At 44.8% G+C, this 288,358-nt stretch overlaps 5 protein-coding genes, 1 long non-coding RNA gene, 1 other non-coding gene and 2 pseudogenes across 11 annotated transcripts; 7 read left to right on the forward strand and 2 right to left on the reverse strand.

Moving 5' to 3' along the window:
• The first annotated feature begins 1,593 nt into the window (after nt 1-1,593).
• LOC143923638 (sulfotransferase 1C1-like) lies at nt 1,594-72,392 on the forward strand. 3 transcript variants are annotated; one of them, XM_077447444.1, is made up of 10 exons: nt 1,594-1,729; nt 13,161-13,252; nt 22,163-22,335; nt 25,123-25,236; nt 25,474-25,571; nt 29,332-29,458; nt 40,098-40,192; nt 40,275-40,455; nt 71,721-71,815; nt 71,903-72,390. In XM_077447444.1, exons 3-10 carry the CDS (start codon nt 22,164-22,166, stop codon nt 72,044-72,046), a joined length of 1,026 nt encoding a protein of 341 aa, XP_077303570.1. In that variant the 5' UTR covers nt 1,594-1,729; nt 13,161-13,252; nt 22,163; the 3' UTR covers nt 72,047-72,390. The 3 variants fall into 3 exon arrangements, with proteins under 3 accessions (XP_077303570.1, XP_077303569.1, XP_077303571.1); XM_077447443.1 differs by having other exon boundaries at nt 71,721-72,392; XM_077447445.1 differs by lacking the exons at nt 71,721-71,815; nt 71,903-72,390 and adding an exon at nt 41,520-41,656 and having other exon boundaries at nt 1,598-1,729.
• Nucleotides 44,299-44,907, reverse strand: LOC143925173 (ubiquitin carboxyl-terminal hydrolase isozyme L1 pseudogene; annotated as a pseudogene).
• A 3,283-nt stretch (nt 72,393-75,675) lies between the features above and the next one.
• Nucleotides 75,676-84,107, forward strand: LOC143923642 (uncharacterized). The gene is made up of 2 exons (XR_013261740.1): nt 75,676-75,769; nt 83,407-84,107. It is a non-coding gene; the product is annotated as an uncharacterized LOC143923642 (long non-coding RNA).
• Nucleotides 84,108-86,928: 2,821 nt separating this feature from the next.
• LOC143923640 (sulfotransferase 1C1-like) lies at nt 86,929-148,032 on the forward strand. Of its 2 annotated transcripts, XM_077447448.1 has the most exons (9): nt 86,929-87,054; nt 98,125-98,210; nt 111,694-111,866; nt 119,033-119,146; nt 119,379-119,476; nt 122,657-122,783; nt 142,362-142,456; nt 142,535-142,715; nt 144,887-148,032. In XM_077447448.1, the coding sequence occupies exons 3-9, from the start codon at nt 111,695-111,697 to the stop codon at nt 144,997-144,999; spliced, it is 900 nt and encodes a 299-aa protein (XP_077303574.1). In that variant the 5' UTR covers nt 86,929-87,054; nt 98,125-98,210; nt 111,694; the 3' UTR covers nt 145,000-148,032. The 2 variants fall into 2 exon arrangements, with proteins under 2 accessions (XP_077303574.1, XP_077303575.1); XM_077447449.1 differs by lacking the exon at nt 98,125-98,210 and having other exon boundaries at nt 86,989-87,054.
• An 18,549-nt stretch (nt 148,033-166,581) lies between these two features.
• On the forward strand, nt 166,582-190,493 carry LOC143923643 (sulfotransferase 1C1-like). 2 transcript variants are annotated; one of them, XR_013261741.1, is made up of 7 exons: nt 166,582-168,405; nt 171,871-171,999; nt 172,082-172,179; nt 181,193-181,319; nt 186,375-186,469; nt 186,551-186,815; nt 190,243-190,354. XR_013261741.1 is itself a non-coding variant. In XM_077447450.1 (7 exons), the coding sequence occupies exons 1-7, from the start codon at nt 168,234-168,236 to the stop codon at nt 190,353-190,355; spliced, it is 915 nt and encodes a 304-aa protein (XP_077303576.1). In that variant the 5' UTR covers nt 166,582-168,233; the 3' UTR covers nt 190,356-190,493. The 2 variants fall into 2 exon arrangements, 1 of the variants encoding a protein (XP_077303576.1); XM_077447450.1 differs by having other exon boundaries at nt 186,551-186,731; nt 190,243-190,493.
• Nucleotides 190,494-192,594: 2,101 nt separating this feature from the next.
• On the forward strand, nt 192,595-225,164 carry LOC143923644 (uncharacterized). Its single transcript, XM_077447451.1, has 12 exons — nt 192,595-192,974; nt 194,779-194,890; nt 195,231-195,324; nt 197,829-197,883; nt 198,023-198,163; nt 205,181-205,341; nt 207,313-207,411; nt 214,452-214,597; nt 214,773-214,944; nt 217,089-217,201; nt 220,323-220,407; nt 222,132-225,164. The coding sequence occupies exons 1-12, from the start codon at nt 192,857-192,859 to the stop codon at nt 222,186-222,188; spliced, it is 1,353 nt and encodes a 450-aa protein (XP_077303577.1). The 5' UTR covers nt 192,595-192,856; the 3' UTR covers nt 222,189-225,164.
• On the forward strand, nt 199,873-199,991 carry LOC143925766 (5S ribosomal RNA). Its single transcript, XR_013262044.1, has one exon. It is a non-coding gene; the product is annotated as a 5S ribosomal RNA (ribosomal RNA).
• A 4,842-nt stretch (nt 225,165-230,006) lies between the features above and the next one.
• LOC143923645 (guanine nucleotide-binding protein subunit beta-5b-like) lies at nt 230,007-256,992 on the reverse strand. Its single transcript, XM_077447452.1, has 11 exons — nt 256,843-256,992; nt 247,528-247,693; nt 247,349-247,433; nt 245,563-245,698; nt 241,914-242,103; nt 240,312-240,420; nt 238,683-238,714; nt 237,687-237,786; nt 236,831-236,896; nt 233,069-233,161; nt 230,007-231,146 (listed from the first exon to the last, which is right to left on the reverse strand). The coding sequence occupies exons 2-11, from the start codon at nt 247,671-247,673 to the stop codon at nt 231,003-231,005; spliced, it is 1,101 nt and encodes a 366-aa protein (XP_077303578.1). The 5' UTR covers nt 247,674-247,693; nt 256,843-256,992; the 3' UTR covers nt 230,007-231,002.
• Nucleotides 256,993-262,799: 5,807 nt separating this feature from the next.
• Nucleotides 262,800-272,518, forward strand: LOC143925657 (interferon-induced very large GTPase 1-like; annotated as a pseudogene).
• The last annotated feature ends 15,840 nt before the right edge of the window (nt 272,519-288,358 follow it).

The following is a 288,358-nucleotide window of genomic DNA, read 5'->3' on the forward strand; positions in this document are numbered from 1 at the left end:
ATGCAGGGGAGGGACAGAGACTGATGTGTTCTGTCAACTATCATATTACTTCTCCACATCATCAGTGCTGTGTCCTCCTTCTGTGCCCCTTTCACCTCTCCACAGGTCAGGGAAGCACTGTGCTGCCCTGACCTGTGGAGAGGAGAAAGAGGCACAAGAGGAGGACACAGCACACTGATCATGTGGAGAAGTAATATGATGGTGGACAGAGGAGGAGGCTAAGGTGAGGAGGACACTATCATGTCCACAACCTCTGTCCCCCTCCTGTATATCCGCAACCTCTGTCCCCCTCCTGTAGTATATCCGCAACCTCTGTCCCCCTCCTGTAATATGTCCGCAACCTCTGTCCCCCTCCTGTAGTATGTCCGCAACCTCTGTCCCCCTCCTGTAGTATGTCCGCAACCTCTGCCCCCCTCTTGTAGTATGCCCGCAACCTCTGCCCCCCTCCTCTAGTATATCCGCAACCTCTGCCCCCCTCCTGTAGTATGTCAGCAACCTCTGCCCCCCTCCTGTAGTATGCCCACAACCTCTGCCCCCTCCTCTAGTATATCCGCAACCTCTGCCCCCTCCTGTAATATGTCCGCAACCTCTGTCCACCTCCTGTTATATGCCTGCAACCTCTGTCCACCTCCTGCGGTATGTCCGCATCCTCTATCCACCTCCTGCAGTATGTCCACAGCCTCTGTCCACATCCTGTATCATGTCCGCAGCCTCTGTCCACCTCCTGTATCATGTCCGCAGCCTCTGTCCACCTCCTGTATCATTTCCGTAGCCTCTGTCCATCTCCTGTATCATGTCCGCAGCCTTTGTCCACCTCCTGTATCATGTCCGCAGCATCTGACCATCTCTTGTCTTTTATCATGTCTGCAGTTCTTTTCCCCCATCCCAGGTATTCCCCTCTGCCCCCATCCCAGGGGCCCCTTTCTGCCCCCATCCCAGGAATCCCTCTCTGCTTCCATCCTAGGGGTCCAGGAGTGTACACATGTTGCAGCCTCAGCAGAAATTATACACCCTGTCACGCTTGTCATGGGGCTTGCTCTGCAAAGGTTGTGCAACCTTATCCAGTACAGTGACTAAGTGACTAAAGCAGGCGATAAGGAGGCGTTGTATTGCCTCATCACATAACTTTCTTTATCCCCTTGGATCCCACACTAGCATGATGCTACTGCATGCATTACACATTGTTGCAGGGTGTTTGCAGAGTGGCCCTATTCACTTGATTGGGTCATGATCATCCACCAAAAGCAAAAGGGGGTATAATTCCTGCTGCAGCATGTGTACATCCTCAGCTACTGCCTCTGCAGCTAAAGGGGGTAGAGACCAATGTATGTAATGTGGGCAGTGTGGCTGGGACACAGGGGGGGCCCATGATCTCCTATTGGCCATGGGCCCCATGAGTTGTCAGTCTGCCCCTGGTAGTTCCTGTGCTACTCTAACTTTTGTGAATATATCTACTTTTAATAAATCATGTGGTTTTAGCATACTACTCTATGGTCTTTTGTTCTTTCTCCTACACATTATTACTTTCTCTCCCTCTCTCTGTCTCCCTCTCCCCTTCTCACTTCCTTGCTCTCTCTCCCTTGTTCTTGCTTGCTCTTCCCCCGCCCTCCTCCCACGTCCGGACTGCTGCTTACTTCTGACCCTTGCACTTTATACTCAATTTTATACAGTACAACACCAGAGGATTCACCGTTTCAACAGCTACTGGTTTATGAGGTTCTGCGTTGAGGTAGGCTCAAAGTGTGCAGAAAAGTATATATAATGTTATCATTTAAAATAAAGTGGAACTTCCTCTTTAAACACTTCTCGCCCCCCCTTACATGCCACATTTGACATGTAATTTTATTTTTTTTGGGAGGGGGGAGTGGGTCCCTTTTATTTAGTGGGACTTCCTGTCCCACTTCCTCATTCCCCTTCTCGGCCACCTAGGCGACTCCTCCTTTTGCTCTAGGCGGCCCCATCTGCCAGAAATCTTCTGGGACACTTCACAGGTCCCAGAAGATTGCCTGGCCAATAGCAGAGCGCAGTGGGACTCACGCATGCGCAGAACAAAAATATTACAGCGCACACATGCAAAACTGACATTTATCTCCAGCAAGGCTTTTTTTAAAACACCTAGACATTTTCAAAAAACATTATCAAAAAATATGGGGATCTGGTCACACCATATTGCTATATGGTGCTTAAGCCCACTTACTGCGACAAAGTACCCCATGATTAGTGGGTCCTACACTATCCATAGATCGGGAGATTCTGCTTCTCTGAACCATGGGAGCTATACTCCTCTATATGGGAGAACATGAGGTCTCCACCCATGACACAGGTGGTCACTAATGAGAGGTACTTACTGAGGGAGTGGTGTGCGCACCGCAATATGGTGTGACCAAATCCCCATATTTTTAGATAATGTTTTTTGAAAATGTCTAGGTGTTTTTAAAGCGGGTGTCATGAACCAGATGTGACCAGAACTGTGTGACTGCGACAAGTGAACCAGACACAAATAAGTGAAGATAAATTTACTAAGCAAACGCATATAAATGTGAACAACCCACCAATACAAACTAAGTGAACAAACTAACAACCAAACAGTGCAGATAAGCAAGTAAACCAGTATAATGTAACAAAAGGGAGAACCAGAATCGTAGTCAAGCCAGGCCGGGGTCATAAATAGGAGGTAAGCAGAATAGGGGGACAAGGAGAGAGGGAACAGGTACAAGAGGCAGGATACAGGAAACAGGGATCGGGGATCAGGTAACAGGTAACAGGTAACAGGTATCAAACAGGCTGCAGGTCAGGGCTCAAGGACAATACCAAGGCGAAGTGTATATGAACTTGCCGGGTATTTATAATGGCTGCTGTCAGTCATGTGACGCCTGACTGCAGAGGGCAATACCTGCTCCATACTGCCAGGATCCCTCCGCTGGTGGACACCAGTACTGCGGACCAAAGATGACATAATTCCAGCAGGAGACACCTGCTGGTGGATCGCAGTACTGCCAAATCCAGTACAGCATGCCAAATGATTGATATTACCAGCGGAGGGAACCTTTCCTGACAGTACCCCCCCTCAAAGGAGCGACCTCCGGACGCTCCAACTAGCAGTTGCTGGGGAAAGTCCACTGCGTCAAGCTGGGCTATGGGCAAAGTCGCATTAGGTTGGGTAATGGACACTTCAAGCAGGGCAGCAGACAGAACCACATCGGACCGGGAAGCTGGCACATCGGGCTGGAAGGCGGGCAGCGGCACGTCAGGCTGGAAGGCGGGCAGCGGCACGTCAGGCTGGAAGGCGGGCACATCAGGCTGGACAGCAGGCACATCAGACTGGAAGGCATCGGACTGCAAGGCCGGGACATCAGACTGGAAGGCGTCGGACCGCGAGGCCGGGACATCAGACTGGAAGGAATCAGACTGCGAGGCCGGGACATCAGACTGGAAGGAATCAGACTGCGAGGCCGGGACATCAGACTGGAAGGAATCGGACTGCGAGGCCGGGACATCAGACTGGAAGGAATCGGACTGCGAGGCCGGGACATCAGACTGGAAGGAATCGGACTGCGAGGCCGGGACATCAGACTGCGAGGCCGGGACATCAGACTGCAAGGCCGGGACATCAGACTGCGAGGCCGGGACATCAGACTGCGAGGCCGGGACATCAGACTGGAAGGCATCAGACTGGAAGGCCGGGACATCAGACTGGAAGGCATCAGACTGGAAGGCCGGGACATCAGACTGGAAGGCCGGGGCATGGGACTGGAAGGCATCAGACTGGAAGGCCGGGGCGTCGGACTGGAAGGCATCAGACTGGAAGGCTGGGGCATCGGACTGGAAGGCATCAGACTGGAAGGCCGGGGCATCGGACTGGAAGGCATCAGACTGGAAGGCCGGGGCATCGGACTGGAAGGCATCAGACTGGAAGGCCGGGGCATCAGACTGGAAGGCATCAGACTGGGAGGCCGGGGCATCAGACTGGAAGGCATCAGACTGGGAGGCCGGGGCATCAGACTGGAAGGCCGGGGCATCAGACTGGAAGGCATCAGACTGGAAGGCCGGGGCATCAGACTGGAAGGCGTCAGACTGGAAGGCCGGGGCATCAGACTGGAAGGCGTCTGGCTGGAAGGCCGGGACATCAGGCTGGAAGGCCAGGGCATCAGACTGGAAGGCATCAGACTGGAAGGCCGGGGCATCAGACTGGAAGGCCGGGGCATCAGACTGGAAGGCATCAGACTGGAAGGCATCAGACTGGAAGGCCGGGGCATCAGACTGGAAGGCATCAGACTGGAAGGCCGGGGCATCAGACTGGAAGGCGTCTGGCTGGAAGGCCGGGACATCAGGCTGGAAGGCGTCTGGCTGGAAGGCCGGGACATCAGGCTGGAAGGCGTCTGGCTGGAAGGCCGGGACATCAGGCTGGAAGGCGTCTGGCTGGAAGGCCGGGACATCAGGCTGGAAGGCGTCTGGCTGGAAGGCCGGGACATCAGGCTGGAAGGCGTCTGGCTGGAAGGCCGGGACATCAAGCTGGAAGGCGTCTGGCTGGAAGGCCGGGACATCAGGCTGGAAGGCGTCTGGCTGGAAGGCCGGGACATCAGGCTGGAAGGCGTCTGGCTGGAAGGCCGGGACATCAGGCTGGAAGGCGTCTGGCTGGAAGGCCGGGACATCAGGCTGGAACTCCGGCTCTGGCACTCCGGGCTGGGACAGATTGGTAGGTGTGGAGGCAGGTTGGGTTAATGGTAAGATCATTTTGGTTGGGAAAAACTTTCGCTTTTTCTTTGGCTTAGCTACTGAAGCTCTGTAGGTGACTGCAGGACTGTAAATAAGGGGTGCAGCAGACTGGAAAGGAGGATTGTGATATGGCAGAGAAGAGGTACCAGTAGCTGGGGAAAGAACTTGTGGGTTAGTAGACAGCGGAGAGGAGGCAGGTGAGTTGAATGCAGGATAAGTACAGGGAGCAGAGACTGGATATGAGTATTTGGTTGGGAGCAGCGTGTACTGGGCTGCAACTGAGGTTGACATGGCTGATGGGGAAACATACTTTTTGGGTAGGCTCATACCTGATGGCAGAGGTGGATTGTTTGTCTGGGGCTGATTGCACCATGTCAGACCATGCTGAAAGTATGGGTTGTACAAACTTAAGTTTTAAGCCTCCCTGTCTAACAAAAGACTGAGCAGATACAATGCACTCAGCAATCACCTGTGGGGAACAGGCTGAGTAGTGTTCACAAAAATCAGAAGGATCATCTTCAAAAAGCCATACTAAAGATACAACCTGATTCATATCAAAAGGAGGAGTGAAATCATCACGGCCATCTGGGATACAGGGCAGGGCTAGCTCAGTACAGATCTTTATCAAAGGCTGCACCTCCTCAAACAATATATAACCCTGATCAACCAGGGAGTGAGCCAAACGCATAGCTGCAAACAACTGGTCACTAGACCATCCTTTCAAAGCCTGGCGGCAATAATCACCACTCTCAGATGCCAGCAGAGAAAGATAAATGATCTCATCAGCATTCATGTTTGCAACCAAACTGACGCAAATGGTTCCCCTGTGCAGCCACTTCTGGTCAGGAATGGCCTTGGTATTCTGTCATGAACCAGATGTGACCAGAACTGTGTGACTGCGACAAGTGAACGAGACACAAATAAGTGAAGGTAAATTTATTAAGCAAACGCATATAAATGTGAACAACCCACCAATACAAACTAAGTGAACAAACTAACAACCAAACAGTGCAGATAAGCAAGTAAACCAGTATAATGTAACAAAAGGGAGAACCAGAATCGTAGTCAAGCCAGGCCGGGGTCATAAATAGGAGGTAAGCAGAATAGAGGGACAAGGAGAGAGGGAATAGGTACAAGAGGCAGGATACAGGAAACAGGTATCAGGTAACAGGTATCAGGTAACAGGTATCAGGTAACAGGTATCAGGTAACAGGTATCAGGTAACAGGTATCAGGTAACAGGTATCAGGTATCAGGTATCAGGTAACAGGTAACAGGTATCAGGTAACAGGTATCAGGTAACAGGTATCAGGTAACAGGTATCAGGTAACAGGTATCAGGTAACAGGTATCAGGTAACAGGTAACAGGTAACAGGTATCAGGTAACAGGTAACAGGTATCAGGTAACAGGTAACAGGTATCAGGTAACAGGTAACAGGTAACAGGTAACAGGTATCAGGTATCAGGTAACAGGTAACAGGTATCAAACAGGCTGCAGGTCAGGGCTCAAGGACAATACCAAGGCGAAGTGTATATGAACTTGCCGGGTATTTATAATGGCTGCTGTCAGTCATGTGACGCCTGACTGCAGAGGGCAATACCTGCTCCATACTGCCAGGATCCCTCCGCTGGTGGACACCAGTACTGCGGACCAAAAATGACATAATTCCAGCAGGAGACACCTGCTGGTGGATCGCAGTACTGCATGCCAAATGATTGATATTACCAGCGGAGAGAACCTTTCCTGACAGCGGGAGTCCACCGGGACTCCGCATTTTTTTTTTTTTTTTTTTAAAAGCCAGCAGCTACAAATACTGCAGCTGCTGACTTTTAAAATAGTGACACTTACCTGTCCAGCGCGCCCGAGATGTCGGCACCCGAAGCCGATCGCTGGGTCGTCTGTCGGGTCCTGCCGCCGCCATCTTGGGTATGGGAATCAGGAAATGGAGCCTTTCGGCTTCATTTCCCGGTTCCCTACTGCGTATGCGCGAATTGCGCTGCACAATAAGGACGCTCCCCGCTGCCTCTGGGAGCTGTGTGTTTCCCAGCAGGCAGCGGGGCACTTGCGGGAAGGGGCGGGCACTTGCGGAAAGGGGCGTAAGTTACGCCCCTTTCCGCAGAGAGCTGTCCCGGAAGTGGGTGCAGTTACCCGGATTATCCAGGTAACTGCACCCCCCTCCCCCCTGAAAGGTGCCGATTGTGGCACCGGAGAGGGGGAGGGTTCCGATGAGCGGAAGGTCCACTTTAGGGTGGACCTCCGCTTTAAAAAAGCCTTGCTGGAGGTAAATATCAGTTTTGCAGATGTGCACTGTAATATTTTTGTTCTGTTGTATGGTCTTATGGCAGCACCATCTTTATGCATTTTTTAGGGTGTGCCCCCCCAAATATCTTGTTTGCGCATGCGCAGTGTGTGCAAGGGCTGTACAGCCGTAAAGCTGTCACAGCCGGGAGCCCACAGTTGTTATAAAGGCAGCGCAGAGAGGAGGGGGAGAGGAGCGAGGCTCCTGACGCCCACATTGCTGGACTGCGGGACAGGTGAGTGTCTGTTTATTAAAAGTCCACGGCTACACTTTTTGTAGCTGCTGACTGTTAATAAATTAAAAAGATGGGTGGAATTCCGCTTTAACCACTTCAGCTCTGCAAGGTTTACATATAAGAATACGCGGTTTGCCGGAAGCAACCCAACAGATTGACCTCAAGGCGACTTTAACAGCCCTATTTAACAACTGCTTGGAGCACCCACCAGAGACACCTGTGGCAATTGACAAGGTCCATAGAACGCTGGGTCCCAGAGGTCCCACTGAAGACAGACAAAGGGACGCCCTTTGCTGCTTGCATAATTATACAGTCAAAGAGGACATTCTCCAAAAGGCGAAGAACAGAGGGAACATTAATGGTGCCCAAGTTAACCTCCTGCCAGACGTGTCCTGGAGGACCCTCCAGATGCGCCGCTGAATGAAACCCCTACTTGGGAGATTCAACGAACAGGGGATCACCTACAAGTGGGGGAACCCTCTCTACCTGATTGCACGTAAAGAAGGCCGCTCATACACCCCGCAGATGTCCCTGATTTCCTCAGGTCTCTTGGATTGCCCCCCTTACAGTTACCCAACTGGCTGGCGTTTGTCCTACCTATTAGCAACGATAACCCACCAGAAAACCCTTCGGCTAGACCCCAGAGGTCTTCATGCAACTGTCAAACGCAGAAAACCACAAGCTCCCCAGGTCAATGAGCCATGAGCTTTTTTGAATAGTTCTGTTTTCAGGTGAGAGACTACCCGAGACCTGGGAGGCTTCCCTTACACGTAAGTGTTGCTTGTTACTGACCTTCTTGTTTGCCCCATTTATTGTTGGCTTAAGGGCACAGTGACTCTTGTTGGAGGTGGCCCCGGATTTTCTCGACCAGAAAGCCAAAGCTTCTGAGATCACGGGCCCAGGGAATTACCCCTTGATATCTCCTGTTTGGACTTAAGGTACCCAGCTATTGGCTGGCCTAGTAGAGAGGCCCACACGGAAAATGGCCAGACCCGGATGAGCCCGTCACTATGGACTGGAGATGGACACTACTTGGGAGTTCAATTGAGGGCTCTCGAGTTACAGGGTCCATGACTGAGAGGGGGGGGGGGTGGCTCATACGGGCTGTTACACCTGTCGTCTTTGCCACGGGACGACAACCGGGGGGCGGATGGAGCTTATGCCTATTAGCGGGCTTAAATTAGTTCAAACAATCCCCTCCTGATTGACGTGGCTCTGACTCCCCGTTCGGCCGGGGAATCTGGTATGTCATCTTTCACCTATTTTTCAATTTAGGTTATTGCTTGTTTGAAATGACAGTATGTCCTATAGTGTTTTTTTTACCGCACTTGGTCCCCTTTCCACTTCCCCCCCAATCCCCCCTTTTTTATATTTAATTTATTATTTTTTTGTCTCTCCTTCTTTCCCTTTCCTTCCCTCCAGGGGTCAAGTCCTGGGGAAAAAAGTGTGGGAACTCCCACCCAAGATCCACTCGCCCACCAAAAAAATAAATAAATGATACGCTCATATGCACGCTTCAAAAGTGGTATTTTTCATCCAATTTTCGTATTGTGTGTATGAAGCTTAACTCTTTTTCCTTAAAAAAAAAAAACAATCCTCAAACATAAATATGTTAATTCTCTGAATAATCAGCATTCATTCCATTGTGCTTCCATGCAAATGTGAACATCATGTTCTGATCTTTATTGGGGAATGTTATTTTGTATATAGAGTGTTTATGTGGTGCGTTTACACTTTTCATTGAAAAGAGTTTGGATAACACAGGGTTAAATGGAAAGGTCATAAATGAACTGCACATTATCTGGACAGAATGATTGGGGAGATAGTGATGTGTTCCTGCTTAGGAGATGTATGTTAGCTTGGGGGGGCTGCAAATTCTGCAGGGGCTCCAACACACACTCGCTGCTGTTCCAACCCTTCACATATTTCCACATAAACTTCCCTCCTGGCATTAAACTTTGCCAGGTATTGTGCTCAGCTTACCACCCCAAACTGATGTTCCTCCCTCAGCTCACCTCTCTCCCTGCATGTCCTGTGAGCAGAATAGCTGTGCTCCTCCTCTTGGTTCTCTCATCATATGGCACTGAAGATAGAGGAGGGGGGGATTCAGCGGGACACACAGAGCAAGTATGCAGGAGACTGGGGGGGGGGGTGGGGGGGCTTATGAGGAGACAGAAAATTTAGGAGGGGCCGGCGGGGAGGAGGGCATTACGAGAGGTCTGACTAAATACAATCTCTTAGCAACAGGGACCTGATCTACCCGTCAGCTAGCTGTGATTGACAGGTAGATCAAAGAGGAAGCTGCCATGGGGCCCCCTACTGGCAATCCATGAATGGTCAGGTGTGCGGCACTTACTATTGGGAGATGTGTTGGCAGCTGCTGGTGTAGCACCTGCCACACACCTCACATACTTCAAAGTCTTGCAGGACACGGCTGCTAACGGGAGTTCCTGTTGTGGAAAAAGTACAGGAACTCCGTTACCATGCGTTCCATGCGTTTCACCCCCCCCACCCTTTTTTTTTTTCCTCAAGGTTTTTTTCCAAGACGGGACCGGAATCTTTGGCAGCTTTGTCACACTTACTTTGGGCTCTGGCCCTCTGGGAGTGATTGGCCCTGCTAGGCAACACATTGAAGGTTGTGTTAAATAGGTGTTGCTAAATGTTACATCTTAATAATTATACAGGATATTCTGGAAAGCTAATGTTTATTCTATAAGCTTGTCCTCTTGATCTACTTCCCTACTGAGAAGCTTTACATGGTAATGCGGTGCCCATAGGGTCCGCCTTCGGCGAGGAGTTGTTGGGGAGGTATGGCGTTCTGGGGGCCCTACCTCCGAAGTGCCTTACCTCCTCCTCCACTAGGCCATAACTGCTCAAATAGGAAGTAGCTCTCCGTTTGGAGATATAGTTTTTTTTGTTCACTCTTTTTTCTCTCTCTCTATCCTCTATTTCCTACCTTTTCCTGGTCCCCCTATTGTGACCTTTCTTCCCTCCTTTCCCCACGCTACCCACCCTATGGATTCTGGTGAGGACTGGCAGCCCATTGCTACTCCACTACAAATGTTAAAACTGGTGTCCTGGAACGTAAAGGGCTTAAATATCCCAGAAAAACGGTTCAGTTGTCTCGCTGAACTTTGGAGGCAAAGACCTCAGGTGGTATTTCTACAAGAGACTCACTTCAGAGCAGATAAGATCCCAAAACTCCACACTAAACATTTCCCAATAGCATATCATAGTGTGCTGCCTGACACAAAATCAAAGGGCAGGTGCAGGGGCGGACTGACAACTCATGGGGCCCCTGGGCAATAGTAGATTATGGGGCCCCCAGGCAATCTGAGTTTATTGGGCCACACAGTATATACACACACACACACACACACACAGTATACAATCACACAATATACACATACAGTGGTGTGAAAAAGTGTTTCCCCCTTCCTCATTTCCTGTTCCTTTGCATGTTTGTCACACTTAAGTGTTTCGGAACATCAAACCAATTTAAACAATAGTCAAGGACAACACAAGTAAACACAAAATGCAATTTGTAAATGAAGGTGTTTATTATTAAAGGTGAAAAAAAATCCAAACCATCATGGCCCTGTGTGAAAAAGTGATTGCCCCCTAAACCTAATAACTGGTTGGGCCACCCTTAGCAGCAACAACTGCAACCAAGCATTTGCGATAACGTGCAATGAGGCTTTTACAGCGTCCTGGAGGAATTTTGGCCCACTCATCTTTGCAGAATTGTCCTAATTCAGTTACATTAGAGGGTTTTCGAGCATGAACGGCCTTTCTAAGGTCATACCACAAAATCTCAATAGGATTCAGGTCAGGACTTTGGCTAGGCCACTCCAAAGTCTTCATTTTGTTTTTCTTCAGCCATTCGGTGGTGGACTTGCTGGTGTGTTTAGGATCATTGTCCTGCTGCAGAACCCAAGTTCGTTTCAGCTTGAGTACACGAACAGATGGTCAGACATTCTCCTTCAGGATCTCTTGGTAGACAGCAGAATTCATAGTTCCTTTTATCACGGCAAGTCTTCCAGGTCCTGAAGCAGCAAAACAGCCCCAGACCATCACACTACCACCACCATATTTTACTGTTGGTATAATGTTCTTTTTATGAAATGCAGTGTTCCTTCTACGCCAGATATACTTGGACACACACCTTCCAAAGAGTTCCACTTTTGTCTCATCGGTCCACAGAATGTTGTCCCAAAAGTCTTGGGGATCATCAAGATGTGTTGTGGAGAAATTGAGACGAGCTTTGATGTTCTTTTTGCTCAGCAGTGGTTTTCTCCTTGGAACTCTGCCATGCAGGCCATTTTTGCCCAGTCTTTTCCTGATGGTGGAGGCATGAACGCTGACCTTAACTGAGGCAAGTGAGGCCTGCAGTTCCTTGGACGTTGTTGTGGGGTCTTTTGTGACCTCTTGGATGAGTCGTCGCTGAGCTCTTGGGGTAATTTTGGGCGGCCGGCCACTCCTGGGAAGGTTCACCACTGTTCCATGTCTTCGCCATTTGTGGATAATGGCTCTCACTGTGGTTCGCTGGATTCCCAAAGCTTTGGAAATGGCTTTATAACCCTTTCCAGACTGATAGATCTCAATTACTTTCTTTCTCAATTGTTCCTGAATTTCTTTGGGTCTCGGCATGATGTGTAGCTTTTAAGGATCTTCTGGTGGACCTTACTGTGTCAAGCAGCTCCTATTTAAGTGATGCCTTGATTGTGAACAGGTGTGGCAATAATCAGGCCTGAGTGTGGCTAGAGAAATTGAACTCAGGTGTGGACAACCACAGTTATAGTATGTTTTAACAAGGGGGGCAATCACTTTTTCACACAGGGCCATGATGGTTTGGATTTTTTTTCACCTTTAATAATAAACACATTCATTTACAAATTGCATTTTGTGTTTACTTGTGTTGTCCTTGACTATTGTTTAAATTGGTTTGATGTTCCGAAACACTTAAGTGTGACAAACATGCAAAGGAACAGGAAATGAGGAAGGGGGCAAACACTTTTTCACACCACTGTACATGTACACACAGTATACACAGACATGTTTCTATTGGCTGAGAAGGTACTGGAGAGGTGGGGCAGCTATAATCTCGGGATTTTTAGACCAAAAGGATGTCAGTAAGGCACATTTCAGAGACAGATGTACAAAAAACACAGATTTTTACATACTGTCCCTGGTTTTACTGAAGCTGGCAACCCTGATGGGGCCCCCTAGTGGCTCAGGGCCCTCAGGCAGTGCCCAAGTGGCCCAATAGTCAGTCCGCCCTGGGGCACATGTATCCTCGTTGCCAAAACTGTACCCTGGTAGCTGTCGGATGTAATCACTGACTGATTACACTAAGCCAATTATGTTACTGTATGTGGTTTCTGCTTTATTTGACAGGATTGTGGTTTAGTGACCCCCATGGACTTTATTTGAGATGTTGCATTCATTTATAGCAGTATGTTTGGTTCCTATATTTTTTCTTTTACAATTGTGGAAAGATTTCTATAGTTAAGTGCTGTCTTTGTCTTTGACTCAGTAGCGGCTGGTGGTATATTTTTGTTTGAGGGGGGGGGGGTGATCTCAGCTGCAAAGGGTGGGTCAACTCCATATTGAAGTCTACAGACTAAGACTGTGGTGCCATTAAAGTTCATGTGCAGGCGTCCCTATACTTTTGGTAATATAGTGTATATATACTTTAAAAGTAATTTTCTAGGGAAAAATAAAAAATGCAGATATTGAAGCGTATGAGAGAATTGTCAGAACTGGCCTGGTATTGAAGTGGTTAAAGAACGTTTCTCAATGGAAGTGAAGGGGGAAGGTCCTCAGCAAGGAGCTTCTTTTTGTTTTACAGCCACTCAGCCAGTATCAGGAAGCCATTAACCCCTTGTATTCTGAACTTTCTAATTCCAGCTCTGAGACTAGAAGAGAACAGCGTAGCCCTGCAGTGAAGATTTCTACAGGATCCAGTTGCCTGCATAGTGTAGGACATCCTTACATTACACGTAAGTGGGCACTATAGGATAATAGTTAAGCTTCAGATTTTAAAAAGGGGTTACAATCTGTGTAATTGTTACATTGTAAATGGTGTCTATATAACATTGCTGGACTAAGCATTACTCGTTATGTTGTTTGATTAGTACAGGGGTCTTTAAACTTTGTAAACAAAGGGCCAGTTTACTGTCCTTCAAGCTTTAGTGGAAGTTGGACGGTGGCAAGTGGAAGTACAAAATGCCCCAGCATCAGTAGGAGTAAGCAATGCCCTCGTCGCTGGTTTTAGTGGGAGGAATAGTGCCCCATCACTGGTTTTAGTGGGAGGAATAGTGCCCCATCACTGGTTTTAGTGGGAGGAATAGTGCCCCATAACTAGTTTTAGGGGGAATAACAAATAGTGCCCCATCACTGGTTTTAGTGGGAGGAATAGTGCCCCATAACTAGTTTTAGGGGGAATAACAAATAGTGCCCCATCACTGGTTTTAGTGGGAGGAATAGTGCCTCATTACTGGTTTTAGAAGGAGGAATAGTGCCCCATCACTGGTTTTAGTGGGAGGAATAGCGCCTTTATGCTTGTATGAGTTGGAGGAATAATGCCCCAATGGTGATGTTAGTGGGAGGAATGGTGCCCACCATTGGTGCCAGTTGGAGGAAAGGTGTCACAAGGGCCTGTTAAAGGCAAGCAAAGGGCCGGTTTACTGTCCTTCAGGCTTTAGTGGAAGTTGGACGGTAGCCAGTGGAAGTACAAAATGCCCCAGCATCAGTGGGAGTAATCAATGCCCTCATCACTGGTTTTAGTGGGAGGAATAGTGCCCCATCACTGATTTTAGTGGGAGGAATAGTGCCCCATAACTAGTTTTAGGGGGAATAACAAATAGTGCCCCATCACTGGTTTTAGTGGGAGGAATAGTGCCTCATTACTGGTTTTAGAAGGAGGAATAGTGCCCCATCACTGGTTTTAGTGGGAGGAATAGTGCCCCATCACTGGTTTTACTGGGAGGAATAATGCCCCATCACTGGTTTTAGTGAGAGGAATAGTGCCTCATCACTAGTTTTAGTGGGAGGAATAGTGCCCCATCACTGGTTTTAGTGAGAAGAATAGTGCCACATCACTAGTTTTAGTGGGAGGAATAGTGCCCCATCACTGGTTTTAGTGGAAGGAATAGCGCCTTTATGCTTTTATGAGTTGGAGGAATAATGCCCCAATGGTGGTGTTAGTGGGAGGAATGGTGCCCACCATTGGTGCCAGTTGGAGGAAAGGTGTCACAATGGCCTGTTAAAGGCAAGCAAAGGGCTAGTTTACTGTCCTTCAGGCTTTAGTGGAAGTTGGACGGTAGCCAGTGGAAGTACAAAATGCCCCAGCATCAGTGGAAGTAAGCAATGCCCCCATCACTGGTTTTAGTGGGAGGAATAGTGCCCCATCATTGGTTTCAGTGGGAGGAATAGTGCCCCATCACTGGTTTTAGTGGGAGGAATAGTGCCCCATCACTGATTTTAGTGGGGGGAATAGTGCCCCATCACTGGTTTTAGTGGGAGGAATAGTGCCCCATCACTGGTTTTAGTGGGAGGAATAGCGCCTCTATACTTGTATGAGTTTGAGGAATACTGCCCCAATGAGGGTGTTGTTAGTGGGAGGAATGGTGCCCACCATTGGTGCCAGTTGGAGAAAAAGTGTCCCAAGGGCCTGTTGAAGGCAAGCAAAGGGCTGAATCTGGCCTCAGGGCCACAGTTTAGGGATCACTGGTTTAGTACATCGGATTCAGGATTGAGGACTTACAGCTTCCACTTAAATTCCCAACACCAAGCACAGCAACCCCTAAAAAAATGTCTAGAGCCAGCCACCCCTGTTTTTACAACTAAAGTCAACTATAAGCAGTTCAAAACTCGGCTGGTTCAGCAGGCCAAGATTCAAACCATGTGTGGCAGGCTGATTGTACCCAAGTTGGTTGATCGATCAACCAGTTTTTCAGGTGATTATTGCCAGTGGCTATAGACCTGCTAGAAATAAGCACTGTGTGTTCTCTCGGCAGGGACGGCTTCCCTCCCCTCCCTGTGCCCCAACCCACCACAATAGCTCGGCATGGGGTAATCAAGTGATTTTCTTTCCTGTAACCTGTGGGTTGCTGGAAAGAAAATCACACCATCTATGGCCAGCTGTAGTCTGCATTCACACCTAAGTATTTTGTGCAAAACGCGCTTGTGGTGCCATTTATTGTTAATGGCATCAAAATGTACAACACGCTAAAATGTGTGGTTAAAAATCATGCAAAGCTCAATGCCTCCCCTCAAAAAAAGGTAGATGAGCTACCTTCGTCTGTTTGTCACATGTAGGACAGTCCTTTGAAATAAACAGGATGCCCTGTGTATGTAGTGCAAAATTGCGCATAAAAAAAAAAAAACACAAGCAAAAAACGAGCATTCAGAAAACACTCGGCTCACTCCTAGAGTTTCGTAAACAAGAGGTTTTTTTTTGGTTATAAGCATTTTCACACATTTTGGCTCTACACGTGTCGGACAGCCCATTCATTTCCATAGGCCAGGTTCACACCTAGTGTTTCATGAACATGCTTTTTTTGCGCACGTTCTTTTCACGCAGTTTTGCACTACATACATACGGCAGCCCATTTATTTTAATGGGGTGCCCTAATGCAATGTGTGGACCTAGCCTTGGGCTACATTAACATTTTGGGGGTTGATTTACTAAAACTAGAGAGTGAAAAATCTGGTGCAACTGTGCATGGAAGCCAATCAGCTTCCGGGGTTTTTTTTGTCAAAGCTTAATTGAACAAACTGAAGTTAGAAGCTGACTGGCTACCATGCACAGCTGCATCAGATTATGCGCACTTCAGTTATTGTAAATCAAGCCCTATTGTTTTTTTGTGAATGCACATTTTGTGCACGTTTTTTGCACTACATGCATAGGGCAGCCCATTCATTTCAATGGTCTGCCCTACGAGTGACAAACGCTCATGTACCTTTGTGGCACTGAGCTTCATGTGTTTTTTTTTTAATCGCAGGTTTGGCCACATTTGTTGTATGGTTTGACAAGGTCCGAAGGGATTAGTCCATCAGGCAATGCGATCGTGTGTGGGCTAGTCCGATCGTTTTTCGAAAAATAAATATGACGGACCTAGAAATAGAACATGTTTCAAATCTATCTGACAGGCTCAATTCCGACAGACTAAAATCGGGAAAACCGTTCGTCTGTGTGCTGGTCCGACGGACCAAATACGACACAAGGCAAGTTATTGGCTACTGGCTATTGAACTTCCTTGTTTAGTCACGTGTACATCATCACATTCAAAACTAGTGGACTTACGAACAGACTTAGTCCGTTCGTGCATGGCCAAGTCCTTCAGAACTCCACCGAAAGTCCGTCGGGAAGACCGTTGGACCTAGTCTACCGGAAAGTCCAAAAAATGTATGTCTTGTTTTTCACACAAGTAAAGCTTTCTTTTGTGCTATAAACAAAAAAAGAGCTATATATATATATATATATATATATATATATATATATATATATATATATATATATATATATATATATATATATATATATATATATATATATATATATATATATATATATGCGTATAACACGCACCTTCTCCTTCATTTTAAGAAGGAAGTTGCAGGAGAAAACCGTAAATTTTAAATAAAGAACTTTAAAGCAAAATAGGGGTCACAGTCCGTTAATGCAGCCTGATCAGTGCCTATCTGCAGCCTCACCAGTGCCCATCAATGCAGCCTGCACAGTGCCCATCAGAAGCCTCTCCATTGTCCATTAATGTAGCCTGCACAGTGCCCATCAGCAGCCTCTCCCTTGCCAATGAATGCAGCCTGCATAGTACCCATCAGCAGCCTTTCCATTGCCCCTTAATGCCATCCACTAATGCAGCCTCCCATTGAAAATCAAGGCAGCCTACAGAGTCCTGCTCTTCTGCAGCCTCGTCAGTGCTGGATTACACAGAGCGGCAATCTCCTGTGTACCCGGCGATCAGTCACACACAGCTCAGCTCATGTGATAGACAGAACAGTGGTCCAATCCCTTCCCCCCCATCAAAACGAAGAACTCTGCCTTGTTTTTATAGGCAGAGCTCCGTACTGTGTGTTTTTTTTTCCGAGGATCGGCGGGCACCGGTGTACATTTATTTGCCCCCCAAAAATGGAGCAACAGCCGCCACTGATACACACTGTAAACCTTAAAGTAGTAGAGATAAAGCATGCTATATTGTCATGAATGAGTTACTCATATCGTAACCGTCCAGACCAGGCCAACGTCTGCTAGCCAGATAATGTTATTCATACTGTTTTTGACAGCTTCGAAGCTAAGAGTTGGGGTTTTCCAGGCTCTTGCAATAGTCAGTTTAGTTGCAGTAAAAAGGTGCAAGGCTAGTTGTTATTTAGGGCAAAGTTTTAATCGATCGGTTTACAAAGAAGGGCTTTGTATGGATTTCTCTTGAGATCGGTGTGAATCAAAGTGTGAAGAAGCGCATACAGCCTGACTCAAAGTCTTCACACCCTCGGGCAAGACCACCAAATGGGTGTTATTGTTCCCACTTGTGAACATCCTCTGAAACAAAGCAGGGGGGGGGGGGGGGCTGGGGGTTGAGCCAGCCTAGCTGGTGTATAGTACATTCTGTGTAGGATTTTGTAGGCATTTTCCAATATAAATACATTCTTAGATCCCTGAGATAGCGCCGAGGTCATGATCTGCTAGTCTTCCAGATCCAGCTGAACCCCTATTTCATTTTCCAAGATTTCAAGATTGTAAGGATGCTGCCCCAAAGCACCACATTTCCTTGTTGATGGGGACTAGGGCCTCTTACCCACAACCCTTATCAGGCAGGGGCTTATCAGAATCCGGAAGCCCCACTTTAACCTCCCTGGCGGTATTCCTGAGTGTGGCTAGGTGAAATTCCAATACCATTACCAGTAACCCTGAGCCACACTTGGGATTGCATCTCAGGATCCTGGAAGAGGTTACTTACCTTGTCCCCACGATCTCGCGATGTATTCCCGCTGTGTCTGTCGGCTGGATCTTCCACCCGATGCTCTGTGTGTTCCGGCTCCGTTCCCTGCGAGCGTCATGACGCAGGAGGGTGGAACCGGCGGCAAATTAAAAAAATATAAAACACAACACACACAATAAATTGTAATCTTATTGGATTACATTGTGGTATCAAATCATTTGACCTCAGTTTGTCCCAATGCTTTGTCCTGTGCCCTACTTGCAGTTTTATTGTTCTTTCTGACATTCTTTCTGCCTGGAAACTAGAGAACATGCATGGCATCCAAAAAGCGTTCCTCTACATCAAAAGCGATTTATGACATGCTTGAAAACAGCTATAACGATTCAGAATCACTTGCAGAATTGAGTGATTGTGATTAAATGGCAAATGCGTCATCATTCACAGAAAGTGATTTCAGCGACGACTCTGTGACTGAGCTCAGTGATGTGCGGACTTGGCGCTCTACTGACTGTGGTACGAATCACGCAGCTCCCCCAAGATTCCCATTTACTGGAGCACCTGGTATGAAAGTGGACATTGAATATGACAACCCCTTGGTATACCTACAACTATTTCTGACCGATGAGGTTATTGAAAATATAGGTACGGAGACAAACCGGTACCAAGAGCAACAAGCTACTATGCATTGGAAGTTTTGGCACGACATGCCGCCAATGTTTCGCAGTAAGAAGCTGAAGACTGGAGAAATGGTTGCCTGGCAGAAAGGCAAAATGATAGCACTGCAATGGCGTTACAAGAAAGATGTTTTTCCCTAATGAGTACAGTCCATAATACCTCCACTGTTATGGTACGCACAATAGGTGAGAAAGAAATCATGAAGCCACAAGTAGTGATAGACTACAATATGGGAGGTGTTGAAAGAGCCAACCAAGCAATGAAGATCGAGTAATGAGCAAACAGCAAAAAAAAGTACTACAAGAAGATCTACGGGCATCTTCTTGAGCAATGCTTGTGGAATGCCTACATTCTGCTCATAAAAAAAAAAGAGTGATAAGCCTGTGATTCATTCTGACTTTTATTTGGAAAGTTGCCGAACTGATCTTCATGAACCACCAAAACACCAACAGCTATGAAAAGAGCTTGACGTCATGCTGCTGCTAGGGTTGTCAACCCAGAACGCCTGACTGGTCATCACTTCATGGACCACATCCCACCAACTGAGAAAAAGTCAACACCTACAAGGATGTGGATGGTTTGTTGCTCGAAGCTTTGTGAAGTCCCATGTTTCAAAATTGACCATACCCGGGATGTTTACTGAACCAATATACAGTCTAGTAATACTGCACCCTTGTTTGGACAAATTTCAGTGTTTTTGATTTGATTATATTATTGAATAAAATGTATTATTATATTATTATTTGTTATTATTTATAGTTATATGATATCATTTGTGATTTTGTGTTTCAAACTTTTCATACCTGGGATGTCTACTAGACTCTTGTTTGGACAGATTTAGGTGAGTTATTCCTAGAAATTACAGGGCTACAATATACAGTAAAAGGCCAAATTTCCATGCAAAACAATGTCAAAATCAGACATGTCTGGGATTAGCTGAACATATGCTTGGATCTGGCTCCCCCATCATCTCCTCTGGCTCCAGTTGGGGGTTCCCCTGGTTCACCCCTGTGGAGCAGCTGTCTTCCCTGGGCAAGAGATGGAATAGTAAGTTTGGCACATTTTATGGAAGGCTATACCCTGATCCCACTAAGCACCCTCAGGGAAAGGTATGGGAGTTTGCCCTTTGACTTCTGGAGGTACCGCCAGTTGGCAGATTTTGTTGCCTCAACACATTGTTTGACACAGATTAGATCCACGCTTATGGAGTTTGAACATTTATGGGCAGCTCAGGACCCTCTGCCTCACATGCTCTCCGCTCTATATAATCTATTAGATGCAGCCACGTCAATGCCTGTACCGTATTTTGAGAATGGGAGCGTGATCTCCAATGTGAGTTTTCTAAAGAACAATTGGAGTCCAAGTCTCAAGAGAATAACTACAAGTTGTTGACCAGGGCGTATTGTGTCCCCACGAATTTAGCAAAAATATACCCATCAAACCCTGATGTGTGCTGAAGGGACTGTGGACAGAGAGGCACTTTCCTCCACATATGGTGGGAGTGCCCTCTAGTTCAGCCTTTTTGGGTAATAGTGCGTAAACATGTTTTGGATGGCCTTGGGATAGACCTTCCCAACTCCCCGAAGTGCTCTATCCTCCCAGTTCCCCATATGCCTCTCTCTCTATAAACGCAGTGCTCTCCCTTACCTTCTCAGTACTGCTAAGTGCCTCATACCAGTTCATTGGAAAAGCTCTCGGCTCCCGAGTGAAGCGGAGTGGATGGGGAAGGTGAAGGAGATTATGGAAGCAAGGGAGTGGCTTGCCACCTGTAAAGACAAGCGAGAGAGGTTTGATTCCATATGGGCGGGTTGGAGGGAGCATACATGTGGATCAGCCTCAATTTCTTTCAGCTTAGACATAGGTTTGTTGGCACTGGCAGACTTCTCATTTAAACCACTGGCCTTGGCAGACCGTAGCCCGTCCAATGTTGGCTAATCAGATACCACATCTAAGTAGCTGTGAACCAAGTGTTGGCACTAAGATTATAGTCACATGATAGCTCAAGTTAATAGAGAAAAATGTTCTGTGAGCTTTATGTACATTTTGGCCGGCACAGTGGTGTAGTGGGTAGCACTCTCGCCTAGCAGTAAAAACTGTCACTGGTTCGAATCTCAACCACGACACTACCTGTCTGGAGTTTGCATGCTCTCCCTTTGCCTGCATGGGCTTCCTCCGGGTACTCCGGGTTCCTGCCACACCCCAAAGACATGGTGGTAGGTTAATTGGCTTCTGTCTAAATTGGCCCTAGTATATGAATATGAGTTAGGGACCTTAGATTGTGAGCTCCTTGAGGGTATGGGGACCGATGTGAATGTACAATGTATATGTAAAGCACTGCGTAAATTGACGGTCCTATATATGTATTTTAAATAATAATAATTTTAGTTTACTTCCCAGAGAATGGGACTCTCCACCCTTCAGTCAGTCCAGAGAAGGGACATGTCCACTGGGACCGAAAGTCCGGAACACAGGAGAGTTCCCTTGTGTTTAATACCGCCCAGGTAGCCCTCGGCTTCTCTATAATAACTGTTACCTATATTATGCGAGACGACTCCTGGAATTATTATACTCTGTATACCTATATTGTTTTTGTTTTCTTTTTATTTTATCTTATTTCTTTTTTGTTGCTTTACCCTTTACCCTTGATCTGTTCTTTTACAATGCTAAAATAAAATAAAGATTATTAAAAAAAAAAAAAAATCAGACATAATCAAGAGGTTAACAAGGGGGTGAATAAGTATGGGGTACATTGTACTCCTACTCATTCACCTAAAAAGTGTCAGAAAGAAATAAAAAACACAGTTTTCCATAATTACTTTATTAAAAATTAAAAAACAATGTCCCGCGATGTCCATCCATCGCCAATCACGATGCTTGCTGCACTGCCGGACCTAGGAAAAAAAAGCTTTGCCCGGGGCAAAGGCTCCACAACGATTGTCTGTTCCGCCCTATGACAGTTCCTAAATAGGTAAGGGGCGGAGCCACCTGGCGATGTCACCTGATGGCACGTCCCCTTGTGACATCAACCAACCGGCGCTTTGGTCTTTTTCATGCGTTCACAGATTAGGTGTGAATGCAGGTCAGGTCATTAGTCACTGATCATGCTATCATACTGTAAGCTGTAAATCATTTTTGGGGGTGTTTCTGAGACTCGAAAATGATTTCTGCTTTAAGAAGGTTGAGAAAGGCTGCTATAGAGACTCATTTATAAAGAGAGCTGAAAGGGCACCTTTAACTCTTTACAAATATGGTGATTTATTATTTTTTTCTTAGGATGGATCCAGAAATCATAGAGAAAATTGTCCAAGAAATGGCCGCCTTCACACCAGATATGGGCAACATCGAAGGTGTGCCAATGCTCCAGAACATTTGCAATGAATGGGACACGATACACAGTTTTCAGGCTCGTGATGGTGACGTGGTGGTGGCCTCTTACCCCAAATCAGGTGAGAGAATATCTAATTTCAGCAAAATAAAGGATTCAGAGGTACGGAAGCAACCAGTGATGTCACGTGACCTGAGTGACACAGCGTGAGCCAGAGGAAGTGACGTCACTGGGGGGGTGTGGGGTGCGTGCCGCACTCAGGTGACACCTGCCAGGCTGTCTCCCTCAGCAGAGCTGACTGTAGCTGCCTCCTCCTCCTCTCTGTTTACATCCACACAGGAGGAGGAGGAGCCCGAGGGACACACCACTGTGTACAGTATATCCATCAGCGCTGTTCTGAGGTCTGTACATTTTACTATACAGTATGTAGGTGGACATGTGTGGGGGGGGCTATGGGAGGGGAGAGGGGTGCCTATACTGATGGGGGGCCTGCACTGAAGGGGGTGTCTATACAAATGGGGGGGTCTGCACTGAAGGGGGTGTGTCTATACTGATGGTGGGGTCTGCACTGAGGGGGTTGTCTATACTGATGGGGGGTCTACACTGAGGGGGGTGTCTATACTGATGGGGGTGGCTGCACTGAGGGGGGTGTGTCTATACTGAGGGGGGGTCTGCACTGATTGGGGGTGGCTGCACTGAGGGGGTGTCTATACTGATGGGGGGAGGTCTATACTGAGGGAGGGGGGTGGTCTGTACTGAGGGGTTCTGTACTGAGGGGGGTCTGTACTGATGGAGGGAGGTGGTCTGTACCATGTCCGCAGCCTCTGTCATCTCCTGTACCATGTCCGCAGCCTCTGCATCACCTCCTGTAATATACATATATATATATATATATATATAATATATATATATATATATATATATATATATATATATATATATATATATATATATATATATATATATATATATATACACACACACACTTGTATTCACACACACACACACACACTTGTATTATATACATCGCTGCTATGGGCTCTAGCCTCAGATCTTTAGTAGACCTAGAAACGCCCCTGACAAGTGCTTGACATGCCTAAACGCAGTTAAGCACATTATGCACGTTTACAAATGCCATTTGGTTCAAGTGGTTTTGCTGCCAAAACGCCACAGCCAGGAGGAAAGGCGTCTAGGACAGATGGGCAAAACATTCAGTGTGCATGAAGCCTATTACATTATTATGTATTCTGTCTTTTCTTTCTTTTTTTCTCTGTTTCTTTTATTTTTTTCTTCCAGTGAAAAATAAATAAATACACCAGAAAGTGTCATTTTAAATGTTTTTGCCCTTTTTTTGTGTGGGAAAAAAATATGGTGAAATGAGAGGATAATTCCTTGCAACCTATTCTCTTTCCCCCAAATAGAATAGCTTACCATGCTTTAGAATCATTCCCAGGGATGTTTTCTTCTAGGGGAGAAACCCATAAAAATAAAAAAAAATGGGGACACCCCAACTAAATAATATTGTTTTATTCTGAAGAGCTTCAGTGGTCAAAATCAGTGACAACCATTTCTAGAGGTGGATGGCTTTAATTGGCCAATGTTCCTGGCATAGCTGGCGTGTGCGTGTGCGTGTGCGTGTGCGTGTGCGTGTGCGTGTGCGTGTGTGTGTGGTAGCACTGGACTGATAGAAGTGTGATTTTTGTACTTTTAAATTAAACTCAGAATGAGTCTTCCTTCAAATGGGTGGATGAACAGTGAATGAGCAGTGTAGGCAAAACCTTGTTGTGGTCTTTGGATGCTGCCTCTAAAAAAAGTAGGTTTAAAGCTTGGGGTGAGTGTTGAGGAGGACCAATAAGTGGAAAAGTTCATGACACTTTCAGAATTTTTGTCCAAACCTTTACTGACATAGAGCAGCCATTCTCAACCAGGGTTCTTCAAGGGGTTGTGAGGGGTGCCTTGAGCTTTAACTAACTGACCCCCCCCCCTCATTTGATGGTGCCTGGCTGCATAGTTACAGGGCCAATGCAACTTGTCAGAACCAGCTGCATGAAATATATATAAATATAGTCTTCTTTCAACTGGCCACAAATGAAAAGGGGCATTTTTCCCCTCTGACCTCCAATTTATTTAAGCAGGGGTTCTTTAAGACCTGAAAAATTACTTCAAGGGTAAAAAAGGTTGAGAGACTGATGAAGAGTACGACGATAAGCCAAAGCATTTCCTATCTTGGTCCAGTACAGTGGTCTCCAAACTGTGGCTCTTGAGCTTATTGCGGCCCTTGCGGCACTGTTCCTCAGAGTGAGATGAGGCACTATTTCTCCCAGACACCAATGATGGGGCCCATTCCTTCCACTAGCACCAATGATGGAGCACTATTCCTCCCACTGGCACAGATGGGGCACTATTCCTTCCACTGACACCAATGATGAGGCATTATTTTTACTACTGACACATCAATGGGACACTAGCCCCTCCACCGACACCAAGGATGGGGCACTGATCCTCCCTCTAACACCACTGATAGGGCACTATTCCTCCCACTGACACCAGTGATGGGGCACTATTCCTCCTCCTACTGACCACAGGCGCCATATCATTTTTTTTACTCCCTCTGCCCACAGAACCTGAGACATTGTCTACTCCAAGTGACACTGGGGCATTTTCTACTCAAATGGCCACAATACAGCCTTCCTAAAATCTATGCAGGCCCTTTGTTTACTAAGTTTTGAGACTCCTAGTCTAGTATCAAGATAAGAAATGCATTGGCATATCCTGATACTCCCCTCAACGCTCACACCAAAGCGTTCTACCTATGGTGTTCCTACATGATTGTCAGCTATGGAAACAACTGACAGCACTCATGATAAAATTCAGGTTTTATAATGGTGTTTTGGTGCCTACTTGGCAGGTACGACCTGGATGCAGGAGATCATGGACTTCATTCTTCAGGAAGGAGATGTGGAGAAGAGCCTGAGAGCGCCATGTTTTATCAAAGTGCCATTTCTAGAGATGGCGAAAACATGTAAGTAATATTAAAAGTGTTGAAACAGTCAAGTTTTTTTCTTATAATTAAATTTTCTAGATTTTTTTTTAAGATTACTTATCTTCTGAGTGGCTATTTATTCCAATGTAAAGTAGGATGGGCCATTGATACAATGTGAAGTATGATGGATCTCGATGATTGATATGTTGGCTGTGCTTTCTGTAATTATCCTAGTATACAGATATTGTCCATCCCTGCATTTTCCTTCTTTTTCAGCTTTAGAGCTTGCTAATACAATGCCATCTCCTCGTCTGCTTAAAATACATTTGCCAGTACACCTCGTGCCACCATCTTTTTGGGAGAAGAATACAAAGGTGAGAGTGCCAATAAACTGCAGTACAAGTCAGGCATTTATTTTTCTAAAGGGGCCCTATCCACAAATCCATATTTATTAAAATCTCAGTCCCGTACCCCAGGGCACATTTCACCCCACCACAGTCCACCACAGGTCAGCCCAGTAACTGGATAGTCCCATCCACTTAGTGGAGTGGCCTAAAAAAACCCCACCTCAAATTATAAGGGGGTTGCCCACTTGCTGCTCCCGATCACCTTAGTGAACATGTAGGCAGGCAGAGGTGGCAGTACATGCTTTAACCTGAAGGTGGCACTGTGCAGTCTTTTTAGGCTGGCAGGAGCCCATTGATATGGGATACTATAGGCTATTGGATACTGAAATGCTGCAAGATTTAGGCAGCCACTTTGACTGAGGATTCCATAAATAGTGGGATTTGGTGTGTCTGCAGTGTGGGAATTAGACAGGGACAGAGCGCCTGCTGGTTAGAGAGAGAATAGGGATAGCATTAGGGAGCAGTACCTGCTGAGGAGCTCTTACAGCACATATTTCAAACACAAGGCACACAGGCCAAATCTAGGCCAACAGACCTTGTCATGTGGCCCTCCCACCCAGTTTTACAAGCAGAACCTGGTGGATCTCCATGCAGCCACCTCCGTCTCTCACCCTCTGCTCCCACTTCCCACTGTCACTTGTAAACACACAAGCCTTCTGTGTTTTCAAGGGACAGCTTTGCTTTCAGTGGCTTCCAGGTGTAACAGATCCCTCATGGCAGGGCATGGCTGGAATAGCACTCCAGAATGTGAGAGGAAGAACGATCTCCCTGCAAGGCAGCACCACCTTCACAGGGAGGTATAACAGAGCCAAACACACAAGTAGTAGATAGAGCCCCTACACAGAGTAGTATTAGAGCTGCCTACATAGGGAGTTACTAGAGCAGGGCAAGGAGGGGGAGGTTGGTGTTGCACACTGTGCAAAGCACACCTGTAAACCCTGCACTCTGTACATAATACACACCTGAACTATGCTCTGTATACTTAAAGCACCAATAAACCCTGCACTCTGTACGTAGCGCACCCTTAAACCCTACACTCTGTATGTAACGCATTCCTGAACTCTGCACTCTGTACATAGCACACTTCTGAACTCTGCACTCTGTATGTAATGCACTCATGAGCTCTGTGTTCTCTCTGTAGTGCTGTCCTGAACTCTGTATGTAGCATAATCCTGAACACTGCACTCTGTACGTAATGGACTCCTGAAATCTGTGCTCTGTACATAGCGCACTCCTGAACTCTGCACTCTATACATAATGCACTTATGAACTCTGCACTCTGTACGTAGCGTAATCCTGAACACTACACTCTGTACATAATGCACTCCCGAACCCTACACTCTTTATGTAGCGCACCCCAGATACAGTCAGCCCTATGAGGGCCACCATACTGCTGATGCGTCCCGTGATGAAATTGAGTTTGATACCACTGCCTTATAGGGTGTCTCCTCACTCAGCTTCATGGAGCAGTCTCCCAATGGCAGCCAGATAGCTATAGGGACACTTTGGGATCACAGTGTGAACAAGCTATAGCCTCCTTCCAGGGAAGTGCTCCTCTAGCATTCTGTGGTATGTAGTGCTATTGCTGTAAAATTACTATTGGAAAGTGCCTAATGGATAAACAGTGCCCTGTTCTGCCTGAGGAAATGTATGACCTGTAATATACAGTACGTGGTGCCATTTCTGTAAATTACCTTAATCCTGTGAACCAATTTCTTCAATATAGACAAAAATGAGGTTTCCACATGTGTTTACTCAATTCTCTACGCTGGGTAGGCCCCGCTTACAAATGCCTTAGTGAGTTACTGTGCACTTGCAGTAACTCAAATTTAAGAGTGACACTGTGGGGTTGATTTACTAAAGGCAAATAGACTGTGCACTTTACAAAGTGAATTTGCCCTCTGCAAGTGCAGTTGTTCCAGAGGTTAGTAAAATAGCAGAAGCTCTGCTGACTTCCATCATCCAATCATGTGCAAGCAAAAATGCTGTTTTTTTTTTTTTTTCCCCTTGCACGTAATTGGGTGTTTTTGCAAATTGAAGGTTTACCTCATTTACTAAGCTCTGGAGAAACTGCACTTTACAAAGTGCACAGTCTACCTTTAGTAAATCAACCCCTATGCATCCTTGCACATGCATTTAAAGCAGGGGTCTCAAACTTGCGGACCTCCAGCTGTTGCAAAACTACAAGTCCCATCATGCTTTTGCCTGTGGGAGTCATGCTTGTAACTGTCAGCCTTGCAATGCCTCATGGGACTTGTAGTTTTGCAACAGCTGGAGGTCCGCCAGTTTGAGATCCCTGATTTAAAGGCACTAGGCAGACATAAAACCCCATCACTTACACATTGAGGAGCGTTTAGGCAGAAAAAAACACCTATGTGACTAAATGTGTCTAAATATGCCTAAACACTAAGGGGGATTTAGCACTTTCAATTCAATTCATTCATTTCAATGGCCAGAATAAATATTCTAACCAAAGGAGGGATCGAAATCCCAAACGCTTGACGCGCTTAAACGTGCATAAATGCGCTTAAACGTGTTTGCAAAACGTGGCTTTTAGTGCGTTTTTTTTTATGCTGCTTTTCTACTGTCAGGAGAAAAGGCGTTCGGAAGAGCTGGGAAAATGCTGAATGTGCATGAGGCCTACAAATTAAATCATTATAGTTTCTCTAATTTGGTGTGTATTTCATGTCTTTGTTCTATATAGGATTTGAATATTAGTGTACCAAAATTTCTGATCAAGGGTTGCAGAGCCTGCAAACTTCTAGGCTACAGAGGACAGAGTTGGTTCTCTTTAATGCAAACCATTTAGTGAAGAAGTCCAGAAGGGCCCGGGAATGAGACAGAGAGGAGCAAAGGGTAATGGAGGGCCAGCATGACAGTGGTAGAAGGGCACAGGAGAGGGTTAAATATTTGGAACAAGTAGTGAGTGAAAGGGGGGTGGCTAGGAAAGAAAGGGGATGGGAGGTTTTAAAATGAGCCAGGCAGGAAGAGGAGGAGCAGTTGAGGAGTGCACGAGGAAGAGGTAGGAAGTTTCCCGCCCACCCTCCCTATGTTTGGGTCGAGCGACGGGGCCTAATGTTTTGTTTTTTGCAGGTGCTGGAGTGGTCGTCATGGCAGCTGTCAGGTGGCGGTGGTGGTGGCTTGTCTGGTGGTAACTGACCCAGGAGATGGATATGTGGGAGACCCATTAGGGAAATGGGCTCCTTTGGTGGACAGCTAACGCGGGTTAGCTGAGGATGGGATGGTGGACACTGCGGGTAGGGAGTTGTCTGAAGTATTCACGGCCGGAGGCCTAGGACGGTAGCCTGCCCGCAGTGTAAAAAAGGTGTGACATTATATGGGAAAGTGCCAGACAAGCCATCGGGTGGAAAACTGACGTTCCGGAGTTGGGGGGTTGTTGTTAGAGAAAAGAAATGGAGATTTTGGTTATTATGGTTCATATGTTTATATGTTATATATGTTATATATTTTATATATTTATAAATAAAAGGCTGCTGTGGCCGGTTATACCCCATAAAGAAGGTGTGGTCTCATTATAGGTTAAGAGAATGGGTATATATGAAGGGGTGTAACGCTGGGGCCGCAGTATGAGAGGGGGGAGACACGAAGGTGCCTCTTAGGTCCACTAGTCATGAAAGGAACAAAATAAAAGAATGAAACACTTTAAAGAAAACCAAAAATTTTCGTTATGTAGCATGAATAACCATGATGCATTCTGCTCCTTCAGATTGTCTACGTGGCCAGGAATCCCAAAGACTGCATGGTCTCCTATTATTACTTCCAGAAGTCGGACCAAACATTACCAGACCCCGGGCCCTTTGAGAATTACTTTAATGTATTCCTTTCTGGAAATGGTAAGAGTGCTTACCTGTTCTAATGGGACTATGGCTCAGTGGGTAGCATCTTGGTCTTGGAGTGATAGGGGCCAACTTTTGATTCTCACCAAGTCCCGATCTGTGTATTTTCCTCCCGATACATACTGATAGATTTATCTCTGATGGAATAAATTATGCTGTAAACTCTTTCTGTGAAGGGGCATGGCTTGATTTAAATAGTTCTGCTGTGTGAAATAATATAAATGATTCAAATAAATGTTCCCTGTATAAATGAAAAGCCATATGCCCTGTAGACACGATAGCATTTTCCGACAACAAATGTTGGATGTGAGCTTGTTGTCGGAAAGTCCGACCATGTGTACGCTCCATAGAACATTTGTTGTCGGAATTTCCACCAGCAAATGTTTGAGAGCAGGTTCTCAAATTTTCCGACAACAAAACTTTTTTTGTTGTCGAAAATAAGTCAGACGCACAACAGTCCACGTATGCTCGGAATCAAGCAGAAGAGCCGCACTGGCTATTAAACATTTTTCTCGGCTCGTCATACGTGTTGTACGCCACCGCGTTCTTGACGTTCGGAATTTCCGACAACATTTGTGTGACCATGTGTATGCAAGACAATTTTGAGCCAACATCCGTCGGAAATAAATCAACGTTTTTGTTTTTGGAAAATCCTATTTTTATTGGAAAGCAATGGTTAAACACTTAAGCCCCATACACACTATCAGTTTTTCCTTCAGGTTTACCAAAACCATGTAGTGTAAGGGCCTGCCTGATTGAATACAAATTGAAACTCCTAAGGTTTGACCTCATATTATATGGTTTTGGTAAATCTGAAGGAAAAACTCAGCAGAAAAACTGATAGTGTGTATGGGGCTTTATAGGTTATCAAAGTAAGCAGGCTCATCGATCTATAGGGTGCTCTTGGGATGGTATTCCCTGTCACTGTGCTCACCACCAGTTGCAGAATTGAAGGGTCATGGAGGAACAAAACCACCGCACTTCCTTCGAACACAAGCGGCGGAAGTGACTTCAGCAAGGGGGCGGTGATGTGTTTCGGAGCATGCTCAGAAGCTTCTTTTTCAAACCTAAGCCCCAGAGTAATGAGCCGGATTTTAAAGGGAAAGGGGGCTAGGAAGAGGTCACGGGACCGACCAATAAGCATATGATTGGAGGGAACAATGTAAAGTGCCGCTCAAGCTGTGGGAAAGGAACAAGTTGACGGCATGGAACATGAGATACCCTCGCGTTCCACGGTGGTTACGGAAGTGCAGCGGCCATCTTGATTCCCCAGGACCCTTTGTTTCTGCCGCTGCTGGTTGGCACAGTGACAGGGTATACCATTCCAGGAGCACCCTATAGATCGATAAGCCTGTGTTCTTTGAAAACATGTGTTTTTAACCATTGCTTTCCAATAAAATTGCTGACTTTCTGCACTTAGAAGTGCCTTTCTCTGCATATGTTTTGTTTATCCAGAGCCTGCTTCTCTCCTGTAAGTGCCACTCGTGTGCCTGTTCAGCTTTTATCCTGGATGATCTTGAATGTACAGTATCTCACAAAAGTGAGTACACCCCTCACATTTATATAAAACACACAGACATTAATGTCTAAACCGCCGACAGCAAAAGTGAGTACACCCCTAAGTGAAAATGTCCAAATTGGGCCCAATTAGCCATATTCCCTCCCCGGTGACATGTGACTCGTTAGTGTTACAAGGTCTCAGGTGTGAATGGGAAGCAGGTGTGTTAAATTTGGTGTTATCCCTCTCACTCACCTATGCTGGTCACTGGAAGTTCAACATGGCACCTCATTGCAAAGAACTCTCTGAGGATCTGAAAAAAAAGAATTGCTGCTTTACATAAAGATGGCCTAGGCTATTAGAAGATTGCCAAGACCCTGAAACTGAGCTGCAGCACGGTGACCAAGACCATACAGCAGTTTTTCAGGACAGGTTCCACTCAGAACAGGCCTCGCCATGGTCGACCAAAAAAGTTGAGTGCATGTGCTCAGCATCATACTCCCTTTTGTGAGATACTGTGTATAAGAATCCGGAGGGCCTTTCTAGCTGAAACTCTCCTACTTACCACTCTTCATTATTGGAGAATCCCTAGAACACCCATTCTAAACTGTGGAATCCTATGGTTTCTTTCAAAGATTGCTAGGGTTTCCTTGAGTTGTGGTTAATTGACTGATCTGCTGGTGCCTGGATAGTTACAGGTCTAGAGCCACTTGCCAGCCCCAGGACAACAATGATCTTTTTATCTTTTAGAAATAGTGGCATTCTGACCCCCAATGTAAGGGCAGCATTTTTCCCACTGGTTGCCAATGTACGGGGTATTTTTCTCACTGACCCCAATAACTTAACAATAAGTAGGGGTTCTCTGAGACCTGAAAATTATTTCAAGGGTTCCTCCTGGGTAAAAGGTAGAGAAAGTCTGCCATAGAATTTCAATCACAATCAATGAAGAAAGTAGACATACCCCCAGAGTAAAAAAAAAAAAACACACAATCTTTGTTTATTGATGGTTCCAATGCACAGTAGACCACCTGAATTCTTCCAACGTTGCAATCGTAATAAGCTTATTTGTAGTGTTGAAGCTCAAGTGAGAGGAGTCCTTTATACTTGCATCAACAGAGACATTGAACCATTGACTCTGGAGTGGGCTACTTTCTCCTTTGACTGTGATTGATTGGGGAATTTAGAAGAACCACATGGGATCTGGAACCTGAGGACTAGGTCTATGGGTAGATGTTTGTATCTACAGGAGAGCACTGGAATTCTTGTGATGTTTGACATGAATCCCTAGAACAGGTAGAACAGGGATATGCAATTAGCAGACCTCCACCTGTTGCAGAACTACAGGTCCCATGAGGCATAGCAAGACTCTGACAGCCACAAGCATGACACCCAGAGGCAAAGGCATGATGGGACTTGTAGTTTTGCAACAGGTGGAGGTCCGCCAATTGCATATCCCTGTCCTAGAACTGTGATGGCGTACCTTGGCACCCCAGATGTTTTGGAACTACATTTCCCATGATGCTCAATTGCACTGCAGAGTGCATGAGCATCATGGGAAATGTAGTTCCAAAACATCTGGCGTGCCAAGGTTCACCATCACTGTCCTAAAAGATGCATGGTGTATGTGATGTCCTGGGATACATAATTAGAACCTGAACCAATGCTCTCCTAAGCATGCTACAACTTATTACACCATGGCCTGTAAATGATTTGGATTTGTTTAAATATAACTAAAAGGTAAAAAAAAAATCTTAGTTTTGGATAGAGTGCAGATGGATTAGAATGTTTGAGTTTTTATTGCTATCTGTGCCCCCGTTAAGAAGATTCACCCTCACTATTTGGCTTATTTAAAATTATCTTTGAAAGTGAAAGTAAAAGAAAACCCCATATTTTGGGTTGTCCCCAGAAAAGTAATAGAGGGGAAATCTTCCAATGGGGACACTAGTTCTGGTAACCCGGGGATCCCTAAGGGATTCCCTTATTATGAAAGGGTTTGCTCTCACTTCCTATTTGGCTATGGGACAGGAAGTGAAGGGAAATCTCTGCAACGGGACACAGATATTGACATGGGTTGTAACTAGTGATGGACGAACTTCCGACGGGACGTTTCGCGAACGCGGACCGATAGTTTGCGAAACGAAAGTTCGCGGCGTGCCCCATTGACTTCAATGGGAGGCGAACTTCGCAAACCTTTAGGTCAAATTTGCAGCCACAAAATAATTATTAGCTGGGCAAACATAGTCCCACCACATGGCCAATGACATAATACATGTATGAGGTGAATTTGGGATCGATAACTACAAGCATTCTTTTTTTATATGGGAAATTGTTCTGACAATTCAGGACTGTGGAGCGCATGAAGGCAATGGAGGAGACGGAAGGTCAGGGACCAGAGTAGGCAAAGAAGAGGGTGCAGGAGATGATCACCAGCAGCGTGACATACAGCAATGACACCTGCACCATGATAGAGTCATCTGACAGCAGCACCGTGATACAGAGCACTGACATCAGCAGCGTGACATACAGCAATGACACCTGCACCGTGATAGAGTCATCTGACAACAGCACCGTGATAGAGAGCACTGACATCAGCAGCGTGACATAAAGCACTGACATCAGCACCGTGATATACAGCACTGACAGCAGCACCGTGATAGAGAGCTCTGACATCAGAAGCGTGACATTAAGCACTGACATCAGCACCGTGATATACAGCACTGACAGCAGCACCGTGATAGAGAGCACTGACATCAGAAGCTTGACATTAAGCACTGACATCAGCACCGTGATATACAGCACTGACAGCAGCATCGTGGTAGAGAGCACTGACATCAGAAGCGTGACATTAAACACTGACATCAGCACCGTGATATACAGCACTGACAGCAGCACCGTGATAGAGAGCACTGACATCAGAAGCGTGACATTAAGCACTGACATCAGCACCGTGATATACAGCACTGACAGCAGCAGCGTGATAGAGAGCACTGACATCAGAAGCGTGACATTAAGCACTGACATCAGCACCGTGATATACAGCACTGACAGCAGCACCGTAAGCAGCCCCAGGAGTAAGTCAGCACAGCAAAGGGATGGTGTGATCCCCTCATAATAAGCAGGCCCAGGAGAAACTCAGCACAGCACAGGGATGGTGTGATCCCCTCATAATAAGCAGGCCCAGGAGAAACTCAGCACAGCACAGGGATGGTGTGATCCCCTCATAATAAGAACCCCCAGGAGTAAGTCAGCACAGCACAGGGATGGTGTGATCCCCTCATAATAAGCAGGCCCAGGAGAAACTCGGCACAGCACAGGGATGGTGTGATCCCCTCATAATAAGAACCCCCAGGAGTAAGTCAGCACAGCACAGGGATGGTGTGATCCCCTCATAATAAGAACCCCCAGGAGGAAGTCAGCACAGCACAGGGATGGTGTGATCCCCTCATAAGCATCCCCAGTAGAAATATGACACCGCTCAACCTCTTCAAAGAGGAGGGTAGGGGCATATAGTACGGTGTGCTTTTTTGGGACAAGGAAGTGAGCCAAATGAAGAAAGAAGGTCTGTGTGCTTGATTAAAAAAATAGTTTATAGACATATACATGGTCTACTGGTCACATGTGTTGAATTCCTCCGAGATCCATGCCTCATTAATTTTTAGAAATGTGAGGTAGTTAACACTGTCGTGAGCTAGGCGAGTACGCTTATCGGTCACGATCCCCCGTGCTGCGCTGAACGTCCTTTCGGACAGGACACTGGATGAGGGGCAAGCCAACAGTTCGATTGCAAATTGGGCAAGCTCTGGCCAGAGGTCAAGCCTGCCCACCCAGTAGTCCAGGGGTTCATCACTCCTCAGAGCATCCACATCGGCCGTTAACCCAATGTAGTCGGACACCTGATGGTCTAGGCGTTCCCTGATGCTGGATCCGGATGACACCTGTCGATGGGTCAGCTGAAAGAATGACCTCATATCCGAAGTCACCAACACATCTTCAAACCGGCCTCTTCTTGCAGGCGCTGTTGGATTGGTACCCGCAAATCCTTCTCTGGGAGTGGGAATTGCTCCTCTGCCAGCGCACGCAAAAGCAGAATACAGCATTTCTCGAAGCAAGGCCTGGAAGTGCTGCATTCTGACAGCCCTCTGCGATGGCGGTAACATTTCCGCCATTTTGTGTTTGTACCGGGGGTCTAAGTACGTTGCCAGCCTGTACTGGTCCTTGACCCTTATGCTTTTTATACGGGGGTCCCTATTAAAACACTGGAGCATGAAGGCCCCCATTTGCACTAAAGTGGAAGCGGTGTGGTGGCCTGGCTCCTGCTCATCATCCAGGATAATTTCGTCCTCCTTATTCTCCTCTCCCCATCCACGCACAACAGGGATCCCAGAAAGGTTTAAAGCATGCTCTTCTTGCTCCTCCTCATCCGCCCCGGCACCATCCTCCTCTGACTCCTCTTCAGACTCCTGTTGTTGACTTGTCTCAGATAGAGTAGCCTCCCCTGGGAATTCATCCAGCATTGCGACTTCCTCATCTTCCCGCTCCTGCTCCTCCACAGCCTGATCAATGACACGACGCAATGCACGCTCCATAAAGAAGGCATAAGGTACCATGTCACTGATGGCGCCATGGCTGCGACTGACCAGTTTGGTGATCTCCTCAAATGGCTGCAGAAGTCTTCATGCGTCGCGCATAAGCAGCCACTGGCGCGGTGAAAAAAACCCCAGCTCCCCAGAACCGTTTCTGCCACAGAGTTCATACAGGTAGACGTTAACTGCACGTTTCTGCTGGAGCAGCCTATCAAGCATATAGCAGGTTGAGTTCCATCGTGTCGGGCAATCGCAAATAAGACGTCTGACCGGCAGATTGTGTCGCCGCTGAATGTCAGCAAGGCGAGCCATGGCCGTGTAAGATCTTCTGAAATGGGCCGAGATTTTCCTTGCCTGCCGCAAGATGTCCTGGACCCCAGGGTATTTGACAAGGAATCGCTACACAACCAAGTTTAAGACGTGTGCCATGCATGGCACGGGCGTGATTTTGCCCTGTTTCAATGCGCTAAGCAGATTGGCACCGTTGTCACACACCACTTTACCAACTGTCAAATTGAGCGGTGTTAGCCACTGATCTGCCTGTGAACGCAAAGCTGAAAGGAATGCCGGGCCAGTGTGGCTCTTGGCTTCCAGGCACAACAGACGCAGCACGGCATGGCAACGTCTCACCTGGCATGTGGAATAGGTTCTGGGGAGCTTGGGCGGTGCAGCGGAAGAGACGCTAGCAGCAGAAAAGGAGGAGGCAGCTGAGGAGGAGAGGGAGGAGGATGGAGTAGGAGGAGGAGGAGAAGAAGAAGAGTCAGGCCTGCATGCAATCCGTGGCGGTAAAACCAAATCTACACGGGTGCCATGGGTTACATGCTTGACGGCCGTCAGAAGGTTCACCCAGTGGGCAGTAAAAGTGATATACCTTCCCTGCCCGTGTTTGCTAGACCACGTGTCTGTGGTCAGATGTATCTTGGCACCGACACTGTGTGCCAGAGATGCATTCACTTGCCGCTGAACATGGCCATATAGCTCTGGGATGCCCTTCTCAGAGAAATACTTCCTTCCTGGGACCTTCCATTGTGGTGTTCCAATGGCCACAAATTTGCGAAAGGCCTCCGAGTCCACCAGTTTATATGGCAGTAGTTGGCGGGCTATCAGTTCTGACAAGCCAGCCATCAACCGTTGGGCAAGAGGGTTATCCGGCGTCATCCTTTTTTTACGCTCTAACATTAGGCCCACGGAAGCCTGCCTTTTTGCAGAAAAACGTGAGCTTGGCGTGATGGAAGGTGGAGTGGAGGACAATTGTGAGGAGAGAGGAGAAGGAGAAGTAGAAGACGAAGCTGGACGGTGAGAGCCTGCAGTGTGGCTTTGTGTGTTTCGTTGCTCCCACTGGGCTCGGTGATGGCTGCTCATGTACCTTCTTAAGGCGGTCGTCCCTAGGTGAGTGTTGGGCTTACCGCGACTAATGCGTTGACTGCAAAGATTGCAGATGGCAACGCTATTGTCAGCAGCGGACACATTAAAAAAAGCCCACACTGCGGAGCCATGTGCCGGTGTCCTGGGAGCGCCAGATGTGACCGTACATGGTCGATGACTCGCTCCTGATACATTTGCAGTCTGCTTTGTCCCTCCTGTGCAATGTAAGTTATTCCTGCTTCTCCTCCCTATCTGCTGGTCCATATCTCCCTCTGAACTCCCCTCCTCGTCCTCTCTTGTGGGCACCCACGTGACATCACTAGACACATCATCAACGTCACCTTCCCCACCGCTATAAGTAGAGATCTCAGAGTAGGCAGCAACACCGGGGACCAACCTCCTCCTTGGGCTGATCTGGGTACTGTCGTTAGACTGCTGAGTAGCGGTTGTTGCTACCTCCTCTTCCTGATCCAATACCAAGAGTGGCTGCGCATCAGAAATGTCCTCTTGATATGGATCGGAAAATAATTCCTGTGACTCAAGCGGAAGGTATGTGGTGGTGGTGGTGTTGTTGGTGGTAGTGTCTTTGGGGGTGCACATAGCAGAGAGTGAAGAAGAGGGTGCAGATCGAGAGGATGAGGAGGGTGCAGAAGAGTAAGGCTGAGTGAGCCACTCAACCAAGTCTGGTGCGTCCTTTAAAGTAATTGAACGCACCTTCTGCAACTTCCCACTTTGGCTCAAGGCTGTTGCTCCTGCCCTACCCCTACCACCCCTGCGAAAGGGCCTGCCTCTTCCTCTGCCTGTCATTTTTTAAATCACCCTGTGACAAAACTCTTAGTCCCTATACCGCTGAAGGACTGCTGCAGTATAGGGCAGCGGTCAGCAGTGGTGCACCTCAACCCTATCTATTGTGGACCGATACCGGTCCTTACAGAACAGCAGACTGTACCTCACTCAACCCTATGTACTGTAGCACCCTTGACCAAGTTACCAGTCCTTATAAGGACATTTGTGGACCAAGTAGGTTGTGTGTGACTGATTAGCAGACTGTACGTCAGTCCCTATACTGCTGAAGGACTGCTGCAGTATAGGGCAGCGGTCAGCAGTAGTGCACCTCAACCCTATGTATTGTGGACCGATAACAGTCCTTATAGAATAGCAGACTGTACCTCACTCAACCCTATGTACTGTAGCACCCTAGACCAAGTTACCAGTCCTTATAAGAACTTTTGTGGACCAAGCAGGTTGTGTGTTAGTGATTAGCAGACTGTACGTCAGTCCCTATACCAATGAAGGACTGCTGCAGTATAGGGCAGCAGTCAGCAGTAGTGCACCTCAACCCTATGTATTGTGGACCGATAACAGTCCTTATAGAATAGCAGACTGTACCTCACTCAACCCTATGTACTGTAGCACCCTAGACCAAGTTACCAGTCCTTATAAGAACTTTTGTGGACCAAGCAGGTTGTGTGTTAGTGATTAGCAGACTGTACGTCAGTCCCTATACCAATGAAGGACTGCTGCAGTATAGGGCAGCAGTCAGCAGTAGTGCACCTCAACCCTATGTATTGTGGACCGATAACAGTCCTTATAGAATAGCAGACTGTACCTCACTCAACCCTATGTACTGTAGCACCCTAGACCAAGTTACCAGTCCTTATAAGAACTTTTGTGGACCAAGCAGGTTGTGTGTTAGTGATTAGCAGACTGTACGTCAGTCCCTATACCAATGAAGGACTGCTGCAGTATAGTGCAGTGGTGCATCTCAACCCTATCTATTGTGGACCGATAGCGGTCCTTACAGAACAGCAGACTGTACCGCACTCAACCCTATGTACTGTAGCACCCTTCACCAAGTTACCAGTCCTTATAAGGACCTTTGTGGACCAAGTAGGTTGTGTGTGACTGATTAGCAGACTGTACGTCAGTCCCTATACTGCTGAAGGACTGCTGCAGTATAGGGCAGCGGTCAGCAGTGGTGCACCTCAACCCTATCTATTGTGGACCGATAGCGGTCCTTACAGAACAGCAGACTGTACCTCACTCAACCCTATGTACTGTAGCACCCTACACAGACCAAGTTACCAGTCCTGATAAAGAGCTTTGTGGAACAAGTGAGTTGTGAATGATTAGCAGACTGCAGCAGAAGGGCAGCAGTCAAGTATAATATTCTTTCTATATTTGGAAGAAAGAATATTATACGTGTACAAGCCTATTACCATACCACTGATACCAGTCCTGAAAAGAACCTTTGTGGAACTAATAGTAACAGCAACTCTTTAAACTGACCCTCACTGCCTGACACACTGCTTCCTTCCTGTCCCTATACAAACTGGCAAAAAAGAGGAGACTGGAACAATAACTGGTTACTGGAATAGCTCTTTTGTGGACCTGATAGTAACAGCTAATGATGATGATGATGATGATGACTAATCTGGCTGTCCCTAAAATAGCAGCACACAGCGCTCTGTCCCTTTCTCTAAACTGACAAAAGACACTCAGGCTGCTGCAACAATCAGTAGCACAGCAAACCTATATACACCTAACACCTATACCAGTCCTGAAAAGAACTTTTGTGTACCAAATAGCTAGCGATTTATCTCTCCCTACTCCACACAGCAACTTTTCCCTATAGTGACAGAAGAAAGAATGTAAAATGGCGCCGGATCGGGTGTATTTATAGGTTAGGGGGAATGTCCAAGTGACCTTGTGCTGTAATGTCTCAATTGGCTGTCCTGTACCCCATGATGGATGTGTCATCAGGTCAAAGTTCCTTTACACAGTAAAAACACGGAAGTGTCCGCCGGGCGAACGACGCCAATAGTCCGCCGAAGTGGCGGACCGCGAACAGCCGAAATTCGCCGCGAAACGACCGCTGGGCGAACTGTTCGGCCATCACTACTAGTCAGTACCAGTGTACAAAGGTGCATTCGCTCTGGAAGTATAAATCACCGCTAACGTTAGGTTTCCTACATGTATGGATGTTGCTGTAGTTTGACTGAAAAAAGTTTGAAAAACACTCCTAACCCATATGATAAAATAATATGGCTGTATTTGAGCTAAGCTTGTCACAACGACTTGCTACAACTTTATACACCATGTTATTTATTATACAGGACACTACAGGTCCAAAATCTGGTGGAAAGGAATGTATTTCATAGTGTTGTGACCATGTTCTCTCTGCTCTTAGTGTCCTGGGGAAGTTGGTTTGACCACGTCATCGGATGGTGGAAAGCCAAAGACAGACATCAGATCCTCTACATCTTCTATGAAGACATGATAGAGGTGAGTCAGATATATCCAAGTGGGATTTCCATATCCAGTTCTAGTCGTTTCAGACTTTTTTAACATGTTATTTTTGGGGCAGGATCCACAAAGGGAGATCCGTAAGGTCATGACCTTCTTGGAGAAGGATCTTTCTGAAGATGTTCTACAGAAGATTCTGCAACACACTTCATTTGAGTCAATGAAGAAGAACCCTATGGTGAATTTCAGTGTCCTCCCTAATTCAGTGATTGACCAGTCCATTTCACCCTTCATGAGGAAAGGTAGGTGACTTCTTTCCTGAGGGTCTGTTTAATGCAAGGACACTTGGGTGTTGCTCTTTTTGCGACGAGAATTCTGATCGTGTGTACGGACTGTAAGAGAGGATTTCCCCTCACTTTTGGAAAGAGGTCTCCTCTTATAGACAGCATAAAATAAAAATGTCATTAAAAGAGGGACTTCTGCCTCTCCCAATTATTTTTTCCCCTGCTTACCTGATACTGGGTTATTCTCAATTCAGATACTCGCCCACCCAGCAGATCCAGTATCATCTTGCCAAGATCCTCTTCTCAGCAGCTTCTGCTTGTGTTCCATGCCACCATCTTTGCCGGAGGCTGCAGGCTCTTCCAGGTTCAGGTGGCAATTCCCGATTACATGCCACCAGGTCTGCCCCCTCTCTTAGGCCTGATTCACACCTATGGCATTTTTAGTGCTTTCTGCATTTTGCAGATTTGCACTACAGAACGTGTTCCATAGGAAACCATGTTAAATGGACTGTAGTGCAAATCTGCAAAATGCAAAAAGCACTAAAAATGCCATAGGTGTGAATCCAGCCTTACTTTACTGACTGGAACGACATGCAGTGATCCCGATGCCTTGTGGGATATGCATGCACTGGCTGGGGGTTTTGATGTGGGATCGAGAGTATGTTTACAAGAGTGAAAAAACGCTTCAACTAATAAAACAATGATAAATGATATCAAACATACCTGCTGCTTAAAAGGTATATAGAAGCATGTGATACGTTGCTCTTCCTCTCACGTGACAGGTGATTGGCCCAGCCCTGTCACATGAAGATGGGGACAGAACTCAGCCCTGTGTAAGCTCTGACTTGAGCAACTCTGAGCTTGTACAAGACTATCTTTCTTTGCTAGTAGGGTGTTGAGAATTCTTCACTGCACCGTGAAGGGAAGCAATCCTAACCTCTGACCAGGAGCAACCACTCAACAAGCATCAATATTTGTTTGAACTTCATATAAGCTAAATGAAGATGCTCCCCATGGCTTATGGCCCATCATTGCTGCTCACACCATTTTATTATATAAGCCCTCTTTTGTTCTTCTCACAGGTAAGGTTGGAAACTGGAAAAACCATTTCCTGGTGTCACAGAACATCTTATTCGATGAAGTATATGAAGAAAGGATGGCATGCAGTGGACTGAGACTCCGTATGGAACTGTGAAATAAACGTATTAAAATCAAACAACAGATATTTTTATACTCATAGACACACACCTACACCAGAGTTTCTCAACCAGAGTTCCATGGAATCGGAGAGTTCCTCCAGGAGGTTGCTCTGGGTTCCTTGAACAATTTGCAATTTATGCCTCTCAGATAAGGTCCCATTGACACCATGGGGGTTATTTATGAAAGGCAAATCCACTTTGCATTACAAGTGCACTTGGAAGTGCAGTCGCTATAAATTTAAGCGGTAGGCCTGAAATGAGGGGAAGCTCTGCTGATTTTATTATCCAATCATGTGCAAGCTAAAATACTATTTTTTATTTTCCTTGCATGTCCCCATCGGATCTACAATGACTGTACTTCCAAGTGCACTTTCAGTGTAATTTCAAGTGCACTTGTAGTGCAAAGTGGATTTGCCTTTCGTAAATAACCCCCAATTCGTTTTTTAGCTGTCTGTAAGGGAGAAATTCTTCCCAATGGCCACAAGTGTAATGTCGCTTACACACAATCAGAATTTTCGGCCAGCAAAAGACCGATGAGAGCTTTTCAACAGAAAATGCTACCGTGTGTATGCTCCATCGGAATTTAGCTGGCCAGCAAAAATTTGAGACCATTTTCTCAATTTTTCCGACGGAAAAACTTTCTATCGGAAATTCCGATCGTGTGTATGCAATTCCGACGCGCAAAAAGTAACGCATGCTCAGATTCAACTAGGAGATGGAAGCTATTGGCTACTGGTACTGAACTTCCTTTTTCTAGTCCAGTCGTACGCGTTCTACGTCACCGCGTTCTTGGTGTGACCGTGTGTACGCAAGACAGCTTGAGTGGAATCCCGTCGGTATTCCGTTGGGAAAACCATCAGAGCTTTTTCTGACCGAAATTCCAATTGTGTGTACGCAGCATAAGGAGCATTCTTCCCACTGACCATAACATGAATGTAACATGAGTTATCGATATAGTAATTTTTAGCACATGCTCCCTGAGAAAAGTTATTTCAAGGGATTCACTGTGTTGAAAAGGTTGAGAAAGGCAGACCTCCACTATGCTATCACATATGGGAGCTCGTACGCCCCCTTATGATAGCAATACATTTACATAAAAAAAAATATATATATATATATATATATATTTATATATTATTTATTTTTTTATTTAAAATAATAAAGTTTAAAAAGTAACACCTCCAAAAATGTTTAAAGCCCCCACGTATGTGCACATACAAACACAAATGCGCAATGGGTGCACATACCCCTAAAAACTAAGATTGGGCCACTCATATTACTTATTACTGTGTACAGTAGAGTGAGATCAATAATTCCATCATTCGCAGTTGATTTTCAAACTTCAAAATATTTTATTCAGAACTACTGAACAGAAGTGCAGATCAAGTAATCAAGACAGGCACATTTTTTATAGGTAGGTGAACAGTTGAAAAAGCACTTAAAGTGGTTGTAAACCCTTACAAACCACTTTGACCTACAGGTAAGCCTAGATTAAGGCTTACCTGTAGGTCCAAGAAATATCTCCTAAACCTATACGGTTTAGGAGATATTTACCTGAAGACAGCCACCACTGTCTACGGCGATATGCCGCGAGTGGCAGCTCCCGTGCGCATGCGCGGGAGTGGCATCATCGCTGCTCCGGCGAATCACAGCGCCGGAGCAGCGAGACCCACCAAGAGGATGGACGTTCGGAACTACAGGGGACAGCGGTGACATCGCTGGCTCCTGTGTCAGGTAAGTGACACATAATGGACTACTATGCGACGTATAGTAGTCCATTATGCTTTACCTTTGCAGGGAATCAAAGAGGAAGTAAACCCATCAGGGTTTACTTCCTCTTTAAGATTTGTTGGAATGGCAAGCAGGTAAAACATTAGCTGAAAAGTTAAGTGTCTAACTGTTAAGTGCCTTTGTAAACAAAGGTGCATTATTAACAGAACCGTGAGAAGCCTTCCATTGAAAATATTATGCATCCTTGACAAGAGCCACAGCTGAAAAGCGCACCCTTCATCTTTTGCCTGCTCAGTGTACTGCTTGCAAACTTTATATCAGACTGCTACGTACCTGACCTGTGAGTCTGCTTGGGCAGAGGGTGGTCTCCCTTACGTATCCGACTCGTGGCCCCTGGTAGAGAGGACAGGTAGCACGGGAGTACGGAATGAATGAGAGCCTGGTGATGAGGGTCCTGATGCTGGAAGTAGGGGATCTTCAGACAGCAAGATGGTAGACAGAAACACAGGCAACAGGTGCTGAGCAGGAGCGGAGCAGGCAAATCCGGGTTCAGGCCGGGTTCAGCAACAGGCGGGTAGCGAGGTACAGAGGAGTAGGCAAAAGCGGAGTCAATCAGGCCGAGGTCAGGTACAGGCAGAAATCCAGGAAGTCTGAGGGGCAAGTCGTTAGGAGATCAGAATACAGATACGGGTACAGGAGTAAGGTCACGGGAAGCTGATGATCAGGCTGCACCGAGCAAGGGGTGCTGCAGAACTAAATAGCCAAACAGTGCGCACGTGTGTGCGCCAACGCACACAGGCACACATGCACCAGCGTGCACACCAGGGTCAGCAAGCACATGCACACCAGTGCCCACAGGAGCGTGCGCGGGAACGTGCGCGCTAATGCGCTTTGGCGCGCTAACGTGCATCGGCGCGCGCCAGAACGGTCATCAAGTCCTCCAGCCAGGTAACCTCTCTAACACTTTAACTGCATTCTCCATGAAGGATTCAGATAGTGGTCAATAGGCCTTTCAAGGTGCCCATCAATCTTCTTTAGTGTTTATTTGCAGGAACAGGCACTAACACATTGCATTGGTCACCGCCATCTGGCCTTACAAAGCCCTCAGCCTCAACAGACTTGTAATCTGACAACAAGGCCCCATTTTTCTCCAACAGCTTTCCCATTTCCTCGGATGAGGCAGCAGCAGACTTATCAATATAGCTCTTCAGTGAAGAATCGTCAGCAGAACTCACAAAATCCTTGTTGTTATCTACAGTGTGAATCAAATCAACAAGTCCACTAGAGTGTCCAAGTGTCTACACTTCAGAGTTCAGCTTTTTGCCCTTCTGTTTCTCTACTTTTTTGTTTTCGGAACTCTTCAAGCTTTGTTGTTAGTGTGAAGGTGAGCACTAGAACACGAACAGGTTTGGAAAATGGTTTTAGGTAATCCGGTTCAAAACCCAATATGTCCACATATTTACAGCTGGAAACACCAAACTTCTCCAGGAGTTTGTTCAGCATCTCCGGGTTGATCTCGGTAGGTGGTAGTGCCATGCCTTCTCACCAGGGCTTTTTTTTCTCAGAGAATAGGTGCAGGAACTCTCCCCTTCTGAGTTTCCCCATGTCTACACACCCTATGCTCCCCTGAGCACCGTCCCTTGGTCCCACCCCCTACCCACCTCCCAGTACTGCCCCCAGTATCATTTTGTGGGGCTAAATAATTTGTATGAAAAATTTGCTCTTATCATCTAATAACAAGAAAAGCAGTAAAATAGATCCCCTGGAGCCAGCAACAATAGATCTCCAGTAACAGTAGAATCCAAACCCGCAACAATAGATCCTTCACACAATAGACTCCCCCCAACAACAATGGACCCCATCCCAGCAACAATAGGTCCTTCAAACAACAATAGACTCCCCCCAACAACAATGGACCCCATCCCAGCAGCAATAGACTCCCCCCCAACAACAACGGACCCCATCCCAGCAACAATAGGTCCTTCACACAACAATAGACTCCTCCCAACAACAATGGACCCCATCCCAGCAACAATAGGTCCTTCAAACAACAATAGACTCCCCCCAACAACAATAGGTCCTTCACACAAAAATAGACACCCCCAACAAAAATGGACCCCCACCCAAGCAACAATAGGTTCTTCACACAACAATAGACTCTCCCCAACAACAATGGCCCCATCCCAGCAAACAATCAGTCCTTCACACAACAATAGACTCCCCCCAACAACAATGGACCCCATCCCAGCAACAATAGGTCCTTCACACAACAATAGACTCCCCGCAACAACAATGGATCCCATCCCAGCAACAATAGGTCCTTCACACAACAATAGACTCCCCCCAACAACAATGGATCCCATCCCAGCAACAATAGGTCCTTCACACAACAATAGACTCCCCCCCAACAACAATGGGACATTGGTGTGATCGTGTGCATGCACGACAGTTTCAGCGGAACTCTGTCGGAACTCCGTCGGAAAAACCTTTGGAGTTCATTCCGATGGGAAAACCGGTCGTGTGTACGCGGCATTAGTTACATGCAACTTCATCTTTTAGATTTTACAAAAAAAAAAAAACGTGGGAATCATATTGTGTAAAATTATTTTCAGTGTATTTTTTTTCTACTGAAAATATAGATTTGGATAAACAGTACAGCAAATATCACACAACATGAAAAATTGCAACCCCTATAATTTTATTCTCCAGGGTCTCTACTTTCAGAATATCTATATATTTGGTATTTTTATATACTGCATTTTAACATGTGTGCAAAAAATTAAAGAAAAAAAAAAAAAGACTCCAGCCAATTGTCAAAGAGTCCTAGAAGGTCTGTGAACCCTGTTAAATTGTAACTAAAACCAAAACATGTCTTCTAGTTTTGGATAGAATGGGAAGGGTTTGGAGTTCCTGACAGGTTTTTATTGCTGAGGCCCCTAGAATTTTTACTTTATGCTTGTTGTCCTAGAGAGAACATTATCACCTGGACAGATAGAGAGGGAGAATCTTAGATACTTAGATAAATAATAATAATAATTATAATTTATATATATATATATATATATATATATATATATATATATATATATATATATATATATATATATATATATATATATATATATCATTTTTTTTATTTATTTTTTAGAGAAATGTCAAAATCCCACAGGGGTTCTAACCCTTTTTTACTCTATCCAAAACTAAAAAAAAAAAAAATTGACTGGAGATACACTTAGGAACATTCACATAGGAAATCAACTGTTCATGACCATCATTCACTTTTTTCGTGACCAATGTCCAAAGGTCATTGAAGCTAAAGCCGGCCATACACTAGTACAATATACATATATATTTTTTTACTTTGAGAATGTTATACTGTATTCAGGGGTATAACTGTGTATATATATATATATATATATATGTATGTATGTATGTATGTATGTATGTATGTATGTATGTATGTATGTATGTATGTATGTATGTATGTGTGTGTGTGTGTGTGTGTAGAAATAATTAGATGGAATATTCAGATCAGTTTTATAATGCTGTTAATTTTACTTAGGAGAAGGGTGGTTAATGGGTCGGATATGATGGAGGGTTCTGAGCAATGGTTGAAGTATAGTCTGGTGAGGTTATTTGTGGGGTTATTTGATTGAAATGTTTTGTGTGTTTTTGAGTTTCTGATGTATAATGTAAAAAAATCATTATAAAAATTATTTGATTGAAAAAAAAAAAAGAATGTTTGATTTTCAATTTGTTAGCAGAATCAAGACTTTCAATTTCCACTGCAGTGAAAGAGGGAGCCAGATGGAAATAGTTTTTTGAACAAAACCATTTTTAGCAATTAATGTGAGTTTAACTGGGTAAAGTCCATTTGTTCCAAAATTGAATGTCAAAAGAAAAGTATGGGCTTTTTGTTTTGTTTTTTGCTTTTTTTTGTCATACATACCTAGGTGGATGTAGCAGTGGTCCAATTCTGCATCTGTGCCATGAGGGCTCTAACACTGACACTGTAAACCGAGCGATCTAACATGGCCATTCGCTTGGTTCTCACAGCTCCCTGAGCAGAGAGCTGGTGACTCTCAGTCATCGGCTCTCTGCTCTGCCCCCCCCCCCCCCTGCACTGACTGGAGTGCTGGCCTGTGGAGGGGAAGGGAGGCTGAGCTGGGTGCCGGTCCAGGCATGTGGGCGGATCCCGACTTCATTGTTGCAATTTTTCCCGAGCTTCTGCCCGCTGTCAGCTGAAAACGGGGTCACGGGGGTGTAGAACGAACTGCCCTCCTGTGATCCACAGGAGAAGTACAGCCAAACCAGCTTTGGCTGTACTTCTCCTTTAAAAGCAAAAAGTACCTTTGAATGGCATTCGTCAAGTCATTGGACGTACTGAGAATTTTCTTTTTTCTTTTTTATTGTTAGTATGTTCAATATGAAAATCTACAAGCGTATGGCCAGCTTTAAATGTCCAGACCAAATTTAGTCTGCCCAGCAGAACACAATGAAGGTTGCAGTGGGGCGCAGTGCACCTTTTAAACCCTTTAATTTTTTTTTTTTTTTAGTTTTAAAATAAAGAGTATTTTAAGCCAATTTTTTTTTTTTTTTTTTACTTTTGGGTGTTTATTGCTATCCAGGTCTCTCTCTGAGAGAGAGTTACATTGGCCTTACACCTCCCAGAAATCTGCACCAACATACAAGTCAGATTTTTGGCATCCACTGCAACAAAAATGTCATTTTTGGTAAGATACCCCCAATAGGAAATCACATCTAAAGGGATGCAGACCCTGCCACTTTCCTCAGAGTCCTGCAGGTGCAGCAGCTGGTTGATAATTATGAAATCACTCCCATTAGACTCACTCAGCACATGGGCTGGTTATTGCTGGTCTGCCGGCACCTGCAGATGCTACAGTATGTAGAAGCACTTCAGATCTAGATCTAATTTTCGGACTAGAGCCCCCTTTATGTGACAGCAAGGTGACATGTCTTGCCAGCTACATGAATGATGTATCCACCATCAGAGAAGACTGCAGCAGGTTGACCTTTTGGCACATGTTCTCAATTTGGTGGCACAGTGTTTCTTAAACAGGTACCCAGGGTTGGAAGATCTGCTAAAGTAGGCCAGAAAAGTCTTTAGATATTTCAGGTGATCATACACAGCCAGTGCTCGGTTGGCTGAAATTCAGCGGGAATTCCACCTACACATAAACCGCCTGATTTGTGACATGTCTACCAAGGGGAACTCAACTTTGGCAATGCTGCAGTGGCTGCACATGCAGCAGAGGGCCATCAACGAGTATCTGTGTGAGTATGGCAGAACAACAGGCCACTGCCTGCTGATAAAGGATGCATATCCTGTACTGTCACCATTTGAAGAGGCGACAAGGATGGTGAGCTGTGACAATGCATTCATCGGTGACACGATGCCTGTTTTTGTTCCTGCTTGAGCAGACTGTGCATGGCATTATGGACAGGGCACTCGCCGCAGAGAAGCAGGAGGAAGAAAAGGACTTCCTTTCACCTCAAGGCCTGCTTTATGCAGACATCATTCTTGCGACGCCACAGAACACCAAGAGGAGGAGGAGGAGGATTCTAGCAGTTTTGGGGGCACTGAAGCAGAGGAAGACATACGTCAAACCTTAACAGTCTTCTATCCCCAGAAGCCTTGGGAGTAGTATGTGGCTGGGAGGATGCAGTTCCAGATACTGTTATCCTCAGTGACCCTGAAGACTCTTGCTTCTCATGCCTCCGCAAACTTGCGGTGCATGGGCTCCCTCATTCTTTAAAGCCTGCAAAGAATCATTATTGGTTGGCAACCCTTCTTGACCACTGTTACAAGGGGAAAGTCTCAGAACTTATCCGTCCTCACAGAGGGAGCATAGGATGAAATATCTTGAGGACACCTTAAAGAGGAGTTTATGTAATGCCTTTCCAGACTCTGCTAGGTTACAGTCTCATGGAAAGGCTAGTTTTGAGGATTCTGTTGATCAAGAAAGAAGTGGTGGAGAAGGGGGCTGCCTCAGTGATGCATTTCAAAATGTTTTTAGTTCTCGGCGCCCTGGGCTTTCAGCTTCCACAGTTTATTGGCAGTGTCTGCATCATATGGTGGGAGATTATCTAGAGGCGAAACAAGACACGAAGAGCTTTCCAGTTGACGATCCCCTGGGTTACTGGGTCATGAGAAACAGATCACTGGCCAGAACTTGACCAGTATGCAATTGAGCTGCTGGGTTGCCCTGCATCCAGCGTGCTTTCCGAATGGGAATTCAGTGCTACCGGAGGTTTTATGACAGATTAAAGAGCACGGCTGTCCACAGACTCAGTTGACTGGCTGACATTTATTCAAAATGAATAATTCCTGGATTAGCAGTAGCTATCAAGCCAATGTCGCAGACTGATAGAAAATATATATACTTTGCGCCAAACTGAATTTGTGTGATAAATGTGAACTACTAAAAATAAATAATAAAAAAAGCTGCTCCTCTGACTAAGGTAGGTGTGCTACTTTAGGTGCTAGTGAAATTGGGTGTAGGGGGCGCTCAATTTTATCAAAATACAATTCCAAGCCCAAACATTCACTCCTTTTGGAATGAATGTTGAATTATGGGACATAAACTCTTTTATTAATAATAGTTGAGTTTTTTATTTATTTTTAAGATGTCACCGTCTCTTGGGTCTGTTCCGTGTCCCCCTTTTTTCAGTTTAAACACTGATATAGTCCTTCTTAAAAACTGATTTTTAGCGATACGTTTTATTTTTCTATTTTTTTTTTTGTTTTAACAGTAGTAATTCATCTTTGAAGACCGTTGTATTGCTGTGTCCCTTGTTTCCGGAATGTGATCAATTTCCGGCATCCTTGCCTGGGTCCGTCCCCTATAAATAACACTCCCACACGTTCTAAACCACACCCCTGTTGATACATCCTTATGTCGAAACATCCGGTGAAGCTAAAGGATGTGTGTGACGTGGGATGCTGACTGGAGACACGACGGCCATATTTTTGGTTTGAAACGATGATGTTTCCATATGCTTGGCAGTTCATTCATCAGTGAATCAGCTTTTTTAATTAATAAAACATCTTATTCATTTGGACGTATGCCCAATGAGCTCTGTTTTCTCTTGTACCTTCATGTGGATGCTGGAGTGATCCAGTGAAGTTTATAATTAGAAGCAGGCTTTGGAGTCATTTTATCAGTGTGGAGAGGAATAGGCTAGACTATCAGTGGAGTGGATCGATCGATCGATCGATGCAGAAGAACTGCTGGGGCCATTAATCCAATTTATATTGTGTGTACCCTACACAACGACGGTAAGGGTCAGTTGGTTTAGGTGCTGGTGGTGGCTTTCTTGTCTGCTCCCTCTGGTTCTGGATGAAGATCTTCAGTTTGAAAATATATATACTTCGCGCTAAACTAAATCTGTGTGATAAATGTTAACTACTAAAAATAAATAATAAAAAAGCTGTTCCCCTGACTAAGGCAGGTGTGCTACTTTAGGTGCTAGTGAAATTGGGTGTAGGGGGCGCTCAATTTATCAAAATACAATTCAACTGTGCAAAATTGAGTGGTCAAATGCCTAAGAAGCCACACTTAGGGTGGCACAGTGGTGAGCACTTTCACCTAGCAGCAATAGGGTTGCTGGTTCAAATCCCGACCTACAACACTATCTGCCTGGAGTTTGCATGTTCTCCCAGTGCCTGCGTGGGCTTCCTCCCACACTCCAAAGACATGCTGGTAGGTTAATTAGACCCTGTACAAAAATTGGCCATAATATGTGTATGTCAATGTTGTATGTGTTGTAAGTGTGTTGGGACCCTACAGGTTAAAGGACCACATAAAAGCTGCAGATGGACACCAGTGGCAAGAAAGTGCCCTGAGGCGATTCAGTTTGCATAGGTAGCGCTATACAAGTCATTCATTCATACTTAGATAATTGTTATAAAGTGCAAAGTGCCACACATAAATTACATATAGAGTGATTTGAGTCAAACATAAGATAGAACAATGTAAAAATTACAAAGATTTGATGATCAATCAAAGGGGGTTATTTACAAAAGGTAACTCCACTTTGCACTGAAAGTGCACTTGGAAGTGCAGTCACTCTAAATCTAAGGCCGCGTACACACGGGCGGACTGTCTGTCCAACTTAGTCCGCTGAAACGTGTTTCAGCGGACAGTCCGCTCGTGTGTGGGCTTCAGCTGACTTTTTCAGCGGACAGTCTGGCGGACTAAGTATTTCGGAATTTCCGTAATATTGTCCGTCCAACTTTGGTTTCAGCGGACAGTCCGCTCGTGAGTAGGCTAGTTGGACGGACTAAGTATGGCGCATGCTCAGAAAGGATTTACACGGCGGAAGGTTGCATTGCAGTGTATTGGACGTCGTATTTCTAGTCCCGTCGTACGTGCTGTACACGTCATCGCGCAAGCTTTCAGCGGACTGTCTGTTCATCGTGTGTGATCAAGTCCGTTCATTCAAAAGTAGGACGGACTGTCTGTCGGATTGTCTGACGGACTTAGTTGGACGGACAATCCTCTCGTGTGTACGCGGCCTTAGGGGTAGATTTGAAATGAGGGGAAGCTCTGCTGATTTTATCATCCAATCATGTGCAAGCTAAAATGCTGTTTTTTATTGTCCTTGCATGTCCCCCTCGGATCTACAGAAACTTTACTTTCAAGTGCACTTGCAGTGCAAAGTGGATTTTCCTTTAGTAAATAACCCCCAAAGTCCCAACAATTATATCTCTTCTGTGTTGAAAATTCTTCTAAACAATGACAATAGTAGATAATCCTTCACCAGCTGAGAGAAATACACCCGAAGTGCTCCATAGTGGGTTCTGCTTACCAGATGGTGGTGACCCCTTTAGTTAAAAAAGCAGGTCAAAATCGCTGTAGCAAGATAATGCTTGCTGCAATGGTGGAGACTGTAGATGCAAATAATCCCTCCTCCGCAAAGATCATAGATGGGATATGCGAAAAAATGTGTAAAGGAACCAATAGTGTAATCCTGCTTTTTTTTTAAAAAGCTGATAAAATGCAATGCCAAATGGCTGCTTACATTGGTGGTGCCTCAGCCCGGCCCTGGGGCTGTTAGCGTGTCGAGTAATCGAATGGTGGCTCACGGCTTACCGTCGTAGCTGACGTGCGTTCCACCGTCCAGCACGGAACAACCAAAGGGACCGGAAGTAACGTGACCAAGACTCACCTCGACGTACCTTTCGTAGTATTTACGTCATCGGGAAGTGTTATTGGTCATTAAAGAGCATGTGTTTATATAATGTGAAACCGTACCAGACTTGGGAGAGGAAAATTAAAAAGTTAACAGCCACAGTGCCGGTTTACATAGGTCACTAAAGAACAAGCTCGCGCAGAGCTAGGCAACTAAATCTAGTACCATATAAAAACGATAATTACCGTATATACTCGAGAATAAACCAAGTTTTTTCAGCACATTTTTTAAAACGCCCCCCTCGGCTTATACTGGAATCTCCCTGCCTCACTGTGCCCATCTACAGCCTGATGCACCTGATCTCCCGGCGCTGCCACATGCAATCTAGTCGGCGGATGTCCAGTGAAACCAACCCCCGCCTTCTCCTCATCCTCGTTCATGATAGACGGGAACACAGACTCACTGCTGGGAAATGGAATCAGTGTTCCATCACGGACGAGGAGGAGGAGGAGGCGGGGTTTTGTTACACTGGACGGCCTCCGACTAGACTGCATGTCAAAGCGCCGGTGTTCTGGAGATCAGGTACATGAGGCTGCAGATGGACACAGTGAGGCAGGGAGATGGCATATTGAGGCATGCAAATGGGCACAGTGAGGCTGCAAATGGGCACAGTGAGGCTGCAGATGGGCATTGTTGACCCTCTTTTCCACTTACAGTAGCTGCTGCATTTCTCACCCTAGGCTTCTACTCGAGTCAATACGTTTTCCCAGTTTTTTGTGGTAAAATTAGGTACCTCGGCTTATATTCAGGTCGGCTTACACTCGAGTATATACAGTAATATAATAAAAATAACAATTAAAATGTGGGCAGCATTGGGGTGAAACAATTCCCATTCCAACACTATGGGGGTTATTTACGAAAGGCAAATCCACTTTTCACTACAAGTGCACTTGAAATTGCACTAAAAGTGCACTTGGAAGTGCAGTCGCTGTAAATCTAAGCCCTTGTACACACGGTCGGAGATTCCGACGGAATGTTTCCGATCGGACCGTTTTGTCGGATATTCCGACTGTGTGTGGTCTGCATTGGACTGTTTCCGTCGGAGTATCCGACAGACCAACTTTTCCAACTTGCCGGTAAAATTTTCTGACAAAATGCTCCGATCAGACATACTCCGATCATGTGTAGCCTACTCCGACGGACAAGGTGCCACGCATGCTCACAATCAAATTCAGACACGGAAGCGCTCGCTCAGGTAAAACTACTGCTCGTAATCGATATAGAACATTCGTCACGCTGCAATGTTGAAAAATTCTTTCATGAAGCGCATTCTCTTGGTCTTTACAATGCTGCAAGAATGAACTTCTTTTGATGCTCATAGTCACACACACTTCTCCCGAATGTATTTCTTGAGTCTTTTTTAATCATTTCAGCAATACGATGTTTTAAATCGTCACATCTACACATTTTTTTTTTTTTTTTGTTTTTTTTGGGGAATTTTGTCAACATCTCCTTTTTTGTCTGATTGCTCATCTTTGCATTTTTTGGGGTGTGTTTTGGGTTTCAACTTACCACAACACCATTATTATCTTTTTTGTATTTTCTTTTTCTTTTTTAATCTACAGGAGGTTGTTTAGTGTTGGTGCCCCTTGTTATTCATTTCACTTTTTTGAAATGTACCTGCCTGCTCACAAATAAACTGTCCTTTTTGAAGTAAAACACATATGCAAGTATTTCTTCAAACAAAAAAAACCTTTATTTAGGTCTCAAACAACTAAAAAGAGGAAGGCAGCGTTGGAGAAACTTGTCAATTTGGCGAAGCCTTTGGCCCCCAGGGCAGACATGAACTAATTAGAAAAAGAAAAATTGGTGGCCTGAGGAGTACATATCTCAGGGAGAGAAGTCTGGTCCAGAAGTCCTAGAGATCAGGAAAATCAGATGCCATCTATGTCCCCAGGATGTGGTTCTTCAAGAGGCTGCATATTCTGTCAGACCAGACTGAACCCAGGCCATCACTCTCTCGTTTTCCTTAGGCACTTCCCGCCAGGCATCCTTCCAGGCTGTGGCTGGGCTCCTGTAGTTGTGGCAGGAGGAGGAGAAGGAGGACGTTGGTCGACATCCTGGCTGCCACTTGCCACAGCCTCCCCCCGGCTGAGGTCTTCCTGTGTATGAAAATGGGACATAGTTTTAGTTTTTTGCTCATCACTGTTGCAAATGGAATGTTACCAAATAGAACAGACTATCATTCTGAGCCCAGCAATTTTCATTCTTGTCCCAATCATTTTTGGTCACTACTGTCTATTGATATGTAAACCACTTTGTTAAATTACAACTTTCTGATCAATAAGAACATCTAGTTAACATCATTAAATGTATGACAAGAAATATGTTCAACAATGCAATACCTGTCTCAAGCTGGGCCCCACCACATGTTGTTGCCTGGAAGGCCCAGGTTGGACGTTGGAAGCCTCAGCTGGGGGTGAAGGAAGCCTTGAAGAAAGACGGTCGAGTGGTGGCGTGGGTTCCCCCTGGTTTACCAGAAAATGCAGCCTCTCGAAGTAAACCATCCTAGGGTAATAAATGGCATCTGGATCTCCTGATCTCAAGGACTCCAGGTGCTTCTTTCTCTCCCTGAGATATGTAATCTTCATGGCACCAATTTTCATCTTCACATATGCCATGTCTGCCGTGGGGACCATGATCCGCACCAAAGAAAGAAGTTTCTCCAGCGCTGCCTTCCTCTTTCTTCGGTCATGATAAAAGGGGTTGTTGATCTGCCACAGGCAGGGCAGCTCCCTGAACACTTCAAGGAATAGCCCCATAAAATTGGCGTTTTTGAAGGGATCCATCTTGTCTGCAAGACACAAAACAAGACAAACCCTAAAATACTAATAATGCCATGATAAACCCTCCTAATCTTGTCCCAACATAGGCCTAGATAGAAGCAGTCTAGTCTAGTGGTGTACCAAGTTCAAAATTTTACCTTCATTTGCACGATTGTCGCGTCAGCTCCTCGCTCTGTTCACAGATCGTATGGACAACACACGCATGTTGCGTTTTATATACAGTGCACATGCGTGAAACTCCACCCGCCCCTGATGTTCTTTCTAGACTATTCCCCGCCCCTTCGCTTTCGGCGCAGTGGGGAGAGCACATGGCAGAGAGAACGCAGGTGCTCAATCAGAGTTCCACTAACGAGGAGGAGGGTGAGGAAAGCCTGAAGCCTGAAACGTCCCGATCCAGGAAGAGAAGATTTAATCCTCAAATATGTCTTTTGTAGAGATGTTGGAGATGGTGGACATATTGAACAGGCCGACTATGATGGGAAGTATGGACCTTACCCAAACCCAAATATCAGAAAGGCCAAGATCATGACTAAAGTTGTGAAGAGTCTTCGGAAGAATTTTGGGGAACGCCGATCCAAGGATCAACTGCAAAAACGCTGGTCAGACCTGAAACTGAGGGAGCACAATCAGTACAGAAGGATCAAGCGTGTTCTTCAAAAAAGTACGTAGTTGTCGTGTGTTCATATGATTATTCTTGCTTGCATACATGCTCCATGTGCTTTGATTTCACGTTGTGCAGTTTAAAATGCCCACTTTCAAGTTCATGGTTTCATTCGTTCGTAAGAAACATCGTTCTGCAGGTAAGTATTCCAGCTTAACAAAGTGTCCACAATAATGTTCTCACCTTTGAACTCGGCCAAAAAACACAATTGTACCACACTTCCAAGCAATGTTTCATATTCCTATTTCTGCCCTCTGTGTGCTAATTATTCCTTTTTTACATTCTCATAGGGGAGAGAAGACTCGGCAAGTATGAGGACACCAGGGACCCCACCCCTCCCAAAGAAGGCAAAATTCCAAAACCAGAAGCAGAGGAGCAGGAGGAGGAGGAGGAAGGAGTGATCGTTGAAGTTGGACAAATTGTCACCACAACAGGTGAGTGTCGGAGAACACAGCTTCCGGTAAGCTCATCAATGTATGTCATCATATTTATAATACATGGTGTGTTTTTTTGCTTTGTTTTGTAGGTGATGTGGAAGAAAAATCAAATTTTACCAGTGAAAGCGCCCAGATCCTGATTGGGGAGATAATGGGGTGCAATCGGGATTTAGAAAATATACAGCAAAACATCAATGATGTTAAAAATAAAATGAAGAACATCATTGATGTTTTGGGGAGAGTGTGAAACACCCCAAACTAGCTAGTGTTTTATTTTTTGGCTTTTAAACAACAACTTTTGTCTTTTATAAAAATCTAAATTTGGAAGATTCACAGAGTTTGTCAACATGCGCTATCTCCCATCATGGGGGATCAATGTACTTGTTTTGTGGAAAGTGGCTAAGATGAAGGGGTTTCAGCCCCAAAACATGTACGTTGATCCCCCATGATGGGAGATAGCATATGTTGACACAATGTGTGCATCTTCCAAATTTGGCTTTTCCAGGGGTGATACCCCATGTGATAAAGGCAATATCAGCCCAGTTTGTACATACTCATGTCTGATATTGTCTTCACTTTTCAAAGTTGAACTTTGTAAGTTCCTGTGTTCTGTATGTTACGCTTTGATACATGCCTGTTTACACAAAAACACCAAGTTACAAAAAAATTACCTGAAATAATGTTTTTGATACACCCAATATGTTGGTTTGTTGTAAAACCCTTTTCTAAACGCACATGTGAATGTGCTTGGATTAAAAAGTTAAATTATCAACAATGTGTGGCTTCCTTTTTCAATGCGCAAAAGCAGTATTTGTAGTAAAATTGTTGTTTTCAGTGACAATGGGTGTTATTTACTAAAGGCAACTCCACTTTGCACTCCAAGTGCAGTTTCAGGTGTACTTTTGCAGTGCACTTGTAGTGCATAGTGGGTGTGCCTTTAGTAAATAACACCCACAGTGATGTGTAAATTTTCACAATCATGCCATTTTCCTGAGCCCACATATTTCTGTCATGGTGCTGAAAATGAGCAAGATTTTGGTCAGTTATGCACTACATACATTAGTTAACAAAAACAAGGGGTGTGTGTAGCAGACCCACAACATAATAAGCTTATCTGAAGAAGAGACTGTCCCCTCATCTCGCTCAGAAATTGGGTTTGCACTGTTGTAGAAAAAGGCACAACAAGAAAAAACATAAATTTACCTAGGAGACACCTAAAACCAAGCCAAGCAGTAAATGAAAACAAATATTGGAGTTTCAAAGAAAAATGTATTGCAAAAATGCCGCTCAGACATTGTCTGGCATATCAATGGCCCCCCTACCCACAAAGTACTCCATGTATTGGTTTCTAACCTCACGGGCGCTTTGGGGGGGCAAGCCAGGACGAGCAGCTTTAAGGCCCCTGAGGTTCTCATTTTCAAGCAAGTCTGCTTCTTGGACAACTGAGACCGCATAGTTTGCTGAATGTCTTTTTAGGAAATTGTGAAGAACACAGCAGGCAAGCACAATGTGATTTATTTTATATTCCGCCATGTGGATAGGCGTTAAAAAAAGGCGGAACGGGCTGGCCAGTATTTCAAAAGTGTTCTCCACCACTCTTCTGGCTCTGGACAGCTGGAAATTAAAAATCCTCTGGTCCGGGGTGAGGGTCCTCATCGGGAAGGGCCGCATCAGATGGTTTGCCAGGGCAAACGCCTCATCCGCAACGAAGACAAACCGGAGTCCTTCCTGATTCTCCTCTGGGGGTGGCAAGCCCAGACTGCCACTCTGGAGACGCCAGTAGAACACTCCATGAGAACACTCCACCATCCGACATCCATCCATTTTGCCCCACGTCCACATACAAGAAGTCATAGGTTGCAGACACCACCGCCACCGCCACAATACTATTAAACCCCTTGTAGTTAAAATAGTACGACCCCGAGTTGGGGGGTGGGACGATGCGGACGTGTTTCCCATCAATTGCACCTCCACAATTGGGAAAGTCCCAACGACTGGCAAAGTGGGAGGCCACAGTCTGCCATTCCTGTGGCGTTGAAGGCCACTGTGGAGTGAAACAAGACCAAAAATTTGTAATTTAGCAAATCAACATTGCAAGCAGATTAGACACCAACATTTTTGGACAAGATCAGTATAACATTTTAGGAACTGAGTATTTAAAGCCTAAAGTATAAGGTCCCCTTATCAGAGTCATCACCCCCAGTTTTGGACAGGTAACCCTCTCCACTTGATTGAGAGCTGAATGCCTAAATAATGTGTGATACTTTGGGAAGGCCCTCCTTACTTACACTATCGGCAGCCCACCGGACAGGTAAGAAGTGTCATAATACCAAAAATTAAAAAAAATGGAAGCACATTTTCCCATTCTGCTATTACATATCAAAATAATAATAGGGGAAAACCCCAAAAAAATGATAGCATTTGAAAGTATTGAGGCAGGCCCTTGCACTACATGCTTTGGTGAATTTGTCCATAAATGTGACCATAAAAAAGGTAGGTAGAGTGTGTATTGGGTTTGGTAAAGTCAGCAGATAGAGGATTGCTATCATCTAAACTAGCAGTTGGGGGGAGGGGGGTTCCTAATGAGTTTGGCACAACCAAAAAAAAAATAATCACTCTGCATGAATTGAAGCACACACATCACATTTGTAGACATTTTAGGGGGTGTTTAGGGGAAAACAATACTATGGAGCTGACAAAAGACATTGGTAAGTGACTAGACTATAGTTTTATGGGCCAAGAAGAGCATGGTGGGGAAGTTAGTGAGGCAAATATGCCTGAGGACAAATGGGCAGAGTATATGAATTAGAGCATATTGCAATCATGGTAATTAGGGAGGGAGGAAAGAAATGCAAAACTTTAGCAATCATGAAATACATAGAATGTGATGTTAAAGGATACAACTTACCTTCATATAGTCCTTCTGCAGGACCTGAATGATGGCAGAACAGGTCTCTGGAATAATGATCCCCAGAGCCTGGGGGAGATGCCTGTAGAGAACTTCAGGTCCTGAAGGCTTCTCCCTGTCGCCAAGTAGCGCAACGTGGCGATGAGCCTCTGCTCCGGAGTGATGGCTTGCCGCATGCAGGTATCCTGCCTGCTGATATAAGGGGTCAGCAAAGCCAGCAGATGGTGAAAAACGGGGTCCGTCATCCGGAGATAATTCCTGAAATCATCAGGATTATTCTCGCGGATCTCACGGAGCAAAGGCATGTGCGAGAATTGGTCACGCTGGCGCAACCAATTCTTGGTCCACAAACGCCTCCCCTCCCTGTTCATGGACCGGGCTTGTGTCAAAGTAACAACCCCAACATGAAGCCCCTGCACAGCACAAACTCTACGATGAGTACGTAGACGAAACATGTTTGAAAACGGTCGGTTGGTCAGAACGGACACCAGAAAGCACCGATAAACAGCAATGCCTGAACGAATGACCTGAATAGCAAAAGCAAGCAGACAATAAGCAATGCAAATCAAAGCGTACTATACCAAGATATAGTCCACAATGAGAAACAAATGCTTACTGACTGCACGCACTGATTATCAGATACGCAAAGACAAGCAGAAACTGAAGAGCAGTACCGAACTGAATCACAAATCTGAAAAGCGCGAATCGTCTCTCACCAAACTTCTACTAACACGCGATAGACACGAGATCAGCAGAAGGAGCCCAAAGGGTGCCGGACGTGGTGCTGAACTTCCCTTTTCTAGGCCCGTCGTACGCGGCTTACGTCATCACGTTCTTGGCAACCGGAAATTCCGACAACTTAGTCCGACCGTGTGTATGCAACATTACTTCCGGACCTCGTCCGGAATTAATCCGTCGGAATAACTCCGACGGATTTGGTTGTCGGAATCTCCGACCGTGTGTACAAGGGCTAAGAGTGGTAAGGATGTGGAATTCTCTTCCACCGGCAGTAGTTACAACAGGGAGCAACAATAATTTAAAAAACTATTAGCTATGCACCTGAATGACCGCAACATACAGGGATATTGCATGTAATTACTGACATAAAAGTAACACACAGGTTGGACTTGGTGGACTTTTTTCAACCTCACAAACTATGTAACTATATGTAACTATGTAACTCCAATCACCCTACTGAACACCAATGTCCACTTTCACCCTACTGAACACCAATGTCCCCCTTCACCCTACTGAACACCAATGTCCCCCTTCACCCTACTGAACATCAATGTCCCCCTTCACCCTACTGATCATCAATGTCCCCCTTCACCCTACTGAACACCAATGCCCCCCTTCACCCTACTGATCACCAATGTCCCCCTTCACCCTACTGAACATCAATGTCCCCCTTCACCCTACTGATCATCAATGTCCCCCTTCACCCTACTGAACACCAATGTCCCCCTTCACCCTACTGATAACCAATGTCCACTTTCACCCTACTGAACACTAATCCCCCCCCCCCTTTTCCATACTGAACACCAATGCCCTGCTGTACCCTACTGAACACCAATGTCCCTTTAACCCTACTGAACACCAATGTCTTTCATCACTCCATTTGTTTACTACTATGATTTTTATGATTGGTCACATCGATCACATGGAACGGGATCCAATTTCATTGGCCCTGTACCATGTGATTGATATGATCTATGAGATTTGTCCGCCGCAATGTCGCAGTCCTGCTAAAAATTGCAGATCGCCGCCATTACCAGTAAAAACAATAATAATAAAAAAAAATCCATAAATCTATCTCATAGTTTGTAGACACTATAACTTTTGAGAAAACCATATATACATGTATTGCGATTTTTTTTATTTTGACCAAAAATATGTAGAAGAATACATATTGGCCTAAACTGATGAATAAATTCGTTTTTTTTATATACTTATATTGAATATGTATTAAGTAAAAAATGTTTTTTTTTAATTTTTTGTTAAATTGTCAGTCTTTTTTTATTTATAGCGCAAAAAAAAAAACTGCAGGGGTGGTAAAATACCACCAGAAGAAAGTTCTATTTGTTTGAAAATGCATATCAGTTTTGTTTGGGTACAACGTAACACGACTATGCAATTGTCAGTTAAAGTGACGCAATGGCGTTTTTTTAATCTGCCACAAAACAATTTGGCCAAAAAAAGCATAAAAACGACAAAACGTATAAAAAACGCGAGTGCAAAAACGTCTATGGATCTAAAAGCAAGCTGCATAGGTGTGAACCAGCCTTGCTGGGAGGATGTACAGGTACATCCTCAGGGATCAGTGTTTGCTCAGCCCCCGGCTGTATATATACAGTGGCTGGGCAGTAAACGGTTAAAGTGGGCCTTCACTTTTGTTTTTGGTTTGGGTAACAAATTCCCTTTTATGCAGATATTTGCCTCCACTTCCTCATTCTTTGCCTAGGTAAAGTGGAGGTGGTGCTGGGTCCACCATTTGCTGTATATTCTCAGTTAGGATCAGACTGTATTTATTTGCTCCTTTAGGCCGCACCCAATATTATCTGCTTTACCACTGCCCTATAGGAGATTTATTGCTACAGGGTGGCCACTTCATGCAGAATTGTGTATATATATATATATATATATATATATATATATATATATATATATATACACACACACACACACTATTCTGAACTTCCAGGTTTTGGGCACGCGCCGATGCCGGCACACTCCCGCTGTGATTTTACAATGCGGGAGCTGATCAGCGGGTCCCGCAGGCCCGATGTCCGCCAGGACCTGCCAATCATTCGGTACTCTTGACAGAATGACAGTTCTGTAAACAAGGCAGACTGTCATTCCGTGAGTACAGAAGACCTGAATCCTGTGTTAATGTAAGGCAGAAACATCGATCTATGTCTTCACGTAGTATAACCACCTCCCCCACAGTTAGTAATCACTTCCTAGGCACACATTTAACCCCCTTGATTGCCCCTTTATTTACCCCCTTCCGTGCCAGTGTCATTAGTACAGTGACAGTGCATATTCTTAGCACTGATCACTGTATTATTGTCACTGGCCCCGAAAAAGTGTCAAAGGTGTCAGTTAGTGTCCGATTTGTCCACCGCAATATCGCAGTCCCGCTATAAGTCGCTGACCATTACTGAAAAAAAATAGTTTATAGGTGCTATAACATTTGCACAAACCAATCAATATGCGCTTATTGGGATTTTTTTTTTTTTTACAAAAAATATGCAGCAGAATACATATTGGCCAAGATTTTCACATTATTGCAGTTGTGGGGACTTGGGATACCCTCCTTGTCTGTGGTTACTTATATAAACTTGATACATTTCTGATTGCTTAAGGAACCCCTAGGAATGTCTGGAGGAACCCTTGGGATCCTAGGCACCCTGGTTGAGGAAGGCTACTCCATACTGCCCAACATTTTGAGATGGGAATGAGGGACACCTACCAACAAATGTATGTAGGTGTAGGACACGCCCCCTGCCACACCCCCTTAAAGGAGAATTAACCCAAAAAAAGGTTAATTAAATCCAGAAGGGCTTCTTTTTACCCACTACTATTCCTTTATATTGGCTTTTAAAGAGGAAGTAAACCCTGATGAGTTTGCTTCCCTTTTCATTCCCTGCAAAGATAAAGCATAATGGACTACAGTGCATCGCATAGTAGTCCATTATGTGTCACTTACCTGACACAGGAGCCAGCGATGTCACCGCTGTCCCCTGTAGTCCGGAGCCTCCATGTTGTCGGTGGGGTCTCGCAGCTCTGCAGCTGTCATTCGGCGAAGCCGCAATGACGTCACTCCCGCGCATGCGCACGGGAGCCAACACGCGTGGCAGCTCCGTTCTTGGAAATGTCGTGCTCAGTGCGCCTGCGCGCCGCTGTCTACGGCGCATTCGCCGTAGACAGCGGTGCCTGTCTTCGGGCAAATATCTCCTAAACTGTATAGGTTTAGGAGATATTTCTTGGACCTACAGGTAAGCCTTAATCTAGGCTTACCTGTAGGTCAAAGTGTGTTGTAAGGGTTTACAACCAATTTAAAATGTACAAATAAAGCGATTTAGAATTTAGAGGAAAGGTTTAGCGCTGGGAAACACTTTTTGAAAGATAAAAAGTGCATTTTATATACAACTATATAGATCAGACCTAAATGAGGGACAAATGAGGGGGAAAGAGGGACAGAGGGACATTGCTCCAAATCAGGGACAGTCCCTGGAAATCCGGGACAGTTGGGAGCTATGCTACTCTATACTATGCTGTTTTTGGACAGGTTATTTTTTAAAATGCCTCTTGAAAATATTAGAAATATGCAGTTACTTTAGTTGACACAAGATGGCAGTGCAGCTTCTAGTTACTATGCGATCTATAAAGACTGTTGTATATGGACTTCTTCAAACATTTAGTATGGTGATTGTTTCTTTTATCTTGAGGATGGATCCAAAAATAGTTGAGAAAATTGTCCAGGAAATGGCTGCCTTCTCGCCCAATATGGGTGAAATCAAAGGCGTCCCCATGCTACAAGACATACAGTGGTGTGAAAAAGTGTTTGCCCCCTTCCTCATTTCCTGTTCCTTTGCATGTTTGTCACACTTAAGTGTTTCGTAACATCAAACCAATTTAAACAATAGTCAAGGACAACACAAGTAAACACAAAATGCAATTTGTAAATGAAGGTGTTTATTATTAAAGGTGAAAAAAAATCCAAACCATCATGGCCCTGTGTGAAAAAGTGTTTGCCCCCCTTGTTAAAACATACTATAACTGTGGTTGTCCACACCTGAGTTCAATTTCTCTAGCCACACCCAGGCCTGATTATTGCCACACCTGTTCACAATCAAGGCATCACTTAAATAGGAGCGGCTTGACACAGTAAGGTCCACCAGAAGATCCTTAAAAGCTACACATCATGCCGAGACCCAAAGAAATTCAGGAACAATTGAGAAAGAAAGTAATTGAGATCTATCAGTCTGGAAAGGGTTATAAAGCCATTTCCAAAGCTTTGGGAATCCAGCGAACCACAGTGAGAGCCATTATCCACAAATGGCGAAGACATGGAACAGTGGTGAACCTTCCCAGGAGTGGCCGGCCGCCCAAAATTACCCCAAGAGCGCAGCGACGACTCATCCAAGAGGTCACAAAAGACCCCACAACAACGTCCAAGGAACTGCAGGCCTCACTTGCCTCAGTTAAGGTCAGCGTTCATGCCTCCACCATCAGGAAAAGACTGGGCAAAAATGGCCTGCATGGCAGAGTTCCAAGGAGAAAACCACTGCTGAGCAAAAAGAACATCAAAGCTCGTCTCAATTTCTCCACAACACATCTTGATGATCCCCAAGACTTTTGGGACAACATTCTGTGGACCGATGAGACAAAAGTGGAACTCTTTGGAAGGTGTGTGTCCAAGTATATCTGGCGTAGAAGGAACACTGCATTTCATAAAAAGAACATTATACCAACAGTAAAATATGGTGGTGGTAGTGTGATGGTCTGGGGCTGTTTTGCTGCTTCAGGACCTGGAAGACTTGCCGTGATAAAAGGAACTATGAATTCTGCTGTCTACCAAGAGATCCTGAAGGAGAATGTCCGACCATCTGTTCGTGTACTCAAGCTGAAACCAACTTGGGTTCTGCAGCAGGACAATGATCCTAAACACACCAGCAAGTCCACCACCGAATGGCTGAAGAAAAACAAAATGAAGACTTTGGAGTGGCCTAGCCAAAGTCCTGACCTGAATCCTATTGAGATGTTGTGGTATGACCTTAAAAAGGCCATTCATGCTCGAAAACCCTCTAATGTAACTGAATTAGGACAATTCTGCAAAGATGAGTGGGCCAGGACGCTGTAAAAGCCTCATTGCACGTTATCGCAAACGCTTGGTTGCAGTTGTTGCTGCTAAGGGTGGCCCAACCAGTTATTAGGTTTAGGGGGCAATCACTTTTTCACACAGGGCCATGATGGTTTGGATTTTTTTTCACCTTTAATAATAAACACCTTCATTTACAAATTGCATTTTGTGTTTACTTGTGTTGTCCTTGACTATTGTTTAAATTGGTTTGATGTTCCGAAACACTTAAGTGTGACAAACATGCAAAGGAACAGGAAATGAGGAAGGGGGCAAACACTTTTTCACACCACTGTATGCAAAGAGTGGGAAGCAATGCACAGTTTCCAGGCTCATGATGGTGACATTGTGGTGGCATTGTACCCCAAATCAGGGGAGAAATGGCTTTTTAGCAGAATAAATAATCCAGGGGTATGATTATGAACCACGTGGTCCTGAGGTAACACCTTAAAACTTAAAGGATAATCAACTACCCTGTTTCCCCGAAAATAAGACCTAGCGCGATTGTCGGTGATGGATGCAATATAAACCCTACCCCCCAAATAAGCCCTACCTTGTTTCCCTGAAAATAAAATCTAACTAGGGCTTATTTTGGGGGTAGGGCTTATATTCCAGCCATCACCGACAATCACGCTAGGTCTTATTTTTGGGGAAACAGGGTAAGTTTCATTTTTAAAGCATATCTCCACTTTTGTTGAGAAAACAACAGACTCCTTTGGGTGATCAATGTACATTGCAGGGACTTTAACAAACTTTCCTACCTTTTTCTGCTCTGAAGAAATAGCAGTTTGTTTCATAATGTCCTTTGCAGACGGATCCTGAATCGGAGCGTTGGTTCATTACAATCACCTGGTGCACTATCAGTGTTCTGATGAGAAAAGCTGCAATGTCCCTTTAGAAGTATTTCACCCTTGCAGAGTATCTCACCATAATTTAAATTTATATTGAGGGGGGGGGGGGGGGGTGTCTAAAATTTGCCATATCTTATTGCAGACATCTGGGAAAATCAGTGAGCCAATCACGCAAGCAGGAAATTAAATTTCTGGGGGTGTTCTGTACAGAAAATTACAGCAGCTGTAGATTGAAAAGAAAAAATAAATTTTAATAACATTAAATTACTATGTGGGCTGTATAGCAATTGTACAGTGCCTTGCGAAAGTATTCGGCCCCCTTGAACTTTTCAACCTTTTGCCACATTTCAGGCTTCAAAACATAAAGATATAAAATTTTTATTTTTTGTGAAGAATCACCAAGTGGGACACAATTGTGAAGTGGAACGAAATCTATTGGATTTTTGAAACTTTTTTAACTAATAAAAAAATGAAAAGTGGGGCGTGCAAAATTACCGTATATACTCGAGTATAAGCCGAGATTTTCAGCCTCTTTTTTGAGGCTGAAAGTGCCCCCCTCGGCTTATACTCGAGTCACCGCTGTCTGACTGCCCGAACAGCGTGTCGAGCAGACAGACAGCGGCCATTCTACCTTTCAAAAGCCGCGCCTCCGCCTCCGCCTCCGCCTGTGATAGGCGGAACACTCAATTTCCCAGCAGTCAGTGTTCCGCCTATCACGGACATCGGCTCATCCTCGGATGAGCCGATGTCCGTGATAGGCGGAACACTGACTGCTGGGAAATTGAGTGTTCCGCCTATCACAGGCGGAGGCGCGGCTTTTGAACAGGGGAATGGCCGCCAGGGCGCCGACGAAGAGCGGCGATCCTGGCATGGGACGACACGGAGGCTCGGGACGGGACGACACGGAGGCTCGGGACGGGACGACACGGAGGCTCGGGACGGGACGACACGGAGGCTTGGGACGGGACGACACGGAGGCTCGGGACGGGACCGGACGGAGGCTCGGGACACAGGTAGGCTGGACACACAAGGCTGCACGGACACACACACACACACACACACACACACACACACACACACACACACACAGGGATGGATGGATGGACACACACACACACACAGGGATGGATGGATGGATGGACACACACACACACACAGGGATGGATGGATGGACACACACACACACACACACACACACACACACAGGGATGGATGGATGGATGGACGCACACACACACAGGGATGGATGGATGGACACACACACAGGGATGGATGGATGGACACACACACAGGGATGGATGGATGGACACACACACAGGGATGGACGGACACACAGGGATGGACGGACACAGAGGGATGGACGGACACACACAGGGATGGACAGGCATATCTCACCCTCGGCTTATACACGAGTCAATAGGTTTCCCAGTTTTTTGGGGGTAAATTGGGGGCCTCGGCTTATACTCGGGTCGGCCTATACTCGAGTATATACGGTATTCGGCCCCCTTGTGTTAATACTTTGTAGAGCCACCTTTTGCTGCGATTACAGCTGCAAGTCCCTTGGGGTATGTCTCTATCAGTTTTGCACATCGAGAGACTGAAATTCTTGCCCATTCTTCCTTGCAAAACAGCTCGAGCTCAGTGAGGTTGGATGGAGAGCGTTTGTGAACAGCAGTTTTCAGCTCTTTCCACAGATTCTCGATTGGATTCAGGTCGGGACTTTGACTTGGCCATTCCAACACCTGGATACGTTTATTTGTGAACCATTCCTTTGTAGATTTTGCTGTATGTTTGGGATAATTGTCTTGTTGGAAGATAAATCTCCGTCCCAGTTTCAGGTCTTTTGCAGACTCCAACAGGTTTTCATCCAGAATGGTCCTGTATTTGGCTGCATCCATCTTCCCCTCAATTTTAACCATCTTCCCTGTCCCTGCTGAAGAAAAGCAGGCCCAAACCATGATGCTGCCACCACCATGTGTGACAGTGGGGATGGTGTGGTGAGGGTGATGAGCTGTGTTGCTTTTACGCCAAACATATCGTTTTGCATTGTGGGCAAAAAGTTGGATTTTGGTTTCATCTGACCAGAGCGCCTTCTTCCACATGTTTGGTGTGTCTCCCAGGTGGCTTGTGGCAAACTTTAGACAAGACTTTTTATGGATATCTTTGAGAAATGGCTTTCTTCTTGCCACTCTTCCATAAAGGCCAGATTAGTGCAGTGTACGACTGATTGTTGTCCTATGGACAGACTCTCCCACCTCAGCTGTAGTTCTCTGCAGTTCATCCAGAGTGATCATGGGCCTCTTGGCTGCATCTCTGATCAGTCTTCTCCTTGTCTGAGCTGAAAGTTTAGAGGGACGGCCAGGTCTTGGTAGATTTGCAGTGGTCTGATACTCCTTCCATTTCAAAATGATCGCTTGCACAGTGCTCCTTGGGATGTTTAAAGTTTGGGAAATCTTTTTGTATCCAAATCCGGCTTTAAACTTCTCCACAACAGTATTACGGACCTGCCTGGTGTGTTCCTTGGTCTTCATGATGCTCTCTGCGCTTTCAACAGAACCCTGAGACTATCACAGAGCAGGTGCATTTATACAGAGACTTGATTACACACAGGTGGATTCTATTTATCACCATCAGTCATTTAGGACAACATTGGATCATTCAGAGATCCTCGCTGAACTTCTGGAGTGAGTTTGCTGCACTGAAAGTAAAGGGGCCGAATAATTTTGCACGCACCACTTTTCATTTTTTTATTTGCTAAAAAAGTTTAAAATATCCAATAGATTTCGTTCCACTTCACAATTGTGTCCCACTTGTTGGTGATTCTTTACAAAAAATTAAAATTTTATATCTTTATGTTTGAAGCCTGAAATGTGGCAAAAGGTTGAAAAGTTCAAGGGGGCCAAATACTTTCGCAAGGCACTGTATATGCTATTTTTTTTATTTGCTATTTTGTTATGCAAAAGTGGAGCTACCCTTAAAGTTTTTTATTAAATTTAGTATTAGTATTTTTTAAACTGGTGTTTTACATTTTTTTTTTTTTTGCTTTGTTGAGTTTCTAAATAAAGACAGCAGAAGTTGGCTCCTTTCAGGCACTCTGTCTCCCACTAAAACAATGGAGGGAGCCATATGGAAGGAGAGGGGAAGAGTCAATGCTCATTTTTGTGTACTGTCACTTTAAATTTCTGTGAAAGAACATCAAATTACAATAACATACAACAACAAAAAAAGTTACGCTGAATCTGAAACAGCATGGCAGGATATTTTATATATATGGGAATATTTTTTTCCGAGGCAAATTTTCCCAAAAAAATTCATAAAGGCAAAATCGGATATTTTGCAGCTAGCGCAGTTTCCCCCCAAATCACTCCAATTACTCCTAAAAAGTCTAACTTCCTATGATTTAGAATCATTTTAGAGACAATTGCTGCAAAGGCAGCATCCTTCAGATTTATTATCTTAGATGTCCATAAATTAGGAACTGCAAGTAAAAAAATTATAAACCAAATTAAGTAAAAATGACTTAATTCAAATTTGCCAGTAAAAAACCTGAATTTGATGGTCCAAAGAAAAAAATATGTTTATTTTTATTTATGTTTTTATTCTGAAGAGGTTCTGTGTGTAAAATCAATGATACACATTTCCAGAGGGGAATCTCTCTCCCCCCAGTCATGTCCCTGGAAATCCATTGCGACTAAAGCAAAAGTCTGATGTGAGCTTTTGTTTGGAAAATGCGACCGTGTGTACGCTCCATCGGACTTTTGCTGGCGGAATTCCAACCGGCAAAAGATTGAGAGCAGGTTCTCTATTTTTCGGTCGGAAAAAAAAATTCTGATCATCTGTAGCAATTCCGACATGCAAAATTCCTACGCATGCTCGGAAACAATTCGACGCATGCTCGGAAGCTCTGAACTTCACTTTCTCGGCTTCTCGTAGTGTTGTACTTTGTTCTTGAAGGTCAATAACAATGATGCATTCTGCTCCGTCAGATTGTCTGCATGGTCTCTTATTATTACTTCCACAAGATGGACCAAACAATGTCAGACCCCGGGCCCTGGGAACATTTCTTCAGTTTGTTTCTGTATGGAAAAGGTGAGCACGCCAAAGAATCTGAACAGAACTATTGCTCCACAGTTAATCTTTGGGTCTTGAAACGTTAAGATCCTCGTTTCTGTTCACACCAGGTCTTTAGCTGTGTGTTTCCCTCCCAATACATACTAAATAGTAAGGTATATGCAAACCACAACAATGACCGTCTCCTATTTTCTCCCTTTTGATCTCTTAAATATACCATTGAAAACATTTTGTTATAAAGGTTCAATAAGTGCAAAAAAGAAAAGCAAATGTTGATCCTACCAGAAACCTAGATGACCATGTATTGCTTAGAACAAGGGTCTCCAAACTATATAAACAAAGAGTCAGTTTACTCTCCTTCAGTCTTTAGGGGGGGCTGGACAATGGCCAGTGTGATTATAAAATGTCCCGGCATCAGTGAGAGTAAACACTGCCCATCGTTGGTTTAGCAGGAGGAATAAAGCCCCATGGTTGATATCAATGGGAGGAATAGTGCCCCATCAACTGTGTCAGTGGCAGGAAAAGTGTCCCATCATTTCTCTTAGAAGGAGGAATTGTACCACATCGATGATGTCAGTGGGAGGAATAATGCCCCATTGATGGTGTAATTGGGATTGGTGTCAGTTGGAGGAATACTGTCGCAGGGCCAGGTGGAGGCACGCAAAGGGCCATGTCTGGCCCCCAGGCCACAGTTTGCAGAACACAGGTTTTGAAAGCCAAGATTCCCCTATTGATATGCTAACAAACCTGTTGGAATAATTAATTAATTAATGAGGCTCAGGACGGGAGATGATCCTACAAGAAGTGGGGGGAGCGGGTACAGAGGACTGGAAAAATCCATGTGCTGAGGACAAAGAACTGGTGGAAGCTTGGCAGGACCCTGAGAAGCTGTGAGGGACTCCAAGAAGTAATCAGCAGTCTGGAAGATCCTGGATCTTGGAAAATTACTCAATCACAAAGAAACTGAAAATAGGAACTTTACCTGGGGGTGACACAAAATTTACAACCCAAATTTTTAGTGTATCCCTCTTGCAAACAAACTTGCTAATTTGCTGGGAGCGGTAGATGGCTTGTGAATATTATATGCATAATTTGTAATACTTTGTATGTCTTCTAAAATTTTAAGTAGTTTGTATGAATAGAATTTTTGTGCAGTAAAGCAAATGAATATATACGACAGGTTTTTGCTTCCTTGCTTCCTACACAAAGAACCCCTAAAAGACGTAAAGCAAAACAGGTTTAGATACACTTTTTATCTGTGATGAAAACAATAGCATGGATTTGTATGAATATTTCTGATGAATTTTTGAATAAAACAAATAAAACATTAAATAGGCACACTCAAACCTTGGTCTCATGGCAAGCGGTCCTGAGAAATCCCTAGAACATGGTCTATGTGAAGTGATTTTGGATCACTAAGCAGAACCCGAGTCTATCTTCTGCTAAGTTTGCCACAACTTCTCACACTTTGTTCTGTTATTATACAGAACCTTACTGGTCAAAACTCAAGTGGATGGAATGTATTTCCTAATGTTGTGACCATGTTCTCTCTGCTCTTAGTGTCTTGGGGAAGCTGGTTTGACCACGTCATCGGATGGTGGAAAGCCAAAGATAGACATCAGATCCTGTATATCTTCGATGAAGACATGATAGAGGTGAGCTACGGATGTCCAAATGGAGTGTTCATGTCTAGTGTGTTTTTGATCTTTTTTTTTAAACCCAGTATTGTTCATTTTGGGCAGGACCCACAAAGGGAGATTCAAAAGGTCATGACCTTCTTGGAGAAGGATCTTCCTGATGAGGTTCTGCAGAAAATCGTACAACACACCTCATTCAAAATGATTAAGAATATGCAAACCAAAGGAAGCTGCCGAGTATCTTTGTGAATACATATGCAGAAAAGGCCTTTGATAGGGTCAATTGGCCCTTTATGTTAGGAGTTTTAAAACAAATGGCCCTTGGGGACCGAATGTTGGATGGGATAGCAGGGATATATTCAAAGCCACAAGCTTTGGTGAAGGTTAATGGGATAAATTCTGAAAATTTCCCAATATCTAATGGGACGCGTCAGGGATGTCCCTTGTCGCCTCTTTTATTTGCGCTGTCACTGGAACCTTTGTTAAATAGAATTAGACAAAACCCCGATATTAAAGGTATCCCCTTAGCGGATCAGGAATATAAACTTTCAGCATACGCAGACGATTTATTATTTTCACTTTCTAGTCCACAAATATCACTACCCAATTTATTGGGGGAAATAGAGCATTATGGAGCTCTGTCTAATTTTAAAATAAACTATAGTGAGGCCGCGTACACACGCGGGGACTGTTCGCCCAACTTTGTCCGTCAAACAGTTTCGGCAAACAGTCCGCTCAAAATTAGCATGGACGGACATGGCCACACACGACGGACGAACAGTTTGCTGAAACCGTGCGCGATGACGTGAACGGCACGTTCGACGGGACGAAAAATACGACGTCCTATACACTGCATTATAACTTTCGGCGTGTAAATCCTTTCTGAGCATGCGCGGAACTTAGTTTGACGAACAAGCCTACACACGAGCGGACTGTTCGCTGAAACAAGGTTTCAGCGGACAGTTTTTCGGAAATTCCGAAAAACCTTGTTCGTTAAACTGTCCGCTGAAACTGTCCGCTGAAAGCCCACACACGAGCGGACTGTCCGCCCAAACACTGTTCAGCGGACAAAGTTGGGCGAACAGTCCGCCCGTGTGTACGCGGCCTGAGTCAGAGGCGTTGGGGATATCACTGGAGTGTTCCACCCAAAAAAATCTGGAGAATAATTTTAAGTTTAAATGGACAGCTACGGCGCTGAATTACCTAGGGATACAGATCCCACCTAACTTAACAGATGCATATGAATTACATTTTCCACCCTTATTAAGGGAAATTAGTATAATGTTGAATGAATGGAGTAAATCCTCACACTCCTGGTTTGGGAGAAGCAATATTTTGAAAATGAACATAGTCCCTAAGTTTCTCTATCTGTTCAAGGCGTTACCGATCCGGATTCCGCTGGCCTTTTTTAGTAAATTTCGAACAATTTTCATAAAGTTTATATGGGCAAATAAGTGTCCTAGGATTAATAGGAAGCTGTTAATACTGCCTAAAGAGGTGGGTGGAATTGCGGCACCGGATTTATACAAATATTACCAAGCTACTCAGCTTGGTAGAATTGTTGATTGGTGCCGTCATAGAGACAGTAAAAGGTGGGTCGCTTTGGAACAACAAGTAAGCTCCATCCCTTTAGATAGAGCCATGTGGTGCTGCGCGGCTGTACCTCCTATATTAACCCCCCTGACGGTATTCCCGAGTCTGGCTCGGGGTGGAATTTTCATACCAAAAGCGGTATCCCCGAGCCAGACTCGGGACTGCATCGCTGGATCCAGGAGGAGGATTACTTACCTTCTCCTTCGGATCCAGCGTTGTCTCCCCGCTGTACGAGCGAGCCGTGTCTCGCTCGATGCATTACATCGCCGATCTCCGTGCCCTGCGAGCATTGCGACGCACGGGCACGGAGATCGGCGCCAAATTCAAAAAGTGAAACAAACAGTAAACATACAGTATAATGTAATCTTACAGATTACATTGCTGTATGTAAATATTTCACATCCCCGTTGTCCCTAGTGGTCTGCCCAGTGTCCTGCATGCAGTTTTATATAATAAAAACAGTTCTTTATGCCTGGAAACTGGAGATTGTCCATAGCAACCAAAACTGTCACTGTACATCAAAAATTATTTTAGACCAGCTAGAAAACAGCGATAATAAATTAGAATCACTCGCAGAATTGAGCGATAGCGATTTGTGGGGAGATCCGTCATCAAATACTGAAAAGTTATGACAGTGACAATTCTGCAACTGAGCAAATTTCAGTGTTTTTGATTTGATTACATTATTGAATAATTTTTATTATTGTTATATTATTATTTGGTACAATTATTTATAATTATTTATTATATTATAATTTATGATTTAATTTTTCAAACTTTATCATACCCGGGATGTCTGCTAGACTCTGGTTTGGACAGATTTAAGAGAGTTATTCCTAAGAATTGCAGGACTACAATATAAAACGCCAAATTTTCATGCAAAATAATGGTACCGCTTTTAGCACCTAAAATCCAAAATAATCGTACCGCCAGGGAGGTTAAGAGCCCATCCTTTAATAGGACCTACGCTCCATATAGGAGCTAAAGCCATGCGGATCCCCAGAATCTCAACAGCAAAGTCTCCCTTATTTCCTATCCTTGAGAATCCACACTTCCCGCCTGGCCTGGAGCCAGGAGTATTTAGGAATTTAAGAGAGAAGGGATGTTTTCAGGCATCACATTACTTGAGGTCTAAAAAATGGCCATCAATAGAAATGTTAATGCAATCAGGAGGACAATATGAACTACCCCTTTGGCAGGCGTTACAGGTTAAACATTTCTTGGATACTTTGGGACCGACTGAGGATTTTGATCGGCCACTTACTAAGTTTGAAGCATATTGTGAGGAGAAGGAGTCTCTTACCCATATTATTTCTAAGATATATGCCTTATTAATTTCACCTTCGGAGGATATTAATATAATGAGTTTAGATAAGTGGGAAAGGGATCTTGAACAAACCTTCACTTCGGCCCAACGGCAGAAAATAATACATTTAACTTTTAAATCATCTAGATGTGTCAAGATACAGGAATTAAATTATAAAGTATTAATGCGTTGGTATTATACTCCATCACGAATGCATACTTTTTTTTCAGAGTCATCGGACAGGTGTTGGAGGTGCGGTAAAGAGAGAGGCACTATTGCCCATATTTTTTGGTATTGCCTAGTAATTAGACAGTTTTGGGAAGAAGTTCGGAAAATCTCTCAACTATTTACTTAATATTATGTTATGGAAGATCCGGCCTTTTTTCTATTACAATGTACACATATCCCACTAGAGAGATACAAGAATTCAATGCTATGTCATCTGGTGAATGCAGCTAAAGGCTGCATCACCACTTGCTGGAAGGAAACAGGGGCACCCCGAATTTTGCAATGGTTAAACAAAGTAAGGAAAATTGGGATCATGGAGAAATTGATCCCTATGCCTTCAGAGGAAAGGGAATCTATAGTGCAAGTTTGGGCTTCTTGGGAAATATTCTTACAGTCAGAGGAGGGGAAGAGGTTGATTGGAGAGGAACCTGAGGATTAGACTAATTGGTCGAGTGATTCAAACCTTACCCTTTGGTGGGTAGGGTCGATTCACCTCTCTTCTCTCCCTCTTCCCTGTCCTCTTTCTGTTCTCCCCCCCCCCCTTTTTTTTTTCTTCTTCTTCTCCCTCTTTAAGGGAGAAGGGGAGGGAAGAGGATCGCTACGGGGAAATGAATTGATATTGTCTATAAAATTGGCAGGAATACATTATGTTGTTTCCTTTTTGATGTTGTTTAATAGAACATGTGGTGGTTAGAAAGTGTTCCGTATATGTAATTATTACTAATAACCTATGCTTTGTATCGCTGCAAAGAAATTATAAATGATGAAGAAGAACCTTATGGCGAATTTCACTGTCCTCCCAACTTCAATATTTGACCAGACTGTTTCATCCTTCATGAGGAAAGGTACCTTACTACTCCCTTGGAGGTTTATTTGATACAGAAACACAAGACATTTGTCCCAGATCTTCATAAAAGGGGGTCACCAACCAACTTTTTGTATGCTGTGCACTTTCTCAACCTTTTTTAACATGGAGGAACCCTTGAAACTATGTGGGAAGAATGTCCCTTACATTTGTGGTCAGTGGGAAGAATGCTCCTTACATTGGTGATCAGTGGGAAGAATGTTCCTTACATCCGTGATTAGTGATGGCCGAACGGTTCGCCCGGCGGTCGTTTCGCGGCGAATTTCCGACTTTCGCCGTCCGCGGGTTCGAACGCCTTTTTCCGTCGTTCGCCCCGGCGGACTTACGTGTTTAATGTATACAAGAACTTTAACCTTTCGTGACACGTTTATCATGTGTTACAGGACAACCAATTGAGACATGACAGCTCATGGACACTTGGACATTCCCCCTAACCTATAAATACACCCGATCCGGTGGCCATTTTACATTCTTTCTTCTGTCACTGTAGGGAAAGGATCCTGTGTGGAGTAGGGACAGAGAAAACGCTAGCTATTTGGTACACAAAAGTTCTTTTCAGGACTGGTATAGGTGTTAGGTCAGCAGCCTGAGTTTCTTTTGTCAGTTTAGATAAAGGGACAGAGCGCTGTATGCTGCTATTTTAGGGACAGCTCAGCCAGATTAGTCTTTCTTCATCATCATCATCATCATCATCATTAGCTGTTACTATCAGGTCCACAAAAGAGCTGTTCCAGCTAATCGTTCCAGCCTACTCTTTTTTGCCAATTTGTATAGGGACAGGCAGGAAGCAGTGTGTCAGGCAGTGAGGATAATTTTAAAGACTTGCTGTTACTATTAGTTCCACAAAGGTTCTTTTCAGGACTGGTATCAGTGGTACGGTAATAGGCTTGTACACGTATAATATTCTTTCTTCCAAATATAGAAAGAATATTATACTTGACTGCTGCCCTTCTGCTGCAGTCTGCTAATCATTCACAACTCACTTGTTCCACAAAAGTTCTTATAAGGACTGGTAACTTGGTCTGTCTAGGGTGCTACGGTACATAGGCTTGGGTGCGGTACAGTCTGCTGTTCTGTAAGGACCGCTATCGGTCCACAATAGATAGGGTTGCCGTGCACTACTGCTGACCGCTGCCCTATACTGCAGCAGTCCTTCAGCGGTATAGGGACTGACGCACAGTCTGCTAAACACTAATACACAACCTGCTTGGTCCACAAAAGTTCTTATAAGGACTGGTAACTTGGTATAGGGTGCTACGGTACATAGGCCTGAGTGCGTTACAGTCTGCTGTTCTGTAAGGACCGCTATCGGTCCACAATACATAGGGTTGACGTGCACTACTGCTGACCGCTGCCCTATACTGCAGCAGTCCTTCAGCGGTATAGGGACTGACGCACAGTCTGCTAAACACTAACACACAACCTGCTTGGTCCACAAAAGTTCTTATAAGGACTGGTAACTTGGTATAGGGTGCTACGGTACATAGGCCTGAGTGCGTTACAGTCTGCTGTTCTGTAAGGACCGCTATCGGTCCACAATACATAGGGTTGCCGTGCACTACTGCTGACCGCTGCCCTATACTGCAGCAGTCCTTCATTGGTATAGGGACTGACGTACAGTCTGCTAATCACTAACACACAACCTGCTTGGTCCACAAAAGTTCTTATAAGGACTGGTAACTTGGTATAGGGTGCTACGGTACATAGGCCTGAGTGCGTTACAGTCTGCTGTTCTGTAAGGACCGCTATCGGTCCACAATACATAGGGTTGCCGTGCACTACTGCTGACCGCTGCCCTATACTGCAGCAGTCCTTCAGCGGTATAGGGACTGACGCACAGTCTGCTAAACACTAACACACAACCTGCTTGGTCCACAAAAGTTCTTATAAGGACTGGTAACTTGGTATAGGGTGCTACGGTACATAGGCCTGAGTGCAGTACAGTCTGCTGTTCTGTAAGGACCGCTATCGGTCCACAATACATAGGGTTGCCGTGCACTACTGCTGACCGCTGCCCTATACTGCAGCAGTCCTTCATTGGTATAGGGACTGACGTACAGTCTGCTAATCACTAACACACAACCTGCTTGGTCCACAAAAGTTCTTATAAGGACTGGTAACTTGGTATAGGGTGCTACGGTACATAGGCCTGAGTGCGTTACAGTCTGCTGTTCTGTAAGGACCGCTATCGGTCCACAATACATAGGGTTGCCGTGCACTACTGCTGACCGCTGCCCTATACTGCAGCAGTCCTTCATTGGTATAGGGACTGACGTACAGTCTGCTAATCACTAACACACAACCTGCTTGGTCCACAAAAGTTCTTATAAGGACTGGTAACTTGGTATAGGGTGCTACGGTACATAGGCCTGAGTGCGTTACAGTCTGCTGTTCTGTAAGGACCGCTATCGGTCCACAATACATAGGGTTGCCGTGCACTACTGCTGACCGCTGCCCTATACTGCAGCAGTCCTTCAGCGGTATAGGGACTGACGCACAGTCTGCTAAACACTAACACACAACCTGCTTGGTCCACAAAAGTTCTTATAAGGACTGGTAACTTGGTATAGGGTGCTACGGTACATAGGCCTGAGTGCAGTACAGTCTGCTGTTCTGTAAGGACCGCTATCGGTCCACAATACATAGGGTTGCCGTGCACTACTGCTGACCGCTGCCCTATACTGCAGCAGTCCTTCAGCGGTATAGGGACTGACACACAGTCTGCTAAACACTAACACACAACCTGCTTGGTCCACAAAAGTTCTTATAAGGACTGGTAACTTGGTATAGGGTGCTACGGTACATAGGCCTGAGTGCAGTACAGTCTGCTGTTCTGTAAGGACCGCTATCGGTCCACAATACATAGGGTTGCCGTGCACTACTGCTGACCGCTGCCCTATACTGCAGCAGTCCTTCAGCGGTATAGGGACTGACGCACAGTCTGCTAAACACTAACACACAACCTGCTTGGTCCACAAAAGTTCTTATAAGGACTGGTAACTTGGTATAGGGTGCTACGGTACATAGGCCTGAGTGCGTTACAGTCTGCTGTTCTGTAAGGACCGCTATCGGTCCACAATACATAGGGTTGCCGTGCACTACTGCTGACCGCTGCCCTATACTGCAGCAGTCCTTCATTGGTATAGGGACTGACGTACAGTCTGCTAATCACTAACACACAACCTGCTTGGTCCACAAAAGTTCTTATAAGGACTGGTAACTTGGTATAGGGTGCTACGGTACATAGGCCTGAGTGCGTTACAGTCTGCTGTTCTGTAAGGACCGCTATCGGTCCACAATACATAGGGTTGCCGTGCACTACTGCTGACCGCTGCCCTATACTGCAGCAGTCCTTCATTGGTATAGGGACTGACGTACAGTCTGCTAATCACTAACACACAACCTGCTTGGTCCACAAAAGTTCTTATAAGGACTGGTAACTTGGTATAGGGTGCTACGGTACATAGGCCTGAGTGCGTTACAGTCTGCTGTTCTGTAAGGACCGCTATCGGTCCACAATACATAGGGTTGCCGTGCACTACTGCTGACCGCTGCCCTATACTGCAGCAGTCCTTCAGCGGTATAGGGACTGACGCACAGTCTGCTAAACACTAACACACAACCTGCTTGGTCCACAAAAGTTCTTATAAGGACTGGTAACTTGGTATAGGGTGCTACGGTACATAGGCCTGAGTGCAGTACAGTCTGCTGTTCTGTAAGGACCGCTATCGGTCCACAATACATAGGGTTGCCGTGCACTACTGCTGACCGCTGCCCTATACTGCAGCAGTCCTTCATTGGTATAGGGACTGACGTACAGTCTGCTAATCACTAACACACAACCTGCTTGGTCCACAAAAGTTTTTATAAGGACTGGTAACTTGGTATAGGGTGCTACGGTACATAGGCCTGAGTGCAGTACAGTCTGCTGTTCTGTAAGGACCGCTATCGGTCCACAATACATAGGGTTGACGTGCACTACTGCTGACCGCTGCCCTATACTGCAGCAGTCCTTCAGCGGTATAGGGACTAAGAGTTTTGTCACAGGGTGATTTAAAAAATGACAGGCAGAGGAAGAGGCAGGCCCTTCCGCAGGGGTGGTAGGGGTAGGGCAGGAGCAACAGCCTTGAGCCAAAGTGGGAAGTTGCAGAAGGTGCGTTCAATTACTTTAAAGGACGCACCAGACTTGGTTGAGTGGCTCACTCAGCCTTATTCTTCTGCACCCTCCTCATCCTCTCGATCTGCACCCTCTTCTTCACTCTCTGCTATGTGCACCCCCAAAGACACTACCACCAACAACACCACCACCACCACATACCTTCCGCTTGAGTGCAAATGGGGGCCTTCATGCTCCAGTGTTTTAATAGGGACCCCCGTATAAAAAGCATGAGGGTCAAGGACCAGTACTGGGTGGCAACGTACTTAGATCCCCGGTACAAACACAAAATGGCGGAAATGTTACCGCCGTCGCAGAGGGCTGTCAGAATGCAGCACTTCCAGGCCTTGCTTCGAGAAATGCTGCATTCTGCTTTTGCGTGCGCTGGCAGAGGAGCAATTCCCACTCCCAGAGAAGGATTTGCGGGTACCAATCCAACAGCGCCTGCAAGAAGAGGCCGGTTTGAAGATGTGTTGGTGACTTCGGATATGAGGTCATTCTTTCAGCCGACCCATCGACAGGTGTCATCCGGATCCAGCATCAGGGAACGCCTAGACCGTCAGGTGTCCGACTACATTGGGTTAACGGCCGATGTGGACGCTCTGAGGAGTGATGAACCCCTAGACTACTGGGTGGGCAGGCTTGACCTCTGGCCAGAGCTTGCCCAATTTGCAATCGAACTGTTGGCTTGCCCCTCATCCAGTGTCCTGTCCGAAAGGACGTTCAGCGCAGCAGGGGGGATTGTGACCGATAAGCGTACTCGCCTAGCTCACGACAGTGTTAACTACCTCACATTTCTAAAAATGAATGAGGCATGGATCTCGGAGGAATTCAACACATGTGATCAGTAGACCATGTATATGTCTATAAACAATTTTTGGAATCAAGCACACAGACCTTCTTAATTCATTTGGCTCACTTCCCTGACCCAAAAAAGCACACCGTACTATATGCCCCTACCCTCCTCTTTGAAGAGGTTGAGCGGTGTCATATTTCTACTGGGGCTGCTTATTATGAGGGGTTCCCACCATCCCTGTGCTGTGCTGACTTCCTCCTGGGTGTTCTTATTATGAGGGGCTCCCACCATCCCTGTGCTGTGCTGACTTCCTCCTGGGGGTTCTTATTATGAGGGGCTCCCACCATCCCTGTGCTGTGCTGACTTCCTCCTGGGGGTTCTTATTATGAGGGGATCACACCATCCCTGTGCTGTGCTGACTTCCTCCTGGGGCTGCTTACGGTGCTGCTGTCAGCGCTGTATGTCACGGAGCTGCTGTCAGCGCTGTATGTCACGGAGCTGCTGTCAGCGCTGTATGTCACGGAGCTGCTGTCAGCGCTGTATGTCACGGAGCTGCTGTCAGCGCTGTATGTCACGGAGCTGCTGTCAGCGCTGTATGTCACGGAGCTGCTGTCAGCGCTGTATGTCACGGAGCTGCTGTCAGCGCTGTATGTCACGGAGCTGCTGTCAGCGCTGTATGTCACGGTGCTGCTGTCAGCGCTGTATGTCACGGAGCTGCTGTCAGCGCTGTATGTCACGGAGCTGCTGTCAGTGCTGTATGTCACGGAGCTGCTGTCAGCGCTGTATGTCACGGAGCTGCTGTCAGCGCTGTATGTCACGGAGCTGCTGTCAGCGCTGTATGTCACGGTGCTGCTGTCAGCGCTGTATGTCACGGAGCTGCTGTCAGCGCTGTATGTCACGGAGCTGCTGTCAGTGCTGTATGTCACGGAGCTGCTGTCAGCGCTGTATGTCACGGAGCTGCTGTCAGCGCTGTATGTCACGGAGCTGCTGTCAGCGCTGTATGTCACGGTGCTGCTGTCAGCGCTGTATGTCACGGAGCTGCTGTCAGCGCTGTATGTCACGGAGCTGCTGTCAGCGCTGTATGTCACGGAGCTGCTGTCAGCGCTGTATGTCACGGAGCTGCTGTCAGCGCTGTATGTCACGGAGCTGCTGTCAGCGCTGTATGTCACGGAGCTGCTGTCAGCGCTGTATGTCACGGTGCTGATGTCAGTGCTCTGTATTACGGTGCTGCTGTCAGTGCTCTGTATCTCCTGCACCCTCTTGTTTGCCTACCCTGGTCCCTGACCTTCCCTCTCCTCCATTGCCTTCATTAGCTCCATAGTCCTGAATTGTCAGAACAATTTCCCAAATAAAAAAAAAATGCTTGTAGTTATCGATCCCAAATTCACCTCATACATGTATTATGCTATTGTCCAGGTGGTGGGACTACGTGCTACCCCCTAATAATTACCCCGTGGCCGCAAATTCGACCTAAAGGTTTGCGAAATTCGCCTCCCATTGAAGTCAATGGAGCCCGCGGCGAACGGTCGTTTTCGCGAACGTTTGTGCCCGTTCGCGTTTCGCGTTCGCGAAACGTCCCGTCGGAAGTTCGTCCATCACTATCCGTGATCAATGGGAAGAATGTTCCTTACATTGGTGATCAGTGGGAAGAATGCCCCTTACATTGGTGATCAGTGGGAAGAATGCTCCCTACATTGGTGATCAATGGGAAGAATGCTCCCTACATTGGTGATCAGTGGGAAGAATGCTCCTTACATTGGTGGTCAGTGGGAAGAATGGTCCTTACATTGGTGATCAGTGGGAAGAATGCTCCTTACATTGGTGGTCAGTGGGAAGAATGGTCCTTACATTGGTGATCAGTGGGAAGAATGTCCCTTATATTGGTGGTCAGTGGGAAGAATGACCCTTACATTGGTGATCAGTGGGAAGAATGGCCCTTATATTGGTGGTCAGTGGGAAGAATGGCCCTTATATTGGTGGTCAGTGGGAAGAATGCCCCTTACATTGGTGATCAGTGGGAAGAACACTCCTTACATTGGTGGTCAGTGGGAAGAATGCTCCTTACATTTGTGATCAGTGGGAAGAACCCCCCTCTTACAGATAGATTAAAAAAAAACAGTGGTGCCAGTAGAAACTTATCTGAGATGCAGAAATTGTCCCATGCTCAAGGAACCCCTAGGAACCTCTGGAAGAATGGTGCTTGAGAAAAAGCTGGTAAAGAGGCTTGGATAGACAGTATTATATATTGGTACCATATCTTATGTTGGCCTGTGGTGCCAAGAGACCCCCAGAGTTTTTATCTCTATCTGTATCACCGCCTGGGGAGATTCACCCTCTCGATTTGTCTTGGTGACCATTGTCACTGCTATGAATTGTGGACATCAATCATTTTATGGTTGTCACCAGTACACGAGGTCGGGGGATAGTAGGGCCTTCAATTCTATTTCAGTGACAGTCACTCACTTCCTTTTATGGCTCTGGTACAGGAAGTCAAGGGAAGTCTTCCTAATAGGACACAGACAGCAGACAAAAAAAACTTCATAGGAACTTTCAATTATCCTTACTCTATAAAAAAAACGATCAAAAGAAAATGTTTTTTGTCTTAGTGCATACCTTTTGCCATTTGCACCATTTCACTAAATAAGCCTTTTTGCCCTTCATGTAGGTCAGGTCAGCGACTGGAAGAATCATTTTTTGGTGTCCCAAAACATCCTATTCGATGAGGAATATAAAAAAAGGATGGCGGGCAGTAGGCTGCGATTCTGCATGGAACTGTGAATTTAAAGGACCATCTATCACATATTATTGCATCCATATACTATATAGTGATGACAGGGGAAGGAACCATCCACCATTTCTTACTATTTTATATCTTTAAAGCAGAACTCCAGGCAGATCTAAAAGCCATAAATCAACACAATATTACAAATAAAATTGCAGCACTGAATCATATAAAGTGCATACATAACAAAAATAAATAAAGTGAAAAAATTCCCACTTCAAGAAATATGTTCATCCAAAGATCTCAAAAGAAAATAGAAAATCCACCAGCACAATGAGATATTATCACCAAAGAAACTGTATCTCCTCTCACCAAATGGATAAACACTGCAACTCATCACAAATGTATGCTGCCAGATGATAAGCACCAAACAGGCAGAGAAAATTGTGCTTAGTGCAAAAAGAGATAATGCACCAACCTATATTCCGGACACAAAGCAATTACACAAATAACTACTCTAAAAGGTGTGCAAAACCAATATCTCTGTCGTGATCAATACAAAAATATGTGCATAAAATAAATAACAGGTTAACTCATATTAAACCATAATAAACAATGTGCATCAAATAAATGGTAAAATAGCAGTCCCGTAACATATAATTCACTTGTGCATAACAAAGAAGTAAACTTCAAAGAAAAATATATATAGAGCCTTGAAAAAGTATTCATACCCTTTGAAATTTTCCACATTTTGTCATGTTACAACCAAAAACGTGAATGTATTTTATTGGGATTTTATGTGATAGACCAACACAAAGTGGCACATAATTGTAAAGTGGAAGGAAAATGAGAAATGGTTTTCAACATTTTTTTTACAAATAAATATGTGAAAAGTGTGGCGTGCATTTGTATTCAGCCCCCTTTACTCTGACCCCCTTAACTAAAATCTAGTGGAACCCATTGCCTTCAGAAGTCACCTAATTAGTAAATAGAGTCCACCTGTGTGGAATTTAATCTCAGTATAAATAAAGAAAAACGCTATGTGTGGCAGAAGACTAACACTGCACATCACCCTGAACACACCACCCCCACTGTGAAACATGGTGATGGCAGCATCGTGTTGTGGGTATGCTTTTTTTTCAACGGGGACAGGGAAGCTGGTCAGAGTTGATGGGAAGATGGATGGAGACAAATACAGGGAAATCTTAGAAGAAAACCTGTTATGCCATGTACCCACGATCGGACTTTCCGGCAGACTTGGTCTGGCGGACCGGAATCCATCGGACAATTTGATCGTGTGTGGGTTCCAGCAGACTTTTTTTCCCCAAAAGTCCGATGGACCTAGAAATAAAACATATTTCAAATCTATCCGATGGACTCAAGTCCGACGGACTAAAAATCAGGAAAACCGTTCCTCTGTATGCTGGTCCAACGGACCAAATACGACGCAAGGGCAGCTATTGGCTACTGGCTATTGAACTTTCTTGTTTAGTCCCGTTTACGTCATCACGTTCAAAATGAACAGACTTTTGAAAGGACTAAGCCCCCATACACACGGTTGGACATTCTGCCAACCAAATCCGTCGGATTTTGTCCGTCGGATTGTGTCTGAAACTGTTGCATACACACGGTCGGACAAAGTTGTCGAAAAATCTGATCTTTCAGAACGTGATGATGTAATTTCGTTACGATGGGACTACGTTCAGGCTAGTAGCCAATAGTTTTGATGTAGGAATTTGATCTGAGCATGCGTGGCACTTTGTCCGATCGGAATTGTCTACACATGATCGAAGTATGTCTTATCGGACCAGTTTGTCAGAAAATATTTCCAACAAGTTGGAAAATTTGGTCCGACGGATATTCTGACGGAATCAGTCCGATGCATACCACACACAGTCGGATTATCCGACAAACCGGTCCGATAGGACACATTCCGACGGATTCTCCGACTGTGTGTACAGGGGCTTAGTCCAGTCGTGTGTGGCCAAGTCCGTTTCGTTCAGAAAGTCCATCAGATCCCTGCCAAAAGTCCATCAGGAAGACCGTCGGACCTAGAAAACCTCAAAAAGTCCGGTCATGTGTACGTGGCATTAGAGTCTGCGAAAGGCTTGAGACTGGGGAGAAGGTTCACCTTCCAGCAGGACAATGACTCTAAACATACAGCCAGAGCTACAATGATGTCAGAAACCATGAATCAGACTGAGACAGAAGTACAGTTAAATCACACTTGTTTAATAATAATAAAAAAAGGTAAACAGAGTAAACATAGTCAAAACATAGCCAGAGTTCAGGAATTGGAACTTATAGTCAGACAAGCCAAAACGTCAGGGAGCCGGAGATGAGTGTAGTAGAACACCAAGCAGGATCTGGAGAAGGAATGTCAGCCAAGCAAGTCTTTAACAGGAACACAGGAGAGCATCTCTAGAGATGTGACCAAGGTGAAGGCAGAGATCATCTGGGCTGGACGGCTTAAGTAGGCAGGACTGACAAGCAGGATATCATCAACAGGTAAATCACTGTGGAGAGATAGGAGCTGGCAATTAGCTGACAGCTGAGCAGCCAACTTTGAGAAGGAAGGGCTGAGCCCAGCCCTGACAAATGGAATGGTTTAGATCAAAGCATATTCATGTGTTAGAATGGCCCAGTCAAAGTCTAGACCTAAATCCAATTAAGAATCTGTGGCAAGACTTGAAAATTGCTGTTCACAGAAGCTCTCCATCCAATCTGACAGAGCTTGAGCTATTTTGCAAAGAAGAATGGGCAAAAATGTCCCTCTCTAGATGTACAAAGCTGGTAGAGACATCCCAAAAAAGACTTGCAGCTGTAATTGCAGTGAAAGGCGGTTCTACAAAGTATTGACTCAGGGGGGCGCCATACAAATGCTCCCCACACTTTTCACATATTTATTTGTAGAACATTTGGAAAACCATTTATCATTTTCCCACTTCACAATTATGTGCCATTTTTTATTGGGATTTTATGTGATACACCAACACAGTACATTTACGTTTTTGGTTGTAACATGACAAAATGTGGAAAATTTCAAGGAGTGTGAATACTTTTTCAAGGCACCGTAAAAGCCCAAATGTGAAAGTCCACGTGTACAAAATCCCAAACCATCTCATAGACAAATGTGCCGGCTTCCTTACCAAACAGTGATGATTGCCAAATAATAAGAGATGAGCAGCACAGAAATCATCTAGTTGGGGGCCACCACTCCGGGTGAGGCCAGGTGTATATGGTGTTGTACACCGGCTGTTGATCTCTGGCGCGGTGTGTAGTTCCTGTGTTACTCTAACTTTTGTGAATATATCTACTTTTAATAAATCACGTGGTTTTAGCATACTACTCTATGGTCTTTTGTTCTTTCTCCTACACATTATTACTTTCTCTCCCTCTCTCTGTCTCCCTCTCCCCTTCTCACTTCCTTGCTCTCTCTCCCTTGTTCTTGCTTGCTGTTCCCCCGCCCTCCTCCCACGTCCGGACTGCTGCTTACTTCTGACCCTTGCACTTTATACTCAATGTTATACTGTACAACACCAAAGGATTCACCGTTTCAACAGCTACTGGTTTATGAAGTTCTGCGTTGAGGTAGGCTCAAAGTGTGCAGAAAACTATATATAATAGTTATCATTTAAAAAAAAAGATATTCATTGGTCCTGAGGTTTATGTGTGTCTGATAGGCTGGCACTGATGATTATAGGAATAATTAGGAATATTGTGTGGGTAATAACATTTTGGCATATGTGTATGCATTGAACAAGTTCTGTTTAATCAGCCTCCTTTAAAGTGGAGTTCCACCCAAAAGTGGAACTTCCGCTTTAAACACTCCTCGCCCCCCTTACATGCCACATTTGGCATGTAATTATTTTTTTTTGGGGGGGGGGGGGGTACCTTTTATTTAGTGGGACTTCCTGTCCCACTTCCTCCTTCCCCTTCTCGGCCACCTAGGTGACTCCTCCTCTTGCCCTAGGCAGCCCCTCCCTGCCAGAAATCTTCTAGGACACTTCACAGGTCCCAGAAGATTCCCTGGCCAATAGCAGAGCGCAGTGGGACTCGCGCATGCGCAGAACAAAAATATTACAGCGCACACATGCAAAACTGACATTTACCTCCAGCAAGGCTTTTTTTAAAACACTTAGACATTTTCAAAAAACATTATCAAAAAATATGGGGATTTGGTCACACCATATTGCTATATGGTGCTTAAGCCCACTTACTGTGACAAAGTACCCCATGATTAGTGGGTCCTACACCATCCATAGACTGGGAGATGCTTCTCTGAACCATGGGAGCCATACACTCCTCTATATGGGAGAACATGAGGTCTCCACCCATGACACAGGTGGTCACTAATGAGAGGTACTTACTGAGGGAGTGGGGTGCGCACCGCAATATGGTGTGACCAAATCCCCATATTTTTTGATAATGTTTTTTGAAAATGTCTAGGTGCTTTTAAAAAAGCCTTGCTGGAGGTAAATGTCAGTTTTGCAGATGTGTGCTGTAAATTTTTTTTTCTGTTGTATGGTCTTATGGCAGCACCATCTTTATGCATTTTTTAGGGTGTGCCCCCCCCCCAAATATCTTGTTCGCGCATGCGCAGTGTGCGCAAGGGCCATGCAGCGGTAAAGCTGTCAGAGCCGGGTGCCCACAGTTGCTATAAAGCAGGGATATGCAATTAGCGGACCTCCAGCTGTTGCAGAACTACAAGTCCCATGACACATAGCAAGACTCTGACAGCCACAAGCATGACACCCAGAGGCAGAGGCATGATGGGACCTGTAGTTTTACAACAGCTGGAGGTCCGCTAATTGCATATCCCTGCTATAAAGGCAGCGCAGAGAGGAGCGAGGCTTCGGGGGGCCGCATCACTGGACCACGGGACAGGTGAGTGTCTGTTTATTAAAAGTCCACAGCTACACTTTTTGTAGCTGCTGACTTCTAATAAATGAAAAAAATGGGCGGAACTCCGCTTTAACCACTTCAGCTCTGCAAGGTTTACCCCCCCCCCCCCATGACCAGGCCATTTTTTTTGTGATACGGGACTGCGTTATTTTAACTGTCAATTGTACGGTCGTCTGATGTCCTTTTTTTCCCACAAATAGAGCTTTCTTTTGGTGGTATTTGATCACATCTGTGGTTTTTATTTTTTGCGCTATAAACCAACAATGAAAAAAAAGCATTTTTTTACCTTCTGCTATAAAACATACTCAATAAATAAATGTAAAAAAAAATGTAGGGGGGTGTGGTCTCGGCATGGAAGAGTAAAGTCACACCTTCCTGGGGCACCCTAGCGACTCCCTAGCACAGAATTACCCCATATTACAGCTTCTCAGCATTACACCTACAACCGGAGAGGTGGTTCCACTGTTTCAGGATCTCCATGGCCCGACTGGAGAGGTTCCTGGTGCCGATCCAGCCGCCGGCTTTAACTCCAGACCCAGCCAAGATGGCACCGGCGTCAGAAACGAGAACGGAGCCCAGATTGCTGGCGGGAAGAGGTGAGAGATCCGATCACTGCAATGACATGCCTCTGTTCTTCCCACCTAGCGATCTCTCCCCCTGCTTCCCCAGCTCTCTATCCCTAACACCGATCGGCAGTCCAGAAGGAGAGCACAGCAGATACATGCAGTAGGGCCCACGAGGCACCCAGGCCTCCCAGAGTTCCCTACCAGGCACACCGCTGCCCCCTGTGTAGCAGAAGCAGGCCACAATGGGTGTCGTTTCTCAGACATTGCCCTCACAGGAGCCCTCTCAATTGCGCTGTAATGATCAGGCAATCTGGGCACTCCTGCAAAAGTTACCCACCAGAGATGATTTGGACTCGGTGGCATCCAGAATTGAGGGGGCACTGCGTGGAGAGATTGCGGGGATCAGGCAGGAGGTAACGGAAGTGACCACCCGAGTCTCCTCACTTGAAACTGACACTTCAGCCCTCCAAAAAGAGGTCTCCGACCTACAAATCACCAAGGAAGAAGTATCAGATCAGATCACACAATTATATCTCACAATAGACAAACTGGAAAATGGCAACCGCAGGCGCAATATAAGAATACGCGGTTTACCGGAAGCAACCCAACAGATTGACCTCAAGGCGACTTTAACAGCCATATTTAACAACTGCCTGGAGCACCCACCAGAGACACCTGTGGCAATTGACAGGGTCCATAGAACGCTGGGTCCCAGGGGTCCCACTGAAGACAGACCCAGGGACGTCCTTTGCTGCTTGAAACCCCTACTTGAGAGATTCAACGAACAGGGGATCACCTACAAGTGGGGGGGCCATCTCCACCTGATTGCACGTAAAGAAGGCCGCTCATATACCCTTCGGCACCCCGCAGACATCCCTGATTTCCTCAGGTTTCTTGGATTGCCCTCCCTACAGTTACCCAACTGGCTGGCGTTTGTCCTACCTATTAGCAACGATAACCCAGCAGAAAACCTTTCAGCTAGACCCCAGAGGTCTTGATGCAACCGTCAAAACTCAACGCAGAAGACCACAAGCTCCCCAGGACAACGAACCATGAGCTTTTTTTGAATAGTTCTGTTTTCAGGTGAGAGACTACCCGAGACCTGGGAGGCTTCCCTTACACGTAAGTGTTGCTTGTTACCGACCTTCTTGTTTTCCCCATTTATTGTTGGCTTAAGGGCACAGTGACTCTTGTTGGAGGTGACCCTGGATTTTCTCGACCAGAAAGCCACAGCCTCTGAGATCACAGGCCCAGAGAATTACCCCTTGATATCTTCTGTTTGGACTTAAGGTACCCAGCTATTGGCTGGCCTGGTAGAGAGGCCCACACGGAAAATAGACGGGCCCGTCACTATGGACTGGGGATGGACACTACTACTTTTTCTCAAGGGTTTTTTCAAGACGGGACTGGAATCTTCGGCAGCTTTGTCACACTCACATTGGGCTCTGGCTCTAGGAGTGATTGGCCCTGCTAGGCAACACATTGAAGGTTGTGTTAACTAGTTGTTGCTAAATGTTACATCTTAATAATTATACATGATATTCTGGAAAGTTAATGTTTATTCTATAAGTTTGTCCTCTTGATCTACTTCCCTACTGAAAAGCTTTACATGGTAATGCGGTGCCCATAGGGTCTGCCTTTGGTGAGGAGTTGTTGGGGAGGTACGGCGTTCTGGGGGCCCTACCTCCGAAGTGCTCAAATAGGAAGTAGCTCTCTGTTTGGAGATATCGTTTTTTTTTGTTCACTCTTTTTTTTTTCTCTCTCTCTCTATTCTATCCTCTATTTCCTACCTTTTCCTGGTTCCCCTATTGTGACCTTTCTTCCCTCCTTTTCCCACACTACCCACCCTATGGATTCTGGTGAGGACTGGCAGCCCATTGCTACTCCACTACAAATGTTAAAACTGGTGTCCTGGAACGTAAAGGGCTTAAATATCCCAGAAAAACAGTTCAGTTGTCTAGCTGAACTTTGGAGGCAAAGACCTCAGGTGGTATTTCTACAAGAGACTCACTTCAGAGCAGATAAGATCCCAAAACTCCACACTAAACATTTCCCAATAGCATATCATAGTGTGCTGCCTGACACAAAATCAAAGGGCGCGTGCAGGGGTGGACTGACAACTCATAGGGTCCCTGGGCAATAGGAGATTATGGGGCCCCTAGGCAATCCGAGTTTATGGGGCCACACAGTATACACACACACAGTATACACATACATGTACACACAGTATACACAGACATGTTTCTATTGGCTGAGAAGGTACTGGAGAGGTGGGGCAGCTATAATCTTGGGATTTTTAGACCAAAAGGATGTCGGTAAGGGACATTTCAGAGACCGATGTAAAAAAAACACAGATTTTTACATACTGTCCCTGGTTTTACTGAGGCTGGCAACCCTGATGGAGCCCCCTAGTGGCTCAGGGCTAGGGATGAGCCGAACACCCCCCGGTTCGGTTCGCACCAGAACTTTCGAACGGACCCCACGTTCGTTACAAACGTTAGAACCCCATTGAAGTCTATGGGACTCGAACGTTCGAAATGGAAAGTGATAATTTTAACGGCTAATATGCAAGATATTGTCCTAAAAAGGGTTTGGGGACCTGACTCCTGCCTCAGGGGACATGGGTCAATGCAAAAAAAAGTTTTAAAAACGGCCGTTTTGGCGGGAGCACTGATTTTAATGACAATTAAAGAGAAAAAAAAAAGTGAAATATTCCTTTAAATATGGTGCCTGGGGGGTGTCTGTAGTATGCCTGTGAAGTGCCACGTGTTTCCCGTGTTTAGAACAGTCCCTGCACAAAATGACATTAAACGGAAATAACACCATTTAAAACTGCTTGCGGTTTTAATGTTATATCTGGTTCCTGCAATATGGTTGAAAATCATTCAGAAAAATGGCATGGGTAGCCCTCCCTGCCCATTACCAGCCTATTTGGGTCTTGTACGCATATTAAGGGGAACCCTGTACCCATATTAAAAAAAGGAAATGCGTGTGGCCCCCAGGCCCTATATACTCAGAACAGCAGTATACAGGCGGTGCAAACAAGACAGGGACTGTGTAGGTTTGTTGTGTTAAGTTGAATCTGTTTGTAATTTTCAACTGGTACATTTTTAAAGTGTAGCTCCAGTCAAAAAAACTATTTTTAAGCTTTTTGGAAAACATAGGGAAGGGTTATCACCCCTGTATAATTTGTTTTGTCGTCCATCTTTTTTCATCTCACTTGCTGCTGTCTGATGTTTGTAAGTTGGATGTTTGAAAGTAGGGGCCTGCCCTATATGCTCTGCAGAAATGGCGGAACAAGGTGTTGGTTTTGCCACAACATTGTAAGCCCTCAAAGTGACTCTTGGTGGGCGCTGGAGCGCCCTGCTGTGAACGATTATATCAAGAATTGTAATTAAATGCCATTGTTGAACAGTGGTAGAAAAATTGACCTTTGGTGGTTGTGGTGCTGGTGCCACAACACTATATAAGTCCTCACCGTTACTCTGGGTGGGCACAGGAAGGGGCCCTCCTGTGAAATATTATATCAAGAATTGTAATTACATGTCCCTGTTAAACAGGGGCAGAAAAATTGGGCCTTAGGCACTGGTGCTGGTGCCATCACACTGCAACCTCTGCCATATACTCTAGTTTTATTGCAGGAATTAGCCCTGCTGCAAAGCATTGCATCAAAAATTGTACTTAAACGCCCCTGTTAAACAGGGGCAGAAAAATTGGGCCTTAGGCACTGGTGCTGGTGCCATCACACTGCAACCTCTGCCATATACTCTAGGTTTATTGCAGGAATTAGCCCTGCTGCAAAGCATTGCATCAAAAATTGTACTTAAACGCCCCTGTTAAACAGGGGCAGAAAAATTGGGCCTTAGGCACTGGTGCTGGTGCCATCACACTGCAACCTCTGCCATATACTCTAGGTTTATTGCAGGAATTAGCCCTGCTGCAAAGCATTGCATCAAAAATTGTAATTAAACGCCCCTGTTAAACAGGGGCAGAAAAATTGGGCTGCTGGCATCACCCAGAACCAAAAATGTTCTTCCAACATATCAGCGGAGGAGGAAGAGGATAGACAATCAACATAACAGGACAGTCACTCAGCATCAGCATAGGCAGTCTTGAAGGGATGTGGTATTTCAAAAAAAATTATTCGGTTACATCAGCTTCAGGTGCTTGGTAGCTGTGGGTGATCCAAGACTGATTCATCTTGATGAAGGTCAGTCGATCAACTGATTCGGTGGACAGGCGCACCCTGTGATCGGTAACAAAGCCACCAGCAGCACTGAAGGTGCGTTCCGAAAGAACACTGGATGCAGGACAGGCCAGTAGCTCAATTGCATACTGTGCAAGCTCTGGCCAGTGATCCATCCTCAAGACCCAGTAAGCCAGAGGATTTTCGGTGGGAAAGGTGTCCAAGTCTGACCTTGCCCCTAGGTATTCCTGCACCATGTAAATTAGACGCTGGCGATGGGTGCTGGAACCATTCATACCTTGGGGCTGCGGACTAAAAAATTGTCTGAAAGCATCAGTCAGACGGCCACCTTCTCCACCGCTGCTTCTGACCGATGCCTCAGCAACACGTTGTCCAGGACCAGGAGTTTGTAACCTCCCAGTCTCTGGGAACGCGTTGCACAGAGCTTTCTGCAAGGCCTCCCGGAGATGTCTCATCCTCTGCTCCCTCTGCGATGGCAAGATAAGGTCGGCAACCTTACCCTTGTACCGTGGATCAAGGAGAGTGGCCAGCCAGTAATGGTCCCTCTCCTTGATCCGAAGAATACGAGGATCCTTCCGCAGGCTTTGCAGGATCAGGGAGGCCATGCAGCGTAGGTTAGCTGAGGCATTCGGTCCGGAGTCCTCTGGGTCACTAAGGACAACATGATCCGCAGCTACCTCCTCCCAGCCACATACAAGTCCACGTGTTTCTTGGGACTGTAAATCATCCCTATAAGACTGCTGCTGCTGATGCTGATGCTGAGTGCCAGCCTCCACCTCCATGCTGACACAATCATCCTCCTCCTCCTCTTCCTCCTCCTCATCCTCTTCCTGTGTGATGGGTGGCACAGCAGGAACACTGTCTGGATAAAGGGGGCCTTGAGAGGCAAGGAAGTCCTCCTCTTCCTGCCTCTGTTCTGCCTCAAGTGCCCTGTCCATTATTCCACGCAGCGTATGCTCCAAGAGGTGGACAAGAGGTACAGTGTCACTGATGCATGCACTGTCACTGCTCACCATCCTTGTGGCCTCCTCAAACGGTGACAGGACAGTGCATGCATCCCTGATCATGCCCCACTGGCGTGGTGAGAAAAAACCAAGCTCCCCTGACCCTGTCCTGGTGCCGTAGTCGCACAGGTACTCATTGATGGCCCTCTGCTGCGTGTGCAGCCGCTGCAGCATGGCCAATGTTGAGTTCCATCTGGTGGGCATGTCACATATAAGGCGGTTCTTGGGCAGGTTCAACTCCTTTTGGAGCTCAGCCAGCCGAGCACAGGCATTAAATGATCGGCGGAAATGCACACAGACTTTCCTGGCCTGCTTCAGGACATCATGTAAGCCAGGGTACCTGCCCAAGAACCGCTGCACCACCAGGTTAAGGACGTGAGCTACACAGGGCACATGGGTCAGTTGTCCCTGTCGGAGGGCGGAGAGGAGGTTGGTGCCATTTCGCAAAAACCACCATTCCTGGATTAAGCTGGCGTGGCGTCAACCACCTCTCGGCCTGCCCCTGCAGAGCTGACAAAACATCCGCCCCAGTGTGGCTCCTGTCCCCCAAACAAACCAGCGCAAGCACGGCATGGCATAGTTTTGCCTGCGTACTTGCGTAGCCCCTGCAACGCCTACAGAGCACCGCTGGTTCTGAGGACAGAGCACTGGAAGAGGCCATGGAGGAAGAAGAAGAGGAGGGGGGTGGAGGAGAGAGGTGTGTCACAACCAATAGTAGCATTTTGGAGGCGTGGTGGCGGAACAACCTCCAACACTACTGCACCTTGTCCTGCATCCTTCCCAGCAGCCAGAAGAGTGACCCAATGGGCCGTGAAAGACAGGTAACGTCCCTGTCCATGCCTGCTGGACCATGAGTCAGCGGTAATATGCACCTTACCGCTGACCGCCCTGTCCAGCGAGGCAAGGACATTGCCTTCCACATGCCGGTAGAGAGCCGGAATCGCCTTCCATGAGAAAAAGTGGCGTTTGGGGACCTGCCACTGAGGAACCACACATTGTACAAACTCACGGAAGGGGGCCGAGTCTACCAACTGAAAAGGCAGCAGTTGAAGTGCTAGCAATTTAGCCAAGCTAGCATTCAATCGCTGGGCATGTGGATGGCTGGGAGTAAACTTCTTCCGCCGGTCCAGCAGCTGGGGCAGGGACATTTGCCTGCTATAATCGGACGTGGATGTACCACTAGCAGAGTTCCCGGAAGCACTTGGCTGTGACACACCTAATTCTACACCTTCATTCCTCTCAGAGCAGGTTTCAGAGAGGACTGAAGGTCTAGTGGGGTTGGAGATGCCAGCTGATGAGGAGCAAGGAGAGGTCCGCTTTGTTCTTTGGTGTGGGTCTTTGAGGTACGCTTGCCAACGAGCTGCATGGCAGGTCAACATATGTCTGGTCAAGCATGTGGTGCCCAAGCGGCTGATGTTTTGGCCACGTGAGATACGCTTGAGACATATGTTGCAAATAGCAGCGGTGCGATCTGATGCACTCGTCTCAAAAAAGGCCCACACCAAAGAACTTTTAGAATAACGCGCAGAGGAAGCGCTCTGCGCAGGCGGAGCTCTCCGGTGTGATTCAGTCGGTGTGCTGCCCCTAAGCTGGCCCCCGGAGGGCATCCTGACTCATTGGACATGTGCCTCCTCCCTCTTTCCAGGCACCCACGTGGAGTCAGTGCCCTCATCATCCCCTCCCTCTTCATCGCTGTAGCAAACCTGGCAGTATGCTGCAGCTTGTGGAACATGACTGCCAGATTGCTGTCCTTCTTGAGCATCCCCTCTCTCTGCGCTTACGCTACTGCCTTCCTCTAGCTGAGTGTCATCATCAGAGCCCACCAAACACTGGGCATCCTCCTGGAGCATGTACCCAACACTGTGCTCAAAGAGTTCAGGAGACTCCTTAGGAGGACGTGGTGGGTCTAGGGAAGGAGTCACTGATGATGACATTGAGAGGAGGGAAGACGATGCGTTGGCAGCTGCTTTGCTACTACCCTGAGACTGGGTGAGAGAGGATGAGGAGGATGAAGAGGGCTTGGTCATCCACTCTACCAAGTCGTTGGCATGTTGCGGCTCAACATGTCCAGCTGCAGAAAAGAAGGACAAGCATGTCCCATGGCCACGTGCTGATGACAATGCACCGCGTCCACGACCAGCACTGTTGTCTCTAGACACAGAGCCTGCTTGCCCTCTTTTATCGGCTCACGCCTGTCTGCCTCTCCTTGCTGGCCTTCCAGACATGGTAATGGCCTGAAGGGAGTTGGGTAAAACAGTAGTTGGGTAGTTTATATTGTGCTGGAGGCACACAACACCCACTAACTCCTGCAGATGCCTTTTTTATAGAACAGCAGAGATAAAGGGGTATATACAGATGTATACTGTGCTGTGCTGGAGGCACACACAACTTCCAATAACTCCTGCAGATGGCAATTGGGCTCAAATAGAGAACAGCTATGTAGGTGGATTATAGCGGTATGTACTGGGTACAGAGCACGCAGACAGCACGCACTATCTCCTGACACTACTGACTGCAAGCTCTATTATTAAAGATGGACCACTAGCTATATAGGTGAGGTGAATATCACGGTGTATACTGCGGTCAGGGCACGCAGACAATAACCAGAAAACAGCAGAGATAAAGGGGTATATACAGATGTATACTGTGCTGTGCTGGAAGCACACACAACTTCCAATAACTCCTGCAGATGGCAATTGGGCTCAAATAGAGAACAGCTATGTAGGTGGATTATAGCGGTATGTACTGGGTACAGAGCACGCAGACAGCACGCACTATCTCCTAACACTACTGACTGCAAGCTCTATTATTAAAGCTAGATCACTAGCTATATAGGTGAGGTGAATATAGTGGTGTATACTGTGGTCAGGGCACGCAGACAATAACCACTACACAAGAGCAAGATAGGAAATCAGCCAAAAACGATTGGTGTGTAACTGTGTTGAAGGTACACAGAACACCCACTGCTTCAGATGCCAACACACTACACGAGGCCGCCTCAATGGCGGCCTTATATAGTGTGGGGCGTGCACTACACAGCCTGAGCTATGATTGGCCACAGGCATCCTGCCTGTGGCCAATCATGGCTCTCCTCGCTGCTGGCGCTGCGATTGGCCAAGCATGCGGGGTCACAGTGCATGCTTGGCCAATCACGAGCCAGCAATGCACTGCGCCATCGCAGTGCATTGTGGGGCGTGCGCGCGCGCCACACGAATTTTGACGCGAACGGACCAAGAGTTCGGATTTCGCCGAACGGACGAACAGCCAATGTTCGAGTCGAACGTACGTTCGACTCGAACACGAAGCTCATCCCTACTCAGGGCCCTCAGGCAGTGCCCGAGTGGCCGAATGGTCAGTCTGCCCCTGGGCACTTGTATCCTCCTTGCCAAAACTGTACCCTGGTAGCTGTCGGATGTAATCACTGACTGATTACATGAAGCCAATTATGTTACTGTATGTGGTTTCTGCTTTATTTGACAGGATTGTGGTTTAGTGACCCCCATGGACTTTATTTGAGATGTTGCATTCATTTATAGCAGTATGTTTGGTTCCTATATTTTTTCTTTTACAAATATTGCTATAGTTACGTGCTGCCTTTGTCTTTGAATCAGTGGCGGCTGGTGGTATATTTTTGTTTGGGGAGGGCGATCTCAGCTGCAAAGGGTGGGCCAACTCCATATTGAAGTCTACATACTAAGACTGTGGTGCCGTTAAAGTTCATGTGCAGGCGTCCCTATACTTTGGGTAATATAGTGTATATATATTTTAAAAGTAATTTTCTAGAAAAAAAAAATGCAGATAATGCAGAAGCGTATGAGAGAATTGTCAGAACTGGCCCGGTATTGAGGTGGTTAAAGAACGTTTCCCAATGGAAGTGAAGGGGGAAGGTCCTCAGCAAGGAGCTTCTTTTTGTTTTACAGCCGCCCAGCCAGTATCAGGAAGTCATTAACCCCTTGTATGCTGAACTTTCTAATTCCAGCTCTAGAAGAGAACAGCGTAGCCCTGCAGTGAAGATTTCTACAGGATCCAGTTGCCTGCATAGTGTGGGACATCCTTACATTACACGTAAGTGGGCACTATAGGATAATAGTTAAGCTTCAGATTTTAAAAAGGGGTTACAATCTGTGTAATTGTTACATTGTAAATGGTGTCTATATAACATTGCTGGACTAAGCATTACTCGTTATGTTGTTTGATTAGTACAGGGGTCTCTAAACTTTGTAAACAAAGGGCCAGTTTACTGTCCTTTAGGCTTTAGTGGAAGTTGGACGGTGGCCAGTGGAAGTACAAAATGACCCAGCATCAGTGGGAGTAAGCAATGCCCTCGTCACTGGTTTTAGTGGGAGGAATAGTGCCCCATCACTGGTTTTAGTGGGAGGAATAGTGCCCCATCGCTAGTTTTAGTGGAAGAATAGTGCCCCATCACTAGTTTTAGTGGGAGGAATAGTGCCCCATCACTGATTTTAGTGGGAGGAATAGTGCCCCATCACTAGTTTTAGTGAGAGGAATAGTGCCCCATCACTGATTTTAGTGGGACAAATGGTGCCTCTATGCTTGTATGAGTGGGAGGAATAAGGCCCCAATGGTGGTGTTAGTGGGAAGAATGGTGCCCATCATTGGTGCCAGTTGGAGGAAAAGCGTCCCAAGGGCCTGTTAAAGGCAAGCAAAGGGCCAAATCTGGCCTCAGGGCCACAGTTTGGGGATCACTGGATTAGTTCATCGGATTCAGGATTGAGGACTTATGCTGCGTACACATGACTGGACTTTTTGAGGGACTTGGTCCGACGGTCTTTCTGACGGACTTTCGACTGACTTTCTGAATGAACAGACTTGGCCACACACAATCACACCAAAGTCCGACGGATTCGAACGTGATGACGTATGACCGGACTAGAATAAGGAAGTTCATAGCAAGTAGCCAATAGCTGTCCTAGCGTCGGTTTTTGTCCGTTGGACCAGTATACAGACGAGCGGATTTCTCGGTCCGGCGGAGTTCTGGTGGGAAAATTTAAAACATGTTCCATTTCTATAGTCCGCCGGATTTTTGGCAAGCAAAGGTCCAATGGAACCCACACACGATCTAATTGTCGGACGGACTCATTCCGTCGGACCTTTGCTGTCAAAAAGTCTGGTCGTGTGTACACGCCATTAGAGACTCCACTTAAATTTCCAACACCAAGCACAGCACCCCCTAAAAAAATGTCTAGAGCCAGCCACCCCTGTTTTTACAACTAAAGTCAACTATAGGCTGTCAGAACATTTGGGGTTAAAAGAATTTATATTCATATATATATATATATATATATATATATATATATATATTTATGGTTCAGAGCCCTATGTCCGATACGTATAACGATGACAAACAGGGTTAACATAACTCACCACTTGACATAGACCTGAAGGTGTGCCCTGGTCTAACGTACGGTATACCAAAATAAGGGGGCATACCCTAGATAAGAAATGAGGATTAAATGAAATGAACATGAAATGAAGTGAAATGAGTACTCTGTGAGGAATATGATGCCTTGAGAAATGCCCTAAAAAGGGGATGGGAGGGTGGGTATTGCACACAGGAACCGACAAGGAACACAGCAGAATGAGCTGATTAAATACCCCTCCGGGCTCCTCCCAAATTCCGGCCACCGTGCTGGCTGATAAGGAACACAGCTGAACGGGCTGATCAATTACTCCTCCGGGCTCCTCCCATAAATACAGGCCACCATACTGGCCTTTCAACTTATGGTTCAGAGCCCTATGTCCGATACGTATAACGATGACAAACAGGGTTAACATAACTCACCACTTGACATAGACCTGAAGGTGTGCCCTGGTCTAACGTACGGTATACCAAAATAAGGGGGCAAAAACATACTGGTAGGGAATTGTTCTTTATCGATTGAGTTAGATCACTGAGTGAGTTAACAGATGCCTGAGCTATTACCACCTGAGGATTGTGGCTGTACTGGGTGAAGCAGGCAGACTCCTACCTGCCTAGCTATTCAATGACATGTCTGGGGACCCGCTGTTACCGATTATGTAAAAGTGGATGTCTACGTTGGAGCTTACTTGCTGCTCTTTGAAACCGCTAGGGGAAGTACGAAGTGATCTTTGTATCAGGCTAAGTAGCATCTACATAGCTCTCGGCCTGCTGGATTACCGCAGGTGAACTTTCCAGATCACAGGTATCTGTAGTAGGCCAACACCTGGCTGCTTGTAGGACCATGCTAGGGGAGAGAACAAACGAGGGGATAGTCAGGATGGTCGGAATACCCTGTTTCGGGTAAGCATTTGTCACCGACCATCGGTTGGATTTCCTGGACTTCACGAAGCATGGTTCCACCAGCGTGGGACATGAATAAAGAGGGTTTGCGGGGTCCGGCAAAGACAAGAAATGTTGCCTGCCGGCTAGGTATCGCCGAACAGTGTTATGGGATAGGCAGCTAGGTATGACAATATGACGAAAGGCCAGTAACCGCCTGATGTTGGAGGTTTCATAGGAGTGGTGTGTCCGGAATTTCTGAAGGCCCTCCAGGCTGTCTGGTAGTTTGAGCATGTTGCGAGAAAGTGAGACGTTTACGAGTCTGGTCGCTGTTTGTAGATATTGTACTAAACCGGGGTTTAGGTGAGACCGACCAAGGACAATGGCTGACACTGGATTGGCTCCAGTCAAATACGACAGCGCATCTGCTACGAGATTGCTCTAGGCCAGGAACAACGTATAGTCAACTTTAAACTGAATTATAATGACAGCTGTACCAGCCTGCCCAGGCAGGACATGACTGCTAGGGATTTAGACCTATCTTACAATAATCACTGCTGGTTGCCTGATGGTGGCCAAAAATTGCAGCGAAGCCTGTGATGGTCGCTACATCTGTCACTAGCTGGGGTGATAGGGGCGAGATAGACGGTATAGACATGATATACCGATCTACGTAGTACGGAACCTCTGATATTGAAAGATCCGTGGCATCCAGATTAAGGGTCTGACAGGGGCCCTGAATCTGGGAGGGGAGGACGAGGATGCATGACATAAAGACCAACCCTGGGGAATGACCATATTACAGAACTGAGCATACCCGAAACAGACTGAAGCTGCTTCTAGGTATACCCCTGTGTGTGGGTGAAGTGTTTGAAAAACTGACCTGATAGGGACAGCTTGTCAAGGGGGAAACTGGCGTGCGAGGATGTTCTACATGTCCCTAAAGATGGCAGTTGTGATGAGCAAGCGTCTAGCGTTGGCTACGGGCAGATGTTTCTGGATACCCGTTAGAGGGGATCTTACTGTATGGGCCATCACAGACGGCTCACCGGGGTCCTGTAAGGATAGAAATGTCGGGTGCTGGCTAGATACAGCCTGACCGTGTTACGAGAAGAAGCCAGCTGCGTGTGGCAACTCGACCTCTGGTGTAGGACGGAAGCTGAACTCAACTGCCCAACGGGAGAAATGAGCGTCAGGGATGGCGAGTGGCGTAGTCATCGGGGCTAAGTGGCCAAATGAGTACCGCTGAAAATGATGTGTGGCTGAGTGCCAACAAAATGCTTGCAACGATCACAAGTTACGCTAAGTTGCACGCCTAGCCGTGATAGCAAGTGTTGCGCTTAAATGTGTGCTCACAATGATAGCAAGGGAGTTTACGTCACTGGAGATGTGTTTGTGGTGGCTGGACTCGGTGGTGTCGCAGACATCCGGACACAGGGCTATGAGCAGTATGACCTGAAAAGGCTGAATAAGTTATGCCAAGATGCGTGCTTGCTACGAATGCAAGAAGTTATGCTAGGATGCGTAGTTAGCTAGGTTGAAAAGACAAAGTCCACCCAGCCCACGACAAAATCAACAATTTAGACGAACAACATTGCACAACCCGACACACCCAATGCTATCCCCACAGCTGATCCAGAGGAAGGCAAAAAACCCCCGCAGAGCATGCTCTAATTAGCTACAGTAGGGGAAAAAATTCCTTCCTGACCCCTCGAGCGGCGATCAGATTTCTCCCTGGATCAACCTACCTACAATATAGCACCCCGTTATACTACGTACGTTAGGAAGATATCCAGGCCTTACCCAGCAACGCACTGAGCCAGCCAGAACTGCCTGCCAGCAAGGATAGTACTAGGTTCGTGCCTGGGGCTTGCTAGCGACAACTGCAAAGTTCATGCTAGGATGTGTGCTAGCAACTATTGCAAGAAGTCTATGCTTGGATGCGTGTTTGCAACGATTGCAAGAAGTTTATGCTTGGATGTGAGTCTGCCATGATTGCAGGGAGTTATGCCTGGGTGTGCTTGTGGTGACTGCAGGATGTTTGTGATTGGATGCGTGCTAGCAACAAGCTTGTACAGAGTAGTACTTGGATGCGTGCGAAATGAATCCGATATGAACCGGATGTAGGTGTGAAATTAATCCTATGAATTTGGTTATGTGATAAATCCGACCCAAACGATCGTGGAGTAGATGACAATGAATCCGATATGAATTGTTGAGTTATACCCATAAGGCTGAAAAGACGGGTGCGGATTAATGCGTTGCTGGTTTGAGTGATTTGAGTTGGTAAGCGATGAATATGTGGAATGAAATAAATGAAATGTTTGCCATGATATAGACAAGAATTAGTATGTTCCAACTTGATGAGTTGGAACTGCGGAGCACAGAACGAAATGAGGTCAAGACACCTGGGGTATGCCTAGATGAATCAGTGCATGGAGGGTGCTGCTGGACTTGACTGACCTGTAAACACAAAGGCAAAAACCAGTTGAGGATTCCATACCTGTCGTAGACAACTGGCCAAATGGTGACTCCTAATGGGAGTGGTGAGCTTTGAAATGAAATGAAATGACATAAAAATGAAATGAGACAAACAAACACAATGAAATGTTTTTTTTTTTTTTTAAGATATATATATATTTTTTATTTTTTTCCCTTTTTTTTCCCATTATTATTATTTCTTCCCTTTTCCCCCCCTTTTTTTTTTCCTTTTTTGAAATGAAATGAAATGAAATGAGATGAACAAACATCAATGAAATGTTGCCTTTGATGAGAACCTGCCATGGCAGAAGCGCAGCTCGGTCGTGTCACAGGCGCCACTGACAGCGAGCCGGACTCTGGAGCATGTACTGAAATGAGGCAATTAGTGAAATGAGGCCAAATGAGCATGGCCCCCCGTCCAGAACCCGAATTTGTAAAACAACTGGGTTTGAACCGAGGTGCAGGAGGTGACAGTGAAATGAGTGAAATGAGTGAATCCGCCATGACAGAGGCCCGAATCGCCATGCCGTAACTTTGCGACTGAGCACGAAACGGACTATGGAGCATGTACTGAAATGAGGCCAGTCCTGGGGCACGCCGAGACGAATTAGAACATAGGTGTGACTATTCGTGTCGGAGCGTGATAGGTGAAACGAAATGATACCCATGACAAAGACAGGGATCAACGACTGCGCTCAAGAATCAACGGTGAACCCTGTCTCTGGAGCATGTACTGAAATGAGGCCAGTCCTGGGGCACGCCGAGACGAATTAGTGCACAGGTGTGACTACTCGTGTCGGAGCGTGATAGGTGAAACGAAATGATACCCATGACAAAGACAGGGATCAACGACTGCGCTCAAGAATCAACGGTGAACCCTGTCTCTGGAGCATGTACTGAAATGAGGCCAGTCCTGGGGCACGCCGAGACGAATTAGTGCACAGGTGTGACTATTCGTGTCGGAGCGTGATAGGTGAAACGAAATGATACCCATGACAAAGACAGGGATCAACGACTGCGCTCAAGAATCAACGGTGAACCCTGTCTCTGGAGCATGTACTGAAATGAGGCCAGTCCTGGGGCACGCCGAGACGAATTAGTGCACAGGTGTGACTATTCGTGTCGGAGCGTGATAGGTGAAACAAAATGATATGCCATGACAAAGACAAGAATCGAAAACCGTGGCTGAACCTGCGAATGATTCTGTCCCTGGAGCATGTATTGAAATGAGGCCGACAACTGGGGCACACCGGAGCGAATCGGTGCATCGGAGATGCGACTAGATTCGAATCGGAGCGCGACTCGTGACTGAAATGAAATGAAATGATTGAAATGATCGAAAATGATTGAAATGATAGAAATGATCGAAATGATTGAAATGATTGAAACTCTCCGGTTAGTTTAGAATTTAGGACGTCTGTATGGGAATTTTCGAAATGATCCGAACGATTCGGACGTAGGGACCCGTGATTTGGTCGGTATGCGGAAGGTTTGAAAAATGAAACGCTTGATGTGGTGTCATGAATGAGTGACCACGACTTCTTTCGAGAAGAATGAAATGAAATGCAATGATTAAAATGAGCCGGTTAATTAAAATTTAGAACCTCTGATTGGGAATTTCGAAATGAACCGAACGATTCGGACGTTTCAGTAGAGACCAGTGATTTGGTCGGTATATCGGGTTTGTGAAATGAAATGCTCGATATGGTGTCACGAACGGATGACCACGACTTCTTTCGAGAAGCGAGGAGCACAAATGTTTAGAGGTAACGAACGCGTGAACGATATCGGAAAAATACGAAGGTGATATTTCAGTGAGTGGTTCGTGAGAACAACAGATCACAGTTTAGTGACATGAATAACATGAAATGAGAAATGGGAGCCGAAGCCCTACCCGTGACCGCCGAACCAGATGCGTTGCACGATACCGACAAGTTTTCGAGTGTCACGCCTCAGACAATACACGAACGCTCACGACGGCAAAACCGACTGTAACACGAGGATGAAGACAGGACTTCAATGAAGACGGAACTCACGAACACTGCACTCATTCTATCGAACGGTCTCGAATAGTCGGCCCTAGATCTGTGGCGTAGCTAGTATTGCACACAGGAACCGACAAGGAACACAGCAGAAGGAGCTGATTAAATACCCCTCCGGGCTCCTCCCAAATTCCGGCCACCGTGCTGGCTGATAAGGAACACAGCTGAACGGGCTGATCAATTACTCCTCCGGGCTCCTCCCATAAATACAGGCCACCATACTGGCCTTTCAACATATATATATATATATATAAAGTCACATATTGTATAATTTTTCATATGTTTCTATTATGTATATTTTCATGGATGCTTTGAGCAGAACCAAAGCCATCTTGTTAAGGAGTTGTTCTTTTTAGAGGTTAATTTTAGTTCATTGTCTTTAAAGTGGTTGTAAACCCTTACAACACACTTTGACCTACAGGTAAGCCTAGATTAAGGCTTACCTGTAGGTCCAAGAAATATCTCCTAAACCTATACGGTTTAGGAGATATTTGCCCCGAAGACAGGCACCGCTGTCTATGGCGCATGCGCCGCAGACAGCGGCGCGCAGGCGCACTGAGCGGCTCCCGTGCGCATGCGCGGAAGAGACGTCATCGCGGCTTCGCTGAATGACAGCGGCGGAGCTGCGAGACCCACCGAGAAGATGGATGCGCCGGACTACAGGGGACAGCGGTGACCTAGCTGGCTCCTGTGTCAGGTAAGTGACATATAATGGACTACTATACGATGCATAGTAGTCCATTATGTTTTACCTTTGCAGGGAATGAAAGAGGAAGTAAACCCATTTAAGGTGATTTCTGATACAAAACTGCCCCCTAGAGGGGAAAATAGAATCCAAGATGGCACACATTGTGCCATGCATGTTGTCATGGTGATGTGGAAACATTATGGTCATATGACATCATGAAATTATAATAAATGAAATACACACCCACTTTTAGGGTGGGATAAAAGTAGCTACAGACCACAGATCTGGAGGCTGATGGGAGAGAGAGGTCTGATGGGAAGAAAGAGAGGCTGATGGGAGAGAGATCGGGAGATGGCTGGACGGTTCCATCTCTATAGAGCCTGAAGGAAAGTTCTCCAGGGAGCTTGCTGTAGCTCCCTGAAAGACCGAGAGATGTGGGGAGATAATGCTTCTGATGCTTCTCAAAATGACAGACTTCTTGTACACACGGTCGGACATTCCGACAACAAAATCCATCGTATTTTGTCCGACGTATTTTGTCCGAAGCTTGTGTTGCATACACACGGTCGGACAAAGTTGTCGGAAAATCTGATCGCACGTAACGTGATGACGTTTTTTAGTTATGACAGGACTACGTTCAGGCTAGTAGCCAATAGCTTTGGTCTAGGAATTTGATCTGAGCATGCGTGGCACTTTAACCGATCGGAAATTCTCTACACACAATCTGACAAAGTCCGATTGGATCATGTTGTCGGAAAGTTTTATAGCCCAGCTCTAAAACTTTGTCCGACGGATATTCCGACGGAAAAAGTCAGATGGAGCCCACACACTGTTGGATTATCCGATAACACGGTCCGATTGGACATTGTCCGTCGGAATGTCCGACCATGTGTACAAGGGCTTCGAATTTTGGTAAAGTATTGGTCTTTCCATATTATACCTTTTTTAGGTAATTGAGTTGTTTTGACATATACAAAACAGAACCATTTAATATTGTGGCCTAGCATTTGGAGTTGTGTTAAGTCTACCTGCAACATGATATAATTATACTCCAATTAATAGACATGCACATTTGTTGTCTGTCTCTACAACGCTAAGACCAAAGTCTGCATAATGGTTTTGTCACGATATGTGTTTAAAAATAGATTCATTCTAAATTTAACAGAAGCCTTGATCAAATTATCAAGCGGTGCACAATATAAGGCTCCGTTCACACAGGGGCGACTTGTCCAGGTGACTTAGCCGCCTGACAAGTCGCGCTTCGTTCTGTACTATGGAACCGTTCTAATAGGAGCGACTCAAGTCGCTCCGACTTAGAAAAAAGGTTCCTGTACTACTTTTGGGCGGACTTCAGGCGACTTGCATTGACTTCTATACAGAAGTCGTTTTGCAAGTCGCCGCTGAAGTCGTTTGCAGGTCGCGTCTGTGAGTCGCGCTGCAAGTCGTGCCGCCCCTGTGTGAACCGAGCCTAACAATTTTGTTTGTGCATTTAAGAGCATAAGAAAGTTTGTTTGAGAGAGATCACATCACATGGTTTAAGATAACAGACTGTTTACATAGGCCCGTGCAGTCACGGAAGTTATTCACAAGAAGTTCCAAGTCTCAAAATGTACAAGTATTATCTGTTTCATCATTTATCTGATATGTAGAAGTATACATTGGTATATCCATTTATTTGTTTTAATCACAAAATATACCTGATATTATTTTGCACTGTATTTTAGAAATATATATTTTTAAGCAACATCATTTGTATCACTCGTCTTCAAAATAGCACGGATAAACAAACTTGAATTTCTTGTTGGTATTGTTAGAAAATTGTAAATCTCCCAAATCAAAGATTTGCATATTTTCATAATTACAATACTATTTGAATATTTCAGTATAAACATTCTGACAAGGCAGTTCGGAACTCGGCTGGTTCTGCAGGGACCGGCCGAGATTCGAAACCATGTGTGGGCAGGCTGATTGTACCCAAGTTGTTTGATCGATCAACCAGTATGTCAAAATTTTCAGGTGATTATTGCCAGTGGCTATAGACCTGCTAGAAATAAGCACTGTGTGTTCTCTTGGCAGGGACGGCTTCCCTCCCCTCCCTGTGCCCCAACCCACCACAATAGCTCTGCGGGTGGTAATCAAGTGATTTTCTTTCCTGTAACCTGTGGGCTGCCGGAAAGAAAATCACACCATCTATGGCCAGCTTTAGTCTGCATTCACACCTAATGCCGCGTACACACAATCGGAATTCTCGTCGGAAAAAGCTCTGACGGTTTTCCCAATGGAATTCGACTCAAGCTGTCTTGCCTACACACGGTCACATCAAATTCCGATCATTTATAACGCGGTGACGTACAACACGTACGACGTGACTAGAAAAAGGAAGTTCAATAGCCAGTAGCCAATAGCTTCTGTCTCGTAGTTGAATCTGAGGATGCGTGATTTTTGGCGTGTTGGAACTGCATACACATGATCGGAATTACCGATAGAAAGGTTTTCCGTCAATAAAATTGAGAACATGTTATCAATTTTTGGCTGGCGGAAATTCAGACAGCTAAATTCCGATGGAGCATACACACGGTCGCATTTTCCGATGAAAAGCTCTCATCTGTCTTTTTCTGGCCGGAATTCCGATCGTGTGTACGCGCCATCGGTATTTTGTGAATGTGTGCAAAACACATATTGCGCTTTTGGTGCCATTTATTGTTAATGGCACCAAAATGTAGATCATGCTAAAATGCATGGTTAGAAATCATGCAGAGCTCAATGCCCCCCACAAAAAGGTAGATGAGCTACCGTCGCCTGTTTGTCACATGTAGGACAGCCCTTTGAAATGAATGAGCTTCCCTATGTATGTAGTGCAAAAACACGCACACAAAAAACACAAGAGGAAAACGAGCATTCACAAAACACTCGGCTCACTCCTAGAGTTTCGTAAACAAGAGTTTTTGTGAGTGTTTTTTGGTTATAAGCATTTTCACACATTTTTTGCTCTACACGTGTCAGACAGCACATTCATTTCCATAGGACAGGTTCACACCTAGTGTTTCATGAACACACTTTTTTAGCACACGTTCTTTTCACGCAGTTTTGCACTGCATACATACGGCAGCCCATTTATTTTAATGGGCTGCCCTAATGCAATGTGTGGACCTAGCCTTGAGCTATGTTAACATATTGGGGGTTGATTTACTAAAACTGGAGAGTGAAAAATCTGGTGCAACTGTGCATGGAAGCCAATCCGCTTCCGGGGTTTTTTTTTTTTTTGTCAAAGCTTAATTGAACAAACTGAAGTTAGAAGCTGACTGGCTACCATGCACAGCTGCATCAGATTATGCGCACTTCAGTTATTGTAAATCAAGCCCTATTGTTTTCTGTGAACACACATTTTGTGCACGTTTTTGCACTACATGCATAGGGCAGCCCATTAATTTCAGTGGTGAATTAATGAATGAAAATATTTGTAAAGTGCACAACGCGAACTGAATCGCCTCAAGGCGCTGTGAAGAGCTTAGTTGACATCAGCTAGAAGAGGAAGGTCTTGAGTTTTTTCCTAAAGGCCTGGTGGTTTTCTTCCAGGCGGATGTTGGTTGGTAGAGCATTCCATAGCCGAGGTCCGTGGACAACGAATCTCCAATCCCCCTTCGATTTATACCGTGCTTTGGGAACGAGGAGGAGATTTTTGTTAGATGATCGTAGACAGCGGTGTGTAATGATTTATTTTCTCAATTAGGTATTGAGGAGCGTCTCTATGCACGCATTTGGGGGTGAGGCAGAGGGTCTTGAATGTGATCCGATTCTTTACGGTTAGCCAATGTAGGCTCCTCAGGGAGGGGAGATTGATTTTTTCCTGTTATCAGCCTTGCCGCTGTGTTTTGGATAAGTGGTAATCGCGCAAGTTGATATTGGGGTAATCCTATATATAGTGAGTTTGCGTAGTCCAGTCGTGAATTAATGACTGTTCCAACTACCACTGCTTTGTCCTTCTGTGGGATGAATGGGATTAGTCTGCGTAGCTAGCGTAGCAGATGGTGAGCACCACTAACTACTGCTCCTATTTGTGCATCCATTGACATTTGTGAGTCCAAAATTACCCCGAGACTCTTCACCTTGGTCTTTGGGGAGATGGTTTGCCCAAAGATGGCGAGTGGTGTCCAGGAGGACTTGGTTACGGAGTTATGGTTTGAGTGTAAGATGAGAAGCTATGTTTTTGATTCGTTGAGTTTGAGCGAGTTGGTGGTCTTCCAGTCTTCTATTAAATTGAGGCAATTTTCTAGTTGTTGGTAATGGTCTCTTTGTCCGGTGATATGGAAGTAAAGTTGTGTGTCGTCAGCGTACGAGTGGAAGCAGAGGTTTGAAACTCTGATGATTTGGAGGAGTGGGCGGATGTATATGTTGAAGAGGACTGGCGACAAAGGCGATCCTTGAGGGACTCCGCAAGCGACTGCCCGGGATTCAGAGGTGAATTCTCCAAGTTTTACTGTCTGTAAACGAGTGACAAACGCTTATGTACCTTTGTGGCATTGAGCTTCATGTGTTTTTTTTTTTTAATCACAGGTTTGGGCACATTTGTTGTATGGTTTGACCAGTGCAAAAATGTGTGTCTAGGTCCCACATTTGGATTGCCTTTAACCACTTGACCTCCGGAAGACCAGGCCATTTTTGTGGGTTATTTTAACTGACAGTTTTTTGTTCCTTTACCCTTGATCTGTTCTTATACAATGCTGAAATAAAATAAAGATTATAAAAAAAAATCAAAAAAATCATACATAATTAGGGAGGTTAACAAGGGGGTGAATAAGTATGGGGTACATTGTACTCCTACTCATGCACCAAAAAAAGTGTCAGAAAGAAATAAAAAACAGTTTTTCATAATTCCTTTATTAAAAATGAAAATACAGTGTCCCGCGATGTCCATTCATCACCAATCAACATGCTTGCCGCAGCGCCGGACCTAGAAAACAAAAGCTCTGCCCGCGATGAAGGCTCCACGATGATTGTCTGTTCTGCCATATAACAGTTCCTAAATAGGTAAGGGGTGGAGCTACCTGGCGACGTCACATGATGGCACCGCCCCCTTGTGACATCACCAACCAGTGCTTTCCTCTTTTTCACGTGCTCACACAGCTTTGAATGCAGCCTTACTGATCATGCTATCATACTGTAAGCTGTAAATCAAGGGTGCCCAACCAGTGGCCCGCGGAGCCCTCTGATGTGGCCCGCGACCTCCTTCTGTGGGATGGCAGATTGGCAAGCCCAGCTCATGGGTTGCAGACCCGCCATCCCAGAGCATCTGTGCTGTTAATGAAACCGGCAAAGCAAGCAGCTGTGAAGCAGAGCTGTATAAGTTGATGCTTCCTGTATAGCGCCATGTCTTGCCACAGGCGGAGTGATACCAAATGCACTCTGCCGGGGACAGCAACAGCAGGCGATACCTGAATGGAAAACTGTTATTAAAGGTCAGTTTATTACTAACATTGCAGTGTATATATGGGCATATATGCGCAGTGGTTACTGGGCTGCTTTCAAACTGATCCGCACTGAGGCATAGACTTCTGTTATTACCTGCGGGTTCGGTGAGCTTTCAGAAAGTGCACCACACAAGCAGGATATAATAGAAGTCTATAGCAAAGTGTAGCTAACCCACAGGAAAGACACAGGTGCACTGCGCTGCATTCGTTTGAAAGGCCCCTTTCACACAATTGTTCCAAATCAATCAAACCCTCCATTTACCTCTATGAAAGGGGATCAATCCCCTTCTGTCAGGGCAGATCTGATCGGAGGACCCATAGAGTAGAGTGGACTGTGTCCGTGCCCACTCTGCACGGACCTGTCATCCGCCTGCTCTGCTCATTGTGGCCCGCGACCGGTTACCAAATCGCTTAAGTGGCCCTCGCTCTTCAAAAGTTTGGACACCCCTGCTGTAAATCATTTTTCAGGTGTGTCTCTGAGACTCCAATATGATTTCTGTGTTAAGAAGGTTGAGAAAGGCTGCTCTAGAGGCTCATTTATAAAGACAGCTGAAAAGGCACTTTCAACTCTTTACATATATGGTGATTTAAATTTTTTTTTTCTTAGGATGGATCCAGAAGTCATAGAGAAAATTGTCCAAGAAATGGTCGCCTCCACACCAGATATGGGCAACATCGAAGGTGTCCCAATGCTCCAGGACATTTGCAATGAATGGGACGCAATACACAGTTTTCAGGCTCGTGATGGTGACGTGGTGGTGGCCTCTTACCCCAAATCAGGTGAGAGAATATCTAATTTCAGCAAAATAAAGGATTCAGAGGTCTGGAAGATTACAAGTCAATACAAGGGCAATTCTTTAAAGCTGGGCCCCAGTCACAAAACCTTTAATCAAAATGTATTCCTCAATAGCCACAAAAAATATGAATCCCCTTTGTGTGCCCCCAATGCCTTTGCAAACCCAGAGATTACTTTGTAAAAGTAGTAGTGACATCATAACCTGTGCAGGCTCCACTAAGTACAGAAAACTACAGGAGGGGGGGCGGAGACAAGACCAGTCCCCCTGCACAAGGAGAGAGAGCAGCAGTGAGCGGTCTTTATTGCAGGAAGCTCCTGCACAGAGGCAAGGTGTCACACTGGATTACTGCACATATCTGGAAGAAATAAACAAAGCAGACTAAGATTCAGGAAGAATACACTAGACAAATGGATTTAGACAATATTTGCTTATCCCGGTGTTCAAATTTAAGGATAAGGAACTTTTTCTGACCCTTTTTGACCCCCAACTAAGCTGATCTACTTTTCCTTCCCCCTCCTCAGCAGCAAACTTGCCAATTTCTTGTTCCCAATCCAGCCACAATGTTTATCTTGAAAAGGCCGATCCTCTTTTTCCCATAAAGCTGCATAGACTGTATAACAAACTGTTTTGTGTTTTTCGATGGTGGGAAGAATGAGAATGGCCAGAGGCAAACATTGTGGCGAGATGGGAATGGGAAGTATGCAGCTAAGGAGCTGCTGCTGGAGCTCATAAAATTCATATCTATGCACTTTACTATAAAATTAACATATGACTTCTGAAAAGAAGACGATGAGTAGCTTAGAGTTAGGGCCAAAGAAGATCATAAAACAGCAATCATAGCCTTGCCAAGCAGTGACACTGATTGATCTTCTAATGGATGAATGCCTGAGTGATGTTGGCACATTGGCCAGTATGACCCCTGGTGGTATTTTCTGCCCACGCTTGTTCAGTGGTGTTGCATTCTTTCTGGAGGTAAAAACAATGGGGCACTATTCCTCCCACTGACACCAATGATAGGGCACTATTCCTCCCACTGACACCAACAAATGGGGCATTATTCCTTCCACTGATACCAAAGATGGAGCACTATTCCTCACAATGACACCAAAGATTGGGCACTATTTCTCCCATTACCACCAACGATGGAGCACTATTTCTCCCAATAACACCACCGATGGAATACAGTTCCTTCCACTGACACCAACAATGGGGCATAATTCCTCCATATGGCACCAATGATGGGGCACTATTTCTCCTATTGATACCAACGGTGGGGCACTATTCCTCCACTGACACCAATCACGGGGCACTTTTTCCCCTATTAATACCAATGATGGGACACAGTTCTTTCCACTGATACCAATGTTGGGGCACTATTTCTCTCATTAACACCCACAATGAGGCACTATTCCTTATAGCAACACCAACAATAGAGCACTGACATCAACGATGCCGCAATATTTCTCCTACTGACACAAAGAATGGGGCACTATTCTTCCCACTGACACCAACAATTGGTCCCAGCACCCAGTTTTGGAGCTTCCTCCATTCTGAACATAGATATCAGATATTATAGCTGCCTATTGCAATCAAGAACTAGGCAGGACTCGTTTGGCTGCAAAACTGGAACTCTTTATTGAACAAGAATACAGGCTTTTTATACACTACACACTCAGGTGAGACTGATCACATTATCATATGCAAATGCAACTGTATACAGCAATATAATTAATACTATAAACAATAAGTCAATTAAACAACTAACCACCCGGACAAATCGGGGATCTCATTCCTGGTCAGGCTTGCCGGCATCGAGCTCTCAAAGTACAATACAAATTATTACATGTATAAACATAAACCCCACGTCCTGATGAAGCATACGTAGAGGTATGCAAAATGCATTGAAGTAAGAAGCGCAACAGGACACAAAACCTCACTCTGCAGTGCATCTGATAAACACTGCCTGACATACGGTCTGGACAGATCACAACAGCTATACAGTGTTATGAAGCGGGAATGCCTACACTTTACAGCGTTCACCATGGGGCAGTTGGGAAACAGTGAGTTCTCTGTGGAGATAGAGCCTGGAGCTATGATACCGCCAGCAGGGGAATGATGGAAGGATCAGCTGCATTGCAGAGTGGTGAGAGGCTCTGGCAGCTGCTATTAGCTCCTTCCCCATTCATCCTTAACCCGGGGCAGATCTTACAATCCATGCTGCAATTCAGCCCAACCTGCTGTTAACTATATGACAGTGTTACTTTTCTTTACAGATGGAAATGGTCTATACTTGAAGCTGTTTATGTGGTTGTTTCATCTGAAATCAGCCAGTCCCATTTGGCCATCTACTAGGTTCACATTAGTATTGAGTCCAGTAGATGAGTTGCTATCCACAGTCTGTTTAACGGATTAGCCAATGGCATGACTACACATGCTCGCTATATGCAGCAATCCACAAACTGACTTTTAGAACCATCTACCTGTGATCTGGGGAGTACACTAACCAATATTGCCTTGGTTTGGCTAAATATACATCTTTGAACACTATTTCCAATATGTGACTGTACACTTACCTACCCAGGTTGGAGGGCTCATTTGAGCTCCTCTTGGAGACACCAATTAGCGTTTTAGGTCCAATATCAGACTGCAGCTGACAAATCTTTATACTATGTCCATTCTTCCCATTATGTGTATATTCTAGCTGAGAGCCATGGTCCATGGAATTGCCGGAGGTAACGGAGGTGTCAGTGTTGTACAGCCCTGCAAGGGACAAGTAGTGCACCAGAATTCAACGACCCCCTACCTATACCTCTTGGGCTTTGAAACACTAGGATGTATATACAGGTCAAATGTAATACATATACATAAATGAGTGAGGTCCTGGTGTGTTGTGAATTAATGATAATTGTCTTTTTTAACCATTTTTAATTGGTGCCTGAAAGGGTGGGCCATTGTTGCCTTCCAATTTTTGATACATTTTTGATAAATTTGTATAATCAAGTCTATACTATCACATGATATACCATTGTTGGTTCTCCATTTACAGCTCTTTGTTTTTTTCCCCTTGATCGTGACATCCCCACAGTAGTTTGCTAGCAGATAATAGGTGTGTTAATTAGCACAATTAGCAATGGGTGAAAGACCCTTAGGAGGCACACTAGACCTACTTACAATAAACACATTATAGCAGGGGACCCCAGTGGTTTGAGCGTATTACATTAACATATACAGTCATTGCTAATTTGAGGCATAGAGGCCCCAAATATGGATATGGAGTCTCCTGTTCCCAGAGTCTGTGTGTTTTGGGGAGACATGAACTTGAATCAGAAACAAGACCACTCCACGGATCCCCCCCAGGCATACACCTTCCAAAGAGTAGTTTTCTCTTAAATGCCAGGGCCCATAGTCAGTGCGTAAGCGGCTTGCTCCCAGTCCTCTCCAAAAGCCCCTGTCCCGGATAGGTCTGTCACATGGGGCACTATTCCTCCCACTGACACAAACAATGGGGTATTATTCCTTCCACTGACACCAACTAAGGGGCACTATTCCTCCCACCGATACCAATGATGGGGCACTATTCCTGCTAACCACAGGTGTTATGTAATTTATTTACTCCCACTGAGACCACCAAGCTTGAGGCATTTTTCACTCCCACTGGCCACAGTCTGGTCCTCCTAAATTCTGAAAGACAATAAACTGGCCCTTTGTTTAGAAAGCCTGGAGACCCCTGACCTATACCAACTAAAGTTCTGTTCATATTCAATAGAGTGCCATACAGATCTGGCATTGATTTCTAATTTTTTCTATGGAGAGAAAATAGGGCCTCACTACTCCACATCTTCCACAGTTTGGAAAGAATATCATTCCGATTCTCAATGCTCCGATGATGAGCCTGAAGACGGGCAAATGTCTAACCATTGTTTTCAGTCAAACGCATAATTGTCTATGGCCAGTAAGGACAAAATATTTGCTGAAAAAAATCGTCTCATAGCAGAAATGTAAAAAACTGTTCCGGTCTGTAAAGGATGTACAGCAGGGGTCTCAAACTGGTGGCCCTCCAGCTATTGCGAAACTACCCATGAGGCATTTCAAGGCTGACAGTTACAAGCATGACTCTCACAGGCAGAGGCATGATGGGACTTGTAGTTTCGCAACAGCTGGAGGGCCACCAGTTTGAGACCCCTGGTGTACACAGTGATGAGAGCTGACCTCTAGGACAGATGGGCAAAACGTTCAGTTTTCATGAGGCCTATTACATTCTTATGTATTGTGTCTTCTTTTCTTTTTTTTTTCTTCGTTTCTTTTTTTTTTTTTCTTTCAGTGAAAAATAAAAACACCAGGAAGTGTAATTTTAAATATAGCACTAACCCCCGAAGGAGCTGCTGGTTAGATTTGGGCTTACCGTTACCTTCTTCTCCCCTCACTTCACGTCTAGGGGTGTCCCGTGGTAATGGCCCAGTAACTTGAGAGACTGACAACAGATCCACTTGAATGGATTTTATTTGCAAAATTTAGACAATGTCTACACAACACAATGTCTACACAATGTCTAGACAACAGTCTCTTAAATTGGGATCAGAGGGTTGGAAAGGAAGTTCAGGTACTCTTAGTGTCAAAGTCAAATATTGAAGAACTTGCTTACTTTGCATCCAGAGAATAGCCATTCGCAACTGGATGTTCACTCAAATTGGACAGTCCCTCTCACAAGGTCTAGCAGCCAACAAGGTGCTTAACTCAGGAACAAGTCTCTGCCACAGACGTTGTTGTAGAACATACAAGATACGTCTCTGCCACAGACGTTGTTGTAGAACACGTAGGAAAACTAAACTTGAAGAACACTCGTGGGATACCTGGATCTTTCAGCCAGTTTGGTGATATCCACGAGACCGGATTCTCTTGGGTACTTCAGCCCTTCCAGGCTCTTACTAAGAAACCAACCCATACGTGGTCTTCTTCTGAAGAGTCCTCCCCTGGAATGCTTGAAGTCACTGGGTCTCTCCCAAACTGGAGACGGCACCCAATCACCTCAGAATCCTCCTTTAGTTTCCTTGCCTCGGGCTAGCCAGCCCTGAGACATCAAGATTGGGTGGATCCGCACCCCAGGCCATAGCCTTCCTGGGGGCTGGTCAGGAGGACCAGGACTATGAAGTCAGTACATCCTTCTGGAACGGAACACCGAACCACGTGACGTCCGCATCTTAAATACCCTCTCCCAGAAAGCACAGCAAGAGCGCCGCTCCCACTGGGCGGACTCAGAGAGAGAGTAACTTAAACACCCAACCAGACCATAGTTCCATGCCTGCCAGAAGAGACAGTGCCCCCTATGGTCAGGCGGAACATCTCATAGTCCAGTCAGACTGATGCTGAAGTCCAAATTTAGACAATTGTACCCAAACCAAACTGCAGTTTAGGTATAACCTTAACTTCAAAAAACATAAATGTAAATGTTTTTGCCTTTTTTTTGCGTGGAAAAAAATATTAAGCAACACATTACACCCACAAAAAAGAAAGAAAATAAACCACTACTTTGCAAAACAGCATGCTTAAATATGAATTTTTCCCAAGTAAATTTATAGAAAATATGGTGAAATGAGAGGATAATTCCTTGCGGCAAATTCTCTTTCCACCAAATAGCATAGCTTACCATGCTTTAGAACCATTCCCAGGGATGTTTTCTGTTAGGAGAGAAAGCCATCAAAACCCATTGAAAAAACATCTGCAAATGAAAATGTACTGGGAACAACACAATTAAATAATATTGTTTTATTCTGAAGAGCTTCAGTGGTCAAAATCAGTGACAACAATTTTTAGAGGTGGATGGCTTTAATTGGCTAGTGTGTGTGTGTGTGTGTGTGTGTGTGTGTGTGTGTGTGTGTGTGTGTGTGCGTGTGTCAGCACTGAGCTGATCGAAGTGGGATTTTCATACTTTTGAATTAAACTCAGAATGAGTCCTCCTTCAAATGGGCTGATGAACAGTGAATGAGCAGCGTAGGCAAAACCTTGTTGTGGTCTTTGGATGCAGCCTCTGAAGATCCTCGAAAAGAGGACACACAGTAGGTGTAAAGCTTGGGGTGAGTGATGAGGACCAGTAAGTAGAAAAGTTCATGACACTTTCAGATTTTTTGTCCAAATCTTTACTGACATAGAGCAGCCATTCTCAACCAGGGTTCTTCAAGGAGTTGTGAGGGGTGCCTTGAGCTTTAATGAATTGACCCCCCATTTGATGGTGCCTGCATAGTCGTGGGGCCAATGCCACTTGGCAAAACCAGCTGCATGAAATATAAATAAATATAGTCTTCTTTCCCCTGTCCACAAATGTAAGGGGCATTTTTCCCTCTGACCTCCAATTCACTTATGCAAGGGTTTCTCAAGACCTGAAAATTATTTAAAGGGTTCCTCTGAGTTAAAAAGTTTGAGAAAGACTGATGAAAAATATGGAGATACGCCAAAGCATTTCCTATCTTGGTCCAGTACAGTGGTCTCCAAACTGTGGCTCTTGGCATGAATGTGGGCCTTGGGACACTGTTGCTCAGAGTGAGATGAGGCACTATTCCTCCCACAGACACCAATGATGCGGCTCATTCCTTCCACTAGCACCAGTGATGGAGCCCTATTCAGCCACTGGCACAAATGATGGAGCACTATTCCTTCCACGGACATCAATGATGGGGCATTATTTCTCCTACTGACACATCAATGGGACACTAGCCCCTCCACTGACACCAAAAATGGGGTACTGATCCTCCCTCTAACACCACCGATGGGGCACTATTCCTCCCACTGAAACTAGTGATGGGGCACTATTCCTCCTCCTACTGACCACAGGCACCATATCATTTTTTTACTCCCACTGACCACAGAGCCTGAGACATTGTCTACTCCCACTGGGGCATTTTTTACTCCAAATGGCCACAGAACAACCTTCCTAAAATCTGAACTGGCCTTTTGTTTTTTGTTTACAAAATTTTGAGACTCCTGGTCTAGTATCAAGGTAAGAAACGCATTGGCATATCTTGATACGCCCCCCAACACTCACACCAAAACTTTCCACCTATGGTATTTTTGCATGGTTGGCAGCTATGTAAACAACTGACAGCACTCATGATAAAATTCAGGTTTTATAATGGTGTTTTGGTGCCTACTTGGCAGGTACGACCTGGATGCAGGAGATCATGGACTTCATACTTCAGGAAGGAGATGTGGAGAAGACTCTGAGAGCTCCATGTTTTATCAAAGTGCCGTTTCTAGAGTTGGCGAAAACATGTAAGTGATATTAAAAACGTTGAAACAGTCAACTTTTTTCTTATACTTAAATTTTCCAGATTTTTTTTAGATTAGTTATCTGATGAGCGGTCATTTATTTAAATATAAAGTAGGATGGGCCTTTGATACAATGTGAAGTATGAGGGGGTCTCGATGATATGTTGGCTGCGCTTTCTGTATTCCTAGTATACAGATATTGTCCATCACTGCATTTTCCTTGTTTTTTTTTCAGCTTTAGAGCTTGCTAATACAATGCCATCTCCTCGTCTGCTTAAAACACATTTGTCAGTACACCTCGTGCCACCATCTTTTTGGGAGAAGAATACAAAGGTGAGAGAGCGCCAAGAAACTGCAGTACAAGTCAGGCACTTTTTTTTTCTAAAGGGGCCCTATCATCCACTAATTCATACTTATTAAAATCTCAGTCCAATACCCCAGGGCACATTTAACCCCACCACAGTCCACAGCAGGCCAGCCCAGTAACTAGTTAGTCCCACCCACTTAGTGGAGTAGCCTACCAAAACCCCACCTAAAATTATAGGGAGGTCACCCACTTGCTGCTCCCAATCACGTTAGTGAACATGTAGGCAGGCAGAGGTGGCAGTACATGCTTCAACCTGAAGGTGGCACTGTGCAGTCTCTTTAGGCTGGCAAAGGCCCATTGAAGATTAGTGCCACGTACACATGATCGGACTTTCCGACAGAACCAGAGTCTGTCAGACAGATCGTATGTGGGCCGGCGGACCTAGAAATAAAACTGGCTTCAAATCTTTCCGACGGACTCGAGTCTGGGCGAAAAATCCGGTCGTCTGTGTGCTAGTCCAACGGACTAAAACCGACGCTAGGGCAGCTATTGGCTACGGGCTATGGACTTCCTTATTCTACATCATCACGTTCAAATCCATCGGACTTTTGGAGCGATCGTGTGGGGCCAAGTCCGTTAGTTTGAATGTCCAGTGGACCTCAGTTGCAGGGTCTGTCGGATTGTCCGATGGTCCATCGGAAAGTCCGGTCGTGTGTACGTGACATAATTGACAGAAATCCTATGGGTTACTAAAATCCTGCAAGATTTGGGCAGCCAACCATCTTGACTGAGGATTTCATAAATAGTGGAATTCGTTGTGTCTGCAGTGTGGGAGTTAGATAAGGACAGAGCACCTGCTGGTTAGAGAGAGAATAGGGATAGCATTAGGGAGCAGTACCTGTTGAGCAGCTCTTACAGCACATATGTCAAAAACACAGCACACAGGCCAAATTTGGGCCAATAGACCTTGTCATGTGGCCCTCCCACCCAGTTTTGCAGGCAGAATGTGGTGAATCTCCATTCTGCCACCCGTGTCTCTCACCTTCTGCTCCCACTTCTCACTGTCAGTTGTAAACACAGAAGCCTTCTGTGTTTTCAAGGGACAGCGTTGCTTTCAGTGGCTTCCAGGTGTAACAGATCCCTCACGGCAGGGCACAGTGGGGATAGCACTCCAGAATGTGAGAGTAAGAACAATCTCCCTGCAAGGCCACCCACACAGGGAGGTATAACAGAGCCAAACACACAGGTAGTAGATAGTACCTCCTTCACAGGGTGGTATTAGAGCTGCCTACATAGAGGGTTACTAGAGCCAGGCAAGGTGGGGGGGGTTGGTGTTGCACACTGTGCAAAGTGCACCCCTAAACCCTGGACTCTGTACACAGCGCACACCTGAACTCTGCACTGTGTACTTAAAGCACCAATAAACCCTGCACTCTGTACATAGGGTACCCCTAAACCCTACACTCTGTATGTAGCACACACCTGAACTCTGCACTCTGTGCATAGTGCACCCCTGGAACTCCACTCTGTACATAGCGCACCCCTGAACTCTGCACTCTGTACCTAGCGCACTCCTGAACTCTGCATGTAATGCACTCCTGAACTCTGTGCTCTCTCCGTAGTGCACTCCTGAACTCTGTAAGTAGCATAATCCTGAACACTGCACTCTATACGTAATGGACTCCTGAACTCTGTGCTCTGTACATAGTGCACTCCTGAACTCTGCACTGTGTACATAGCACACTCCTGAACTCTGCACTCTGTACATAGCACACTCCTGAACTCTGCACTCTATACGTAATGCACATACATAATGCACTCCTGAACCCTACACTCTTTATGTAGCGCACCCCAGATACAACCATCCCTTTGGGGGCAACCATACTGCTGATGCGTCCCGTGATGAAATTGAGTTTGATATCCCTGCCTTAGCCTTTGTACACACGGTCGGACATTCTGCCAACCAAATCCGTTAAATTTTGTCCGACGGATTTTGTCCAACGGATTGTGTCCTAAACTGTTGCATACACACGGTCGGACCAAGTTGTCAGAAAATCCGATCGTTCAGAACATGATGATGTTATTTCGTTACGACGGGACTACGTTCACGCTAGTAGCCAATAGCTTTGGTGTAGGAATTTGATCTGAGCATGCGTGGCACTTTGTCCGATCGGAATTCTCTACACATGATCGAAGTATGTCCGATCGGACCAGTTTGTCGGAAAATATTTCCAACAAGTTGGAAAATTGGGTCCGACGGATATTCCGACGGAAACAGTCCGATGCATACCACACACAGTCGGAATATCAGACAAAACGGTCCGATAGGACACATTCCGTCGGAATCTCCGACCGTGTATACAAAGGCTTACAGGGTGTCTTCTCACTCAACTTCATGGAGCAGTCTCCCACTGGCAGCCAGATATCTATATGGACACTTTGGGATCACAGTGTGAACAAGCTATAGCCTCCTTCTAGGGAAGTGCTCCTCTGGCATTCCGTTCTATGTAGTGCTATTGCTGTAATATTACTATTGAAAAGTGCCCAGTGGATAAATAGTGCCCTGTCCTGCCCGAAGAAGTGCATGACCTGTAATATATACAGTATGTGGTGCTATTTGTGTAAATTACCTTAATCCTGTGAACCATCAATTTCTTCAATATAGACAAAGATTATGTTTCCACATGTGTTTAATCAATTCTCTACACTGGGTAGGCACACAAACACTAGGTGTGTTTAGCACTTGAACATTTATTCATTCCAATGGGCAGAATAAATATTCTGATCAAAAGGAGTGAATGAAAGCCCAAACGCTTGATGCGCCTAAAAGTACATAAATGCACTTAAACATGTTTGCAAAACGTGGCCTTTGGCGCATTTTTCATGCTGCCACGAAGAGCTAGGAAAATGCCCAATGTGCGTGAAGCCTATAAATGAAATCATTATAGTTTCTCTAGTTTGTTTTGTATTTCATGTCTTTGTTATATATAGGATTTGAATATTAGTGTACCAAAATTTCTGATCAAGGGTTGCAGAGCCTGCAAACTTCTAGGCTACAGAGGACACAGTTGGTTCTCTTTAATGCAAACCTTTTAGTGAAGAAGTCCTGAAAGCAAGGAACAAAATAAAAGAATGAAACACTTTAAAGAAAGCCTAAAATGGTCGTTATGTAGCATGAATAACCATGATGCATTCTGCTCCTTCAGATTGTCTACGTGGCCAGGAATCCCAAAGACTGCATGGTCTCCTATTATTACTTCCAGAAGTCGGACCAAACATTACCAGACCCCGGGCCCTTTGAGAATTACTTTAATGTATTCCTTTCTGGAAATGGTAAGAGTGCTCACCTGTTCTAATGGGACTATGGCTCAGTGGGTAGCATCTTGGTCTTGGAGTGATAGGGACCAACTTTTGATTCTCACCAAGTCCCGATCTGTGTATTTTCCTCCCGATATATACTGATAGATTTATCTCTGATGGAATAAATTACACTGTAAACTCTTTCGGTAAAGGGGCATTGATTGATCTGAATGGTTCTGCTGTATGAAATAATATACAGTAATTTATTCAAATAAATGTTCCCTATATAAATGAAAATCCATACTCTTTATAACAGAATTAGACAACACTGGTCTTATTAAAAGCCGCTGTAGCACCCTTTACCATAGGTAGGTGCTAGAGGTGAGGGTTTTTGTGATAGCTGCCAGGCAGGTAAATTTAGGCAAGCCTATGCTGCAAGCTAGGCCTGCTTGTGTTTGATCTGGGGGTAGGGAGTGGTTAGTGTAGCAGTGGGTGTGGCCATCTGTGCTTCAGTTCTTGGGTGCCTTCCCTGCTTCCAGGGAGAATGTTCTGGAAGAGGGGCAAGGCTGGGAGCTGGAGTGACAGGGAGCTCATGTAAGGAGCCCTGACAAAACCCCAACTGGAATTGGCAGGGGACAGGCCTTCATAAGCTCAGGTCCAGCCCACTGGAGGGGAGTTGTCGGCTGGGAGACGTGAAGAATGGAGTGTTAGATCGCAGCAGGAGGCCCATCCCCATCTGGGGGGGTGCGCACCTCAGCGGAGGAGCCCAGGAGCTGGGAGGGAGCCTCATACTTACATGGTCATGGAGGACGTGAACAGAGGGGCTGGAGAAGCGATTGGTATGCATGTCCGGTTAAGTTCTTCACCATGGACTCAGGGCAGGAGAAGGTCGGTGAATGAGGCACAGTGGATATCTGGAAGAGGCATTGGATTGATCTGAATAGTTCTGCTGTATGAAATAATGTACAGTAAATTATTCAAATAAATGTTCCCTATATAAATGAAAATCCATACTCTCTATAACAGAATTAGACAACACTGGTCTTATTAAAAGCCGCTGTAGCACCCTTTACCATAGGTAGGTGCTAGAGGTGAGGATTTTTGTGATAGCTGCCAGGCAGGTCAATTTAGGGAGGCCTATGCTGCAAGCTATGCCTGCTCGTTTTTGATCTGGGGGCTGGTTAGTGTAGCAGTGGGTGTGACCACCTGTGCTTCAGTTCTTGGGTGCCTGCCCTGCTTCCAGGGAGAATGTTCTGGAAGAGGGGCAGGGCCTAGAGCTGGAGTGACAGGGAGCTCATGTGAGGAGCCCTGACCAATACCCAACTGGAGGCCGGTACGCATGTCAGGTTAAGTTCTTCACCATGGACTCCGGGCAGAAGAAGGTCGCTGAGTGAGGCACAGTGGATATCTAGAAGAGGCATGCCAGGGGAGCTTGGTGCAAGGCCAAAAGATAGACTGTGGGGTTACGTATCAGATCGATGTGGCCTGCGGGTGTAGGGCTAGCTTGGATCAGTAGTCAACCAACTTTCTAAAGCTGCTAAACTCTAGGCCACCAAGAAGGGGTACTGCAGGCCCCTGGCCTACTAACAGTTCAGCAAGCACCTAGGACCATTCAGAGTGATCTCTCTAATGTGTAGATGATGGGGCGGAAAGACTTACAGGTTACAGTAAAGTTGTGTGCAGGAGGAGAGGAGTCCGGGGAGTAATAGTCTGCAGGAGTTGTGTGCAGAGGAAGAGTAACAGCCTGCAGGAGTTGATGCAGGGGAAGTGACCGTGAATGTTAGAATCCATCAGTTCTTCAAAGCTTAATCTATTCAATGATTCTTTAACTACAATGGCAAAGTGATCTGTCCTATGGACATCCCATATCCTCTTTTCCCAACCAAGTTATATTCCCCAAATAAACAAAAACAAAACAAAGCAAAATGACTGTTCATTGTCTCTGAGAGTGATATATGGAGGTCTGGCAGCAGGGTGATATGGTGGATGATAGTAACTAGTAGCAACCATCTGATACACCGCCTTTGGGGAATCCCTAAAATATGCAGAGAAAGGAGCTTCTAAGTGCAGTAAGTCAGCAATTTGATTGGAAAGCAATGGTTAAAAACACTTACAGGATATCGGAGTAAACAGGCTCATCGATCTATAGGATGCTCTTTGAATAGTATTCCCTGTCACTGCGCTGACCAGCAGCTGCAGAATTGAAGGGTCATGGTGGAACAAAACTATTGCACTTCCGAAACCACCATGGAACAAGCGGCGGAAGTGACTTCAGCAAGGGGGCGGTGATGTGTTTCGGAGCATACTCAGAAGCTCCTTTTTCAAACCTAAGCCCCAGAGTAGGGATGAGCCCGGTGTTCGATTCGAACCCATGTTCGAATCGAACATCGGCCGTTCGTCGAAACCAGAACTTTGTGGGCCGTTTGCATCAAATTCGTGTGATACGAACGGCCCACAATGCACTGCGCCAGTCGCAGTGCCTTGCTGGCTGATGATTGGCCAAGCATGCACTGTGACCCCGCATGCTTGGCCTATCAAAGCACCGGCAGCGAGGAGTTCATAATTGGCCATGGGTTGGATGCCTGTGGCCAATTATAGCTCAGGGGGTTTAGTTCACGCCCCACACTATATAAGGCTGCCAGCGTGGCGGCCTTGTGTAGTGTGTTGCGGCGTTCATAGAGAGAAGGATAGGCAGGGACAGTGTCAGCTGTGCTTTACTTCTTTAGATAGCTCTGTTACAGTGAGTGTAGTGTTCAGGGAGAGAGCAGGATAGGCAGGGACAGTGTCAGCTTTGCTTTGCTTCCTAACCTAGCGTTGTTACAGTGGGTGTAGTGTGCCTCCTGCACAGCATACACCTGAATCTACCCCCTCGTTGCTGGTGTTGTGTAGTTCATTTGTGCAACACAGGCATCTGCCTAACATTAACATAACATATTTTGGGTGCGGGGTTCCCCTTAATATCCATACAAGACCCAAAGGGGCTGGTAAGGGGCTGGTAATGGGCTGGGGTAGGGGGCTGATGGGGTAGCCATGCCATTTTTCTCAAAGATTTTCATCCATATTGCCAGGACAAGACATTATATTAAAGCCGCAAGCAGTTTTAAATGGCTTTTTTTCCTTTACAAATGTAATTTTGTGCAGGGACTGTTCTAAACACGGGAAACACGCGCCACTTCACAGGCATACTACAGACACCCCCCAGGTACGATATTTAAAGGAATATTTCTATATTTTTTCACTTTATGCATCATTAAAATGACTGCTCCAGAAAAAAACGTCAGTTTTTACAACTTCTTTTTGCATTGATACATGTCCCCTGGGGCAGGACCCGGGTCCCCAAACCCTTTTTAGGACAATAACTTGCATATTGGCCGTTATAATTAGCACTTTAGATTTCAAACGTTCGCGTCCATTGTAATAATAGGATTCTAACGTTCATGCGAACTTTCGGTCCGTTCGCAGGTTCTGGTGCGAACCGAACCGGGGGGGGGGGGGGTGGGGGGTGCTCATCATCCCTACCCCAGAGTAATGAGCCAGCTTTTAGAGGGCGAGGGGGCTAGGAACAGGTCATGGGACAGACCAATAAGCATATGGATTGGAGGGAACAATGTAACGTGCCGATCAAGCTATGGGAAAGGATGGAACAAGCTGACGGCATGGAACATGAGAAGATATCCTTGCATGCTACGGTGGTTACGGAAGTGCATCGGCTATTTTGATACCTCGGGACCCTTCGTTTATGCAGCTGCTGGTTGGCACAGTGACAGGGAATACCATCCCAGGAGCACCCTATAGATCGATGAGCCTGTTTACTTCAAAATCGTGTAAGTGTTTTTAGCCGTTGCTTTCCAATAAAATTGCTGACTTACTGCACTTAGAAGTACTTTTCTCTGCAAGTGTTTGTTTAACCAGAGCCTGCTTCTCTCCTGTAAGGGCTGCTACAGTATCTCACAAAAGTGAGTACACCCCTCACATTTTTGTAAATATTTTCTTCTATCTTTTCATGTGACAACACTGAAGAAATGACACTTGTCTACAATGTAAAGTAGTGAGTGTACAGCTTGTATAAGAGTGTAAATTTGCTGTCCCCTCAAAATAACTCAACACACAGCCATTAATGTCTAAACCACTGGCAACAAAAGTGAGTACACCCCTAAGTGAAAATATCCAAATTGGATCCAATTAGTCATTTTCCATCCCCGCTGTCATGTGAATTGTTAGTGTTACAAGGTCTCAGGTGTGAATGGGGAGCAGGTGTGTTAAATTTGGTGTTATCGCTCTCACTCTCTCATACTGGTCACTGGAAGTTCAACACGGCACCTCATGGCAAAGAATTCTCTGAGGATCTGAAAAAAAGAATTGTTGCTCTACATAAAGATGGCCTAGGCTATAAGAAGATTGCCAAGACCCTGAAACTGAGCTGCAGCACGGTGGCCAAGACCATACAGCGGTTTAACAGGACAGGTTCCACTCAGAACAGGCCTTGTCATGGTCCACCAAAGAAGTTGAGGTCACGTGCTCAGCGTCATATCCAGAGGTTGTCTTTGGGAAATAGATGTATGAGTGCTGCCAGCATTGCTGCAGAGCTTGAAGGGGTGGGGGGTCAGCCTGTCAGTGCTCAGACCATATGCTGCACATTGCATCAAATTGATCTGCATGGCTGTTGTCCCAGAAGGAAGCCTCTTCTAAATATGATGCACAAGAAAGCAAACAGTTTGCTGAAGACAAGCAGACTAAGTACATGGATTACTGGAACCATGTCCTGTCATTTGATGAGACCAAGATAAACTTATTTGGTTCAGATGGTAACAAGCGTGTGTGGCAGTAACCAGGTGAAGAGGACAAAGACAAGTGTGTCTTGCCTACAGTCAAGCATGGTGGTGGGAGTGTCATGGTCTGGTGCTGCATGAGTGCTGCCGGCACTGGGGAGCTACAGTTCATTGAGGGAACCATGAATGCCAACATGTACTGTGACATACTGAAGCAGAGCATAATCTCCTCCCTTCAGAAACTGGGCTGCAGGGAAGTATTCCAACATGATAAGGACCTCAAACACACCTCCAAGAGGACCACTGCCTTGCTAAAGAAGCTGAGGGTAAAGGTGATGGACTGGCCAAGCATGTCTCCAGACCTAAACCCTATTGAGCATCTGTGGGGCATCCGCAGCTGGAGTAGCGCAAGGTCTCTAACATAAACCAGCTCTGTGATGTCATCATGGAGGAGGGGAAGAGGACTCCAGTGCCAACCTGTGAAGCTCTGGTGAACTCCATGCCCAAGAGGGTTAAGGCAGTGCTGGAAAATAATGGTGGCCACACAAAATATTGACTCTTTGGGCCCAATTTGGACATTTTCACTTAGGCCGCGTACACACGCGCGGACTGTTCGCCCAACTTTGTCCGTCCAACAGTTTCGGCAAACAGTCCGCTCAAACTTAGCATGGACGGACATGGCCACACACGACGAACGAACAGTTTGCTGAAACCGTGCGCGATGACGTGAACGGCACGTACGACGGGACGAAAAATACGACGTCCTATACACTGCATTATAGCTTTCGGCGTGAAAATCCTTTCTGAGCATGCGTGCAACTTTGTTTGACGAACAAGCCTACACACGAGCGGACTGTTCCTTGTTTCAGCGGACAGTTTTACGGAATTTCCGAAAAACCTTGTTCGTCCAACTGTCCGCTGAAACTGTCCGCTGAAAGCCCACACACGAGCGGACTGTCCGCCCAAACACTGTTCAGCGGACAAAGTTGGGCGAACAGTCCGCCCGTGTGTACGCGGCCTTAGGGGTGTACTCACTTTAGTTGCCAGCAGTTTAGACATTAATGGCTGTGTGTTGAGTTATTTTGAGAGGACAGAAAATTTACACTGTTATACAAGCTGTACACTCACTACTTTACATTGTAGTCAAGTGTCATTTCTTCAGTGTTATCACATGAAAAGATATATTAAAACGTTTACAAAAATATGAGGGGTGTACTATTTGGTAATAGTGGTATTCTGATCACCACTTTAAGGGCAGCGTTTTTCCCACTGGTTGCCAATGTAATTGCCATTTCTCCCCACTGGCCCCAATGACTTGATTTACCACTTGCCGACCATGCTATAGCCGAATCCCGCTCTCAATCACTTCCAAGAACGTCCATGACCCGAGGGTCCAGGGGACCAGGCGCATCACGGATCACAGTAAACGGGCGCTGATAGAGGCCGTTTACCACGTGATCGCTCTGTCAAATGACGGAACGGTCACCACTGAAATGGATGAGAACTATAAATTAGTTCTTGGTTATCTGCTGCTATTCCTAATTAAAAAGTATAAATGTGCAGCACATTAGAAGTAAACACTCTCTGAGATATGTTCAGCTCAGGCTACTTCTAAATACTGATTTATTGGTGGGCGGTGTTAATATTTTATACAGAAAGATACGTCATTGCTATGTCAGTCTAATTGGTACATCTCATTGGTTACAATACAAGAGAAATGAAGAAACTTGATGCTTGAAGTTTTGTTGAAGCTGGTTCCCTTATCTCGAATGCATTCCTCTAACGCGTGGGATGTGGGGGGTAGACGCCATCTTGGCTCCGAACAGAAAGTCAATCTGTATATTACATAATAAGTAAGGAACATGTATATACATAAGCAAATAGACATTTTCTGATTATCATTATGTACATTGGATTCCTTAACAGTCCCCCCTAAAATGGCTATTTTCTTCTGTCCCTCATCTAAAAGGTCCTACTCACCTGGCTCATTCTCCTCAGCAACTCTTTTAGGCTGTATATAGAGTTGGGCAGCAACTAGTTCACTACCCCCCTCGATACAGCTGGAGAAGGGCAATCAGGTGCTATCTACCCCTATAACCCTATAGGATTGTGAGATTTTGGACAGGGAGTGACTGTAGAGGAGTGAAGGGTTTGTCACCCTCCATCATAAGAGGGTCCTCTTCTTCTTGGTGGAGAAATGTAGGTGGGCTGTTGTCTACAGCCTTGCTCATTAACTTCTTTACGAAAGGTAGAATACAGCATACAATCGGGGGGTAAAAGAACCAGGATTATTAGTACCGTTACCCCTATCTGGGCGAGCACCTTCTGCCACCCACTCATCTAGCTAAAATATTGATCCCATGGGTCTGTAATACCGGAGTTCTTCTTCAACTCCAATGACAAATCTTCTAATTTCTTTATAGCTAAAGTTACTTTACCATTTGGGCCGGTATTATCAGGAATGTAGGTGCAACAGGTTCCCGTTTTTCCTATTTTTACAGACACTTCCTTTCTCAGCTAACAGCATGTCTAAGGCCATCCGGTTCTGGAATGTCATGTAGGAAGTAGGGGGTAACTGGCCAGCAATTCCCTGGCTTTGAATTCATCAGGGACCCCCCTTGGGACCCCTATAGCATCTATGTACACATGAGGGTCAAAGCTTCCTCCTCTGACTATATGCTGGGTCAGTGTATGTATCAGGGGTATCTTCTGCTAGGATATGGAGGGGCGTAATCACCTTTTCAAGGGCACATTCACCGGTCCAGATACCCTCTAATCTGGTCCTATGTTCCAACCCACTGTCCCTCCCAGGAACCACAATTCTGGCCCCAGTAACTGTCTGTAAACACACATATATATCCTTACCATCAGGGATGTCACTGTACCAATGGCATTGCCATGAAAGAGTCAAACAGACAAGGTACTATGTCACAGTAATCAAAGGTAAAGGTGGTCACATGTGTACCTGAAGAGTTGTACCAAAATGTAATTATGTTATAATTTTTTGTGATGACACCTCCTGGGCCTCCCCTCTAGACCAAACAGAAAAAGGATATGCAGCATGGTCGTCATGAAGTGGGCGGGATCTTGTCCTCGGGGGTGGAGCTTTCTTGCAGTGGGAAGCGTGTATTCAGGTATTCTTCCCGGCCAATTCCACTGAGGTGGCTGTGGTCAGCAAAACTTGGAATGGACCATCATATCTGGGTTCAAGAGAATGTTTTCTCACAAATTTCTTTACCAGCCCCCAATCTCCAGGCAGTAGTTGGTGTGTTCCTGTATCTAATTCAGGATCTGGAATGGAAGAAAACACCTGGACATGCATTTGGGTTAATTCTCGTGATAATGAGGTCACATAATTAGTCAACACATCAGATTGCAACTGTAACTGTTGTGGAAAGTGACAGCCAAGTCTGGGGCTGAACCAAACTAAATTTTATAAGGGGATAGGGCATATTTCCCCCGGGGTGTGTGTCTGACACTGAACAGGGCAATGGGCAAACTGTCTGGCCGACTCATGTTAGTCTTTTGGGCCATCTTTAACATCCTGTTTTTCTAGTGTCCCTTTCATCCTTTCTACCTTCCCGCTACTTTGGGGGTGGTAAGGGGTGTGTAGAGCCAACTGAACCCCCAGTGCTGCCCTAATCTTTTGTAAGGGTTGCTGTGAAGGCTGGGCCTGATCGCTCTCTATCACCTCTGGGACCTCAAATCTACATACTATCTCACTCAGTAGTTCCTTAGCTGTGGTCCTGGCAGTCATGTCCACCTCCACTAGGGGGCGTATTCGAATCTGTCACTCCTTTGGCATTTGGGAGTGATCAATTTGTATCCTCTGGAAGGGGTATGGAATTTTTGCCAGGTGCTTCTTCTGTGCCTTTTCTGTACATTCTGGGTTACATTTGTTGCAGATAGTGCATGATCTGCAGAAGTTGTTGGTCAATGAAGTAACTCATAAGTTCATAAGCGTCTTTGTCAAGTGGGCAGTTCCATTTGCCCATTGCACCATGGCTGGGTACATACTCCTGGGTAGACAAGGCTTCTTGTTGCACTCGAATAGTCCATCTCTGAGAGTTCCTCCTCTCCGTTTTCCAGCTTTTCTTCTCATCCGGACTTGCTACTTCCTGTAATTATTTCAGATAAACTCTGTCCACTGGGAGAGTCTGTAGGATAAGCACAGGGTGGTCTTCTTCTACCACCCTGCTGTCCACTTCCCATGGAACACTGGCTGTCTGTTTGGCAGCTGAATCGTCTAGATTGCCTCGAGCTTCCTTCGAGTTTAGTTTGTCGTGTGCTTTACTTTAGAATAGTCACTTGGGTTGGGAGAAGCAGGGCGTCCAAGTCCTTGATGGCTGAGCTATGTTTCACAGGTGTTCCTGCAGCCATCAGGAACCCTCTGTCCTTCCAGATAACACCAAAATCATGGGCAACGCTGAAAGCATATCTTGAGTCCGTATGAATGTTGGCTCTTTTTCCCTCTGCCAATTTACATGCTGTAGTAAGTGCTTGCAGCTCTGCCACCTGTGCAGACATCACCGGCGGTAAGGTTTCAGTTTGGAGAACCGAGTTTTCAGTGGTGACCTGGATCCTGCAGGGGTATTTCACTCACGGTGGGGAGATGCGTGGTTTCCAGCCGCATTCGTTCGATGCAGTTATGGGGTGACAAGTCAAGACTCGACTTCTCCTCCTTTCCCCCCTCGAGAAGTGGAAGTAGGGTGGTAGGTTTCGGTGTTTGACAACGTAATAGAGTAATGCTGTCTAGAAGGTAGAAACACAGGAGTCTCAAGTGTCTGGCAATGGACAGATGTTTCGGCTGGATCTTGGTGGAGTATGGGAGCAATGTCATGGGGAGCAAGCAGAACGAGGCAGAGTCCGAGAGCCAAGTCCAAAGTTTTGTCAAACAAGGCTTGTGCAGCAAAGACAGCTCACAGACACGATGGGCCTCCTCTTGCTATCGCATCCAGCCGACAGGAATAATATCCTATAGGGCGTAGGCAGATGCCGTGTGATTGGGTGAGTACACCTGTAGCATGTCCCAGATGTTCGGATACAAAGGGCTTGAACGTTTTGTCGTAGTCTGGGAGCCCTAGCACCAAAGATGGTGTGCTTGAAGGCCTCAAAGTTGGATATTGCTTCAGGAGACATCTGGAAGGGGTCTGCTTTCAGGGCATCATACAAAGCTTGCATCAGTAGGGAGCCTTCTGGAATCCATGCTCTGCAATACGAAATTAGTCCAAGGAAGGAATGAAGGGGCTTCTGGCCTTGTGGCAGTGGGATGTCAGAGATTGCTTTCACCCTGTCTTCAGTGAGGTGTCTTGTCCCATGGGACAAGACAGTGTCCAAGAACAATTACAGATGTTGAGCACCACTGCAATTTGGGCTTTGAGGCTTCGCAACCCTGTGTGGCAAGATAGCCCAACTGGCTTTCTGAGGTGACTTCAACAGTGGGTAAGTCGGCTGCACAGTGGAGAAGGTCATCAACATATTGGAGGAGAATCACTTCCAGGTGATCCTCTTGTTATGTGTCAAGGATGATAGCCGTAGCATTTGCAAACTAGCTTGGAGAGTTCTGTGCCCCTTTTTGGCATAACTGTCTGGGTACGTTGCTGCTTCTTTTCGTGGGAGAAGGCAAAGAGGTACCTGCAGGAAGGATGCAGGGGTACACTGTAGAATGCATTTGCCAGGTCCACCACAGTGAAGTACTCAGCCATTGGAGGTACAGCTGATAATAAGGTATGTGGATTTGGCACAATTGGGGTGTCCAACACTGTGACTTTGTTAATTGCTCGCAGATCCTGCACCATCCTGTATCTGTCAGGTTCTCCCTTAGGTGTTTTCTTCTTGACAGGAAAAAGAGGTGTATTACATGGTGAGGTACAGGGGATCAAGGCCCCATTCTGGACCAAGGCAGCTACATGTTTCGAGATAGCTTCTGATTGCGCCAACTTAAGTGGGTATTGTGGTTTCCGGGGCAATGATGCGCCCTCTTTGAGCTTGACTGAAACTGGTGGCACTTTTAAGTGACCAATGTCTTCCGGGCCTGTGGACCATAGACACGCAGGAATTCTGTCAAGTACTTCCTGTGGTATTGAACTTGGAGTTATTGCTCCATGAAGTGTCATCAGGAGAGGCAGAGAATACAAAGCAGATGAGTCTTCCAAGGATAGGGGAGTATGTAACTTCACCCCCCCCCCCTTCAGGTGTGAAGATGATTGACGCCTGTAGTCTGGACAGCACATCAGCTCCTTGTAGATTCAAGGGACATGTAGAGGACACCACAAATCTGGTAAGCAAATCAGGAAATGTCCTCACTTGGAGAGGCTCAGTGAGTGGACTGGAGCGGGGCACCCCATCCACTCCCACGCAGGGAACATCAATAGTGGAAAGGAAAGAATTATCAGGCAGGTCCTCAGCCCTCAACACACTCCTGGCTGCACTCATGTCAATGAGAAAAGTGGTAGGTTTTCCTTGTATAGGTAACGTGACCTTTTCTAGGGGTCCCCCAGTCTCATTTGAGGACACTGTCATAAGGGGTGACACGGGTTTTCTCATTTCCTAGCATGAGTTGGGGCGTGGTGGTGAAGGTCCATGTCCACGTTGCCCTTCGCGGGGATCCCTGTCATGTCTCAGATGTCTTGGGGCTCTGCATACTCTTCTGATGTGACCCCGCTTCCCACAGTTGTAACAGATGATCTTTTCCCTGGTATTGGGCAGTGGTGGTGGACGAGTGTAGGCAGGATCTTCGTCTTGTGTTACCATGAGGGGCGTTGGTTTTTTTTTTTTTTGGTTTTCTATCCCTCTGGCCACCAACAGTAAATTGGACATTTTCATTGAGCGATATTCAGGGCGGGCCACCATCAGGCTTTTTCCTGATATCCTCTCTGAGTCCTGAGACAAAAGCAGATGATAACACGTGTGTGTGTGTGTGTCTTTTCATAGAGGGAGAAGCCCAGATGTTCAAAGGCCTGTATGAGTCTAGCATGATACTTCTCCACAGACTCCCCTTTATCTTGGGCAATATCTTGGATTGTGGTGGTCTGATCTGCCAATTTCTCCTTTGCCCAGTCGCGGAGTTGTGCACAGAACTCCAAGCCTGAGGTATAAGAAGTGGCACTTGCCAGGCAGGCATCATTGAAGGCTGTCTGCATGACTGGCCAAAAGACATGTCCTGCTTTAATTTGGCATAGGCTGATCAAGTCTCTCCAGGCAGCTGAGTAAGCTTCTTGTATCTGCACTATCCTGCGGTAGAAGAGCATTGGCTGTTTCTCTGGGTCAGGCAGACTTGTCACTAAGGTTGCTGCTTGTGATGGGGTAAAAGCGACGTACATCACCAGTGCCCCTTCTGGTAACCGAGACTGGTGTTGAGGCGGGGGCTGAGAATGGGCACTGTTTCTCATGGTTGTCAGCATATGTTTGAGATCCTCTCGGAACTATGAGTCCGGAGCCGGATTAGGGGTTAAATCAGCAGGTGGCCTTGCTGCCTGTTGTTGGTCTTCCCACTCGGACGCTTCTTCATCATTAACATATCCGGCCTGTGAAGGTAGTGCTTCCATATTAGGGAGGACAGGTGTGTGGTAGGAACCATCCTGGTTTAAAACGGGAAGAACTGGTTATATGCCATGGCTGGGCCTATTGGGTGTACCAAAATGGCCGCCGGCAGTAAGTGCACTGGGCTGTGCCTGAAGCGAGGGCTTGGGTGTACCAAGATGGCCGCCTGGGAGTGGTCACAGTGGGTTATGCTCGGGTTGGGGTGGTGAGAAGGGAGTGGGCGTTAGTTGTCCCTCTCCTCCTTCGTTCCAGTTTTTTGTATATGGGGGTGGTACAGCCACATTTAACTCTGTGATACACATACATCCTCTTCTATCCAACCTTCTTTGTGCAATGCCCTTGCCGTCCTGAACCATGCTTCTGCCACATCCAATAAGCCGTTATCACACATAGCGCCTCTTTTTTTTTTCTCTCATCAGCACATGCCATTCCTCTGCTTCTTACAACATCTTCTCTCTTCTTCTAATATCACATTCTAGCATTCCCTTCTCTCTCTCTCTCTCTCTCTCTTTTTTTCAGCGGACGGCTTAAGAGGAGAATACAGGCAACAAAGTGGTTAATACTCCTCTGACTGCTGTCTTATCAAAGAATTCCTAGGGTGGGGGCTCGCATCTCTGCGAGAGATCTGTCTCCTCGCACACTCCTGACTATTCTATCTCTTCGAGGGTCAAAACTATCACGTCAGAGGTGGTGTGGAGCAGTGGCTTATGGCCCAACTGATCCTTCAGGTAGCCACTTTCTCTCACTGTCACCCTCTTCGTGTATATCAAACAGTAATGGACAAATACACACACACAGGACATGACACCTGACACTCTTTGAACTGCAAAGATAGCTCTCGGGAAAAGCTCACCTGAGTCACAAGACTGCCAAATTCCAGCTAGCCTTCTTTCAAACTGCCCTCATTCACAGTTTGAGCTAAACCCTCAGGACAGCTTTCCCGAGCAGAACATTCATAGACGTTTCGCAAGACTGCCACATCCGCAAGTCTTCTTTCAAACTGCCCTCATTCACAGTTTGAGATTAACCCTCAGAGGTCCTACACAGCCAACCTCGAGTAACCCCATCTATAAATGCCTGCAGAATTCCACCCCACCACCGGAGACACAATCTAGGGGTGAGGATGGACACACGCCTGCAGCTGCACTTTCAGTCTGCTAAATTTGCAGCCCTTCAGAATGACAGACACTGAACAGATAATAGTCAGCAGAAAACCATTAGCAGGTTCGTTAAAACGGCTTCAGGCGAGAAATAAGTTACCTGCCTCTTTGAACAATCGAAAGGAGCCAACAAGACCAAATCAACCAGCCAAACCAGAGAGGTCGTACAAATGGTAAGGATAAATATGCTTACCGTACTGTTAGGGCTGCGCGCTTAACCCCCTTCTCTGATCTGGCCAGCCGTTCAGTCCTGGAATGCGGTCTCCCTTCGATTGAAGCCTGAAAGCCCCCGCAGATTTGGGCGCCAGTTGAAATGGATGAGAACTATAAATTAGTTCTTGGTTATCTGCTGCTATTCCTAATTAAAAAGTATAAATGTGCAGCACAATAGAAGTAAACACTCTCTGAGATATGTTCAGCTCAGGCTACTTCTAAATACTGATTTATTGGTGGGCGGTGTTAATATTTTATACAGAAAGATACGTCATTGCTATGTCAGTCTAATTGGTACATCTCATTGGTTACAATACAAGAGAAATGAAGAAACTTGATGCTTGAAGTTTGGTTGAAGCTGGTTCCCTTATCTCGAATGCATTCCTCTAACGCGTGGGATGTGGGGGGTAGACGCCATCTTGGCTCCGAACAGAAAGTCAATCTGTATATTACATAATAAGTAAGGAACATGTATATACATAAGCAAATAGACATTTTCTGATTATCATTATGTACATTGGATTCCTTAACAACCACTAGTAAACAAACCAGCATCACGTCCGGTTCCTCTCTCCCCTTCCCGTACCTATTGGTACAGTGTGAGGGGAGAGGGGAGAGATTGGTGGCAGCAGCGCTGTGGGATGGATGTGTAGCGCCCACAGCACTGCTCAGTGCGCATTCAAGTCATCCGTACCCATCCATACTCAGCATACTCATCCATCCATCCATACTCACCCATCCATACTCAGCATACTCATCCATCCATGCTCACCCATCCATACTCAGCATACTCATCCATCCAACCATGCTCACCCATCCATGCTCACCCATTCATGCTCAGCATATTCATCCATCCATCCATACTCAGCATACTCATCCATCCAACCATGCTCACCCATCCATACTCAGCATACTCAGCCATCCATCCATGCTCACCCATCCATACTCAGCCATCCATACTCAGCCATCCATACTCAGCATACTCAGCCATCCATCCATACTCATCCATCCATCCATGCTCACCCATCCAAACTCAGCATACTCATCCATCCATCCATACTTACCCATCCATACTCACCCATCCATACTCAGCATACTCATCCATCCATCCATGCTCACCCATCCATACTCAGCCATCCATGCTCAGCATACTCACCCATCCATACTCAGCCATCCATACTCAGCATACTCAGCCATCCATCCATGCTCACCCATCCATACTCAGCATACTCATCCATCCAACCATACTCATCCATCCATCCATACTCACCCATCCATACTCAGCATACTCATCCATTCATCCATACTCACCCACCCATCCATACTCACCCATCCATACTCACCCATCCATACTCAGCATACTCATCCATCCATCCATACTCATCCATCCATCCATACTCACCCATCCATACTCAGCATACTCATCCATCCATCCATACTCACCCATCCATACTCAGCATACTCATCCATCCATGCTCACCCATCCATACTCAGCATACTCATCCATCCATCCATGCTCACCCATCCATACTCAGCATACCCATCCATGCTCAGCATACTCATCCATCCATGCTCAGCCATCCATCCATCCTCAGCAATACTCATCCATCCCCATCCATAATTAGCCATACCCATTCATACTCAGTCATACTCAGTCATATGTGTAATTATATGTGTAATTTATGCTCCAAGAATGCCTGATGGCGCTCCCTGCATGTTGGGCTTCTGTATGTGGCCACACTATGTAAATGTCTCACACATGTGGTATTGCCATACTCAGGAGGAATAGTAGAATGTGTTTTGGGGTGTAATTTGTGCTATGCATATGCTGTGTGTGAGAAATAACCTGCTAATATAACAATTTTGTGAAAAATGACTCTTACTAAATACCTTGGAATGTCTACTTTCCAAAAGGGGTCATTTGGGGGGTATTTGTACTTTCCTGGCTTGTTAGGATCTCAAGTAATGAGATAGGCCGTCAGTGCTTCAGGTGTGATCAATTTTCAGATATTGGCACCATAGCTTGTGGACTCTATAACTTTCACAAAGACCAAATAATATCCACCAATTTGGGTTATTTTTACCAAAGATATCTAGCGGTATAAATTTTGGCCAAAATATATGAAGAAAAATTACTAATTTGCAAACGTTTATAACAGAAACAAAGAAAAATGTATTTTTTTACAGAATTTTCGGTCTGTTTCTTTTGTAGCGCAAAAAAAAAAAAAAGACAGCAGTAATTAACCACTTACCGACCAGCGCACACCGATGTACGTCCTATTTTTGAAGAGGGATATCTCAGTAACGGCAGCAGCTGCTGCCACAACCGAGATATCCATCTCTTCAGGCGCCGGTTGTCTGTACGATAACGGAGGTCTCCGCGGCGGATTCGCCGCGAGATCACCGCTATCGGCGGTGGGAGAGGTGCCACTCCCCTCCCGCCACCCTCCCACACCTTCCGCAACTTACCGGAGCCGTTGGTAGCGGCGGAGGCGATCGGGTCCTTTTCCTAGCTGGGTATGGAGACAAGTGAGGCTAAGATGGCCCCCACTCGTCTCTATACCATAGGAGGGCGGAAGCGATGTCAAAACGTCACTTCCGCCCATACCTCTTAAAGGTATATTTTTTTTAAATGTCATTTTTTTTTTTTTTGCATTTTAGTCCAAATATGAGATCTGAGGACTTTTTGACCCCAGATCTCATATTTAAGAGGACCTGTCATGCTTTTTTCTATTACAAGGGATGTTTACATTTCTTGTAATAGGAATAAAAGTGATCCATTTTTTTTTTAAAACAGTGTAAAAATAAATAAAATCAATTAAAATAAATAAGAAAAAAAAAAGGTTTTAAAAAACACCCCGTCACGACGAGCTTGCGCACAGAAGCGAGCGCATACGTGAGTAGCGCCCGCATATGAAAACAGTAGTCAAACCACACATGTGAGGTATTGCTGCGATCGGTAGAACGAGAGCAACAATTTTAGCCCTAGATCTCCTCTGAAACGCAAAAAATGCAACCTGTAGAATTTTTAAAATGTCGCTTATGGAGATTTATGAGGCTAAAAGTTTGACCCCATTCCACGAGCGGGCGCAATTTTGAAGCGTGACATGTTGGGTATCAATTTACTCGGCATACCATTATATTTCACAATATAAAAATTGGGCTAATTTTACTGTTGTCTAATTTTTTTATTCAAAAAAGTGAATTTTTTCCAAAAAAAGTGCGCTTGTAAGACCGCTGCGCAAATACGGTGTGAAAAAAAGTATTTCAATGACCGCCATTTTATTCTCTAGGGTGTTAGAAAAAAAAACAATATAAAATGTTTTGGGGGTTCTAAGTAATTTTCTAGCAAAAAACAAAACAGTTTTAAACATGTAAACACCAAATCTGAAAAAAAAGGCCTGGTCCTTAAAGTGGGGTACCCCCTAAAAAAAAAAAAATTAAAAGTCAGCAGCTACAAATACTGCAGCTGCTGGCTTTTAATAATCGGACACTTACCTGCCCCAGGGTCCAGCGATGCGGGGGAATGAAGCCCCCAACTCGCTCCCCGCTCCGCCGTGATACGCCGTACAGTTACCTGGGACACATGACAGGTCCCAGGTGAATGTGCGGCGCGAGGGGAAGTGATGTCACCAGCCTGGGCAATGAGGAAGGCAGATTACGAGGGACCCCCTAGCAACCGGTATTTAGAGGTGAGTAAAAAATTTTTTTTTTGCCAATTATTTTTTTTTTTTTTTTTTTAAGAATTTTAAGCACTTTTAATTTTTTGGTGGCAACACCACTTTAAGTGGTTAAATACCACCAAAAGAAAGCTCTATTTGTCTGAACAAAAGGACAAAAATTTCATATAGGTACAGTGTTGCATGACTGAGTAATTGTCATTCAAAATGTAAGAGCACCGAAAGCTGAAAATTGGTCTGGTTAGGAAGTGCCCAGTGGGTAAGTGGTTAAGCAGGGGTTCTCCGAGACCTGAAATTTTTTTCAAGGGTTCCTGCTGGGTAAAAGTTAGAGAAAGTCTGCCATAGAATATCAATAACAATCAATGAAGAAAGTAGACAAACCCCCCACCCCCGGAGTAATAAAAAAAACAAAAAAACTCACAATCTTTGTTTATTAATGGTTCCAATATACAGTAGGCCATCTGAACTCCTCCAACATTGCAATCGTAATAGGCTTATTCATAGTGTTGGAGCGCAGGTAAGGAGATTTCTTTATACTCGCATCAACATTAAACCATTGACCACTCTGAAGCGGGATACTTTCTCCTCTGACTGTGATTGATTGGGGAATGGAGGAGAACCACATGGGATCTGGAACCCGAGGGCTGGGTCTATCGGTAGATGTTCCTATCTACAGGAGAGCACTGGAATTCTTGTGATGTTTGACATGATGCATGGTGTATGTGTATATGATGCCCTGAGATACATTAGTATAACCTGAACCAATGCTCTGCTAAGCATGCAAAAACTTATTACACCATGACCTGGAAATGATTTGGACTTGTTCAAATATAACTAAAGGTAAAACTTTTTGTTTTTAGTTTTGGATAGACTGCAGATGGATTAGAATGCTTGTCAGATTTTATTGCTGTCTGCGCCCCCCGTTAAGGAGATTCACCCTCTCTATTTGGCATATTTAATATTATCTTAAAAGAAAATCCCAAATTTTGGGTTGTCCCCAGAAAAGTAATATAGGGGAAATCTTCCAATGGGGACACTAGTTCTGGTGACCCAGGGTCCCTAAGGGATTACCTTATTATGCAAGGGTTTCCTCTCACTTCCTGCTTGGCTAGGGGACAGGAAGTGAAGGGAAATCTCTGCAATGGGACACAAATGGTGAAAGAAAAATCTGATAGGGGTTGTGATTGTCCCTTGCTCTATCCCAAATGAAGAAAAAAAGTTTTGCCTATAGTTTTACTTTAGGTAGAACCTGAGTCTGTGGTCTGCTAAACTTTAAATTGACAGACCCTAAAGCCTAGTACACACGGGCCAAATGTCAGGAAGAATTCGGCCCATATGTACTGTAGCCAGTCCATTCGGCTGGCCTCTGTCGAAGGGGCATGACCGAGAAAGGCCTGTCAATAAGAGTCTCAGCCAATGGCTTGTTTTGGTGGGGGGGGGGGGGGGGCACAACAACAAGACAGAGAAGATCTCTGTACTAACATTGCATAGTTAGTAAAGTGGCTGAGCTGTCAAGTTCTTTTTCGTTCAGCCTGCTGGGTTGAATGAAAAATAAAAAATAGTAGTGTGTACCAGGCTTTGGTCATACATTGAGGCCAGCATATGTACGTGTACAGAATCAGTCCAAGTTCAATGTAGACCTACTGATTAACTGTATTAAAACATGTAGTTATAATAATGTGGCAAAAGCAGGTGAGCGCAATATAGCACGGTACAGATAGGAATAGAATAGGATAGAAATTGCAACAGTTGAAACAATTAATTAATACAGATAACAGATACATACTCCCAAAATAAGAGGTACATTCCACAGTTGTGGGCAAAGAATGTTCATTACGTAATTTACTTGAACTTTAAGCAAGTCCTCTAACCCAGCCTTTCAACCAGGGTGCCCTCCTTTGTACTCACTCCATTTCCTGAGGACTGGTGCCCAGAACTGGACAGCATACTCCAGGTGCGGCCGGACCAGAGTCCTGTAGAGCGGGGGAATTATCGTTTTATCTCTGGAGTTAATGCCTTTTTGATGCCAATATTCTGTTTGCTTTCTTAGCATCAGCTTGGCATTGCATGCTATTGCTGAGCCCATCATCTACTAGGACCCCCAGGTCCGTTTCCATCCTAGATTCCCCCAGAGGTTGCTACAACTTTATACACCATGTTATTTATTATACAGGACCCTACAGGTCCAAAATATGGTGGAAAGGAATGTATTTCATAATGTTGTGACCATGTTCTCCCTGCTCTTAGTGTCCTGGGGAAGTTGGTTTGACCACGTCATCGGATGGTGGAAAGCCAAAGACAGACATCAGATCCTCTACATCTTCTATGAAGACATGATAGAGGTGAGTCAGATATGTCCAAGTGGGATGTTCATATCTAGCTCTGGTCTCAGACTTTTTTAACATGTTATTTTGGGGCAGGATCCAGAAAGGGAGATCCGTAAGGTCATGACCTTCTTGGAGAAGGATCTTTCTGAAGAAGTTCTACAGAAGATTCTGCAACACACTTCATTTGAGTCAATGAAGAAGAACCCTATGGTGAATTTCAGCATCCTCCCCAAGTCATTGATGGACCAGTCCATTTCACCGTTCATGAGGAAAGGTACCTGACTTATTTCCTGGTGGTCTGCTTAATGCAAGGGCACTTGGGTGTGTCAGAAAAAGTGGTCACCAAAAGATGGAAAGAATCAAAAAAAGATAGGCCATATTTTGTGTTGGAATTGTGTCAAAAACATTGTCTTTGCAAATGCAAAACGATAAAACATAGGTTACAATGGCAAATTTGTGACATGTACCATAAACATTATGACAAAATGACAAATTAGATTCTTGGGAGCACAGAATACATCTTATAGTTTAACTCTAGGTAGATATAAAATACGCACATTTATGCCGCCCAGTAAACTTATTTTTTAAATGCAAGCAGAACAATAGGAGCCAATCGGTCCATGTGCTGCCAGAGAGCATGCAGATAGTAGGAAAAAGCAGAATGACAGAAGATGAGTTTATCACTGTGCTGATTTTCTTTTCACGGTCCAGTCACAGACTGGAAAAGATCCTGGATAACCTGGGCTCAGAGGAAGTGGGATAAATTATACTGGCAATGAGAGTGAGGACATTTAGTACTGCAGGGGAAGTCCCTGGGGTGGCTTTTATTAGGCTGTTTGTTTTATATCTTAGCTTTATCTGGAGTTCTGCTTTACAACCATGAAATACATTTTCTGAACAGAGGCTGAAAGGCCATCCCCCTATGGGAGACGTGTTGTTAGGGGCACAGCTAGAACAGGAGCCTCTGCAATTGCCCAACCATGTCCTGCACTGTGCAGCACAGAGATGTCAAACTGGGTCCAGTCCAAAAATTATACTGGGAAAGCTCAGTCCTGCAGGTTACACTGAGAGAGCTCAATCCTGCAGATTACAGTGGCAGAGCTCAGTCCTGCAGAAGTCATTGGGAAAGCTCAGTTCTACAGAAGTCACTGGGAAAGCTCAGTCCTGCAGGTTATACTGGGGGAGAGCTAAATCCTGCAGATTACACTGGGAGAGCTCAGTCCTGCATGCTACACTGGGAGAGCTAAATCCTGCAGATTACACTGGGAGAGCTCAATCCTGCAGGTTACACTGGGGGAGCTCAGTCCTGCAGGTTACACTGGGAGAGCTCAGTCCTGCAGGTTACACTGGGAGAGCTCAGTCCTGCAGGTTACACTGGGAGAGCTCCGTTCTGCAGATTACACTGGGAGAGCTCCGTCCTGCAGGTTACACTGGGAGAGCTCCGTCCTGCAGGTTACACTGGGAGAGCTCCGTTCTGCAGATTACACTGGGAGAGCTCCGTCCTGCAGGTTACACTGGGAGAGCTCCGTCCTGCAGATTACACTTGGAGAGCTCCGTCCTGCAGGTTACACTGGGAGAGCACAATCCTGCAGGTTACACTGGGAGAGCTCAGTCCTGCAGGTTACACTGGGAGAGCACAATCCTGCAGATTACACTGGGGGAGCTCAGTCTTGCAGATTACACTGGGAGAGCTCCGTCCTGCAGATTACACTGGGAGAGCTCGGTCTTGCAGATTACACTGGGGGAGCTCGGTCCTGCAGATTACACTGGGGGAGCTCAGTCCTGCAGATTACACTGGGGGAGCTCGGTCCTGCAGATTACACTGGGGGAGCTCGGTCCTGCAGATTACACTGGGGGAGCTCAGTCCTGCAGATTACACTGGGGGAGCTCAGTCCTGCAGATTACACTGGGGGAGCTCAGTCCTGCAGATTACACTGGGGGAGCTCAGTCCTGCAGATTACACTGGGGGAGCTCAGTCCTGCAGATTACACTGGGGGAGCTCAGTCCTGCAGATTACACTGGGAGAGCTCAGTCCTGCAGGTTACACTTCAACTAATAAAACGATGATAAATTATATCAAAATTACCTGCTTCTTAAAAAGTATATAAAAGCATGTGATACATTACTCTTCCTCTCACATGACAGGTGATGGGCCCAGCCCTGTCACATGAAGATGGGGACAGAACTCAGCCCTGTGTAAGCTCTGACTTGGGCAACTCTGAGCTTGTACAAGGCTATCTTTCTTTGCTAGTAGGGTGTTGAGAATTCTGCACTGCGCCATGAAGGGAAGCAATCCTAACCTCTGACCAGGAGCAACCACTCAACAAGCATCAATAATTATTTGAACTTCATATAAGCTAAATGAAGATGCTCACCATGGCTTATGGCCCATCATTGCTACTCACCCTATATTATTATATAAGCCCTCTTTTGTTCTTCTCACAGGTAAGGTTGGAGACTGGAAAAACCATTTCCTGGTGTCACAGAACATCTTATTCGATGAAGTATATGAAGAAAGGATGGCATGCAGTGGACTGAGATTCCGTTTTGAACTGTGAAATAAACGTATTAAAATCAAACAACAGATATTTTTATACTCATAGACACACACCTACACCAGAGTTTCTCAACCAGAGTTCCATGGAATCCGAGAGTTCCTCCAGGAGGTTGCTCTGGGTTTTTATGCCTCTCAGATAAGGTCCCATTGACACCATTTGTTTTTAGCTGTCTGTAAGGGAGAAATTCTTCCCAATGGCCACAAGTGTAATGCGAGCGGATTTTCCGTCGGTAAAATCTTGGATGGTTTTTCCGATGGAATTCGGCTCAAGCTTGGCTTGCATACACACGGGTCACACAAAAGTTCTCTGAACTTTCGACCGTCAAGAACGCGTTGACGTACAACACTACGACAAGCTGAGAAAATTAAGTTCAATGCTTCCAAGCATGCGTCAAATTGTTTCCGAGCATGCGTAGGAATTTTGAATGTCGGAATTGCCACAGACAATCGGAATTTCCCATCCAAACTTTTTCCAACCGAAAAATTGAGGACATACTCTCACTTTTTTGCTGGCTGGAATTCCGCCAGCAAAAGTCCGATGGAGCATACACACGGTCGCATTTTCCAAACAAAAGCTCTCATCGAACTTTTGCTGGCGGAATTTCCGATCGTGTGTACGCAGCATAAGGAACATTCTTCCCACTGACCATCACACTAATGTATCATGACTTATTGATATAGTAATTTTTAGCAAGGGCTCCCTGAGAAGTTACTTCAAGGGTTTCTCTGTGTTGAAAAGGTTGAGAAAGGCTGACCTCCACTATGCTGTCACATATGGGGGCTCGTAAGCACCCTTATGATAGCAATAAATTTACATAAAAAAATAAAATAAAATAAAAATATATATATATATATTAGAGCTGCAACTAACGATTAATTTGTCTGTCGACTAATCTATCGATTATTTTTTCGATTAGTCAACGACTATCCGATTATTATTTTTAGTTTTAGTTTTTAATGAATCTAGTGGGGGTTTTTTTTGATAAGCTAATTAATTCTTTGGATAACCCTGAGAGTATTGTATTGCAGAGTATTGTATTGTATTGCAGAGTATTGTATTTCATTGCAGAGTATTGTATTGCATTGCAGAGTATTGTATTGCATTGCAGAGTATTGCATTGCATTGCATTGCAGAATATTGCATTGCATTGCAGAGTATTGTATTGTATTGGCGGGCAGAGTATTGTATTGTATTGGCGGGCAGAGTATTGGCGGGCAGAGTATTGTATTGTATTGGCTGGCAGAGTATTGGTGGGCAGAGTATTGTATTGTATTGGCGGGCAGAGAATTGGCGGGCAGAGTATTGTATTGTATTGGCTGGCAGAGTATTGGCGGGCAGAGTATTGTATTGTATTGGCTGGCAGAGTATTGGCGGGCAGAGTATTGTATTGGCTGGCAGAGTATTGGCAGGCAGAGTATTGTACTGTATTGGCTGGCAGAGTATTGGCGGGCAGAGTATTGTATTGCATTGCAGAGTATTGCATTGCATTGCATTGCAGAGTATTGCATTGCATTGCAGAGTATTGTATTGTATTGGCGGGCAGAGTATTGTATTGTATTGGCGGGCAGAGTATTGGCGGGCAGAGTATTGTATTGTATTGGCGGGCAGAGTATTGGCGGGCAGAGTATTGTATTGTATTGGCTGGCAGAGTATTGGCGGGCAGAGTATTGTATTGGCTGGCAGAGTATTGGTGGGCAGAGTATTGTAATGTATTGGCTGGAAGAGTATTGGCGGGCAGAGTATTGTACTGTATTGGCTGGCAGAGTATTGGCGGGCAGAGTATTGTATTGTATTGTCGGGCAGAGTATTGTATTGTATTGGCGGGCAGAGTATTGTATTTTTTTGCAGAGCAGAGTATTTTTTTGCAGCGCAGAGTATTGTTTTGCAGCTGCAGTGCAGAGTATTGCAGTGCAGAGTATTGCAGTGCAGAGTATTGCAGTGCAGAGTATTGCAGTGCAGAGTATTGCAGTGCAGAGTATTGCAGTGCAGAGTATTGCAGTGCAGAGTATTGCAGTGCAGAGTATTGCAGTGCAGAGTATTGCAGTGCAGAGTATTGCAGTGCAGAGTATTGTTTTGCAGAGTATTGCATTGCAGAGGCTGGCAGAGTATCGGGCTGGCAGAGTATTGACTGGATATGGAGGGATGGCTGCTTCCATCTGACCTCTCCCCTCCACTGCACAGATCAGTACAGAGAGAAATCGGCGTCATGTCATGGTGCCGGTTTGTTTACAAGTGATCGCTCCGTCGGAGCGATCACATTGTAAACGCCTGGGTGTAGAAAGATGGCCGCCGCTTCGGAGCTAGGCCGAAGCCGCGGCCTCTCCTAAGGCCGAGACCGCGGAGCGCTCCGCGGATCGCGGCATGTGCGCTCGGATCACGGATCGGTGACGATCCGTTGCACCCCTAGAGACAGCGGCACGGAGGGGGAGAAGAGAGGGGGACAGCGGGGGAGAAGAGAGGGGGACGGCGGCACGGAGGGCAGCGCTAGATATTAGGCACTGCCACCACTGTGACGCATCGACACCCAGAACGCAGGTCGACGTATTTTCTTAGTCGACGTAGTCGATTACGTCGACGCGTCGTGGCAGCTCTAATATATATATATATATATATATATTTAAAATAAAGTTTAAAAAGTAACACCTCAAAAAAAATTTTAAGCGCCCACGTATGTGCACATACAAACACAAATGTGCAAAGGGTGCACATACCTCTAAAAATTAAGATTGGGCCACTCATATTACTTATTACTGTGCACAGTAGAGTGAGAGCAATAATTCCATCATTCACGGTTGACTTTCAAACTTCAAAATATTTTATTCAGAACTACTGAATAGAAGTGCAAATCAAGTAATCAAGACAGGCACATTTTTTGTAGATGACGTCTTTATGACGAAACGTGTAGGGAGTGGCCATAGTACGTCTCCTCTCTCGTCCAGAGCAGTGAAACTCGGCTGTATTATTATTGCATGCTAAAACTCTGATAAATGTGAGTACAACCTTTAATCTAATAAATCGTGATTTTACAACATACTGCACTATGGATACTCCTCTTTCTTCAATGGAATAACTGGGTGAAGTGACAATAATTGCTGAAGTAAGAAGGTCCCAGGAAAGCACCAAATAGCAACACAGGGGCTTACACTGTGAAGGCTCAACTACCCTTAAGACCCCTTTCACACCACACCGCCCATAGCGTCGGCGGTAAAACGCCGCTATTTTTAGCGGCGTTTTTACCGCCGGATTTGCGGCACATTTTGACCGCTATCGGGGAGCTTTTACCCCCCGCTATTGGCCGAGAAAGGGCTAAAGCCGTCAGCAATACGCAGCAATAGCGGCGTTTCCCCCCAACAACAATGGACCCCATCCCAGCAACAATAGGTCCTTCACACAACAATAGACTCCCCCCAACAACAACGGACCCCATCCCAGCAACAATAGGTCCTTCACACAACAATAGACTCCCCCCAACAACAATGGACCCCATCCCAGCAACAATAGGTCCTTCACCAAACAATAGACTCCCCCCAACAACAATGGACCCCATTCCAGCAACAATAGGTCCTTCACATAACAATAGACTCCCCCCCCAACAACAATGGACCCCATCCCAGCAACTATAGGTCCTCCACACAACAATGGACCCCCACCCAAGTAACAATGGACCCCATCCCAGCAACAATAGACCCTTCACATAACAATAGACTCTCTCCAGCAATAATGGACCCACACCCCAGCAACAATGGACCCCATCCCAGCAACAATGGACCCCATCCCAGCAACAATGGACCCCATCCCAGCAACAATGGACCCCATCCCAGCAACAATGGACCCCATCCCAGCAAAAACAGGTCTCCTCAGCAACAATAGGATCCCACCGTAGCAACAATAGATCGCTAGCACATCAATAAACTTCCCTAGCAACAATTGTTCCCCCCCAGCAACAACAGACCTTACCACAGAAACAATAGATCCCTCACACAACAATAGACACCCCTAGCAGCAATAGACACACACACACCAACGATGGACCACCCAAAACAAAATACTACCCCCAACAACAAAAGATCCACCCCAGCAACATTAGACAGACCCCCCCCCCCTTCCAGCAGTAATAGATCTCCCAGCAGCCAGCATCAATAGACCCATCAGCATACAGCAACAATAGACCGCTCCCTCAATTGTAGATTCCTAACAGCAACATAAGACCCCCTCCCCAGCAACAATATATCCCCCACTAGCAACAATAGACCCTCACACAAAAACTGATCACCAGTGATAATAGATTTCCCCAGCAGCCAGCATCAATAGACCCTCCATCACACCCCTTAGGCCGCGTACACACGCGCGGACTGTTCGTCCAACAGTTTCGGCAAACAGTCCGCTCAAACTTAGCATGGACGGACATGGCCACACACGACGGACGAACAGTTTGCTGAAACCGTGCGCGATGACGTGAACGGCACGTACGACGGGACGAAAAATACGACGTCCTATACACTGCATTATAGCTTTCGGCGTGAAAATCCTTTCTGAGCATGCGCGCAACTTTGTTTGACGAACAAGCCTACACACGAGCGGACTGTTCGCTGAAACAAGGTTTCAGCGGACAGTTTTACGGAATTTCCGAAAAACCTTGTCCGTCAAACTGTCCGCTGAAACTGTCCGCTGAAAGCCCACACACGAGCGGACTGTCCGCCCAAACACTGTTCAGCGGACAAAGTTGGGCGAACAGTCCGCGCGTGTGTACGCGGCCTTACATACATTTAGTGCTGGAGGTGCCGGAACTGCGTTCCCACTGAAAAAAAGCCCTTCTTCTCACTCTCTTTTCTTTCTTTCGTTCTGATAAAGTGATCTGCGTGTTGTAAAGGTTTTTAAAGCGTACCATCTTTTTTCACTATTTCAGGGACAAATGCGCAAATTTTGAGGCTTCACATGTTTCATATCTATTATGCCGTGTACACACGGTCGGACTTTCCGGCAGAAAAAAGTCCGATGGAAACTTTTCATCGGATATTCCGGTCGTGTGTGGGCCTCATCGGACTTTTTTTTTAACGAAAATTCTGACGGACCTAGAAATAGAACATGGTTTAAATCTTTCCGACGGAACCAATTCCTATCGGGAAAACCGTTTGTCTGTCTGCTTTTCCGACGGACCAAAAAACGACACATGGGCAGCTATTGGCTACTGGCTATTGAACTTACTTTTTCTAGTCCCGTCATATGTGTTGTACGTCACTGCGTTCTAGACAGTCAGACTTTGGTGTGATCGTGTGTACGCACGACAGTTTCAGCGGAACTCTGTCCGAACTCCGTTGGAAAAACCTTTGGAGTTTATTTCGATGGGAAAACCGGCTGTGTGTATGCGGCATTAGTTACATGCAACTTCATCTTTTAGATTTTACAAAATTTTTTTTTTAAATGACAAAACGTGGGAATCATATTGTGTAAAATTATTTTCAGTGTATTTTTTTTCTACTGAAAATATAGATTTGGATAAACAGTACTGCAAATATCACACAACATGAAAAATTGCAACCCCTTTAACCCCTTCCCGCCGAGCGTACGCAGATGTGCGTACTCGGCTTCCAGGGGATATACCAGGATGATGCCCGCACCTGCAGGCATCATCCCGGTACCGTTTTTTCCAGCGGGCGATTGGCTATCCAGCCATAACAACCGAAGCGTCTAAAAGGCTGTTATGCCGGAGGAGCGGGAGGGGACGTCCCCCCCTCCCGCCGCTGTTACCGGTGCTCCCGCTCGATCGGGAGCGTCGATTCGCAATCCAACGCCTCCGGCTGCTGGGGTGGAACTGGAACAAAGCCATAATCGGCTTCGTTCCAGTCTCCTCATAGTTAACACGGAAGCGACGTCATGACGTCACTTCCCGTTTACTCGGCTGCCAATGGCGGCGGTTTTAAAAAAAATATACGGTATTCAGAATCGCCGTTTTCGGCGATCTGAATACATTGAAGTGTAAAGCAGGGGTGAGGGGTCTTTTAGACCCCCGATCCCTCCATAAAGAGTACCTGTCACCACCTATTACTGTCACAAGGGATGTTTACATTCCTTGTGACAGCAATAAAAGTGATCAAATTTTATTTATTTTTTTAAAACAATATAGTCATTTTAATATAAATAAAAAAAATAAAAAAATAAAAATAAAAAAATAAAAAATTTGAAAGCGCCCGCCGTCCCCGCGAGCTCGCGAAGCAAAGAAAACGCATACGGAAGTTTCTCCCGCATATGTAAACGGTGTTCAAATCCCACATGTGAGGTATCGCCGCGATCGTCAGAGCGAGAGCAATTATTCTAGCACTAGACCTCCTCTGTAACGCTAACCTGGTAACTGTAAAAATAATTTAAAGCGTCGCCTATTGAGATTTTTAGGTACCGTACTTTGTCGTCAATCCACGAGTGCGTGCAATTATAAAGTGTGACATGTTTGGTATCTATTTACTCGTCGTAACATTATCTTTCACATTATGCAAAAAAATTAGGCTAATTTTACTGTTTTTTTTTTTTTTTAATTCACGAAAGTGTCCCTCTAGCAAAAAATATGGATTTTAACTTGTAAACACCAAATGCCAAAAATAGGCTTAGTCATGAAAAGGGATAATTTTATTCTCCAGGGTCTCTACTTTCAGAATATCTATATATTTTGTATTTTTATATACTGCATTTTAACATGAGTGCAAAAAATGAAAGAAAAAAAAAAAAAAAGACTCCAGCCAATTGTCAAAGAGTCCTAGAAGGTCTGTGAACCCTGTTAAATTGTAACTAAAACCAAAACATGTCTTCTAGTTTTGGATAGAATGGGAAGGGTTTGGTGTTCCTGCCAGGTTTTTATTGCTGAGGCCTCACTAGAATTTTTACTTTATGCTTGTTGTCCTAGAGAGAACATTATCACCTGGACAGATAGAGAGGGAGAATCTTAGATACTTAGCTAAATAATAATAATAATTATCATAATCTCTCTTTCTCTCTCTCTCTAATTGTTATGTGTCCCTCCTGGTTAAAAAAAATGTCAAAATCCCACAGGGGTTCTAACCCTTTTTTACTCTATCCAAAACTAAAAAAAAAAATTGACTGGAGATACACTTAGGAACATTCACATAGGAAATCAACTGTTCATGACCATCATTCACTTTTTCGTGACCAATGTCCAAAGGTCATTGAAGCTAAAGCTGGCCATACACTGGTAGAATATACATATTTTATATTTATATATATATATATATTTATAATTTATATATTTATATTTTTTTAGCAGAGTCAAGACTTTCAATTCCCACTGCAGTGAAAAAGGGAGCTGGATGGAAATTGTTTTTTGAACAAAACCATTTTTAGCAATTAATGTGAGTTTAACTGGGTAAAGTCCATTTGTTCCAAAATTGAATGTCAAAAGAAAAGTATGGGTTTTTTTTTTTTTTTTTTTTTAGTCATACTTATCTAGGTGGATGCAGCATCTGTCCCACGAGGGCTCTAACACTGACACTGTAAACCGAGCGATCTAACATGGCCATTCGCTTGGTTCTCACAGCTCCCTGAGCAGAGAGCTGGTGACTCTCAGTCATCGGCTCTCTGCTCTGCCCCCCCCCCCCCGCACTGACTGGAGTGCTGGCCTGTGGAGGGGAAGGGAGGCTGAGCTGGGTGCCGGTCCAGGCATGTGGGCGGATCCCGACTTCATTGTTGCGATTTTTCCAGAGCTTCTGCCCGCTGTCAGCTGAGAATGGGTCACGGGAGTGTAGAACGAACTGTCCTCCTGTAATCCACAGGAGAAGTACAGCCAAACCAGCTAAAAAGCAAAAAGTACCTTTGAATGGCATTCGTCAAGTCATTGGACGTACTGAGAATTTTCTTTTTTCTTTTTTATTGATAGTATGTTCAATTTGAAAATCTACAAGCGTATGGCCAGCTTTAAATGTCCAGACCAAATTTAGTCTGCCCAGCCGAAAACAATGAAGGTTGCAGTGGGGCGCAGTGCACCTTTTAAACCCTTTAATTTTTTTTTCTTTAGTTTTAAAATAAAGAGTATTTTAAGCAAATTTTTATTTTAACATTTTTTTTCAAGTTTTGGGTGTTTATTGCTATCCAGGTCTCTCTCCGAGAGAGAGTTAGCCCTTGTACACACGGTCGGAGAATCCGTCGGAATGTGTCCTATCGGACCGTGTCGTCGGATAATCCGACTGTGTGTGGTATGCATCGGACTGATTCCATCGGAATATCCGTCGGACCCAATTTTCCAACACGTTGGAAATATTTCCCAACCAACTGGTTCAATCGGACATACTCTGATCATGTGTAGAGAATTTTGATCGGACCAAGTGCCACGCATGCTCAGAACAAATTCCTACATCAAAGCTATTGGCTACTAGCCTGAACGCAGTCCCATCGTAACGAAATTACGTCATCACTTTCTGAATGATCGGATTTTTCGACAACTTAGTACGACCGTGTGTATACAACAGTTTCGGACAAGATCCGACGGACAAAATCCGACGGATTTGGTTGTCGAAATCTCCGACCGTGTGTACAGGGGCTTACACTGGCCTTACACCTGCAGAAATTTGTTCGGACAAGAAAGTATAACAATTGTTTATCTAACCACTCAATGGTGCTTTCATGTGCTAATTTCGAATGACTTTTCATGTGAGTACCATGTCAAAGGTTCTAATTCTGGATTAGGTTTGTCACGGCAAGTTTATAAAACCAGGTCTGATTTTTCCCACCTAGGAGCAAATTCAACTATTAGAAATTTGTTCAGTCCAATTGGATTCAACAAAAAAAAATTTCCTTCAATTTTTTTTTTGCTCGTTTCAGCCAAAACCAATTGTTGAATTTTTTTTTTTTACCGTTTGATAATTAAACAATTAATATTAAAATTATATAATTAAAGCGGACCTCCACCCTGAAGTAGAAGTTCCGCTCATCTGATCCCTCCCCCCCTCCGGTGCCACAATCGGCACCTTTCGGGGGGGGGGGGGGGGTGCAGATACCTGGATAATCCAGGTATCTGCACCCGCTTCCGGGACAAGACCGCCGCAGATGCCCCGCCCTCCCCCCGTTGTGTTCTGGGAAACACACATATCCCAGGACACAGCGGGGTCCAGTGGAGAACCGGGCAGTGAAGCCGCAATGCTTCACTTCCCAATTCCCTGACAGAGGATGTCGGCGGGGGCAGCAGAGAGACAAACGATCGCTCGTCATCTGCCGCCGACATCGCTGGACCCTGGGACAGGCAAGTGTCCATTTATTAAAAGTCAGCAGCTGCAATATTTGTAGCTGCTGGCTTTTAATATTTTTTTTAAAAGGTGCAGCTCCTCTTTAAAGTAAAACTCTACAGGTGTAAGGACTGTTTTATCCTTAGTCCCTATCCTACTTACAAGGGTTTCACCAAGAAGGAAGCAAGGGGAAATCTGCAACAGGAACATAGACAGTAATACAAGTCCAAATGGTGGTGGAGTTCAGAGTGTTTTTTAATTAATAGAATAAAAAATCCAGTGCATTTTGAGATTTACACATTTACAAAAAAAATTAAATACACAGCGATACAAAGAAAAAATGGAAAATTGTATACTTACCTTTCCGTAATTTTCCTTTCCTGATGCATCTTTATGGTAGCATACAGAGTATGTGGGTTGTGGCTCTGCATCCACAACTTGATAGGACTGGTTAACTATAAATCAAAGACAGCATTCTCTGTAACTCTCACCATTTGGGTGGGTATCTGTATGCTGCCATGAAGATGCACCAGGAAAGGAAAATTACGGAAAGGTGAGAATACAATTTTCCATTTTCCTGGTGCATCATGGCAGGATACAATGGGAACTAACTCGCCATACAGGAGGGTGCAAGAAAAAATGTATAATCATCAGTAGCGTAAGTATGCACCATGGATTTTCCAAATTTTACTGTCGTGAGCCGGGTTCACCTATTAAAGTGTAATGAAGGTATCTCAGGAGACACTCAGCTCTGAGCTGTCCACAGAGCTGGCACTGCCCTAGTTGAATGTGCTCTCAAGACCTCCAACACAGGAAGGCCTTGTTAAGAGTAGGATCTTTTAATTGTCTTAACAATCTAGGAGGTGTTTGTACCTGTTGATGCTGACTGACCCTGTCTTAAAGTGGAAGTAAACCCTTCTATCGTTTTCAGTCAAGGAAGCCGCCATCTTGGCCTCTAATGATTCTTCAACTGCCATAATGCTGCACATGTGATCAGTTATGAAACCAGCCATTGGATGGTTTGAAAGTTTGGTTGAGAGCACAACCAATGTGAAAGTTAACATTTCCCGCATGCCGGAAATGTAAGTGTTTTTTGAAAATGGGTTTACTCCCGCTTTAAGCCACGCTGGAACCAAGTACAGATTTCAGCTTTCCTGAATGAAAAGTTAGCTGCCAAGCAGGTCCCCAGAGTTAGATGAACATCCAGGGGATGTGGTTCTCTCACTCAACAAAGACGGTAAATTGACTTCCTGATTAAATTAGAAGGAGAAAGACACCCCATGGACAAAAGCAGTCTGGAGTTTTAGGATTATTCTGCCTAGATAGAACGTTAAGTGAGGCTCCTTGAGTACAAAGCCTGCAGTTCTGGCACCCCTTTTTCACAGAGGTTGTAGCAACCAGAAATAAGGTCTTCAGGGTTAGATTGCAGAGTGTAGCCAAATCTGTAGGATAGAAATTAGGCCTTGATAGAAATGAGCACCAGAAACAAGTTCCACATAGGGAACAATGGTTTCCTGGGAGGTCATTAACTTCATGCAAGCCTTTTAAGAATTGCATCACTAAATGGTTAAGGACCCCCTAAACCCTTGTAAGTGCAGACAAGGCTGAACTTAGAACTTTAAACATATTTGAACCTAGGCCCCTGTTCAGCCCCAGTTGTAAGAACTGTAGAACCTTGGCTGGTTTAGGTGATAAAGGATTTTAGGCTTTTGCTGTGTGAGATCTGCATAATTTTCCCATATACTTTGGTAAGTCTTATGCCGGCCATACATGGTTCGAATTTCGAAATAATTTTCTTTCGAAAATCGTATCTAAGAATTTTCGTATGAATTTCGCACCATTAGTGGGCTGCAGCAACAGCCGATTTTCGTGCGGAAATAAAAATTGAGGAATCGGACATGTTGGAAATTTTTAGAAAAACGAACGATTTTCTAATCAATGATGGGAGAATCGTGCGAGAAACGTAATAAGAAAAGAAAATGTATGGAGATAAAAGAAAATGTATGGAGATAAAAGAAAATTTACGGAGAGAAAAGAAGATTCCCAGCCAAGAAAATTCTTTTCTGTAGCAACATGAGGTGAAATTAAAGGCTTCGTCGGCCGAATTTCGAAAATCAATGGTGGCATCATCGGATCACAAAAAAAACTAATTTTCTGATTTTGAAAAGAAAATTCGTTCGAAATTCGACCGTGTATGTCCTGCATAATTCATGAAGACCTCTCTGGCTTGACACAGGGTAGCCACTACCTGCCCAGAGCACCCTTGACTTTGTTGCCTCCACCTCTCAATTTGTATGCCATCAAAAGTAGTCTCTTGGAGCTGGATGGCAAATCTGTCCACAAGAGAGCAAATCCGTCATCACTGGAAGAGGAAGTGGTGACTGAATGCTTAAGTGTAGGAGAGAAGGACAATAGAGCCTCCTAAGCCAAAATGGTATATTTGCAATTATTTATACAGGAAGTTCGACTGACAGCCTAAGAATTCTATCCTTCCACTTCTGTCTAGGTGGAGTAAAAATCTTGCTCCTCTTCTGAAAGGAGTGAATGACAGAAGGGCTTTGAACACTACTCTCAGTTCAGGAGCATTCAATACTATGCTTCATAAACTGAAAATCCCATGACCATGAGCAGCCTGCTCTTTGAAGTGCGTTCCCAACCTTTCTAGCTGGGGTCTAATGTGATAATGTTCCATTCGAAAAAAATTGGTCAGTTACGAAGAACCAAGGATACATTGACACTTCTGCTGGAAGAGACTTCACTCCCAAAGCGCCTTTGACTTTATCAGAGGATGGATATTCCCTTGTGGAAGTTCTAGTGAATTTTTCCCGTCACTATTGCAGACAGTAAGACCTTTGTGAATGCCCTGGGAGAGATGTGCAGGCTGAAGGGGAGGCACTGAAACTGGTGGATGAATTGGAACAAGTAGGTGTCTGATAAACCTACAGAGCATCCAGTCTCCCAGATGTATCAATAATATAATTGATTGGAGGTTTTCTATCTTACACGACTCCAAATTCCTGGCTGTTGAGTTTTTTTTTTTTTTTTATGCATCTCTTGCTGGCATCATTGCCCTTGAAAAACATCAATTGACATCTACTGACACATCCGCCACACAGTCTACCTCCAAATTTCAGCTCTTACAAAGCTGTTACCACCTTGTCTCTTTACTTCGTCCAGAAGGGCTTCTTTAAAGGGTTACTCCACTTTTCTTTTCAATCTGTAATTAATCTGTAAGGGCTGTAATTTTCTGTAAAATGCAATATGATTGAATGTGTACAGAACACCCCCCTGAAACATAATTTCCTGCTTGTGTGACTGGCTCACTGATTTTCCCAGAAATCTGCACCAACATACAAGTCAGATTTTTGGCATCCACTGCAACAAAAATTTCATTTTTGGTAAGATACTCCCGTAAGGAAATCACATCTAAGGGAATAAATGAATAAAATTGCGCTACGGACTGGTTCTGTGAATATTACAAAGAAAAAGGAGAAAATTCCTGAGGGGATTCTTAGAGGGTTAAAGCTGCCTATGCCTAGATCGGAGGAGGTAAAAGATAGAAAATTAAAATTAAGCTTTGGCTCTAGAGCCCTGTGTTTGTGCAACTTAGTGCGTACAAATGAGTGCTTTAAAAGTAACTGTGTTAGCAAAATATTACTTGTATATACAGTGTTGGTGCTGCCTTACCATATGCAGACCCTGCCACTTTCCTCAGAGTCCTGCAGGTGCAGCAGCTGGTTGATAATTAAGAAATCACTCCCATTAGACTCACTCAGCACATGGGCTGGTTATTGCTGGTCTGCCGGCACCTGCAGATGCTACAATATGTAGGAGCACTTCAGATCTAGATCCAATTTTCAGACTAGAGCCCCCTTTATGTGACAGCAAGGTGACATGTCTTGCCAGCTACATGAATGATGTATCCACCATCAGAGAAGACTGCAGCAGGTTGACCTTTGACCTTTTTGGCACATGTTCTCAATTTGGTGGCACAGTGTTTCTTAAACAGGTACCCAGGGTTGGAAGATCTGCTAAAGTAGGCCAGAAAAGTCTGTAGATATTTCAGGTGATCATACACAGCCAGTGCTCTGTTGGCTGAAATTCAGCGGGAATTCCACCTACACATAAACCGCCTGACTTGTGACATCTCTACCAGGGAGAACTCAACTTTGGCAATGCTGCAGCGGCTGCACATGCAGCAGAGGACCATCAACGAGTATTTGTGTGAGTATGGTACAACGACAGGCCAATGCCTGCTGATAAAGGATGCATATCCTGTACTGTCACCATTTGAAGAGGTGACAAGGATGGTGAGCCATGACAATGCATTCATCAGTGACACGATGCCTGTTTTTGTTCCTGCTTGAGCAGACTTTGCATGGCATTATGGACAGGGCACTCGCCGCAGAGAAGCAGGAGGAAGAAAAGGACTTCCTTTCACCTCAAGGCCTGCTTTATGCAGACATCATTCTTGCGACGCCACAGAACACCAAGAGGAGGAGGAGGAGGATTCTTGCAGTTTTGGAGGCACTGAAGCAGAGGAAGACATACATCAAACCTTAAAGGGCTTGTAAAGTAAATTTTTTTTTTTTAAATAACAAACATGTTATACTTACCTCCACTGTGCAGATCGTTTTTCACAGAGTGGCCCCGAACCTGCTCTTCTGGGGTCCCTCGGCGGCTGTCTTTGCTTCCTCCCGCAGGTGCTTCTCACGTTCATGCGAGCTCGCTGTATCACACGGCCCCACCCCCCGGCGCTCCGCATCAGTGGATGTGATTGACAGCAGCGCGAGCCAATGGCTGCGCTGCTTTCCATCCATCCACTCCAGCCAATCAGCGGCCAGGCTGAGTGGTGAAGAGGAAGTCGAGGACGAGCGCGGGACTTTCGAGGGGTGAGGTAAGTAAAACGGGGGGACTGGGGGCGCCGGCACTGTCAGATCTTTTTTCACCTTAATGCATAGAATGCATTAAGGTGAAAAAACATTTACCTTTACAACCCCTTTAACAGTCTTCTATCCCCAGAAGCCTTGGGAGTAGTATGTGGCTGGGAGGATGCAGTTCCAGATACTGTTATCCTCAGTGACCCCGAAGACTCTTGCTTCTCATGCCTCCGCAAACTTGCGGTGCATGGGCTCCCTCATTCTTTAAAGCCTGCAAAGAATCATTATTGGTTGGCAACCCTTCTTGACCACTGTTACAAGGGGAAAGTCTCAGAACTTATCCATCCTCACAGAGGGAGCATAGGATGAAATATCTTGAGGACACCTTAAAGAGGAGTTTATGTAATGCCTTTCCAGACTATGCTAAGTTACAGTCTCATGGAAAGGCTAGTTTTGAGGATTCTGTTGATTAAGAAAGAAGCGGTGGAGAAGGGGGCTGCCTCAGTGATGCATTTCAAAATGTTTTTAGTTCTCGGCACCCAGGGCTTTCAGCTTCCACATCTCATTGCCAGTGGCTGCATCATATGATGGGAGATTATCTAGAGGCCAAACAAGACATGAGGAGCTTTCCAGTTGACGATCCACTGGGTTACTGGGTCATGAGAAACAGATCACTGGCCAGAACGTGCCCAGTATGCAATTGAGCTGCTGGGCTGCCCTGCATCCAGCGTGCTTTCTGAATGGGCATTCATTGCTACAGGAGGTTTTATGACAGATTAAAGAGCACGGCTGTCCACAGACTCCGTTGACTGGCTGACATTTATCAAAATGAATCATTCCTGGATTAGGAGTAGCTATCAAGCCGATGTCGCAGACTGATAGAAAATATATATACTTCGCGCCAAACTAAATTTGTGTGATAAATGTGAACTACTAAAAATAAATAATAAAAAAAGAAAGCTGCTCCTCTGACTAAGGAAGGTGTGCTATTTTAGGTGCTAGTGAAATTGGGTGTAGGAGGCGCTCAATTTATCAAAATACAATTCCAAGCCCAAACATTCACTCCTTTTGGAATGAATGTTGAATTATGGGACATAAACTCTTTTATTAATAATAGTTGAGCTTTTTATTTATTTTTATTTTCTATTCTTTACTTCTATTAATGTTTAGATCATTGTGCGATATACATTTATTATCGCCCTTGTACCAGTTTTTTGATTCTGGTGTTATATATTTAATATTGTCTCTATATTAGGTTTTTATTTTTATTTGTGGGTGTAATGCTGTATTTTCGCCACAAGATGTCTCCGTCTCTCGGGTCCGTTCTGTGTCCCCGTTTTTTTCCGTTTAAAGAGGAAGTAAACCCTGATGGGTTTACTTCCTCTTTCATTCCCTGCAAAGGCAAAACATAATGGACTACTATGCATCGCATAGTAGCCCATTATGTGTCACTTACCTGACACAGGAGCCAGCGAAGTCGCCGCTGTCCCCTGTAGATTGGACCTACAGGTAAGCCTTAATCTAGGCTTACCTGTAGGTCAAAGTGGTTTGTAAGGGTTTACAACCACTTTAAACCTTCTGCTCAAAAACAGATTTTTAGCGATATGTTTTATTTTTCTATTTTGTTCGTTTTAACAGTAGTAATTCATCTTTAAAGACCGTTGTATTGCTCTGTCCCTTGTTTTCGGAATGTGATCAATTTCAGGCCTGTGGAACGCATTCTATTTCCGGCATCCTTGCCTGGGTCCGTCCCCTATAAATAATACTCCCACATGTTCAATACCACGCCCCTGTTGATACATCCTTATGTCGAAACGTCGGGTGGAGCTAAAGGATGTGTGTGACATGGGATGCTGACTGGAGACACGACGGCCATATTTTTGGTTTGAAACGATGATTGTTTCCATATGCTTGGCAGTTCATTCATCAATGTGAGTGGACCACCTCTTTTAATTAATAAAACATCTTATTTTTTTGGATGTCTGCCCAATGAGCCCTGTTTTCTCTTGTACCTTCATGTGGATGCTGGAGTGATCCAGTGAAGTTTATAATTAGAAGCAGGCTTTGGAGTCATTTTATCGGTGTGGAGAGGAATAGGCTAGACCAGTGATGGCGAACCTCGGCACCCCAGATGTTTTGGAACTACATTTCCCATGATGCTCCACTACACTGCAGAGTGCATGAGCATCATGGGAAATGTAGTTCCAAAACATCTGGAGTGCCAAGGTTCGCCATCACTGGGCTAGACTATCAGTGGAGTGGATCGATCGATGCAGAGGAACTGCTGGGGCCATTAATCCAATTTATATTGTGTGTACCCTACACACCGACGGTAAGGGTCAGTTGGTTTGATGCTGGTGGGGGCTTTCCTGTTTGCTCTATCTGGTTCTGGGTGACGATCTCCAGTTTGATCGTCTTTCCAGTTTTTTTTTTTATCATAGATGGACTTTATTGTTTAATTTATTTTTATTTTTTTGCGCTACACCTTCTATTTTAGAAAAATATATATACTTTGCACCAAACTAAATCTGTGTGATAAATGTGAACTACTAAATATAAATAATAAATAAGGTGGTCCCCTGACTAAGGCAGGTGTGCTACTTTAGGTGCTAGTGAAATTGGGTGTAGGGGGCGCTCAATTTATCAAGATACAATTCAACTGTGCAAAATTGGGTGGTCAAATACCTAAGAAGCCACACTTAGTGATAAAGTGCAAAGTGCCACACATAAATTACATATAGAGTGATTTGAGTCAAACATAAGATGGAACAACGTAAAAATTGCAAAGATTTGTTCATGGATCCAAGTCCCAACAATTATATCTCTTCTGTGTTGAAAATTCTTCTAAACAATGACAATAGTAGATGATCCTTCACCAGCTGAGAGAAATACACCCAAAGTGCTCCATAAGCGGGTTCTGCTTACCAGATGGTGGTGACCCCTTTAGTTAAAAAGCAGGTCAAAAGCGCTTTATCAAGATAATGCTTGCTGCAATGGTGGAGACTGTAGATGCAAACAACCCCTCCTCCACAAAGATCATAGATGGGATATTTGAAAAAATGTATAAAGGAACCAATAGTGTAATCCTGTTTTTTTTTTTTTTAAAGATGATAAAATTCAATGCCAAATGGCTGCTTACATTGGTGGTCCCTTAGCCCGTCCCTTAGCGTGTCGGGTAATCGAATGGTGCCTCGTGGCTCACCCTCGTAGCTGCCGTGCATTCCACCGTCCAGCATGGAACAACCAAAGGGATCGGAAGTAACGTGACCAAGACTCGCCCCGACGTACGTTTCGTAGTATTTACGTCATCAGGAAGCGTTATTGGTCACTAAAGAGCATGTGTTTATATAGTGTGAAACCGTACCACACTTGGGAGAGGAAAATGAAAAAGTTAACAGCCACAGTGCCGGTTTACATAGGTCATCAGAGAACAAGCTGGAGCAGAGCTAGGCAACTAAATCTAGTACCATATAAAAACGATAATTACCGTATATACTCGAGAATAAACCGAGTTTTTCAGTAATTTTTTTTTAAACGCCCCCCTCGGCTTATACTCGAATCTCTCTGCCTCACTGTGCCCATCTGCAGCCTGATGCACCTGATCTCCCGGCGCTGCCACATGCAATCTAGTCGGCGGGTGTCCAGTGAAACAAGCCCCGCCTTCTCCTCATCCTCGTTCGTGATAGACGGGAACACAGACTCACTGCTGGGAAATGGAATTAGTGTTCCATCACGGACGAGGAGGAGGAGGAGACGGGGTTTTGTTACACTGGATGGCCTCCGACTAGACTGCATGTCAAAGCGCCGGTGTTCTGGAGATCAGGTACATGAGGCTGCAGATGGACACAGTGAGGCAGGGAGATGGCACAGTGAGGCTGCAAATGGGCACAGTGGGGCTGCAGATGGGCATTGTTGACCCTCTTTTCCACTTACAGTAGCTGCTGCATTTCTCACCCTAGGCTTCTACTCGAGTCAATAAGTTTTCCCAGTTTTTTGTGGTAAAATTAGGTGCCGCGGCTTATATTCGGGTCGGCTTACACTCGAGTATATACAGTAATATAATAAAAATAACAATTAAAATGTGGGCAGCATTGGGGTGAATCAATTCCCATTCCAACACTATGGGGGTTATTTACGAAAGGCAAATCCACTTTTCACTACAAGTGCACTTGGAAGTGTAGTCGCTGTAAATCTAAGGGGTAGATCTGAAATGAGTGGAACCCCTGCTGATTTTATCATCCAGTCACGTGCAAGCAAAAATGCTGTTTTTTATTTTCCTTGCATGTCCCCCTCGGATCTACAGAGACTGCACTTCCAAGTGCACTTTCAGTGCAATTTCAAATACACTTTGCACTTGTAGTTTGCACTTGTACAAAGTGGATTTGCCTTTAGTAAATAACCCCCCTATGTTTGATCATATGGTTTATTAATACAATGGGTACAATTAAAATGTGCAATTAAATACATTTTATTTAGAGGGAAGATAGATTAAATAAATATTTAATGAAAAGAATATTTAATAAAAAAGGGGAAGTAATTGAGACATTAAATACCTGATCTCCCGGTGCTGCGACATGCAGTCTAGTTGGCGGCTGTCCAGTGTAACCAAGTCCCGCTTTCTCCTCGTCCTTGTCCATGTTAGGCGGAACACTGACTGGGAAACTGAATCAGTGTTCCATCACAGATGAGGACACTGGATGGCCACCGACTACACTGCATGTCACAGCGCCGGTTTTCTGGAAATCAGGTACATGAGGCTGCAGATGGACACGGTGAGGCAGGGAGATGGCACAGTGAGGCATGCAAATGGGCACAGTGAGGCATGCAGATAGAACAGTGAAGCTGCAAATGGGCACAGTGAGGCTGCAGATGGGCATTGTTGACCCTCTTTTCCACTTACAGTAGCTGCTGCATTTCTCACCCTAGGCTTATACTTGAGCCAATAAGTTTTCCAAGTTTTTGGTGGTAAAATTAGGTGCCTTGGCTTATATCCGGGTCAGCTTACACTCGGGTATATATGGCAATATAATAAAAATGACAATTAAGATTTGGGCAGCATTGGCGTGAAGCAATGCACATTCCGTATTTGATCATATGGTTTATTAATACATCTGGTATAAATGTGTAATTAAATCAATTTTATTTAGAGGAAAGATAGATGAAATAAATATTTAATGAAAAGAATATTTAATAAAAAAGGAGGGAGTAATTGAGACATTAAATACCAAAATGGATATGTTAGTAACTCTTGATGGTAATTAGTGTTCAAAAACATATATCAATCATTGGCCAGAAAGCAATTCAGGTCCAATTCAATAAGTGGCTGCATACTTCTCAATCTATACAGCCACTGGGTTTTATTTTGAGAGACTGCTCTAGTTAAATGTGTACCCCTCCAATGTTTGGAGATTTTGTCAATCCCATAGAATGTTAATAATTGGGGATCATTGTTATGATACCACCGAAAGTGTTTGAAAACACTGTGGTTTAGAAAACCCTTTTTGATGTTGGCAAGGTATTCATCATTTCTGACCCGACGTGTGGTCTGAACCACATTTACGTGTGGTTCTACCCACATATTGGAGTGGGAAAGGACACTCCAACACATAGGTCACGTGGTCAGAATTGCATGTAATTAGTGGTTTGATGGTAAATGCTTGTTGTGTCATTGTAGAGTGAAAATAGCTGATTTTTGTGCCTGTTCTCTTGGTGGTCCGGCATGCCTTGCACCTCGTGCAATGATGGAAGCCTGAACCATCAAGTAAAGTTGAGTTTTTTTTTTGGAGGGTCTCCTGAGAGCAATTAAGTTCCTCAACCCTGGAGGTCTCCGAAATGAGGTCTTTGGGGTAAGGTTTGTTGGAGATCTTTATCTTTTAGGAGAATGGGCCAATATTTTTTAAATATTTTTTCAACTTGTTTGTATTGTCTGTGAAACCCTGATATAAAAGCTACATCTCCTCTAAAGGAGTTGTTTTCTTATGCCGCTTACACATGACTGGGCTTTTCAACAGCAAAGGTCCGACGGAACGAATCCGTCCAACAATTCGATCATGTGTGGGCTCCATCGAACCTTTTCTGTCAAAAAAAGTCAGACGGACTTTAGATTTAGAACATGTTTCAAATTTTTCCGACGGACTCGAGTCTGGTCGAAAAATCCGTTCGTCTGTATGCTAGTCCGACAGACGAAAACCGACGCTAGGGCAGCTATTGGCTACTGGCTATAAACTTCCTTATTCTAGTCCGGTCGTACGTCATCACGGTCGAATCTGTCGGACTTTGGTGTGATTGTGTGTGGCCAAGTCAATTCCTTCGGGAAGTCCGTCGGAAGTCCGCCGAAAAAGTCTGTCGGGAAGACCGTCGGACCTAGTCTGCTGGAAAGTCCGGTCGTGTGTACACGCCATTAGTGGTCAGAAGTGATTTCCTGTCCATAGTCAAAACTTTATCTTTATTCAGCATACTCAATGGGTATCCTTTTTCATGGAATCTATTTGTGAGTACTTCTTCTTGAATATAAAAGTAAATTAGGGTATCACAATAACGCCTAATTCGCATATATATTGTCCCTTTGGGATTTCTCCCAACCATTGGGGGTGGTGGCAACTTTAAATTGGCACAAATCCATTCCGGTCGGTCTCCTTAAAGAATGTTTTTGTTTAGGCTAAGGCACCATCAATTTAAGCAGCCATTTGGCATTGTATTTTATCACTTTTTTCAAATACCTATAAGGCGACCCAGCATATAAGACGACCCCCTAATCTTATAGGACAAAAACGCTTTTAAAACTGTACTTACCATATAAGACGACCCGGCTTTTGAGGCTTCATATTTCTTCCTTCTTCCTGCATTTGCTGGAGCCAATCACGGCGAGCGATGTATTCTATTAATGAATACAAAGCCTGCTTGGATTGGCAGAGGCTGTAACATCATCAGCCCGCGCCTCTCTGACTCTCCAAGCCAATCGTAGCCTGCTCGGATTGGCAGAGGTCGTTACTCCAATCCGAGCAGGCTTTGTATTCATTTGAATACATCGCTCACCAGGATTGACTCAGCGGTATATACCGTATGTAGCCGAAGCTACATACAGTATTACTGAACACCAAGCAGCCATCCGAGGGGCTGACCCGGCGTATAAGATGACCCCTGCTTTTTGGCCAATTTTTTTACATGTAAAAGGTCGTCTTATACGCTGGAAAATACGGTAAACAGGATTACAATATTGGTTCTTTAATACATTTTTCACATATACCATCTATGATCTTTGCGAAGGAGGGATTATTTGCATCTACAGTCTCCACCATTGCAGCAAGCATTATCTTGCTAAAGCGATTTTGACCTGCTTTTTGAACTAAAGGGGTCACCACCATCTGGTAAGCAGAAGGATTATCTACTATTGTTATTGTTAGAAGAATTTTCAACACAGAAGAGATATAATTGTTGGAACTTTGATTGATCATCAAATCTTTGCAATTTTTACATTGTTCCACTCAAATCACTCTAAATGTAATTGATGTCGCAGATTAAATGTTTTTGGGATGTGGAATCTCTGAAAAATTATCTACGCTTTCTAGCTTTGTGGGTGTTGATTTTATCTGTAAGAAATTGTTTGGCATAGGTTTCATGGGCACAATTAACACCCAAGGGTGAATTTTTCTGCACCTGTTTGACAGGTGCATATAATTAAAACATTTTACAGCAAGGCCAATTCTTGTTTTCATCAAGAGTACCTCCACAGGGTTACGGTGTGAAGGCACCAGGAACACACAAAGCCCAATTTTTCCACCACTGTTTGACCAGGGCATATCATTAACATTTTTGACAGCAAGGCCAATTCTTGCTTTCATCAAGTGTACCTCTATTGGGTTACGGCGTGAAGGCACCTCCGACACCCAAAGCCCAATTCTTTACTTCTATCGAAAGTCTGTGAAACAGAAACCAGATTTTATCCCCAAAAAATCTCAAATTTTGTTCCAAGTGCACTAAGTTGTGGCCACATCATACAGACTGGCTCCACAAGCCATTGTTTATAAAATAAAGGAAGCTTGCACGGAAAATGTAATTTTGTTGCCTTTATAAATGTTATTTTTGCTGCAGCAGGTTCTATACACAGTACAAATGTGCCACATTACAGGCAGACTAAGGGGACCCCCCCCCCCCCCCCCGACGCTATATTTAAAGGTATTTTTCATTTTTGTTGTTTGACTTTAAGCATCAGTAAATCACTGCTCATTTAAAATTGATGTTTTTTTTACAAACTTTTCTTTCCTTGATACATGTACCCCAGGGCAGTACTCAGACCCCCATACCCTTTATATGCCCAATAACTTGCATCTAAGCCCTCAAAATGGGCACTTTTGATTTTTCCAGTTTGGGTCCTATAGCCTTCAATGAGGTTCGCTATTCGCAATGTTTCGAGAGTTCTGGCGCAAACCGAACGGAGGGGGCGGGCGGGTGTTCGGCAAATCTCCACACAAATGCTTCTCTACTCTATTCAAATCTAAAACAAAGTGTTAACAATACACAGGGTTTAATGATAAAAGGTGGATTTTTTTTGTGATACCATTGCTGTACATTATAAGTCTCTTCACGTAGCGAAAATTTCAATAGCCTATAAGTATTTTTCTTTTTAATTAGACAAACACTAGTAACCCAGGGAAATGAGAAAACACTTCTGTTTATCTTGGCTGCTCAGAATTGCTGAAAGCCAAAAATGTGATGTGTTATAGTGGGTTATCACAACTTCTCACATCACATGCTCTTTACTCTGCTATGAAAACACAAAAACTCTGATAAAAAAAATAAAAATAAACCACCAGCCGTCCCCAAATCTGTCTTAGATGGACAGTTGTACAAATTGGCATGCATTGTAGGATTAGGCGTCAGGGGTTGTGCACAGGCAAGAAGAAGAGAGACACGTGGAGGAATTTCTATTAATTTGGGTTTGGAGTCTCACCATAGAAACCAAATCAAGAGCTCTTGGAGAAAAGAGTACCCCCCCCCCCCCCCCCCCTCGGTGCCATATTAACCTCTGTGTGTCTTTTCTTAGCGTCAGTCATCTGTCGGAAGTTTTCACCACCTTCGCCTTCCTCAAAGTCAGCTCCTTCTGTCCTTCTCTTCTCTTCACTCCATCGTCATGGCTTTTGAGCAAAACTCAGAGCACTTTGTGGGATACGTCATGCAGAGACCTTTACTTGGCTGCATCTCAGGGGTTCCGCTGGACCAAAGGACATGTGACACATGGAGCGATATTTTGAATTTCCAGGCGCACCCTAAGGATATCCTGGTGGCCGCCTACCCAAAAGCAGGTATGTCTTTTATAAGAGGGCTGACCCTGCCATGAAAGCACTTCCTGTTATACAATGTCAATGGTCTAATCACAATGCATCATTGCAACTTTGTAGCAACACCTCACAAGATGAAAGGCTACAGCAAGTTGAAAAAAAAAATAATTCACGGAGGTCTGGTTAGAACATTTTTCTTACAGCAGAGGTCTGAATTGCATGTTTGTGCAATGACTTCGATCTTTCCCATCACGGCCCCCTTCCTCTTTTATCAAAACCCAATTCTTACATCATTATCTTCCGTCCACCTTTACATTTACCCAAGCTTTACTTAATACCACAGATACCCCTTCAGCCCCCTTTTGTATCACCCCCACAGCCGTGCCATCCTCTGCCGCAATTCACATCACCCTCCGCCCACAGGAGTATCCTCCTTTGCCCCCTTCACATTAGTGCCCTTCTCTGCCCCCCTTCACCCCCTCAGAGCAGTGACCTCCTGGCCCCCCCCCCCCCCAGCAGTATCCACCCCTGCTCCCCTTCATATCACCACCCTCATCAGTGTTATTCTCTGCCCCCCTTAACCCCTCCCCCACATCAGTATCCTTCTCTGCCCCCTTCACCCCCCCCCCCCCCCCCAGAGCTGTGTCCTCCTGTGCCCCCTTTCACTTCCACTGGAGCAGTGTCCTCCTCTGCACCCTTTACATCACCACCCTCATTGGTGTTCTCCTCTCCCCCCTTCTCCCCCCCACAGCACTGTCCTCCTCTGCCCCCTTTTACCCCCCATAGCAATGTCCTCCTCAGCCCCCTTTCACTTCCACTGGAGCAGTGTCCTCCTCTGCCCCCTTTACATCACCACCCCCTTTATCGGTGTTCTCCTCTCCCCCCTTCTCCCCCCCCCCCACAGCACTGTCCTCCTCTGCCCCTTTTACCCCCCATATAAGTGTCCTCCTTAGCCCCTCTTTACCCCTTTCCCAGAGCAGTGTCCTCCTCTGCTCCCCTTCACCCCCCACATTTGTGTCCTCCTCTGCCTCCTTCAGCAGTGTCCTCCTCCACCCCCCATCACATCACCCTTCACATCAGTGTTCTCCTCTGCCCCCTTCACCCCCCCCCCCCCACATCAGTGTCCTCCTTTCCCCCCCTTCACTCCCTCCCATCAGTGTCCTCTGCCTCCCTTCACATCATTCCCCACCTCACAGTAATGTCCTCTTTTGCACCCCTTCACATCACCTCCCCAACAGTAGTGTCCTTATCCCCCCCCCCCCCCCCCCACACTGTAGTGTCCTCCTTTGTCCTCTTCACCCCGCTCCACAGTAGTGTCCTCCTTTCCTCTTTTTCTCCTTTCACCCCCCAACACACTGGTGCCCTTCTTTGCCCTCTTCACCCCCTCACAGCACAGTGTCCTCCCTTTCCCCTCCACAACAGTGTCCTCCTTTGCCCCCTTCACCTCCCCACATCAGTGTCCTCCTCTGCTGCCTTCAGCCTCCTCCCACACTCTGCCCCACAACAGTGTTTTACTCTGCCCCCCTTCACATCATTCCCCTGCCCCACAGTTGTGTCCCCCTTTGCCCCCTTCACCTCTCTGCACAGTGGTTTCTTGATTTTCCCTCGACATCACCCCCCCTCCCCATAGTAGTGTCCTCCCTTATTCTTTTGCCCCTTTCACACACCCCCACAATAGTGTCCTTAATACCCCCAACACAGTGGTGTCCTTGTTTGCCCCTTCATAGCAGTGTCCTCCCTTGTCCCCTTCACCCCCCACAACAGTGTCCTCCCCTGCCCCATTACCCCCACCCCCCTCCCACATCAGTGTCTTCCTCTGCCTCCCTTGACATCATCCCTGCCCCACAGTATTGCCCTCCTTTGCCCCTTCACCTCCCCGCACAGTGGCTTCCTAATTTTCCCCCTTTGACATCACCCCCCTCCCCACAGTAGTGTCCCCCCTGCCTCTTTTACCCCTTTCACTCTCCCCCACCACAGTAGTGTCCTTCATACCCCTCCACCATAGTGGTGTCCTCCTTTGCCCCCTTCACAACCCTCTAGTGTTTTGCTCTGCCCCCTTCACATCACCCCCAGGTTTCTAGGATGGACCAGCATCCTAGCTGCCGATCCCCTACTGGTTAATGCTGCTGAGCCTCCCGATCTCCACTCTGTGGTAAAAATGACAGTGGTGGAGGTTGGGGTAAACAACCGGATCCTAAATGGCATGACCACAGGGGTCCAGATGGGACAGTGACTCAGTCCAGACCCAGACCACGGTCCGACGTTTATTTTAGTGATGACTTTATTTACATGATTTTGTCATCTCTGAGCTGACATTTCAGTCCAGGAAGTAACTGGTGACCTTGGATTGTGCTACAAACATGTTGTCACCCTTCTGGAAAGAAGAACAGTAAAAGGCATTGATTGTGAGAATTATTAAATAAAGTCAATCTTCGGGCAAAACATTATTTCCCCCCCAGCCATCCCACTCTCAACCATTCCTGTTTTAAATAAAACACATCCTAAGCCCACTTTAGCTTGCCTGAATGTGCCACCATGTGACCCTGTACGGGGCTTCGCCTGGCAATGTATGTTGTTGATCCACCACTGCAATTTGGGTCTGTTGTTGTCAACCGCTCTTGTCGCCACCCCTTATTGTGGTACCGCCATTGGAATCTTCGGGACCCTGTGAGGACCCTGCCAGCACATTGGTTAGTGCCTATGTCAGCAGAAAGTGATGTAGGCACCAGAAGGACTAAAGAGAGAAGACTTGATTATCTGAAACTGGAGAGTGAAAAATCTGGTGCAGCTGTGCATGGTAGTCAGCTCCTAACTTGTTCAATTAGCCGTTGACACTAAAAACTGAAAGCTAAAGGAGGGAGGGAATTATTCTTTATATGGATGGGGTGATTCTCTGGCTTTTTATAAACATTTTGCTATATGAATGTCACAGCATTTGCACAATCATCGCAGATAATCCCTGTAATGTGGTTAATATATTTATTTCCTATGAGCTCAGCTCCATCTAGTGGCCATAATGCAGTATTTTCCTGTAATATCTCAGTCAGAGAAATACTGCATTGTGGCCACTAGATGGAGCTGAGGATCATAGGAAATTAACATATTAGACACATCATGGGGATTATTCATGATGGCTGTAAATGCTGTGAAATTCATAACATTTCTTTTTTTTCCCCCATAAATAGACCTCTAGATCAGGGATATGCAATTAGCGGACCTCCAGCTGTTGCAGAACTACAAGTCCCATGAGGCATAGCAAGACTGACAGCCACAAACATGACACCCAGAGGCAGAGGCATGATGGGACTTGTAGTTTTGCAACAGCTGGAGGTCCGCTAATTGCATATCCCTGCTCTAGATGTTGCACTTACAAAGTAACTAGCATTGACTTAATAATCAATAATATATTTTTGACTCTAGGTCCACTTTATTATTCTTTTTTTTTTTCATAATACCACAAATTCTTCTCTTTGTGCCATTGCCTTCTAGGTATCACCTGGCTGCAGGAGATCGTGGATATGATATTCACAGATGGCGATGTAGAGAAGTGTCGTAGAGCACCAACCTATGACAGGCACCCCTTCATTGAGGCCGTAGCCCCAAAACCTGTTCCGTCAGGTGAGTTTTTCTTTGAGAATTCATCAAGAGCTAAGAAAAACACTGTATAAGTTTTTTTCTTTTGGACTTCATTATGTTTAAGGGCTGCAGCTCGCACAAAGCATGAAGCCACCGCGGATTTTAAAGACCCACCTCCCGGTACATGTTCTTCCTCCATCATTCTGGGATCAGAACTGTAAGGTGAGGAAAATCACAAGAAGAGTTGGAAAAACTTGTTTTATGGGTTGAAAATGATCCCTCATTTTCCGCTTTCGGTTGATCCAGAGTACTGAATGAATGGACAAGAATAGCTCTGTACAGAGCTTTCTAGTTACAAACGGAAGCACAGTAAACACAGTTTACTATGCTTCAGTTATGAATGGGCACAGGAGTGATCAGTATGGATCACTGACTCTATTCATTTAGACAAGGAATGGGCCAGTAAGTGACACATTTACTAACCCCTTCCCCTCTCCATCCCGACAGTATCCCCCTCACAAGCCAGCGGGAGAGGGGAGGGAGGAACCCGTAGATCTGCGGGGGATGAGGTGGGCTGGGGACAGCAGAAAGAAGCCAAAGAGGATGGGTGGCAGGTCGATCCCCTCCATTTACCTCCTGCAGCTGCTGAATGCATGAGGGAGGGAGAAGAAGAAGCAGGCATTTATCAGCTGCAGCAGGATAATAGAGGGGTTTGGTTCCTCTATACACTGGCACCCCTCCTATCCAGGTATACAGGTGGGCCACACAGGTACCCTGGAGCATTTGTTCAGATTGCAATTGCAACCCCTGTGACCCCTGTAGCTACACCCCTAGAAGTGAGGAAAACTCTTCTGCCCTGTACACACGGTTGGACTTTCCGACAACAAATCCGTCTGATTTTTTGAGACGGATTTTGGCCCAAACTTGTCTTGCATACACACGGTCGCAGTTGTCGGAAAATCTGATCGTTCTGAACACGGTGACGTAAAACACGTACAACGGGACAATAAATGGACCAGTAGCCAATAGCTTTCGTCTCGTAATTTATTCTGAGCACGCTGAATTTTCTACACACGATCGGCATTTAATCGATCGAATTTTGTTGTGGGAAAATTTTAGATCCTGCTGTTAAACTTTGTGTGTTGGAGACTCCGATGGAAAAAGTCCGTTGGAGACCACACACGATAGGATTTTCCGACAACGCGATCCGATCGCACATTTTCCGTCGGAAAGTCCGACCGTGTGTACAGGGCATTCGAAGTGAGAAGACATCTTTCCCATTGGAAGGTTTTCCCTCTATTCTTGTTTCGGTGAGAACTGTAGAAATTTATTTTTTCCCCATCACTCTCTGTAGAGGTGACAATGGTCACCAGCACAAGAAGAGAGGCTCAGCCTCCCCTGTGGAGAAGCAGACAGCAATAGAAATATTATAAATCTAGAATCAAAGCACACACATATACACATATATATATATATATATATATATATATATATATATATACACACATACACACACACACACACACACACACACATATATATATATTTAAGTCCAGATAAAAATGTATTCTAATGACAATTCTTTTTACATAAACCAACTTATTTCAGGGCTAAGCTCTACCCCCCTTCATCAGAGCTTAAAGAAACAAGAAGGCTGCTTGGACCAGCTACTGACATATGCTGTGTAAATCCAACAATGCTCAAAACACCCAATTGTTTATGGACTTTTAAAGGGGTTGTAAAGCTTCGTCTTTTATTTTCTAAATAGGTTCCTTTACGCTAGTGCATTGTTGGTTCACTTACCTTTTCCTTCGATTTCCCTTCTAAATGTTTTTTTTCTTTGTCTGAATTTCTCACTTCCCGTTTCTCCTCAGTAAACTTCACACCATCATCCGAGCGGTGTTTAGTCAGCCAGAACAGCTTACTGAACAGCTTACTGAGGAGGAAGCGGAAGTGAGAAATTCAGACAAAGAAAAAAAACATTTAGAAGGGAAATCGAAGGAAAAGGGTAAGTGAACCAACAATGCACTAGCTTAGAGGAACCTATTTAGAAAATAAAAAACGAACCTTTACAACCCCTTTAAGTCCTCCTACACTGTTTCTTGCTTGTTCAAGCCCTGATCAAATGGGTTGAGCTTAGTTCCTGAAATGTGTTGGGTTCTGTAAAAAAAATTTGGCTTTGGCCAAAACTTGTATTTGGACTTTGGGTGTGGAGTCTACACTCCATGTGGTGTCTTCTGACCCCCTACAGCATCTAACAAGTGTATCACATTTATCTGTAATTGTATCAGTCATGTCTTTTTTCTTGAATCTTTTCATTGTTTGTTATTTATTTGTGAGCTAAAATTGCAAACTGTATATACTTCAATGAATTTCTATTTTTCTATATTTATAATTTATACTGTTTTTTGGTGTTATATCACCACTAGGGCCATTCAAATCCCACAAGGGGGAACCTTGCTCTCTATATATTGTACACAGGGATGTTGGCCCAGTCCTTAGTCCTCTCTATCTCAACTTTTTTCTGTATTAATGTTATGGTGTGGAATTTTAATTCCATACATATTCATCTTCATCGCAATGCAAAGTGACCGTGGAAACCTTCAGAGTTTCGAAGCTGCCAGCTTAATAGCCTGATCGCCTACATGCAACATCGTAAAAGAAAAGTTACTCAAAAGGCGGGAATTTGAAGGACCATGAACACTCAGAAAAAAAAAAAAATATATAGTAAAAAAATAAAATTTGTATTCATTTAACATCATATCATAAACCACATAATGACATTGAAATACAATAATGCCGCGTACACGCGATCGGACATTCCGACAACAAAACCGTGGATTTTTTTCCAACGGATGTTAGCTCAAACTTGTCTTGCATACACACGGTCACACAAATGTTTTTGGAAATTCCGACCGCCAAGAACGCAGTGACGTATGACGAGACGAGAAGATTGAAGTTCAATAGTCAGTGCGGCTCTTCTGCATGCATGGAATTTCGTGCGTCGGAACTGTCTAGGCACGCTCTGGAATTTACGACAATGGATTTTGTTGTCGGAAAATTTGAGATCAAGCTCTCAATTTTTTGTTGTCGGAAATTCCGATGGAAGATGTCCAATGGAGCCTACACACGGTCGGAATTTCCGACAACAAAAATTTGAGAGCTGCATCTGCATCACATCGAACATTTGTTGTCGGAAATTCACGGTCACACAAATGTTGTCAGAAATTCTGAACGTCAAGAACACGGTGAGGAACGACAAGCCGAGAAAAATGAAGTTCAATAGCTAGTGCGGCTCTTCTGCTTGATTCCGAGCATGCATGGAATTTTGTGCGTCGGAACTGTCTACGCACGCTCGGTAATTTACGACAATGGATTTTGTTGTCCGAAAATTTGAGATCAAGCTCTCAAATTTTTGTTGTCGGAAATTCCGACGGAAAATGTCCAATGGAGCCTACACACGGTCGGAATTTCCGACAACAAAAATTTGAGAGCTGCATCTGCACCACATCGAACATTTGTTGCCGGAAATTCCGACCGTGTGTATGCAGCAATAGGGTTGCAGCATATAAAAGAGGATGGAAGAGGCCCAAACCAACTGCCAACTAGACAAAAATAATAAACCACCGCGTTTTGACGTGTGAAGTAAGGGTCTTCATCAGGGAAAAAAAGGGAGAGGGCTGAAAGGCTTCCATAAAAATACGAACAATCTATAAAGTTGATACAAAATATAATAAATGATGTATCATGTAACACCATGCAAATACATACAACAGTTCAATCATTTATAGAACCATATGTATTATGTTATGAAAAACTGACCTCATGTGTTTGATGCTATTATGCACTGGAGATTAATTACTCAAGGTAAGAAGAAGAGGATGGAAAAGTCCACATAGAACAGCAAGATGTTGGGTCATGTGCAATTCTCCTCCCGTGCACTACTGGCAACATGGAACTATTGGATGAGAACAAGAATTTATTATTGTATTCATAATTATTAAGTAAGAAGGCAATAAACAAGCAGGAAGGTAGAGCGTTTGGCCAGAGAAGGTTGGCATGCTTCAGGTTTCATGTGGCTGGAATCTACATAGCAGCCATTATAGCTGGCAAGTAAGAACTTGAAGTTAACGGCGCACACCTGCTACTAATATGTGCAAATTGCAAATCAAGTAATAAAAATCACATAATAAAATGTCACAAAACAAAATGCGTGATAATCCGTGGATTGAAAATTATTTCACTAAGAGTGCATACTGTTAATAAAAAGTGCTTGATAAAAACGCATAGTGCTCTTAGGAATTATAAATACCCAAAAAATACAAAAAACACAAAAAACAAAAACACATAAATTAAAATATCAAATCGCAATCCTGTGTTTTATGCGATTTGAAAATCGCTAAGTGGAGATATATTGCACATGTATATTGAAAGTCCAGCAACAGAAAGCTATAAGCAAAAAGAAAATCTCATTAAATAGCAATGATATACTCTGTGCGATTCTGAAATCGCTAAGTGGAGGTATATCATAAATGTATATTGCAAGTCCCACAGCAGGATGTTATAAGCAAAGAAAAAGTTCCATTAGATCAGTAAAAATCAGAAAAAACAGAAAGAACCAATCAAAATGTCTTTTAAAGACGAAAGTGACAAAGTGCTTCAGTGCTTCAGAATTTCCAGGATGATGACCGGTGCGTTTATAGTAAAAAATTCTCACTCACCAGCTCCCCATATGGGGTTAATGCGCCTCCACAGTGTGAGCCCCTGTGTCGCTGCTTTAAAGCTGGTCCGGTTTAAATATCCATGGAAATCCTCATAAAAGATAATAAAGTGGGGCAAACATAGTGTAATCCAGTTTAAAAGTGTTTATTTAAATGTTTAAAATCGCTACTCACATGTGTAAAATGAAAGCCGGCATTACAATCATTCCAAAAGATACTGTGTGTTTGAATTCGCCGCCACTACCGCTGTATACGAGTGGAATCACCTGAGGCCGCGCCCTACGCGTTTCGTCATCGGACGTCGTCTGGAGCACCAGACGTCCGATGACGAAACGCGTAGGGCGTGGCCACAGGTGATTCCACTCGTATACAGCGGTATACACAGTATCTTTTGGAATGATTGTAATGCCGGCTTTCATTTTACACATGTGAGTAGCGATTTTAAACATTTAAATAAACACTTTTAAACTGGATTACACTATGTTTGCCCCACTTTATTATCTTTTATGAGGATTTCCATGGATATTTAAACCGGACCAGCTTTAAAGCAGCGACACAGGGGCTTACACTGTGGAGGCGCATTAACCCCATATGGGGAGCTGGTGAGTGAGAATTTTTTACTATAAACGCACCGGTCATCATCCTGGAAATTCTGTAGCACTGAAGCACTTTGTCACTTTCGTCTTTAAAAGACATTTTGATTGGTTCTTTCTGTTTTTTCTGATTTTTACTGATCTAATGGAACTTTTTCTTTGCTTATAACATCCTGCTGTGGGACTTGCAATATACATTTATGATATACCTCCACTTAGCGATTTCAGAATCGCACAGAGTATATCATTGCTATTTAATGAGATTTTCTTTTTGCTTATAGCTTTCTGTTGCTGGACTTTCAATATACATGTGCAATATATCTCCACTTAGCGATTTTCAAATCGCATAAAACGCAGGATTGCGATTTGATATTTTAATTTATATGTGTTTTTGTTTTTTGTGTTTTTTGTATTTTTTGGGTATTTATAATTCCTAAGAGCACTATGCGTTTTTATCAAGCACTTTTTATTAACAGTATGCACTCTTAGTGAAATAATTTTCAATCCACGGATTATCACGCATTTTGTTTTGTGACATTTTATTATGTGATTTTTATTACTTGATTTGCAATTTGCACATATTAGTAGCAGGTGTGCGCCGTTAACTACCCCTTTGATACACTAATATACTATTCACCTTTCAGGGTGATTTTAACAGGTAGTGGCAGCCCCTGTTTTTACCACTAGGGTACTTATCTACTCATTTATTTATTTTTCACTTTTTATTCACTTTAATCACTTTTTCACTCCACCATATTTTATAATTTTAATAGATTTAGGGTCCATAGCGCACCTTTATCCCCTTTTGATCTTTAAGAACTTGAAGTTGTAGCAACATAAATAGAGAGGAACCATGAGTAAGACGTGTTCTATCAGTTATACAGATAATGAATAAATCTTTTTAGTTAGTTTCCAGGGTCAAGGAAGCCTCAGGCAGAACAATTGTTAGGTGTGGTCATCTCAGAAAGTGAAAGAATAATTGGGGCATTGTTGGCAAGTAGTCTGTTTAGACACCATTGGGTATGGTGGAAACAATTGTCTATCGATTGCTGGGTATCAGAGTTTGTATAGTATTTATCAGCCTTTACCAACCTTCGTATCCCAGAGGAACCCTTGAAAAAATGTTTCAGGTCTCAGGGAACCCCTGTTCAGCTCCCCTTTCATTTTGGTAGTTCTGGTTGGTGACCAGTTCCCCAAGTTTATATTCAATATATTTACGGATGATGGTACAGTATACAAACACTTCCAGTTGTTAATTATTGTGAGGCCATTCATTTTTTTAAATTTTCCCTGTTCGGATTAGTTAAATGGGGGGTCATTGGGTTAACGCCCCTTACATTGGTAGTGGTCAGTGCGAAGAATGCCCCTCTTATGATCAGAATGCCACCCTTGCATTCATGCTGGCCCTGCCAAGTAGGTTTGGTCCTGGAACTATGCAGGCACCATCAGATGGGAGGTATGCAAGTCACAGCTCAGGGAACCCCTAGCCAGCCCTGGTGGAACCCTAGAGTTCCATGGAACCATGGTTGAGAATGGTTGGTATATATGATTACCGTACATCAAAGAATTTTTAATTGAGATTTCTTTGTTCAGAGAGCTTCTACCCACTCTACCCACTCCTTAGCCCCTGTATACACAGTCGGAGATTTCGACAACCAAATCCGTCGGATTTTGTCCGTCGGATCTTGTCCGAAACTGTTGCATACACACGGTCGGACAAAGTTGTCGAAAAATCCGATCTTTCAGAACGTGATGACGTAATTTCATGGGACTACATTCAGGCTAGTAGCCAATAGCTTTGATGTAGGAATTTGATCTGAGCATGCGTGGCACTTTGTCCGTTCAAAATTCTCTACACATGATCGCAGTATGTCCTATCGGACCAGTTTGTCGGAAAATATTTCCAACAAGTTGGAAAATTGGGTCCGACGGATATTCCGACGGAAACAGTGCGATGCAGACCACACACAGTCGGATTATCCGACAAACCGGTCCGATAGGACACATTCCGTCGGAATCTCCGACCGTGTGTACAAGGGCTTACAGAACATGAACACCAACTGTTCCAAAAACAACAAAACGGAAGGGAGGGTCAGATTACTGTATATATACACATGGCATAGCCTTTTTGGTCACCAGAGAGATGATAATGAGAAGTTGTTTGCAACCCCTGGAAATGTGAAGACCAGGAATGTCTACTATGCCAAAGGTGCTCACTCCGGAGTGGAGGGAAAATTAATTAACAAGGTTTTGGGTTGTATATCTACTACTACAGCAGTCCGAAATTTCCTGATCTCTGGAGAACGGCAAATTAATATCAATATATAACAAGACGTCAGGGTTCCACCACATTTAATTCACTCCTTTGGGATTAATAAAAATATGACTGAAGTTTCAACTCTTCCCTACTCCATTCAGAGCTTCACATTCCTAGGAATGCCAACATATATTTAGAACTATCAGTTGTGGGTTTTCTTTGCGAAAGTTACTGATGGCTGGACATGTGCAGTGCCTTTCATTCCCAAATCAAAATTCGGACACATTTTTCATTATTCGGAGATTCGGATGTACAGTATGTGAATTTCCGAATTACAATAATAATGAATTAATACGAATCCGAAATAACGAAACTAAATTTAGTTTGAAATTCAAATTGAATTGGAAAATGAGAATAGAACAAAATAGCATAGAAAATAAAGCAATATAATAGAAAAAATTTGAGTAAAACAGAACAGAAAATACAAGAATAGAATAAAATAGAATAGAAAAGAATACAATAGAACAGAATAGAAAAGAATAGAATATAATAAAATAGAAAAGAATAGAAAAAACAATAGAACAGAATATGAAGAATATAACCATCTTCTAAATTTCTCATTTTTAATAAAATACATTTGAATTCAAATATAGAATAAAATAGAAAATAAAAGCGTAGAACAGAAAATAATAGAATAGAAAAGAACAGAATAGAAAAAACCAATAGAATAGAATCAAATAGAAAAAAAAATAGAAAGACTATAAAACGCCTTCCAAAATTTGAATATAATAAATTGGAATATAATAGATTAGAATGAAATAGGAAAAGAATAGCATAGAAATAATATAACCATCTTCCAAAATTCAAAATTTGAATTGAATAAATTTGAATTCTAATAAAATAGAATAGAAAATAATAGAATAGAAAAAGAAAAACAATAGAATAGAGAAAAATAGAAAGAATATAACCATCTTCCAAAATTCAAATATAATAAATTTGAATAGAATATATTAGAATAAAATAGAAAAGAATAGAGAAGAAAAGAAAGAATATAAACCGTTTTCTAAATTTGGAATAGAATAAATTTGAATATAATAGATTTGAATAGAATACACAATAGAATAGAATAGGAAAGGATAAAACCGCCTTTTGAAATTCGAATTTCAAATAGAATACATTCAAATAGAATATATTAGAATAGAATAAAAAAAGAATGGAACAAAATAGAATAAAAAATAAAATAATAAAATGGAATAGAATAAAATAAAATAGAAAGAATTTCCAAAATTCGAATTGTGAATAGAATAACTTTCGAAAATTGAATGCTGATTTGCGTTTTCTGAATTCGGTTGAATCGAGTTCAAATTGGACCGAATTTGGAAAAATTTGAATCGAATTTGAAAACAAATAAAACGAAATTAAACGAATCCTGAAAATAAATTTAAACAAATTTAACTAAACAAAATTACTTAAATGACAAATCGAAACGAAATACATTTTTTATTGGTTCTGCACACGTCTACTGATGGTGTATTACTCACATAAAACTATCTGGATTGTCGCTTTTACAAAGCCAAGAAGGAGAAGCTTGAGAAGATGAAAGCTCAGCATTTGTAGAAATGATTGGGTCACTCGTTCTTTTCCCTCTCTCTCTCTCTGCACAGGTTATATACATTGCTAGGAATGCCAAGGATAGCATGGTCTCCTACTTCCACTTCCAGAGGATGAACAAGGGTCTCCCAGATCCTGGGAACTGGGAGACTTACTTCTCATCGTTCCTGTCAGGAAATGGTGAGTAAATGGAACAGCAGAAGGCTTTACTGGACAATAATCTTACACATTTTTTTTTTTTAATTGTATTTTTATTGAAAATATAAAGATAACAATGACAAAGTGCTTGCATAAATGCACAGGTAAACAGTAAGTCCATCATATAAGACAATCAGAAACAGAGAGGGGGGGGGGGGAGGAGAGGGGAGGGAAGAAAGAGGAGGGGGGGGGGGCAGGATATTTCAGCACATTCAGTATATCCTCACATAAATTAACAATTATTTGTGGTACAAAACAGCAATCGTCACAATCAAATAGGCATAGGACAGTGAGCAGGAAATGTGGAAACTTCATTTCTTTAGAAGGGCATAAAACAGTGTGAACGGTCAATTTGAGCCTTAAACTCAGCGTAGGAGGTCCAAAATCAGAAGACTATATTAAGTAGCAGCATATAGTTTAGAGCAGTGGTCCCCAACCTTTTTGGCACCGGGGACCGGCGCTGTTGAAGAAAATTGTGCCAAGGCCCGGGGGTGTATGCGGCTTTTCGCGGACAATTTATCGGGGCAATGGCGGGCATTGGCGCTTCAATCATCCCGGCACCATCATTGATATGATGCCAGGATGATTGAAGCGCATTATTTCTATTATTACATTGTTATATATAATGAAGTAGTTCAGCTCACCATAATGCAGAATGTGCCAGAGTGTCACTTTCCACGTTGCCTGTCACCAGATGCAGATTGTCACTTTCGACGTCGCCTGCCTGCAGATGCAGCTTGTCACGTCGCTTGTCATTAGATGCATTTTGTCCTTGGCCACGTCATCTGCCACCAGATGTGGATTGTCACTTGCCATGTTGCCCGCCTTCAGAAGCAGCTTGCAACTTGCCACGTCGCATGTCACCAGATGCAGTTTGTCCCTTGACACGTCACCTGCCACCAGATGCATTTTGTCCTTTGCCACGTCACCTGCCACCAGATTTGGATTGTCACGTCACCAGCCATCAAATGCAGCTTGTCATTTGCCACCAGATGTGGATTGTCACCTGCCAGTGGTGTGTGCATTAGTTCAGAGGCAAGCTTGGAGTAGTGGGCAGTAAGCGAGAACAGTGGTAATGGGGGGGGTGGGCCGGTAGTGAGAGATTATCTCATCTCTCTGCTCCTTTGCCTCACCTCCAGCATTATAGAGCCCCGCTGTGAGCATGGAAGAGCGGCGATGCAGGTGGGCGGTGAGAGATGATCTCATCTCTCTGCTCACTTGCCTCAGTATAGCGGGCCCGCTGTGAGCAAGGAACAGCGGTGATGTGGTCGGGCGGTGAGAGATGATGTCATCTCTCTGCTCGCTCCGCCGCCGCTCGTCAGACAGTGCAGCCTTCGCGGCCCGGCTGCAAACAGTCTACGGCCCGGCAGTGGGCCGCGGACCGGGGGTTGATGACCCCTGGTTTAGAGCGATACCACAGATCCCAAATCATAGAGAACTGAGGCATAGTGTCATGGACTATGGCTGTAAGCTTCTCCATACGGCCGATATGTTCTAGGTTCTGCAAGACTTGGGGGAAAGTGGGCGGAGTACGTGATAGCCACCGTATAGGGATAGCTCTCTTAGCTGCTAACAAAATAAAGGTGGCGAGCTTCTGAGCATGTCTAGAGAGTCCAGGAATCGGTAACCCTAGTAGGAAATACAGAGGGTCTAATGGGAGGGAAATCTCAAACAAGTCTTGGACGAAGGATTGTATTGTAATCCAAAATGGGCGGATCAATGGGCATGCCCAGAAGATATGGAAATGGGAACCTATATCTCCCCGACATCTCCAGCACATCGCAGGGGTCTTGGGATCATATTTATTTAAAATTTCAGGCGTTCTATACCAAAAGAGCAGAATCTTGTAAGCCGTTTCCTTCTGTTCCACACAGCGGGATGTCTTAGAGACGGCCTCCCAGATTCTCTGCCATTGTGGGAGTAGGATGGGATGTTCTAACACTTGCGACCACTTACGCATATATGAATGAGAAGATTCCGTAATGGGCACCGATTCATGGAGTATTCTATAAATGTCAGAGATTAAATGGGCCCTGAGCACATAAAAATTCAAATGGAGTTGGCTTGTCAAGACAGAGAGTGGGGGATTTAGAAGCAAAGTAGTGTCTGATTTGCAGATAGGAGTGGAAGAGTTGTTTGGGAATTTGGTGCCGTTTCTGCAATTCCGCGAATGATAGAAGCCTCCTAGTGAGCGGATGCACTATATTGCCGAGTTGAAACAAACCAGCTTCGGACCAAATCTTACACATTTTACTATAACTGAATTTTTTTTTTTTCCTGGATACTTACAGTAAATTTTTCTTTCCTGGCAGCATTGATGGTTATGGTTATGTCCCTTGACTCCCAGACAGACCTTCAGTGTAGTAATAAAAGGATTCCTCACCTTTGTTCCTATCATGTTCTCAATTTGGTTCTACAAGAAACACGGGTGGAAAATAGTGCTGCCATGGTGTGGCTCCAGGAAAGGAAAATTATGGTATCCAGAAAACAATTTTCTGTAAATTCCTGGTGCCTCGATATTGGAGCACTGATGGGAACCAGGTAGCAATAACAACGGAGAGACTATGGGCAGTTGCAAACAAAAATATAAATGTGTAGAGTTTAACCATGAATGAAAAAAAACAGAAGGCAAAACGTAAGAACCAAAAAGGAGAATCTACACTAGTCACCACATCTAATCTATAAGGAGACATGAAGGTCTATAGTGACGGCCAACTAGTAGCTTTGCAAATGTCCTCCAATGGAACCCAAGCTAGAGATGCCCAGGACATTGCCACACCACTGGTGTAGCGTGCCGAGAACTGACGGGGAGGAACATTCGTGACCTACACAGATGGTATGCAGGATCCAAGATGAAATCATTTTAAAGGAAACTCCCTCAACCTTTCTTGATCCTGCCGGGAGCACGAAGAAACTGGCATAGCGTCTAACGGAAGTTGTTCTCTGAAGATAGATGGAAACTAAATAGAGTAAATCCAGCCTATGTCACAACTACTCTTGCTCTGAAAAAAGATTTGGCAAAAAAAAAAAAAAAAAAACGGGGAAGAGTCCATTCCATATCCTTGTGAATTTTTAATGCCGCGTACACACTACTGACTTTTTGACAACAAAGGTCCGACGGAACGAGTCCGTCGGACAACTCGATCTTGTGTGGGCTCCATCGGACCTTTGCTTGCCAAAAATCCGACGGACTTTAGAAATAGAACAGGTTTTAAATTTTTCCACCGGAACTCCGCCGGACCGAGAAATCCGTTCGTGTGTATGCTAGTCCGACGGACAAAAACCGACGCTAGGGCAGCTATTGGCTACTGGCTATGAACTTCCTTGTTCTAGTCCAGTCATACGTCATCACGTTCGAATCCGTCGGACTTTGGTGCGATTGTGTGTGGCCAAGTCCGTTCATTCGGAAAGTCCGTCGGAACTCCGCCGAAAGTCCGTCGGAAAGACCATCGGACCTAGTCCCTCGAAAAGTCCGGTCGTGTGTACGCGGCATAAGACAACTTTGGGAAAGAACTGACCTCAGCACTACCCAACTACAGCTAAAGAAACAGCGAGGAATGCTTTTATTGCTACACAGGAGGCCTGTCCTGGGATAAAGGGTCAGAGCTGCTGCCATGGGGAGGCACCAAGAAATATATACAGTATATCACAAAAGTTAGTACACCCCTCACATTTTTTTGTAAATATTTTATTATAACTTTTCATGTGAAGACATTACACTTGTCTACAATGTAAAGTAGTGAGTGTACAGCTTGTATACCAGTGTAAAGTTGTTGTCCCCTCAAGATAACTCAACACACAGCCATTAATGTCTAAACCACTGGCAACAAATGTGAGTACACCCCTAAGTGAAAATGTCCAAATTGGGTCAAAAGTGTCAATATTTTGTGTGGCCACCATTATTTTCCAGCACCCTCATGGGCATGGAGTTCACCAGAGCTTCACAGGTCACCACTGGAGTCCTCTTCCACTCCTCCATGACGACATCACGGAGCTGGTGGATGTTAGAGACCTTGCGCTCCTCCACCTTCCGTTTGAGGATGTCCCACAGATGCCCAATAGGGTTTAGGTCTGGAGACATGCTTGGCCAGCCCTTCACCTTTACCCTCAGCTTCTTTAGCAAGGCAGTGTTCATCTTGGAGGTGTGTTTGGGGTCGTTATGGTGGAATACTGCCCTGCGGCCCGGTCTCCAAAGGGAGGGGATCATGCTCTGCTTCAGTATGTCACAGTACATGTTGGCATTCATGGTTCCCTCAATGAACTGTAGCTCCCCAGTGCCGGCAGCACTTTTTACACTACACAATTTGTTTATTATGCATTAAAAAAATAAAATTAGACATGATATCTGCCAATAGAACTTAACCAAAAAGTGCATTCTATGCACCCAAAAATATAGAAAATATACCAAATCAAATCATTATTCAACCAAAAAAAATAATGCCAAAGCAATAACTCCAAGGCCAATAATAAATAACACATTATCTCCTCCGATTCCACAACATGTCTGGTTGACGAACGGCCATTCAGAAACTAACTGAAAAGGGCTAAATGAAAAATGCGAAAAGAAAAGCGCAAATCAACACTCACCGAACTTCTACTAACACGAAATTAGCAGAAGGAGCCCAAAGGGTGGCACTAAAGAGCTGTAAAACCACCTAGTACGTCACTACATTCGTAATTGTTGGCCAACATTTGTGTGACCGTGTATATGCAAGACAAGTTGTAGCCAACACCCTTTGAACAAAATTCCACGGTTTTGTTGTTGGAAAGTCCGATTGTGTGTACGAGGCATAGACCTTTCGGAGGTCAAGTGGTTACAGAGGGATGTCGCTTACATTTTTTCCTGCAGATTCTGCCTCCATCGATAAGTTTAGCTGAACAGAGCATGATAAAGCAACGAGATGCCACCCTTCCACAAACTAGACATCGGCCTTTCCCTTATACCCCACCCCCAGCACACATCCCTCACTTCCCAGTATTTGTAGTTCACAGTGGGATAAGGTGAATGAGAAGAATAATTGTATCTCTTTATCGCAGTACCCTGGGGAAGCTGGTTTGACCATGTCCTTGGATGGTGGAACGCCAAAGATCACCACCAAGTGCTTTACATCTTCTATGAGGACTTGATTGAGGTAAGTAGGTGCCTGGCATGTGGAAAAACCAAACATCTTCTCATCTTCTTTAACCCTCATTCATTGCCTCATCCTCGACAGGATCCGAGGCTTGAGATCGGCAAAGTCATGAGGTTCCTGGGAAAGGATCTTTCGGAGGAAGTCCTGGAGAAGATCTATCAGCACACCACCTTCCAGGCTATGAAGGAGAATCCCATGGCCAATTACAGCACCATCCCGTCATTTGTCATGGATCAGTCCATCTCGTCCTTCATGAGAAAAGGTTCATTCCTAACCCGTCAAACATCATGATAATAATTTTAGCCACAGACCGCACGTCAAAGAGACCCCTGGCTTTCCTGCAATGGTAATGTGCCCATGCCCTCTGCCTATGGGGATGGCTGCTGACTTTTTGACCAAAAGTCTGAATTTGCATATCAGTCTGTTAGATCAGTGTGTTTGGTGGATTTCTGGGGATGGGAGGTGTGTGTAAAGCCCCATACACACTATCAGATTATCTGCTGAGTTTTTCCTTCAGATTTACCAAAACCATATAATATGAGGACAAACCTTAGGAGTTTCAATGTGTATGCAATCAGGCCGGCCCTTCTACTACATGGTTTTGGTAAATCTGAAGGAAAAACTCAGCAGATACCGTATATACTCGAGTATAAGCCGAGATTTTCAGCCTCTTTTTTGAGGCTGAAAGTGCCCCCCTCGGCTTATACTCGAGTCACCACTGTCTGACTGCCCGAACAGCGTGTCGAGCAGACAGACAGCGGCCATTCTACCTTTCAAAAGCCGCGCCTCCGGCTCCGCCTCCGCCTGTGATAGGCGGAACACTGAATTTCCCAGCAGCCTGTGTTCCGCCTATCACGGACATCGTCTCATCCTCGTACTACGGACGAGGATGATACGATGTCCGTGATAGGCGGAACACAGGCTGCTGGGAAATTTCAGTGTTCCGCCTATCACAGGCGGAGGCGGGAGGCGCGGCTTTTGAACAGGGGAATGGCCGCCAGGGCGCCGACGAAGAGCGGCGATCCTGGCATGGGACGACACGGAGGCTCGGGACGGGACGACACGGAGGCTCGGGACGGGACGACACGGAGGCTCGGGACAGGACGACACGGAGGCTCGGGACGGGACGACACGGAGGCTCGGGACGGGACCGGACGGAGGCTTGGGACACAGGTAGGCTGGACACACAAGGCTGCACGGACAGATGGCGTTCTTGGCAACACTAGAGCTAATGAATCCTCTGGCACGTTTAATATACTGGTGCACTGTTATAAAGAGCTAAGATTGTTATTGAGTGTCTAGAATTATGTGTTTAACTACATCGGAGCTGCAGAGTCTGGTAAAAGTGATGAATTCAGTGTTTCCAAAGCTAGAAAGGGTAGTAATTTAAATATTTGCATATAGCAGGGAACCTAGATGGCTAAGCCTTGAAAGCTTGAGCTCATTGATGATCAGCATGATTCTGTGTCTCTGGTAAGATAAATGGAAGTGTGTCACTGACTTCAGAGGATGACACATGATCTAACCAGCAGGTTTACCATGATAGCTCTCATAAACCCACATTTATGAATCTTGTAAAAATATGAATAGCTCTGAATGAGAAATTCTATTGTTTTATTAAGAAGATAATCTGTTGAGATGCCATATATGTTTTAGACACAAGGAACACATTCTTTTTCCAAAGATATTATATTGTATATATATATATGTATAGATATATATATGTACACACACACACACACACACACACACACAGGGATGGATGGATGGATGGACACACACACACACACACAGGGATGGATGGATGGACACACACACACACACACACACACAGGGATGGATGGATGGACACACACACACAGGGATGGATGGATGGATGGACACACACACACACACACACACACACACACACACAGGGATGGATGGATGGATGGACGCACACACACACACACAGGGATGGATGGATGGACACACACACAGGGATGGACGGACACACAGGGATGGACGGACACACACAGGGATGGACAGGCATATCTCACCCTCGGCTTATACACGAGTCAATAGGTTTCCCAGTTTTTTGGGGGTAAATTGGGGGCCTCGGCTTATACTCGGGTCGGCCTATACTCGAGTATATACGGTAATCTGATAGTGTGTATGAGGCTTAAAATATCCCGATGGAGTCATTTAGGAAAACACAACCACTTCGACATGCTGGCAGAATAGAAGGGTCCACGGTACGATGTCAGGTAATGATAGAGCCCAGCTGTGCCCATTTAAATTATTATAACGTTTCCTGGTTGGGATTGGCCTTCAAAGTAAGCTTGTAATGAGAATCTCTGCTGACCTCAGTCTGAAATGCCAAGTGCCTGGCTGTCATGCTGGTCCTCTGGCTTCAATACCAAGCACTTTTCTTTGACTTTCTTGAAATAGTGCCCCATCATTGGTATCAGTGGAAGGAATAGTGCCCCAACATTGGTGTCAGTGAGATGAATAGTGCCCCATCACTGGTGTCAGTGGGAGGAATAGTACCCCATCATTGATGTCAGTGGGAGGAATAGTGCCCCATCATTGATGTCAGTGGGAGGAATAGTGCCCCATCATTGATGTCAGTGGGAGGAATAGTGCCCCATCATTGATGTCAGTGGGAGGAATAGTGCCTCATTGTTGGTGTCAGTGGGAGGAATAGTGTCCCATCATTGGTATCAGTGGGAGGAATCATGCCCCATCATTGGTATCAGTGGGAGGAATAGTGCCCCATCATTGGTACATTGGTATCAGTGGGAGGAATACCCCATCATTGGTATCAGTGGGAGGAATAGTGCACCATCATTGATGTCAGTGGGAGGAATAGTGCCCCATCATTGATGTCAGTGGGAGGAATAGTGCCCCATCGTTGATGTCAGTGGGAGGAATAGTGCCTCATTGTTGGTGTCAGTGGGAGGAATAGTGCCTCATTGTTGGTGTCAGTGGGAGGAATAGTGCCTCATTGTTGGTGTCAGTGGGAGGAATAGTGCCCCATCTTTGGTATCAGTGGGAGGAATAGTGCCCCATCATTGGTATCAGTGGGAGGAATAGCACCCCACAATTGGTGTCAGTGGGAGGAATAGTGCCCCATCATTGGTACATTGGTATCAGTGGGAGGAATACCCCCATCATTGGTATCAGTGGGAGTAATAGTGCCCCATCATTGGTGTCAGCAGGAGGAACAGCACCCCATCATTGGTATCAGTGGGAGGAATAGTGCCCCATCATTGTTGTCAGCAGGAGGAATAGTGCCCCATCATTGGTATCAGTGGGAAGAATACCCCATCATTGGTATCAGTGGGAGGAATCATGCCACATCATTGGTATCAGTGGCAGGAATACCCCATCATTGGTATCAATGGGAGGAATAGTGCCCCATAATTGGTGTCACTGAGATGAATAGTGCCCCATCATTGGTGTCAGTGGGAGGAATAGTGCCCCATCATTGGTGTCACTGAGATGAATAGTACCCCATCATTGGTGTCAGGGGGAGGAATCATGCTCCATCATTGGTGTCAGGGGGTAAATAGTGCCCCGTCATTGGTGTGAGTGGGAGGAATAGTTCCTCATCCTTGGTAGTGAGAATAGTGCCCCATTGTTGGTGTCAGAAGGACGATGGATAAGTCCCCCCCCCCTCCAATGACAATGAGACCTCAGTGAAGACTGACCCCTCATACATAAAAAGACCTCACACTGCCCATATGAACATCCCGCCATGATGGGAAATCTCGTCTTTTCTTCCCTCTCAGGCATAGTGGGGGATTGGAGGAACCATTTCACCGTCTCTCAACATATAATATTCGAGGAGGAATACAAGAGGAGGATGGAAGGGAAAGGACTGGTTTTCCGCACACAGCTCTGACCGCCATCGCCCTTCGCGTTGGTGATTCCATTTTTTTTCTTCCACTGACCTGTAATGTACAAAACTTGCAAAATTTGCACTGGCTCGCTGGCCTCCAATTTCTATTTCAGTACATAAAATAAACTAATAAATATAAAAGGTCGGGTGTTGGGTCATATTTTCTGGTAGACACTTCTAGCGTCCCCATGGAGTCTGGGACCCCCGAGGAGCTCCTCATAGGTGGAGCACAGGCTCCTCCTCCCTCTAGGGAGCTCAGGATTGCTCCGCCCCAGGCTCCTCCTCCCTCTGGTAAGCTCAGGATTGCTCCGCCCCCAGGCTCCTCCTCCCTCTGGGGAGCTCAGGATTGCTCCGTCCCCCCCAGGCTCCTCCTCCCTCTGCAGAGCTCAGGATTGCTCTGCCCCCAGGCTCCTCCTCCCTCTGGGGAGCTCAGGATTGCTCTGCCCCCAGGCTCCTCCTCCCTCTGGGGAGCTCAGGATTGCTCTGCCCCCAGGCTCCCTCTCCCTCTGGGGAGCTCAGGATTGCTCCACCCCACCCCCCCCCCCCATCTCCTCCAGGAATGATGGACCCGGAAGCAAAGAAGATTTCATCACTTCCGGGTTTAGAGCCGTTCTATCCCGACTACAGCTAATCAAGCATGATCTGTGCTTGATGACCTGAAGTGGAGGGTAGGGGAGACATTGGGGGACTAATAGACCCCAGATATCTCCATAAGAGAGGAGCTATCATCTGCAATGCTATCACAAAGCTTGTTTAGTCCCCTTTTGATAGCAATAACGTTAAATATAATAAAATAAACAAAAATAGTGTTTAATTTTTTTCTTTTTAAGTTAAAAATAAATTATAAATAAAAATGATAAGTTTAAAAAAAAAAATGATAAAAACTATGAAAAATCCAAAAAAAGGTGCTAAAAATAAATTAAAATAGTATTCAAAAACTAAAATCTAATCAAACAAATACAAATGATAAAAACTATGAAAAATAAAATTAAAAAAAGTGTTTAAAAAAAATTGAAATATAAAATGTAAACGATAAAAAAAAAAATGTTAAAATATTATTCAAAAACTAAAATCTAATCAAACAAATACAACATGATAAAAACTATGAAAAAAAAAAAAAATAAAAAAAAAAGTGTTTAAAAACAATTAAATACAAATGTAAATGATAAAAAATAAATTAAAATAGCATTCAAAAACTAAAATCAAATCAAATAAATACAAATGATAAACAAAATTTAAAAGAAGAAAAAAACAAATAAATACAAATATTGTTTTTAAAAAAAATGAAGATTTAATAACATAAATATAAATGATAAAAACAATGAAAAATATAAAAAAAGTGTTTAAAAAATCGAAATCTAAATGCAAAAGATATAAAAAAAAATAGTATTTAAAAACTAAAAAATCTAATCAAATAAATACAAATAATAAAAAAAGTAAAAATAAAAAAAAATAAACAAAAACAAAAATATTGTTTTTTTTTAATTAAGATTTAATAACATATATACAAATAAAACAATTTTAAAAAGTTTGAAAAAAATAAAAATACAGTGATAAAACAAGTAAAAAAACAAATAAAAATAGTGTTCAAAATTTTAAATGTAATTAAATAAATACAAATGATAAACAAAATAAAAAATAAATAAAAAGATATAATATAAATACTGTTATAAAAAGCAAAATTGAATGAAATAAATTAGTAAAAAAGTGTTAAAAAAAATCTAAATATAAAAACAAGTGATAAAAAAGTAAAAAGTACCGTAAATAAAAGCACTGTTTGAAAAAATTAAGACTGAAGAAAAAAATGCAAAATGATAAAGACAATTAAATAAATATGGTTTTTAAAAATATAAATTTAAAAGTAATAAATACAAAAGATAAAAAGTAAATAACAATTGTGTCTTGAAAAATTTGAAAATATTAAAATAAAGACAAATGATAAAAAGAAAAAAAAAGTCTATCAATTAAAAACATTGGTAGACGTGGACTCACCTCCAGTAGTTCAAAGTGACCGCGCTGGTCTTATGGCGAGCTCTGATTGGACAGTAGCTTGTAAGTCACAAGCTTATCAGCAAATCACATCATCCTAACGGGCGGAACCTACAGTGCCCTCATTAGGAGAGACCCCGCCCACCTCAGGGGTTCCCTTCTTCCTACTATTGCCTCAAAAGCCACCCATACATCCCGATAGAGAGCCACTTCTGCGTCATTTTGGAGTACAAAACGCTCCAATTAGCGCCCATTCGGTCCCCTTTCCCTCTTTCGATGAACAATATCAACTTTGCCCTTAACAAATATGGCGTTTCCGCTACTTCCAGCTTATACGGAAGTGCTATCCCCAACACGAACCCACTGACCCTGACACGTCTCTGGTTAGGACACGTCGCATGCCGGGAAGTGTAGTTCTCCTGAGCGCTGAGTGTCTGTGATCTGCGGTTGTATCGGAGCGAGGAGGACTACAATTCCCAGCAGGCAGCGCGGCGCCTTCAACCTTACCGGAGAAGATGTCGGGGAAAGTGAAGGTTCGAGCGGCGGCTAATGCCGAGTCTATGTCAGGAGCCGTGTCCGTGAATGAGAAAATCCTGAGAGACTGTCACAACCTGTACACCGAGCCTGACAATGGTGAGACCAAACCCCTATATCTATATACAATGTACACCCCTCCATCTATATACAATGTACACCCCTCCATCTATATACAATGTACAGCCCCCCCCCCCCCCCATTTATATACAATGTACACCCTCCATCTATATACAATGTACAGCCCCCCCCATCTATATACAATGTACAGCCCCCCCCATCTATATACAATGTACACCCTCCATCTATATACAATGTACAGCCCCCCCCCCCATTTATATACAATGTACACCCTCCATCTATATACAATGTACAGCCCCCCCCCCATTTATATACAATGTACACCCTCCATCTATATACAATGTACAGCCCCCCCCATCTATATACAATGTACACCCCCCATCTATATACAATGTACACCCCCCATCTATATACAATGTACAGCCCCCCCATCTATATACAATGTACACCCTCCATCTATATACAATGTACAGTCCCCCCCCCCCCCCCTATCTATATACAATGTACAGCCTGACAAAATAGTGAGTGTACAGCTTGTATAACAGTGTAAATTTGCTGTCCCCTCAAAATAACTCAACACACAGCCATTAATGTCTAAACCGCTGGCAACAAAAGTGAGTACACACCTAAGTGAAAATGTCCAAATTGGGTCAAAAGTGTCAAATTTGGCAAAATTAGCCACTTTCCCTCCCCGATGTCATGTGACTTGATGGTGTTACAAGGTCTCAGGTGTTAATGGTGAGCAGGTGTGTTAAATTTGGTGTTATCACTCTCATACTGGTCACTGGAAGTTCAACATGGCACCTCATGGCAAAGAACTCTCTGAGGATCTGAAAAAAAAGAATTGTTGCTCTACATAAAGATGGCCTAGGCCAGTGATGGCGAACCTTGGCACCCCAGATGTTTTGGAACTACATTTCCCATGATGCTCCACTACAATGCAAGGTGCCAGAGCATCATGGGAAATGTAGTTCCAAAACATCTGGGGTGCCAAGGTTCACCATCACTGGCCTAGGCTATAAGAAGATTGCCAAGACCCTGAAACTGAGCTGCAGCACAGTGGCCAAGACCATACAGCGGTTTAACAGGACAGGTTCCACTCAGAACAGGCCTCGTCATGGTCAACCAATGAAGTTCACATGCTCAGCGTCATATCCGGAGGTTGTCTTTGGGAAATAGACGTATGAGTGCTGCCAGCATTGCTGCAGAGGTTGAAGGGGTGGGGGGTCAGCCTGTCAGTGCTCAGACCATACGCCGCACACTGCATCAAATTGGTCTGCAGAAGGAAGCCTCTTCTAAAGATGATGCACAAGAAAGCCCGCAAACAGTTTTCTGAAGACAAGCAGTCTAAAGACATGGATTACTGGAACCATGTCCTGTGGTCTGATGAGACCAAGATGTGGGACATCCTCCAACATCCACCAGCTCTGTGATGCCATCATGGAGGAGGGGAAGAGGACTGCAGTGGAAACCTGTGAAGCTCTGGTGACCTCCATGCCCAAGAGGGTTAAGGCAGTGCTGGAAAATAATGGTGGCCACACAAAATATTGACACTTTGGGCCCAATTTGGACATTTTCACTTAGGGGTGTACTCACTTTTGTTGCAAGCGGTTTAGACATTAATGGCTGTGTGTTGAGTTATTTTGAGGGGACAGCAAATTTACACTGTTATACAAGCTGTACACTCACTACTTTACATTGTAGACAAGTGTCATTTCTTCAGTGTTGTCACATGAATAAAATATGAGGGGTGTACTGACTTTTGTGACATGCTGTATATACAATGGTGACCCCTCCCCCTCCCCTCCATCTTTCTCTGCAGGTCTCATCTCTCTGGCCGCCCACCTGGGTGTCACCTTCCTCCCTCCCCGTAAGAAGATCACGGTGATGTTGATGGGAAATCACTCTGCCGGGAAGAGCAGCTTCATTAATTGGTGAGATCTGGGGTTTCTGGGATTTGTAGTCCATCAGTCACTGGGGTGTGAGGCGCAGTGATGCCCTCTAGTGGTTAGATTCTTCCTCTCCATCAGGGAAGAGTAGAGGGAGGGGGGGGGGACACGACAATAGTTTGATACACAGAGCTTTACCGCACTCCATGTCATCCAATCACATTTCATGTCTGATGGATGGACTCGGCTTGTGTGCTGTGATAACCCACCACAGGGGGGTGCTATCACTCACCTGAGAAATGCCTAGTCTGGTTCTTGGTGGAAACATTTTGCCTTTTTATGAGGAAATGCTGATCTGTGTCCATCCATTTTATTTTTTCTTCAGGTACATTGAGGAGCATATCCAGAGGACGGGGGTCGCCATCGAAACGCAGGGGTTCACCTTCATCACCAGCGGCCGCAAGAGGGAGACGCTGACTGTAAGTGATTGGAGGGACGGGGCGGCTTTACATGGTGATGTCTCATTGCAGGACAATGGTTGGGTGAATGGATGAGATGTATGTAGAGAATTCATGCAGTGCCGTCATCTCCGCCATCTTCACTGTACAACACCAGAGCAGGTGGGGGATGGTTTATAACACGACAGTTCTTCATATCACCCCCACCACCTGTCCAGTCTGAGCATGCTCCTTCCTATACCCTCCCTCTCCCTGTCATTGGTTTATAGTGCAGGGACTCCCATTGCAAGCTTTGTTTCATCTTGCAGCTGCTTTAGTATATAGATCAACGTCGGCTATGTAGAGGGAATCTTTGCTTTATCCAGGTAGAACAAGCCAACAGGTCCGCAGTCATACAAACCTCCCACAACACACAATAGTTCCCCTTCTTTCCCCCATCCGCTCGGCCGTGGGAGAGAAAGAAAAAGAAAGGGTCTGTGTAAGGCAGGGGTCTCAAACTGCCGAGCCTCCAGCTATTGCAAAACTACAAGTCCCATCATGCCTCTGCCTGTGGGAGTCATGCTTGTAACTGTCAGCCTTGCAATGCCTCATGGGACTTGTAGTTTTGCAACAGCTGGAGGGCTGCCAGTTTGAGACCCCCTGGTGTAAGGTATGAGTAGCTGGAGCCATAGACCTCACATGATTGGCTTAGAGCTGTCACATGCTTTTGCATACTTGGCTCTGAGTGGGCGAAGCACAGGTCTACTTTATATTCTAAATCTGAAAAAGATTGTACAACTTAGGAAATGAAAGGGACAATTTACAGCAGGTCTGTCTTTTTTTTTTTTTTTTTTGGGGGGGGGGGGGGGGAGGTGGGTGTGTATGTGGCCCTCTTGTTTGCTCCCTTCTCTGTCAGCCCACCTCCTTCTTTCTCTGATGACCCACTCACTTGTTCCCTCCGCTGTTGGCCCTTTTGCTCCCTCCTTATGCTGGCCTGTTTGCTCGCTCCTCTGAAGGCACTTTTTCCGCTCACTCCTCCTTCTGCCAACCCGCTCACTTACTCCCTCTCCTGCTGGACTTTGTGCTCTCTCGCTCCTCTGCCAACCTCCTTTTATTTGGGGGGGTGGGTTTGTGTGGCTCTCACTCGCTCCTCTGCCAACCTCCTTTTCTTTTGGGGGGGGGGGGGTTGTGTGGCTCTCACTCGCTCCTCTGCCAACCTCCTTTTCTTTTTGGGGGGGGGTTGTGTGGCTCTCTTTCACTCGCTCCTCTGCCAACCTCCTTTTCTTTTTTGGGGGGGTGGGGTTGTGTGGCTCTCTCTTGCTTCTCTGCCAACCTCCTTTTCTTTTTGGGGGGGGGGGGGGTGTGTCTCTCTCACTCGCTCCCTCCTCTGCCGGCCCTCTCCCTTGTTCCTTCCTCTGCCAACCTGCTCACTCGTTCCCTCCTCTGCTGGGCCCCCTCGCGCGCTCTCCTCTGCTGACATGCTTAATCGCTCATTCCCTTGTCTGCTGGCACTCAGTCTTTGTCCCTTCTCTTCCGACCCGCTCACTCCCTTCTCTGCTGGCCCTCTTACTCGCTCACTCCCTCTGCCAGCACTCTCACTCGCTCCCGCCCTCTACTGGTCCTCTTTACTTGTTCCCTCCCCAGCCAAGTTTTTCACTCGCTCCCTCTTCTGGAACTTTGTTGCTCGGTCCTTCCTCTGCAGATCTGCTCGCTCCCTCTCTTGCTGGCCTTCTCTGCCAACCCTCTCACTCCCCCACTGTCTTCCTCCTCTGTTTGGACCTTTTTTTTTTTTGTAGTGTAATGCCGCATATTTTCCGACAGGAAATGTTGGATGTGAGCTTGCTGTCGGAAAGCCCGACCGTGTGTACGCTCCATCGGACATTTGTTGTCGGACTTTCTGCCAACAAATGTTTGCGAGCAGGTTCTCAAATTTTCCGCCAGCAAAACTTTGTTGTCGGAAAGTCTGATCGTGCGTACACAAGGCCGTCTCACAAAATTCCACGCATGTTAGGAATCAAGCAGGAGGAGCCGCACTGGCTATTGAACTTCCTTTTTCTTGGCTCGTTGTACGTCTTGTACGTCACCGCATTCTCACGTTCGGAATTGTTGGCCAACATTTGTGTGACTGTGTGTATGCAAGACAAGTTTGAGCCAACATCCTTCGGACAAAATTCCACGGTTTTGTTGGTGGAAAGTCCGGTCGTGTTTTACGGGGCATAAGAATTAAACTGAATGTGGCCCCAGCTCTTCTCTGGTTTATAGAGCTATGCTTCTCTAATTTTACAGTTCGGTAGTATAGTAAAGGTCTTTAGGGCCCCTTCCCTGGGAGAAAAAAATAATTTCTTTAATAATTGCCAGAGTTGTTTAATCTGTTCTCTAGAAATGAAGTCCAGTAGGTGTGGCCCTCAGAAGACCTAGCGTTGCCCTATGTAGAATTCCACCCAATTCAGTGCATTTCTATATTTGAGTAAGACGTGTTTTTATCAGGGTGTGTATCTCACTTATATTGGCTCAGCTTGTTCTACATCTTCTGTTTATTTGCACAGGGAGATGCCACCCTTCACCTGTATCCTCACTTCAAACCTCTGCAGTCTTTCCAAGGTGAGTGACCTTCCTTCATATCAGTTGGCTGACCTTCCTTTCATTCCAGATATAATTTGCTCGGTGGTGACAAGGACTTGCTCAGCAGGTTTGTCTTCTCCATCCTCCTTTTTAATATTCTGGCTCTTCTCCCCTGCAGGCGTATCTGAATACCTCTGCACTGAGATCTCCACGTCACGCCAGAAGAAGTTCAGTCTCGTCACCTTTGTGGACAGTCCGGGACTGGTAGATGGAGACATGAAGTACCCCTTTGATGTGAACAATGCCCTCCTGTGGTTAGGTCAGTGAATACTGAAGAACCGTTATAGGGTGACAATAAAATGTATAGCGGGGCGTAAAAAAAAAAAAAAAAAAAAAAAAAAAAAAAATCCAATACATCTCTGCAATAGATGCACATTTTCACCATATGTGTCTCTGTACTGATACTACAAGTACAGAAAAGGATCTCTTTATCCTGCCAGAAATCCAGTGGGCTAACTTCCTGTAGGAGGTTGACAACATTTGTCTCTGCTGCACTGAAATCCCCAAATGCTGTTGTCATCCCTGCGTGAGTTCTCCCCTGTGGGACGACATAACACCTCCCCTCTTCTCCTCCCTATTACATAAGAGGGGTGTTCTGTAGTCCAGCATGGGAGAACTCAAGCAGGGCTGATAGCAGCATTTGAGTTTTCAGAGACAGCAGCATTGATTCAAACAGGAAGTTAGGAGCTCATTAGATTTTCATTTAGATTGCAGATCTTTTTTACATAGGTCAGGCAGGATACATAGCAGGAGGGTGGTATCAGACATTAATAATATACAGTATCTCACAGGAGTGAGTACACCCCTCACAGTTTTGTAAATATTTTTGTATATCTTTTCATGTGACAACACTGAAGAAATGACGCTTGTCTACAATGTAAAGTAGTGAGTGTACAGCTTGTATAACAGTGTAAATTTGCTGTCCCCTCAAAATAACTCAACACACAGCTATTTATTTAATTACAAAAAATTACATTTATTATATTTTCCCCAATCGTCTTTCAGGACAGCCACCTTTGAGAGACACTGGCTCCTCCCCTCTTAGGAAACACCGCCTTCATTTTCATGATTTAAGCCTCCTCCTCCCTTCGTTCCTCAGTTATGGTGTTTCCTCCGGTGGGGAGACACCGCTAACGAACCTTAGCTGAATCAGTTGGAGAGACTGAAGCTATCCGAGCGGAGCTCTGGCCCCACTCGGCAGTCCGATCGTCTATCGGTCTACTTTCGGCAGTCCGGCCAGCTGGTAAGCTGAATTTTTGGACTGTCCATACACTCTAAACTTCGCTTGGGGAAAGCAGGAAGTCTTTAGAGGTTCATCCCTTCGTTCGCCCGCAGGAGGGTACTTCAACGGGATAGGCAGTCCGGTCGGCTGGGGAGCTGAACTCTGTACTGACCTTTTTTACACGCACTCTAATCTTCGCTTGGGGAAAGCAGGAAGTTTTAGGGAGGTCCATCCATTCGTTTTCGCCCAGTGGGGCGCTGCAACAGGACGTCCTAGGTCCCCCTGTGTTTGCAGTCGGCTTGGAGCTGGAGGCCGGACCAGATGACGGGCGACGTCAGTTCTGGTGGGGGCGGACGTCTTCGTTGAACCCGCGTCTTCCGGTTCCGGACACGGACGGAAGGAGGACCAAGCGTTCGGCTGGTGCAGCCTCTCTTCTAAGTTGCACAGGTAGCTTTTGGAGGCACGTTCGTACCACTCTTCCTCAACAGGAGAATGTCCGAAGCAGTGGCTTCAGGAGCTCCAGGAGTAACGGCACCAGCCACTCAAAGGTAAAAGCCCTGGCGAGGGGTTCCCTTACCTTACAACCAGTAGCTCCACTGGTGTTTTTTCCCCCTAGGTGGTCGGGGGGGAAGGGCAGTGCGTCTGGGATCCAGATGGAGATTGATCCTAGGGGAGGGCACCCCTTAAGTAGTGCTGGTGTTTCTTTTTTTAGGATTTTATGCTGCCCTTTTATCTCTGTCTCAGAAGCCTACGGCCACATCGCCCTGAATGCGCTCGATCTCATCTGATCTCGGATGCTAAGCAGGGTCGGGCCTGGTTAGTACCTGGTTGGGAGACCGCCTGGGAATACCAGGTGCCGTAGGGGACATGAGCAAATCTCCCCTTGGTTCTAGGAGGGAGCGTCCTTCATATAGAGCCTCTTTGGGGGAACCCCTGGTTCAGGGCACTTGGTAAAGAGTGTATTGAAGCACCGGATAGCTCAGTCAGACCTTTAACCTAAGGGTTCAGGGTTCAGGTCCCTGTTTGAGTGCCATCAGGAAACAGGCAGCAGAACACGGTGCATATCTGGCGGCTTCTGTGAAAGTTCCAGTGGCCTCAGCTCCAGAGCACTCTTTCACCAGCACAGCAGAGTGTTCCACCTAACCCGATGGATGTTCCTCCTGCAGGTTAAGGGAGAGTCTAGAGGGTTCCAGAGAGGAAGTTGAGGAAGAAGTTGACAGTGCCGTCTCAGACTCTCAAGGGAATCTGATGGTGAGGGCTTGGGTGGGGAACCCAAAAGAACCTCACGATGTAAACTTCCCCCCTGGATGAAGTGGATAAGCTCTTGGGAGCTATTCATACCACTTTAGGCATACAAGAGAAAAAGAAGGCATTGTCACCCCACGATCAGATGTACTAGGGCCTGGGGGAAGTGGGTGTTCCCGGTTCATGACGTCTTGATCGATGCCATCAGAAATGGCGGGGTCCCGAAAGGAAAACCTTTCTTTTCTGGTGCATTAAAACAAAGGTTTCCTTGGGCGGAAGAGGAAGCTCTTGTCTGGAATAGAATCTCCCAGGTTAGAGGCTACCTTTCTTCAGATGTCCAGGCATACTGACCTGTCCTCGGGACATGGGAATACTTTCAGACCCTATGGTTTGAAATGATGGACTCACTTCTGAAGGATGCATGGGTTTTTTTCTCTTAAGAAAATATCTAAGCCTGCCATAGCGGCCACAGGGGTGGCTCATAATATGAAGTGTCGGCTTAGCCAGATTAATGCATGAAGCAATGACGGCAGAGGAGACTTTCTATCCTCCTTTCCCACGCTGCTTAAGGAGTTGGCATACGCTGCTTCGATTCAATCCAGGCGAATGTATGCAAGATCTTCGGCTCTGACCAACTCAGCCTGGAGGGCCTTAAGGCTGAAGACATGGCAGGGGGTCAAGGCGTCCAATGCAAAAGCTCTGTGTAATCCTTTTTTACTGGAGACCTGCTGTTTTTGGCCAGGTCTTGAAGCAGTGCGAGATCGCACGGCTGATAAGATAAAGGCCGTTTCCCTTAAGAGGAAATGTATAAAAAAGGGGCCTTCCTCCCCCAGTGGGAGATGATCACCTCCAATTAGTTTGTGATGAGGATCATCAGAAGAGGTTACCGTTTGGAGTTTTCAGAACTCCCCCCTGTTTGAGACTCCTTGTCACTGAGCTGCCAAAATGTGCCCTTCTTTCCTCTTCAGGAGTTAGAGGAACAGGAAGTGGTAATACAGGTCCCAGCAGGATAGATAGGAAGGGCTCCTATTCTCACATTTTTGTGGTTCACAAGCCTTTGGAAAATTCAGGCTCATCCTGAAGCGTCTGTGTGTCTTAGTCACCTACAGATGGCTTTCGTTGGTTTTGGTCACTGGGTGAGGGCACCTCTTCCACCAAAACTGTTTCAGGATAGTAAGGATGCATACCTGCATATTCCCATCGCAGAGAACCACCAGCGTTTCCTTAGGCTGGCAGTGATAACTTCTGTAGGGGTGCTACACCTTCAGTTCAAAACACTTCCCTTTTGGGCTATCCCTTTCCTCCTCGTATCTTCACCAAAGTGATGGTAGAAGTTCTGGCATTCCTGCGTCTCAGGGGAGTCTCGGTGATCATGTGTCTTGACGATCTTCTCCTGTTTGTACCTTCTCTGGCGCAGTCGATTTGGGGTCCACAGGTAACAAAAGACCTGTTGGTGAGCCTGGGTTGGCCTCTGAACCTAGAGAAACCCAACTTAAATTCCTTACCAGGGGGTCACCTTCCTGGGGTAGGTGCTGGGCTCAACAGAACAAAAGGTCTTCCCTCCTTGGAGAAGATCCAGAAGATAGACAAAGCACTGTTGTTTCTCCAGGGCAACCGTCAAAAACTCAGGCAGGTTGAGTTTACTGACAGCCACGCTCCTAGCAGTTCAGTGGACGGGGTCATGTTACCGTCCTCTGCAAACTATTTATCTTGAAGGTTTGGGACCACAGTCAGGGGTCTTGGTACTTTTTGGTTTCGGTTCCAACTCGGGTAAAGAGGTCCCTTTGGGAAAGGGAGCACGTTTGTTACAAGACCTAGAATGGAGTTTGCCAGTATCCAGGGTGGTTACAACCGATACGAACGGCTTAGGTTGGGGTACACACCTAGACTCCTGTTTGGTACAGGGTACCTGGGAGAGGAAGGAATCTAAGAGATCCTCAAATTAGAGGGAGTTGAGAACAGTAGATCTGGTTCTCAGGACCTTTCAGAGAGTTCTCTGGAGACTTCATGTAAGAGTCATGGAAACAATCCCTTGGCAGTGGCTTACGTCGACAGGACGGGGACTCCTGGAGCGGATCCTTATGGGTCCTAGCGAAGGCCATCCTCAGATGGGCCGAATATTAAAATCCTGTCTTTCCAGTGATCTGTTTGAAAGGAGAGCAAATTCTAATATTAGATTTCCTCAGAGCAACCAGGTTCTCAAGCAGGAGGTTTTTCGAATGGATCACCCAGAGTTGGGGGATTCCTTGGATAGACTTTTTTTTTCTCAAGGGAAAACGCAAAGGAAGCCATCTCCTGTTCCATGAACAGGGGAGGTCGGGAGCAGACACACTAAAGCACAGAGTTGGGGTTTCTCTAAGTGCTATGCTTTCTCCCCTCCCGTTCTGATTCCTGCAGGGTCAGGGAAGTTTTCAGGTGGAGATTACTACCTGTTTTCTAATCACACCTCTTGGGCCCAGGAGGCCGTGGTTCTCCATTCTGAAGGGCCTGTCAGTGGAACCCCCCCGGGTTTTCCCGGTCTAAGAGTGTCTCCTTTCCCAGGGTCCAATCTGCGGTCCCCAGGTGGATTCTTGCAGCTTGGCTACTGAGAAGGAATTGCCGAAGGGCAAAGGGGTCTCAGACTGTTTAATAGCCACTCTTCTGAATTGCAGGTAAATAGAAACTCAGACCATTTTCTTGAAGGTATGGAGGCGGTTCAACAGCTGGTGCTCAGAGAACTCCTTCAATGTGAACAGCCTTGTAGCCGTTCTAGAGTTCCTGCAGTCAGGGGCAGATAAAGGTTTAGCCCCATAAACATTGAAGAGTCAGGTTTTCGCTTTTAGCGTATTCCTGGAAGGGCATTTAATATTAGACCTTGGTATAGTAAGGTTCTTAGAGCCTTAAGTAGGCAAAGACCAAGCCTTTGGTCATCCCCTCCCCTGTCGGGGTCACTCATTAGTTTTACAGGTTCTCACAAAGAACCTTTTCAGCAATTTGGAATCTGGCTTGTTATGGTTGATTACTCTCAAAACAGTTTTTTTGTGGCGATCACTACGGCAAGGAAAGTGAGTAAACTCGAAACCCTTTCTGTTAGGGCACTCCCTTTCCAGACCATTCAGTTTTTAAGACCATTCTGGCCTTTTTACCTAATGGTAGTCTCTAATCCTCAGAGTCCGAGAGATTATGCTGCCTATTTTTCGTTCAAAACCAGTGAGAGAACAGGAACACATCTTATTGGACGTTAGAAGATGTGTCCTTCATTATTTTGGTTGCACAAAGTCAGTTCAGGAAGTCTGATTTACTTTTTGTGTTACTTCCAAGGGCTAGGAAGGGTTCCAAAGCCTTTAGACGTACGCTAACCAGATGGTTAAGGTCAGCCATTGGGCAGATTTGCGTGGTTGGGGTATTAAAGCCTCCAGTTAGAATTAAAGCAAACTCAGGCAGGACAGCGGCAACTCCGCAGACAAAGTGGGCGGGTGCGTCTCCTGAACAGATCTGTAGAGCCGCAACGTGGTTCAAGTTTTCTACGTTCGTGAAGCGCTATAGATTGGATCTTCTCTCAGCCAAAGACCAAGCCCTTTGGTCACAAGGTGCTGCAAGCAGTAGGTCCCACCCTAAGACAAGGTACTCGCTTATCCTCTCAAAGGTGGCTGTCCTGAAAGACGATTGGGGAAAAATGGAGTTACATACCGGTAACATCCTTTTCCAGGAGTCTTTCAGGACAGCACCGGTTCCCACCCAGGTTTTTTGCAGATCATCGGGAACTCATCACATGAGACCGTCAGGTAAGACTAAAAGTTTATTTGTTTAACGTGTTCTTGTGTCTCCCCAGTTGGCCGGAGGTACTCTGGAAGAACTGAGGAACGAAGGGAGGAGGAGGCTTAAATCATGAAAATGAAGGCGGTGTTTCCTAAGAGGGGAGGAGCCAGTGTCTCTCAAAGGTGGCTGTCCTGAAAGACTCCTGGAAAAGGATGTTACCGGTACGTAACTCCATTTTTTTTTTCTAAAAAGTGAACTTATCCTTTTAAAGAGGTTCTTTACCCGAATGTAAGTCTTCAGCTACAAATACTGTAGCTTCTGACTTTTAATAAAAGGGCCCTTGCCTGTCCAGGGATCTAGCACCGTCTTCACCCAGGCCAGTCCTTTGCTGGTCTTTGTTCCCAGGGTGCCGGCTTGTTAACTGTGGGAAGCCAGCTGTGACTCCTTGCAGCTTCATAGCCAGCTCCCCACTTCTCATGTGCTTTTTTTGAATAATCCCGCAGCCTTTTGGGACCTATGACGTGTCCCAGAATGACATACCCCCCCCCCAACAGGTTATGTTTTCCGGCTTGCCACTATTTTTCACAGGTGATTTGATCAGTTTTACTGCCTTAAGCCCCATACACACTATCAGATTGTCTGCTGATTTTTTTCCTTCAGGTTTACCAAAACCATGTAATACAAGGGCCTGCCTGATTGCATACACATTGAAACCCCTAACGTTTGACCTCATATTATATGGTTTTGGTAAATCTGATGGAAAAAATCAGCAGACAATCTGATAGTTTGTATGGGGCTTAAGTAATTGCCACAGCCGTTTTCATCTCAGGGAAATCTTGAAAACATGACCTGTTGTGGGAGGTACCTGAGGACTGGAGCTGAGAATCATTGCTGTAAACTCTGAGAACACAAAAAACATGTACTGCAAGGCGTGTAGGCGCATCTGGACTAAAACTGCTCAGAAAAAGTACAACACATAAGGGAATAAAATATAAAATTCTATTTTACATTAAAAGTATTCACCTATAGAAACAAAGGAAAATAATTGATGTGTGTTTCTGTTCTTTTTAGGAGAGCTGTGTGACCTGGTTCTAGTTTTCTTTGACCCTATGGGTCAGGCACTGTGTAAACGCACCCTGGACATCGTGGAGAAGATCAACGAAAAGCACGGCGATAAACTGCGCTTCTACCTGAGCAAAGCGGACGAGGCCGGAGGAGAGAGCGACCGCCAGGTATCGCAGGAACCCCTACCAACCGTTATCTTGTTTTATTGCTAAGCTGCCCGTGTGTGATGTGAACAAGTTCAAAACATCTATCCAAGAAAATATTGTTTTCTTTCTATGGGGAGTGTGTTTGTGTGTGGGTTTTTTTTTTTTTTTTTTTGTGCACAAATAAAAAAGAGAACATGTCGTGTGTCAACATTTGTAAGAAATTTCCAACGGCACAATCTGGGGTAGATTCCCTGGATGTTGTATACACCTCGTTGGTGATGTTTGGGCATTGTTGGGTGTTAAAGGGAAAATAAAGATGCATAAAATGACATTATATACTTACCTGCTCTGTGCAATGGTCTTGCACAGAGCAGCCCTGATCCTCCTTTTATTAAGTCCCCAGCTGGTGCTCCTGGCACTGTCTCCCTGCTGTGTGCCCCCAAAGCAAGCTGCTTGCTATGGGGTAACTTGTGCATGCTCGCTTCTGAGCCCCGCTCTCTACTCACTGCTGTCTCTGAGCCATTGAGGGAGAGAGCTGGAAGAGCCTTTGCTCTCCTGCACATCGCTGGATTGAGATCGGGCTCAGGTAAGTGTTGAGGGGCGCTGCTGCACACAAGTGTTTTTTTTTTTTTTTTTTTTAACCATAGAATGCATAAAGGTAAAAAAGAACCTTCGGCCTTTATGCCCATTTTAAAGTTTAGATCCACCCTTTTCTAGCTAAGTGCTGCACTCTTTAAATAAAGCCCACAAATAACAATCTACATTTAGGTGCCCACCTCAGTGATGTTGACATTGACTGTACCTCAGAGGATGACCTCCTAGGTCCGCTCTAAAAAAAGATTACACCAGTGTGATGACATCACAATGAGGGGCAGTAACAAGACTGGTCAGCAGTGGGCTCAAACAGAAGCGCTGGATTGTCAGAAGATATGCTGGCAAAGGTCACATGACGGTGGGCAGACTTGGGAGTGAAAAAAATGCTTTTGGAAGGTTTTGTGCTGAACATGCCAAGTTTGCAAGAGTGAGTATTGGCATTACTGGCAGTGGGACAGGTAAGTATTACTAACGTACTGTTTTTGCAAGGTGCTTTTGTTTCAGTTTTAATTTTTTAGGGGGGTTGTTTTCAAGGCCCCTTTCCCCTTAGCTTGGTCCTCTAGCCCAGTGGCCTCAAAACTGTGGCCCTCTGCTTGCTTTTATCTGGCCCTTGCAGCACTATTTCATCCACTGATACTATTTCATCCACTGACTCCAATGAAACAGCACAATTTCCCCTAATGACACAGATGATGTGACAATTCCTCCCAATGACACTAATGATGGGGCACAATTCCTTCCAGTTATACCAATGATGGAGCACAATTTCTCCAACTGACACCAAAAATGGGACGCCTTTTCTCCCAATGAAGGCAACTATGGGACACAATTCCTCCCACTGACATCAAAAATGGGGCATTGTTTTTTACCACTGACGTCCGGAACCTTTTCTACTCCCAATGGCCACAATCCGAAGGACAGGTCCCTACACTAGTTGCCTTGCTTGCTGAAATTAATAACACTTTACCTTACAAAAAGGTGATTTACATAAATAGAGGGTGTCCGGGCAATTATAATTAAAATCTGGGCTAGATGGTTACAATCCTCTTCAACTTGCATCTCCTAGTCTGTTTGACACTTCACATATTGGTACAGTCTAACCTGTTTTTCCTATATTGTTGGTATGTCTATATATTCGTCTTCTTCTTCGTCTTCTTCTTCGTCTTCTTCTTCGTCGTCGTCCGTCTTCTTCGTCTTCGTCGTCATCTTCGTCGTGAGACTTTCCATTATAAACATTACATTGTACAGTTGTCCTGTATAACTTTTGTACAAAACTCAAACTTTTGTTTTAAATTAAAAAAAAGTCTAAAGTACAGTAAACTGGCCCTCTGTTTAAAACATTTGGAGAACCCGCTGTAGCCCACAGATACACTTTGTTTTTATTACTTTGCCTTCCAGAGGGTGCTGATGCAGATCGTACAGGAGCTGTGCAAGAGACCCGGGCTGAACAAATGCGGCTTCGACATGCCAACGATATACATCCCCAACCCCAACAAGGTGAGAAGCTGCTGCAGGACGTTGTCACTCGAGTGCCAGCCGGCTTCATTGGCACTGATCCCTAATTCTGCTGTTATGTGTACTCAACCATTAAAGCAAACACGTTAAAGAATTCTGGAAATGTATTTGCCCTGCAGGTGACAGTAGATTGATTTTCAGTGTCAGGAGAACATCTCACCAATGACACACATATGGAATATTGCCAGTCTGGAGGATTTTCTGGTACAGCAGAAAACCTGACTTTTGTTTTTTTTTCTTTTATGCAGTTAAGTAACGCAGTTACGGGTGGTAAAAACATGTGTGTCTGCAAGGCACCTGAACTGTGCGTGGTGCCATTTATTGTGAATGGCACCCCAATGCACTCTACAGTAGGTTTTGTGGCGCAATCCGTTAATAATACAGGATTATGTGCGTCTTTTCATCCATTGTGGTGCGATGGCAGCCCATTCATAACAAATGGGATATCTTCATTTTATTGCCACAGAATGCTCTCTTAATGAATAGGTCCTTAATAGGTCTCCCTCAACCAGTATTTTGGGCAATGACAGAAGTAGAGCTCATCTCTGTCACCCTCTCCTCCTACCCGCGTGCTTCTTGGCACATCAGATTTGCAGCACAGATGATTAGCTCCTTAATCCTAGTCTTAGCTTTGCTGTGCAGGAATGGCCAGAGGTTAGTACCAAGTCAAATTTAGGTACTTGCATTACAGAAATAATTTTTATAATGCAATGATGATTACAGGCATGCATTCATTTGTGTCCTATATCTGGCCTGAGTTGTTTTTAGAGTATTTTTTTTTTTTTTTTGTGTTAAAGTGGAAGTCCATGCTAAAACTAAAATCCCCGCATCTATAGACACCCACGATCTAACACGAACCCATCTAGCCCTGTAAAGAAAACATCAGTATACATAACTTTTTTTTTTTTTTTTTTAATGCTGATCCGACCCGATCTCCAACGACAGAAGCTCTGATCCCAAGCTGAGCTGGTAGCCACGGCTTCGCTGTGTGGGCGGGTGCAGAGGACACGTCCAACAATGGAAGCCCCATAGTAACTCTGTGGGTGACGTCAATCCTCATTCATTTCACAGCCATTGTCGTACGTGTCCTCTGGAGATCGGGTCAGATCGGCTTCAAAATGGTATGTGTTATTATTTTTTATTTTTTTTAACAGGGTTAGCTAGGTTAGTGTTAAATCGTGGGCGTCTATGGATGCAGGGATTTTTGTTTTAGCATGGACTTCCACTTTAAACTTGAAAATGTAACTTTGAGGTACATACAGGGAGCCCTGCATAGATGAAAATAGATTCATGTACTTGCCTATTTGCAGGGCACTCCGGTCTGGTCACATGACATGAGGGCAACTGATCCCTTTGACGGGACCTAAGCGCCTTGCTAATAGTTAATTATATGCATCTTTCTTCTACTACTCCTAAGCATTGGTGTTAGGATGGAGGTGGGAGCCGTTTTTAAAGTGGTTGTAAATGCAATAACAAAATTGAATAAAATTGCAAAGTGTGGCCTGAAACCTCCTCTTCTGTGGTCCCCTGCCAGCACTCTTGGCTCCTTCCCTCTCCTTAGTGCCAGCTTTCTAAGGGGGCGCCCAAGTAGACTCACTCACGTGTCTTGCTCTCTTAATTTAAACCCAGTTAGCAGGACTTGGCCCCGCCCCCTCTTCCTTGTCATTGACTTTGATTGTCAGCAGTTGGAGCCAATGGCTCTTGCTGCCTCAGCAAACCACGTGAGACTCAGAAGTGAGTGGAGAGAAGAGCTGCAGACATGCACTGCTCTGAATTGAATGAGGGCTCGGGTAAATAAAAAGGGGGGCCAGGCTGAGAGGTAATACTGATTCCTAAACGTTTTTTACCTTAACCACTTAACAACCGGCCCATAGCCGAATGATGGCTACAGGGCGGTTGTCTAACTCTGGGAGGCCGTCATATGACGCCCTCCCAGAATTCCGCTCTCGCGCACCCCCCTGCGGCGCGCACTCGAGAGCATCCGTGACCGCTGGGTCCAAAGGACCCGGCGCATCACGGTAAACGGCCGCTCATCGCGGCTGTTTACCACGTGATCGCTGCGTCAAATGACGGAGTGATCACTTGTAAACAAACCGGCGTCATGTTATGACACAGGTTCCTCCCTCCCCCTCTCTGTACCGATCAGTACAGCGGAGGGGGCAGAGATCGGTGTCAGCAGCGCTGTGGGCTGCATCTGCAGTGCCCACATCGCTGCTCACTGAAATTGAACCCCTTAATTCCCTGCCAATACTCTGCAGTGCCCGCCAATACTCTGCAGTGCCCGCCAATACTCTAAACTGATAATATGACAATTTTGTGAAAATAAAAAAAAAAAGGAAAAAAAATCTTTATTTTGCAAAGAATTGTGGGGAAAAAAAGACAACTTCAAAAAACTCATCATGCCTCTTACTAAATACCTTGGAATGTCTTCTTTCCAAAAAGGGGTCATTTGGGGGGTATTTGTACTTTTCTGGCATGTTAGCGTCTCAAGAATTGAAATAGGCCGTCAGTACTTCAGGTGTGATCAATTTTCAGATATTGGCACCATAGCTTGTGGACTCTATAACTTTCACAAAGACCAAATAATATCCACCAATTTGTACTTATTTTTACCAAAGATATGTAGTAGTATAAATTTTGGCGAAAATTTATGAAGAAAAAATTACTAATCTGCTAAATTTTATAACAGAAACAGAAAAATTCATTTTTTTTTTTTTTTTTTTTTTTTTTTTTTTTTTTTTTTTACAGAATTTTCAGTCTTTTTTTCTTTTATAGCACAAAAAATTTAAAATAAAACAGCGGTGATTAAATACCACCAAAAGAAAGCTCTATTTGTGTGAAAAAAATGACAAAAATGTCATATGGGTACAGTGTTGCATGACTGAGTAATTGTCATTCAAATGTGAGGGCACCGAAAGCTGAAAATTGGTCTGGTTATTAAGGGTGTTTAAGTGCCCAGTGGTCAAGTGGTTAAGCAAGAAGGATGCCTTTAAAGAGGGATTCCACCAAAAAAAAAATATTAACAGCCAGCAGCTATAAATACTACAGCTGCTGACTTTTAATAAATGGACACTCACCTGTCCCGGGTTCCAGCGATGCCGAGGCCGATCGATCCCTCGGCTGCTGCCGCCACCATTCTAGGTGAGGGAATCAGGAAGTGAAGCGAATCGGCTTCACTTACCGGTTCCCTACTGCGCATGCGCGAGTAGCGCAGCGCGATAGGAATTCTCCGCGCTGTCACTGGGACCCGTGTGTGTCCCAGCAGACAGCGCGGCAGGACAGGAAATGGCGTAGACCCCCACGGGAGTCTATGCCCGGAAGTGGGTGAAAATACCTGTCTTTGACAGGTATCTCCACCCCCCTCCCCCCCTGAAAGGTGCCAATTGTGACACCGGAGGGGGGGAGGGATCCGATCAGCGGAGGTTCCACTTTAGGGTGGAATCCCGCTTTAAGGTAAAAAGTGGTTATGCTTTTTTAACCACTACAATACAGGGCACTTTCACCCCCTTCCTTCCCAGCCCAATTTTCAGCTTTCAGCGCTCTAGCGCTTTCAGTGACAATTGCGCGGTCATGCTACACTGTACCCAAATGAAATTGTTATCATTTTGTTCGCACAAATAGAGCTTTATTTTGGTGTTATTTATTCACGACTCCGTTTTTTTTTTTTTTTGCGATATAAGCGCAAAAATAGCGGAAATTTGGAAAAAAAACAATATTTTCTTTTTTCTATTTGAAAAGAAATCCAATAAAATCAAATTTTGTCATAAATTTAAGCCAAAATGTATTCTGCTACATGTTTTTGGTAAAAAAAATTCCGTTAAGTGTATAATAATTGGTTTGTGTGATCACAGACATATGTACGCAAATGATCATGTACATATGTGTGCAGGTGATCACGTACATATGTGTGCAGATAATCATTGGGACATGTGATTTTAGTGGGACATATGTGGGGGACAAGTTTTTATTATTAGGGACATGTGTTTTTATTATTTGGGGACATGTATGTTTTGGGGACATGTGTGTTTTGGGGACATATGTGGGGACTGTGTTTGTACTGTGTGGTGTGTTGTGTGTTTACACTACACTGATGATCAGTGAGTAAAAAGCTGTAAAAAGCAGCCCATACTCACTGATCATCAGCCGGCTGCAGCGTTCTGCTCTCCTCTCCTCAGCGGTGACTTCCGTGTGAGGAGAGGAGAGCCGATTGCCTAGCAACCGGCTGTTTGTTTACATCACATCACGGCCGTGATTGGACACGGCCGTCATGTGATCAGGAGGGCCAATCACAGAGCCCTCCTGCCGATCTGAGATGTGCCGTGTCCGGGTGACACGAGCACATCGGGATCGCGCCGCTGCGCGGTCGCGATCCCGCTACTCCTGAATGACGTTTTCTGAACGTCCTATCAGGAGTAGACGGCTCCCACCCGGCCGTATATATGCATCGGCCGGGTGGGAAGTGGTTAACCACTTTAAGATTAGTTGGTGATAGTCTGGAATTTCACCCCAAAGTGGAATTCTAATCAAATTCTAACTAAGACTAAACCTATTCCAACCCCCATTCTAATGCCCTGTACACACGATCGCACATTCTGACAACAAAATCTATGGGATTTTTTCAGACAGATTTTTTTTTCTCAAACTTGTTTTGCATACACACGGTCGCACGAATCTTGTCGGAAATTCTGAACGTCAAGAACGCGGTGACGTAAAACACGCCGAGAAAACTGAAGTTCAATATCCAGTGCGGCTCTTCTGCTTGATTCCGAGCATGCGTGGAACTTTGTGCGTCAGAATTTCCGACAACGGATTTTGTAGTTGGAAAATTTGAGATCCTGATCTCAAATTTTGTTTGTCATAAATTTCCGATGGAGCATATGCAGAGTCAGAATTTCCAACAACAAGCTCCCATCGAACATTTGTTGTCGGAAAATCCGATCGTGTGTACGCGGCATAAGACTATTCTATCTGGAAGGATTTTTTTTTCCTCTGTTGTAGCAAATTGGATCATGCTCTGTTCGGGTTTTTCACCTTCCTCTGGATCAACTGTGAGTATAGGATTGTGCATATGGGATTGTAGTGTTTTTTGTTTTTTATTAGTTGAACTAAATGGATCTGTCTGCTTTTTTTCCTCCTTTTTTTTTTTTTTCTTTTTCTTTTTTTCCCCTCTCTTCTTTCAACCTATGTATCTACCCTGTAAAAGAAAGGACATCTATAGTTACCTATTCTGAAACCGCTCGGGTTCGGTCACACGATCAGATGGCTTCATTGTAAAAGAGAGGCAGTGACAATGGCTGCAGAGCCTGGGCAATAACCTCACCCATAGGCTTACTAAGGGGGCATCCGTTGCTGGCTGTCCCTCCTCTACACTGAAGCCAGTGCTGGGACCTGATCATGTGACTGGACTGGAGCAGCTTCAGAATAGGTAAGCATAGACATTGTTACTGGAAAAGAACACACGGCCACAAAGGGCTTGGAGGGTGCTGCTCACCCCACACGAATGAAAAAAATGTTCCCCCACAATCAAGGTTTTTAGGCAGCAGAAAACAATAATAAATGCATATCAGGGTAACATGAGTAATATTTTAATATTTATTACCATGAGAAAATAGCAACATGGCACATAGGTAAAAACATAAGCTCCACCTGAACAGTTAAAAGAGACTCCTATATAAAGAGTACAATAATAACAATGGATGTGCACAAGCAGACACAACTATAAATGACACTGTACAATATAACAGTAGAGATATAGTCCTAACGCGTTTCACCCCAATCAAGGGGTCTTCTTCAGAAAAAAAGGTCTGTTATAAAACAAAGATGCAATAAATAAATACATCAAATGTTAATTATACTGGGAATACCTTATATTTTTTAGTATAATTTACCCAATACTGCACGTCCAAGGAGATAAAATAAAGTGCTTTTAGTGGAGTTCCCCCTCGGGGTGGTGCCTCGATTTCCCTTCACATATCAAGAGTGTTACCAAATCCAAAAATATCACCAAATGCCAGGAGGGAAAGGTCAAAGGTCCAAAGGCGTGGCTCACGGGAGGTCACACAGATACCTCACCACCCATGGGTATAGGGAGTGGGTGCGGACGTTGGCAGCCGGACAATATGGTGAGTCACACCTGCGATAGAATCCCAATGTATAAATAAAATTGGGGACATACATTTTTAACGTATGAACACAAGGTGTATATACGGCATGAAACTATTGTCATACCTATAATCTATGTATATAGAGGATAACCACACCCAGATGTTTAGGTATATCTATATGATAATTTTGAGAAGGAAGAAAGGGGAGAAGGAAAACAATGCTCACAGACTGTTTCTGATAAAATTCCAAAAAAAATTAAAAAATTATCCAAAAAGGGTAAAAAGTGAAAAAAACAATTAAAAAATGATAAATAGATAAATAAATCAAAGAAAAAAGAAAAGAGAAAACGACAAACAAAAACAGCAAAAATAGGTGAGAAAAAGGATCGCTGAATAAGAAGAGTGCCAGTGAGGAAGTGACTAATGTGTAGCATAGACATTGTTTCTTTTACAGGGTAGATAGAACAGACTTATTATGGAAGTCCAGTCTAATTCTAATTAAACCTACTGCCACCCCTATTCTAAATGTTGCTATAGTGCACTAGGCCTCGCTTCTCCATTCTGTCTATAACCTGGAGGTCCTGGAACACGCCTGCTTGGGATGCTGGAACACACTGTCTCAATGTGCCAACATTGATATAAACAATGTCAGCAGTGGTTCTCAATATTATCAGATTCAAAAGAATTGCACATTTATTTTGAGGATACAGAAAGCTGAGAGAGATGAATTTGCACATCATCCCTTCTTTGGCTTCCCCCAGCAGTGTCCACACAGCTAGGTTCTGAGGGTTCAATGCTGGAATATATTGCTAGAGGCCACCATGGGTCACCTGTATAACTAAATGAAAGTGTTGTGGAATACTAATGATATGGTTCTTGAGGCTCTCATGTTAATAAGACCTTCCTGTCTCTCTCCAGCCAAGTCGCTGTATTAATCAGGTTGAAGATGTGTGTAAAACCATAGAGAAGACCATCACTCAGACAGTCCAGACAACACTGAACACACTCGGCAGGGACTGCCAGAAGCTGACGGAGAGCATTGAGAAAGCCCTGCAGGAAGATGAGTGAGTATATAGCGAAGGGTGACCTTTACAATGTGTATTATTATATTTTGTATCGCAGAGCCATGTCCCATTTTTTTTCTGCTGATGAATGTGTACGGTGATGAGCCATTGCGACTCCAAGTCTGTGTGTTATGAGCTTCTTGTGATGGTTACAATCGTGCTTCTCATTTTACAGCGAGACAGTCTGGAGGAACCGGCGCTCTCGGTTTCGGGGATGTCTCTTTGGCCTCTCCGGTTTTCTTCTCCCCCTTTTCCTCTTTGCTTCTGCCCTCTTTGGATCCATCCCACAGTCTGTCTGGGCCGGTCTGTTGGGCACCTCAGGAGTGGAGACCCTGGAACTATACCTGGTAAGGAGGGAAATGTGGGTGAGGTCGTTATTTATTATAGACATACATGTCACGACCCCATACCCTTTGTATGACCATTTAGGTGTTTCTATGGAATACATGAAATATTAGGGATTTGCAGCTGTGACATTTCAGTTACTGGAGGATATACAATAGTGAAAGGGTTATTTATTTTTGGCTATACAGAAAGTCCCCTATATGCGAACTTTCAAAGATGCGTGTGTTTGCACAGTTTTTTGTTTTTTTTTCAACCCAGTGGACTTTAACTAAAAAAAACTGACAGTGCTGTACCAACACAAGCAATGTTGGTGCAGCAATCTCCCCAGCTGTGCTATTGTGTTCTGACAGGGGGACTCCACCCACCCCACCAGAACAGACAGATCAGCGCTCAATGCCTTTGTCTGCAAGCACTGATCTTTGCTGGGCTTGTGAAACTAGTTTGTAAGTAGGGGACTTACTGTACACCCCTTTTTCGTGCTTTCTGTATAACCTCTATTTTTTTCTATTAAAAAAGAGCCAAAGGTATAAAAACTCAACTTAAAAAAGTGCACATAGCCTGGTGCATAACAGATTATCCCTGATGAAGTCTCATGACTCTGTGACGCAGCACGTTGTGAGGAGCCGATGACGTCACGCCGCAGTGAGTGTGCCGCCATCAACACTTCCTATTCAATTGCATGTAATCTGTTGTGCATCAGGCTGTGTGCACTTATAGTTTTTGAGTTTTTATACTATTGCCTCTTTAATAAAATTATATATATATATATATATATATATATATATATATATATATATATATATATATATATATATACATATAATAATATTCACTTCCTTTTTTGAGCTTCCCACTTACAATAACTGAAGGATTGCAGAGAATGGAGGTGGACTGAATGACATCTGGACAGAGCAGAGGGAAACACTCCTGCTATATGATACCCTGTTTAAAGGGAAAGCGCGTCAGTCCTCTTCTTTTTTTTTTTTTTTTTTTTTTTTTTTTTTTTTTGTGTGTGAAATCCCTGGTGCTTCTGCAGGTCCCTCTGCTTTCCTATTAAAAACTGACCACACTAAGCAGGAGAGAACACCATGGTCAGTTCTCTAGCTATGTTGGGAACTCAGCCTGCTCTCCTGCAACGGTCAGACTTGTCCTGACACCCCCCCCCCCCCCCCCCCCCCCCCACTGCACAGCCATTCACTAGGGAGCTCGGTATACTGCTGCCTTTCCTCCCCCAGCAGCCCTTATGCAGCTGAGAACAGAGATAAAGCGATCACTTATAAGAGAAAAAGGGTATTTATAATATTTTTTTTTTTTTTTTTTTTTTTTTTACATCTATTCAAAAGATTTTGCCTCTTTTTATATATATAAAATATAGTGTATGTATATACTTTTATTTTTATTTTTTTTTAGAGGTGTGTGTGTATGTATAAGTATATATTGATATATTTTTAGATGTATTTGTATTCAAGTTTTTAATATCATGCATGTAAATGAATATGCCTTTATCGGCATCTTTAGCGCAAGAAAAGCTCAAGAAAAGTGTATCCCCTTAAATTCTATGTATAGCTTCACACTGGTCTTTTGCGCTTCCATTTTGTTTAAAAAATCTTACTTGCTGCATTTTTGATCCGTTAAAATAAAACGGCACCAAATACTCGCCACCCCATTGAAATGCATTGAAAACGCAGCAATAGCGCACCCGTTTTTGATGCAGTTTTTGAGTCACATGACCTAATGAGAAACACACCATAAACAGTAAAATCCATTATTGCCACCTTTTCTCTTTATCAGCAAAATGCATAAAACACGATTTTTGGGTGCCAAACTTTTGGTGCATCGCTAGTTTTACATAGTGATCATTTTCAATCCCTTTAATTTCATGTAAATTATTTTGTATAGTACTGTGTAATTTTGTATAGTACTGTGCACCACTGATATATGAGATTGTATAAGACAAGCACAGCACTGGTTCCAACCTGAGCTTCCCCCTCCTCCATGCATGTTGATGTCATTGTGCATTGGCCTCGCCCTACGCATTTCGTCACAATGACTTTGGAAGGCTGTTTATGATTGCTGTTGATCTAATGTGCACATTATGTCCTTGCTGTGTGTATTTTATGGGTCTTTTTCCTCTTCCTATTTGCAGTCTCCCTTTGAAACTCTCTGGTCCCTGGTGCCGGAAGATTACGTTCTTTATACTTTCCTGACTCTTGTACTGCTGGCCTTTCTGTTCCTTCTGCTGGCCCAGAGATGCTTCAGGTAAGCTGATCTTAATTGCTTTCAAAGGTGTGTGTGCTCCGCAGGCTCTTAAGCTGCCAATAAATGCATTAAAATTTTTTTGGTTCTTCAGTGACTGGCAAATGTTTGATCCATCTATGGCCATTCCCATTGGTGAGAAGTTGATCTAATGATTGACTACTCATGAATGGGCTTGTTGGAAGTTGTTGTTCAATCTGTGCTGCAGCCAATCCACTTCAGTGCTGATCAGTGTATTCCAACATTGGAGACTTCCCTATTGTCAGAATACTATACCACAGCGGGGAGGATTCCTCTCTCCATCTCACTAGTTGGGGAAATCCGTTTTCAAAGAGCGAGCTGCTGATCAAAAACAAAACGGATTCCATGTGTGCCCAACTTTATTCTCATATATTTGCTTAACTAATTGGCCACTGCCCTGGTACAAAGGTGCAGCTGATGTAAAACCCCCCCTATATACAGTATACCACAAAAGTAAATATTACACATTTTTGTAAGTATTTTCTTCTATCTTTTCATGTGACAACACTGAAGAAATGACACTTGTCTACAATGTAAAGTAGTGAGTGTACAGCTTGTATAACAGTGTAAATTTGCTGTCCCCTCAAAATAACTCAACACACAGCCATTAATGTCTAAACCGCTGGCAACAAAAGTGAGTACACCCCTAAGTGAAAATGTCCAAATTGGGGCCAACGTGTCAATATTTTGTGTGGCCACCATTATTTTCCAGCGCTGCCTTAACCCTCTTGGGCATGGAGTTCACCAGAACTTCACAGGTTACCACTGGAGTCCTCTTCCACTCCTCCATGATGACATCACAGGGCTGGTGGATGTTGGAGACCTTGCGCGACTCCACCTTCTGAGGATGCCCCACAGATGCTCAATAGGGTTTAGGTCTGGAGACATGCTTGGCATGATGGACTATCACCTTTACCCTCAGCTTCTTTAGCAAGGCAGTGGTCGTCTTGGAGGTGTGTTTGAGGTCGTTATCATGTTGGAATACTGCCCTGCGGCCCAGTCTCTGAAGGGAGGGGATCATGTTCTGCTTCAGTATGTCACAGGACATGTTGACATTCATGGTTCCCTCAATGATCTGTAGCTCCCCAGTGCCGGCAGCACTCATGCAGCCCCAGACCATGACACTCCCACCACCATGCTTGACTGTAGGCAAGACACACTTGTCTTTGTCCTCCTCACCTGGTTGCCGCCACACACGCTTCATACCATCTGAACCAAATAAGTTGATCTTGGTCTCATCAGACCACAGGACATGGTTCCAGTAATCCATATCCTTAGGCCGCGTACACACGCGGGGACTGTTCGCTCAACTTTGTCCGCTGAACAGTGTTTCGGCGCACAGTCCGCTCGTGTGTGGGCTTCAGCGGACAGTTTCAGCGGACAGTCTGCTGAACAAAGTTTTTCGGAATTTCCGAAAAACTGTCCGCTGAAACTTTGTTTCAGCGGACAGTCCCCTCGTGTGTAGGCTTGTTCGTCAAACTAAGTTCCGCGCATGCTCAGAAAGAATTTACACGCGAAGGTTGCATTGCAGTGTATAGGACGTCGTTTTCTAGTCCCGTCGTACGTGCCGTTCACGTCATCGCGCACGGTTTCAGCGGACTGTTCGTTCGTCGTGTGTGGGCAAGTCCGTCCATGCTAATTTTGAGCGGACTGTCCGCTGAAACTGTTTGACGAACAAAGTTGAGCGAACAGTCCCCGCGTGTGTACGTGGCCTAAGTCTGCTTGTCTTCAGCAAACTGTTTGCAGACTTTCTTGTGCATCATCTTTAGAAGAGGCTTCCTTCTGGGATGACAGCCATGCAGACCAATTTGATGCAGTGTGCGGCGTATGGTCTGAGCACTGACAGGCTGACCCCCCCCCCCCCCCCCCCCAACCTCTGCAGCACTCATACGTCTATTTCCCAAAGACAACCTCTGAATATGACGCTGAGCACGTGCGCTCAACTTCTTTGGTTGGCCATGGCGAGGCCTGTTCTGAGTGGAACCTGTCCTGTTAAACCGCTGTATGGTCTTGGCCACCGTACTGCAGCTCAGTTTCAGGGTCTTGGCAACCTTCTTATAGCCTAGGCCATCTTTATGTAGAACAACAATTCTTTTTTTCAGATCCTCAGAGAATTCTTTGCCTTGAGGTGCCATGTTGAACTTCCAGTGACCAGTATGAGAGAGTGAGAGCGATAACACCAAATTTAACACACCTGCTCCCCATTCACACCTGAGACCTTGTAACACTAACGAGTAACATGACACCTGGGAGGGAAAATGGCTAATTGAGACCAATTTGGACATTTTCACTTAGGGGTGTACTCACTTTTGTTGGCAGCGGTTTAGACATTAATGGCTGTGTGTTGAGTTATTTTGAGGGGGCAGCAAATTTACACTGTTATACAAGCTGTACACTCACTACTTTACATTGTAGACAAGTGTCATTTCTTCAGTGTTGTCACATGAAAAGATAGAATAAAATATTTACAAAAATGTGAGGGGTGTACTCACTTTTGTGAGATACTGTACATACATGGGTCTGAGTCATTGTCTCTGTAATTGGTAGGGCAATGGTGAGGAAGGACAGTCCCAGATTTTGCAGTGTCACAAACTATTGGCCATGGCAGCTCTGACATGTTCTCTTTTTATATTGACACTACATGCAAAACTAAAATACAAAAGAGCGCTTTATACAGTATAATATACTCTGTCCTTACTAGAGGTATTAGAGAATAATAAACAGCTCACATCAATTTCTGCACCAGAGGAGCTTTACACTTTTATTCCCCACCACAGTCACACGTTATTATACATTTATATAGCTCTGACATATACTGCAGTGCTGTACAGAGAACACTGAGCCAGTCACATCTGTCTCTGCGCCAGAGGAGCTTACACTCTAATGTCCTCACTACAGTCGCACACTATAGGTTTATATAGCTCTGACATATACTACGGTGCTGTACAGAGAAAACGAAGCCAAGCACATCAATCTGCACCAAGGAGCTTACACTCATTTTATTATTCAGATCAGGACCCGGAGAGACTTGCACTCAGATGTTCCCTCCACAGAATCATTTGCATAATAATCTTTTTCTTCTTGTGAACCTTTTTTTTTATAGGACACGTCCAACTCTAAGCAAGAAACAGCGGCGATTCCTACAAGACCGCCATGCGTATATCGGCGAAGTCGTTGTTGATAAAAAGGTGAAGTATTTTTACTTTTCTAATGCCCAAGAAATTTTGCAGCTTTGTCTTAGTGTGGCAGTAATAGAGCAGGGAAAATAATACTCCGGCCTGAGTAGAACGTGGTTTGTCACTTTGCTGAAATGTTAGCGGTGGATCCCACCCCTTATCCCCCCCCCCCCCCCCCACTTCTCATGGTGTTGGTGCACAGAAAACCATAAATTATGGCCGTGGGGCTATTTATAATACAAAGCTCTTAATCTGCGATTCTTTTTATTATATTTTATTTTTTATGATCATTGTGACTGCAGCACTATGGCAGACACATCGGACACTTCTGACCCTATTTTGGGACCATTCTCATTTTATACAGCAATCGGTGCTATAAAAATGCACTGATTACTGTTTAAATGACACTGGCAGGGAAGGGGTTAAGTGTGTCCTAGGGAGTGATTCTTCTAACTGGGGGGGGGGGGGCCCTCACTACAACATAACAGAGATCACTGCTCCTGATGACAGGGAGCAGTAGATCCCTGTCATGTTGCTAGGCAGAACAGGGAAATGCCTTGTTTAGACATCTCCCCATTCTGCCTCTCCATGACACAATTGCGGGACACCGAGTCCGCAGGACCCGCAACACAATCATGGATGGAGTACACAGCTGGCAGTGCACACGCGTCCACAATGCCGCAATTTAAATGAGACGTACCTGTACACCTATATGTGCCCAGCCGTGCCATTGTGCCGACGTAAATTAGTTGTGCGCTGGTCGGCATATGGTTAACGCGCCCCTCCGCCCTCCCGTGTTTTGCGCGCAAAGGCAAACGTGCACTTTGGTCCTGCATACATGTAGAACAGCGTACCTCCCACACATGTGAGATATCGCCACAAACGTCAGATCGTGGGCAGTAATTCTAGCACCCAAACTCCTTTGTAAACCTAAAGTGGTAACCTGTAAAGGCGTTTGACACCGTTGCACAGGTGTGCGCAATTTTAAAGCGTGACACGTTTGGTATCTTGGCGTAAATCATCTTATATTTTACAAAAAAAATGGGTCATGTATTGTTTTGTGTTTTTTTTAATTTTATTTATTTTAATTTTTATTTCGTTTTTTCATGAAAATTCAAAAAATTTATTTTTTCCCCCCAAAAAATTGTTTTATTAAACTGCTGCGGAAATACCATGTGACATAAATTGCCAAACCCACCAATTTATTTTCTAGGGCCTCTGCTTTAAAAACATTTTATGTATGTGTGTCTGTGTCTATCCCCACCTATATATATCTATCTATGTCCCCACTGGGGAGATTTTTACCTTCTTTTTGTTTCTGGATGACAATTGAAAGTGAGGGAGAATTCTAAATTTTTAGTGGTCACCAGAACAGGAATAAAGAGAAAATCTTCCAATAGGGACACCAGTGTGAGAGGGGGGTTTCCCTCACTTTGGCGCTATTTACTCTCACTTCCTGTTGTATCTTAAGACAGGAAGTAAACGTAAGTCTCCCCAATGAGACACAACCACAAAAGAAAAAGAAAAAAAAACGAATCTTTTTGATCCTTCCCTATTCTATCAGCAGATCAAAATGTTTTACTTACTTTATACTTTTGATTACATTTAAAAGAATTCTAAATGTTTGCGGAATTGCAGAATAGTTGTTCCATTTGCAGCAATACTCTGCAGCCATGTTATGCAATGTTCAGGCTTCCTCTCTCACATCTTCTTTTTTTATTCTTTCACCTTCTCAGAAACGCCTCTATGAAGAGTATCTGAAGCAAAGTGTGGGTGAGCATGATATGAGCTGATTTCCGGAGAATCCCGAGGACTGAGATAAACCCGCTACCCGACCATTCATCAACCATCACTAACCTCTTCCCTATTACAGGGGCCATCTGAGATTGTTACACCGATCAACACTACGGCCAATCCTTCTCTTCCCTCCGATGTTCTTGTCCCCACTTTCCATGCACCCCAACACTAGTTCAGGCCGGTAAGGGCCTGTTCACACCAGATGTACGCGTTTCAGTGGTTCTGTGTTTGTAGTATTAAATCTGTCATGTGAAGGACCCCCGTTCGGTTGTGTGAATGGGAAAACGTGGTCACCATACCTAAAATGCAGCGTGTGGGATTGGGTTTTACATATGACCCCCACACACACACACCCACAATGGTGTGCACAGGCTCTATAGGAAAAGAAGACTTTGTCTTGCAGCATTTTTCTGCTCCATTAAAACGCACTAAAGCACAATAGCATCTGGTGAGAACAAGGCTTGAGGGGGTCTACTCTACTTTTTACTAGCAATTAACTACTGATATTTTTATAAGCTAGAGTCTTGTGATATGGCATATCTCAACCTCTAAACCTTGTTTAGTTTGGTCATAGACCAGGCTGTATTCTGGTGCAGGAGGTTGTCACCCCCCCCCCCCCCCCAACTCCTGCATGCAGTACTAGTTCCAGGGCAGAACGGTCCTCTTTAACATCTTGCACAGTAAGATGTCTGCCCTGGAAGAAGCACTGGTTGTGGAAGTGGAATATTTGCATTTAGTGTTTGGAAGGAGCCCGACCTGTGCTAGAAACCAGCTTTCATGACCAGTTTCCTTTTAATCTGTGAACCTGAAACCCATAAGGCTTGTATGACGTGACTTCTGCTGTACTGAACCTCTTCATGTGGGAAAACCGGAATGAGGGGCAAACCATCCCCACAGACCCACCTTTCTCAACCAGGGTTCATCCAGAGCTTGCAAGGGGGTTCCTGGATCTGTGGATGATTGACCTTCCCTTTGGTGGTACTTGCATAGTTCCATGGTCAGCATCACTTAGCAGGCAGTGGCATAACACCATTCTTTTTTAGCTATCTGTAATGCTAACCACCACTGTAGAGGAAAGGCTTCCTTCCCATTGACCACCAATGTAAGGAGCATTCTTCCCACTGACCACCAATGTAAGACCTTCATCTCACTGACCGCCAATGTAGGAGAACATTCTTCCCGCTGACCGCCAATATAAGGGGCATTCTTCCCACTGATCACCAATGTAAGACCTTCATCTCGCTGACTGCCAATGTAGGAGAACATTCTTCCCTTTGATTGCCAATGTAAGGGACATTCTTCTTCCCACTGACTGCCAATGTAAGAGACCTTCATCTCGCTGACCGCCAATATAGGGAGGATATTCTTCCTGCTGATCACCAGTGTAAGGGGAATTCTTCCCGCTGATCACCAGTGTAAGGGGAATTCTTCCTGCTGATCACCAGTGTAAGGGGAATTCTTCCTGCTGATCACCAGTGTAAGGGGAATTCTTCCCGCTGATCACCAGTGTAAGGGGAATTCTTCCCGCTGATCACCAGTGTAAGGGGAATTCTTCCCGCTGATCACCAGTGTAAGGGGAATTCTTCCCGCTGATCACCAGTGTAAGGGGAATTCTTCCCGCTGATCACCAGTGTAAGGGGAATTCTTCCCGCTGATCACCAGTGTAAGGGGAATTCTTCCCGCTGATCACCAGTGTAAGGGGAATTCTTCCCGCTGATCACCAGTGTAAGGGGAATTCTTCCCGCTGATCACCAGTGTAAGGGGAATTCTTCCCGCTGATCACCAGTGTAAGGGGAATTCTTCCCGCTGATCACCAGTGTAAGGGGAATTCTTCCCGCTGATCACCAGTGTAAGGGGAATTCTTCCCGCTGATCACCAGTGTAAGGGGAATTCTTCCCGCTGATCACCAGTGTAAGGGGAATTCTTTCCACTGACTGCCAATGTAAGAGACCTTCATCTCACTGACTGCCAATATAGGGAGGACATTTTTTCCACTGACTGCCAGTGTAAGGAGGACATTCTTTCCACTGACCGCCAGTGTAAGAGACCTTCATCTTGCTGACCGCCAACGTAAGGGGCATTCTTCCCACTGAAAGAGACCTTCGTCTCACTGACCGCCAATGTAAGAGACCTTCGTCTCACTGACCGCCAATGTAGGAGGACATTCTACCCACTGAACCCCTAAGAATTGGTTTTAGCAGGGGTTTTCCCAAGAGCTAAAAATAGTTTTAAGTGTTCTTTAATGGTAAAAAGGTTGAGAAATGCTGCCATAGACTGTCACAGACTTTGGTGCTACTCTAATAAGAAGGCATTCATTGTGAACAATACACTCCCTTCTCTGTATCTATTTTGTAAGGTGCATCTCTTACTTACACAGTGTATATTTTGTTTTCATAAATCATTATATTTTCCTATGGTTGTAATCCTACATATAGTAGCATTGACCTGTGTGGGGTTTACATTTTATTCTGTTGTCAAACACGAGTAATAAGTGTCTTGATGACCGTTTTTTTTATTTATAAGTCATGTATACATCTGAGCAATCCGGAGACGAGATGCCCCCGGCTGCAGTGCCTTTTACTTTTTATTGTTACAAAACTAGAATCACTGTGAATGTTTCCTCTCATCTTCCTATAATTGCCAGTATTGTGTGTTGGTCAGTAGGGGGCAGTTTTGTTTACACTCCATCTCTGTCCCGAAAAAGTACCTGTCTGTTGTATATCACAGTGGAGTTTTTGTAGATTGGCGCAATTGTTGACCCATCATTTTAAGAAGGAACTGGTGTGACATCGCCGGTTCCTCCTGGGGCGACAGGCTGCGTAGTTTGCAAAATTGGCCGATTCTCTTATCAAGGCTGCCACTTTAAATGACAGGTTCTCTTTTAAAAGCGCCGTTCTGAAAATGAAAAGTGAGCCTAGTAATCGGTTCATGTAGAGCTTTTGTACGAGACAATAAATAACTTATTTTCCGTTGTGGCTCGTTGGTGTATTTAATGGCGTCCTTTATGGTCTGGTGATGTAGTAGATATGAACACATAAAGGTTGTATAAGCCCCAAAAATATATAACACTTCTAATCTAAGCTCCCTGCTGGTCTGTTAATCCCTTATTGATGCTTCACGTGGAATCTTTAAAGCTCCTTTCACACCTGAGTGTAGCGCTATTGGAGCGCCAAAAAAAAGCTGGTACGAAATCTTGGCACAGAGTGTTTGGCATTCTGATTTTTTTTTTTTAGAGTATGAAAATCACACAGCGTTTGGCGTGCCATTAAAAAATAATGGCACCGCGTCTTGCGGTTTGCCATGATTCTGGAATCGCGGCAATTCAAATTGTCTAGGTGTGAACGGGAGTCTAAGGGTTCTGAACAATGGGAGGAAGAGCTCCTGATCATGTGACTGCTGTAATTTCAAAGAAGTCACATGATCGGGAGTCACTCCCACCAGTTCCCAATTGTCAACAGTGATTGGGGGGCCATCCTTGTGTGCTCTCAACACACGGTGGTGCACCATTGACGGATAGGTACAGCACGTGGGCTCTGCACGTATGTGTTGGGTGGTCAGCAGGAGGTTAAACATAATATATAAAGGATTTACAGCGATTTGCATTTTATGTTTTGTTTTTTTTAGCAGATTTAACCACTTGCAGACCAACGCACACCGATACACAACCTAAATTTAGAAGAGGAATATCGTCGTTATGGCAGCAGCTAGCTGCGATAACCCCGGTTTCCTCTTTGGCGCTTTCTGATAAGAGTGGTCTCTGCCACGGATTCGCTGCAAGATCACTTTTATCTGCTGCGGGAGAGGGCCGGCGCTTACCAGAGCCATCAGCGGCAGAGGCGATTGGATGTTGCTCCTTGCTGGGTATGGAGATGTGTGAGGGGAAGATGGGGCCCCTACCTATCCATACCATTGCAGGGCAGAAGCAACGTCAAAATGTCTCTTCTGCCCATAGCTCTTAAAGGGACTTTTTTTTTTTTTTTTTTTTTGTATTGCTTTTTAGTGTACATGTGAGAAGTGAGGACTTTTTGACCCCAGATCTCATCTCACCAGGTCCTGTCATGCTTTTTTTTTACTATTACAAGGAATGTTTACATTCCTTGTAATAGGAATAAAAGTGACAGAATATTTTTTTTTTTAAAAGAACAGTGAAAAAATAAAAGGTAAAACAAATAAAATAAAAAGTTTTAAATTTTTTATTTTTTTTTTAAATGCGCCCCGTCCTACCAAGCTCGCGTGCAGAAGCGACTGCATATGAAAACTGTGTTCAAATGACACATGTGAGGTATCGCCGTGATCGGTAGAGGAAGAGCAATAATTCTATCCCTAGACCTCCTCTGTAACTGAAAACATGCAACCTGTAGAATTTTACATGTCGCCTATGGAAATTTTTAAGGGAAAATGTTTGTTGCCATTCCATGAGCGTGTGCAATTTTGAAGCGTGACACGTTGGTTATCAATTTACTCTGCATAACGTTATCTTTCACAATAGAGGTCTCCAAACTATGGCCCTCCAGTTGTTCGGGAACCACAATTCCCATCATGCCTAGTCATGTCTGTGAATGTCAGTTTTACAATGCCTCATGGAACATGTAGTTCCTCAACAGGTGGAGAGCCGTAGTTTGGAGATCCCTGTTTCACAATATAAAAATCAGGCTAACTTTACTCTTGTCTTATTTTTTATTTCAAAAAAGTGTATTTTTTTCCAAAAAAAGGTGCGCTTTTTTTTTAAGTGCTGCGCAAAAAGGTGTGACAAAGTATTGCAACGTCCGCCAATTTATTCTCTCTAGCGTGTTGGAACCCCCAAACATGACACTTTTTTTTTTTTTTTTTTTTTGTTCCTAAGTAATTTTCAAGCAAGAAAACCTGCTTTTAACTTGTAAACAACAAATCTCAAAAAGAGGCTTGGTCATTAAGTGGTTAAATGCAAGTTGCAGCAAAAACGCACTACATGCTTTTCTGCGGCTTCTCCATTTGAGTTTATTGAACCAAAAAAACGTTTTTGAAAAAAAGTCCCCGACCCTTTCCACAAAGGCATTTTCATAGGAACCCATGTTTAAAAAAAAAAAATAAAAAAATGTCCTGCATGAAAAAACACATTGGTGTGAATGGAGCCTTAAGCCTTGTACACGCTGTGAAATTATTGGACACATTTTCGTCAGTTTTTTGCTGGATGCCAGTCTCAAATCGAAAGTGAAGAGGGTGCTTGCCATCAGAAAATTTTCAGACGACAGAATTCAATGTCGGAAGTGACGTAATGTCTTGAATTGTTTTGTTATGTGTCCTTTCATTTCTGAGCATGCCTAGTCTTGATAGATTTTATTATTATTTTTTTTGTCAGAAAAACGAAAAGAAAATCGGACAGACGTGTGGTCACATCAGACCAACATTTTTAAGCCAGTTTTTGTCTGAAAATTCGTAATCGGCTGTCAAAAGTAGCAACCTAACGATCAGAAAATCCGCAGATCGTTCATCAGACGAACTTTATCTTCAGATTTTCTGACAATCTGTACTGGCCTTTAGGCTGGATTCACACCTATGGCATTTTTAGTGCATTTTGCAGATTTGCACTGCAGAATGTGTTCTATAGGAAACCATGGTAAATAGACTAGTGCAAAATGCAAAAAGCACTAAAAATGCCATAGGTGTGAATCAGGCCTTAGATCCCATGCACACTGTTAGATTTTCTGCAGATTTTTGTCTTCAGATTTAGCAAAACCATGTAGTGCAAGGACCTGCCTGATTGCATAAAAATCAAAACTCTTAAAGCGGTTCTCCACCCAAAAGGGGAAGTTCCACTAATCGGATCCCCCCCCCCCCCCTCCGGTGCCACAATCGGCACCTTTCAGAGGGGAGGGGGTGCAGTTACCTGGATAATCCAGGTAACTGCACCCACTTCCGGGACAAGACCGCCGCAGACTCCCCGCCCCCCGCTGTGTTCTGGGAAACGCACAGTTCCCAGGACACAGCGGGGACCAGAAGAGACACGCAGCGAGACTCGCGCATGCGCAGTAGGGAACCGGGCAGTGAAGCCACAACGCTTCACTTCCCGATTCCCTGACAGAGGATGGCGGCGGGGGCAGCAGAGAGCAGAGCGATCGCTCGTCATCTGCCGCCGACATCGCAGGACCCTGGGACAGGTAAGTGTCCATTTATTAAAAGTCAGCAGCTGCAATATTAGTAGCTGCTGGCTTTTAATATATTTTTTTTAAATTTATTTAATATCCATTCAGCTGCTCTCTCAATCCGCAAAAACGCTTCCTGTGGCGGCGTGCGTGTTGACGTCACATCTGCTGGCCTGACCGATGCGTTTCGTCCTTGCAGCCATCATCAGGGGGAGTGGTCAACAGGTTAAATATAGGTTTCAAATTTTATTGTAACTGTTCTATAACTGCAAAAAATTGTTAATCCTGCTAGAAATCCAGCAAGCTGATAATGTCCTGTAATGAGCTGAAGACCCAATGCCTCTGCTGAATTGAAATCCCAAGCAGTGATATCAGCCCTGCTCACTTCTCTACTGTGGACTACAATTCCCCTCCCCCCATATTATAGAGAGGGGGGGGGGGGTGTTCTAAAGTACAAACTTCCTGTCCTAGGGTGACAACACTGCTCCTCTGTAGGTACAGTGCAGTGAGTGAACATAGTCACCCTAGGACAGGAATTGCATTATTGGCAGGGTCACAGGGAGAAAAATTAAGGTCTGATGAAAGAAAACGAATGGGGTCACCACATCTATGGACAGTCAAAGCAGAGGTCCAACCATTTGTAGTTTCTGACTTTAAAAAAAAAAAAACAATCGGTGCTGACTTTTAATAAGGGCACTTACCTGTCCAGCGAGCCTTTGACGTCGGCCCCCCTGAGGCTGATCCGTCCATCAGATCGGGTGCCGGCGCCACCATCCGAAGGGAAACAGGCAGTGCAGCCTTACGGCTACACTGCCCGTTTCCTACTGCACATGCGTGAGTCGCTCAGCACTTTGTCAATGGCCCTGCTGTTTTCTGGGATACACACATGTCCCAGAAGACAACGGGGCAGCTCACCGAAGAGGAGGAAGTGAAGGAACAGCGCGCGGAATAGGAAGAGGGAGATTAAGAAGCCTGCCTAGCAACAGGCATTTCTGGTAAGTAATAAAGAATGTTAATGTCATTTTTAATTTTAAGGTGGACCTCCGCTTTAAGCTGCCATATATTACATTTTTGTTGAACTTAGATACATTTAGATAAAGATTAAATTTTTCCTCACTTTCTACCCTGGGGATGCAACAGGAAACCCCTCCGAAGTGACAGGACTTCCTATCGTTGTTGAATTTGGAAACATTTGAAGCCCAGACAATTTCATTTTTCTTTAGATAAAGTGGAGGAAAGTTCAAACTTCTGTCAAGTTTTTTTTATTTGTGACACCATTGGAGAGATCTTTGCCTTCCTTCCTCCTGTCCCTGTAACACACGTCAAAGAATGGGGGCGCCATGGTCACTGGGGCCGGAAGGCACAGGAAGCAATAAAAACATTTGTTTTTCCAAAAAAAAATCTCGACCACTTCTATGTGATGGCTCCCCACTGTCAATGGTTCTTAAAGAGGAAGTAAACCTTCCTGTAATCTTTGTACTTTTAGGTAAGCCTAGAATAAGGTTTACCTATAGGTACTGTAACTATCTCCTAAATGTGCGCGTTTATAGTGTATGTATCAAAAAAATAGTATATACAGTATATCTCCTCTAATAGTATATATCTCTTCTGTCTGTTATTCTCAGAGTGGATTTGAGATTTTGCTCCCTAACCATACAGTTGGTTATTTATATTTACCACTGCATAGAGATATTTAAGAATAAACCGCATTTATTTTTTAATACTTTGCATATTAACAAAATTATACACTGCACTCTTTTTAAGGTTATTATCCGATTAATCAAAACAATAATTAAGTATCAAAATAATCATTAGATGCAGCCCTGGACATAAATGACACTTAGTACTCTGGATTAAGACAAGTACACACTATAGAGGGATAGGCTTTGTTCACATTTCATTTCTGACATTTACAATCACTTTAAAGCACAACTCCACCCAAAACATTACAGCCTCTGGCAGGTATGTATTGCTGTCTGTGTCCCTTTGAGAAGATTTCCCTTTTGCTTCCCGTCGGGATGGAAATTCTCTTTAATGGGGACGAAGACAAAAAAAAAATTTTTTAATAGGAGGGGGGTTAGAACTAATTGCTGCAGGTGAATTCCTGTCTAGTTGATGACCAAACTCCATTTTTTTTTTTTCATGGGTGACATTAGACAGGAAGTGAGAATGTTGGGGAAAAAAAAATTGAAAACAAAGTTGCTGGACTTCAAAATGCTATAGAAATAGGAAGAGGCTGCTCCTGGATTCCATAGCTGCCTAGGCATTTGGTTGCATGGACTAAAGCCCAATGAGAAGGCTCAGACAAAGCATTTGGTATAATCATGGGAACCCGGGGAAGAGTTTTCCCAGAGACACAACTATTTCAGAGGTTCATTTCACATATTTGAATTCAAAGCCATGGGGAGGGTTCAGAGGTAGTTACTTTACTATACAGTAGATGTATTTTGGAACCAAATTCAAAGTAGCACCAACAACTCTTCAACACAATATAAATGAAAACACACATAGGCAGTACAACAAAACTAGACACTTCTACGTTTAGAGAGAAACACTTGTTTGGTACGAGCCGGTGGTCTCGAAAGTGAGCACTAATACCATTTCACAATATGTTGGCTCATCCAACCTCCATGTTGAACACCAGAATTTCTATAAGGCGACACCATCATGTTGGTATGGGTGATGGTCTTATGAGAATGCACTCCCAGTAGGACGGAGCAGGAATAGTTTGTGACTGGAGGTTACGGCAATGAGGGGTGCACTAGATGGACTCGAAGCAGAGAGGTCAAGACTATAAACTCCACCAGGAAGATCGATCAGGGTCCCTCGGGTCTGTTGGAGAGAAAAAGAGAAGAGTGAGTGCCTAATGAAGGGGAGAATCAAAGTAGATGTAAACTCAATCACTAAAATCTCATGGTGGGCATGGGATGTGTGTAGATCGTGCCTGTGAAAGTGTCTCAGTGTAGACTTGTGCCAAATATATGTAGCAGTATGTGCTCTTCACCTCCACCATAGAGGATCCTCTGCACCAATGTACTTCAGAGTTCAGACTAAGTAAAGGACACCAAACATGTGTGAATATAAAACAAGAGTACATGAAGCCTTACTTAGCAGAACACCCAGCAGAGAAATCTTCATACATACAGAGACTTGGGGTAATACACTTCTAATTCTCCATCTTATAGAGAGGGCTTTCTCAACCGGGGTTCCTCCAAAGACTGCTACAAGTTCCTTGATCAATGAGTAATTTCTGCCTCTTACATACCTAACAAATGACCCCAATGATCCTTTTAGATATGTGTAAGGGGGGCATTCTTCCCACTGACCACCAATATAATGAGCATTCTTCCCACTGACCACCAATATAAGGGACATTCTTCCCACTGATCACCAATATAAGGAACATTCTTCCCACTGACCACCAATATAAGGAACATTCTTCCCACTGACCACTAATGTAAGGGGCATTCTTCCCACTGACCACCAATATAAGGAACGTTCTTCCCACTGATCACCAATGTAAGGGACATTCTTCCAACTGACCACCAATATAAGGAACATTCTTCTCACTGATCACCAATGTAAGGGGTATTCTTCCCACTGACCACCAATGTAAGGAGCATTCTTCCCACTGATCACCAATGTAAGGGGCATTCTTCCCACTGATCACCAATGTAAGGGGTATTCTTCCCACTGACCACCAATGTAAGGAATGTTGTTCCCACTGACCACCAATGTAAGGAATGTTGTTCCCACTGATCACCAATGTAAGGGGCATTCTTCCTAATGACCAGTATAAGGAGCATTTTTCCCACTGACCACAGTTGAAAGGAGTATCCTTCCCACAGACCACCAACGTAAGGAAGATTCTTTCTACTGACCAATGTAATGGGGGCCCTTCTCAGTTGACCATGGATGTAAGGAGCACCTTTTAACTAGCCATCAATGTAACCAGCCTAGGGGGCACATCTCCACTGATCATTATCTTTAGGAGGCATTTCTCCTCTGATCACCAATGTAAGGGGACTTTCAGTTTTCACTGTCTGTGTTTCTTTGTGTCCATTATAATTATTAATAATAATAATTTAGTTGTATTGAGAATCTGAGGGTGTGAAATACTCCAAGTACACCATATTCCTCACTCTTTTATTTATTCTAATATCTCAACTCACTGTTCATGCTACTCTACTATGAGGTGTACATAAAGTCATTATTAGCAGGGGTTCCCCAAGACCTGAATGTTATTTCAAGGGTTCCTCCATGGTTCAGAAAGGTTAATATAGAGATATTTCCATGGATGCTTCTGATACTCCAGTAACCTGAGCTTGAAAAACGTCATTATGATTTATAACAGCAACACCAACAGGTCTCTTTTGATGACACTTTAGATCAGCCATTCACATCCAGGGTTTTGTGGAACCCCCACGGTTCCCCTAGAGGTGGCTAGGGGTTCCATGTGATGCGTAGTTCCAGGACCAACTCCACTTGGAAAAGCCAGAAGCATATCTGAAAGGGTGGCATTCTGGGCACTACTGTAAGGGGAGTATTCTTCCCATTGACCACCACCAATGTAAGAGGCATTCTCCCAATGACCACCAGAGGAAAAATCTTAGCAAGAGTTCCTTAAGACCTGACAAATATTACAAGGGTTCCTTTTGGGTAAAAAGGGTAAGAAAGGCTGCTTTATATAAATGAGGAGCGGTAACTATTCCACAATGCACAGCCAGGGCACGATATCTCTATGTCTGACTTACCATGTGTGAATTGCGATCAATAATCCGGCACATGTTGAGGTCACTTCCCGCGGCGACCATGTGACCTGCGCCCACCCAGCGACAGCAGTAAATCTATAAGTTGGGGAGAACATTCAGTGATTTGTACACTACAAGTCAGAATTATACAAAAAAAAAAGCTGTATAATGGGGTAATTGCCCCCTGGTGGCCAGATTCTGGCAGCTGAGAGCTGTTAGAACAAAGCTGATTCCTGATTGGCTGTTAAGGGTCACTGTACTGCCTCTGCTGCTCTTCGACTGATTAAATACGTCCAAGGGGCTCACTGAACATTTTGGTACATAACTATTATTTAGATGATTATTTTTCAGATTTAGACTCTGTAATATCGCTCCAGAGGGCCCCGAGTGGCACATTACAGCCACTTCCAGCCAAACTTTGGCCTTGTCACTTCATCTCCTTGTCTTTAAGACAGTGGCCTCCAAACTGCAGCACAAGGGCCAGATGTAGCCCTTATCCTGCCCTTTTTGGGGCACTATTCCTCTCAGCGATATAAGTTAGTATGCCTCCCACTGACATCAAGTGCGGCATAATTCCTGCCACTGACACCAAAGATTGGGGCCCTATTCCTCCCACTGACACCAATGATGGGGCACTATTCCTCCCACTGACACCAATGATGGGGCACTATCCCTCCCACTGAAGCCAATTATGGAGCACTGTCCCTCCCACTGACACCAATGATGGAGCACTATTCCTCCCATTGACACGAATGATAGGGCATGCTTCTTTCCACTGACACCAATGATGGAGCACTCTCTCTCCTGCTGACACCAGTGATGGGGCACTATTCCTCCCACTGACACCAACAATGGGGAACTATTCTTTCCACCGATACCAATGATGGGTTACTACTCCCCCTACTGACCACCAACCCTGAGGCCCTGTTTATTCTCTGATGCTGGGACTGGGAAATTTTTTACCCCCACTGGCCACAATACAGCCCCCCTAAAGTCTGAAGGACAGTAACCTCGCCCTTAGTTTGAAAAGTTTTGAGACCCCTGCTCTATGATTATGTCAACGTATGATCTGAAACATGGCAGCATGTGGAGTATCTGTTACTTGTTGCAATAATGCTGGTTTGAAGGTGCGATTGGAAGCTGTGTGCCGTCAGATTCAGACACATATATGAGCAGTGAAATGGTCAATGACTAAAACTGAAGTACAAAAAGCTGGAAAACATATCACTGTAACAGTTTGTGATGCTTGTGTCACTTATGGGGGTGAAAAATGAAAGGGTTGGTAAATTCTAAATTGCTACTTTAGTTATAGTGGGGTTTGGTGGCTCGAGTGACCCCTCTGACTTTTTATACCTCTTGGGTTAAGACCAGCAATGAAACCTCTGGGGTGTGTTCTTGGTTAAAACATCAAAGTAGACACACTTGACACTGTAGCACTAAGGGGTTATTTGGAACCCAAAGAGTTGTGAAAGGTGACCATTCGAGCGTTGGCTCTCCATCCAACACTGGCATGCTGCGCCAATGCCGCCTTTTTCAGACTGGGGAATCTTCAAACAGCATAAATAAAACAAAAGGGCGCAGCGGCCTAGTGCATTACTAAAAACATTTTATTAGGAAATTAAAACCAAATGAGTGCTTTGCTCTGATAAAGAGGGCTTGTCCCTTGAAACGCATCAGCTGGCAAATCTGGATTGATGTTAGGGTCATGGGAATTTCATCTCTAACCTAGGACTGCCATTTCTCTGTTTTTTACCAATCGCTGTTTCGGCCATTGTGAGTATTTACTTTGGTTTGGTTTTAATTTCCTAATAAAATATTGTTGGTAATGCACTAGGCCTCTGCACCTTTCTGTTCTCGCTTATGTGAGATGTTGTGTTACTTAGCAGAATGCCATTTATGGCTTGGGATTTGGGATTGGGTCAATCAGCATTCTTTCCTGTGAATTCCACTTGGATTTTTTTATTAGTTTTAGATGCTTCAGAGATAGACAGATGCATTTGGCCCACAAGTGAAAACCTACCGCTCTCAAGCCCTATGAACTGGATCACCCCCTAGTCTAGCCGGATAACAAAACCAAGTAAGGGCTCATCCTCCCCCACAAAGTATGTACAAATTCAGAAGAAATAAGCCAACTGCACATTGTAAAATTCAACGTAAGTGAAGCTTTATTGTTCCGGACAAGCGATATAAAGCTCCTGTCTGGCATCTGCTGATGTGTTTTACCAAAACTGGACTTAATCGTGGGGATGAGGAAGGACATGACTGCTGAGGCGCAATGGGCTTAGGTCCCACTTAACGTAACACAAAGGCATCAAATCCCCCACCCCCCTTGCCCTTCACCCCATTAACTAAGACACTTACAACCATTAGGTTGGAAAGGGCAAAGCCAAAGCTTTATGAAATTCCAACACATAACATATGAACATATTTAACCAGTGCCAGTCACAGTCATACTGTGAGCACTTACCAAAAGAGGGAAGTGGGGCCTGTCCTTACCATAAGTGCTGGACACACAGCCTACTTCACATTTTCTGCCAAGGGCATAGCCCATTACAGCAACTTTAACTGCTGGCAAGGTCAAGAAAACCGCAGCAAGCTGTGGCATACCATAAAATAGGAAAAAAGGGGACGTAGGGGGTGGGCAGCTCTTCCAAAGACTCTTCTGAAAGACCCAGAATTCCCTGGGGCACACATTCCCTGAGCTCAGGCCCATTCCATCCCACATGTTCCAAGCAATCGTTCCCCTTGTCATGCACTTAGCCATGTCCCCATCAGTCAAGGCTCTCTTTCCCTAGGGAGGGGCTCAAGAGGCCTTAATTTGCACTTCCATGAAATAGGCATTGCAAAATTATTAAAGGGGTAGTAAAGTCTTTTTTTTTCACTTTTATTTACAGGTAAGCCTATAATAAGGATTCACAGGAAAGAAAAAATATTTCCTAAACCTGTACGGTTTAGGAGATATTCCCCTGGCAAAAAGCCGCTGATTGCAGCGGCGCATGTGCACAGGGGTTTCTCGGCTGGAAGCCCGGCAGACCTCGGACCCTACCGGAAAGAAATCTCCCGCTCGCATGCGTGAGAGTGACGATATCGCCGCTCCGTGATATTCAGAAGACACGCCGAGGGAACATGTCAGCTCCCTCGGCGTGTATCGGACGAGATGTCTGGGCCTTGTTCTAAGGTAAGTATTTCATAATGAGCTAGTATGCGGTGCATACTAGCTCATTATGCCTTTTCCCTTGTGGGTTTACTACCGCTTTAAAGAGATACAAAGTCTACAATTATAATCCATCTCACATAATGTGAACAAGAAGGCCTTCCTAACATAAAAGTTGTATAAATCCCTACAAGAACGCTGTTAAAACCGAATGGAAAAACACAAAGTAAATCCAAAGAGAAGTGTAACGGACATCCTGATAAATTCCAAGTTTTTTGCAGAAAACTTTAGAACCAACTACTGTTAAAAATAGAAATATAAATCCAAATAAATAATTCACATATATGTATATAGCCAGGAATATGGAGAGAAGTCTTCTTGTCAGGATGTGACTTTGTACAGCATTTATTTGGCTACACTGGGCCTCCTAAGCTGCACCAATCTGCTTTTACGTTCCTATTGACTTGAATGGGGACTACAACATTTACGATGCAGGTCTTAAACTGTTGATTACTGTATATACCTCCGTAATACACTGATTGTATAGAATATGAGAAAGTGATAAAATAAAATCTCAGCTACAACTGAGCCCCAAGTCTTGGGGTACTCACCTGGGAAGGACCCCTGAAATCATCCGGAATGGTGCTGATTTTCTGTCCGCTCTGAGAATCCCAGACCTGAACAAGGTGAAACGCAATGGTGAGAGCGCACAGCAATGGAGAGTAAACAGACACTGAAGACTCCAATTATATCTTCTGTCTGTGAGATAATTAGTCCATACACAGGAAGACCCATCGATGTTCAGAGGACAAGAGTGTAGGGAAGAGATTGCACATTAAAACGGTCGCCCTACCCAATGATGATACTTCAGTGTTTGGTAAAGTAAAACCCCATCACAGTCTTTTCTATCTCTTGTGAACACTACTGGTGAGATCACTACGCTGAATTCTGGGTCTGTACATCTGCTGTGCCCATTATGAGGGGTTCCCACCATCCCTGTGCTGAGTTCCCAGGTCTGTACCCCTGCTGTGCCCATTATGAGGGGTTCCCACCATCCCTGTGCTTAGTTCCCAGGTCTGTACACCTGCTGTGCCCATTATGAGGGGTTCCCACCATCCCTGTGTTGAGCTCCTGGGTCTGTAACTCCTGCTGTACCCATTATGAGGGGTTCCCACCATCCCTGTGCTGAGTTCCTGGGTCTGTACACCTGCCACAGTCATTCCAATGGCTCCTCCTCTTACTGTTAGACTTTTAATTACATCTATATTATAGGGATGTGTGAACACTCAAAAGTCTAAGATGAGAGAGGGAAGAGAGCTATGGAACTATGGTGAGGAGATCTTGGACTGGCGCATCCAAGAAGTATAAAAAGCACAATGGTGACCCCCAGAAGTGCTGGAACTTGTAGCTCTTTCACCAATCTGATCTGTTCCATCAGTTGTCGACCCCTCCTTCTCCCTGTCTCACCTGCAGGTTTTCCTCTTTCCTCCATGAGCCAATCAGAATCTGCTCGGTGTAAGGGTCGATGTCCAAAGAGTCTCCGCACACATGGGGGCCCGAGAGTCTCCTGGAGAGGGGAGAAAGGGGCCCTTTATTCACAGTGATACAGACAGTCACTGGGACAGTACACAGCAGTTACAATGTCAGCCTACACACTAAGACCCCTTTCACACTGAGCTGCCACCGGCATCAGCAGTAAAGCAGCTCTATTTTTAACGCCGCTTTACATTCCTTTTAGCGACGCTATTCGGCCGTTAGCAGGGTGGTTTTAACCCTCTCGCTATCGGCCGAAAAGGGGTTAAATTTGCCCGCAAAATGCAGTCGGAGCAGTGTTTTGCCGGCGGTATCGCAGCGCTGCCCCATTGATTTCAATGGGAATCAGCGATGGAGGAGCGGTGAGTTCACCGCTCCAAAGAAGCTGCTGGCAGGACTTTTTCTGATGCCCTGCCAGCACAGCGCTCCCTCTGGCTTTCACACTAGAGTGAATGGAGCAGCTGTTTTAGGGCATTTTGCAGGCGCTATTTTTAACGCTATAGCACCTGCAAAACGCTCCAGTGTGAAAGGGGTCTTAAGCTGGCCACTCAAACAATATGCTGTCCACTCTCCTTGGATTGGAGGCAAATACATTCCTAACAGGTCACAATATACAGCAACTTTTATAATTAAAAAGTCAATGAGCTCCAGTCCGTATCCTTGTTTAGGCTGAGATGATGATGTCATCAGTCTGCTGCAGGCAGGAGGAAGCATTTCGATCTCCTCTCCCTCCAGTAATCAGACTCAACATATTAACTTTGCACAAGTTACAAGGTGAGATGCTGCAGTAGGGGCTGATCTGTGCCAGACGTTTGTAAACACAGCCAAGAACATAAAACATAGAATATAGTTACTGGAAAACTTAAAGGAGATTGTACAATCAGATTGTAACATGTGTGGCCAGCTTTATGAAGATTACTCCAGCCTTACTTTAAGGAATGCCTCTGCCTGATATCCCAGAACTGCAAAAAATAGAAAATAGAAGTCAGTACATAATACATGAAGAGTTTTTATGAGCAAAAGGCCCGACTGCACTCTGACATACAGACAGACATTAGAGCAATAAGTCTCATCCGCTGGACTGCGGCCTCCTACCTCTTGGACCGCCAGCCGGCTGCTGATCCCAAATGTCCCACTAGCCACCAACCTCCCCTAGTGGCCTACAGTGCCCCCCAACCTCCCACAAAATACTACCAAGCCCCCTGCAATGATGCCTAACTTGCTGCAGAGCCTCCAACCCCGCATAGTGTTCTCAACCTCTGGCACTGTCCCACAGTGCCCCTCAACCTTTCAGAGTGCCACCTATTGCGTTCCACAGTGCCCATTAGCTTGCTGCAGAGCCTCCAGCCCCCCATAGTACCTTCAACTTCCGACAGTGTCCCACAGTGCCTCCAACAATACCCCTAGTTTGCTACAGAGCCTCAAGCCCCCCATAGTGCCCTCAACTTCTGACAGTATCCCACAGTGCCCCCCATCCTCCTACAGTGCTACCTAGTGCCTTACACAACACCCCTAGTCTGATACAGAGCCTCCAGCCCCCATAGCGCCTTCAACTTCCGACAGTGTCCCGCAGTGCCCCCCGAACCCCCCACAGTGCCTCCTAGTGCCTTCTGTAGCACCCCACTGGCTTGCTTTGGAGTCTCCAGCACCCCTATAGCACCCTTAACCCCTGGCAGTGTCCCACATTGCCCCCCAACCTTCCTCAGTGCCACTCAGTGCTTCTCCCAGTACCTCCTAGTTTGCTACAGAGCCTTCAGCCCCCCATAGTGCCCTCAACCTTCGACAGTGTCCCACAGTCCCCCCCCCCCCACCTCCCACAGTGCCTCCCACAGTGCCCCCTAGCTTACTACAGGGCCTCAAGTTCTCCATTGTGCCCTCAACCTTAAACAGTGTCCCACAGTGCTCCCAAATCTCCCACAGTGTCCCTAGCTTGCTAAAGTGCCTCAGGCCCCCCCCCCCCATAGTTCCCTTAACCTTTGACAATGTCCCACAGTTCCTCCCAAGCTCCCACAGAGACCCATGCAAATCCCTATCCTCCTGGAGAGACTCCCCGCCCCGACAGTTGCCCCAAACTCCCTCTAGAAATATCATCCCTTATACAGATATCAAATTTGTTGCAGAGTTCCTAGTTCAGTTTAACTGCAAGAACATTTACTGCAGAAGTGATGGGAATCCCTCCAATAGAAACATTCTTTAATTGTGGTTGGGAAGGGTTAGATCCTGTTGTGTTTTTATTGCTGTATCCTTATTGGGGATATTTCTGCCTATTTCCTGCCCTAGTGACCACACGATGAGGAAAAATCTCCCCAGTGGGGATACAAGTAGCAATTAAAAGCCTAACCGTGTTCTAACCCCTCACCACTTTATAAGGGTCTCTTTTTCTGATTGTGTCTCCATTGGTGAGATTTCCCTGCAACTTCCTGGTCCAGTGATCTCTCCCATTAGAACACAGATAGAAATAAAAATCCGGACAAAGTGTAAACTCCGCCCCTCTTTATCCGAAACTAAAGAATAAAAAACATTGGCGGGAGTTCTCTAAATGATGAACCCGAGGGTTACCTGGACGGTGTTGTCCCAGCCTCCGGATATAAAATTCATCTCACTGTGGGGGTGAAACTTCAGAGCGAAGACCCGAGAGCGGTGACCGTCCATCATAGAGAGAGAAGGGCTGCGGGACAGATGTAGTAAATGGTCACTCCACCCAAAACTAAATCTGCATTCCACTTTTCCAGGTTAAATTACATCATCCATTCACTTCCTGTAACCCCAGGCTGTCATGGACCCGCCCACTGGAGGTACCTGAACCCAGGCTGTCATGGAGCTGCCCACTGGGGGAAAAACAAATACTCCTGCGTATGAGTATAGTGGCTAGCCCAATAATATGGAATAATGGTCCACTCCTCAATGGATTTTGTTTCTTTGCCGTGCTGACCGGGGATTTTCTGATTGCACTAAAAAGATAAAGGAAAAGAGGGCATACCAGCCTTGTGCATTATCCTAAATAAATGTATTTTGTATAAAAAAAAAAAAAAAAAAAAAAAAACTACTCACAAGCATGTGAAAATTAATAAGCATAAATGGGCTTCAATCCCCTGTTAAAACAGTCCTGGGACCTGTACTCTCCAGATCATAGGGGAGATCATGTAGGGGTCCCTGCTGGCTAACGCGTTTCAAATCTAAACCTTCTTCCTCAGAGCCTAACAGAAAAGACTGCTTCAGCTTCATATATTTGCACACATGTACCAATGTCATCAATTGCACCTTCTGAGAACCCGGAGCACCTCCCCTTCATGGGAGTGGTTAAGCAGGGTTGTCAAGGACATCTGTCCAACAGAAAACATATGAAAGATACAAGTAATATTAGATAGGGAGTAATGGCTCCAGATTTGCATATGTAGGTGCATCACTCCAGCTCCTCCCCTCTGAATGGGATGTATAGAAAGCAGTTTAATTATGCCCCTACATGATCTCCCCTATGATCTGGAGAGTAAAGGTCTCAGGACTGTTTTACCATGGGATGGAAGTTTATGCGTATTCATTTTCACATGCTTGTGAGTAGTTTTTATCTTTTTTATACAAAATACATTTATTTGGGATAATGCACAAGGCTGGTTCGCCCTCTTGCCCACTAGCAGACCCTGAGCTCAGGCTGTCATGGACCCACCCACTGGGAGTTCCTGAGCTCAGGCTGTCATAGACCCGCCCACTGGGAGTTCCTGAGCTCAGGCTGTCATGGACCCTCCCACTAGAAATACCTGAGCCCAGGCTATCATGGACCCTCCCACTAGGAGTACCTTATCATACCTGTACTGTTTAGATATGTACTGTATATACCATAATCTATTTACTTTCAAGAGAATTATATGACATCCTTTGGACATGCATGTTCCTCCTGTTGGACAACAGGTGGTACAGACTTTATCTGTAACCTGCTGATCAGTTGCGTGATTTGTAATCAAACTACTGATCGGTAGATTAAACAGCTAAAGTCTGCACCTCCCAGGGGTCATGCATTTCTAAAAGGATGCCAGGGATGTGTTCTTTCATTTAGTGCTGGGGAACAAAATGATTAACGGTGGGGAAAGCTAAAAGCTGTGCGAGGCAGGCAACAACAGTATATGATGGTCAGTGAAGAAATTGGTAGAAGAGGGGAGCACAGACCTGGGTTGGCAGATGTTCACACACACCATCTTCTCTGCATCATACACGAGGATCTCATCGCCGGATCCCGCTGTTAAGAAATGGCTGCCGGAAGGGCTGAAGGTGGCTGACAAGGTCTGTCTGTCCTCCTGCAGGTAGCGGACACAACTCTGAGTGGAGAGGTGCCAGAACTTTACCTGACCTCCTGCATCTGACAATGACAAAGAGACAAATAACTGGAGTTATTCAGAGCACAGGTAAAGTCAGTGTGGGCTGGAAGGGGACTAAAGTACAGCTAGAACCAGTCATCATCCAAGAGAACTATTCATTATCCAAGAGAACCCATCCTCATCCAAGAGAACCAGTCATCATCCAAGAGAACTATTCATTATCCAAGAGAACCCATCCTCATCCAAGAGAACCAGTCATCATCCAAGAGAACTATTCATTATCCAAGAGAACCCATCCTCATCCAAGAGAACCAGTCATCATCCAAGAGAACTATTCATTATCCAAGAGAACCCATCCTCATCCAAGAGAACCAGTCATCATCCAAGAGAACCAGTCATCATCCAAGAGAACCATTCATCATCCGAGAGAACCAGTCATCATCCAAGAGAACCATTCATCATCCAAGAGAACCAGTCATCATCCAAGAGAACCAGTCATCATCCAAGAGAACCAGTCATCATCCAAGAGAACCAGTCATCATCCAAGAGAACCATTCATCATCCAAGAGAACCAGTCATCATCCAAGAGAACCAGTCATCATCCAAGAGAACCAGTCATCATCCAAGAGAACCATCCTCATCCAAGAGAACCATCCTCATCATCCAAGAGAACCATTCATCATCCAAGAGAACCATTCATCATCCAAGAGAACCATCCTCATCCAAGAGAACCATCCTCATCATCCAAGAGAACCATTCATCATCCAAGAGAACCATTCATCATCCAAGAGAACCAGTCATCATCCAAGAGAACTATTCATTATCCAAGAGAACCACCCTCATCCAAGAGAACCATTCATCATCCAAGAGAACCAGTCATCATCCAAGAGAACCATTCACCATCCAAGAGAACCAGTCATCATCCAAGAAAGCCATTCTGACCAGTCATCATCCAAGAGAACCATTCATCATCCAAGAGAGCCAGTCATCATAAAAGAACCAGTCATCATCCAAGAGAGCCAGTCATCACTAACAAGAGATCTAAGACAGCCATTCATCATCCAAGAGAGCCAGTCATCATCCACAAGAACCAGTCATCATCCAAGAGAACCAGCCATCATCCACAAGAACCCGTCATCATCCAAGAGAACCAGCCATCATCCAAGAGATCCAATCATTTTCAAAGAGCACCAGTCATAATCCAAGAGAACCAGTCATCAACAAAAGAGAACCTGTCATAGTAAAAGTGAGTCAGTCATAATCAAAGGCCAGCCATAATCATCAAAAATCGATCATAATATAGGGAGTCCTTTATAATAAAAAAGAGCCAGTCATCATCAAAGAGAACCAGTCCAAAAAAAAGAAAACCGGTCATCATCCAAGAGAACTGGTAATCAGAAAGAACCAATCATAATCCAAGAAAACCAGTCATCATCAAAGAGTACCAGTCATAATCCAAGAGAACTAATCATTCTTAAGAAAAACAGTCATCATCAAACAGAATCTGTCATAATTAGAAATTAGAAAAGAGAGCCAGCTATCATCAAACCATAATCCAAAAGCCAGTCCTAATCATAGAAGACCAGTCATAAAAAAAGAGAGCTAGTCCTAATCAAAGAACACTAGTCATAATCCAAGAAAACTGGTCACCAAAGAGAACCAGTCATAATCCAAGAGAACCAGGTCCAAAGACATGCAGGTAGGTTTATTGGCTTCTGTCCAAAATTGGCCCTAGTATATGAATGGGGACCTTGGATTGTGGGCTCCTTGAGGGTAGGGACCAATGTGAGTGTGCAATGTACAGGGATGGGGACAATTGTAGACACTCACCCAGGTTGAACTGGATGGACTGGTGTCTTTATTCAACCTTACTAACTATGTAACTATGTAACCAGTAATAGTAATAGTCCAAGAGAACTAGTAAAACAACAAAGAGAACCTGTCATAATCCAAGAGAACACATCATTAAGGGAACCAGTCATCAAACAGAATCAATCATGATTAAAGAGAACCAGTCATAATAAAGAGAACCAGTCATAAAAAAGAGAACTAGTCATAATTAAAGAGAACCAGTCATAATAAAGAGAACCAGTCATCATCAAAGAAAACAAATCATAATCCAAAAGCCAATCATGATCAAAGATGACCGGTTATAAGAAAAGAGAGCCAGTCATTTTCCAAGAACCAGTCCTAATCCAAAAAGACCAGTCATCATTAACAAAAAACAATCATAATGAGCAAGAACCAATCATAATGAAATAGAACCAGTCACAAACAATGAGAACTGATCAGTATTATGATGCAATCTGCATATTTACCCCCAGGGGGTATATAAATCCAAACCATGAGTTTCTCTTTTTTGCTCCATTTTGGTCTGGTAAATATACCATTAAAAGTGCTGTTGATATATTTGTACAATAAGTGCAAAAATACCCATTGATCCTGCCAGAAATCTTGTAAGCTGATAACTTCCCGTGCTCTCTACCTATGCCACACTTTCATTAGTTACAGTATTCCTGGTTCTTTTTCTGGACTACAAAACATTCCCTTATCATATAAAGAAGTGGTGAGGGAAAGGTAGAGATTTTTTAGTCCTGCCATATGGTGACAATGCTGCTTTTCAAATACAGTGAAGGAGCATTGTCAGCCCAGGACAGGAAGCGTATTATCACCTCTAAGGACTGGTAAACTGCATTATAAGATATTTTTTCTCTTTTTGGATACACTTTAAATGATTAAAACTCCCTGGGTTTGTTTGTGAATGATGTATACTTCACCCTGCATTTACCTTGAACTCGAATTGACAGGTTTACGTGTTTCGGGGGACGCACCTCCTTCTTCAGAGCTAAGAAGGGAGTGTAATCCCTGAAACATGTAAGCCTGCCATTTTTGAGCGACTGTTTGGGCCAGGTGACACCACCCCACTGCTGGATCACGGCATAGCGTCATACACCGATTGTATTTTAGTACACTTGTGAGGGCTGCATCAGTGGAGCATTTCAGTTGAAGATTTCTTTGCAGATCACTATCTAGCATGTGGATAGGACCATCTATAGATGTCTATGCCTCTTGAGAGCTATGGGGGGTGTATTGTATACATGTGGCTGTTTCTTGTCAGGATCGCTCAGGTGGATTCGGAGGATCCAAACTCACCTGGGAATGGGATCATCCCTAATGGGGGCAATGGTGGAGCTAGTCTATGTAATGTGTGCCAGCGTTGCCATCTGTAGTCTCCACCAGGGGGCGTGTGACAACACAGCAGCAGAAGCAATGGTCATCCAATAATAGGAAGCACCTGAACATGGCAGGATCACCAGTGATTATACTCATATTAATTGAAATTGCAGATTTTAAAAGGCTGAAACTGACTTTTGAAATGTTGTTGAGATTTTAGCGATGGCAATTATAGCTACAACAACCCTTTGTGAAAAACAAAAACAAAAAAAAAAAAACGTGAAAAACTGGAATGTGACATTTGGGCTATGGAACAGTCGGCTTACATGTGGCCAGGAGCAGGTCCCCCTTGGCACTGGGTCTGCTGGGGTGGAATCTGAGCGTTGTGACTGGCAGATGTTCTGCAATCGATTGTTCATCCTTCAGTGTGTGTACACAGCTTCCATCTGACACAGCGTAAACCTACATGGACACATGACACATCACGTGACACAGATCTGACCGTACAGGACTACAGATGACAGCAATACAGAATACAGAGAACCCTTATATGTTGCGTTGCAGCACTCCTACATGTGACACTGGGCCCCCATGACTGAAAGAACGAACATCCAATGAATGAAGGGGGCGGGCCAGGGACAGTTAGCCCTTGTACACACGGTCGGAGATTCCGACAACCAAATCCGTCGGATTTTGTCTGTCGGATTTTGTCCAACGGATTTTGTCCGAAACTGTTGTATACACACGGTCGGACGAAGTTGTCAGAATGTCCAATCGTTGAGAACATGATGACGTTATTTCGTTACGAGGGGACTACGTTCAGGCTAGTAGCCAATAGCTTTGATGTAGGAATTTGATCTGAGCATGCGTGGCACTTGGTCCGATCGGAATTCTCTACACATGATCGGAGTATGACCGATCGGAGCATTTTGTCGGAAAATATTTCCGGCAAGTTGGAAAATTTGGTCTGACGGATATTCCGACGGAAACAGTATGATGCAGACCACACACAGTCGGAATATCCGACAAAACGCTCCGATTGGACACATTCCGTCGGAATCTCCGATCGTGTGTACAAGGGCTTAGTCTGGAGAGGAAATAGCTACATCACATATGTCGTACACAAGGCTCGCAGGCCGGATCATGTGGTTTTTGCACCCACGTTTGCTGCCGGAACGTGGCGGAGCTCCATTTCGCCACCTCTAGCTCCCGCCCTCCTCTCACGCTGCCACTTGTAAACACTGAAACCTTCTGGGTTTACAGGGAGCAGCTTTGTCCTCAGTGGTTCCCAGATGTAACAGATCCCTGCACACCCTCATGGCAGGGACAGATCTCCAGAGATAGAGAGAAAATGATCTCCCTGCACGGTGAGGCACCTAAACCCTGCCATCTGTACACAGTGCACCCCTGAACTCTATACGCAGCACACTCCTGAGCCCTGCACTCTATACATAGCACATCCCTTAAACCCTGCACTCTGTACACAGTGCACCCCTGAACTCTATACGTAACGCACTCCTGAACCCTGCACTCTATACATAGCACATCCCTTGAACCCTGCACTCTGCACACAGTGCACCCCTGAACTCTATACGTAACGCACTCCTGAACCCTGCACTCTATACATAGCACATCCCTTAAACCCTGCACTTTATACATAGCACATCCCTTAAACCCTGCACTCTGTACACAGTGCACCCCTGAACTCTATACGTAGCGCACTCCTGAACCCTGCATTCTATACATAGTACATCCCTTAAAACCTGCACTCTGTAGTGCAACTCCCGAACTCTGCACTCCGTACATAGCACACCCCTGAACACTGCACCCTCTATGTAGCGTACACCTGAACTCTGCCCCCTGTATGTAGCACACCCCTAAACCTTACACTCTGTAAGTGGCGCACCCCTGATATAACTGGCCCTTTGAAGGTAACTGTACTGCTGAGGCAGCCCCCGAAAAAATTGAGTTTGACACCCCTGGTGTAGATGATGGAGGACATCCTCCAGCCAGGAAATGAGGGGGGCTTTGACAGACTTGCTGCACATTTTAATGCACATTATGAGAAGCTCACAGTGTTCAGTGAAATCATGAAGACACATCTTCTAATACCTTGATTATCCCATTGATGAGTCCAGCTGCCAAAAGGGTCCCGGATGGGTTGAACTGGCAGCTAAGGACCTCCTGGCCGCAGTCACTGGAAGACAAGATGGAGAAAAACGTTCATTTTTATTAATCCTTCATCTTATACCCCCATGAAGATCCCTTCCCCCCTCCATTTAATAACTTACATCTCCTTCTCCAGATGAAGCTCACCCTCTGTGCTGGGCTCCGGAATCGGCTCAAAGGAGATTTCATCTGCACTGGGACTCAGGAGCTGGGAGGAGGAGCGGCGGGCGCTTACCCTCGGACGTGGCGTCACCAGTAATCCAGACATCTGTGAGCTCCTTCTATTTCCTATATTAGACACATCCAGAGAAAAGGTACAAGAGGAGATATGAAGAGATACACAATGATACCACACAGCACTCTCCTCCCAACAACGTTCCATACACCGCTATGTGTCACCGGGCACACCATATACACCGCTATGTGTCACCGGGCACACCATATACACTGCTATGTGTCACTGGGCACACCCTATACAACGCTATGTAGTGCCAGACATGCCATACACACCGCTAAGCATCACCAGACACACCATATACAGTGTCTTGCAAAAGTATTCACCCCCTTGGCTTTTTACCTATTTTGTTACATTACAGCCTTTAGTTCAATGTTTTTTTTAATCTGAATTATATGTGATGGATCAGAACACAATCGTCTAAATTGGGGGAAGTGAAATTAGAAAAATATATACATAAAACTATTTTTCAGTAATAAAAAAACTGATAATTGGCATGTGTGTATGTATTCAGCCCCTTTGTTATGAAGCCCATAAAAAGCTCTGGTGCCACCAATTACCTTCAGAAGTCACATAAATAGTGAAATGATGTCCACCTGTGTGCAATCTTATGCCCCATACACACAGTCGGACATTCCGACCACAAAATACGTCAGATTTTTTCAGACGGATTATGGCTGAAACTTGTCTTGCATAGACACGGTCGCACAATGTTATTGGAAAATCCGATCGTTCGGAACGAGGTGACATAAAACAAGTACGATGGGACTACGTAGAGGCCAGTAGCCAATAGCTTTAGTCTCCAAATTTTTTTCTGAGCATGCGTGGCACTTTGTGCGTCGGAATTCTCTACACACGATCGGAAAAAGTCCGATCGGATTTTGTTTTCCGACAGAAAAAGTCCGATAGAGCCCACACGTGATCGGATTTTCCGACAACATAATCCAATCTGACTTTTTCCGTCTGAATATCCGACCGTGTGTATGGGGCATAAGTGTCACATGATCTGTCATTACATATACACACCTTTTTGAAAGGCCCCAGAGGCTGCAACACCTAAGCAAGAGGCACCACTAACCAAACGCTGCCATGAAGACCAAGGAACTCTCCAAACAAGTAAGGGACAATGTTGTTGAGAAGTACAAGTCAGGGTTGGGTTATAAAAAAATATCCAAATCTTTGTTGATCCCTAGGAGCACCATCAAATCTATCATAACCAAATGGAAAGAACATGGCACAACAGCAAACCTGCCAAGAGACGGCCGCACACCAAAACTCATGGACCGGGCAAGGAGGGCATTAATCAGAGAGGAGCACAGAGACCTAAGGTAACCCTGGAGAGTTCCACAGCAGAGACTGGAGTATCTGTACATAGGACAACAATAAGCCGTACGCTCCATAGAGTTGGGCTTTATGGCAGAGTGGCCAGAAGAAAGACATTACTTTCAGCGAAAAACAAAATGGCACATTCTGAGTTTGTGAAAAGCCATGTGGGAGACTCCCAAAATGTATGGAGGAAGGTGCTCTGGTGTGATGAGACTAAAACTGAACTTTTTGGCCATCACAGAAAACGCTAAGTCTGGCGCAAACTCAACACATCTCATCACCCAAAGAACACAATCCCCCACTGTGAAACATGGTGGTGGCAGCATCATGCTGTGGGGATGTATTTCGGCAGTCAGGAGTGGGAAACTGGTCAGAGTTGAGGGAAGGTGGATGGATGGTGCTAAATACAGGGATATTCTTGAGAAAAACCTGTAGCATTCTGTGTGTGATTTGAGGCTAGGACGGAGGTTCACCTTCCAGCAGGACAATGACCCCAAACACACTGCTAAAGCAACACTTGAGTGGTTTAAGGGGAAACATGTAAATGTGTTGGAATGGCCTAGTCAAAGCCCAGACCTCAATCTAATAGAAAATCTGTGGCCAAACTTAAAGATTGCTGTTCACAAGAGCAAACCATCCAACTTGAAGGAGCTGGAGCAGTTTTGCAAGGGGGGATGGGCAAAAATCCCAGTGGTAAGATGTGGCAAGATCATAGAGACTTATCCAAAGCGACTCGGAGCTGTGATAGCCACAAAAGGTGGCTCTACAAAGTATTGGACTTTAGGGGGGAAGAATAGTTATGCACGTTGACTTTTTCTGTTATTTTGTCCTACTTTTTGTTTGCTTCACAATAAAGAAAAAGCAAATCTTCAAATTGTGGGCATGTTTTGTAAATGTTGCAAATCCTCAAACAATCCATGTTAATTCCAGGTTGTGAGGCAACAAAACATAAAACATGCCAAAGGGGGTGAATACTTTTGCAAGGCACTGTACACCGCTATGTATCACAGGACACACCATATACACCTCTATGTATCATTGGGCACACCGATCCCCATCATCAAAGCAACTGCCACTGCTGACCCTATGAAAATTCTAAATGACTGCTCTGTATCAATACTTTGATGTCTATTTATAAAACATTTGGTGGACGAATGTCACAAGTATTCTCCCAGCCACCATAATTTCTGACTGTATTATTACTAATATGTGGATTTCCTATGATCATCAGCTTCATCTAGTGGCCATTAGATGTTTACAGTATTTATCGGCGTATAACATGCGCCGGCCTATAACACGCACCCCAAGTTTAGGAGGGAATTTTTAGGAAAAAAACTTTTAGGAGGGAAGTTTAGCAGAGAACGGCCGAGTGCAGCCGAAAATAGCTGAAAGCCGCTGAGAACGGCCGAAAGCCACAGAGAAGCTCACAATCGGTGGTGGCATCGGCGTATGACACGCACACCCACGATTTTCCCCTGATTTTAAGGGGAAAAAAGTGCATGTTATACGTCAATAAATACGGTAATTCCTGAAATACGTCCTGTAGGAAAATACAACATTAAGGCCACTAGATGGAGCTGACAGCTAAATGAATGCTTCTGACATTCGTCCACCAATTGTTTTAAAAAAAGGACTCTTTGGGGTTGTTTTTCTAATACCGGAGAGTTCAAAATGTGGTGCAGCTGTGCATAGTAGCCAATCAGCTTCTTACTTGAGCTTGTTCAATGAAGCGTTGACAATAAAACTTGGAAGCTGATTGGTTTCTATGCAGAGCTGCACCAGATTTTGCACTCTCCAGTTTTAGTAAATCTTTGAGTCGATCATTGATGACCTGGAACTTCAGACCCCCCGCCCACACACACACACACCTCTTCTATAGTACTTTTTCAATTAAAAATAAAGGAATAAAGTGGACCTGAACTTGGAAAAACTGAAGAGCGATTCTCTTAGGGGGGTAATCTGATGTGGGGGAGGAGCCGCGAGAGCTGCTGGGGGACCCCAGAAGAGGATGATCGGGGCCACTCTGTGCAAAAAGAGCTGCACAGTAGAGGTAAGTATGATATTTGTTATTTAAAAAAACAAACAAACAACCAAACAAAAAAAAAACGAAATATGAACCCTTACAATTACTTTAACCTGTTATAATCAGATGTGAAGTCTGGAGTTCATCAATCTGTCAAAGATGATTTCTGATTGGCTCCCGAGGGGTAAACAGGAACTGTTGCTGTTGGCTATACAGGCCTGTTCACACCACATGCAAGCCAGTGCGTTTTTTTTTCTGCATCAAAAACGCATGGGAAGTAGGTTATATGGTTTCCATATATAGCATAGCTCACACCTGTGCGGTCAGTTCCAGGGCGTTTTAGTTCCAGGAAAAAAAAAAAAAAGTAGAACATGCTACATCTTTCCTGTACTGGATTGTACTGGAATGCAGTAAAACACATAAAAAACTCACGGGAATGCAAATCAAAAATGCATAAAAAAATGCACTGGACTCCAGTACTGAGAAAAAAAAAAAAAAAAAAGAGGAAAAAAAAAAGAAATAAAGTCTCCAGAATGCATCCAGAAACGCATAAAAATCACAATAAGGCTGGGTTCACACCACAGCGATGCGGGAACGCCGCGAATCCGCGGCGTTTTCCCGCATCGCATACCTCCCGCCGGCAGTTCACACTGCCCTATGCGGACGGCTGGCAGTGTCAATGATATGTTAATGACACCCCCAGATCCGTCCGCATATCGCAGTGCGATCTGCACACTCGCACAGGAATTGGATTGCATGGTGTGAACACCCATGCGATCCGATTCTGTTGCGGACCAAAAAAAAGGTCCTGTGCGAGTTTGCTGCGGGAGCGATGCGAATTCAGCCATACTATCTGTATGGCTGAACTCGCATCGCTACGGAGATCAGATGTGATTTGCACTGCAGTGCGGTGCGAATCACATCCGGATCTCCCCCCGCAGCAGTGTGAACCCAGCCTAAAAATGCATAAAAAAAATGCACCGGACCCCAGTACAGAGAAAAAAAAAAAAAAAAGAAAGCACCTGGAAAAAAAACAAAAATGCACAGGAACGCATCAAATCAGCGCGTGCAGAAACAAATCCAGAACGGATCTGGAGTGCGTTTTTGTGTTGTGGAGCGGCCCTATAACAGTCACCCTTGTACAGGCCGCCATTACTTCAGACCAGTGCGGTTTGCTGCCCGTGGCTCAGCAGTCCAATCAGAAGCTGCGCTCCACGCTCATGCACTTTGGATTTTACAGACACTTTCTATGCTGAGCGTCATTTCCCACAACGCTTCCCCGTGCCTGGGGACCCCCACAGCCTGCCATACAAAGAGAATCGCTGTACGCCGCTATACTCTTGCAAACACCAATGCCCCTTTGCACTGGCGTTTCGCCCACTTATGCACATCCAACAAACTCCCCCAAGTTTCTATGCCTTGGTGCGGGAAAGTGCGCCAGCTATAGAAATCTCCTGTAAACGGACCTTTAAGCCAAGTTCACATTTGCGTGTCGTGCTAACATGCATTTGTTTTGTGCGTTTTTAACCCAACAGTATAGGGCTGCCCTACGTGTGACAAACGCACCATATAAGAGGCTTCCACACCTTTCTGGGTGATGAGCGGCACAGTTTTTTCTTTTACTGTGCGATGCGGAGTGATTAATCGCACCACAAAATGCATGTTTCCTAGCCGCTTTTAAGATGTGACTAACAGTTAGCCCCCATTCACATTATCGCATAGTGGGAATGTTCCCACTACACAATATTGACAGGTTATTTGCCTGCGATTCTGTGCGTGGCATAGGGCAGCCCATTTATGCCTTATGAGACAAAATCGCAGGCGGATTGCCTGTTAATATCGCATTGCTCTTTCACCGCTACAGGGCTCAATTGTTCTGCACGTTTGTCACCTGGCAAGAAGCTCCATGCGATTCTGGCTGTGGTTTGCTGCAATTGCAATCCTGTTGCGCAAGAATTGTGGCAGAGTCGCATCATGGTTGGGGCGCCATTGAAGGATAATGGCACCAAAATGTGTGCAGCGTGTTGTACTGCGATTTCCATGCGATTTGGAAATCACAGCGTTTCTACCCACAATCACAAATCAGGAGATGAACAAAGCCTCGGGCTTGGTTCCTTTATATGCAGTGTGGGAAATACAGAGAATCCTGTGCATTTTCCGCACTGCATTGAAATCGCATGGCGTTCATGCGAACTGCAGGGGGTGTCAAAGTTAACGACACCCCAAACCAGTTCTTAAAATGCAGTGCGACTGACAGAATCTGATCGCATAAAATGTGAAAAAAAGGGTCCTGTGCCCTTCTTTTGTGCAGAAGCTGTGCAATTTAAGCCATACAAATGAATGGCTCAAATTGCTACGCACAGACATTGCATGGGATTTGAATAGGAATGCTGTGCGATTCCTAAATGAATCACATGCATTGTCCTGCGCCGCATATATGTGAGCCCAGCCTTAAGGCTCCATTCACACGTGTCCAACTTGTCATGCAACTTTGGACATAATTATCCATCAAGTACCGTTCATACCTATGCGGCCTTAAAGTCGCAGCAACTTCAAATTACTTCATACGCTGCTCTGTTCCGACTTTCATGTGACTTGAGGGCCATAGTCTTTAAAGTCGCATGAAAGTCGCACCTGAATGTTTTACATGCGACAGCTGTGCAACAGTTGTCCATTATCATTACTTACAGCCAAAGTGGCATCCAAGTTGCACCCATCCAAAGTCATATGACTTTGGAGTCGTATTAATGTGATTGTAATAGTAATGTGGTGCGATTCCTATTCGAATCACATGTATTGTTCCGCACCACCCATATGTAAGCCCGGCCTTAAGGCCCTGTTCACACTTGTGCAACTTGTCACGTGACTTTATACATCAAAGTCGCATGACAAGTCACACTCCATGTTTTTCAATGAGTACCATTCGTTCATACCTATGCGACTTAAAGTCGCAGTGATTTCAAAGTAGTTTACGCACTACTTTGGTCTGACTTGAGGACCATACACTTCAATGCTAACTCTCAAGTCGCATCTGAATGTTATGTGATAGTTGTGCAATAGTTGTTCATTATCATTGGTATCAAAGCCAAAATGGCATCCAAATCGCACCCATCCAAAGCTATGTCAAAGTTGCACTCCAAAGTCGCATGACTTCGGCGCCATACAAGTGTGAATGGAGCTTTATGGTACAGCAAGCGCGACGAGCGTCTTTCACGCGTTCCCAGAAGATGTGCAGAAACGATGCTCCTGGAACACGCAGATGCTCCTGGGGCCTTAATGAGGTGAGCGATGTGTGTGGAGCCGGGCGAGAACCAGATATAAATGGCGCGCCAAATGACAGCGTTTCCCACGTTTACTGCCCCCATTCCCATTTGCACTCTTGATTGATTTGTCTGCGATTTTGTACCATGTAGGGCAGCCCATTCACTTCACGGTGAATGTTTGTCGCCCGAAAAGGAGGCATACTCCTTTTTTGGTGCCAAGCGTAACGCATTTTTAAAAGTGGCGTTTTACTCTGATCTCCACACGACGATCGCGGCATAATTGCATTGCGTCTGGGGCTGCTATAAAAGGATATCGGCACCCAAAAGCGAGTCGCCCGTTTGCCGCGATTTTGGGTCATGGGCAGAATCACCACAAATCTGCCTGCGATCCCAAATGGCGAGATGTGAATGGAGTTTGGGACAGACGTTTTCGGGGTGGGGGGGGGCCTCGCAGGGCCCCTTTTGTCAAGGCAGCATAACACTCACACATATATCCTGGGGTAACCCACGGCAACCTGTCTCATGACTAGAGTTGCCACCTCATCCCTTTAAACCCGAACACATATGAATCACACAGGTTCTGAGGCTAATTTAATGCAGATAAGGCACCAAGTGGGTTCAATTACCACTTTAACTACTTTCCGCCCGCTATACCTGAAAGACGCCGAGACGTGGGCCTTAAAGGGATTGTAAGGAGAATTTTTTTTTTTTTAAATAAAAAACATGTTATACTTACCTCCACTGTGCAGCTCGTTTTGCACAGAGTGGCCCCGAACCTCCTCTTCTGGGGTCCCTCAGCGGCTGTCTCTGCTTCCTCTCTCAGGTGCTTCTCACGTTCATCCGAGCTCCCTCGCATGGGGAGAAGCATCTGCGGGTGCGCTCCTGTGATACAGCCGGCGGCTATAGCCGCTCGCTGTATCACAGGGCCATGCCCCCGGCGCTCCGCGTCAGTGGATGTGATTGACAGCAGCGCGAGCCAATGGCTGCGCTGCTTTCCATCCATCCAATCAGCGGCCAGGCTGAACGGTGGAAAGGAGGTCGGGGGACGAGCGCGGGACTTTCGAGGGGTCAGGTAAGTAAAACAGGGGGCTGGGGGGGGGGGGGCAGCACTGTCAGATGTTTTTTCACCTTAATGCATAGAATGCATTAAGGTGAAAAAACATTTACCTTTACAACCCCTTTAATTGCCGGGAAGGGCATCCATGGGCACCCTCCCCAGCAAGCCCAGTCTGCGCGACCCTATGGGTTATGCGGCATGCTCTGTGATCACCGAGTCTATGAGACTCGACTGATCACAGATCCAAGTAAGGGGTGTCGATCTCGGCCCCTTACCACGTGATCAGCTATCAGCCAATGACGGCTGATCGCGTGATGTAAACAGAAGCTCGCTAATCAGTATTTTTTTTCCTCACACTATCAGCGTGAGGGAAAAAAAAAAGCAGATCACCAGCTTCTGTCAGAGGGACCATGGTGCCTCACACAGAAAGCCGCAGCTGTGCCCACCAGTGTCACCTGCCAGTGCCCACTGTGCCACCTATCAGTACCCACCAGTGCCACCTACCAGTGCCCACAGTGCCACCCACCATTGCCCCCCAGTGTCTAATAATCAGTGCCAAAGATCAGTGCTCATCAGTGCCACCCATCAGTGCCACTATCAGTGCCAACCGTCAGTGTCACCCATCAGTGCTTATCAGTGCCGCCTATCAGTGCCCATTAGTGCTGCCTATCAGTGCCCATTAGCGCAGCCTCATCAGCGCACATCGGTGAAGGGGAAGAATTACCTGTTTTCAAAATTTTATAACAACTATAAGACGCCTTTCATACTGTGTCACCCCAGGCGTCAGCAGTAAAGCGGCGCTATTTTTAGCGCCTCTTTACCGTTGTTTTAGCGGGCACTATTTGGCCGATAACGGGGCGTTTTTAACCCCCGCTAGTGGCCGAAAATTTGTTAAATCTGCCCGCAAAACGCCACCGCAGTGGCATTTTGCCGGCGGTATAGCAGCGTTGCCCCATTGATATCAATGGGGAGGAGCGGTGAGTTCGCCGTTTGAAGAAGGTGCTGGCAGGACTTTTTTTGATGCCCTGCCAATGCACTGCTCCAGTGTGAAAGCCCCCGGGCTCTCATACTGGAGTTAATGGCGGTGCTTTTTCAGGTGCTTTTTCTAACGCTATAGCGCCTGCAAAATGGGCGCTATAGTGTGAATAAGGGGTCTGAAAGTTTTTTTTATTTTTATTTCGGTCCCTTTTTGTTTTATTTAGCAATAAAAAAAAATTTAAAAAACAGCAGCAATTAAATACCACCAAAAGAAAGCTCTATCAGTGTGAAAAAAATTATACAAATTTAATTTGGGTAAACTGTAGCATGATCGCGCAATTGTCATTCAAAGTGCGACAGCGCTGAATGCTGAAAATTGGTCTGGGCAGGAGGGGGATTTATGTCCCCAGTAAGCAAGAGGTTAATCAGCCACATAACCCATGTAATTAATATGTGTTTGGTTTTAAAGGGATGAGGTGGCAACTCTACATGTGACACCATAATCACAAATAAAGCAGAGAAATAAAGAGTCGTGCTATAACGAGGGCTAAATACCTCCTTCAGTAAGACGTCTCCTGTGTGGCCCACAGAGCTGACACTCCACCGGCAGGGACGCAGACTCGAAGTAAACAAACTCGCTTCTGTGGTTGCCAGGCAACAAAAGTTATGTCTGCCAAGCCCTGGAACACCCACAGGGCGGGGAACACATAACAGAGCCAGGGATACTCACTGAGCATGTGCAGACTACAGCCAGTGACAGGAAAGGGCTTGGCTGTCTCAGGTGTTGCCAAGCAACCCAGCCTTATCTGCTGTCCAAAACACAGCATTAGGCCTCATCCTCACTGACAGTGTAACCTGTTTATATCGATGAGGATAGGTTCAGGCTGGCTCCTGGGGTCAAAGTTTTACCACGCGGGCGAGCGTTACGCACTTCAGTGCATCCTGTTTCCTTTGATATAACTTTATTTGAATTGTCACATAGTGACGCTTCATTTCATATCTGTACACAGCAGCGTGGTGCATCGCATGTAGGGTTGCCACCTCATCCCTTTAAACCCGAGCACATATTAACTACATAGGTTCTATGGCTGATTAAGGTGGTGATTAAACTCACTTGGTGCCTTACCTGCATTTAATTAGCCTCAGAACCTGTGTAATTCATATGTGTTCGGGTTTAAACGGATGAGGTGGCAATTAGTCACGCGTCCGTTATGCGATACTCTCCACAAATAAAAGACGTGCTTAATTTTTCTGCCCCAGGGTTCTGGCGTGAACATGTCACATAGAAAACACCTGTGATCCTGTGTGCGGTGACCTGCGTGTATCCGGTACAGAAAAGTCACCACACGTAGCCCTGGTTCACACCAGTGCAGCTTTGAAAGCATGCTACTTCAGAGCGATTTCAAAGCCACTGATCAGTTCGATTTCATGTGTGGTTTGCTAACTTTTGTGCAACTTCATTTACACTCGACATGCGCATTCTTTACACACTGAAACCTACCCAAACGCACCAAAAACGCACTGGAACACACATGTCCTTATTTAAGGTGAAGAAAAAAAGAGGTGGGTGGAATGCACTGGACTGCATCAAAAATGCACTGGAACGCATCAAAAGCTTGCATGCAGAAAAGCATCTGGAACGCATATCTATGGTGTGAACTGGACCTAAGACTTTAGAACCACTAAAGAGATTCGCCCTCTCTGTTTACCATTATTATTAAGGCTCATTCACACTAGCACAATGCGGGAACCAGTGCCATTCCATGTCCCAGTCCGCACATCGCATAAGACTGGCAGGCAGTTCACACTGCACTATGCGAACTGCTGCGGGTGTCAATAGAAAGTTAACAACATCCACAGATAGGTTCACAGATCATAGTGCAAACTGTCAAATGGTGCAGGAATCGGATTCCATACGTTTGAACACCCATGCAATCCGATTCCAGTGCGGACCAAAAAAAAAGGGTGTTGCACCGTTTTGTATGGCTGAATTCGTATCGCACAGACATCGCATGTGATCTGCACAGTAATGCGATGACACAATGTTGACACTAATGATGCTGCAGATGGGCACAGTGTGGCTGTATTGATGGCTCAGTGAGGTTGCACTGATGGGCACTGATGAGGCTGCATTGTTGGCACAGTGAGGCTGCAGATGGGCACAGTGAGGCTGCAGTGTTGGCACTGATGAGACTGCAAATGGGCACAGTGAGGCTGCTGATCTGCACAGTAATGCGATGACACAATGTTGACACTAATGATGCTGCAGATGGGCACAGTGAGGCTGCATTGATGGCTCAGTGAGGTTGCACTGATGGGCACTCATGAGGCTGCATTGTTGGCATAGTGAGGCTGCAGATGGGCACAGGGAGGCTGCAGTGTTGGCACTGATGAGACTGCAAATGGGCACTGTGAGGCTGCATTGTTGGCACTGATGAGGCTGCATTGAGGGCTCAGTGGGGCTGCATTGATGGGCACTGAGGAGGCTGCAGATGGGCACAGTGAGGCTGCATTGATGGGCACCGACGAGGCTGCAAATGGGCACAGTGAGGCTGCAGATGGGCACAGTGAGGCTGCATTGTTGTTAAAGTAATATTGTATTATGGCATTATATTATTAATTATCTTTGAAGTATTATTTTATTATAGTATTTTATTATGAATGGTTGGGGGGTTGTTGGCACAGAGCGTGATCTCCCTGAAATTAGTTTTTGAGTTTTTGCAGGTTGGGATGTCTGCAATATATATATGTTTGGAATCATTGATGGAGGACAGTAAGGTGCGTGTCTGTAGATTTTATGGAAAGCTTTGATATTTTTGCAAAAAAAGTACATGAATGCTGTATTGGTACATAGCGGAGCTGGAATTTAGAGGGAAAAAAAGGTGAACTTAGTCTTTAAGCACACCCAAGCATCCACCTGGCGCCCTGCTGCCGGGGACAAAACCGGATACAGACTTGGTCCGGGGACAGCGTCCTCAGTTCGGGGACTGTCCCCAAAGACTGGGGATGTCTGGTAAGACAAGGTGGGGGGGTGATTATTTTCTATAACCGTTGCATATGGGAGCTGTTTGAATCTCTGTCCATCCAGTCCTGGCCTGAGGCACGGCAGAGCAGAACAGATTTTTTTTTTTGCCCTGCTACAGTTAAAGGATTAGATAGAATCACAGTGACTGCGCTGGCCAATCGGAATCGATCTGGTCCTTCCTGAAAGTGCTGCACGAAGAAAAGGGAGAAGAGTGGGGGTTTCATATTCCTGGACTGCTGGGGTGCTGATAGCTCACCAACCCCTAAGTACATCGGGGACCCGGGCGGTGGGGTGCGTGTCTGGTATTAGTTCACCTTTACATTTTTTTCTGTAAAGGTAAACTAATGCCCTGTACACATGGTCAGACATTCAAACGACAAAATCCAACAGATTTTGGCCTAAACATGTGGTGCATACACACGGTCGCACAAAGTTATAGGAAAATCCGATCGTTCAGATCACGGTGACGTAGAACACCTACGACAGGACTATATAGCGGGCAGTAGCCAATAGCATGAATGTCACTTTGTCCGTCGGAATTGTCTAAACATGATAGGAATTTAAACAATCGGATTTTGTTGCTGGAAAATTTTAGATCCTGCTCTCAAACTTTGTGTGTTGGAAATTCAGACGGGAAAAGCCCGATGGAGCCCACACACAGTCGGATTTTTCGGCAACAAGATCCAATCGCACATTTTCCGTCAGAAAGTCCGACCGTGTGTACAGGGCATAACACTTTGAATAAAACTTACAGGGTGTGTTCCTTCCCCAGACTGTGGAGGTAAAGGACAAGCAGCAGACCATCTTTATCAACTTTAATAAACATAAATCCACTAAAACATATTTGGGAACCAGGAACAGTATAGCTGCTATATTCCATGCACTTACAACTCCATCTCCTCCACTCCCCTTCCTCTTTCTGTTGGGGTACCCCAAGGTTCTGTCCTTGGGCCCCTCCTAGTCTCACTCTATACCTCTTCCCTGGGCCAGTTGATAACCTCCCATGGTTTCCAATACCACCTCTATGCCGACGACACCCAGATCTATCTCTCCACTCCTCAACTCACCCCTTCAATCTCCTCACAGATCTCCAACTTACTGAATGACATATCCGTATGGATGTCACACCACTTCCTCAAACTCAATCTTTCTAAAACTGAGCTTCTTATATTTCCTCCTTGACGATCCCCCCGTGACTTCACCATTAATATCAACAACACAGCCATTGTTCCCTCCACACATGCCAGGGTCCTGGGTGTAATCCTTGACTCTGACCTCTCCTTCAGCCCCCATATCCAATCACTGGCTGAATCCTGCCACCTTCACCTCCGCAACATCTCCAGAATTCGACCCTTCCTGACTAATGACACCATCAAGCAACTCGTTCACTCTTTGATTATTTCCCCCCTTGACTACTGCAACTCTCTCCTTAATGGCCTACCCTTACGCCAGCTATCCCCCCTTCAGTCTATTATGAATGCTTCTGCTAGACTAATACACCTCACTAATCGTTCCGTGACTGCTGCCCCTCTCTGCCAATCCCTTCACTGGCTTCCACTACCCCACCGTGTAAAATTCAAAATGCTAACCATAACATACAAGGCCATCCACAACCTCGCCCCCATCTACATCACCAACCTCATCTGCAGATATCGCCCAAATCGTCCCCTCCGCTCCTCCCAGGGCCTCATGCTTTCTAGCTCCCTTGTTACCTCCTCTCATGCTCGTATTCAAGACTTCTTCAGAGCCTCTCCCATCCTCTGGAACTCCCTGCCCCAGTCTGTCAGATCAGTCCCTACCCTGTCCACCTTTAGATGTTCCCTGAAAACTCATTTATACTGGAAAGCCTATCCCACACCCACATAACTGTCCCTGAGCCACCCCCATCAATTGTGTTGTCCCCCCCTATACATTGTAAAGCGCTGCGTAAACTGTTGGCGCTATATAAATCGTGTATAATAATAATAATAATATTAATAAAGTCAGTAAAAGGTAGGAATGTAAGGCTCAGATCTTTGCGTAAATAGCAGAAGAACCTGTCCACCTGGGGGAAACTTCCTGGTATGTGAAACTGAGAAGGGGAAAACCAAGAAGAAAAACCCACTGCCAAGACGGTTATATTATTTTGATTTAGGGATTGTACGTGGCATTGCTTTCTATGTGGAGACTTTGATCACTTCGTCTCAGACAAGGTTCGCTAGGCTATAGACCTGGTCAGGGTAAGTAAGGTAAGCAAGACATTTTTTACGCTTTGTATTTCTGAATGAACACCTTGAGAGTTACACATATATCACAATTTGCAATCTTTAAATTGTCTTGTGCAGTCATTTTCAACCAAGGTTCTGTGGATCTCTAGGGTTCCTCCAGAGTTTGGTAAGGGTTCCTTGAGCTGGGAGCAATTTCTACCTCTCAGATACAGTATGTTCCCACAGCTCTCTGTAAGGAGGCATTGTTCTTAGTGACCTCATATGTAAGGGAAATTCTTTCCAATGACCTTTCAGGATAAGGGGAGTCTTCTCCCACTGACCACCAATTTAAGGAGGAGTCTTCTCCCACTGACCACCAATTTTACCACTTAAAAACCGAGCCTCTTTTTCAGACTCGTTGTTTACAAGTTAAAAACAATTTTTTTGTTAAAAAATTACTTAGATCCCCCAAACATTAAACATTTTTTTTCTAACACCCTAAAAAATAAAATGGGGTCATTGCAATACTTTTTTTCAAACCGTATTTGCACAGCGGTCTTACAAGCACACTTTTTTGGGGAAAAAAAACACTTTTTTGAATAAAAAAATAAGAGAACAGTAAAGTCAGCCCAATTTTCTTTATATTGTGAAAGATAATGTTATGCTGAGTAAATTGATACCTAACATGTCAATGCTTCAAAATTGCGCCTGCTCGTGGAATGGCATCAAACTTTTACCCTTAAACATTTCCATAGGCAACGTTTAAAAAATTCTAGGAGGGCTAGAATTATTTCTCTCGCTCTAACAATTGCGGCGATACCTCGCATGTGTGGCTTGACCACCGTTTTCATATGCGGGCGCTACTCACGTATGCATTTGCTTCTGCGCGCCAGCTCGTCGGGACAGGGCGCTTTAAAAAAAAAATGTTTTTCTTATTTATTTTACTTGATTTTGTTTACTGTTTAAAAAAAATGCGTCACTTTTATTCCTATTACAAGGAGTGTAATCATCCCTTGTAATAGAAAAAATCATGACAGGTCCTTAGCTTCTCCCACTGATCATCAGTGTATGGGGACACTACATTTAATTCCAATGAAAGCGAGCACTATAATGACTACCAATGTAAATGGGCACTTCACTGACCACCAATGTGAGGAAGCGCTGCATAGTTCATAGTCTGTTTTTATTTTCTGGCCATTATTATTAGAATTTCTGATGAGCTGAACGTACCTCCTGGGTTTGGTTCGGGGCAGGTTTGGCAAACCTTTCTAAAGTTTGGGTTCAGAATCTGAACCCTGTCTAACCTGGAAATAAATGACTGTATGTTACAGTAATTGAACTCGGCATTAAAAATGGATGGCAGGCATTTAATAGAAAAGAATAAGAATGATGCAGATTTGGTTTGACGCCTACAGAACATAATGAAAGAGTTAATTAAAAAACCCACCAAGCAGGTCACCTTGGAGAATATGGCAGAGACCGCTTGTGAACTTGGAATTCATGTAGACGAGCTCTCCAACGAATGTCAGTCAGCAAAACAGAGAGCATTACAAATAACTAAAAGTATCTATGACGTAGCAGAGTATAAAGAAGAAACAATTAAGCTACAGGGAGATCTATGTAAAAAACTGGCCACAACGAGAACAGAAATATGTAGAATGAGAAAGCAAGGGGAGGAAAATTCCCAACTCTACAGGGAAAAACTTAAAAACACAAGGACAGAATTAATCAGACAGCAGTATTCGCATACTCCATCTGCAGGCATTGTTGCCTTCACAGCGTCAATATCACAAAAGAATTGCTCAGGGAGATACTATTTTCTAAAATGGATGAAGATTTTCCTTGATTAAATTGCTAGAACCAACCTATTAAAATTGCAGAATGAGTACAAAGACAGCGAAGATATCAAACAGCTAGACTTAATCATGTCAAAGAGCTCTCTGGGTGTTGAGCACTTCATACGAGAGTTGGGTCAGTTTTATGATGCTGAATGCAATCTTTTAAAAAATAATGAGATACAGATTGAGGAACAAAAATTTAACAAGCTGCCAGAAATTGCAGCAGAACTTTTACTGGATGGCTTGCCGCTGGAACTGATTGATGGAGATTCCTCCAGTATACCACTGGAGTGGATAACTAATGTTTTGAGTGAGCTAGACAAGAGGACAGGAGACCAGTGCTGAATTTGAGCTATAACTGTCCTGGGGGTGCAGAGCACAGGGAAATCCACCCTTCTCAATACCATGTTTGGTTTGCAGTTCCCAGTGGCCAGTGGACGATGTACAAAAGGAGCATTCATGACTCTTATTAAAGTTGAAGAGAACTTTCAGCAGGAGCTAGGCTGTTCTTTCATTTTGGTACTTGACACAGAAGGTTTAAAAGCTCCAGAGATGTCTTCCCTGGATGGATCTAACCAACCTGACAATGAATTAGCAAACCTAGTTGTTGGCTTGAGTGACATTACGATCATAAACTTTTCAATGGAAAATGCAGCAGAAATGAACAATATTTTACAGATTGTAGTCCATGCATTTCTAAGGATGGAAACCCTTGGCAAAAAACCCAAATACTACTTCCTACATCAGAATGTCTCTGATGTTGCTGCTAGTGAGAAATGGTTAAGAAATAGAAGGAAGATTATGGACAACCTTAAGGAAATGACAAGGACTGCAGCAAAGATGGAAAAAAAAGAACGGGATCAAGTCTTTTTCTGATGTTCTGGATGCTGACCATGAGAACCATAGCTGGTACATTCCTGGTCTCCCACCAATGTCTTCAGTAAGTGCAGGTTACAGTGACAAGGTTTATGAATTTAAAAAAATACCTACTACATGTCATGAAAACACCTGAAAGACAGGCCCAAAGCTGGAGCAAATTTTTGAAATGGATAAGAAGCTTGTGGGAGGCCGTGCAATATGAAAACTTTATTTTTAATTTCAGAAATAGGCATCTGCCACCAGGCTATGATCAACTACATGTTAAGTATACTGAGCTGAAATGGAACTTCAGCAAAGTCATGTTTAAATGGATGCAGGAGACAGAAAATATAATCCGGAATCAGCCAAATTCACAGAAAGAGTTGAGCGCAGATCCAACTAATAATATGTACGAGATACTGCAGAGAGAGGAGAACTTCATGCGAGAAACTTTAGAAAGGTATTTTGACTAGGGATGAGCTTCGTGTTCGAGTCGAACGCATGTTCGACTCGAACATCGGTCGTTCGTGCGTTCGCCGAATTCCGAACGTTTGGGCCGTTCGCGGCAAAATTCGTGTGGCCCACAATGCACTGCGATGGCGCAATGCATTGCTGTTTCACGATTGGCCAAGCATGCACTGTGACTCCGCATGCCTGGCCAATCACAGCGCCAGCAGCGAGGAGAGCCATGGTTGGCCACAGGCAGGATGCCTGTGGCCAATCATAGCTCAGGCTGTGTAGTGCACGCCCCACACTATATAAAGCCGCCTTTCAGGCGGCCTCGTGTAGTGTTTGTTAGCATCTGAAGCAGTGGGTGTTCTGTGTACCTTCAACACAGTTACACACCAATCGTTTTTGGCTGATTTACTATCTTGCTCTTGTGTAGTGGTTACTGTCTGTGCCCTGACCGCAGTATACACCACTATATTCACCTCACCTATATAGCTAGTGATCTAGCTTTAATAATAGAGCTTGCAGTCAGTAGTGTTAGTGCGTGCTGTCTGCGTGCTCTGTACCCAGTACATACCACTATATACACCTACATAGCTGTTCTCTATTTGAGCCCGATTGTCATCTGCAGGAGTTATTGGAAGTTGTGTGTGCTTCCAGCACAGCACAGTATACATCTGTATATACCCCTTTAACTCTGCTGTTTTCTGGTTATTGTCTGCGTGCCCTGACCGCAGTATACACCGTGATATTCACCTCACCTATATAGCTAGTGGTCCATCTTTAACAATAGAGCTTGCAGTCAGTAGTGTCACTCAGGAGATAGTGCGTGCTGTGTGCGTGCTCTGTACCCAGTACATACCGCTATAATCCACCTACATAGCTGTTCTCTATTTGGGCCCGATTGTCATCTGCAGGAGTTATTGGAAGTTGTGTGTGCTTCCAGCACAGCACAGTATACATCTGTATATACCCCTTTAACTTTGCTGTTCTATAAAAAAGGCATCTGCAGGAGTTAGTGGGTGTTGTGTGCCTCCAGCACAATATAAACTACCCAACTACTGTTTTACCCAACTCCCTTCAGGCCATTACCATGTCTGGAAGGCCAGCAAGGAGAGGCAGACAGGCGCGAGCCGATAAAAGAGGGCAAGCAGGCTCTGTGTCTAGAGACAACAGTGCTGGTCGTGGACGCGGTGCATTGTCATCAGCACGTGGCCATGGGACATGCTTGTCCTTCTTTTCTGCAGCTGGACATGTTGAACCGCAACATGCCAACGACTTGGTAGAGTGGATGACCAAGCCCTCTTCATCCTCCTCATCCTCTCTCACCCAGTCTCAGGGTAGTAGAAAAGCAGCTGCCAACACATCGTCGTCCCTCCTCTCAATGTCATCATCAGTGACTCCTTCCCTAGACCCACCACGTCCTCCTGAGGAGTCTCCTGAACTCTTTGAGCACAGTGTTGGGTACATGCTCCAGGAGGATGCCCAGTGTTTGGTGGGCTCTGATGATGACACTCAGCTAGAGGAAGGCAGTAGCGTGAGCGCAGAGAGAGAGGATGCTCAAGAAGCACAGCAATCTGGCAGTCATGTTCCACAAGCTGCAGCATACTGCCAGGTTTGCTACAGCGATGAAGAGGGAGGGGATGATGAGGGCACTGACTCCACGTGGGTGCCTGGAAGGAGGGAGGAGGAGGAGGAGGAGGAGGAGGAGGAGGAGGCACATGTCCAACGAGGCAGGATGCCCTCCTGGGGCCAGCTTAGGGGCAGCACACCGACTGAATCACACTGCAGAGCTCCGCCTGCGCAGAGCGCTTCCTCTGCGCGTTATTCTAAAAGTTCTTTGGTGTGGGCCTTTTTTGAGACGAGTGCATCAGATCGCACCGCTGCTATTTGCAACATATGTCTCAAGCGTATCTCACGTGGCCAAAACATCAGCCGCTTGGGCACCACATGCTTGACCAGACATATGTTGACCTGCCATGCAGCTCGTTGGCAAGCATACCTCAAAGACCCACACCAAAGAACAAAGCGGACCTCTCCTTGCTCCTCATCAGCTGGCATCTCCAACCCCACTAGACCTTCAGTCCTCTCTGAAACCTGCTCTGAGAGGAATGAAGGTGTAGAATTAGGTGTGTCACAGCCAAGTGCTTCCGGGAACTCTGCTAGTGGTACATCCACATCTGATTATAGCAGGCAAATGTCCCTGCCCCAGCTGCTGGACCGGCGGAAGAAATTTACTCCCAGCCATCCACATGCCCAGCGGTTGAATGCTAGCTTGGCTAAATTGCTAGCACTTCAACTGCTGCCTTTTCAGTTGGTAGACTCGGCCCCCTTCCGTGAGTTTGTACAATGTGCGGTTCCTCAGTGGCAGGTCCCCAAACGCCACTTTTTCTCACGGAAGGCGATTCCGGCTCTCTACCGGCATGTGGAAGGCAATGTCCTTGCCTCGCTGGACAGGGCGGTCAGCGGTAAGGTGCATATTACCGCTGACTCATGGTCCAGCATGCATGGACAGGGACGTTACCTGTCTTTCACGGCCCATTGGGTCACTCTTCTGGCTGCTGGGAAGGATGCAGGACAAGGTACAGTAGTGTTGGAGGTTGTTCCGCCACCACGCCTCCAAAATGCTACTATTGGTTGTGACACACCTCTCTCCTCCACCCCCTCCTCTTCTTCTTCCTCCATGGCCTCTTCCAGTGCTCTGTCCTCAGAACCAGCGGTGCTCCGTAGGCGTTGTAGGGCCTAAGCAAGTACGCAGGCAAAACGATGCCATGCCGTGCTTGCGCTGGTTTGTTTGGGGGACAGGAGCCACACTGGGGCGGATGTTTTGTCAGCTCTGCAGGGGCAGGCCGAGAGGTGGTTGACGCCACGCCAGCTTAAGCCAGGAATGGTGGTTTGCGACAATGGCACCAACCTCCTCTCCGCCCTCCGACAGGGACAACTGACCCATGTGCCCTGTGTAGCTCACGTCCTTAACCTGGTGGTGCAGCGGTTCTTGGGCAGGTACCCCGGCTTACAGGATGTCCTGAAACAGGCCAGGAGAGTCTGTGTGCATTTCCGCCGATCATTTAATGCCTGTGCTCGGCTGGCTGAGCTCCAAAAGGAGTTGAACCTGCCCAAGAACCGCCTTATATGTGACATGCCCACCAGATGGAACTCAACATTGGCCATGCTGCAGCGGCTGCACACGCAGCAGAGGGCCATCAATGAGTACCTGTGCGACTACGGCACCAGGACAGGGTCAGGGGAGCTTGGTTTTTTCTCACCACGCCAGTGGGGCATGATCAGGGATGCATGCACTGTCCTGTCACCGTTTGAGGAGGCCACAAGGATGGTGAGCAGTGACAGTGCATGCATCAGTGACACTGTACCTCTTGTCCACCTCTTGGAGCATACGCTGCGTGGAATAATGGACAGGGCACTTGAGGCAGAACAGAGGCAGGAAGGGGAGGACTTCCTTGCCTCTCAAGGCCCCCTTTATCCAGACAGTGTTCCTGCTGTGCCACCCATCACACAGGAAGAGGGTGAGGAGGAGGAAGAGGAGGAGGAGGATGATTGTGTCAGCATGGAGGTGGAGGCTGGCACTCAGCATCAGCATCAGCAGCAGCAGTCTTATAGGGATGATTTACAGTCCCAAGAAACACGTGGACTTGTACGTGGCTGGAAGGAGGTAGCTGCGGATCATGTTGTCCTTAGTGACCCAGAGGACTCCGGACCGAATGCCTCAGCTAACCTACGCTGCATGGCCTCCCTGATCCTGCAAAGCCTGCGGAAGGATCCTCGTATTCTTCGGATCAAGGAGAGGGACCATTACTGGCTGGCTACTCTCCTTGATCCACGGTACAAGGGTAAGGTTGCCGACCTTATCTTGCCATCGCAGAGGGAGCAGAGGATGAGACATCTCCGGGAGGCCTTGCAGAAAGCTCTGTGCAACGCGTTCCCAGAGACTGGGAGGTCACAAACTCCTGGTCCTGGACAACGTGTTGCTGAGGCATCAGTCAAAAGGAGCGGTGGAGAAGGTGGCCGTCTGACTGATGCTTTCAGACAATTTTTTAGTCCGCAGCCCCAAGGTATTATTGGTTCCAGCACCCATCGCCAGCGTCTAATTTACATGGTGCAGGAATACCTAGGGGCAAGGTCAGACTTGGACACCTTTCCCACTGAAAATCCTCTGGCTTACTGGGTCTTGAGGATGGATCACTGGCCAGAGCTTGCACAGTATGCAATTGAGCTACTGGCCTGTCCTGCATCCAGCGTTCTTTTGGAACGCACCTTCAGTGCTGCTGGTGGCTTCGTTACCGATCACAGGGTGCGCCTGTCCACCGAATCAGTTGATCGACTGACCTTCATCAGGATGAATCAGTCTTGGATCACCCACAGCTACCAAGCACCTGAAGCTGATGTAACCGAATAATTTTTTTTGAAATACCACATCCCTTCAAGACTGCCTATGCTGATGCTGAGTGACTGTCCTGTTATGTTGATTGTCTATCCTCTTCCTCCTCTGCTGATATGTTGGAAGAACATTTTTGGTTCTGGGTGATGCCAGCAGCCCAATTTTTCTGCCCCTGTTTAACAGGGGTGTTTAAGTACAATTTTTGATGCAATGCTTTGCAGCAGGGCTAATTCCTGCAATAAAACTAGAGTATATGGCAGAGGTTGCAGTGTGATGGCACCAGTACCTAAGGCCCAATTTTTCTGCCCCTGTTTAACAGGGGCGTTTAAGTACAATTTTTGATGCAATGCTTTGCAGCAGGGCTAATTCCTGCAATAAAACTAGAGTATATGGCAGAGGTTGCAGTGTGATGGCACCAGTGCCTAAGGCCCAATTTTTCTGCCCCTGTTTAACAGGGACATGTAATTACAATTCTTGATATAATATTTCACAGGAGGGCCCCTTCCTGTGCCCACCCAGAGTAACGGTGAGGACTTATAATGTTGTGGCACCAGCACCACAACCACCAAAGGTCAATTTTTCTACCACTGTTCAACAATGGCATGTAATTACAATTCTTGATATAATCGTTCACAGCAGGGCGCTTCAGCGCCCACCAAGAGTCACTTTGAGGGTTTACAATGTTGTGGCAAAACCAACACCTTGTTCCGCCATTTCTGCAGAGCATATAGGGCAGGCCGCTACTTTCAAACATCCAATTTACAAACATCTCCTACTTGCAAATGGAAGGAGACAACAGCAAGTGAGATGAAAAAAGATGGACGACAAAACAAATTATACAGGGGTGATAACCCTTCCCTATGTTTTCCAAAAAGCTTAAAAATAGTTTTTTTGACTGGAGCTACACTTTAAAAATGTACCAGTTGAAAATTACAAACAGATTCAACTTAACACAACAAACCTACACAGTCCCTGTCTTGTTTGCACCGCCTGTATACTGCTGTTCTGAGTATATAGGGCCTGGGGGCCACACGCATTTCTTTTTTTTAATATGGGTACGGGGTTCCCCTTAATATGCATACAAGACCCAAATAGGCTGGTAATGGGCAGGGAGGGCTACCCATGCCATTTTTCTCAATGATTTTCAACCATATTGCTGGAACCAGATATAACATTGAAACCGCAAGCAGTTTTAAATGGTGTTATTTCCATTTAATGTTATTTTGTGCAGGGACTGTTCTAAACACGGGAAACACGTGGCACTTCACAGGCATACTACAGACACCCCCCAGGCACCATATTTAAAGGAATATTTCATTTTTTTTTTTCACTTTAATCGTCATTAAAATCAGTGCTCCCGCCAAAACGGCCGCTTTTAAAACTTTTTTTTGCATTGACCCATGTCCCCTGAGGCAGGAGTCAGGTCCCCAAACCCTTTTTAGGACAGTATCTTGCATATCAGCCGTTAAAATTAGCACTTTCCATTTCGAACGTTCGAGTCCCATAGACTTCAATGGGGTTCTAACGTTCATTACGAACGTGGGGTCCGTTCGAAAGTTCTGGTGCGAACCGAACCGGGGGGTGTTCGGCTCATCCCTAATTTTGACAGTGGAGCTGAAAGCAGCCATCTGATAGAAAGATACCAAGAAGAATTTCTCAGGAGTGTAAGCTCCATAAGGAAACAACTTGAAGACGAAGTAAAGCTGAGATTAAATGAATATTGGCAAATTCAGAGAGGGAAGGCCGTGATTCAATCAAATCAGAATACATTTATGGAGGTTATTGAAAAGAAAGCCGCAAGCAAATACCAAACCCTCAAAAACTGTGAAGTCTTGCTTAATCATGATGAAGAGTTTGAGAAAATATGGAACGTAATATTTATAGAAATAAAACTTATTAGCCTGCATACACGTAACATTGGTCAAGAAATCCTACACCAACTTAGAACGGATATGAGGCACAGCATAGGAGCTGTAACTATGAGGTCGCACAATATACACAACTTGAAAGAATATGAAAAGAAATGCTTTGCAGCCCAGCCACTTCACTTTGACGCAAGTTGGTACAACACAGCCTTTAAAACAATCTCAAACAAATTTCCTGATTATTCGATTGGTTCAAATGAATGAGAAAGCAATGCTGCTCAAGTACAAATTGCACGTCATTGCTAAAATGAACACAAAAGAGGATTACCATGACACCTATTGCCAAGAGCTTTTAAATATGGTAAACAAAGAACTCCAAGAGAGCGCTGCTCAGAAACTCCATATATCACTTCAGTTTGAGTTAGACTTGAAACTTCATGTCTTGGGGAGAGCGGCTCCCATGTTCCAGAAGATGCACGAGAACTTCATCCAAGAGAATGATCCAAGGATCAGCTTGGAGAAGTTAAATCCTCAGTATCTCGCCACCTTTAGGAATATATTCCTTGAGAAAGATCAATGTAAAAAGAGGGCGGAGGAATTTTGCCGGTCTTGCCTGAACCCCTCAATAGTAGAATTTATCTATAAAAACCTTGGGAGAGAATAGACTTGTGCACAATGGAAAATTTTGTTTAGTTTCAGTTCGTTGTCATTCGTAAAATACATAATTTCGTTCTGTTATTATCGTAATGTTACGTTAATACGTTTTCGGATAATTCGAGATTGAGTGTCGAATTCATTCGTTCGTATTCGTTGAAATTCGCTATTTATGTATGTATAGACATTTGTGATAATGATTCGTAGTTTGGAAAGTCGATTGTTTATTGAATATTTTTACACACACACTGACAACGTCTCTTCTCCTCGGCTCAAATACAATACAACGCCCTTCTAACTCAGTTCTCAGGAATGCACTTTGCCAGTAATCCATCCTCCAGCACAAAATTAATTAGCTGATTGGACTATAAGATTTACTTTGAGCTGACCTTTTGTTTCATTAGATCTTTAAAGAATTACCGAATCATGTCGAATTCATTCAAATTCATTCATTAAATTTCTTTCGTATTCGTTGTTATTCGTTATTTTTTTATTCGGATGCATCCAAATGTCCGAAAGATGCAAAATTCGGCCGAATTTCGATTAGTTTCGAAAACTAATTGCACAAGCCTAGGAGAGAAATTGTGGATGATATTTTGTTCAGGGAACACTCCAAAGAATACATTAGTGAAATGTTTTTCCAGTCCAACCTGCTTAAAAATGTAAGAAGAAAAGGACTTTGACCAATATATGATATATATATTAATGATTATGAGGTGTTTGTGAAGAGACAAATTCAAGCACATATATTAGACAATTATGGGAAACCAGGTGGCCTTAAAAATTTGCATGAGAAAATTATTCATATAATCACACATGTGGTCAATAATGCGTTGAAAGATCCAACTGTACAAGAAAGTACAAATGTTTCTTCCTTTTTGAAAATGTTTTGTAAGCTTTTGCAAAAAGAATTAGTCATGGGACAGCAGGCTGGAATTTTATTCAATAACTTGAAATAAGACAAGCAGACAGGTATTTGGATAATAAAGGCCGCGGTTGTTTATTACTGGTTTCAAAATATGTACATAACTCATCAAAACTCATCCAATAAACTTAAAGCTAGCCCAGTCACTACGGCTCAGGCAGCAACACAAAATACCCAACACTTGAAACACTATAAGTAAAAGCCATAATAACTTGTCCCCCTTTGCTGCTACAATTTTTGTATATAAATTTTATTTATTCATTTGTTTACCAAACTCAATACTTAACTTTTTTTTTTTTCCTTTTGCAAAGGTGACTTACCACATAACAACAACCGCGACAAAATAAATTAACATAACCATACCATACAAAATTAAAATACATTTAAATGCAAGTTTTTAAATTTTTTTTATTTTTAAGGGAGGGAGGGAGGGGAGAGAACACCACAGCTCTTCTTCTGAGGCGAATGAGCCCCCTCAGCGCAACCCCCTTTATATAGCCCCACATATCCCAAGAAAACTGGTTTAAACCAGTTCTTCCCGGGCTTTTTCACATGTCATGAAGAGTGGTCACCTGTACCCCTCCTCAAAAACATGTGACCAACAGCTCTGCGGGGGAACTTGAAACAGCTGATCCAGCTGCTCTCCCATGAGGAAAAGGGGGGGCAAGAAACTGCCCTCTCCCTTTTCCTGTCATGGGACAGCAGGCCGGAATTTTATTCAATAACTTGAAGTAAGACAAGCAGACAAGTATTTGGATAATAATGCTAATAGGGTAGTTATTCCTGCGCTGCCACTATTATGTGATAGACCGAGGAACTGCTGCGTTCACCTAGATGGATCAAACCAAATCCACTTAGTTCTAACATGAGGCTAGGTTGGTGTCGCGGTGTTCTGGTTTAAGGTATTACACGAGAAGGGGATAGTTCCCTATATTTCTCACTCAACAAATATGAGTGGGAAAGGTATTTCTCACCTAAACACCACACAAGAAATATAATACTTGTTTAACCAGAAAGGTAAGCTTAGTGTAATCGTGGTACACCAATAAGAACAATGTAGTCAGAAGAATTATCAGAAAAGTAAACACACTGCAGAGCCAGCTACGATCAGCTGACTAACCATGCACCAGAATGGAAATATAGGCTTAGCTCCGTCACCTTCAGCAGTCCCAGCAAGCAAAAACGTGCTATGTGCTAATAAAACCAGGGTAAATAACTAACAACTAAATATCTCTTGGTGCAATGTATAAAAATTAATTTAAAATAAAAGTGAAATCAAGTGACCAAAATAGATTAATAAACGTGCTTTTCATAAGGAAGAAAAATCATGATGTGAGAAAAAATGATATAATTATAAAATCTGTTTCTAAAAGAAAATAAATACCCTACAGAGCCTCTATATCAGGTATGTAAGGTTTAGCTTGTTGAGAAGTGCTAAGTGCAATAAATTAATAAACGTGAATTTCATAAGGTAGACCCAACATGGTGTGAGAAAAACCAAAAATATAATAAAAGTAAATACCCTACAGAGCCACTAAATCAGGTATGTTAAGCTTTTTGAAAAATCACACAATTCCAAAAGTGCTAAGTGCAATAAAGATTAGGTACCGATACGCTAAAGAGACTCTAGAGCAACATATGTGAGAGCAAAGGTGCATAAGTACCAAAATAATAAACACACTACAAAGCCAAGTTCATATGTGCAGTGAGCTGCACGTGGATCAGCGAACTGCTGTATCTACTTTAGCAAATTGGTCCAAAACGCAGGTGATGGGAGGGAACAGTGAGGGCACTTCAACAGTATATATATATATATATATATATATATATATATATATATATATATATATATATATTATAGTTCCTCAAGGTGCTCGTATTTTTGTTGTAACTGTGCAATCTGATTGGAGAAACACCGCTTCCCAGTGGATTCCTTTTTTCGTGACCAAACACTCAGGTGGGCAGTGGCCCCTTACCTTATGGTAAGGCAAAAAACGCCTTAACCACTTTCAGACCGGACCATTTTGCTGGTAAATGACCAGAGGTCTTTTTACAATTTGGCACTGCGCTGCTTTAACTGGTAATTGCGCGGTCATGCAATGTTGTACCCAAACAAAATTTGCATCCTTTTCTTCCCACAAATAGAGCTTTCTTTTGATGATATTTGATTGCCTCTGCGATTTTTATTTTTTGCGATATAAACGTAAAAAGACCGCAAATTTAGAAAAAAAATGATATTTTCTACTTTTTGTTATTAGAAAAATCCAATAAACTCAATTTTAGTCATACATTTAGGCCAAAATGTATTCAGCCACATGTCTTTGGTAAAAAAAAAAGTCAATAATTGTATATTTATTGGTTTGCGCAAAAGTTGTCACATCTACAAACTAAGGTACGTTTTCTGGAATTTACGCAGCTTTTAGTTTACGACTGCCTATCTCATTTCTTGAGGTGCTAAAATGGCAGGGCAGTACAAAACCCCCCCAAATGACCCCATTTTGGAAAGTAGACACCCTAAGGAAATTGATAAGTGGCATGTTGAGCCCATTGAATATTTTATTTTTTTGCCTCAAGCGATTGAATAATGACAAAAAAAAAATATTATTTTTTTTTTTACACAAAGTTGTCACTAAATGATATATTGCTCACACATGCTATGGGCATATGTGAAATGACACCCCAAAATAAATTCTGCTGCTTCTCCTGAGTACGGGGATACCACATATGTGGGACTTTTTGGGAGCCTAGCCGCGTACGGGGCCCCGAAAACCAAGCACCGCCTTCAGGCTTTCTAAGGGTGTAAATTTTTGATTTCACTTCTCACTACCTATTACAATTTTGAAGGCCATAAAATGCCAAGATGGCACAAAACCCCCACAAATGACCCCATTTTAGAAAGTAGACACCCCAAGCTATTTGCTGAGAGGCATTTTGAGTCCATGGAATATTTTATATTTTGCCACAAGTTGCTGGAAAATTACAAACTTTTTTTTTTTTTTTCACAAAGTTGTCACTAAATGATATATTGCTCACGCATGCCATGGGCATATGTGAAATGATACCCCAAAATAAATTCTGCTGCTTCTCCTGAGTACGGGGATACCGCATATGTGGGACTTTTTGGGAGCCTAGCCGCGTACGGGGCCCCGAAAACCAAGCACCGCCTTCAGGCTTTCTAAGGGCGTTACAGTTTTGAAGGCCATAAAATGCCAAGATGGCACAAACCCCCCCCAAATGACCCCATTTTGGAAAGTAGACACCCCTAAATTTAGGGGTACACTAGTGAGACTAGGTAATAAATGGCGGGTGCCCTGAAACTATAAAAAAATAACTAACCAACCAGCGTCACCTGTAACAGTTATATGGTGATCACTGGTGAAAGGGTTAACTAGGGGGCAATCAGGGGGCTTTATGCGGTAGTATATGGGGGTCCCTGGCGCTATAAAAAGCTGCGGCGAACCTAAATACCTACCTGCCTAACTAGCATCACCTGTGACACTAATACAGCGATCAGAAAAACGATCGCTTATTAGGCTGGGTTCACACTGGAGCGATGCGGGAACGCCACGAATCCGCGGCGGGTTCCCGCATCACATGCCTCCCGGCGGCAGTTCACACTGCCCTATGCAAACTGCTGGGAGTGTCAGTGAAATGTTAATGACACCCCCAGATCAGTTCGCATATCGCAGTGCGATCTGCAAACTCGGATCGCATGGTGTGAACACCCATGCGATCCGATTCTGCTGCGGACCAAAAAAAGGGTCCCGTGCGAGTTTGCGGCGGGTGCGACACGAATTTAGCCATACTATCTGTATGGCTGAACTCGAATCGCACAGAGATCGGATGTGATTTGCACTGCAGTGCGGTGCGAATCACATCCGTTCTCATAAACCGCTGCAATGTGAACCCAGCCTTAGTGACACTGGCGACGGGGGGGTGATTACGGGGTTAAACCTTTATTGGGGGGGTTAGGGGGGTACCTTAGAACTAAAGGGGGCTAACCCTAACTGCCCTAACAGTTATTACAGTCACAAATGACACCCGCCGGGTGATCAGGGGGTTAAACCTTTATTAGGTAATAAATGGCGGGTGCCCTGAAACTATAAATAAATAACTAACCAACCAGCGTCACCTGTAACAGTTATATGGTGATCACTGGTGAAAGGGTTAACTAGGGGGCAATCAGGGGGCTTTATGCGGTAGTATATGGGGGTCCCTGGCGCTATAAAAAGCTGCGGCGAACCTAAATACCTACCTGCCTAACTAGCGTCACCTGTGACACTAATACAGCGATCAGAAAAACGATCGCTTATTAGGCTGGGTTCACACTGGAGCGATGCGGGAACGCCACGAATCCGCGGCGGGTTCCCGCATCGCATGCCTCCCGGCGGCAGTTCACACTGCCCTATGCGAACTGCTGGGAGTGTCAGTGAAATGTTAAAGACACCCCCAGATCAGTTCGCATATCGCAGTGCGATCTGCAAACTCGGATCGCATGGTGTGAACACCCATGCGATCCGATTCTGCTGCGGGCCAAAAAAAGGGTCCCGTGCGAATTTGCAGCGGGTGCGATGCGAATTCAGCCATACTATCTGTATGGCTGAACTCGAATCGCACAGAGATCGGATGTGATTTGCACTGCAGTGCGGTGCGAATCACATTCGTTCTCATAAACCGCTGCAATGTGAACCCAGCCTTAGTGACACTGGCGACGGGGGGTGATCACGGGGTTAAACCTTTATTGGGGGGGTTAGGGGGGTACATTAGAACTAAAGGGGGCTAACCCTAACTGCCCTAACAGTTATTACAGTCACAAATGACACCAATGCAAAAAAAAATAAAAAATGACATTGGTGTCACTGTGACTGGGGGGGCAGGGGTAATTGGGGGGGTGATCGGGGGGGTGTGAGTGTGCCTGGCATGTTCTACTGTGTAGTGTCGTGTTGGTGCAACTCACCGATCCTCTCTCCTCGGTGTCGGAACGAAAAATACCGACACGGAGGAGAGATTACATCACTTCCTCTCCTGTGTTTACATTACAGGAGAGGAAGTGATGTCACAGAGCATTTTCATTTGTCGGGAGCGATCGTGAGGGGGTGGCCATGAATGAATGGCCGTCCCCTCGTCCGGGATCGCTCCCGAATGAATACCGACCGCCGCAGTACATCGTACATCGTCGTGCGGCGGTCGGGAAGTGGTTAAGCTGGAGGTCTCTTTAAGGTTCTTCCCACCAGGTTAAAACTTCTCCTTTCCAATGTGTTTGGAGCTCCAGGGGACCATAGTAAATTAATACAAGAGGGGTACCATAGTGTAGTAATTTTTGAATGATAACCAATTTATTAAAGAAATTTACACAAGATACTCACAATTTTTCATTCATAAAATTTCAGTGTAAAAACGAGTAGCCAACTCGTATCTCTATGCAGCAGCAGAGGGCGTCCTTCCCGTCCCTACGTGTGGCGTCACACCACGTGACTTCATCAGGGGATGCTGGGAAAGGACGCTGTGAACATATAAATAATCTCCAGCGAACACCTGCTGTGTTCGGCCATTTTCCAGTTGACTGCTACAGTATGAATAACATTGGCACCCGCCATCTTATTGAAGCCCGGACGAGCGGCGTGCTTGAGTACATCGTCCTCGTCCTAGCAATAACCTTAGATTAACCCATTTTATGGCCACGGTTGTTTATTACTGGTTTCAAAATATGTACATAAACTCATCAAAACTCATCCAATAAACTTAAAGCTAGCCCAGTCACTACGGCTCAGGCAGCAACACAAAATACCCAAAAGGCCAGGAGGACCTAAGGCCAACTGCCCACAGAACCCCAACCCACGGACAGCTCAACACAATAACTTAAATCTACATCGAAAATATCCAAGTCAATGTCAGACAGATGGATGCCATCCTGCCTCAAAAGGCCTGGAATACCCCCTCCCAGCTCCGTGTGCCTAAAGGATAACATTCCCAATCTTGATAGCAACTTGGATACTGCCCTATTCACTCTCTTCCTGTTTTTTTTCAAAAGGACGTACAGAAGGATAGGAAAGCCAACCTATTCTCTGCACAATTTCTGAAAAAAAAAAAAAAAAATACTACAGAATTGGGAAATGATAACTGTATTTTCTGTAGCTCATCCCTAATCTGAAAAATAAGGTTCAAAGTATTACGGTAACCAATATCATTACCACCTATGAAAATGAAGAATGGCCTCATAAAGTAATAAATTAGAAATTTAATTTAATTTTACATCATGCACCATCATCCCAATTATAGATGGAATAAATGTCTGGAAATTCTGGTCTCCGGCCAGAAACATCAAGAGAGAATGCGAGCAGGGGGACTATTGCGGTGCACATTGAACATTTATATAAACTGAGAAAACAAAAGAGAAGAAATATATAATAAAAAAGATTTTATCGTTTATTAAAAATAAAAACATTTTGCAATGCAACATATCAATAACTCATGGGGAAGGTGTAGTATTTTGACTAGTTTCGCTTTTCAGCTTCTTCAGGAAATACATGCATCTAGAGATATATACATAAATCACAATTAGATCAATAAAAACTGTATAAAGTAACCTTCAATAACGACACAGAAAAAATGGAGAAGAAAGCGATTGTACAATGCATATCAAAATTTAGCAGAGTCTTACCCAGACACCTTAACCCCAGGGTAGCTCAGACATACCAGGGGGAGCCTCCCTCGGCGACTGGGAGGGGTAATGACCCCGACAAAAGCCAATATCTAAATATATGGAAACATTGGTATTAAACTCATTAATTTAAAAATTATAACCCCGAAACCTTTCACAAGTATTGACCCTGTGTGAGATACAGGTGTATTATCACAATTGGATGATGGTAGAAGATATTCATGAACGGTGATAGGGACCATACATAAGAATACCCAGTGAGAATAAAACCACGGAGTGAAAGATATTGGGGAAGTGAAGATAAGAAGGGGAACAAAATCACGATAAGGAAAGGGAAAAAACAAGGTGAAAGTGAATGGGAGAGGTTTGATAAAAAAGGTAAAGATAATCTCCACCGTGAACTCGTGAATGGTAAGTCTACTAGCATATATATTCAAAAACGTTCATATCACTGGATAACCGCACATGAGAAAAGGGGGACTTTAAACCAGATATAGCGAGGTAAAGTCTCCTGGAAAATACCCTGCCCACTGGCATGACCCTTGAAGCAAAAGCCAGAAGGCCCAAAAGAGACTGCATCTCCTTCAAGCAGGCTTTTTTTCTTCCTGATTAGCTTTAACAATAAAGAGCTAATCCTCTCAATTTTTTCTTCCGGTAACCTGAACTCCATTAACTCAGTATCAATAATGATACCTAGAAATTCCAGACAAGTTGAAGGCCAAATAGTCTTCTCATGAGCCAATAGGATACCAAAATGGTTGCAAACCTCAAAAAATGTCTGTAATAAGTTAGCACAATTAAAAGAATCCTGAATGAATTAAAAATTGTGACCCGGAAACGACAGACACTACCCACTCTAAAAATGAAGAGAAAGACTCAAAATAAAAGCAGGACAAGGAACAACCCATAGGTAAACATTTATCAAAATAAAAGTTACCATTAAAGAAAAAACCAAGGGAATTAAAAGATGAAGGATTAATGGGAAGTAAGCGAAAAGCTGACTTGACATCCACCTTTGCTAAAATAGCCCCCTTCCCCAACATTCTCAATTTTACTAAAACATCTTCAAAAGAAGCATATGAAACTGAGGACATACTCTCATCAATTTGGTCATTAAGGAAATTGCCTTTAGGAAAAGATAAGTGATGAATTAATCTAAAAGAATTCTTTTCCTTTTTTGGAACTACACCTAAAGGGGAAATCCTGAAATTTTCAAACGGAGGGAAAGAAAAGGGGCCCGCCACCCTACCTTCTGAGATTTCAAAATTAACCTTATCCAAAACTACTTGAGGAAATTCAGATACCGATTTCAAATTCTTAACTATGGTACAACCCTGACCTTGAAATAAAGGCAATAAAAAAACATCCCTAAAACCTTCAATGAGAAGATGTGCCTTCAACTTGTCTGGATACGCCTGAAGCCACGGGAGCATTTTTGCTAAAATCATTGGTGTGTGTGCTTTTTGAACAATTTCCAGATAGCAAATTTGTTGCTGACATTTCTTTGAAACATTTTGAAACTGGGTGCGCTCCAGCACAAAAGGCACATTCATTGCCTGTATTTACATGAATTGGGCCATTTACACTGACTATCGTTGAAGTTGAAACAAATTCCTCTTTTGTAACCTGAAGCATTTTTAACTGGTGGTGCTGAAATTGGCCTTGCCACCGTTTGCCTCTGGGGCAGAAAAAGATTCAGCCAAAGGCCCACATCCTTAGCTCCCCAGTGCAATCTAGGATGAACGGATAATTTCTGACGAAATGCTTCATCATAATTAAACCACGCCACTCCACCAAAATTTTTGTATGCCTCAATTATAATATCTAAATGTTGAAATAAACCCGTACTTTTCTCAGATGATTTCTCACAAAGCACACCTGCAAAAAATACAAAATGCTTGTAACCAATTATTAAAGTTTTTTGATACAGGTCTACGTCTATCATCATCCTCTTTCTTCTCTGATTTATTAATGAAATCTTTAGAGGAAGGGAGAAGTGAAAGAATATCTAAAAATTCCCCCCGCCAAATTTTTTCCTTAACAACCGGCGATAAATGAAATCCTAACAGAGAAATATCACAGGGCATGGATTCCTTAAACAAATTTCTGGCAAGTTTTGTGACCTAGCATTGCTATAAGACAATTTACTAATTTGCTCTAAATGAATTGGCAAAGCTTGAGTGCCATTAGCAGCAACGCCACTAGGTGGCGACCAAACTCCCATAGCTGAAACATCAGAAGGTAAAACATTATTTATAGCTGGCTGACAACTTAGACACTTTTGCTAATAACTCCACAACATTATTCAATAGATCATTAACAGAAGGATCATTCATACCTGGAGTGTAGAGGGGTCAGGGTGCTGGGGGGATATCTGGGATGTAGAGGGGTCACAGTGCTGGGGGGATATCTGGGATGTAGAGGGGTCGGAGTGCTGGGGGGATAACTAGGGTGTAGAGGCATCAGAGTGCTGGGGGAATATCTGGGATGTAGAGGGGTCAGAGTGCTGGGGGGATATCTGGGATGTAGAGAGGTCAGAATGCTGGGGGGATATCTAGGATGTATAGGGGTCAGAGTGCTGGGGGGATATCTGGGGTATAGAGGGGTCAGAGTGCTGGGGGGATATCTGTTTCAATTTGGTTAGAAGATAAGTATACCTATGTTTTTTAGTAGAACACAGGATTAGGAATGAAATGTGAGTTGACAAAATATTGTGTATAAAGGAATAAGAATACCAATGTTTTTTAGTAGAGCACAGGATTAGGAAAGAAATTCCGTCGATCTGCGTGTTTACAAAAATATTATGTATAAAAGGTACAAGAATACCAATGTTTTTGTAGTGCCGGCTCCTGAAGAGCATGCGCTATGTGTTTTTCAAATTTAAGGTTACACCTGAACTGCAGTTGGGTTTGGGTACAATTGTCTAAATTGGCGCTGTGACGAGTTTTGATCATCAGCTAGAAGAGGAAGGTCTTGAGTTTTTTCCTAAAAGCCAGGTGGTTTTCTTCCAGGCGAATGTTGGTTGGTAGAGCATTCCATAGCCGAGGTCCTTGGACAGCAAATCTCCAATCCCCCTTAGATTTGTACCGGGCTTTGGGCACGAGGAGGAGGTTTTTGTTGGCTGATCGAAGACTGTGGTTTGGTGTGTAATGATTTATTTTCTCAGCTATGTATTGCGGGGCTTCTCTATGCACGCATTTGTGGGTGAGGCAGAGGGTCTTGAATGTGATCCGATTTTTTACGGTGAGCCAATGTAGGTTCCTCAGGGAAGGGGAGATTGATTCCCAGGATTTTTTTCCTGTTATCAGCCATGCCGCCGTGTTTTGGATAAATTGTAATTGCGCAAGTTGATATTGTGGTAATCCTATGTAGAGCGAGTTTGCGTAGTCTAGTCGTGAATTAATGATTGTTCCAACTACCACTGCTTTGTCCTTCTTTGGGGTAAAAGGGATGAGTCTGACAAGCACGGGTAGCAGATGGTGAGATCCACTGACTAGTGCTCCTATTTGTGCATCCATTGACATTTGTGAGTCTAAAATAACCCCGAGACTCTTGGCCTTGGTCTTTGGGGAGATGGTCTGCCCAAAGACGGTGGGTGGAGTCCAGGAGGTTTTGGTTATGGAATTATGATTTGGGTGTAAGATAAGAAGCTCTGTCTTTGATTCATTGAGTTTGAGGAAGTTGGTGGTCATCCAGTCTTCTACTGAATTGAGGCAGTTTTCAAGTTGTTGGTGGTGATCTTTTTGTCCAGTGATACGGAAATAAAGTTGCGTGTCGTCAGCGTATGAGTGGAAGCAAAGGTCTGAACGTCTGATGATTTGGAGGAGTGGGCGGAAGTAAATGTTGAAGAGAACTGGTGACAAAGGGGATCCTTAAGGGACTCCGCAGGTGACTACCCGGGATTCAGAGAAGAATTTTCCTAGTTTCACTGTCTGTGAACGATTTCCTAGGAAGGACGTGAACCATTGGAGATCTATGTCTTGGACTCCGGCTACTTCTGTGAGGCGGACGAGTAAAGTATTGTGGTCTACTGTATCAAACACTGCGCTGAGGTCTAACAGTATGAGGAGACACGACTCTCCATCATTCGCTGCTTTGAGGGCGTCGTCCCAAATCTTAAGGAGTGCTGTTTCTGTTCCATGACCTGGGCAGAAGCCTGATTGCAGCGGGTCCAAGAGTTTGTGTGCATCCAGGTGGAGTTGTAACTGTTGTACTACAGCTTTCTCCATGATCTTGAAAATGGTGTTAAGGCTTGTAATTGGCCTACGGTTGTTAGGGTCCTGAGGGTCCAGGTTAGGTTTCTTTAGCAGAGGGTTGACGATGCCTTGTTTGAAGGTGCTGGGAACGATCCGTGCGTTATAGTGGGAGCCAAGATGTCGGAACATTCTTTCAGTAGTTTTGTGGGGATGATGTCAATTGGTGAGGTACTGTCACAAAGTTTATTGATGATGTTTTTTGTGGTGTCCGTGGTAATTGAGGTCAGTGAAATTTTTGGCGGTTGTGGAATGTTGGTGTAGATATCCACTTTCTGTTTTTATTGGCTAAGGTTAGATGTTTTCTTCTGACGGATTGTTTTCCTGATGGTTTTGACTTTATCGATGAAAAAATCTGACAGTTTGTCACAGTAATCTTGGAATTCGTTTGCTGGGGGCTCTAGGCATCCCGGGTTCATTGATTGATTGACTATTTTAAACAGTTCCCGCAGGCGGTTTAAGGCCGTTGAGATTGTATATGAGAAGTGATCCTTTTTAGCTTTGAAGATTGCTTTGCGATAATCCTCTGTGTGACCTTTGTAGTTTGAGTGGTTTTCCTCGGTGGGATTTCTTCTCCATGTTCTTTCCGCTCTTCTGCATTCTTGCTTTAGTAGGGAGAGGGAACCATTAAATCATCCAGAGTTTTTTTAATTTTAGGGTGTGTGTTGCGATGAATTCCGTGAGGGGTGAAAGAAGATTGGACTTTGGTCCCGATGGTCTGTAGCATAGTAGAATATGAGTGGTGTCATGGGGTGTTGATTGAAGATGTAGTGTCAGGGTCTCCATAAAAGGTACTGGGTTCTGTGATGAAGGTTTGGTGAGCCCCAGGTGAGATTTAAAGATCACTGCTAGGCCTCCTCCTTTTTTCCCTATCCGGTACTCGGTTAGGATCCTGTAGTTTTTTGGCACCAATTCGGTGAGGATGGAGTTGCAGTCGGGGGTTAGCCAGCTTTCGGTGATGAAGAGGCAGTCTACATTGTTCTCGATGATGAAGTTGTGTACTTCCAGTCTGTGTTTGACTGCAGACCTGGCGTTAATCAAGGCGCAATCTAATTGTAGTGGCTGAGTAGATCTCTTCCTGTGGGTGGTGGTTGCTTGTAGTCCGGTCTTTAGCAGTTGTTCTTTTCAAAGGATTTTTTGTATGGAAGATGGCAATGTAGTGTTGATGTTCCTTAGTCTGTAGAGTACTCCTGCTGAGTATTTGAAGAGACACATGGTCTGTGGATGAGGTTGATGGTACTATGGGCCTAAAATGATGATCCTGATCAGGGTATTGACCCTGAGGATGGGCTAGGTATCAGACTTGCCACCGTGCTATGGCTATTAGCACGCAAGTTGATCAGGGGGCACCTGTGCGGAAGGAGTTGTTGTATTGAGTTGCTTGCTGTTCCGGCTACCTTTGCTTGAGGTGGTGATCCGGAGTTTCTGGTAGGGGGATTTAAGATGTGGATGTCACATGGTTCGGGGTTCGGGTCCAGAAGGATGTACTGACTTTATGGTCCTGGTCCTCCTGACCAGCCCCCGGGAAGGCTATGGCCTAGGGTGCGGGTCCACCCGATCTTGTTGTCTCGGGGCTGGCTAGCCCGAGGCAAGGTAACTAAAGGAGGATTCTGAAGTGTTTGGGTGCCGTCTTCGGTTTGGGAGAGATCCAGTGACTTCATGCTATCCAGGGGAGGACTCTTCAGAAGAAGGCCACGTACGGGTTGGTTTCTTAGCAAGAGCCTGGAGGAGCTGAAGTACCCAAGAGAATCCGGTCTCGTGGATATCGCCAAACTGGCTGAAAGATCCAGGTATCATACGAGTGTTCTACAAGTTTAGTTTTCCTACCTGTTCTACAACAACGTCTGTGGCAGACACTTATCCTTGTATGCTCTACAACAACGTCTGTGGCAGAGACTTGTTCCTGAGTAAGCACCTTGTTGGCTGCTAGGCCTTGTGAGAGAGGGACTATCCAACTCGAGTGAACATCCAGTTGTGAATGGCTATTCTCTGGATGCAGTCAAAGTAAGCAAGTTCTTCAATATTGACTTTGACACTAAGAGTACCTGAACTTTCTTCCCAACCCTCTGATCCCATTTTAAGAGACTGTTCATTGTCTATGTTTTTTGCAAATAAAATACATTTAAGTGGATCTGTCGTCGGTCTCTCAAGTTACTGGGCCATCTACCACGGGACACCCCTAGACGTGAAGTGAGGAAAAAGAAGGTAACGGTGCCCCAATCTAACCAGCAGCTCTGTCAGGTACTCACCAAAGCCGAAGTGCTGAGAGCGGCTTCCCTTGCAGCTGGGTGCACAGTACCCCTGAGGTTGGAACAGTGGGTACAGGGCACGAAGAGGCACGGGTTGCCAGCAGGTGACTTGTATGCAGCAGGTCTTCTGAAGGAAGAGATGCCCGTGCAGAAGATCTTGGAACTGGTAGAAGTAAACGCCTGCCAGAGGTTCCAACACCTGGAGTGAAGGCCGAGGGTCAAACACAGGTACAGTCCGTGAGACAGAGGATATTCCGGAGACAGGCCAAGGGTCAAGCACAGGTATCAGTCCGTAAGCCAGCAAGGCTAAGTGCAGAAAGTCCGTTTAATCAAGCCAGGGGTCAGATCAGGAGAGAATCAGAGTAGTCTTCAAACAAGCCGGGTCACAACAGGAAGTGGTCAACAGGAACAGGAAACAGGAAACAGGAACCAGGAACGCAGGTGAGCTGAGGAGACAAACCAGCAAATACACAGAGCACATTGATGCCTTTTATAGGACTGTCAGGCCAATCAGGTAAGGCCCATAGCCGTGTGCATAGGTTTGCACATGCGTGTACGACATTGTATCGTACGACGCATATGCATGCGTCGTTGTGCAGCTCTTCCCTGCAGGCGCACGGGGAAGTGCCGACGTTGAAGTCTGGTGATTCTCTGACAAGCTCCTTCGGGGGTTAGTGCTACATTTTTATTTTTTTTGGAAGAGCACAAGATTAGGAAATAAATGTGAAACAAAGGGCTGACTGGGCAGCCACTAACCCATGCATACAAGGGGAATATGAATCAGTAGATAATTACATCATACGGATGAGGGAAGTGTTTAATAGGGATGAGCTGAACACCCCCCGGTTCGGTTCGCACCAGAACTTGCGAACGACCCCCGCGTTTGGTACGAACGTTAGAACCCCATTGAAGTCTATGGGACTCGAACTTTCGAAATGGAAAGTGCTAATTTTAACGGCTAATATGCAAGATACTGTCCTAAAAAGGGTTTGGGGACCTGCCTCCTGCCTCAGGGGACATGGGTCACTGCAAAAAAAAGTTTTAAAAACGGCCGTTTTGGCGGGAGCACTGATTTTAATGACGATTAAAGTGAAAAAAAAATTCCTTTAAATATGGTGCCTGGGGGGTGTCTGTAGTATGCCTGTGAAGTGCCACGTGTTTCCCGTGTTTAGAACAGTCCCTGCACAAAATGACATTAAACGGAAATAACACCATTTAAAACTGCTTGCGGTTTTAATGTTATATCTGGTTCCTGCAATATGGTTGAAAATCATTGAGAAAAATGGCATGGGTAGCCCTCCCTGCCCATTACCAGCCTATTTGGGTCTTGTACGCATATTAAGGGGAACCCCGTACCCATATTAAAAAAAGGAAATGCGTGTGGCCCCCAGGCCCTATATACTCAGAACAGCAGTATACAGGCGGTGCAAACAAGATAGGGACTGTGTAGGTTTGTTGTGTTAAGTTGAATCTGTTTGTCATTTTCAACTGGTACATTTTTAAAGTGTAGCTCCATTCAAAAAAACTATTTTAAAGCTTTTTGGAAAACATAGGGAAGGGTTATCACCCCTGTATAATTTGTTTTGTCGTCCATCTTTTTTCATCTCACTTGCTGCTGTCTCCTTGCGTTTGCAAGTAGGAGATGTTTGTAAGTTGGATGTTTGAAAGTAGGGGCCTGCCCTATATTATAGCGGTATGTACTGGGTACAGAGCACGCAGACAGCACGCACTATCTCCTAACACTACTGACTGCAAGCTCTATTATTAACCACTTGACCACTGGGCACTTAAACACCCTTAATAACCAGACCAATTTTCAGCTTTCGGTGCCCTCACATTTTGAATGACAATTATTCAGTCATGCAACACTGGACCTATAGGAAATGTTTGTCCTTTTTTTCACACAAATAGAGCTTTCTTTTGGTGGTATTTAATCACCTCTCAGTTTTTTATTTTTTGTGCTATAAAAGAAAAAAGACCGAAAATTCTGCGAAAAAATGAATTTTTCTTCGTATCTGTTATAAAATTTAGCAGATTAGTAATTTTTTCTTCATAAATTTTGGCCAAAATTCATACTACTACATATCTTTGGTAAAAATAAGTACAAATTGGTGGATATTATTTGGTCTTTGTGAAAGTTATAGAGTCCACAAGCTATGGTGCCAATATCTGAAAATTGATCACACCTAAAGTACTGACGGCCTATTTCCTTTTTTTTTTTTTTTTTTCCCACAAAATTGTCATATTATCAGGTTATTTCACACACACAGCATATGCATACCACAAATTACACCCCAAAACACATTCTGCTATTACTCCCGAGTACGGCGATACCACATGTGTGAGACTTTTACACAGCGTGGCCACATACAGAGGCCCAACATGCAGGGAGCACCATCAGGCGTTCTGGAGCACCCAGGCCAATTCTGACATTTCTCTCCTACATGTAAAAATCATCATTTATTTGCTAGAAAATTACAGAGAACCCCAAAACATTATATATATATTTTTTTTAGCAAAGACCCTGGAGAATACAATGGTGGTCGTTGCAAATTTTTATCTCACACGGTATTTGCACAGCAATTTTTCAAACGCATTTTTTTGGGGGAAAAAACAGATTTGTGCTTAAAAAACAAACAAAAAAAACAGTAAAGTTAGCCCAATGTTTGCATAAAGTGAAAGATGAAGTTATGCTGAGTAAATAGATATCA

The sequence above is a fragment of the Lithobates pipiens genome, unplaced genomic scaffold (assembly GCF_037356315.1).
Source record: "Lithobates pipiens isolate NorthernLeopardFrog02 unplaced genomic scaffold, aLitPip1_a1.2 Scaffold_22, whole genome shotgun sequence".
Lineage (NCBI taxonomy): Eukaryota > Metazoa > Chordata > Amphibia > Anura > Ranidae > Lithobates > Lithobates pipiens.

Coding starts and splice junctions, on each gene's coding strand:
- LOC143923638 (XM_077447443.1), top strand. CDS start 22,164: ATGGATCCAGAAATCATAGAGAAAATTGTCCAAGAAATGGCCGCCTTC. Junction 25,572..29,331: donor TTTGGGAGAAGAATACAAAG/GTGAGAGTGCCA, acceptor CTGCTCCTTCAG/ATTGTCTACGTGGCCAGGAA. Junction 29,459..40,097: donor TGTATTCCTTTCTGGAAATG/GTAAGAGTGCTT, acceptor CTCTGCTCTTAG/TGTCCTGGGGAAGTTGGTTT.
- LOC143923640 (XM_077447448.1), top strand. CDS start 111,695: ATGGATCCAGAAGTCATAGAGAAAATTGTCCAAGAAATGGTCGCCTCC. Junction 111,867..119,032: donor GGCCTCTTACCCCAAATCAG/GTGAGAGAATAT, acceptor CCTACTTGGCAG/GTACGACCTGGATGCAGGAG. Junction 122,784..142,361: donor TGTATTCCTTTCTGGAAATG/GTAAGAGTGCTC, acceptor CCCTGCTCTTAG/TGTCCTGGGGAAGTTGGTTT.
- LOC143923643 (XM_077447450.1), top strand. CDS start 168,234: ATGGCTTTTGAGCAAAACTCAGAGCACTTTGTGGGATACGTCATGCAG. Junction 172,180..181,192: donor TCTGGGATCAGAACTGTAAG/GTGAGGAAAATC, acceptor CTCTCTGCACAG/GTTATATACATTGCTAGGAA. Junction 181,320..186,374: donor ATCGTTCCTGTCAGGAAATG/GTGAGTAAATGG, acceptor TCTTTATCGCAG/TACCCTGGGGAAGCTGGTTT.
- LOC143923644 (XM_077447451.1), top strand. CDS start 192,857: ATGTCGGGGAAAGTGAAGGTTCGAGCGGCGGCTAATGCCGAGTCTATG. Junction 195,325..197,828: donor GCAAGAGGGAGACGCTGACT/GTAAGTGATTGG, acceptor TTATTTGCACAG/GGAGATGCCACCCTTCACCT. Junction 217,202..220,322: donor CTGGCCCAGAGATGCTTCAG/GTAAGCTGATCT, acceptor TTTTTTTTATAG/GACACGTCCAACTCTAAGCA.
- LOC143923645 (XM_077447452.1), bottom strand. CDS start 247,673: ATGTCTGGATTACTGGTGACGCCACGTCCGAGGGTAAGCGCCCGCCGC. Junction 242,104..245,562: donor GGACCTGCTCCTGGCCACAT/GTAAGCCGACTG, acceptor TGTCATTGTCAG/ATGCAGGAGGTCAGGTAAAG. Junction 231,147..233,068: donor TTGATCGCAATTCACACATG/GTAAGTCAGACA, acceptor TCTCTCCAACAG/ACCCGAGGGACCCTGATCGA.